The sequence below is a fragment of the Fringilla coelebs genome, assembly GCF_963513975.1.
Source record: "Fringilla coelebs genome assembly, chromosome: Z".
NCBI lineage: Eukaryota > Metazoa > Chordata > Aves > Passeriformes > Fringillidae > Fringilla > Fringilla coelebs.
In genome coordinates, this window is record NC_140031.1 from 57699769 (window position 1) to 57948674 (window position 248906).

General features: G+C 41.3%; 2 protein-coding genes across 2 annotated transcripts; one reads left to right on the plus strand and one right to left on the minus strand.

Annotated features, from left to right (window-relative positions):
* Positions 1-5802: 5802 nt before the first annotated feature.
* On the minus strand, positions 5803-123186 carry SVEP1 (sushi, von Willebrand factor type A, EGF and pentraxin domain containing 1; the record flags this gene model as incomplete). Its single annotated transcript, XM_084225053.1, has 50 exons — positions 5803-8351; positions 9975-10068; positions 12656-12751; positions 15453-15548; positions 20471-20641; positions 21973-22149; positions 23449-23622; positions 24043-24216; positions 25157-25330; positions 26003-26066; positions 27891-28046; positions 29136-29361; positions 30444-33223; positions 34600-35272; positions 37185-37352; positions 39276-39467; positions 39782-39866; positions 40635-40811; positions 41572-41691; positions 44609-44782; positions 46866-47036; positions 47547-47670; positions 51057-51181; positions 52461-52636; positions 53321-53522; positions 54646-54803; positions 55827-56028; positions 56913-57026; positions 57889-58002; positions 58636-58732; positions 59850-59944; positions 60500-60661; positions 61511-61672; positions 62396-62557; positions 63072-63305; positions 63623-63811; positions 65680-65788; positions 67398-67519; positions 68513-68707; positions 69957-70088; positions 70307-70414; positions 71046-71175; positions 72413-72531; positions 74865-75062; positions 79318-79497; positions 84441-84620; positions 84866-85024; positions 108301-108477; positions 109659-109914; positions 122668-123186. The coding sequence occupies 50 exons, from the start codon at positions 123184-123186 to the stop codon at positions 8321-8323; spliced, it is 11073 nt and encodes a 3690-aa protein (XP_084081179.1). The 3' UTR covers positions 5803-8320.
* A 44718-nt stretch (positions 123187-167904) lies between these two features.
* Positions 167905-221825, plus strand: MUSK (muscle associated receptor tyrosine kinase; the record flags this gene model as incomplete). Its single annotated transcript, XM_084225401.1, has 17 exons — positions 167905-167983; positions 171974-172100; positions 175269-175420; positions 176810-176937; positions 177426-177567; positions 193594-193718; positions 197449-197608; positions 199075-199081; positions 201865-202131; positions 206885-207060; positions 207478-207501; positions 210582-210670; positions 211015-211174; positions 212469-212658; positions 212988-213179; positions 219210-219358; positions 221149-221825. 17 exons carry the CDS (start codon positions 167905-167907, stop codon positions 221823-221825), a joined length of 2844 nt encoding a protein of 947 aa, XP_084081527.1.
* Positions 221826-248906: the final 27081 nt, after the last annotated feature.

Below are 248906 nucleotides of genomic sequence, written 5' to 3' on the forward strand. Positions count from 1 at the left end.
CTTGGGTCACAAGAACCTCACATGATGAAGGGAGGAGTGGCTGGAAAGCTACCCAGCAGAAAGGGACCATGGGGTACTGGTCAATATCTGGCTAAACATGAGCCAGCAGGGAGCTCAGGTGGCCAAGAAGGACAGTGGAATCCTTGCCTGTATCAACAATAGTTTTGGACCAGGACTGTGGGACATGACTGTCCCTCTTGTACTGGACACTGGTGAGGCCCCACCTTGAATGCTGTGCCCAGATTTGTACACCTGAGATTGCACACCTAATGTAAGAAAGACATTGATGTGCTGGAGAGGTCCAGAAAAGGGCAATAGAGCTGGGGAGGGTTCTGGAGCATAAGTCTCATGAGGAGTGACTGACGGAGCTGGTATGTTTAGCCTGGAGAAAAGGAAACTACCTGAAAGGAGGTTGTAGCCAGGTGGGGGTCATTCTCTGATACCAGATAACAAGTGACAGGACAAGTGGAAACAAGTTGCACCAGGGAGGTTTAGATTGGATATTAGTAAACTTTTTTTCACTGAAAGAGTTGCCAAGCATTGAAAATGGCTGCCCAGAAGTCACCATCCTTGGAGGCATTTAAAAGACGCGTCAATGTGGCACTTGGTTTAGTGGTGGTCTTGGTAGTGCAAAGTTAACAGCTGGACTCAATGTTATTAAAACTGTTTTCCAATCTTAACAATTCTATGATTCTGTGGTTTACTTTTGCCTCATAGCTTTTACCTCTGTTGCCCTAAGGCTCAATTACAGATCTGGGAAATGTAAATGGATAGACAGGGCTCCCTTTTCTAATTCTTGGTGCTGAAGTGCTTGATGGTTTTCAGAGTGCTGGTGTCTGTGTACCAAGTCGTTTATGACCAGCCAAACTGCATTCTATACTATTTTGCATATTTTCATGAATAACCTGAAAGCCTCAAAAAACCCCAGTAACTTCTTGAAAGCAGAAACATAAGAAACCTTCTGGATATAGCTCTCTGATCGTACAGTGTGCTTATTATGCTGTATCATGCCTTGATTTACACTAACTCAACTCATCAAGTCCCATGCTTCCTTAGAGGGAGCCCAGCCCACAGATAACCCAGAAAACTCATATGCTTTTTGGTACAGTGGGATATCAGTTCCACTTACATTCAATCCTTTGTTTCGTTGAACCCCATAGCTACCATCAGTGACTCCTCCCTGAAGTGTCCTCAAAAGTGGTATTTATACATGGCAGCCACTCATATCTGGTTTATGTAATCCTACCAGGGATGAAATCAGAAGAACCCCATGCTTCTGGAACATTTAGGTAGCAAAATCTCACTTTGGACAGGCGCTGGGCAGTGTGATCCTTGGTGGCATGAACAGGGACTGCTTGCCCCCTGCCCCTGGTTGGCTGTGTTTATCTTCCCTTATTTATCGGCCATTTTAGAGTGTCTCGACTCAAGATTTTGTGGCACTCCTCCTCCTCCCATGTGGATACCAGCTGCCAGCACATACAGGAATGGCAGGAACATTATCTCACTGGTGCTGGCCAGAGAGAAGTCATACTACCAAAACTAAAATGAAATAAAATTCTTACAAGCTCCGTTGCTTGTAAGCATCTCTCCAGTGCTGTAAGCTGGTCTTGGTTTTGCTCTCCTCTCATCTGCCTAGGACTCTGCCAATGTTGCTTGTTCCCAAGCATGAAATCCAAAGCAAGTAGGGGTGGGAATAGCCAGGTCACCTGCCTGCCTTCACACTTCCCTCTCTCCCCAGGAGCACATTCTTTTTTAAATTTTTTTCTCCTCAGGAAGCACTGACTTGTAATTTCTAATGTTAATTTCACATAATTTCCCTTTAATATGATTTTCCTTCCTTCACCTAATTTATTCTCACAGGTGATTATAGCACTTCCCTGCAATAAACAAAATTAACTAATGAGCTGTTTGTCCCTTACCCTACATTGTTAACCAAGCTATTTAATAAAATCATACCAGCCATCTGGCCAAGCAATACCTGACTGGGCAGCCACCTCTTTTATCAACTTTCTATGTTCATATGATGGCAGATATTCAGTGCCAGGCACTTAGCAGCCATCTCACCAGTGTCTGCAGGGCTGACACAATTTTCCATATTTATTATAATCTTGTACTGACTAAGGCTGCAGCCCAGAAGAATGCTTAAACATGTTTTTAACTGCATAGGTGCAATTAAGTACCCTTAATGGTTGTACGACATTACCATATACTTAAGTGCTTTCTAAACTGCAGCTTTCTTGAGGTTTCCATTCTTGTCATACCACACAGCCTCCCATTTTGCCTCCCCTTCTTTTCCAGCATGGAGAAACCTCCCCTCACCTTTGGGAATTCCCCAAATGCCCCATGCTAGGTGAAATGGGTCTGAGTTGTGTCCAGGTTGTCCCTGGACACAGCTGTAAGACGGTCCCTGTTCAGCACGACCAGTAACCACTGCAGGCATTTCTGCCCCCATCCTACTTGCCAGGGATGGACTATGGTCCTTCCTGGGCTCCCGTGTCTGTTTCCTGGTGTTACTGCCTAGCTCCACTCTCTCCCTGTCCTGAGACAGGACAAGGTCCAACTCCGAGGCTTTGGTTTTTGCATGTTGTGAACCTACCTTTTCCTTGAAGAATTGTCTGCCTCCCCAGCTGAGCCAGGGATGAGCATGCAGCCTGGCTTTGGTGCTGTGCGTGGCTTGGAGGCTGTCAGTTGATATTGCACAAGAAGCAGCTGAGAGCAGCAATTCCTTAATAACTGAACAATGTTTGGGACCTGCTTACAATATCTCATGAGGTATTGTATGAAGAGATGTACTTCATTTATCCCTTTAAATAAGGCATGCGGTAGATGGGGTCTCTGCATATTGCTTGGACTCCTGTGTCCTGTGCACCAGCCTAGAACCCTGCTCACGACCTCACCTATGAAACTGTAGCTTCCTGGACAGAGCTGCACAAGGACAGGTGCAGAAATCAGTTGTGATTTCTCCACAACAGTGGAGCAGATGTCAGGGAAAAGGGCAACCGTAGGCTGCTGCTCTGCAGTCAGAGAAGGCAACAGCATCTTCTTCCCAGGTATTGCAAGCTGATCGGATGTCCCTCTACTCTGAGCCTTTGGTGTCTGCCTGGAAAATGTAGACACCCCTCCAGCAGCTGCAAGCATAACCTGTATCTGTAAAATGAAAAGCATGGCCAAGGAGTGCATGAGAAAGGGACGGCAAGGTAAGGCGAGGCAGCAGCAGCTGAAGGAATGCTTAGCTCTGTATGGCTGCCACTGTGTATTGCTGCCAGCCCTGCCTGCACTGGCAATTGCAGAGCTTCATTACCCTTCACACTGTGCCTCCCTCCCAGCCAGTGAGGCTGTTGGCTTCACATCCAATGAATCCTGGTGAATTCTGAGTGAGGCGGAAGAAATCATGCCACTCCCCACTGAGACGGAAGTACTACAGCCAGCCTATTGAAAACAAAGTGAAATAAATGGACTGTACTGAGGAAGCAGCTAGGAGGAGATAGGAAGGGAAGGCATGACTTAGAGGCAGCCAGGAAAGTCCTGGATTTGTTTGTGGGGTATAGGTGAGCTGGGATTGGTAACTGCTGTGATTGTTTGCCACCTGGTTGCATAATGACAGACTGATTTTCTGAGAGTGCTGGGATATAGCACAGCAAAATTGTCACCCAGGAGAGAAGAGCCTTCAGTGGAGATCCAGGGTCAGTCCTCACCAGGCTCTTGGCTTGCTATGTGGTGCAGGCCAGCAGTACCACAGTGACAACCTGTCTGAGCCCAGTGGTCTCCTTTTCTGGCCTTTGCCATGCATGCAGGCTCTGGGTCCAAACTGAACTGGTGCCAGTCTGGACTCGATGACTTTATCATAGCTTCAAAGTTTCTGGAGACAGAGAAAGAACTTGAGTTTTAAGGACAATCCGTTCAGCAGATGTTGGTTGCAAATAAAAATTTGAAGGAGGAAGATTTACATTCAGCAAAGATACTAGACTGGTAAGATTAAGGTTATTGCTGGTCCACTGAGCTAGCAATGAGGTGTGCAGATGACATCTGCAGAAGGGGTATCATTAGTAAAGATGATAATGATGCTTAAATCTCATCTGTTGTTTTAAAACTGCAGCACCTTGGGGGAGAAGGTGGGGCTCATCTGCCCATAAAATGGGAAGATTTGAAGTGACTTTCTTGTGGTGGCACAATCTGCCACTGGCTGGGAGAAACTCAAGTGTCCTCTCACCAGGCCATGCATGATACTTCTTACAGCACAAAGAAGTATGTGATCACGCTGGTCCATCTACAGGAGGGACATCTGGCATGAAGGACAAGCCTGTGCTGAAGAACCACGTCCATCAGCTTGTGAAGAGCACCAAGCTTTTGTAGTGCTCCAAGCTCAGCAGGGAGAGGTGGCAGCCTGCAGAGCTTGACATTGGCAGGCACTAGCAACATATCAGGCTAGAAAGCAAGGGTAATGGAAGTGCAGCCCTGCTCCTGGGAGAGGAGCTCATTGTAAATGTGATGGATATGTGAAGAAGTGCTCTGCATCATGTGCATGAATGGAAATAACCTCAGAGAAACAGATCAATAATGATACTGTATATTCCACCTGGCTTGCCTCTGGGGACTGCAATTCCTGTTTCTTGGTGCTGGAAATGTGTGGTCAGGGTGTGTTCTCCCAGAAAAGAATCTGCAGTGTGGTAAAAGCAGCAGGGATCCTTTCTGCAGTGAGGATCCAAACTGTTCCAAGACATTTCAGAGGTGCATAAACTGTTCCTGCTCTGGGATGCAAAGGAGATTTCTGGTCAGACTGTTAAAGTGTAAGGGTGACTCCTCATGTTAACAAGTGCTGGCACACACTAACCCTGTCAGTGCCCCAACATGAGATCAGAGTCAACACTCGAACGTTTCCCAGTGTACTTCCAAGCAGCGAGACATAGGTGTCAGTAGACTCCTTTCAGACTTTTAGCTTGTTCAAAGGTCACAACAAAGAGAACAGGGGCAGGGAAGGAGCCTGTTCTTACCACACATCCCTTTAAATAAGGCAGTTCTCTGTGTTTCCAGAGCATGCACAAGATCTAAATCCATGTGCACAGGCATCCCAGCTGTTCCCACTCAGGATTTTTACCCGTATTTCAAGTACTGCAAATTTCTATCTTTTTTATAAGATACACATTAAATTTCAAGCCTTCATTAACAACACTATCAGTAATCTCTCACCACCTTTTGAGTTGCTGGCTCAAGGGAATGCTTTTGATCACATCTTGCACTTCCAAGTCTCCACTTATGCCTGTGTATCCAAGCATTGACAGGTTTACAACATTATCTCCAAAACTTCACATTCTAAATCTTTTGCCTGTTATGCCATACATGCTCCTTGTTTGGAGGAGTGGTGTTTGAGTTAAAAAATTTTCTTCCTCTTACAATGATTCTTTACCTCATTTGTCCAGGAATATGGGCATTTCCGTACCTTTAAAAATTCCAGCACTGGTGCAGAATGAAAAAAATTTTATCTCCTTCAGTGGTGAGCGAAGCAGGTTTTAATCTGTCTCTTCATGCCAGTGGTAAATTTGGCCTTTACGAGTTTAAAAATATGCCCTAGCAGAAGAAAGGATTTGAAAAATGAGGTGCTAACTGCATTTTTATCTGCATATCAAATCTGGACTAATCCAACACAACCTCTTAAGTTTGCTGGCAATTGTTTTGTCTTTTTGCTTGAGTGGAGGTCAAGCAATTTTTGTAGTCTTTGCTATCAGATCCTAAAGATTAATAGGTTAATATCATTGTTGTGAGGGTTTACAAAAAGAATACCATGTTCCCTCTATATAGGTACTAAACAGGGTGCAACTTTATTTACAGTGTAAAGTGCATCACATGGAAGTCGTTTAAAACACACAACAAGCAGTGACATAAATGACAATACAGTACTGGGTAGGGAGGGGAAGATATTCCAGCAAGTACCAAAACATCATCAATAGCACTAATATGACAGCCTCTAGTTTCAGCTATTCTGTCCTAACACCACATCTCCTTACAAAATGTGTTGACTGGGTTGATCCCAGGACTCCATGTACAAGTCACTAGTGTGAAGCTGGGGTGCTAAAAGCTATTCTCCAGCCCTAAACTGTCCAGCAATGTCCTGCCAGATCTAAGCACTCTCCTCACCACTGCTATTCTGCTCTGGAGAGACCAGGACACAGTCAGAGGACACACCAGAGAAGCACACTGGAAAAGGGACACAAACATGAGAATGACATATAAATTAAGATCTACTTTTCTCACCTATGCACTTTTTCCCTTGAGAAGTCCTGTGTTGCTCACTGCAGCTTCCTGTCATTTGCTGTTAAGGCAGCAAGGAAGTCAAGGAACAAAGTGCCTACAAATGGTGGTGACTGTGTGCTGAAATGTGGACATTATTTACTGAACACTAACTTCAGTCAAAGCTGTAAACATCGATGGCTGTGGAGCTGGGAGACAGAAGATTTTTGCTACGTGCTAGCAGAGTCCATTAGAAAAAGAAGGTTGTGGGAGCTAAAACCACAACTCTTCAGCTGGTTGCAGCTCCCACTGGGAAGGAATCTACATTCACATTAATCTGATCCCCTAATGACTCCTATTCTTTACTATCTGTTTTTCTTTTAATTGGCTGAAAGCTCTTAATGGCTGACAACTTTGCTTGTTACTTTCTTCTCCATTTCTGGTCTGGGGCTAACAGCCATCAGTTATGTGTCAGTATTTACTAGAGCCCTGTTACTGTAACTGTGAGCTCATTTTGGTGTCCTATTACTTTCCTGTATCAGGGTTCATGCATAAAAGGAAGGTACATCCATAAAGTGGGGTGGGGCAGTTGTGCACACTCTTAATCTGGAGGGTAACTAAGCAGGAATAGAAAGCTACAGAAGGTAAAATTTATTTCTCTTTTTCTTTCCCAATGATAACTGCAAATGACTCTTTTTTGTTGTTATTGGGAAAAATGGAGCTTCTGATCAATGACTCTTGTTCTGACTCTAAGATCTTTTTTCATAGAACAGACCTTTTGCTAACTGATAACAGTTACCAAACATGTGACTTTGAAAGATGCATGTGATTTCTGTCTTGTACTTCCACCACCCTACTTAATCATAAATTTTAACATTTCATTCATCAGAGCATGACTTAATGGTGGCATTCACGTGTGTGTTTTCCTCAGACACAGTAGGACCACCAGTCTGAGAATGAGAAATCTGATAACATATATGCTCTCAGTATTTCTCAGTCAGCTGAGCATTTCTGCCTCTGTGTTTTCTCAACAGAGGCCTTTTCCAATTTTTTTGAGGATTCTGCGAAACAAAACCGAAACATTTTGGCAAGCAATAGCAAGCTTTCACTTGTAAACCTAAGCTGGTGCCTTCTCTCTCTATCTCAGGGGCAGTCAGATATTGGGACCCAATCCTAAGATATCAAAAACATTCACCTAGCAGACACGTATGAAGAGATGCACTTCATTTATATATGAAAGGGATGGTGGTGGATATGAAAGGCAGGTCGTGAGTCCCATGGCAAATGGAAAGTGCAAGTTTCAGAGATCCATCTGCTTCTTACTGCTGGGTCCTGGATTATTCAGCTTAGAGCTACATCTGAACAGCCTGTAGGTCGGAAAGCTTCAAAGGCTCTTGTTGGCTAGACTTAATCCATTCTTCTCTGAACGAGATGATGTTCCCTCATCTCTTTTACTAAGAAATCTCACGTAAAACTCATGCTGATGCCTCTCATTAAGTCGCTCTCCAATGAAGTTAATATCACATAAACTACACTACAGAATCTTCTTAAGCTCGCCAGAAACTGTGGTTACAATACAGACTTATCACATGCAGTAATAATTTTCATCAGCTGAAGTTCCAAGACAGGCCCAATGCAGAGTTTAGTGGCTCATTCAGCCTTGGGTAACACACTTTACTGTTGAGTTGCTGGACAGTAGTATGCTTTGGCAGCTTGTAAGCAAAATTGCCATATTCTGTTTAATCATGGCTGGCAGTATAGTACAGTTTAATTAGCTTACTTAATGTAAGAAATGGGAGGGACTTCACCTTAAACAACCACTCTCTCAGTGGATTGTAGGGATCTTTACATTTGTATGTGTATGTGTGTATGACACCTGTGTAGCAGCATATATTTGATAATACTTTTATAAATGAAAAATACAGAGGATTTCTTTAAAAATTGAAAGATGTATCACAAAATAAAGTACAAAACAAAAGAGCTGGGGAGGGGTGGGGGAAGGGAAACAATAGATTTGATTTACAATGCATTAGAATCCAAGCCCTGGTGCCTAGGCTGAAGAAAGATATCTGAATGTAGAATTGCTGCTCTGATGTTAAAAGGGATAGAATCCAGCCTTCCGTTTCCTGCATCAAAAAACCCAAACAAAATAAAAATCAGTGGTGTGCTGAACATAACAAAAAATCAACACTGAGACACAAGAGGAGGGGTCTGAAAGTATATCAAGGATTAGAATGCCAAAGCTCAAAGAGGCGGAGAGCATGGCCATGGGAAATAGAAATACCTAATATTTAATTTAAGTCATGGCTCATCACAGGGTAGTTTGGAACTAGTCTTATTCTGCATGCTGATAAAAACTTTGGGACCTTTCAGCTTCCCCTTATAAATCCACACCTTGCTAACCTCCAGCAGGGAATCTCTGCTATCATGTTATTTGCCTGTATTGTTTTAGAATTCCCAGGTATCATGTCCCATAAAGAGCCACAAGTAACTGAGGCCAAAACTTAACAAAATGTGAAACAAATATCAGAGCTTGTTTCTGTCTTCACTTCACCCACCCAGTTATGTTTGGGAAACATCCTCTTAAACAAATGTCCTTTCTGGAAGGGACAAGCTGCTAGACCCCTGCAGGGCTAATGACCCACCTTCTGTGCTCTGCTGCACAGAGCTATGGACTTGGACAAAAAAATCCAAAAAAAGAAGACGAGGATTGTCTGGTTTGGGAATAGCCTGAAACTTTTATTATGAGATAAACTCCACTATTTTTGGCTATTATGACTGCTGGATTTGGGCTTCTCTGCTACATGACCTAAATGGAAATGCTACCAGACTTCAGATGTATACCTTTCAGTCTAAAGCTGAAAAATACTGTTTGTTGGAAAGACATTTAAGTTGCTTCACAAAGGCACATATAATCACAGCTGACAAATGAACACTATTTGTTTTGGACAATGTGATTTCTCAGTCAAGCATCTCTTCTATAGCTTTACGATAAACTCTCTATCAGAGAGATAGGAAGGAATGTCTGTCACTATCTGCCCAGAAAGAAGAAAAGAAAAAATTACAATGTCACAGGCTTCATCTGTTCCCTGCAGAAAAATATTAATATTCATCTGGTTCTTATTTAGCTCTCCAGGATAATGGCCACTGTGTTCAGCAAGAGCAAGAGTGAGTATATACATTTTTTGCTATTATGGCCCTAGAGCTGCCAGGAGATTTGAACTTGGACTTGCGTCAGAGGCACCTTGTCGTACTCTTTAAATGATTAACATCACTCAATGCTGGGTGTAAGATGACTTATTTATGACAAACGTTGCATAACCCTAGTCTTAAACATGGGCCTAGCTGAGGTACATACAGTTCAAAATGAACACTAGTAAAGAGTAAGCCACCAAAATTTCCCAAAGAACATTTTGTATTACATGTCAAAACCCCACTTCCATTTACATAATGAAAAAGTCATTCTAAACATTGTGGGTTTGCCTGTCTGCTTACCTGTAAAGATAGAATTTTCTGAGTTTTCTACAAGTTTGGCAATAATTTTGCAGAGTACCCTCTAAGGTCTTTACATATTGCCCATAAAACTTGAGGCATCTAAAGGTTACCAATTTGCAGAATTTAGAGATTTGCAGAATCAAAATGTTAAAATTATTTGCTCATTCCTCATATTTAGAGTTCACTAGGGTGTGATTCAGTAGAGGTTCAGTAGAGTTCAGTCTAGCCCTGGGATGGTGCTCAGCAACACTTACCTAGAGCAGTCAGGTCCAGTCCAGGAAGAGGGACAGTAGCACCGATTTGGTCGTATGCACCTCCCACCATTTAAGCAAGGCAACTGGCAAACAGCTGCACACAAACACACAGAAATTTGCATTAATGACACATTCATAACAAGCTGATTTAGTAGCAGGACACTGAAAATCCATCTGCCTTATTCTGTTAAGAATGGGAAGGACAGCCTGAGAAGCATACGTCTGCTAAGTGTGATTTGACTCCTTCCACTACTTTTGCTGTCTGATGCATTGTATGAGCTGCCTGAAACAGTCAGTGTGTAATTTTATATTGCCTCAAAAATTCTGTTGTTCTTTGATTCCAATTAAGAAAACAAAGGAATGCAAACAGAAGTAGGAGCAAGAATTAGAAGAATCATGAGATGAACAGGAGAACAGGAATAAAATGTAGAATTTTTTTTTAAAAAGGCATGTGACAGCTTAACTTTAGCCAGGACAAACAGACACCAGACATGGAAAAAAAGTATAGAAAGAGATAGCATAGGCAGAGGAAGCTAGAGGTCAGAAAGCCTTGTTCAGATCAATAGCAAGCAAGGAGTAAGACTTCATGGAATGGCACCTGTATGGAGACATGGAAAGGAAGCAGAGAATGACAGTAAGATCCTGAAAGACGCTGGATAGCCCTAAGAAGTGAGACTAGGTGCAACAGGGCATTAGAAAAAAACACTTGTCTGCTGAGCCTGGCTGAACATGCTTTTGTGTGACAGTATAACTGAAGAGTATCATGTGACCAAACAAAAGTCAAAGTTTCAAGTCTTCCTATCAATTTTGAGATTGAAAGGTAAAGAACCACACAGTTTATAGAACCAATTTAGATATACACTTAATGAGGTCCTTCAAACACACACGTATTGCAGGAAAGACGTGAATACTTTAAGGCAGATAATGCTGCCATATGTAGAGATACTAATGAGAACAAAGTCTGGTTTTTATTTTTGCACGGAATACGCATCAGGAAGCAGTGATTATTATGGAATTACAGGAAATGGAAATGAGTAGTCACAGGAATGCAAAAAACCTACTCCAGTTCCTCTGGGCCAAACAAGAACAAACAATGGCAGGAGGCTATTGTGATAGACCATCCATATACAATTAAGTGCACCAAGTACATAATGTTGAAAATTACTTCTGATTTTGGAATGAAGCATATGACCAAAACATCTTTAGCTGTCACTGAAGTATTTCTCTATCACAGGAAAATGTCAATATCAATAGCTGAAACAACAAATGATTAAAAAAACTTCATAAGCAGTGTTTATGATGCAGATGCAGTTATTCACTCTAATTTTCCCTTTAGCTACTGATAAGCAAGTCAAGCCTGTACAGATTTGAATGGCTGGCCAAAAAGCCAAGAAGCCATCTATCCTCCTCAAGCACCTATTATAGCTGCAAAGCTTGTGAAATATGAGAGGAAATGATGCATTATGTGTTAGGCAAGAGTCCCTTCAAAATACAATAGTTCAGAGTTAAAATGTTCCCTCTGGTATTCCAGTCTTCTGCAGAAGGATTTGGTTTGCAGTGTATCGCACAGCTTATCCCCCAGATTCACTATTCTTATCAGTTAAACAAATACTATAAACATTCATTAACAGAGGAATGAATTCCTTCCCAGCTCACCCCATCAGGCACTTCAAAGTCTTGCATGAAGGCAAAACTAGGCTTTCATGTTAAGTTCCTATTAAAAATAATTAAAGACATACCTGGACAATAAAAATACAGTGAAGAAACTGAAATATATGTTTAAAAATAGCTAATATTTTTAAGTGTTTAAGATCTAACAATGATTGAAAGATGTTTCAGTAATCAGTCAGTTGCCGAGTTTTATTGTCTTTTCACAGGCAAAAGTCTTTCAGAACCTGGTGTTCATTCAGTTTTCATATGGAGCCCCATATTCTAAAGTCAGATTCAAATATTTTCCATAACTGCAGCCAACCTCATCTCATGCAAACGGACTGGTTAGGCCACAAACCTGGACACTAGAATCACTCCATTCCTACCCCTCACTATTTTTGTGTGCTCCATGACCTTCCCCTTTGGTTAGGTGCAATTAAGAGATCCAGTAAAAAGAAGTGCACATTGAATTTGCTCAAAGAACTTAGATGATACCTAATGTAAGGTACCCATGTACAATGTATCTGTTGAACTCAATCACCCTCAAATCCTTGCTTTGGTGAGCTCTCTGTCCTGATTCAGTACCCAGGCAATCAGTGGGCATCCACCAAACCAGACAGCTATGTGGTGGAAAACCTCTATAATATCTGCAGCGTGTTTGTGAATTTAATGATGACCTGAATTTCCTGAAGATGAAAATGAAAGTCATGCACATGGAATTGAGAAAAATAGTTTTATTCTTTTCCTTGGAAACCCTTTCTCCTTTACACTGCTTTTTGCAGAGAGTACTTCTGTGAATACTGTCTGTCCTTTTTGCGAGCAAGCTTTTCTGGGAGTTTTAAAGACTCATCAGGGAGGGACTAGTCTGAAGGTAGTTTACAGCTGGGAACAGCAAATCCCCCAGGAACATTATTTTAGGCCTGGGTTTTCCTGTTACAAGCTTAGGAGTTTTATGAGTCCCTAGAGAACTGTGCTAGGTATTGCTAGCAGAGTTCCAGAAAGTGAGAAAAAATGCAGGTGAGAAGTTTTACCCATATGGCAGCGTGATCCAGTCCATCCGAGGGGGCAGTCACATTGGTAAGGGGCCACACAGCGACCTCCGTTGAGACATGGCAGAATGCATATTGCTAAGGAGAAGAGAACCAGAGAAAATAATTATCTCCCATGAAAGCAAAGAATAGAGTGTGCAAGAGATGAACTTATGTTTAACTAGAAAACTCTACTGCCCCTTGAAGTGTTTGCACAGAGCATCAGCAGAGTTGAGCAGGACCTACCCACCAGGCATGAGCAGCACATACAACAACATGACAAAGAGTAGTGGCAAAGAAATGGACAGGCTGGAGCAATTGCTGGAGTCCTTCAGGTGCTTGTAGGCTCTGTGTTCAATGAGACAGGGCTGCTAGCATCTCACATATAATATCCACGGATACTGGCCACTTCTGTGATGGTGCTAACAAAACCAGTTCATGCTTTAATCACAAAAAACTGGACTGTTCATGAATTCTCTGGGCTTCCAGATGTAGCATCCAATACAACTTAATCTGTGCCTTGCCCATCGGGCAATTTGTCTAGGCCAGTGAAAGCATGCTGAGACAGGTGAGACTATAAGGCCCCTGGGGAAAGGCAGCTTGGATACAAGGCATTTTGGGTGGAAAAGGCTATGGCTGGAAGCTCTGGGGAAGACACAAAGCACATACCAAGCAGCTGATGACCTCTGGACAGAACAGCAATTGAGCTACACTGCTCCTGTGAGCAGATCTGCAAAATTCCCATGTGGTCATGCTTTAAGTATCTTCACAAAACTATCATCTCCACTATGCTAAGTGAACAAAGTACTTGAGCATACAAGCTCTAAGAAGAGCAAGAGTTGAGCTGGGTCTCAAATTTGGACCCTCAAGTGGCACTTCCAGTAGAGTTTAATACTGGAGGGTGGATGGGGGCTGCAGAAGACTGAGGTAGGGGTTCTTCTGCTGCTGCTGCACAGCAGAGGTCAAGCTGAGCAGGTGCAGTCATCTTTGATAAGAAAATATTTGTGAACTTCCATGGACCTCACAGGACTAACCTGTATCACCGGGAAATACTTTTCTTTATCATTAAACTTGTAGTACCCTGCAAGTTTTTTAGAATGGTCAGGACTCTCGAAAGAAGATGAAGCCTATATTTTTTGTGAAATGTACTGTGAACTACAAGGTGACTGAATTCGCTCAGTGGGCTTGCTGTGGCCTGATACTGAGAAGTCAGTGCTCAGTGCTAGCACTCAAAAATTCCTTGGGCTTACAGAACAGGCCCTCAACTTCAAAGAGTAAATCTGTTTTTCTGTTCAGTGCCGCACCTTGTTTGACAAGCAATGCAAAACTGGTGTTGCACTGACCAACTGTGGGAATTATTTTCCCCTTTTCTAACTATCTATACTAAGGTAAACAAACAAACAAACAAACAAAACCCTAGTGCCTCTACCGGCATAAAGTGCGACCTGCCTGGTCAGTTGCCAGTCTGAATTGGATGATGACTGAAATCACAAATGAAATGGCTGGTTCTGAAGAATGCTTCAAGTGTCATTACTGATGAAACTAATAAACTCAATTGTGGAATACCAAACACAATTTTGTCAGACACAGGGTGCAAGCCTCTTCTGCTGAGAGTGTGGGACTTACAGGACTAGGCTGCACATATGGCCTGGCTGATACTGCCAGGCACAGGGACAGAAAAAAAGGAGCTGTGTGAATATACCACATAGCTGGAGTTTCCATAAATGCAAAAAGAGAAAACTTGATGAAACTCTTGTTCCCATTCTGTATCTATCACTAATTGCCTTGGGCAACTGATACTGTCACAGAGAAGACTTGAAAGCTGCAGAGATAGATTCAGAGGACCATTTAAATACTTGAACAGTATTCTTTTTCAAGAACTAGATGAGAATGTGCACAATTTTTGTAGGTTTCCATGTATACTCAGAGTCAGGGGCAATGACTCAGATTTGGGGACAGTGACACTAGCCCTGCTGTAGATCATGGACACGCTAAAGCCTTACATCAGGGCCATATTGAATACTAAATACTAAATTAAGGCACTTCCCTTTTCTATCTGCATAGGCCTATGCCTTACTATGTGTACAGTAATAAGATTGCTCATGCAGCAGCTATGCCAGCCTGAAAGGGTTAAATCTCCCAAATTCCCTATGCTAAGACCACCATGAAGAGAAACATGGATCAAACTGGCATTCCAATGTCACCCAGGGAATCTGATTTGAGAGTCAGGCTCTTTTCAGTGAGAATAGATCCAGTTCTCTAATAATTTGGAGATCCATGACAGGAAAAACCAGTCTAGAACTTGTGATGCACAAGTACACAGGTCAGGAGGGACAGCATGGAAAATGTGGCACATTACATTATTTGAATAGGAACTCATGAGGTTCATAACCACAGACTGATAAAAATGGAAGTCAAGAAACTAATGCAGCCACCAGCAGAACACTCACGTCTCTCCTGTTCTAATCCCTGTTCATTCCCCAAAACTGTCAGGTATTGCTATTAGAAACAGACTTTGGAGACCTGAAACAAGGTGCTCTTCAACCGCAGCCAAAGAGCACCCAGAAACAAAATCACATCAATTTAAACAGTGCTTGTTTTCCTTTGAAGATGTAAGGGAACGGTTATTTTTCTAGAAACGAGCCAAGCATATACCTTTCTGTTCCCTTCCGTTTGTCAAGCAGAATATATCAATGATGTTTACGGCTTTATCTCTTGTGCCTCTTCTGGTTCACTGCAGTAAATTCATCTGTCTTACCCACAACACCCTCAGGATTACAGTCAGGGATGGTATACATACGCTCTTCGCAGAGACGGCCCATCCAGCCATCCGGACACGAGCAGGCGTTGGGTCGCTCGCAGACACCGCCGTTCTGGCACGGGAACCGGCAGACAGCTGGAAACACCGTGGTTTCATTACCAACTCTGGACACTGAATTAGGAGCCTAGTAACTCAGCATCTTGCACAGACCTTTGCAGTTGTAAAGCTCAGGGCAGAGCAAACAAATGCAGTGAGGTTCAGAAATATTGCCTGATTTTGATTTCAAGGGCTACATCGTCTTCTGGCTCTGTGTGTTTGATTAGGTACTGTAAGCAAGAGTATGGGAATCACTGAGATAATCAAAAGATTGTCCACAGAGAGAATGAAAATGTAGACATATTTATAGTTGAATAAATTATTTGGATAGTGTTTCAAGGCTGACAGTATCCTTTTTCTGATTTTCCCACTAACTTTCATAAAACAAAATGAAAATACCCATACAATACACCATAAAAACTATTACTCTCCTCACCCCTTCCTCCAGGCCTTCTAAATTGACTCTGGAATAGAATCAAGCTTTCTTCTAACCTTGGTATGAAACACCAAGATAATCTGGAATAACATACATTGTGTCTAAAGTAAGATTAACTGTGTGATAGAACAGGCAATTTTTACTGCACTATCATCCACCATAATGAGAAGTGACCAAAAAGGGTGCAGCAGTGGCACAGTAAGTGTTCATCTCTGGAACTCAAAGTGTGACTACAAACCTCACCTAGCATTCATGCTGACTGGTGCTCCTTAGCTTCCATTCCTATTAATAAGCACCTAATCCTAAAAGTGAGGAATTTGGAGAGGAGTCTATCATGCTGGGCCAATATGGTGCCTCGGCTGGACAGACTTTGGACTTTTCACTTCTATGACACTGTTCTATCTTGTTGTATGCATCCAGGGAAATTGGGACTACTTTAGAAAATCAGGTGAAAGCTTTGCACAAACATGTTATACTTAAAGGTCATTGGAGGAAGCACAATCTTTCTCATGCTGGTGCACATACCATACAGAGAAAATGAAAAATTGTGGCTTCAAGACAATATGACAGAACAAATAAGTAATCAGACTGACAGTAATCTCAGGAAACTCAATCTGAACTCCTAATTGCATCTGAACTGCTATTGTTAATTAGCTGTTAGGTGAGCAAAATATGCATTTAAGCTTTGAGTGTTTGTTAGCACTAAATACAAACAGTGGATTGGCACACTGAAACACTGTTCAGACCTGATCTCCTCATTGGAAAGAATGCAAATCTTTCCCTGAGAGAGACAAACCTGAGTCACTCCTGGAACTAAGCCAGGCCAAAATGCAAGCTACAGCTTGGAGTCTGTTGAAATGAGGCCAAAGCTCTGCCATGTTATTTTTCAGTCTCAAGAGCCTTCCCATCAAGTGTCAGCTCCTAATGAGAATGGGAAGAGACCTCTGAAAGGTTAACATAATTTACAATATTTTAACAGCGTTTTTGAAAATTTTTGTTGTAAAAATATCTATTACTACACAGACAGCCTGTCTCTGGGTGTTGACTAAAGCAGAATAGTGTGCCAAACAGGTTTCTTTTCTGCAATGGAAGAACCATTTAAGGCTTTATGTGATCTACACCACTTAAACAATATTCCACAAATGTGTCATGGGATGTGACATAAAAGATTCATGTATAAATGATATCCCACATTAAATTCAAAGCCCATGAAATGAGGTCTCTGAAATATTCTTCCTCTCTGTTAATGTAGAAGATGCAGATATTTCATGAGTTATAAAAATTGCTTTGGATGGCAACTCCATGCTACTCAGCAATCAGATGTCAGGTAGAGATAGGCTTTTCCTGGGTTTCTGCCCAGGATCACAACCAGGGTCCTGGTTGTGAAACTGAATGAGAATCCCTAGGTGTGCACTTGGTATACACCAATTTAGGCAAGCAAAGACTACTTGTCTGTAGCTGTGAGGATTATTCTTATCAACAGACAAAACTAGAAAAATGATGGGGACTGGGAGTTAAGCTGAGATCTCTTTTTTTTTTTTTTTTTGTCTATTGTAAAAGCAAGCAAATGCAGTCCTGATGTGCTGGGGAGAGAATAGAAATGAAAAATTGTGACTTTACTTAATGGTAGCAAATCTCACATCCATGGTATCAATCTTTTGACATTCCCTTGTAAATTTATCTACACAGGACACAAAAGCATTACACTGCTGCAAGTCAAATGTGTCAGAATAGGAAAAATAAATTCTGTTATCTGTTTTCAGCATTGCAAAATGCTTCCTTGTGGTTGCAAGTGAACAATTTCCTCAGGCCCCAGCTTCCCTCTCATAATGTTCTTATTTGCTGATGGGGTACAAACTTTCTTGTTGACAGCATGGACCACATACAATCAGCAAGATGTGAAGAGGGCAAACAGACAAGAGCTTTAGAACACTTCAGAAAGAAGAAACTGGAGTCAGGTAAGCTGTGTGCATCTGTGCAGCCTAACAAGTCCTGCAGATATTTACAATCAGCAGATCCAGGCTAATACTTCTCACCCCTGAAACTCAGATCAGAATCTGGCCAGCAATCTCTAACCAGTGGTGATTCAGGCAAGTGCAGCTGTGGTGAGAGCTCTTCCAAAGAAGTCTGCTTTTTAATTACAATATTTACATTAACAAACCTGTTCAACTGGGACAGAACGTTTCAAGCAGGTTTAAAACACATTAATAATCAACTCACAGAGCCATAAACAAGAAATGCAGCATGAGTCATTACAAAGAGTGCTTTCATGTAGTTTCTGATGTAGACCACAAAGGCTTGGGTCCTGTAGGACTTTTGTTAGGAAAATCACTCACATGAATTATAAAGCAGTTTTGAAAGATCACTTTGACATGTGTCATGAAAATGCAGGACAGTCCTCTCAGAAACATCTTTAGTTCTTTTAAAGTGCCCTTTTAGAAAAGAGGAGGGAAATTGTTATTCCCCTCCCTTAATACACAGGTTATTCTGCTTTGTTTTCCACCTTCATCATGTCTCCACCTCTTCACTGCATTTATTTGGAAATAATTTTCCCTAATACTTATTCCTCTGAACAGTCCCAGTAGATATTTTAGTGTTGCAAACAGAATGTTTGACAGTGCTTTGCAGATCAGCCCTTGTTGGTTCCTGGTGACCAGTGGCATGAACATTTCTTACCAGAAAATTGCATCCCTTGGCATAAAGGAGTTCTTTGTAACTAATAAATATTAAATAACAATAAAAAGTAAAGCTGGTGATATTAAAAGGACAGTTGAACAATCCAAAGTGCTACAACTGGAAGAGATAACATCAAAATAATTTTGCTACTGAATTCTAGCTTAGGTAAAATAGCTATTATGCAGAGATCCCTTGAGTTCTGTAGCCATCACAGTTTAGAAATACAAACTTTTTAGAAACAGCCTGGTGGTTTGGGAGTGTAAATTTCCAACAGGACTTTTGGATACGTCATGACAACTGAAGTAACTCAGTTGCTTTTCCTTCAAATTTTCTCTACTTGGCTGCGTGATGGGTAGCTGTTCATGCCAGTGGCAAGCCATGGTCACAAACCCAAGACAAACCTGTTTCTCAGGAGAAGCTACTCTAGTCCTGAAATATTCAGGAGTTGCAAGCCTTCTTCTTTTGTTCTGGTTCTCCTCAAAAGGCTCTACTGATCCGTGATTTTCAGGCAAGATGTTATAACTATCAGATACAGGAATTTAGGTGAGTGCCTGCTTTCACAGAGTAGGGTAACTCAACTTATTTAGGTATCAGCATTCATAATATTTTGCTGTCAGAATTCATATAAAAAAACTGATGAGGGGTCCATGATTTGGTTGGCTTAGCACAGTACAGAATCCTCTATCTCCAAATGGCTTCTGACCTAAACAGAAACTCTCTGAGGAAGGAAGAACTGCTGCTTATATTTTGACATGGGGAGCTGAGACTTGCAGGAGAGGCTGACCTGACAGTTCTGATAATGACTCCAATGCCCCCAGGTGAGTGTCCTCGAAATTTTCTTCTTCCGTGTGAAGAGGAATGGGGCTGCTTGTGGCTGGCCACTGCTGTGTTGTAAGGTTATCTGCTTTCTAAATAGAATACCTAAAGCTCAATTTGTCATGGTGGCTGTTCCACAGTCTGAATAAGGCTTCAGGGTGTAGCTAACTCCCTGCTCCACAGCTACCCAGCAGCAGAGGGCAAGCCAAGCTTCTGACGTGGGAATGGCAGATTACAAGATCTCTTCCACCAAAGCCCTACGACCCTGAACTCTTTGGCTGTGCCTCATCCATGGCTTTAAGTTTGTATTTGAATATACTTATACATGTTTTTTATTGTTGAGTTTGTTTTCTCTTCAGTTTTTTGTTTCCCCCATTTTCTGTTAAAAACTTTTTATTTATTTGAATCTTCTAAACGGAAGATGTAACTCTTGGCTTTAAAAAAGTGAATGTTTTATCTCAACAGACCAAGAAATAACAAATACCTGCTGATATGCCAAGTGTAGAAAGCCTGGTATGTTGTTAAATCTGTGAATTTTCTAGAGTGCTCAGTGTGTATTATTTAGTGAGCTATATCAATCTACCTGTTATTGCAAATTGAATTTCAGGACCTGCCACACTTTAAATATAGTGAGGGACTAAGAACCCATTTGTTCTATTTTGCTTTCTGCAGTGTTCAGTTTTTGACTGTGAAAAACTGACTGGCAATGCTTATCTGAAACAGGTCAGCTTGTCAGGAAGATGACTAGTTCTGTCATTTTCTTGCAAAAGATGTCAGGAGAAAAGATCCTAGATCGGGGATACAACATTGTAGCAAAAGAAACTGTAAGACTAGCTACAACTAAGGAAAAAAAATATGGAAGCCTTCTCTTTAAATTGGAAATAAAGCAATAACCTGGAATTAAATTCCCTTAGTGAAAGTATGACTGCACTAAAACTAGCAAAAATTTCACTTTCATTTTTATCGCACCTAGGATGACACCTCTGTGTTTATGGCAAGTTAAGCTATCATTCTGTTAGTAAAAAATACTTACCTTTGCAGGTAGGTGGTGTTGTCCATGTTCCATTTTCCAAGCAAATACTCCGCAGGGGGCCCTCCAGCATGTACCCACTGTAGCATGAATAGGTGATCATGTCTCCATACTGATAGAAGCTACCACGAACCAGAGCATTCTCTACATGTGCTGGGGGACCGCAAGATATCTCTAAACAAAAGAAACCGTGCAGATGTTGGTGGCTGCAGAGCCTACATGACACAGGTTTTAACCCTGGAGACAGTGCTGTTGGAGGGAGGTGTCACAGACACACCTCGGTGGTAAATCAGCAATGGAGTCCAAGGATCTCGACAAACTTAAGAAGTGGGCTCGTGACAATCCCATGATGTTCAACAAATCCAAGTGCAAAGTGCTGCACTCAGGTCAGGGCAATATCAAACATGAGTACAGGCCGGGAGAAGTCACTGAGAGCAACCCTGAGAAGGGCTTGGGGGTTCTTTATGGTGGGAGGCTGGACATGAGCCAACAGCTGCATTTTTGGATGCAGCCCTGAAATCCACTGGTATCCTGGGCTGCATCAAAAGAAGTGCGACCAGCAGGGTGAGAGAGGGGATTATCTCACTCTCTTCTGCCCTTGTGAGACCCCATCTGGAGTGCTGCATCCATCTCTGGGGTCCTCAGCACAAGGAAGAGTGGGTCCAGAGAAGGGACACAAAAATTATCAGAAGGAAGGACTATTTCTCCTATCCAGACAGGTAAAGAGAGCTGGGGTTATTCAGCATGGATCCAGGAGAAAGCTTCAGGGAGACCTCATTGCAGCTTTCCTGTTTCTTAAGGGGTCTTATTAAGAGGAGGTAGGGAAGATAGAGACAGAACAAGAGGCAATAGTTTTAAACTGAAAGAAGGCACCTTTACTTTAGATATTACAAAGAAATTCTTTACCCAGACAGTGGTGAGGTGCTGGAATAGGCTGCCCAAGGAAGCTGTGGATGCCCCATACCTGCAAGTATTCAAGGCCAGGTTGGATGGGACCCTGAGCAACCTGATTTAATGAATGGCATCCCTACCCATGGCAGAGGGGTTGGAACTAGATGATCTTAAATGTCTTTTCCAACCCAACCCAATCTGTGATCCCATGAGTCTAAACAGTATTGTTTGCAAGAAGTCAAAAAGCTTTCCAACTTGCTTGCAAAAGGACACTGCCTTCTGTCAGTGTCAATAAATACAATAAAAGGCAGCCCTCTTTCTGCAACTGTCTCATCACCCATGACCTCATGGGAACCATTCTTAGGGTATTTAGGGTATCCAACAACCAACCCAGCTCCAGGGCTTGCAAAAGGTAAATTAAGAGTATACATTTACAGAAGAGCCTAGTAAATAGTAGGACGAATACTGTTGAAGCACCATCCACATAGATGTATTCTGAATCTTTCTTAAGGAACAACCCTGTTAGAAAGAAAGAAGACACAGCTCTTCTCTAGAGCTTCTTAGAGCCTTCTGGAGAGTACCAATCCCTGTGGAACAGTGTGTCTTGTACTTACTTTCACACTTAGCTGTGGCTGGAGTCCAGGTCTCATCAGCATTGCAGGTGATCACAGACTGCCCTTTCAGCTGGTAGCCTTCCCTGCACCTGATGGATACATTCTGGCCAACATGAAAATCCACCTCTGACAGAAGGGCATTCTCTGGGATTATGAAAGGTACAGGACAAGGGTTTGCTGTTCAAAGTAAGGGCGTGAGAGAAGAGAAGGGAAGAGAAAGAGATGGAAGGAAGAGAGACCACTTTAGAATAGTTTCTGCAAATTTCAACACAAAACGCGTGGGAAGAAATGCATGCTGTATGTGAGCCCAATTTGTAATTTGATTTGAAATGATGAGATTTGGGTCATAAAATAATAATTTAAAAATTTCTAATTCACTGCTGTCACATGGCTTGCTACCATGTTCTGCTGATGCCAGGAGAGGGCACACTAAGGATTTTAGTGAGAAATATCCTACTTGTTCCTGTGAAACCATTCTCTCTTGTCCTTCCTGTTTACCATAACCTTTCTAAAAAAGACAACCAGACCTATCCTAATTCATGTTTGGAGGGGCTGGACCAATAAAGAGCAGCAAAAATTCAGATGTAGAGACTTACTGTGACATTCATTAGAGTTTGGAATCTCTCTAATTTTATTTATTGCTGGCTGTAAGCTTGCTGGGCTATTTTTGCATGGTCTATTGATCTTATCACCTAGGTGGAAAATATTGGCTCTATATAAAGAGCAGAGATTTATGTCAATTTCTTGATACAAAAATGAATAAATACTTTGTAATAAAAAATTAAATGTCTAAATTAACAATCCTAAGACTACACTAGGTCTTAAAATTAGTTACAGACCTATAGCAACAAGAAAGGCTATTGTGGGTGTGTGGGTACAGTGCACATGTACATAACACACTATTTCACAGAACTGCAGAAGAATTTATACAGCCATTAAGTCCAGTTTGCTTCTCCAAGCAGGGCTAGCTAGGTCAGAAGTTGCTCTGGAACCTGATCAGAAATTTGAGTTAAATTTGAGTAACTCTGTGGATGGAGATTTCATGTCCTCTCTGGGTTTCTGTTCCTCTGTTTGACTCTGTTGATGGTGAAAAGTTTCTTCAAAAACTTCACTGGAGCTTCCTTTATTGCAACTAGTGCGCATTGCATTTCACTCTACCACTGTGCAACTCTGAGAAGAATCTGGTACTTTTTCCTTTGAGACCTGTCAATATGTCACTTGTGGACAACAATAAAGTCTCCCTTTCGCCTTCTCCTCCAAATGATTCTCTCACCTGCTTCTACTATATATCAAGTGTTTGATTATAATAACTCCATTTTATGTCATCTTTACAACTAGAGGGATCTATACAGAAGACAGCTTGTTCTCTTACTGTCAACAAAAATGCACTCAGAGAAATTAATGCTTTAACTGGTGTTGGTAACTGCCCCTGTTGTTTCTCTGTGAAATCTTTTCCATTACAAAGCAAACACACACGTTTACAGAGAGGCAAGGGATTACTCCATCTTCCATCTCTTGTGCACTCTGCTGCTGGTTCTCCTTCCAAGCTGTATCCCCTTTCACAGAGATACGTTACTGTACTGCCAACTGTATTGTTTTCATAAATTGCTTTCCCATTCAGCAAGGAAACTGGAATTTTGCATCTGGTCTCTGCAAAGGAAGGGGTCTTATTAATTCAGCTTGATATTTAGTCCTGGACTTCAAACATTTCCTGAATTAATAACACAATATGTTAAAAGTCACCACAGACTTATAAATCATGACAACCATTGATTCAGTAAGCCTGGGAAGGAAATGTAACCAGCCTAGAAAAGAAGCTTCTCCTGGTGAGGGAGAAAAGCCCCAACAAAATGGGGAAGTGAGGGCACATTTATGACTTCAGACTGGGGCCAGTAGGGCAGAAAGATGGAAATCATTCTTTCTTGCCACTGATAGGTTCTCCAGAAACCCCACATTACAGAATTTTTCGAAAGAAACTCAGTCTCTGGATTATATGATACCCAGGCTAAAGGGGGGAGCTATTGCTTATCCCAGATTGGAATGTTCCAGGACATGAAACCAATCCGTTACCTTCACAAAATGGCAAGGGCTTACTCCAGCTCCCATTGGCAAGACATGTGATATTCTGGGGCCCAACAAGATGGTATCCAGAGCTGCACACAAAGGTTACATTACTTCTGTATGTGCTTCCAGTAGAAATGGCCTCTGCTTTTTCAATGGAGGGATGAAGCCCACAAGTAATTTCTAGGAGAGAAGAAAACTCTTGGGTTTTATACACAATGAAGACTATTCTTTCTATGAGTCACACACCATCCCATACCTCTGTTCTCACCCTGAATTAATGGAAAGACAGCAGGAAAGAAGCTGTGAGCTGTTACGTGGAGAATTGTTATATAATTCGTTTCCTGCCCTTTCTCCTGGGGTTCACACTGCAGACACCTCAAAGTCTGTCTAAATGTATTTGATGGTGTTATAAGATATGAGGCATGTTCAAACCAACAGAGGATCCAGAATATTTCTTCTGTGCATGCCTGAAACTGCATTTTCCAACTCCTATGTGCTCCTACAGTGGAAGACGATCTCAAAATGTGCTCAAGAATAATGACAGTAGTTAAGAAGAATCTTGTCCCCTTCCCACACTGTGGAGACCAAGTAAATTCATCAAAGGTGAGAGAGAAGAATGCAAGGCATAGAACTATGACAGCAGCAAGAAAATATGGAAAACTATTTATTGGTAAAGACTATGAATATTTGCATTTTATTAATAAGCTGTATGACATAAGTTATAAATCCTTCTTCCTCGGCTCCCTCAATTAGTTATTTTCTTGATAGCCAAGATTTGATCCTAGGAGCACAGCTGTGGTATCCAGTGGCCAGGATATACTTGCTTTGGCATGGCAGGGGTGAACATGTCCAAGGCTCTGCACAGCATGATTCAAGGCAAGTCAGATACAGCAGGCCACATTCCTACCCTACTGACCTCAGCATGACTCTCTCTACGTTTATGCCACTTCAGTGTGCCAAAAGGAGATTGCTTCTGATTAGAGAGGTACGGCTGGCTTTTCCTCTGGCTCCTCCTCTTACAGACCCTTTGCTGGAGGGAAAGACAGGGAGGAAGCCAGACAAAACACTCTCCTCCTGCCCTAGCTTTCCTGGACATTACATGGCTCTGCTTGCTACTTACGTATGCATGTAGGGGCGGAAGGGCTCCACTTTCTGTCAACGTGGCAAATCCTTCTGCTTGGGCCCTGTAGCTCAAAGCCAGGGTCACAGCTGTAAAAAACTTCACTGCCAAACAGGAACTCCTCTCCCTGAACAGATCCATTTTCTATCATGTCTGGGGGTCCACATGATATTCCTGTAATGTAAGCAATACTTTCCAATTAAACAAAACATAAATGGTTTGTCCTGTTCATAGCTCCTCTACAGGTTTTACTCTGAGAAACAGGAAAGAACACAGCAGTTATCTGGCCATTGCCAGCAATTTGTCCCTGAGTAGCAGAGCAGAATCATACTTGGTCCTTCCACTTCATGCTAAAAGTAAAAAATTTGTTGTGACTGTGCTGGCAGGAAACCTCAGGAAACTGTTGCCTCTTTCAGCCAACAGCTGAAGTCCACGAAAAGATTTGTGTAGAAACTCCTATTTCAGCACAGCAATCAGTGACATCTCAGAGAACTGAAGTGCCTTTGAGAATAGTATCCACAGAGTTACATTGGAAGATGCTAAATATGTGTGAATCTTGGCAACTAACATGTTCAGAAGTTCTCAGTAACTGCAGAACTCATGACCTCAAGTGTCAGACTGGGAGCTCTCTGCAGAGAAGAGCAGAAAGGTGTAGAGATTTTCTTCACACTGCTACCTGCACACACCAGCAATTCTGCCCTTCCAGGTTGTTACCAGTGGTACTTACCAAAAATATTTAGGTAAATGCAGACAGTATGGGTTATAAAGCAAAATGAGCATTAGTGATTTCTGTTGTGTGATATCACCCTTGACCAACATTAAGCGATAGATTCAGGTAGAACATACTTCTGCACACTGGCACACTGCCACTCCAAAGCTTGTCTTCTTGGCAAGTCCGTTCTGCATCACCCTGTGAAACAACAGAAAATGCTCAAAGAACAACTTTGTTTTATTTAGCTCTTTTCTCCCATCATCTTTAGTATCTGGCAAGGTGAGGAAGATTTTTCTCCATGTGCCACCCATGTAAAGAGAAAATGAAGTGCTACAGCCCAAGTCTACTAGTACAGTTCATGGCAAAACTTTCTGCAAAATGATGAGTGCTCTTTATAAACCAAAAGTTTGTGGGGCTAGTTATTTCTCTTGTCCTTATATCTCCAGAATATCATCTTTTTTGTTAGTTTTATCTTTCTTGTTCCTAGGGATGTGTTGTGATGAAAATTTTTCTCCTTTCAGAACTCACTTACAGGATATTCAACTAGCAATTTTTTCAACAACTGTACAAGCTTGTGTTTGATAAACATGATGTGCTGATTTAACCACATCCCTAACACTCATTCTTTATATTTGCCTAAAAATTACATTATTTCTTTCTGACATATGAGTTTTATGAACAGCCTAATAGCCCAGGATTTAATTCTTATTTTATTCTGAGACATGGAGGACAGTATTTAATTATGGTCCCTTGCTGTAATGTACTTTTATTGCAAAGCAGACCTATCGATGAAGAACAGCTGTATGGCATCATGTAAAATGGACTTTGCTTCCCAAAGGAAAAAAGCAGGACTTCTCTTCTACAGCAGGGACACAGTTTGACACTAGGTGGCGAAACTGGACTACGAAGCTTGGAAGAGCTTATTACTGTAAAACAGCACTGGTTTATTGCTTCCTATAATTATTTGAAACAGCAACTCTATCTTTTTGTCTAAATACCAACACCTCCATCCCCAGTGCATATTTGCACTATTTGACAACATAATGAAAATTAAAGTCATTGTCACCTAAGCATTCTCCAAATTCTTATTTTAACTTGACTGAGTGAATTAACTTCTGACTGGATGATTTTACATGCAGGAAGTTCTTAATTAGTTGCTGGTGTTACAACAGTACAAAGGAAGTTCGATCCTGCACTCTGCTTGGCCCTCGCAAAACCAGCATTAAGAGCCAGCCCCTGTCCTGGAGACACCTCACCAGCTCATGTCTCACTCATCACCTGGAAACAGTGGAGATCATGCTGTGCCTCAGCAACCTACTGTCATTTCTGAATTCTCTGCAGCTTTTAAAAACACCCCTGAGGCAGCTCTGAACTTGCAGCCTGAATTCTGATACTGGGAAAGCAATGCTGTTTCAGAGCTCAGGTGGGGAATAAAGCTGTAATAAAAACAATGGACAGGAAAGAACTTTGATTCCTCCTCCATCAGGGAATAAAGCTGCCATTGAACAAAATGGAATACCTTTGATCTATCACTTTAATACCATCTAGCAATGTCATAGAACTGAAGGCAGTGGAGTTTATAAGGAACAGTAAGTCTGGAAGGCACCACTCTTGGCACGCAGACATAATGATTGGGACACTATGAATCGGAAAAAAAAAATGCAGCCTAACTCTGGCTAAGGAACCAGGTCAAAGGAATACATGAGAAATTAACTCTTCTGTGACTTATGATCACAAGCATATATAATGCTGTATTTGCAAAGGACTTCAGTTAAGAAAACTCAAATACTGCAAGACACCTGCTGGACATACACCTCTGAACAGGATTCTTATATTTGCTTACACCCTTAAGCCATTCAAAGGCTGCCCCAAACATAGCATGAACTCTCTACAGACAATAACAAAACCAGCAGACACCCAGCTTCTGTGGCATCAGAATAAATGAGGCAGTCCACGGCAACCACTCAGGAACTGAAAATGAGAACTTAAAGTTTAGAGTGTTGGAAATTTGAGCTTGCTTACTTGTAATTCATAGCCAGAGTCACATTTATAAAGAGACACATCTTTGAAATTGTATTTAGTGCCAACCACAAATCCATGCTCTGGAGACTCAGGAGTTCCACATGACACAGGACTGCAGATATCATCAGAAAATGGTGGCACCCAAACACCATTTTCCTGAAAAATAAATGTAATTAGAAATGTAAGAGCAGTGCTTTATATGTGCAATCATATCTAATTGAAAAAGAAAAATCATGGTAGGAGCATCCAGCTCCTGTGGGTGTAAGATATAATATTATGTGTTCAATCCTTTATAAAATCTTGGTAATTTAAGTAACATTTTTAAGATGTTAACATAGACTGGCGGTGTCTTTGGCAGGAACACTTAGCTTGAGATTTAAGAGGCAGAAGGAACAAAAAGAAAGAAAATGGGGGAAAAAAGCTTGGAAAAGCAAGGTCACTGGTGCAAGGTCACCTAATGGCTCAGGGAACACATCAGAAGAATGAAAACTACATCCGCCTGATTTCAAGCTTTGTGTTCCTCTCCTGGTTGAATGTCTAACACCATGACTAAGTGCTTCAGCAGCCTTCTCTGACTTACTAAGGGAAGTCTGATACCTGAAGAAACACTTGTCAAAGACAACTACTTCAACTTCTACAGATATTTGAAACAGCAAAAAGAGGGGGAACACATTTCATAAGAAAGACTTATTCTGCAAACCCACACATGCTCAGTTTTTCTCATACAAGCATACCTAGTGACTTTAAAAGTCTATTTACAAACTCAAGATGAGGCTGTCCACAGCAAATGTGACAGGAGGTTACCAGCAGAACTGATAAGGATGTTTGTTCTTTAACAGAGGATTCAAGTTTCTACAGGAATACGGTGGATTAAAATGTCTGCTACCTGTTATTCTGGAGATAAAGCTCTGCATGCAATCCTCAAAACACATTAGAAATCTTGGACATAATTTTTAAAAAATCTCAGACATGATTTAATGCTTGGCATGTGATAAAATGAATGCTTTTCTAAAGGACAGCCTCAGCTTTTGATAGAAGGAGAAATAAAATATTTTTAGTTCTGAAAGTCTATACATTAAAAAAAAATGTTCTTATTGTGAAACAACTAAATATACTATATCTTGCAGAACATGCTTTGAATTTTTTTGTTGTGTCCAGTTAAGGGCCAAAAGGTAAGGAAGATATGAGAAGCACTCCTGGATTCAAGAAGGCCAACAGAATAAAACAGTGCTAATAAAACTGTACCTTGCATGTAGATGTGCTTGCTCCCACCAGAGTGTAGCCTTCTACACATGACAAAGTGATGCTTGTGTTCACAGTGAAGTTGTTCCCAAGAACGATTACATTAGTGATATTTCCTGGAAGGGGACACTTTCTGGGGCAACAGGAAATACTTTGAGGGGACCATTGTCCATTTTCCTGGCAAGTACATACATCCACTTCTGTTGCCATTGTGTAGCCTTCCAGACATCTGCAACACAGCATGAAGACCTGACCACAGAGACACAGCTAGGAATGACCCATAAATTAAAAAGTCAGGACAAGTAATTTTTCACCATTAGTTGTTAATAAGTATGTCTTGAGATTCTTCTGTTATTTCAAGGTAAGCCAGTTGTAAATGAATTGGTGGCTTTAGTACTCGTACTCAGAGGGTACTGGAAGTTTTAGTGCAGTTTCTACACTGCCCATCTCTTTGCTAGGAGGGTCGTTGGTGAGGTAAGGAGTGTGTGAGCACCAAGCAATTTTAAAGATGATCTCACTTTCTTCCAAGAACAAACCAAGCCTTAGCCTGACCACAGGCCATTTGCTTAGACACCCAAGGCTGACTCAGTGCTGCTTTACCAAGAGCAACTCGGCTGGCTTGCACTAGTGGGCAGCAAAAGTACTCCCTCCACCTTGTTAAAGCTGCATGGGAATGACTGATACTGCTCAATTCACCCACCTGCCATCTCTGTCCCTGCTCTGTCCCATACCATTTTTGCTTTTACCATCAAAAATATATCTCCCCTTTGGCCAAGGCTTTCTTCACCTTGGAGAAAGTGATGTGCAGTGTATACACTTCAGGAAATTAACAAAAACCCCTCAGTTTCTCATATCTGTCAAAGGAGTAACTTGCTCCCATGCTCCAGATAGCACAGTGCTGCAATGCAGACAATGGGAGAAGAGGGATATCCAGACTTTTGTATTACAAGGGGCACCTGAAGCAGAAGGAAACAATAAATACAATGCCAAGAGGAGAGAAGCTGCACACCATGCTGACTGCTGTAACCTGCTAAAAAACCCTGTATGTTGAAAACAGTGCTCCAGTGGAGGAGAATAAGAAAGTAAATGGAAATGGGAAATTAAAGTCAGTGGAGGCATCAGCCCAACAGGCTGAAATGCCTTTCTGCAGTTTTCCTGAGTGGTCTAAATAATATTTTATAAAGTGCATGGCAATGTGGACTTTGTCAATCTGAGTATGTAGAAACTCGCACTAACTGAGGGTACATAAACCTTCCATCTTCATTCCTTCAGAGACTTTTAATGAAAACATAATAGCAGCATCATCCTTACCTGTACTGGACCTTACTTCCATAGGTGTAAGTGTTCCCAAGAACCTCTGCATTTGGGATAGATGGTGGTGGGCCACAGCTTAAGAGCTCACAGCTTGGGTATGGCTTCTTCCACACACCTGTCTCCACACAAGTCAGTTCTGGGCCCCCCTTCATGACAAAACCTGTCAAGCAGGTATAGATGATTGTGTTCTCATCTTCGGAGCTGCTCCCATTGATAAATGTGTTGGGGATGATGGGTGGAGCACCACAGGAAATCTGTCCACAGCGAGGAAACCCAGAACTCCATTTGCCAGCTGCCTCACAGGTGACTTCAGGAGGTCCCAGCAGTTTGAAGCCCTCCAGGCATTGAAACTGGACACTTATCCCACAGCTGAAATCTGTACCAAGAACGATCCCATTTTGAATCTGTGGTGTAGGACACACACAGGGTAGGCAAGACGGAAGGCTCCCACTCCAGGAGCCATTGGACAGGCATTGCCGAAAGGGATTGCCATGCAGCTCATAACCAGGGAAGCATACATAGTGGACAAATTCCCCAAAAGTGAAGGCTGAGCCATTCAGAAAGCCGTGGGAGATGTCTTCAGGGGGTCCACAAATGACTGGTTCACAGAGTGGTGCTTCTGAGTCCCAGGTACCATCACTCTGACAGGTAAGTGTCGGTGCTCCTTGCAGGCTATAACCATCATTGCAGTGATAGTGCACTTCTTTATTAAAGCTGAAATCCGAGCCAGTCGTTCTCCCATTGGGAAGAGGCAGTGGCACAGGGCAGGTCACAGCTTTGCAAACTGGAGTGATTCCACTCCAGCTTCCATTTTCAAGGCAGACTCTAGTCCTGTCCCCGTCTAACAGGAAACCTTCATTACAGCTATACTCTGTATGTCTCTGGAATGTGTAGTCCTCTCCAGTCACCTGACCGTTCTCCAGAACTGGTGGTGGGCTGCAGGAAACAGGAATGCAGATTGGTTCACTGCCATCCCATTTCTGGCTCTCTTGGCATCTCCTCTCTGCAGGGCCATTTAGCTGGTAACCAGGATCACACTCATAGTAGACAACACTCCCAAATGTGTAGTTTTCTCCTCTTATCTTCCCGTTCAAAGGATGGGTAGGTGAATTGCACGTTATTGCTTTGCAGTAAGGAGCAGTGTGACTCCACTGCCGACTTGGCAAACACAGCCGTGTGTCAGAACCAACCAGTGTGAATCCTGGCCTGCAGGTGTACCTCACTGCACTGCCCAGCCTGTTCTCTGTGACATGCAAAAATCCGTTCTCCGGGGGGGATGGCAAGGTGCACTCTATTGAAACACAGGCAGGGGCAGTGCCGTTCCAAGCCCCATCCTCTTGGCAAGCTAGAACAGGGTTTCCCAGCAGCTCGTAGCCAGAATAACACGTGTATAAAATGATAGTTCCAAATAAGAAAGTGGTGAGCTGCATTGCACTGTCCTCCTTCAAGGAGCTTTTGAAGTCCTTCGTGTTGTCAGCCAGCAACATGTGAGAAAGGGAGGGGTTCTCTGTAGCACCCTCCTGGTCAGGACGCCTTTCCCCGTGTCTCAGCTGCACGTACTCTCCAAAGTCGATGTGAGGAGGCAGGCCACAGTCTGTTGGAAGGCAGGTTGGTGTGGAGCTAGACCACCCCAATTCTTCACAGGTCTGCATGGCAAGGCCTGACAGCTGGAAGCCTGGCACACAGCTGTAAATGACCATGGCCCCATAGCTATAATCTGCACCCTCCACAAAGCCATTCTCAATGGGTTGAGGGGGCTGGCAATTTATGGCCTTGCAAGAGGGAACCTCTGTACTCCACTCTCCTGTTTCTAGGCATCTCAGTGTTTCCTCCCCTTGGAGCTGGAAACCTCTGTCACAGAAATACCTAACTGTCTGCCCATAATGGAAATTTGTGAATGAGTATTTGCCATTGAGAATCTTCTTAGGCCTTGGGCATTGAATAGGTTTGCAAACTGGCTTTCCCCCAAGCCACTGTCCATCTTCTCCACAGAGGACAGTTGTGTTCCCTAGCAGTTCAAAACCTGGTTTACATGTGTAGAGGGCTGTGCTAAGGAAGGTGAGGCCCTGCACATCGACTATGCCATTCTGAATTTCTTCTGGTTGAGGACACTCCACGGGAATACATTCTGGCAAAGGCAAGCTCCACGAGCCATCAGCCTGGCATCTGATGGTGGACTCACCCTTCAGTAAAAACCCATCCACACAGATGTATTTCACAGTGCTGCCAAAATGAAGGGATGAAGTCAAGGGGTCCCCAAAGGGGATATAGGGAGGTGCAGAGCACTGTACAACCTTGCAGAAGGGAAAGGAATCATTCCACTGCTGGGAGGGCAAGCATTTCAATACAGAGGAGCCATGCAAAACATAACCCTCCTTGCAGGAGAACTGTACAACACCAACTTGGTAGGACACTTCTCTCAAGACCAGCTGATTTTCTGCCAAGGGTGGTTCTGGACATTTTGTTGGCACACATTTGGGGCTTTGCTTTTTGCTCCATTTCCCAGACTTTTGACACGTCCATGAAACATCTCCAATAAGCTCGTAGCCTTCCTCACAGAAGAACTCAACTTTGGAGCCCATATCAAAAGTTTCTCCCTTGGAGTGGCCATGCTGGATGGATGGTGGTTTTCCACAGCTGAGGGGAGCACAGTAAGGGGGTGATTCACTGTACCATTGCCGGTTTGCTTGGCAGATAAACACTGGGCTCCCAACCATCTGGTAACCAGAGTCACACTGATAATTTGCCTGATTTTCAAAGAAGTGCCCAGTGGTGTCCTGGAAAACAGTTAAGACAGAGACACGTCTGAAATGAAGATGCATGATTTGGGCAGTAGGAGACTGATTTAATTTCATGTGTTGTCCTGGTCTAGCTTCTAGCTGAATCGCTGACAGCAGTAAAGGCTGTCTCAGAAGGAATGAAGGCAAGTAATTGGCACAAAATATCTTGCCTCAAATAATGCACTCTGTTTCCAGGAAATCTGAAGCCACTTTCAAAAGAAAAGAGAAAATTCAAGCCTTAAAAGGTAAAAGCTAGAAAATAGTTCCCCTGCTTTCTCCCTTCCTGACCCATGAGACCAAAATAGGTGTGGAAAGGAAGATGGAAAAGAAATCTATCAGGGGAAGCTGCCATCAAATGGCCTATTGTTGTCATGATTCTTTAGCTTTTGTGTGTATCTAAGGTTGGAGCCCTCAAATCTACTGCTACTAGGAGACATTTATAAATGCCACATATGCAGCTGCAGGCCTTGAGAAGGCAGCTGAGGAGCACCTAAAAGTTGCAGTCCAGGCATTGATTGAGGTATTAAAAATTTTCTCTAACTGTAAAGAACATGAAGGAGTGATCCTACCTAAGGAAGACAAAACAGTGATATGCATTAGTTAGAAGATGCATCTGTGTGGGAGTCTGAACAGCAATTGTGCTAGTACTGCTGGAAACCCATGTAGGAACTCCAAATTTAGCAAATGAAGGTTCTCTGGTGTCTGGTACCCCTGGTATCTGGTACATCTGGTACACTGGTATCTTAAATCCTTGGATTTAAGGAAGGAAGAGGGATGCTCAGAAGAAAAATGCTTCAAAAATTCAGTGTAAAATCTTTATAGTAGTGGTTTTGATCTTCCTTACCGTAACATTGTTGTTGTGCACCAAATGTGCAACATTGTTGCAATTTAATTTGCCTAAGGAAAGGGAAGTTCTGACTTCAGTAAAGAAATGTGCTTACAACAAAAGAAGAAAAATGATCCCAAGGTGATTTATCTATTGCATATCAGATTTTTTTCATAGCAGTGAAAAGGGCAAGGCTTGTGAACTGGCATCAGTACTTCAGATATAAGAAGGCACTTGAAAGCTACCCAAGAACCAAACAAATGAAGAATAAGACACTAAGGAAATCAGTTGAATATGGCATCTTGAGTCTCCTATCTGATAACCCACTTTATGATAGGAAATTCCATGGAAATATTCATGCTTTTCAGACACGATTCTGCTGCAAATCCACCTGCTTTTCCCTTTCTCTATCGTATCCAATCATTTACTTAGACTTAACTGAGGAAGGGAAGGGTAAAACAGAAGAAAGAAAACCCCAACAGCAACAGTTGTGAAGATGTATTCAGTTTGCCATGGTACCATGCAGAAGAGAAAACTCATTCTGTACCTTGATGAAGCCATTCTCAAGCTGCGGTGGTTCTCCACAGGACACTGGGTGGCACGTGGGCAGACTGCCGCTCCAGTTGCCAGTGGCCTCACAGGTCCGCTTCTTCTCTCCCTTGATGTAGAACCCCTTGTTGCAGCTGTAAGCCACCACGGCTCCAAAGCTGTAGTTGGACCCGCTGGCGTAGCCGTTGCTGATGTGGGGAGGCTCCCCGCAGCGCACGGGGATGCACTGGATGCTCAGAGGAGAAGGGCTCCACTGGCCCCCGCGGAGGCATTCGATCTTGGCCGAGGTGTTCAGAACGAAGCCTTCCATGCACTTGAAGCTCACGACGGAGCCAGCTGCAAACTTGGCTTTGCTAATGGACTCCAGGATGCTGTAGGAGACGGTGGATGGCCTTTCACAGAAATCAGCTATGCAGTGGGGCATGTCCCTGCCCTCTGGAGGCACCCATGTCCCTTCGGCATTGCAAAGCAGCTGAGAGTTATCAGCCAGGCTGTAACCATCCGAGCAGAAGTAATAAGCTACATCACCAAAGAGGCGGTGGCCACTCTCTGGTGATGCATTTTCCACATGGGGTGGCTCATCACAGGATACTGCCAGGCACTGCTGGTTGCTCACACTCCACTTGCCGCTGGCTAAGCACTCTATGGTTTCAGGGCCAACTAATGTGTAACTGTGGATAAGGAAACCACATAGGAAGTCAAAAACACAAGCACTGTCAAACTCTTCCTAAGGTTTCCTGAAGCCCTTGCAGTATGAGCTTGTTTGCTAGAACCCCAGAAAAACAGCATCCTTTAAAAAAGCTATGATCAACTTCAGAGGGAAAATCCTAAAGCTTACATGTCCATGGGTGAGGTATCACAAAGGTGGATATCCTAGCACACCTCGTGCATGTTGCCTCCCTGTCTATCCAATGACCATTTCTGAGCTTCCATTTTGGCTCAAAGTACTACCTAGAATTGTGCTGTGATGGTCCATGCAACCCTCAATGAAATGATCCCACTCAGAAACTATTTCTGTTTAGCAAAACTGATTGAAAAAGAAAGAGATGAAAAGCATAGAAAGGCCTTCTGGGTCTCTATATCAGCTCTATCAATCTATTTTCACACTTGCAAGCCAAGTGAAACCTCTTAGTGATTTACCCAGAGATGCTCTTTCCAAAAATGCATATAGCAATTTTAAAATAACTTCTTCCTAAAAAGTCACTGTTAAAAAATACTAGAAAGCCAATTAAAAAAATAATACTGACTGGAAAAACCCCAGTGAAAAGATTTATAATGAAATACTACCACATTAATACGGTTAGTGTAGCGGTAGTTCTCCAGTCTGTCTCTGGGATGCAGGGACAGGCATTAATCCACGTGGCTCATCATCCCACTTAACCACTTAAACCCCTGCTGCTGAAATATGCAACAGGCAGCAGTGTATTCACAGTACCTCAGACTGCTTTCTTCATATTTTTTTCCCTCTGTGGTGTGCTCTCACAAAGAGCCAAGAAACAATAACTACTCCAAAGTCCCCACTGACTTTCCAACTGCAGGCTGTTCAGATTTTGAAGCAACATCTGTAAAACTGTTTTGTCTTGTTTGCAGGATTTGTTTTCAAGGCCTCATGAAAAAGACCCCAGAAAAAGAGCCTATTATGTGCCAATGTTTAAAATAACTCACTGTCACAGGCAGGCAGCTGTGGCAGTCTTTAAATGCTGCTATCCTGCCCCATTTAAAATGCTTGCACAGGAAAGAGAAGCAGCTTTTACAATCATAGAACAGTCTAGAAAACGTAATAAGGATGCTTTGCTTCAATTATGTTTCAAATAACATTGCAAAGCCAATTTATGAGAAAAATGCTGACTTGTCAATTTACCTTTCTACACCAAGAAAAAGCAGAAACTCCTTCAGTCACTTTGGACCTAAACTGGCAAAAGCTCTGCTTACCCACTTTGCCTTTTAGACAGAACAGTTCCAAGAAATTTTATGGAACTGCTTACAGGCTGTAAAGATTATCATGTGCAAAGGTTCTTGCAGGATCAGAGTCCAGCAGTATACTTTCACACTTGATGTCATCAAAACCGAGCCTTCTCTTTAATGAAAATTTCTCTACATAGAGTAGGTAAAAATAAATTTAAAATAACGCATCTCAATAAGCAAAGAGTCTTAATTTTAAGGAAATAGAATTTAGAACACCCCAACAGACAGTAGTTAAACTGCATCAAAAGCATTCTTACACCCTGATAAGACACAAAGAATTTGCTATGATCAGAGCTTTGAATTTAGCACAGAAGTACTGGTTCTGTAGTAACTCCAAGGAAAAAGGTTTCCGACTGAATTGCTCTACCATTCCCCCTGATTCCTGTCTATTCTTCTCTTCCTGAGTGTATTCAGTTCTCCTGAAACTACTTTAAGAAATGTCTGTGTCTCATACTAACCTGACCGCCCACAGAAAAATAATCTCCATTGCATTTAGCTTCCAAAAAGTTAAGACAGAAGTAGTGAACATGAATTAGTGTGCACTTATAAAGGACTTGTGAAACAGTGCACCAGTTTTACTCAACCTGAATATTAATTCATTAGTGCTGATCTACATACCCTTCCTTACAGGTGTAAGAGACCGTGTTTCCAAAAGTGAAGTTATCTCCTTTGATGACCGCATCTTTGATGGCAGGAGGGGGTCCACAAGACACAATGCTGCACGCCGGTGGTGTGCTGTTCCAGCTCCCTGAAGATGCACAGACAAGCACAGAAGGGCCCTGAAGGCTGAGACATAAAGATCATTATTAAGGCTGCTGCCATTTCACTCTGGGCGAGAGATGGAGAGGGAAAGAGCTGCTTTGCTTTCTGGCCCCAGTGAAACTAAGGAGTCTTTCTCACTGACTTCAGTAGAGGTCAGAATCTCACGCTTTGCTCATGGAAAAACACTCTGATGCTATTAAATAAAGCTGGTCTTCACATCACTTTGAAGAGCAAGCTGGTGGATTTCTTGAGAAGCCTCAAGGCTCTGTGTAGACACACACAATTTCTGCTGTAGCTTTGCCCATCTTCAAGCACAAAAGAAACAAATACTTGTTTAACCTTAAAAATTTACTTGTCTGCCATCAACAACATGCCAATCTTGAGACTTGTAACTAGGCCTCTGCCTGAGACCTGATTCACTCAAGGACTTAAAGCACTATTTTCACCCAGAACACTGAAGGAATTGCTCCAGCTCAAGTTTGTTCACAAAAAGGCATTCAGTTCCTTCAGGAGGTAAAGGATATTACTTGAGTGAGTGGTCACACATATTTGAAGTCAATGGTATTTTTTGGTTTCCTTATCTGAGGAAACAGGATTGGTTCAGATGGTGTGACTCGGGTGTCTGAACAGAGTGTGAAACACCTCTCTGAGACAGCTGGGTGAAACCCCTTGTCTCCAGCTGCCATATCAGCTGTCTGTGGGTTCCCTGTAGTGCCCACACCATACCTGAGAGCCCTGTGTGGGAGTGTCTGATTCCCTGCAATTTGGTGTCAGAAGGTATTAGACCCCTATGTTTAGCTGACTGAAATAAGTTAATGGAAAAGAACACTGACCTGTAATGCTTTTACAAATCTGTCACAGGCCCTTGTCAGGGAAGTAGGGCTTTGCCTGCCTGTGGCAATATGTTTAAGAATAAAAACACCTAAAAGGTGCTTGAAGGAAGAGACTGGGTCCAGGATTAATGCATAAGATGGACACTGTTCAAGAGGGCTTCCTCTGGAGTGGTAATGGCAGGAGAGAGTACCTCTCTCACCAAGCTAGGGTAGACAGGTAAAGACAAAGAATCAAAATCGACGTGGTATTTGCTCCCTATATGTCCAAAGTCCACAGTCTCATTGGACTGCCTGGTTTAGTGGGGTACAGGTAAACCCACAATGCAAATCTGTGACCTAACACTACACTGAACTGCAGCTGAGTTACCCATTTGTACTAACACAATTAGAATATTCACCAAACAAACACACTTCACCTACCTGCCTGCATCTGGACAAGGAAATGATTGCAGCAGGAAAATGTAGAAAAAAATAATCCCTAAACTGGTCCATATGGGACCACTTATGTCAGAGTATATCTGCCAGAAGTACAAGCAGATATGAGGGGAGGCAGAAACCTGCATGTACAGCTACATCCTTCTATATAGCATTAATGTGTTAATTCTTAATTGCAGCATGTTAAAAATGTGTTTGCAGTATAAGTGCTTAAAAATGTAAAACAGAACAAATACTTAGAATAAATTACTAGGACAAAGAGTTAAAGGAGTAAATTAGTAACTTCCAGAAAGTTCCTTCACAAAAGGCTCTGTAAAGTAATAGCAAAAATAATATTAACTACAGTTGTAGAGGTATAATGATCTTTAAAGGCAAATGAGAGCTTTCAGAAATAATGAAAACTATTTTTCTGAATATTCAAAGTATTTTTATAAGTTTGATGGTAAAATGAAAGCATTACATATGTATATAGCAAATCCTGAGTGACTTTTCTGAACTGCTCCAGTTCAGGATAAAATACAGAAAGTACCCTCAAGGTATAAAGAAGTCTTTTCCAATTCTGTTTTAGTATTTTATCACTCTGAGCAATGATCCTAGCTTTTTTCTTTCAGATATAAGTCAGACCTTCAAACAAGCATGCCACCTGCATTGGCTCAGGCATGTTCGTGCATTTATTTACCTGTATCCATTGTCACAGGTGTATGATACAGAGGAAAGGTAGGCTGTGCCACTGAGTGTGTATTTTCCATTGCTGATATCCTGTGGGCTAGGGCAGGTCACCATTTCACAGGAGGGGGGAGCATGATTCCAAATGCCACTAGCAAGGCACAGAATTTCCTTTTCACCCACCAGGTTGTATCCATCATTGCATCTGCATTAGAAGAAAAGAAGTGCTATCAAACACAGATCCTTTCATGCACAACATAATCAGCCATCCCTTTTTTCTCATCATCCACACCTGCATAAACCATCTTTCTTTTCAGGAAATAGAGAAGTAGTACTGGAGTAAACATTCAGCTCTGCTAATGAACAGCCACTCTATAACCAAATGTCTTTCCATTATTTTAATCCCATCTTGCTCCTCTCCTTCATTTCAACCAATCTCTCAATTCAGCCATACTCTTATTTGCTGCCAGATTGTCAATCAGTTATTAATACAGCACTTCAAACATACTGAATTCCTACCTGTACACCACCTTATTATGGTATGTAAAATTTGAGCCAAAAATGGCACTGTTCTCTGGAATAACTGGAGCACCACAGGATATAGCTTTAAAAAGACAGGAATACAAGAGAGGTTGATATAACACAAACAAAAATGAACAGAAAATTAGGATTTGCTTTTTTTTCTCTGAAAAGATTTGAAGAAGTATAAAGCCCTAGGTAACAATGAGTTCTTGTCTAATCTGTAAATGACATTTAAGACTCTTTATCTGAATTCACCTTTCTGAGAAACTGAACTAATTGAAAGTAGGTAGTTATAACCACTCTACAAACCACATGCTTGGTTATCAAGAGGACTCCATATCTACCTCTCTCTATGGACAAAGTAATTGTTTTTTTGCTTAGACAGTCTTTGTCAACTCTTCACTTTACCTGTTGCTTCATCTCATTTGTTCTGGTTTTCTAAAGAAACAATTTCTGCTATTATACCACGACTATGTACATGCATCAGCCTGTCCTTTCGGGTTGCTTTTAATCCACTGAGACAGTTAATGGTCTTTAAGTGATTAACTGCTTGAAAATGGAAGGCTGGGTGGAGAAGAATTAGAATTAGAAGAACACTTCTAATGCCTGCATTAGACTGAGTGTATACCTCTGACGCACTGGAGAATCTGCGTAAGAGAGAACCACTACAGACATGACAACTGTGCTTATGTTTTAAGAAAACAAAGACTTCAACACTGACATCCAGACCTGCTAGGACAGGGTTTCATAAGCTGCCATGGTCTCTAAAGGCTTCTCACTATTACTTTACCCCTCCCATCTGTCTAATGGTAAAGTCACATTTCAGCATGCATTACCCCTAGGAACCAACCTTCACAATAGGGTGTTGGGTGGCTCCACTCTCCAGACTCCATGCAAGTGAGTTTCGTCGCTCCTGTCAGCTGGAACCCTTCTTTGCAGGAAAATGTTACTTGACTGCCAACACTGTAAGTATCCCCATGTAAATGACCATGCTCTGGATTTCCTGGATTATGGCATTTCACGGGTTCTGAGGAGGAAGAGGGAAACTACAAATAATATATTTATGTGTCAGGTTTTATGAACAAACTACAAGAGATATCCTTGGGAATTTGCTGAAAGTAGAAGGCAAAGCACATGGAAAATGCTAAAGTAGTTTACATAAGTAGCTTACAGTCTTTTCTCTTTTATATGTAAGTGACTGACACTGAAGACTCATGCAAGTAATCTAATCTTGACGTGGAAGAGCCCTCTGTAACTGAGTTTACATTCCTTGCCAGAAGAAAACACATCTTACAGTAATTTCTCCCTCTGTGAGGGAAAGCCCATTCCAGCATGTCCATCCCTGAACACGAAAACTGCTCAACTACCTTTCATGCCAACCTATGCCACTGTCTAGTTATATTCATCCAAAGTTACCTTGTTTAATGTTTCCACAGGCAGCTCTAGCCCTATTCAGAAGCCTCTGTTAAAATATTTCTTCGCTGCACAGCTCTGCTCTAGAAGTGAAACGCTGTGGCCTTCCCAGGTCTTGTGCTCTGTGGTTTTTTGCAAAAAGGTTTTTTGCAAGTGTGTGTGTCTTGGAGCAGGACCCCAGTGACAGCTTACAGAGAGGTGAGTTTTCAAGAAACAAAAGGAGACGCTTCATCACAGCCCCATCCAGACTAAACTGACCTGGGGATGAAAGCATGCGTGTCCTAGACATCAATTGCTGTCTCACAGCTGGAAGGCAGGATGCTGGCCTACACAGAATCTTGGAAAGGCTAGCTGGATTTTTTTTTTCCCCATACCTGCACATTTTTTACCATCTCCCGTGTAAGGAGGGATGCAAGTGCAAACATAGGATCCATTTGTGTTGAGACAAGATGCGTGCTCATCGCAGTCTGACCCAACAGCGCATTCATCAACATCTGCAAAAAACAAAACAAAACAAAGCCACAAAACCCATGTCTCTAGTGTGTTATTTGTGGTAAGCATTTGCTTTGGTTTTCTGTCTTACTGTCAAGAGGAATTACTTTAACTAGTATAATTAAAAATCACTTACTGCAATCACATTTTTCATCCATTGGTAAAAACACTTAATATTTAAACAAATATTTATAACTCACTGTGAAGTTTTATTGTAATTTTAATTAAAATTTACTCAACAGTATTGTGCAACATAAGAAAATCAGAGATAAATGTTACTGATTTTCAGCCACTACTTCCACATAAAGTATCTGGTTTCCAAACTGCAAAAGAACAGATATTGTAACTATTGTACTACTAGTCTGCGTAGGCACTCTGAGGAAGGATTTTTGCATCAAACTCTTGCTTGGGAAATCCTCTCTATCTCAACCTTCCTACTTGTAAGACAGGGAAACTTAGCCAAGAGGGGAAATACTCTGAAAATATTAGAGCCCCATCTTTGATAAAGATAATTAGACTAGTCCCAAAAAAAAGCCAGCAATTGCCAGAAAAGTTAAAAATAATTAAAAATATAGTAGTTATTATAACTAACTATTTCCATGATAGTAGCACGTAAAAATCCCAATTGATAATTTATGATCTCTGCAGTTTCGTACTATGCAGGAAAAAGAAAAATCCCTCACTCCAGAATACTCCATAAAATCTTTTAATCTTGACACTAAGGAAACGTCCTTGGTACGAAAATAATGAGTCAACATTGCAAAGAGTCAATTTCAAAGTATCTAATTTAAAAAGTGCTGGCATCAGGGATTAGTCTCAGGGATTATTCTCTCTCTATAAAAATGCTTGTTTCAGACTGTTAGAGGAAGGTAGAACAATTCTTAATCTAAATGCCCTGCTACAGGACCCCCGTTGATCTAAGTATGCCATGCAGACACACAGTTTGGGTTCTTTGCCCATTTCCAGTAAAAAAAATCACTGTTTAAAAAAGCAAGAAAATTTACTGAATTGGAGGGTTTATTCTTCACTATTAGATGAGTCTGATTAGCCTGAAAGGACCACAATACATTGAAAAGAAAAGGATTTTCTTTCTGATATGCAGAATGACAGCTGCACTTTAACACCAGGACAGTTGCCAATTACACAAGTACCAGGGGAATGCAAAGTGCTACCACAGCAGAACTGGAATGACTGCTTCTTCTGTACTGTCTTGTTAGGCAAGAGACCTCCAATGAGGTGGAACTACACTGTGACTCAGACCCTAAGAGAACAAAAAGAATGCTTCAGGGCACAGGTGTACCAGGTTTTGTTAGCACCTCCCTGAAGCATGAGTCAGAAAGGTAAATGGTGGGTCAGGGTGCCAAATCCACTCTTGTTTTCATTTTCCCATAACGCTGATTCAAGAGAGACAAGGCAAGCTGGAAGGTGGGGTGCAGGTTTTTCCTTCTGAGCATTGTGACTCCTACAGCATGGAAGCTGAACTATTTGGACAGCCTTGACGTAACTGGGATGATGTTTGCAGGTTCTCAAGAAGTGCTGCTGGACAGGATGCTAGATGGATCCTACTCCAGAGTGAATGTTGGCAGAACTAAAAGACTTTGGTAATTTCTTTTGCTCGTCTTGACTGAAAAAAATATGTGCTATACCTACAAAGAATTAGGAGTCAAGCACAAATCTTGCCAGTTCTTTACTGCACAGCTCCCATTGGAGGCATGGCTAAGATCCAGCACAACCAGATGCAGCAATCCAAGTACAGCTAGGTAGTGGATTCCAGCAGGGGTATGCTGGAGACATGACCCTGCAAGACCAGTGACACCTGTGTCCTCTGTACACAGTCCAATGCCAGCCTCTCAGCTTGTGCCACTGCACCTGGCACATCAGACCCATCTGACCAGAGAATAAGTTAAGGCGTGGCAACTGCATGAACTGTGTTCACAAGTGTACTCCCAGCCCTGTCAGTGCTGCAGCTGCTTGCTGGCAGGCATGTCTGACTCACCAAAAAAAACCCACAATGGAAAAAAGGCTCAGAGAACACTGGCAGAGGTGATCTGCCCATTATGTGAGGGACTAAGGAGACAGCAAGGTGGCCTTTCATTTAGGTAAACATCAATTAGCAGTTAAGTAGATCAACTGACAGTGTAACTGCTTCTCCTTGAGCTCATTAAAGAGTGTGAATGTCTTTCTGAGCTAGCCAGACCAGCATAGAGGAGTGGAAATGAATACATGGTCAACATGAGGTAGAAATGTCAGACAGCTTCCAATGGGCTTGAGCTGGCCTTAACCCACACATTCCTTCCCAGCTACTGGTGATGTGCAAGGTCATGATGGTGAACATTAGAGAGCTTGATAAGGGGAAACACACTGGAATTATGCCTAAACTCTGTATTACAATTGCTGTCATTTTGTTAATTTGTTTCTGTTGTGCTATGCAGCACATTTGGTACCACTCCGCTTGATTGGAAATACTGTGTAGCATCCACTGTCTTCAGGTCAGTAAATCTGATATTAAATACTACAATGTCTATGTGTGAAATATCTAAAAGAACCTGATCAGAGAGCATGGGACACTGACAGCATGCTGGAGAGCAACAAAATGCACAGGTCAGAAGCACAGAATGCAAGAATTGCAGGACATGGAAGGAGGAAGGGTGGGAGTGCAATGCAGGCCGATATAATATTATATATGTTTGATAAAAGCAGGATGTGGGGCATACAAGAGGATGAACAGAAAAAGGTGACAGAATGTAGGTTTGGTTTCACATAAGGCTGAGCATGTTACTTCAGAAAAATGAATATTTTGGATTTTGACTCTGGGACTGTGGTTAGCCTCCACAATTTCAGAATGAATGTCTGCTCAAGCCTAAGGGCACAGGAGAAGTGTGAGACTGTCAGTGCATACAGCCAAATGGCACATCTTACCAAGGCATGATGGTGAAATGCTGTTCCAGCTTCCATTGTCCAGGCAGAGCATCCTGGAGTCACCCAACAAATAGTAGCCACTGTTACAGTGATAGGTAATAGTACTGCCAGCAAAAAAGTCCTCAGCTGAATAATATCCATTTTCTAAAGTTGGAGGCACTCCGCAGCTGATTCCTGCAAGATGGGTGAAAAGAGGGCACAGGCATTAGTAGAGCAAACACAAATCATCAGAATAATTCCACATGAGAGCCATTACTGCATGTTTTTCTCTGCAGCTGTACAATCCCATTAGCAAGAGGACCCAGTCCTTTTCTGAAGTAGCTAATCAATTCCAGGTCTAGTGGAGGGTATTTTTTTCTGGGCATTTCTCAATAAGAGTCTTAGCAGGACTTTCCAGCTCCTGCTAAAAAATTTTTGCTAGCTCTCAAGGAGACACCTGTGGCTGAGATCTGAGCAGATGCCCTTTAGTCACAGAACACTTCTGATAAGAAATAGTCCTTGGCGAGTTATAAAGAAAAAAGAAAACTGAGTTTGCCTTGTTGTTGTTACTTCCCTTTGCTGAAAATCAAGCTCAGGATTGCTGTGTTTAAACACTGCAAAAGTAGCCAATAGAGACTGCTAAGAGTTACAGTCCTGGCCTGAGATGAGGGAGTGCATGAATGATGGAGAGACTGGAGCTGACTTCACATACAAACCTGGGCATCCCTTAGATTGACTATAGTAAATAATCCCATCTGATCCCAGTTGTGCACCAGAAAGCTTCCCTGTATCTCCCTACCAGAGGTTTTCATTTATTCTAGCAGAGTTACTTCTGTGCATCTTTATCTCAATCAAAAAGGCTTGAACTTATTCCAACAACTACACAGCTCATCTTTGTAGCTACATGGGTTACAACAAGTCCTAGTCCCCTAGATGTGTGCAAGGATCATGCAACAAGAATTTAAAGCCTAGAGTTATGGAAGCCAAGTACTTGTTGTGAAGGAATACAGCTGGAGAGCTTGTAACAAAGACAGGCTCTCAGGCATCTGTGGTTTTCGGGGTATTTAGCACCAAGAGGAGGAACAGGAACCTTGTGGGCGAAGACAGTGATTACACTGAGCCTGATTCAGTCAGGACTTTTTCAGGCCTACACCATTAGTATAAAGCTGTAGTTCCTTATGCAGGAAATAGGGATCTTCAAGTAACTTGCATTCATCAGGTCCTTGCGGATCAGGTACCTTGAAAGTAAAGGCCAGTGGGTGAGTCTAGCCTTCATCCACTCAGCCTGTTTGTGGCAGGCCAGCCCTGTTCAGTCTCAGTTCTGTGCTCAGCAGGTAAAACTGCTCGGCCCAATGCAGAGAAATCAGAAACACTAACAGGATTCTCGTGGTTGTCACAGCTCACACACAAGAAAGTGCAAAGCTGTCTCTGCCAGTGAGCTTTCCTTCTGCCCAGCAGGACTTGCTTTTGGGTAAATCCTCATGGGCATGCTGTTGTTTACACAGAAGATGAGACTTTTGCTACAAGTAACTGAATAAAGAGGAAGACATTAAAATTTAGATCAAACTATTTTAAAGGTAATTTAAACAAATTTGATTATTTCCTAAATTCCTTAAATTCTAGGATTATGCAATGTCTACTTCTGGAGCTAATTTACTATTCCGCTGAAATTAAAAATGCAATCAGCTCCAACACAAGCAACAGCAGTCTTGTGTGCAGTCACAACAGAGGAGGACCAAAGGAAAGGAGAAAGCAGGAGCAGGAATCTTATAATCAAAAGAAACTTGGGAGCCTGAATGCATACAGCTCAGTTTCTTTGAAGAAATCCTGTAAATCTTGGAGTACTTCCAAGTCCTAAGAGAAATATATGCTGCCTATAAAGAAATTAGTTCATAACTTACTCAAGTCAAGGCTTCTACGTCAAACCAGACATTATCAGTGACATCTAAAAATTACAGAGATATTTTAGCATCTCCTGTGCATCTTCCACACTCCTAATGCCACTGGGGAGGAAAGTGCCAGATTGCTGATCCAAATGGACTAATTTCTCTAACAGCCATGGATATTAGAAACTGACTGAAAAACACGTAAGAACAGGGTCATGATACAATTTCTGCTCAGCAAAACACGAGTTCAGTTTTAAGCATGTATGTATACGCTGTAACTGGATGGATTCAAGTGCATGACAGCTGCAAAAAAACCCCAGGCCATGAATAGTGATAGGATCCGAATAAACACCAGGGTTTCCTAATCCTGCCAGCTCACTGAGACAACTCACTTTCACATCGGGGAAAAGGCCGTGTCCACTGTCCCTGGTTAAGGCAGTGTTGAACAGAGTTTCCCACTATCTGGAATCCTGGGTCACAGGAAAGGCTGACTTTTGACCCTGGCTTCAAATCAGCAGAAGAGGCCCGCAGATGTGGTATGGATCCTTGCAAAGACGGACAGTCTGTGAACAGAATATACACATTCAGTAAGAGTACAGCTGTGTGCTGAAATGAACAAACTGGTTATGTGATTGATAGCATGTAAGTTTACCCAGGAAAAATCTTTTGGAAATGTTATGCATGCTACATCCCACTTGGGTCCAAAGGGTTTTGAGAATCATCAACATATAAAATCAGAAAAGGAATCTACAGATAAAGAAGCAAGGAGGCGGCAGGTATTTTAATACCATACAATGATTATTAGAATAAAAGGCAGGAATTTTTTTTTTTCTGATCCACTACCATCTTCACTCTTTTCCCATCTCAATTCAGGAAGCAGTAAATTTTTGTCAGAGATTTCAATGAACTTTTGTTACAAACCCCTGGAATTTGAAGAATGAAGGACTGCATGTTCTAACTGTCAAATGTTCAATGTTAGTAGAGCAAAGGCTGCAAGTTAGCTAGTTGACCCCATAAAAGAGTCTTATAGTGTTGCTCAGAAAAAAATGGGTTCTAGGAAGTAAAGTTCTAACCAGCACAAAATATACTCTTGTAATCTATCTTCACTCTTCCAACAACTCCTGGCAGGAAATCTGGCCAGGCTAGTACATTTCCTTTTTGCAGTTCTTCTGGACAGGATGTAGCCAGAGACTCTACCTATGGATTTAAAACAGTTGGTTAGGTGATGTTTAAGGACAGTGTAGGAAAAGAATATTAAAAAAAAATATTCCTTTCATGCGTGTATGCAACACTAGAACAGATCCTTAAGGGAGTAATGCTCATCTTTTCTAGCACAAGAGGTTCCTGGCTGAAGTACTTATTATTCTGTTCTTATAAGCCATCTAGATATGGACAGTTCATGCTGAGTCACTACCTAAAGGACTACTTGACATACAAACAAGGTATTGAACACAGTTCTTGAGACAAAATTGCATTTGTTAGTGTAAAAGAAGAACACATCTACGTCACAGAAAAAGACAGTAATAAGGCTGCAACTTGAAGAGAACACTTATCTATTTGCAGAAAATGTCAAATAGGAGCCAAAAGGAACTTAATGTTCAAGATCTGCATTCTGAAAACTGCTAGCACTGCACCACACATAAGGGACAGAAACACAAAAAGGAGAAGCTTAATAAGGCAATTAATTTTTTCCAGAACAGAAGTTTTGTGAACTGAATTAACTAGACTCTCCAAAACACTGTAGGCAAGGCCCAACCAAAGCAGGACAGGGACATAAATAATGGAGTATAGAAACAGGAATTGTACAGGCCATCTAAGTACAGGAGGAACAAAGGAACACACTATTAGACCAACAGCAGATTAGTCTCTTGAGAGAAGATCTGATCATATGTCTCTGATGGAAAAGTTTTCTCAGATGGGTGATTGCCTTCTGTAAAGTTTCCAGGAGATAAAATCAACTACCAAGAATAATTTTCTGCAGTGTCTGCCCTTGTGAGAAGGAAAGGCACATTATGAACTTTGGAGTGATTTGTTCTCATTTTGTCCCTACTCTGAACTCATTGAGGCAGACTGGACTTTTAGCAGTCAGCTGGACTTTTCTAGAATCAGTATAGCTGGAGAAGGAACCAATGTTCTCTGTTTATTCTGAGGCCATTTCAAAGTTCTCATTTCAGCAATCTGTGCCAATGGAAACTGCTTAGGCCAAAGGCTGCAAACAAATTGCAAGGAATCTGCAAGAAAAGATTTCCAGTGTAGGAAAACCAAGTTTGGGAATCAGCCATATGATGGAGAATGGAGGGCCAGAAAGGACCTCACAGTTCCCTGTGCACTACTCATATTTCTGTTGCTGTCTATTCAACAACAAAGCTACCAGAGTGACAGCTAACCTATACAAAATTAATGTGCAAGTGAGTAAGCAACCAAAGCATGAAATAAAAAAATCTTAAAGACTAGATTCCACCATCCTTTATTCACTAAGCAACATATTCTGTCACCCTGCTTTCCTTTATGGCTGAGAATAGAAAGTGAAGACTTAATGAATAGTTCCAGCTGGCCAGAACAAACCTAATGATAACAGATTACAATAGTACTTTACTATTCCAAGCTCTGAAATGAATGAGGTAAAAATTGTATAGGAAGCTTGGCTCAGCTTCCAGGGTGGTGTTACATCTGTCTTTTCAGATGAGCAGTATGGATACTATAAAGAATGGCAGGATTTTCTTCCTTGTCCTAACTCTGTTGCATCTGAAGCAAGTGGGAATTCAATCAGACCTGTCATTAAACAGGGGCAACTACTAAGAAAGTTTCAGAAAGTTGCACTTTAAACTCTTCACCAGCGTGCCCTGTAAAATCACATGTATGCTTATCAGCTTCAAAACAGCTAGTGAACAAAAACTTGAAGATCTGATTGGCAATGCAACAGTTGGTGACCCTAAAAGCCAAGAACTGTAGCAGATAGTTGGGTAGTTTTATACCTGTTAGAGAGCCAAAGTAGTAAAAAACCAGAGAAATAAACAGAGGAGACATATGGATGCTGGAAGCAAAGATTCTGCTTTACTTTTTTTTCTATTCACGTTATTATTTCTTGTTTGGATCATGGACAGCAAACAGCTATAAACCACCAATTAGGGATGCAAATTTAAGAAAAATCAGGAGAAAAGCAAAACTTTGTAATCCAAAGATTCTTCCTCAAAGAAATGCCTCTAACTTTAAACATTTGTCTTTGTTGTTCAAGTGTATCAAGAGTTTAATGCTTCTGACCTTGAGGACCGAACTACTGAGTATACTGAATAATGAGCAGGAAGCAGTGATGGAGACCTGTCCTCCAGTTTGCAGATAATATCAAGCTGGTGATAACATAACCAGTCAGTGTGCTCAAGGACAGAGTTGCATACATAGGCACTTTGACAGGCCGGAGCAAAGGGCCAACCCAGACTTCAAAAATTAAACAAGTTAAAATGGGAAGGAAAAAAAATCTGAACAATATAGGCAAGGAAAGCCAAGACCAGGAAAAGAACTCTGTGGAAAAGAACTTAGGGGCTCTGGCAGGCAGTGAGCTGAGTACTGGCCAGCTGTGCACTGTGCAAATATTGAGGACCAACAGCATCCTTGGCTGTGTGAATAGGGTTACCATCAGAAAACCAAGGAAATGATTATTCTTTCTCAGTGCTTATTAGATCACATCTGAAGCACTGCATTCCATTTCAGGTTATTCACAGCAAGAAAGACATTGACGAGTTGGAGCAAGCTCAGAGGTGGGGTGGAATATTTGCCCTGGGAGGAGAGCTTGGTTCAGCTTAGAGCAGAAACAGCTATGGGGACATCTCTCAGCAGCCTCGTGTGCTTGGGGAGATGATCAGGTACAGACAGGCTTGTACAGCAGCATATGGTGGAAGACCAAAGCAGTAGTCATAAATGGAAGAGGGAGGTCCCAACTAGGCATAGAGAAACCAATTCCACTTGAGGATAATTGAGCACTGAAGCTTGGCTCCCAGAAAAGTCGAGGAATTACTGTCCTTGCAGACATCTTTCAGTCTTTATTTATTTAACTCAGTGGAAATTTGGTGCTGCCAAGCTTTTATTTTAGGTACCTGATTAGGTGTAACTCCATATTCAGTTATCTTGCCCTTTTAGACTTTTTCTGGAACTATATAGCTCAGATTTTTCAGTGTCTAATGCATTGACTGAAATTGTGATGTCTCCTCTATGAAGTTTTAACAGCAGAATGAGGAAACTCTATGTAGTCTGTAAAACAAACACTTTTCTTATTTCACTGGATTTCTCTCTCTTCTAGCAGTACTGTTAATGTTTATGTATGATTTCCTTCCTGTATTGAAGCCACATACCACAGAAAGGCTTAATTAAAATAGAAGGTGACTCAGTGTTGATTTTACCAGACTTAGTTCTGCTTAAAGCTACTTTACTAACTACACTAAGCTTATTACCCTAAGCCAGAACTCCATCTGGTCCCCACTGACTTCTGTGGGAGTAGGAGTCTACCCAATATGCTAACCTAGAGTGCCTTCTCAAATGTTCATCCTAGGTTCAGAGCCCTCTGCTCAAACACTGCACTCAGGACTTACCTGCTGTGGAGAAAGTACATAGTCCCATATGTTGAGCTGGCTGATGGAGCCCACAAAAGATTCAGCTGGGTTGAATCCTTCTCCTTTTTGGTCTTGCTCTTGACCCAGCACAAGTGCACCACCACCTAAACTCAGAAGTTGAAGATGGGTAGGAAACAAAGCCTTACAGGAGGGATCCCATAAGAAGATTAAAAACTAAGCAAAACAAAAATTTTGCTGCCCTATGCTACTCAGATTTTGCAGTGAAGACCAGCCACTTTCAACAAACTCTATCAGCAAAACTACGGTAGGCCTTATGTTAGACTGAGATAGGTCAACATAGCAATTTGGAAGTGATTGTCAGATACATAGGGGAGCAGAAATCATGGAATGCTTCAGGAATGATACTGGCTGAAAGAGATCACTTTTAAGTCAGTATTTGAAGCATAACATACAGCAACAAAAAATGCAGTTTTGAGCAGGTGGGGCCCATTTTACAATACCAACTTACACTTCCTGCTTTAAACAAAAGCTTACCAAGTCATACAGCTCAAATGGGATTTCATACCCTCAGAAGCACACTGAGGGTAGTGAATGCTCTGAGACATGGCACACAAGTTAAATTTATTCACCTTGTCTATTAACATGTGGACATGCATCTTCTACATCATAGGGTATGTGGACAAGGTTAAAAAATAATGGAGACCACATACTTCCTTAGGTCTTATCTCTGGAGAGAACTCAAATTTAAATGGGAAAGACAGAGGCAAATGTGAGGGTCAAAAGCTTTAATACTGTATTTTTTATTTAAATAAAATAGTATTTTGAAATTTTATGTAAATTTGGGTGGTGGCAGTACGCAAACAGTACCAAAACAAAACCTCTTTGTAGCCAAATAATACCAGTCTTTTCATAGCTCTTTAATGCTGAAGACACTGCTTTTTATGCCCTCTGATATTACTCAATAGATGACTGATCACAGGAAACAATGAAATAGCAAACCCCACTTTGCTAGAAAAAAATACAAACATAAGTTCAAATATATGCCTGAAAAGAACAGGAAAAGGCTAAGTCAATAAACCCTGAACACACGTGTAAGGGAAATGCCAGATAAACTTTATTTTGTTGAGTGAGACACTCTCACAAAGCCATCCCAGGTCCAGCCCTGCACAGGCTCCTCTGTGGACTAAACTGTGTTGCCCATAAAACAATCTACCTACCAATATACCCTAGAGATGTGCATTTTGTCTTCAGCAGTGCTGAGTGGGGGAAACTGTCCTCACGAAAAAAGAACAGCAAACATGAGCTTTTCAGACATGCTGAAAACGTGAATATATACTAAAAACACCTAAACACTTTCTTGCATATTCTGCAATAAAACCAGAATGAAGGCAACAGATGTGGTATAGTATAAATAGAGCATACCAGGGATTTTTGATCCAACAGAGAGCCCGCTGCCTCCATCGGACAGTTTTCCATCGATGTACACCTTCCACGCCCCATCCCTGCACGTCCACGTCACCGCAATGTGGTGCCAGTTACCATCGTTCACTGAAGGACAGTCTGTTATCTTCTCTTTCCCATTCACATAAAGAACCCAGCTGCAGGCAAGGAAGACATAGGCATACTCAGCTGCATGCAGCTACTTTAAAAGCATAGTCTGTCCCCCATGACTCAAAGAAATGTTATTTGACTAACAAGATAACAGGCATGTAATAACTATCATGTGAGAAATCTCTCTTGAAAGATCATCATTGATGATATCTCTCTCCCAGAGCACTTGGAAGTTGGTTATCATATGCAAAGCATGGTGAAATAAGTGACATGCTTTGTAACAAAATATTAAGGCTCAAGTCATGGCTGCAGAGTGGGGTTCTTAAATTTTCCTGTTGAGTTTGGAGTCACAGTACAAGTCACACTCTGCTTTTGTAAAAGTGCAAGTCATACTCTGCTTTTAGAATCATGCCAGAAGTACTTTGAGTGCTGAGCTCCATTTGTTCCACTCATTGTCTCAATGAGCCATTAAGAAAAGATGTGAATGCAGTACAGAAAAAAAAAAAAGTTCTCTAAATTCACAGCTCTCTTGCCATTACTCTTCTATAGAGCAAAAAGTGATGGAAACAAAGCATGAAGAAAAACAAAACAGAGACAACTCTGGCAAGGGAGTTTGGATGCAGATTTTTCTACACTGAAGTAGGCAAAGCTTACATTCAAACTTATGTTCTACATTTCCTTTAGCAATCCGAGACATCTGTAAGCTATAGAAAAGCAAAACTGTGATTTACCCATTGTAATCAGTCAGAAGAAATGCATTATCACTTCCATTTTCTACTGCATAAGAAATGGGAGTCCCATAGTTTGTGGTGTCAGTGGATTTCATCCAGAATGTACAGGTGATGTCACCAAGAGATGGTAAAATACCATCAAGCATGACATATCCATAGATACCAGAGACTTCAAAATCAAGATTGAAACCAGAGGACTGTTCTGCAATGAAGACAAAGACTATTCAGAACAACAGTCACACAAACATGGAAAGAGAATCCAATGAAATCTAAGCAAATGCAATAAAGTGGAATGCAGTCCTGCTACAAAAATTATCCACTAACTTGAATAGAGGTAGAAAGAACTTTTGGTAGTCCAACATCAGTCAGCATACAGAGCTTTCCAAGGCTAAAATACAGTGCTTGAAGAGAAATATCCACAAGAGACACTGATTATCTAGGAATAACATGAACATGAGCCTTTCTTCTCTGTCCTCTATCACTGACATATCTGTCTACTATCTACCATCCAACAACATAAAGAAATATAATCACCTGGTTCCATATAATCAAGCTTTGAAGAAAAAACCAAAAACAACCCAAGATTTTTCCTCTTTTGGACTTACCTGAAATACACTGCTTAGTATGGGACAGCACTTCTGTGCTACTGTTCAATGCACAGTGGCATGCTTTACAAGGATGTCATGTTATCAAGTGGAGCTCTCCTGAAAGGTGGGTGTTTAACTCTGACATAGGATGGCAAGGATGGCAGGTGTAAATGTCTTCCACTGTCTTTGTGAAATCAACATGGCTTCTGTTTAAAGATTAACTGGCTACTTTATAATTTTCAGGGAGAGGACTTTGAGCCTTGTGGTCTCCAGTATCCCCCAGGCAGTTGTGCTATGGGTGTGACCCATGCCACCGGTCCACAGCAAACTTGATACTCTTTTGCCTGCAGGGAACTTGATGCCTTTAGGACTTTTGAAGCTAAGACTACCCCTTACTAATCTCCAACCTGTGATACAAAGCCCTACACAAAATACAAGAAACAGAAAGATCTACTTAACTCAGATACACAGGGCAAATACAAATTAAATTCAATAGACCTACAGAGTATTAAAAAGCTAGAACCATGCCTTAGAAAAGAGAAATTACTCAGACACATGCTGTTACTTGTCTGCAATTACACTTATTAATGCTGCAGTCACACAGGCTTCACTCATCCTCTCACAGTCCCACCATCCTAGCTACTTTCTGGGGAAGCTGTATGAAATCAGCCCAGCCAGTGAAAATCTTGCACAGAGACTTAGTCAAGCCACCTTTTTCTGAGACTTAGTCCTGTGTACCTGTTTCACACCTGCTGCCTGTAAAGCCAGGGGGACATTTACAAACGTACGAGTTCAAGGCATCCACACAGGTGGCTTGGTTTAGGCAGGGACTGGAGGCACAGTCATTGATGTTCACTTCACAGTTCTGTCCTGTGTACCCTGTCACACACAGACACCTATGGAGGAAGAGAAGCACACTTCAAAGGTGACAGCCGTCATAACAAAGAATTATGGCTATGAGGCCAGATCTGCCAATGAGAATAGTATATAATACAATACTAAAAAAAACAACAGATTATATACTACATAAATAATGGAATTTTTTTTTGGTCATTCCTCTTAAGCATGCTTGTACTCTATTAGCTGCATAATAACACGTCTAGACAGGGACAATACAATATTTAAACAGCCTGCATTTCTTTATAGGAAATTGGGAGACATAACCATTGCACTTCCATGAGTAAAACATACCTCTTACATACACAGCATTAATGATGAGAGGTATTCAACTTTTCAGATAGCCACCTTTATATATAGGGAAAACCAAGCCAGTATAAAGACACCAACACCTTTTATACTTGGAAGAACAAGGTGCTTGAAAGGCACCAAAACTCCTGGGGCTTTTGGGAGCGAAAGACTAAACCAAACACAGACATTAACAGCTGGCCCATCTACCTATACAGTGATCTAGGATAGGACACTTCTGATGGCATTTTTAGCTTCTCATCTGAGTTAAGATACCCTAAATCATAAAATAAAATAGCTGGAAGTTTCCACTGGGGTTCGTATTTTAACTTCTATAAACTCAATATGTACAGCTATCCCTGTCTTTGCAAGCTATAGAAATGTAGTATTGCCAGTACATAATTGGACATCGTGTATTATTCCAGTGGAAGGCAAGAGAAGCCCCTGAAGTTTGGAAAAATGGACATCTTTTGGAAGATCAATATTAAAACCATGCAGTCCTACCATGCTTACATTTGAAACTCTGCATATTTTCTTTTGCTGTTTTCCTTGGAATTTTTAAGAGTCAAGACACTAGGATATATTTTCTTGTCTTTTAAGATCTCCTTCTTTATAAAGGGACCACTTATTTTGGATCAGGCTGCTAATGTACGCTTGATGAAATCTGAGAAGGCTGAGGCACCTCAATATGTCTGACTTTCCACATTATATTACATCAATCATCTGTTTTTCACCTGAAGCTGTTGATACCATCTCTGCATGTAGCTCCATTCCTACAGGGTCTGCTGAGGCACTCATCAATGTTTCTTTCACACAAGACACCAGTAAAACCCGGGAGACATTTGCACGAGAAACTTCCAACTCGATCTTCACAAACAGCCCTATTATGGCATGGGTTGGAAAGGCATTCATTCATCTCCCTTTCACAGTGATCACCTGAGGGAAAAAAAACCCCAACAAAGTAACAGCTCTAGATTGAATTAACTTAAGAAAGAGATTATTAACCCATTTCTGTTTTTTAAAGGGTGTAGCTGATCTTCTGAGAAAAAGCAAACATCAGAGTAGCCATGCAGGTTTGGAATTTACTCTGTTAACAGAGGTTAAGTAAACACAGAAGAATTATGGGAACCATCTTAACTGTTACAGAAATAACATACTGAAATAGCAAACTGTCAAATTTAAACGTGACTAATTTGGGGTGAACCAGGAAATCACCTGAGAAACTATTCTGCACAACTAACGAAAACCTAGTATAAAAGACATTTGGCTGAAACTCTCACTCTAAGGAGAGATGTGAAACACGTGACTCTGTGATTTATGATGTGAAAGAGGCCCTATGTCACAGGCACTGAAATTGCATGCGATTTTATAGTGGAGCTTTTTGGCAACATGATAATCAACAGATACGTGTATTTGTTATAGAAATCTGTGAAAGCAGACTATGGGATTGGAGAGTAGTTTTAATATAGACCATTTTTTCTACTGTTAAAATATTTTTATTTAAACAAAATTTAAAACAATGATTTGAACCCATTAGAATGCTATTATTCGTTTCTTAACATCACACAGAAAGTTCATGGCAAAATTAGTAACTGAAGATCTAGCACTTAGTAAATCCTTCTGAAGTCACGTTTACACTACGGAGAGTCTGAGAGATTAGACTGAACCCAAAGAACATCCATAACTTACATTCATATCAACATGTAATATATTATATATATTGCTATATAGCAGTGGGATGGAAATACTTTGGGTAGGGTAGGAATGCACATTTTTTGGTCAGAAAGAGTAAAAGCTGACTTAGAGAGAACAAGGTGTACCTGTGAACCCTTTTGCACACGTGCAGTGGTAACCATTCTTGCCATCAACACAGCGGGCTCCATTCAAACATGGACTGGAGTTACATTCATTTATGTCTTCCTCACACAAGAGACCTTTGAACACCAAGGATTACAAGGCATGATCACAACACAGTCACAAACTGTATGCTGCAGTGTCTGGATGTGGACAGCAGAAGAAAACCGTACCGCGAGCATGACAAAGGTTACCGAGAGACAAAATTACGTGATTGACTGCACGACTGAAACAGCTCCAGAGATAATCTGTGTTATTTAGATGTGGGGATCAACATCTATGCAACGTCCACTGTGTATCCTTATAACATTTTAAACCCATCCAGCTAATGCTGATGTTGATAGATGTATAGTCATAAACATGAAGGGTGAGGGAGACCATTTCTAATGGAAAACACAACACCTTTTTTTTGATCACACAAAATCATCTCCTCCGTAGTTTATTTCCCATATTTAGAAATCAGGTGCTGTTTTGGCCAGCTATTCGACTGTGCTAGTTTCCCTGCAAATTTCAATACCTTCAACCTGCATGCTGATGACAGTTAAAAATACTGAGAAAAAATATAATCAAAAGTCCAGTACTTATTCCTAAGGCTGCAGTAAAGCAACTGCATAAATGCTGTGTCTAGTCTCTCAAGCACTTCTTCTGTTAGTATTTACTAATTCCCTAAACCTTATTCCTCTTTTCAGACCAGAAATGTCACAAAGGAGAAGGATACATGCACGCACACAGACACACACACTCCCACACCCAGGCCTTGGATGGTTGCCCTTTTATTTTAAAACCTATTCACATATAGCAGAACCTTACTCTAACCTGCAGATCATATTGTTTTCCTGTTATAACTGGATGTGGAATGACACAGCACTTGTGCTTTGTGCTACTCACTTGGCACAGAAACCAAGCCTGTCTGAAGAAGAGCTATGAAGTGAAACAATTTACCTGAATAGCCTGGTTGACAGTGGCAAACAAAGGTCCCAATGCCATCTTTGCATAGTCCATTGTTTTGACAAGGAGATGATTTACACTCATCAACTTGTGTTTCACATTTCAAGCCTAGAATGCAAAATAAAGGACTTAGAATTGAAAGACGAAATTTAAAATTCTTCAGAAAAATGGATGCCATGACTACCTAATTTAGGAAATCATGATTAATTGCCTACATTAGCAGACATTCAGGTTTATTATCTTTTCATTAGGTGGTGCTTTAACACAGACCTGAGACAAATGTTGTTAGAAAGGTGTGATGCACACTGGGCAACCGATTGGCTGATTGGCTTCAGAGAGGGGCAGTCAAAAGTAACTTCTTGATAACAGCTGAATTATAAGACATCTCTTTGATTTGAAGCAACCGGGTTGCTAACACCGAAGACAAGTACAGACTCTGTACACGTGGAACTAGCTGACAAGACTGCAAATTTCTAGCTGTTGTTAATCATAAATATTGCCAAGTGATAGGATTTTCACATCCACCAATTCCATTAAAAGAAATCCCATTCAAAACCTTTTCTGCAAAACACAACATAATTCAGCAAGGATATGAAGAAGTATCCATTTTTTATATATTTTAAACATGTGATGAATATTCCAATTAGTTAGGCTATACTGAAACGCTCTGCTCCTTAAAACTTCCTCATTTTAAGGGCATTATGAAGTTGTAGCTACTTCACCTGCTTCCCAGTTTTTTACCTGTATATCCAAGTGGGCATATGCAAATATATCCACTTCCCAATTGCTTGCATGTCCCATTATTGTGGCATGGTTCCAGAAAACACTCATGAAAGACCTGCCAAGGTACAAATGATACATTTACAGCAAAGCTGGCACACAGTACTCTAGTTTTAAACCCTATACCCCACTAGTCACTTTGGAAAGATAGGATAAAAAAGTCACCAGCTTTAGCTTCTAGCTCCTCCTCTGTCTTCCCAGCATGCTAACCGTTTGTGGGTTTTTTCCAACTGAAAAATACTGCAAATCTAAATATTATTTTAAAATTACATTTTACTTAACAAAATCTCCTCAAAACTGTCTGAGCTATGATTCACAGCTTATATTAAACTACATTTATATGCAAGTTCTCCACTTTGTGTCCCTCTACATCAGCCATCACTTCCTGCTACTGGCCATCAGGCGGCTGGCAGGGAATTTCACCAGGTGGCATTATTTCTCCTGCTCTTGCAAACCTGAATTCATCGAAGCCCTTAAGCAAATGGTCAAGTAAAACCATAGGAGATCAATTTGTCTCCTGTCCCTGTGTTATATAATGGTTCAGGCCAAGTTTGTCACAAGTCAACTTTGCTCCTTTTTACACAATTCCAAATTCCAATTCAATCAAAGCAGTCTTGTGAAGAGTTATAGACTAGAGGTGAGAGGGTGGGGGCAAGGAGGCATCTCCAGCAAACATTGTCACCAGAATAGCTTCACTTGTATTTCAGAGAGGGTACTCACACATTGCCTCCTCTAAAGTGTATCTGTGTTACAACATGTAAACTCAAGATTTTACATCTGAGACTTAGATGTCTGGTAGCATTTTCTGGAACTCAGCATACGGAAGTCCTCAGATGACTGAACACAGTCAATATACTTTTTCTAGATTGTCTGAACCTCTTCCATGGAGTTTACTTTTCTTCGACAAATGCAGTAAGTATTTAATACATCAGGTGAAGGCTTCAAAACCAGAATTTATGATTGCCAACAGGTGATGCCACTTCCTCTGTTCAATGAAAGTGCTTCTATGACTACAAAGAGAGTTTGAGTGTTCCCCTCTTAACCATTGCTTTCATCTCTTCAGGAAATAAAGTCAGCAAAAGAATTAGAGTTAAAAAGGTCTTACTTGTTTACTGCTGCATGAAGTGCTTTTTCTTTCATTTGAGATAGCACTGGAAAATAACACTTGTCCTTACCTGACTGCTGACTTTGTACTGCTTGCTGATATTTTCTGGGAAGGCTGGTACCATCATTATACTTTCCTCAGCTGCTGAAAAAGTAGAGCCAAAACCTAAAGAGTAAAGATATGAAAGCACTGTTAAGAACACTGTGTAACAAGGTCCCTATTCCATGGGGGCATTATAACTGCATGTTAGCAATGTGCCTAAAGATATGCTAGAAAAAGTGAATTTGTGGGAATAAAAAGAAAATTTACAGTACCCATTACAAAAATATGTAAGGACAAACATTTCTAAAACACATACATGTGTGTACACATAAAAATATCTCGTATCTTTTTATATACAGTTACATGCATGCATATACATATTAGTGTATATTTACACATAAATTTCTCTCTATACCATATTTGTATAGTACACATGGCAATGTACATAAACACTGCATATGTATACTCTGTTTATTGAGCCTTGACATGCATCAGAGTTAGTCTTAAAGCCAGAAGCAACAGCAGGAGGCAGAACCAGCTGAGAACTTCACTGCTTGAAATCAAAAAGTCCAACATTTGTCCAGAGAGTAAGTGGGATGTTTTCTGTTAAGACTACTTCTGGCTATCTTTTAGATGTTCCCCTTATTCACTCTATGCAGCAGAGATGACTCGGCTTACTCGAACAATCGGTGATGGATCTGGCACCAGTAATGGTTGTTGTTCCATAAAAGGGACAAGACAAGCAGAAGGACTTCCCGGGGTCTGGTTGATAGTAGTCTCTGGGACAAGGGTAACAAGGTGTCAAACCTGTACGAGAGAACTCGCCTGCAAGACACGGTACTGCAAGAGGAAGGAAACCTTTTTGAGTGACCTGATCTCTAGCACATGCACCTTCCTTCCCTCCACCTCTTTATTATCACTTTCTCTTCTCCAGTCATACTGTCTTCTTAGACTTAAAAGGAACAAGATGAAATCTGCCAGGAATTCACAACTCTAGGAAATGGTACTTTAAAATCTTCTGTGAGATGCCATCTTGTTCTCAAAGGATTATGGCAGTATCTGGGAAGTATTTAATTTTACTACTTTTGCAGCTCTGAAGGCAGCTTGTAAATGGAACTCCCCTTTTATCTCTCACACCTTCTCCTTGGTTATTGTTTGGTTGCTTTTTAAAATTTGTTTTTTGTTTGCTTGTTTTAGTTGATGTTGGTTTTCTTCCCCTTCAAGAAGGAGTAAGGACAAAGACAAGACTTTTTTGCACCTTGAATCCTTACAGACTATTTCCCTGGGAATTCTTTTGGCAAAGCTTGCCAAAGATAATTGAGGAGAACTTCTTTGAAAAAATTACTGAGCAAACTGTGTTAAAATTCAGAATTTTTGTACAGGAAATGTGGGAGAAATAATAGTGACAATTCCCTTTCTCTTCTGTAAGGAAAAAGATTCTATTTTCATTTCGGTACCCATCACACATCTCATTTTATTCCTCATTATATAAGAATCAGAAGGAGGGGAATTGGTAATAGGAAATCACCTATCATTTTGCTGGGAAATGTTCCTTGGTCTATACTTAACCAGAACAGGAATTCAGTCTCAGGCAGATGAACTGGGTAACATTAGCTGATATTTAAACAACAATTTACACATTTTTAATATTTAGTCTAAAAAAAATTCATCACTCTTTTTGTTACAAACCTCCACAAGCTGAGACATCCACTGCACCTCTTTTTACTGTTGATGTATTTTCTGGACAAGAGATGCAATTCCTGGATCCAAATGATGGCTGATATGTTCCAAGTGGACATGTTTCACACGTCTCAAGGCCATTAGGTGAATAAGTTCCCTGCTTGCACTGAGCTATATGGCAAAAGAGTTAAAAAAGTTTAAGTAATGTCCAATCAGGAAACATGGTTCCTGATCTCTGAAAATAATGTTAAAATCACAATACATATCACAAGGAATTTTATTTCTGGAGCATACTCTACTCTGAAGGACTTAATGGGTACAAAGAGTAAAAAAAAAGACAGTTGTGGTAGGGTACTGATAGTGCAATTATGAATTATTAACAAGTCAATTCTCTGCAATCAGCCTCACAGATGATTTACTGCAACTCAGTTACTCATTTTAATCAACAAAACTAACAGCAATAAAGACAATAAAAATTAAATCAAACTAGCTATTTCCTTTTCAGAAGAAGTCATGAACACACAGTGGTTCTGTGCTGTTCAATGCCTCAGCACTGCAGGGTAGGATCGAAAGTGGCTGGCAAGGATGACAATGGAATTATTTTAAGTGTATTAGTGTCTGAAAAATGCAATCACAGAAATGAAATACAGAAACGAAAGATAGAAATGAAACAAAGCATCAAAGGCCAACTCTTCTCAGAACCTCTGCCTGGGCATCCTGCATGGTAGAGCAGTAATGAAAACTTAGATATTTCCCTCTGCATATGCATTAAGGTGCAATTAGGACTGCTCCTCGTTTCACATGCTAGCTTCCTTCCAGTCCTTCCACCATGGGTCAAAAAGGATGCCACCAAGAATTCAGAAGTGGCTGTCTGAATAAGACAAAAGTCCCTACCTTTGCACTCGGAGATGCTTCTAGAGTGTAGATACTCAGTATAGCTACCAGATGGACAACTTTTGCATTCCAGCTGCCCTTCCTCATCTTGATAGGATCCAGTCCAGCAGCTTTCACAGGTAAGATGCTCCAGGGAGTAATAGGTACCCAAAGGGCAGTTAACTGTAATGTAATGTTGGAAACCTAAGTTTCCCTCAGAGTGAAAAATCATACATACCTCTCTTGCCCCTGGAGTTCCCATATAGTCAAACTAAGTTTTTATGAAATGTGGCTCTGTTCCCCAGCAGGTAGGAAGATATCTCTCTGGAACACTGCAAAGATTTAATTATACACAAGAAATGGAATCCAATATCCACCTTAGCTTCACATCACTCAGAGGACGGGGTTAAACGACTGCATACCAAGCACTGTTTTCTCTGTACGGCCAAGCAAGGATATGCCTGATTTCCCCCTGGGAGTGGAATCCTGGGTACAAAGCATCCCTTTTCCACAGGCCTTGGTTAGGAACATAAACATCCTTTGGAAGTCAAACTGTGCAAAGCATTTTTGCAGTTTATTGTTATGGGAGACCACAAGCCCTGGACTGTGTCAAATCGTAACCCTCTGCAAACATCCTCTAAAACTTTGTTTTGGAAAAGGATTTTAAATACACACAAGAAACAAGTATCTGGCTTACCACACATTCTCCCTCTCAGCACAGAACCAGGCCTGCAGAAAAGAAACGCTTTCTCGGTCTCCAGTGAGTTGGTGTCAGCTACAATGAGTTCAGATGCAAACTGAAAAGAATACATAGGTTCCTTATTGAGAGTTCTATTCAGCCTGTTTGTGATCATTTCCAGAGTTTTAAGGAGCCGCCTCTGGTTTTCCAGTTCCACTGTATCATTCCTTTCATCAGGCAGTGGCACGCTAGCTGGAATATAAACAGCAAACACAAAAAACACACAGATTTTGCAGTCAGCACTTCCGGCGTGCTCTGGAACTTATCAAAAGTGCAGCACTAAATCTTGTCAGTGGAAAGTGAAAAGGAGGCCATGTGCACAAAGCTCCCCATGACAATGAGGGTGTGATCTTTCCCTCAAGAAGAAGGTCTGCCATGAAATGTGTCTGGGGAACTGCCATCTGCATCTTCACCAGGCTTCTGTGAGCTGAAGAGGTTTTACTAAATGTATTAGACACAATTTTTAAAAAGAAGGAAGCAGAGTAGTTCAGTGTTTTGACTTGTCTCACCTGTGATGTTAAATATTAACTTGATTTTTTGGTCAGTCATTGGAACATTCAGCTTGTGCCTTTTGACCCGAGCAGGGGCTTCTTTTACAGAGGCAGAGAGATGCTTGGATAAGTCTTCTCCTTGTACTGCATCAACAAAATCACCATAGGAATAATCCAGGTGGTTTGCTGTTCCCCAGCCAGCAGGTCCTGTGGGACATTAAAAAAAAAAAAAAAGAAAAGCAATATCATGTGGAAAATAAGCACCCTTAGTTATTTCTTAAGTACAACTCAAATATAATCTATATAATCTATCTGGATGATGTGTTGGCTTTGACAGTGTACAATTTGTGTACAAGTGGCCACTGTACCTGCATTTTTACTAATGAAAAATCTTACTCCTAACTGATACCCTAGAGGTCCTGAGTCTGCTGAAATTAGTCAAAGCTTTAAAGAACTAGTTATAAAAGTCACATCTTGCAATTCTTTCTCCTCCTCTGCCTTGCATGAATCCTGACCTGCACCCTCATCTGCCAACAATGTCTTCAAACATTCCACATTGCCTTTGATTCTACTTCTTGCCTACTTACAGACAGCATACTCTATGCCATGTCTCCATTGCATCTTCTTCTAACAACTGCTGAACAATTCTAATTGCCCTCTCAGAAAAGGCATCACCCTATCTGTGCATTTCCCCCAGACAGGCATTTCTTGTTACACACAGTGAGTCAAATTCACTCCTGTCTAATGTTCTTCATCACTCCAACATGACTTCAAAATATTTTCTGTACATAATCTACTTTTTCATGATTACTAAATCTAGAGGGATGTGGTCTATTTCATGGATCTAGATTGTTTTTTAAAAGATACAAAGATAGAAAAAAAAAAATCTGCCAATTATCTGTTAGCATCACAAATATTATGTTTTGTTTACAGTGGTAACTAGGACAAGTTAACCCCACAGTTTAATATTGTGTGTTTCACAACTAATTTTCTAAACTGCTGTCTCTTATGCCTTGAAGAGAGTTCTCTCCTGCTTCCACAGTGTAAAATTATGAGAAACTCCTGAAAAAACAGCAAAAAGGTTATTTTGGTAAGAGGTTGACATGAACCAGAAGAGAATAGGACACTACATTCCATGTCTGTAAGTGTTTTTTCCACATGCCTTAGCAGATTAGTTCCAGCTGTCATCAGCATTCATTCTTACCCTGATGACAACTGCAGACTGATCGTCCAGACCTGCCCTGTCTGAACACAAGTAAATGCTCCCGGAGTGAAGCATTATAAAAGGTGAGCAGGAAGTTCTACCAAGTAACTCCACTATAAACCTGTGAAAGAGACGCAGTCCTTTGACAGATTCTGATGCAGATCTGCCAAAATGCTTCCTGCTAAGATAGGTAGTGCAAGTTATCCGCTTCCAGCTTTTCTGCTCTCAGCACCCCCTATGGGACTCAGAAAGGCCAAGAATAACACAGCACAACATGGACACGAAGCCATTCAGAAACAGACTGAAAATGACAACATACTTACTGTGGCGTTAACCAAAGTGGGAACAACCACTAGGATGGTTATGGCTTTCACTCTGATATTGCCACAGTCATGGTGCAAAATCTGCCCCTGCATGCAGGAAGTATTTTCACAGCAAATAGGCCAATTTAAGCTCGTACAGCTTCACACAGTGTGGATTCTGTGGAGAATCTGAACTGGCATCACAGATGCTCCCCATTTTCTTTACAACCTCCAAATCTATTTATTGTAGCTTTTCAGTATTTTGGTTTTAAACTGTATGTTTTTAAGAAGTTCCTTTTTTCTAGGCTAACCAAGCAGGTTTCTAGGACTCTTTTTTCCCTCCCCACCATAAGGCATCGCAGGAAATTCTACTCCACTCTATATAGGAAGCAGCATCAATACAAGACATCAAAGATATCCACAATATTTTTATAAAACAGTTTATGTAATTGCTTATTATCTTATGAGTACAACAGTAACTTTAAAAAAAAATCTCATTAAAGACATTGTGGCAGGAGTCATGCTGTTTTAAACCTGGATGGCTAAGAACCTATGGAATCAATAATTACCAATGGCAAATCCATTTTCGTAATCATAATTATATTCCAAGCAGTGTTTCTGTGTCTGATCTTCCAATCTGCAGTCAATATCATCAACATCATTACAGAATGATGGGACCTTTCAACATAAAGAAGAATAACTTTAAAAACATAAAACCACATAGCCCTCTCCCCAGACTTACAAAAACTTCTAATTACAATGCAAAGTACTGGTTCTGTCAGTGACACTAGATTTCCCCTTTCACGTCTCTTATAACCCTGGTAAGGTCTGTTAGAAGACCATGTTTTATTGATACAACTTGGAAATAAGATGGTGACTTGCATGAGTACAATCTCTTCATTATAGAAGATCTTAATTTTTTTAAGAGAAGACGTCAATTCATTACTCTTACAATTAATCACTCTTGCATGCCACATCTAAGAATACAGAAATAAATTCAGGCATTTTTCTCCCTGCCAAAGAGGACTGGAGAACTCATAGTTATAGAGCACCTGTGTTTTTTTCAGCTATGTTACTTATAATTCTGTCAGGTTTAAAACAATGCTGTAACTTTTTTCCAGCTTTCAAACCTTACTTCTTCAACTTCTTGGGAATAGGAATAAGCATATTCAAAACAGCCTTTCCAGATGTTTTTCAAGACTATTGCATTTTGATGTAAATGCTTGGAAAGGTCACTACCCATTTTTTATTATCTTTTACTTGCCAATAGGAACGGTCCAAGCACTGGAACCTGGTGGTACCAGGGAAAGAAACAGAAATAAAACCACTCAAAATTTCTCTACTGGAAAGAACAAACCTGAATCAGGGCAAGAGAGTAACAGACATTTATGTCCAAGTGTTAGACGTTGTCAGACATGTCACCTAACTTTTCAGCCATTTGACAAGTGTTACTGACATAAGCTGCAAAGATGCGGGAGTTTGCCCATTAACTGTATGTGCTAACCATGTTTTTTAGTTAGTAGACAACCTTTAATTAGAATATGGGCTGTGTTCTGCAAAAACACCTGTAGATGCCCAGTTTTCTCTGCTGGAAAAATGACGTTGCACTAAGCCTGGACATCCACTCCTGGGATCAGAACTCAAAGTTTTGCTGGTTCTACTTCTCAGATAAGGAGAGATTTGTGGATTAACACGGGAGATTGTGATATTGAAGTAGAGAGCAAGAGCCATGGTAGAGAAGAAAGACAGGGCCTCTTCAAATTCAGTATTGTGCAGTTCTTAATGATGAGTGAAACTCATTCAGAAACTCATGAAACCTGAGCAGATCACTGCTACTGGATTTAAGTGCCTGGAGGTACACTCCAAATGTGGAATGTATGCATTTGTACATATGTGTGTTAATTCATACAATTTGGTTATATATAATACATATTCTATATAAAATGCTTTTATTTTATGATCGCATCTGACTTCCAAAAACAGCACTGAGGGGACAAATCATTGGGGGTTTCAAAACTACACAGGTTCTCTTTGGAAACCTACTGAAAATCTTGGATACTTGCATAGATTCTGACCTGTACAAGTCCACACTGGACACCAAACTAAATTACATTAAAATGCCAGTGAAACATCTTTATTTTTAAAAATAACTTGTTACCCTCTGAAAAAGCTCATACTTAACTTACAGGCTTCTGCTGTCAATTTCCTTCGAGAAAATTAGCTATTTGGAAAAAGTAACAATATTTTTCAAGAAGTATACAAAGGGAAGGAGTATTTACTAACCTACCATTTTACCAAGTGCACTCTGAAACGCATCAGCAAAGCTGTTTAGAAGACTGTTGTCATCGCATCGTGTTGCTTTGTAGAGCATTTCAAAGGACTTGAATCCATGATTTGCAAAACGATTTACTGAAAAATGTTTAAGAAATTAATTTTTACTGATCAGTGCAAGAGTTTCAGAACTAAAATCAAGACAATCTAGCTAAAACTGAAGTACAAGAACGTAAGTACAGTCTTTGAATCAGCAATCCAAATGGATCACTTACATCTGAGTCAACAATATGACCCTTTGGCAGGCATGAAATTTATAGAAAAGCTAAAAGAAATTAAAATCCAGGTAACTTTTCTACTTCAGCTTTTTCTTAATGGAAGAAATCTATGAACTGTCAACTAAAGTCTATGCTAACTTCTGAGAGGAATGCAATAAATATCAGAGTCTAATTACTAATGCTGCTAGACTAAATATAAAAATTCTTATCCAGAAATTAAGCCAAGTTCTGAAGTGTCCAAGTTACAGATCTGAAACATAACTCTAGTTTGTTCATAGCTGAAACACTGATCCTTTATTGCTGAAACCAAGAAATTGACTCTGATGGAAGTGGATGCAACATGGTACCAAGACTGGCTTCAAATGCTGTCCTAATGCATTTATTATAAAAATGTCACTAAATGTGCAAAATTCCACCACTGAAGTTTTGCATGTGTCGGTCTCAAAGAGAACACATAAGCTCTTCTAATCTGGTGGAAACTGGATAGGTAAGCACAGCACACACTGCATTTCAATCAGTAAATTGCAAAGACTGTTGTATACATATCAAAAAGACACTGATAGTGTTTGTTAGCAAACTGTTTCAATTGACCTGTTTGCTTTGCCATCGTTGCTATTTAGTGACTCCTGGAATTGAAATTCACTGCTATTTTTGTGATTTAAACAGCTTCTGAAAAAATATATTTACAGACTTCCAAGCATTATTTCACCATCATTGTAACAATTCAGAGGCAAAAGACAGAGAATATTTGTTACAGAAATAAATAGAAGTCAGATTTTCTAAAATATTTTCATTTGCTTTCTCATTAAATTTAGTGTTTCATGAGTTGCAGATACATTCTAGTAAGACTTACAAGAGCAGCTAGGCCACTCTGGAGAATAAGGAGGCTTCCAGAGACCATCATCATATGCACAATAGTAGTTTTCACTTGTTCCTTCTGAAAAGCTGTAACCCTCTGCACAGTGCACTGTGCAATTAACTCCTGTTTCATCTGATGTGCATACAAAATCACCATTCACAGGCTTAAAGGAAACATCACAGGGAGAACCTATGAAAAATACAAAGATTTATATATTGATTAATATGGTGAAATAAATGATCCTGCATGAAAACAGCACTGATAGGATTTCCAAAAGTACCTAGTATTGACTTGATCTTGCCTCTGTTGAAATTTGTGGAAGCATTATTTGCTATATCCATAAGGACAGGATCAGGCTACTGCTAAATAATTCTCAAATTCTGCTATTGCAATCAGAAAACCAGAAACATGAAGACTTGAAAAAAAATGCTATACATACAAAAAACTATTTAATTTAAAACATCAATCTAAATTTTCACACAAACTTTATACAATGAATTCTAGTAAACGATATTACATCTTGAATTCTGAAACTAAACATTATCCATTCTGGATCCTCAAAACAACCTATGAATTCATTAGAATCATCTTAGGATAACCTCATGACCTCAGCTATGATTCATTTTTCAGGCCACCTGTGAAGGAAGTTGTGAATGTCTGTATATGCTATGTCACAAACACTGGACCACAAAGAGTCTGAGATGGTATAGACCTTGATACAATGCCAGTTCTAAGCACTGGCTGGTTCTTGCTGAGATTTAGAGCAAATCAGAGACTTGCACGTTCATTTGCAATTTACCTTTCCTGAAAGCTATAATCAAAATTCCGGTCTGCATGATTTTAAATTCTCTTCTCACTAACAAATATTTTCATGCAGATGTCCAACTGAGACATAGAAAGGAAAGCAGATATGAAGTAGATTTTTCATTCTTAATATAATTTATCTGCCAATTTTTTTTTTATTTTTAATGAGAAAGTGAACTGTGAGGAAGAGATGTCTATGCAATAAACAAAATGTAGTAGTACCTCTATAGGAACAGGCATACTCCAAACTCTAAGGAGTGTTTTATCATCTGCTGCAGTATTTCTATGTAATTAGAGAAAAATTGGCAGAAAATTCCTTTCAACTACAGATTTGAAGCAAAATTCATGTAACACCTGTTAACACATTTTACATGGTATTGCAAAAACTATAAGTTTTACTGCTTAATTAATCATAATTTCAATGCTTTTATATGTAATTTGAATTTACAGTATGAAATTCACTGCTGATTCAGTCATAAACAATTTGTTAGTACTAACAAATATTTTGACTGCCTTCAAGTTACCTGAATATAAAATGGGATTAACTAAATGAGGAGATGGAGCAATCTTGCATCCTTTATGATATTCAGTTAAAACAATGCCAGGTCTTGGCCAGAATTTGAAGACAACGCACCTTTGATGACAATGTGGATCTCACATGTCCTGTTGTTGCCAGAAGGATCTACAGCTGTGTACTGGACTGTTGTCTCTCCTTTGGGGAAGAGATCTCCAGGTGCATGACTCCTAGTGACAGTCAGTGGACCACCTAGAAGAGTTAAAAGATAACCTAAAGCACCGGTCAGGAAAGGTGTTGCTCATACCCAACCTTGACAAATGGACAAATGGCAGCAAATCTTCCAAATTATTTAAAAATAACTAAGAAAAAGGATCCCCATCAAATCTCAAACTGCAAGGGATCAAGGGTGAACAGGAGCTCTCTAGCCTTCCACTGTCTCGTGTATGTTTTGGGGAGCACTCTCTCACCTGAATTGTCCGAAAATTCTGGCTCTTCCCAGGTCGCTGGGTAGTCATTCTCTGCTGCTTGCATGGGGGGTGGAGATCTGCATCTGTCAACTACAGGAGGTTCTGCATCTGCAGAATTTGAAAGGATGGCATGACATTAGCTTGCAGAACTACTGCCACACTCAAATAGCATCTATAAGCAGAGCAGCCGCTTTAATTTTGTATTGGAAGATACAACAAAGGCGCACACTTGGAAGTTGCTGCAATTGGAAGATGCTGAGTGAATGGGTAAGGGTAATTCTTCTGCTGAACTCGTGGTTTCTGCAGTGTTTGCCTTCTCCAGAGCAAACCTTAGACTCCCTGCACAACACCTGAATAACACAACTGTGTGACAGAAACACTTGAATAATGACTTGCATCAGTGCAATATGTGTGAACTTTGGAAACTTTGTTGAAGACTTTCAAGAAGTTAAAAAGAGATTCATGATGAAGGCAATAACTGACAATGTGCTAATGCATTAAATAAACCAGTGTGAGGAGAAATCTTAGCAGTTAAAAAGAACAGCAGAATAAAATGCACCCCAAAATGAACACTGCAACCAGTAACTGCACATATGCAAAGCCTCTATGGAGATGACAATATTCCTTGGCTTATAACTGCACACATAAAGGCCACACTGACTCACAGTCTCTTTCTGCACAAATAAGAAGGCTTCAGCCATGATAGACAGCCTTCCCAGTGATTTTGACCAGCACTTACCAATAACCTTGACATTGAATGTGCAACTTGCTTCATTGCCCGCCTTATCAGTTGCTGTGTAAGTAATGTCAACTTCGCCAATTGGGAGAAGAAATGGCGGTATGAAAGCTGGGGTAACGTGAACGGAGACCTGTTACAGGAAAACACTCATTATTTAAAAGCCAAAGCTGGTTATTAATCATAATATTCATGTTTTAAAATGTGGACAGAATAGTATCCTTCAATGTCAAGCCTGTTCATTCTGAATGGAAATAGCCTCTCAAAGTAATGAGGACACACTTTACAACAGAGTGCTCTATGTCCCTTCTTAAATCTGCCCTACCTTATGGCAACATGGATTTCCCTAGTCAGGATCTTGACCCTGACCTGGTGCAGATTACAGCACTGTGCATGAAGAAAATTCCATAGTGACCCTTATTTGTCAAGAGGGACTGAAGGCACACTGTGTCAGCTCAGAACCTGTTTTGTCTGCTGACAGTTCTCCAGCTGCAAGGGCAGCAGACCTGGGAGAGGAGTGGAGCAGACAGTTGTGGGCCATAAGTACTTACACGTCCAGTTTTAATCTATGCACCTGTATGAGTCAATAGCCCACAGATGCTTCAGTATGGCATTTGGCTTCTACAGTTCAGTGAATGACCCTGGGTCAGCAGAGCTGACCATAGCTATGCCACAGAAAATGAAGTCTGAACTTAAATCTCTTTTACCGGGATAGCTCAGTTTCCTAGCGAAAAAAAACCTCCTGCATCAAAAGCTCACACAGACCCAGTGCTCTTCTGCTGACTCCTGATAAAACATTCAGTTGCTGTAACTTGATCATGCCTGAGCCTGTAGGGAATGTTGCTCTTTATGAAACAGCTCTGGAGCAAGCTTTCCTGGTAATTCAATTTCCAGATGCCCTGACAGGCATAGAAGCCAATGGCCACATTTCTGAACCCTGCACAGGAAAATCAGATTTCTCTTTCTCACCCAGGAAGCTGAAATTAATTTTTACTTATCACAATGTGTACTTGTTAGCCCTTTAGATTAATGAGCTGGCTTACTTCCTTCTGAGACGAGTTTATTAAACTTCTTCACATTCTAAGTGCTCATTTTTAAAGCAGCTGTCTTCGTATTATAAACAAGAATACATTCTTTCTTCTGACCACAAAATTAATCATACGAGGTTTTACACACTGATACTCCATGCAGTGTTCTGTGACTGTATAACTCTAATCAAGACAGAAAATGCTGAATTCTCAAGATACAAACTTTCTAGGAGGTTTTTCTTCAACTTCCACTTATCAGAAGAAAGGAATACTAGTGGATCATAAAATTATTTGAAATCAGACAGATTGCTTCCAGTTAAATAGATACAGATTTTGACTTGCCTCTTCACCAGAGTTATCCTTAGCTGTTGGTACCTGCCAACTGATATTAGCAGAGTTATGATGTTCCAGGGTCACAGTCTCAATATTGTCTGGGCAGTGAATCTGAGGCGCTTCAATATCTAAACCAGAAAAAGACAATCTGGTTTTATATGTGGTATTAGAGAAGTAAAGCCTTATAATCATCTTTTTTGTACTGCCTAGAATAGAAACGTAAGCATTTTTGCAAAATTCTTGTCTCTACCCCTTAGAAATTCTTTCCTAGAGATTCACAGATGAAGAGTAAATTCTACGTGGAAAGACTGATTTTTGCTGTATTTTTGCTTATCACTGACTACAACGATATTCTGGTTTCTACATAAAACTAAACCCCAAGTAATGAATAAGAATAAATTTGTTTCTTTTATTACCCATCCCTTCCTTCGTCATCCTTTTCCTTTCCCTGCCCAGACACAGGACACACACAGATGAAAACACTTGTTTCTGATAGTCAGTGACTAAAAAAACCTGAAAGTAGTTGTGACATGATATAGATATTACAAACAAGACAACAGTGACTCAAATTCTCAGGAGCATGCTGTGGAACTGACTTAAAAGTGACAGTGTCAAGAATTCAGACAGCAGTTGCTGGAAATGTTCCTTAATAAACTCCTGTTAAGAGGTATGACAAATGGAGTCTTGTGACGTGTGACAATGCCAGATGGTTCCAGAGGACTGGCGGTACAATATGGGTAACACCACCACCAACATCTACACCTCAGGTTTCTCTGACAAACTTGAGGTACTTCTTCAGTTCCCTGGCACAGGGCCCCCCAAAACATTTGTGGTCAGGTTATTTTATTGCTGTAGTGCTTGATAAATGGTCTCTAGAATCATAAGACATGGATACATTTGGCTCTGAACTCATCTATGCCCAGGAGGCTTTAAAACAACTCAGAACTGATATCACTTACATTTTTATTATGAAATAGTTCCAGTAAAAACATAACTTGGGCAATTAAATTACATAATTAAGAATGCAAAGCAATAAATACATGGGATTTTGCCTTCCTTTGAACTCATTCAAATGAAAATTTCATTAGAAATGCACTCTTATAAATAACTACCACTTATGGTTCACACTCCCTTGACCACAGCCTTCAGGCTGGGGCAAATTCCACTTGAAAGTGAAATTCTCTAAAAAGGGTAATAATAAATAAGTCAGAAAGAAAACGGCTCTTTTGAACTGGCCAAATATGTTGGCAGCAAAACAGAGAAAGACAAAAACAAGAATGAAAGCAATTGAAATACAACTGTTCATTTTTATTCAAAAAGAATAAGCTTCAGAGTTTCTCAGTGCCTTCTACATTAGGGGTTTATGCACTGGTAATATCTAAAAGCTTGAACCCAAGCCATGCTGTTTTATCTTCATCTAAACACTTCAGCTTGTGCTGGGATCCCATCAAATATTAAAAACTGTGGTTTGGCCCAGGTTTACACAAGAGATTCAGAAAAACAATGTGGTACATCGCAAAATGGGAAACAGTATGTTTAAAGAGAGAGACAAAATCCTCCTGGCCTGTAGAGAGGAAAAAAAGGCTCAGTTTCTGCAGCGTCCTGGCATGACGACTGCCGTAACTGTTTTCTGCACCGATCCAGCACCCAGGGGCTGGCAAGGGCCCCAGTCTGGGGGGAAAGAAATAATTCTCGGAGCACAACAGTTCAGGAAGAGGTGAAGAGCATATTCCCAGAGAAACTCCTGTTTTTATCCTACTATAATCCAAAGCCAGACCCTTTCCAGTTCAGTTATGCCCGTGTAAACAACCCATCAAACAAACCCCTTCTAGAAGAGGTGGGTAAATATGGCAGAACCACACTGAAATGCCTGCCACCTTCTCCTGCCCAGCTTTACACTCTGTGTCAGCCAGTACACTTGGTGTTAGTGAATTCTGGCCTTAACTCTTGGGCATTGTTGCTTGGGGCATGTCAACAGCTGTAGCCACTCAAAGACAACTCAAATGAACTTTTCTCTATAGTCTGTCTATCAGCCAGGCCTTACACAGCCTTTACAGGGCTTACATAGACTTGTGCTAAAACAGTAGTGATAGTATTACCATTATTATTTTATTAGAAGTGTGGGTTCCACTTTGAATATCTTTAAGCTATGAGCTTTCACCTCTACTTTGAAATTCAAATTTACCTCAGGCAACTTTCTAACAAATGAGAGATGGAGCCTAGGAGAGAAACTTGATGATGAGCACTACAAGATCACACTCAAGGGATCTCTGAACTCCACATTTTTATTACAAACTACAAGTAAATCTGACAGGCAAGCTGTAAAGGTACAGGCAATACTTCTTACACACTGTGCAAGTTGTGCTTCCCCCCCTCCAAGCCTGTCCTCACTCAGTTATTTGCTGTGTGCTTCCCTTCCATTCTGCACTCATGTATACACAGACATGATTTTGTGCTCTACCTTTACACAGAGCCTCCTGGATGTTTGCACTCCATCTCCCAAATGAAATGCACCTTATTTCTTCTCTAGCTCCAGACAAGATGAATCCTTGGGGACAGCTCAGCTGGCACACAGTCCCAGAAATGGCAGGCTCCAGCCCACATCTGGGAGGGAGAACTGTCACACCTGCTGGTTTCTGGAGGATGGGACAACGCTTTTCTGCAAGACAGCAGTAGAACAGGACTTATAACTGACACACACAAAGTATGCATTCAAAAAACCTGCAAATAAAGTCATATGGAAAATTAGTGGGAACACAAAATAGACAATCTATTCAAGAGTCTGTAGGGGTATGAGTGCACCAAAACATTACAACCTGATGAAACTTTGCTACTTGACTTTCAGTTATGACTGAAGTAAACAGCAGCCAGTTTATCAGTTCTGTTTCTGCTCATGCTATTCACTGAAACCTAAATGTGATAATTTTCATGCAGATCCACTATATCTCACTCTACAGATTTGCCTTTTTTTAAATTTCTTCTTCTTTTCCTTACAGCTTCATCTTTCATGGCTGCTTTGCAGTTGCATTTCCTTGCTTCTGTGAAAACTAGACCATAGCAGGAGAGAGGGAATTGAAGAGGTATCTGTAGCTTTCTACATCTCCTATACTCTATCTCGAAATAAGAAAGGGAGAAGGATACTCTGCCATGAATTTTTATAGGCTACAGATATGACACATGATTTTGCTTACTGCATTCCAAACCAAATTAAATTGGACTTGGTCCTGTCTGTGTTCAAGACAGCTGGAAAGACTCAGGGTGACCATAGGAAGCAGCTGAGCTCTGTAAAATCAGGGAGAGTTGATGGTTGCTTAAAGGTTTTAAAGGAAGTTTTGAACGATTCTATTAATAGGGTTCATTACAAATCCTGAAGACAGTTTTCACCACAGCAAAAGCCATGATGTGTTTAAACAGGTTCACAAAAGCTTTGTTTCATTCTTAACCTGATGTTTTCAGGAATGTTATTTTTCTTTCAAATATGGAGACATTAACAAAGGGGCAATAAGGAGTATCTCATGAATGTAGTTTGCACACTTTCAGTACTGTTTCTTACAACAGTTAATAGGCAAACACACAAGTAAAATGCTCCCTTATTCAGAGCCAATGAGAAGACTTGTAACTCTTTACAACTTGTCAGTGTAGAAATCAGGTTTTTACACCAAAAGAACACAAAAACCAACCCAACCCAGCTACACAGAGGGCAAGTTCTGCTGAGCTCATAGCAGTGGTTTAATGACACAAAAGTGACTGACATTCAAAATACTTCACATTCCCTTTCTCTCCTCTCCTTTCCCAAAACACATAGCAAGTAACTGAAAACTGGTTTTATGACTGAAAAAAATGTAAAGATTCTAAGCATTCTGTGTATTTTGTGAAATTCAAACCTTCAAAGCTGAAATACTTAAAACCCCAAGTGATTAACAACTGCACTTCATTTCAATAGGACGCACAAGTCACAAACACTTCTAACCCATTTTTATAGTTCAGGCAGATGCTGCTGGCTCTGCAAGGTGAACAACTCCATTGGGGAAAAAAACCCTAAACCCTAAGTTTTGGTTGCTCACCACATGAAGGTAACTGACAAATAGCAAAAAGAGAACAAATTTTAAAAACAGTATTTGTAGAGGGAAGCTAAAAGCATTAAAATGCATATTACTCTGGGAACAAGTAGAGAAACTGAAACATGTAAGCATGAAAAGCAGAGAAAGTTGCAGCTCTCTGGGAAGCCAAAACAGCTGGGCCTCTTGCTTGAAACACATCCAGCTATAGCAGAAAAATCCAACTACAGCACAATCCTGAAATGTCTGACAAAAGTCAGAATAAAATTTGGTATATCTAGCAAAATGAAATTTCTTTTAAGCAAGAAAGGTTTTTATCAGGAAAAACAACTGTAATAGTGTTGTTTAGATTTTTTATCTGTGCTCAGCTCCAGAACTTGATCAAGCTGATCCAAAAGTCTGGAATTCATTAAGGGTAGAGCAACATCCATGACATTAGTCATATTGATAGGGAATTAACAGAGGAGTATTTCTAAGGAGACACAAGAACCTCCTTTCACCTGCCCCTGTGATGAAACACAGCATTGTATTGTAATTCTCAACATCAAAAGGAACTTGGCAAATAAGAAAATTACAAAGCAAATCATGCCTCCTTCCTTCAATCCCTTTGCCAAGACTGCTTCAGGAAAAAAACAGGCCAGCTGCAATCAGGAGCATGAACAAGCAATTCTTTCAACGCTAGATGGCATCAACAGCCTGGATGTCTTTTGTATTTTCACTTCACTAAACCTCAAACAAAGAAAGGAGAAAAGCATCTTGCAAAATTTATTTATTTTAAAGTGATTGATATTAAACTTTTGCCATTGGGTAGGAAACACAGGAACATGACTATGGAGCTTTCCCAATTTTGTTTTTTTTTCTCCCCAAACTGGACAAATGACCAAGCTTCCCTGTTTTAGCAGATATCTTGTTTGTCAGACACCTATAAAATACATGTAGCCTCCTCAGAAGTAGCTCATTGCTAACAATATGTTTAATAAAAAAGATAAAAAAATTTTAAACTTGTGTAATATCCAAACTTGCATTACCTTCCAGTCTCTTGGAAAGAGATGCATGACAATAGACCCCACAGTAGTGACTGTAAACAATCCAGGAAATGTTATGGAACTGTGTCAGTCTTGGTTACACATGGCTGTGGTGCAATCTCAGCAAGCTAAGTTGCAAATATGGCAAACTTTGCACTGATGAGCAATCAAACCCAAAAGCATTCAGAAAACCAGCTAGAAGGATACCCTGAGGTCCAAGAAATCTGTTTCAAGGTAACAGACAACTCCATTTTAGTTTTCTAACAGAAGGATAAGAAATTAATAAATTTTCAATTGCGCATGCCTAAATACAGCAGGATTTCCACTACCTTTTATATAGCAGACTGTAAATAATAGTTAGGAGCTATTTGGACTAAAAATTAACAGACAATACCTCCATGACAATGATGATCATTCAGAAAATGGGTACAAAGGGTAGCTTCAACTTTCAAGAGGAGGATACAACATCAGTGTTCTGATTTACACCTCTCCCTGAATAAAACTCCACACACGTATATTGAACCAGAATTTCAGCAAGCTTGTTCTGAACACCAGTCACAAGAAGGAGCAGAGATGCTTCCTAGCTAACACTCTTTCCTTTCTGACAATCAAAGGTAACTTTCTCACTAAATTTTTCAGACTCAGCAAAACACAAGATATTGCCACGGGTAATCCAGGAATGGAGGCAAAATTGCACGGTGTGAAGAAATCTTCTGATAGAGAGTAGAGCTGGATTTTATTAATCAAAATGCTAAGCTAGGAAGGATGAATTCAACTGATGAATATGGTTAATCTTCTAATTGTAATATCCCAACTGGATTTCAGGGTCCCTTCCGTTTGAAGTTAATTGAAGTTTTTCCACTGATTTTAACAGAAGAAAGATTAGGATCTCTTAGCAAACTGTCTTGTTAAATTATTTCTTGGGGATTATTTTCATAATTTCAGAGAATGTACTTACAGTTAGAAATTTATGCTTGTCTCTCATAAAGTCCACATTTTTAAGACTGCAATAAAACAGTAAAGAAACAGCCAGAGTTTCAAGTGAAGTCACCCTACTGGCACTGCATTTACTGGATCCAGGAGACATATACTTCACCCTGACTTTAGTCAGCACTGGATCAACTTCTGTATTGGTGGACTTTAGATTTTCGCCTTTCCAGCCCCCCCCCCTCCACCTTTCAGTCTATACTTGGAAGTGTTTCAACTGTATTTCATCTCCTTTCCAAAGTTAATTCAATACCTGTCACTAGTCCTACACAGATAGCTCTGAAATATATGGTCCTTTAATTTTGGAATACAATACATACCTACCAATCCCCGCACAGCTGGTGTGACCTCTGGATCCTTACTCAGAGGTACTTGTCTCCTAACTTGTGTAAAATCTCATTTCCTTGCTGTGAGTCCAGCAAAAGTGACAACTGCTGCACCTTTAGTCAGCACTCATGGCGCCTGGCTAACATAAGCTAGTCCTTGCCTGCATATCAACTTTTGTTTTATGATGGTAACTTAAACTGCTGGTTGTTCATATTTAATCCCTAGACCTACTGCTTCTATGTTTCTTGAAACTGTGAGATAGTGTCTGACACTAATGAGATACAACAGCCTTTCAGTAATCAGTTGTCCTGCTGTATTTAAATGATAACCTGTCCACTTTCTCCATTTACAAATTCCTTTGCCCTTCCCCAACTTCTAAGACATGTATAAAACATCCATTGACAAATTCTCATTCATGTCTTAGCTTCACCAGTTATTAAAATATGAAGGATTTCTCACCTGTGACAAGATGTCAGGAAAGGCTGCATTCTAACACAGAGTTAGATCAGGTACCTACCTACACACTTTGGCTCCTTTGAATCCCACTGAGAGGTTCCCTGGCAGGTGAGTTTGCTGTTTCCTTCAATTTCATAGCCCTCATTGCAGGTCACAAAACATACTGTCTTGTAGGAAATATCAGCTGTTGAACAGTTGATGTGTCCATTTTGAGGAGACCGAAGTCTGGGACATGTTCGAACTGCAAAGGGGAAAAAACACCAGTTCACTCTCAGCACTGAGTATCAGCAGAGTTACACTGCTTTGCCCAGTTTTCAGAGGTAGGAGAGACACTGTCTTGTACATGAGTTAGAGTAGTTTGTATGAATTTAGGGCATAGAGCTAGTACAGAGTAGATTTTTTCAAAGGCTTGATGCCTTCCCCTTCCTGAAACACTCCTACATAGAATGAATGAGGTTGGACACACACTTCCAAGTTCACCTAAGTATTGACATAAGTTCAAACTAACAAACTGTGCATCTGGCACCAAGTGTGCAACCTGAGCTGGTAATGCCTGCAGGCAAATGGCAACCTGTGAAAAGGTGTGTGTTCTTGGGAATTTCTAGTCTCCAACAACATCTGAGAACTTTTGGGGGATTTTGAACGGGCAGGCTGGTATGGGCTGAGTACACACCAGAGAACAGGCTAAGAGCTTGTGAACAGGTTGAATGACAGTGTCCCAGTACTCAGGAATTTTCTCAGGCACTCTGGACTGTATTCACAGAATATAGATATGTGAAGGCCTCAGCAAATCAGAAGAAAAGATGCTCAGCATGCTAGAGGAGAGAGAGAGAGGAGGAAGGAATACAAGCCATTTATATGGCTTGGTTACCAGGTCCATGACAGATGAAAAGGAACAAATCAGGTTGTTGCTGATACAAAAGAGAACCTTTCAGGGGTCAGGCATGGAGACAGTCCTGGCTGCTGCTTAGCACAGAGGCCTTTCCCCTGTAATATCTTGCAAACACTGAAAGCAGTGTGATTTCAAGGGGAAGGCAGTCCTGTGCAGGATGTGTATGCAGAAAGGGAAGCAGGGAAGTGATGAGTGATCATCAGATTGTCTTATGGCTTTATTACTGAATCCTGATGCTCCCAATTCACCACAAAGCTACTCTGTAATTAAGAATGATCCCAGAAGATACAAATAATCACAGTAAGAAAAACATAGCAATGGTACGACCTGGGTTTATGTTCTTTGTTTCAATGTCATAACCCAAAAGTTTATAGTAGGACCTATTTCCTTTGTACTGCCTTTTCAGTGCAGTTCCTTTTCAGCTAGGAGGTCATGCTCCAGCATTTGTGTCCTTGATCCCCTCCAGACAAAACTCTGAACTACATACACACTACGTGGCCTTTGGGTCCCTCAAGGAGCTAAGCTATACACACCTACTGTCTGTTCATGAGCATGTGGTGATGATGATGATACACCAATAACCAGCTACTGGCTTCCCAACATGAGCAGAAAACTCTGATTAAAAACTGACCTCAGCTGAAGTTGGCAGATACAGTCCAGTGTGTTCAAAAGAGGGATAAAAACAAATAAGGGCAAATGGTGTGATGCTCAAAAATAAAACCAAGACTGCAGTTCCTGAAACCCACAGAATCACAGAATGGCTATGGTTTGAAGGGGCCACTGGAGCATTTCTAGTCCAACCTCTCTGCTCTACATTGGTCATCCTAGAGCACATTGTACAGGGTTGTGTCCAGACACCTTTGAGTATCTCAGCTGAGGAAGACTCCACAGCCTCTCTGGGTGGCCTGTTCCAGTGCTCAAGTCACTCTCACTGTAAAGAGGTTCTTTCTTATACTCAGGTGGAACTTTCTGTGCACCAGTTTCTGACCATTGCCTCTTGTTCTATTGCTTGGGAGCACCAAGAAGAGCCTGTCTCCCTCCTCTTCAGATACCTATGTATATTGAGAGGATCCCCTCTCAGGCTTTCTCCAGGCTAACCAGGGGCGGCTCTCCCATGCTCTCATCCCTTCCTCACAAGAGGAACTCTGTTCTCATTTGATTGTTCTCCACAGCTTCTGTTTCCTTTGCTGGCAGGAGGGCAGCCTCTGGTGATGGGTGGTTTCAGAGAGCTGCTTCTCTGCTGTGATATGGGAAGCTGATTTTGCCAATTAACCTAATCTTGCTACTGCCAGGTAGGAGGCAAAACACGATCTCCTCTACAAATGCACTCAAAGGGAGACCAATGTGGCAACCTCTCCTTTCTCCATTAATTGCTTACTCTGCACACAAGTGGACACCACTAGACACCTCAAACTAGTTAATGGGCATGCAGGCTGAATGCTGCTTCAAATGCAAGCCAGCTCTGTAATTGCCACTAACTACACAACCTCTGAAAGCTACAAACAACACATGTAAAATAATGTCTTTTTTTTTTTTAACAGCTATGGTGGCGCCTAAGTGGAGAAAAAGTAGCAAAACCTATGTACAAGGGATAAGAAAGAAGGCAAAGAAGCCATACAGATGTACCTAATACAGATGTACCTAATACAGATGCCATACCTAATATGTCTACTGTCTCACATTTACTCTATGAAGGTATTACTACTTCTGTGCTTGCATATGCACAGGCATTCTTTAGGAAGTGTATTGAAAAACAATCTTGAAATGCTCATTTTGTGAGGGACTCTGAGCTTCAGAACAGCTTCATAATATGCTGTATTTTAACTCTAGTAGGGGGAGTAAGAAAAACATATTTACAGATGAATCTCAAATGCATTATCCACAAGAAAGTAAGCTTGCTCTTTAAAGGTTTCTACAGATGTAGAAATACCCAATTTGCAGTAAAAAGAAGCAAATTCTACCAAACTCTACTACTTAGGAAGCCTGAATGAATTAAGAGGGTGAAGAGGCTCATGTCAATGTTCATGTGCCTAAAAGAAGGCAGCCCCTTCACTACCTGAGATCTAGCCATTTCTTCTGCAAGGACTACACAGCTCTTGCCTCCTCAAGTGTTTCAATGTTCATGCTTACTCAGTGTCTCAGCATGGCTCTGACAGAAACCTGTACCTGGGCCCATGCTACCTCAGTCATGGTTCCAAGCATTAAATACCAGCACATCCTTTTATCAGTAACATATTTTCCATGATCAAGAAACATTTCCAAAAAGCCAGTGAAAATAGCAACAACAATAACAGTATATTCTGCTTGCGCTAGGGTTTCTCCTAATAATTTTTTTCTGGATTAAATATGGGGTTTGCAGGTTTTTTTTTTTTTTTTCCTGGGTCACTGTTAATTGCATGACATGTGACTGCATTAATCACTTTCTAATGGCACTGCAGATTTTAGCTAGCAAACGAACTGAGGAGTATTTAATGTCAAAATCCAAAGCAGTGGAAAGGGATTTTCCTTCCCTCTCCTCTTCCTAATTTATGTGATAAAATACTCTTGGGATTAACAAGACAGCTATAAACCATGCCTTTGATCTTGCTCCCTTTCATAGTCTGAGTGAATCAAGACTAGCAGATCCAGCATATGTAACAGTGGGATTTTTAAATTTTTTTTTTAATTGGAAGTCTTCAGGATGATGGACAACAGCACAAACAAAGCCAAGCCAAAATATATCCTTCCAACGCTTCAAAGGATATTAGCTCAATATCAAGACAGTCTCTCAATGCAGACTTTTCCCTCACCTTCCAAATTCCCTGTTAAAGAAAGATCACACCCCAAACAGGCATCCTTTAAATGCTCCAGCAAGATTTTCAAGTACTAGAATCTTCCACTTCTCCATGACAGAGAAGATAAAGGATCCCTTCTTTGTGGCTGACTGCAGCTTTTCCCAGATTTTTTGCACAAAGGGAGCCTGTGCAACAGAAGCTTTAACAGAGGGTGCTCTTTCCCAGTGTCCCACTCTGCCTGAAGCAGCATGCAGTTTTGCCTGCTGCAAAGTCCACAGCTCCAAGTCTTGCTACTCAACATACCCTCATAGTAATGGCCAGCAATTAATTTTCTATTGAAACCTTCTCCACTTGTCACTGGAAGCGAAAAAGGAAACCTAAGATTTCTGGGATTATTTGAAAAAAGTTTCTATAAATCTAAGCTGAAGTAAACTGCTATACAAAGAATGTCCTGAGGGAATGGACAGCTCAGATTTCTCCTTCCAGAACCATAAGCTGCTGTTTCTTTCAGGGCTGTAGTGTTTGCTGTACTGTCATAAAGTGCTAATTCTGCCAAAGATCAGTCCTGCCTTTTTCCCTGAACACAAAGCCAGGACAAGAGTTACTGAATGAGCTGATGGCTTTTTATTTACTAGCTTCCAGTGCAGCACACTAATGTCAAGGGCATTCAAGTCAAATTAAACATGCTGAACTACATCTTGTGGCTGTTGAGGAGATAAAGGCTTCTACCTGGTTTATTATTTTTTTTTTCATTCTCTCCTTGGGAGACATACCAGGCAGATATACATGCATGGGATTGCAGTTTTCATCCTAAATCATCAAAAACCCAACTTCAGGCAGTTTTGTTGTCACAAAACAAAACTCTGTTTCTATCAGAAAATCCAGAAATATTTTTTTCAGGATGCTCTTTCTTATGTCTCCTCCGTTTCACACCTTATTTCAGGCTGACATTCTTTTATAGTGAAAATCTAGGTATTACCAGTCATTCCCTATTGAAATTCCACTCAAAAGACTTCTGAAGACCCTGCTTAAGTCCCAGGCTTTCCTATTTTTGGTAAGAAGACACTGAAAGAAAGCAAAATAGAATTACTCCAAGGCTAATGTCTCCCAACACCAACAACCCTCTATGCTGAGAATGTAGTGGATGATCTAAAACAGCCAGGTGGCAAGGTCTTGTTACATATTTAAACACTTGGTAGCTTGACTGGATTTATAGTGTAGATACAGAAATTCATAGAAATTAGGTAGACAGAGGTGAAGAGAGGTTTAAGGAAGGAGTCTTTATATTCACTTGCAAAAGACTATCCATCTAGTCAGTCTTGCTCTGCTTTTTCTGTTGTAGAAGTCCTTCTTCCATTTCATAAAGGAAGGAAACACAGTGATTGGGGTGGCAGCCAACCTTTGGAACTTTCTTTCAAACAGGCTAACAGGATCAGGTCTGCACAACTGACCATGTAATGAGTGAAGAAAGCCACGGCTAAGAATGAACAACAGAGAAAATGCTTTTCAAACACATACCTCTGCATGTAGCCTCTGATCCAGACCACTGCCCATTCGGTTGACAAAGCCGGATGCTGCTTCCAACGAGATCAAATCCTGTCTTGCATCGGATTCCACAGGCAGCATTAAAGTAATTGTTGCAGACATTCTGGACAAAGTGACCATTTTCAGGGGGCTTCAGTTCAGGGCAGTGAACAACTAAATAATTAAACAGCCACAACAAAGTGGTTACTAGCTGGAGTGCAATAGGCCCCTGAAGGAAAACAATCTTTTAGAATTTCTAACTCAGCTAGCACCTTGGCATTTTTGCTGGTTTGGAATGACAGAGAAAATCTTGCATGCAATTTGACATGTCCCTCACAGTACAAAACCACATTAAAAAATTGTCCCAGCACTGCATGGTGCATTCCAGGGGTATTCTGTTTGTGGATGGAAACACTTACCTTCACAGGTTTGTCCTACAGCACGATAACCCTCCTGGCATGTGCAATCCTCAAGGGAGGTACTTCCTGGTGGAGAAGTGTGATTCTCATCAGGACATGAGATACAAGTGCTGATTCCACCTGGTGAACCTTCAGGCTTGTATGTTCCTGGTGGACATGCTTTCAGCAAAAGAAAACAGAAAGGAATTTAGGACATTCACCATTCACCTAGCATATTTTTTCAGGTGTGTTGCTTTACTCCTTCTGCATTTTCATTTATATATTCAGCATCACTTAGGGCAGGAGCATTCCCCACTTAAAGTACTGCAGACTTCTTAACAGGTTTGAACTAATGCCGACCAGACCTGGTGGAGTTGTCTATTAGTGACTGTCTGGGGACTGGCATAAAGTCCATGATTAATCATCTTGAAAAGAAACCCAGTCCCAGAAGACACATCAGATTTTCACTGACAAAACCTGTGCAGACCTTTTGAAGACATTCTTGATTCACAAGTATAAAAAATTAGCTCAGACTTAATCCTTGCCATTCAAAACTACAAGATGTTTAATACATACAGATTCTAAGTTAAAAGCTAATACAAGCCAGCAAAAGCCCCTGCCTTTGATTTACACATTATGGTCATATGATATATGCGATCTATATAGTAGATGTGCTAAAATGTGAGAGGCACAAGCAATGAAGGAGTTAATCAAAGCAACTACTGCTTCAAGCCTTTGCACTCATTTTTATTGCATTTCATATTTTTAATTCTGTGCACCTACACACACCAGCTTTAAAAACATTCAGGTGATGCCTTCTAAGGCAGGAAAAATGCACAGGAAAAAGGCACCTCTCACCAGAGAACTTCAGATGGTCTTGATAGCTCTGAGCCTTACTGTTCTCTGCCTTGAATTCTAGTCTTCAGGAAATCACCGTAATTATTTGTGTTTCTTTCATAAGACATGTGAATTAGGGGAGTGACTAATCAAGAGGACAATATAGCAACTGCTGCTGGAGTGAAATTTTGATTGACCAGATTACCACTTGAAATAGAACGCACAGACACTTGTTCTGAAAAATGTAACTGCTAATGAAAAGTTCAGGAAATATTCTGAGAAGGTTATGCAATAGGAACACTGAAACCCAGCCAAAAGGCTCTCACTCCATTAACTTAATTGTCAACAAAATGGCCACATTTTCTCCTCCAGACTGCAGGTCAGGCTCTCTCATTCTCCCCTCAGCCAATTGGTACCATTTGAGGTAGCCCTGAATGGTATGAAGAACTGTACAGCCATAAACAGGCTCAAGTGACTCCCTCCTTACACAGGTAGGTGTGCCTTGCTTGTGGAACTGGTCTCTCCTACAGAGCTGTACTTCCTGGAGTTCAGATATTCTGGCAGCATCAACCTCCTCTTTGGTAGCTATAAGACCAACTTGGTCTATTCTGAGACTTGGATGCAAAGACACTCTGCTTCTTGTCTCACTAATGAAAACCTTTTGCTTTTTAGGCAACTGGAAAAAAAAGCAAACCAAAAAACAAAGGCAAAAGAAAATCCATTCTCCTTTTCCCTCACCTGTCATGAGAGAATTGCCTTTCATCATCCAAGTTTTATGGAATATACACCCCCCAAAAAAATCAGCCAATATGAACAGGTGGCACTTTGCAGAAGGAGGATGATTTTTTGGATAGCTTCCAGAGAAAATACTTTTGTTGGTTTTTTAAAAAAGTTTGCGTGCTTTTTTTGTGAAGAAAGCAACTAAGTGGCTTCTACTTAAGAGGCAATTTTGGGTGCTGAAATTTGATTCATGAATTTGTATTTTAAGCACACTTTTAAAGAGACTATGACAATGCCTATTCAGTAAGAGATATAAATACAAAACAAAGCAATTCAGGAATGAAATAGGGCAGAAAAATCCAATTAGATTTAGAGATGGGATTTTTAAATTTTTGTTCTGGGATTTTCACAAAAGTACTGGGGAAAAAAGTCCCTTTCATATAATTCACCTGTTCTTCCCATCCAAGACAATCTTTTTGGACTTCTGCTTCTATCCTTTGTTATGTGCAGAAATTCCCCTCTTGGACATCACATGTCTCTAAAATATTCTCTCCTGCTTTAGATGAACAGAGTATCAGAGGCATTGCTCTGAAATCTCTGAAATATTTCCATCTGGCACTTTGTGAAGGTCTCTGTGCATCCTTTTTAAAACTGTATCCAGCACAAAGTGATGAAGTGCATCCAAGAGGACACAGGAAAGAGTGAAAATTAAGCATCACAGGGGACCTGCTCTGTGACAGAGATGCCCTCCATATGCCAGTTGAAATAAATTAGCTTCTTCTTTTCCATGTATGGCATATAAAATGACAGCTAAACTAGGTGTTTCATTCCAAACCCCACCCCCCCACCCCACAAGCCAACAACCCTCAACCTAATTTCTGTCTTCCTTTCAACTTCACCGAAAACAAAACAAAACAAAACAACCAAAAAAACAAACCAAAAAAAAAAAACCCAACCAAAAAAAACCCAAAATCCCAAACAAACCAGTAGCAATTTTCTCTTTCTGTTTTGAGAACTATGGAATAGAAGTAATCACCCATTCTATGATGTGAGCATTTTAAACAATAAACCCAGTAATTTGCTTAGAGCTTTGAGTCAGTCTGGCTTTGAAGAAAATTATTAATTCTGAAATCACACTTACAATTTGCTCTTTCCAGTCAAGCAGCAGGAGGTAAATAACACTGTTAAGATGGTTATTAATGTCTCTACTGCGAAAAACATGTTTTCCCAAATGTCCTCGTTCTTTTTGTATGCTTCAAATGCTTATCACTGCCTTTACAGGAAGTTGAACTATATCCTAACTTGGAATTTTATGTGGAATTTTCTTCAAGTCTGAATCTCTGTTCATTGATCCCACATATGCCCTAGACATATTCAAACTATGAAACTCCACACAAGTTTCATTCAGAATCTTTGCCTGAAAGCACTGGCTTACAGAGACATTTCCAAGTGTGTGAGATCACACAGCCTATCCTGAGATGTCAAAGAGATGATTTAAGAATAGAGCATAAGCACACAGTGTATTTCCATCATTTCCATAACAGTCACAGAGGTGAGCCTGGCCACAGCTCACGTTAAAACCATCCAAAATCAGCTGTGGATGAGAAGAGCCCTGGCTATCTGCTCTAGACTGTCCACATTTGACCCAGCTAGACTGCAGACCCATCCCAGCCAGCACTGCAGCATGGCCCAAGCCGACACTCAGCGATGGATTCAGAGCTAAGCCAGAGCTTAAGGGACAAACACATCTGAGAAGCACATGTGGCTCAATCCATGACTGATCATACAGTCAGGAATCTTCTAGGATCAAGCAGGGCCAAATTTCATTCTAGTCACTTGAACGCAGTTCAACTCAGTACCAGCAAAAAACTGACTAAAAGGAAAGATCATATTCTTTGGTTCTAATCTGCAAAAAGAATTAAATTTTTTTTCAAGGTTTGGTTTCTCTTTCCAGCAATGTCAGGGTGTAAAAAGCCCCAAAACAGTGTGTCAATAACCCCAATGTAAATAAGCAACAATTTAGCACTATCAAAAATAACAAAAAGCAGCAAGAATTTAAAAATGGGAAAACAATTTTAACAGTATCAGCCTTTCAAGAGAGAGGAAACTCATATGCACATTGCAAGCATGATTCCTGCAACAAAAGATGTGAATTTCTATATATATTTTTGTCTGCCCAGAAGCAAGGGGAGGAGCAAGGAAACGCTTTTTGTTTAATGTAATTCTCCTCTTGAGACCAGAATAGTGAACACTGAGCTACACCAGAGGATTACCTCTTTGTTGGAGGATATCTGGAAGCAGGGATTAGTGTGTGAACTCAAACAAGCGCAAGGCCCAATTTCCCCCAAGCACACAAAGATGGCTCATATTGAAGTTGTCATCAACAACCTGCTTTCATAAAATGGTAGATATTCACCAACAATTCACATGCATACTCTATAGCCTATACTAAGGAAAGTGCACTAAATTTTTGACCAGAAATGATAATGAAGTAATAGATGGTTACTTCAGCACGCTTTGTGCCTTTTCCTCCCCAAATATGTTCTCCTAGGGCATATAACTGACCGAAAAATTGTAAGAAAATCAAGCATGTTTTTGAACATTACTGGGGTTGATGACATGTTGGGCCACCAACAGAATGCGCTTTCTTACTTATACTTAATTTGCACACAGAAAAGAAATCACCAGAAAAGGAATATGACAGGGGTTTGCTGGAAACAAAGACCCACAGGGCAGACATAAAAATATTTCAGTCAACTAACCATACTGACAGCACACCTATATGTCAAGATGTTTTTGAAGATAAACAGTGAGCATGGAATGTTAGAAAAAACTGCTGAAAAATTAAAGAACGGACTTCTAAATTCAGTAGGAATTTTATTCTGCCTTCCTACAATTATGAAATAACTGACATTTTAATCTTCACACAAGAATTCAATATTGTAAAAGTGACAACAAAAACAAAGGTTTATTTCAGAGATTCACCAAACAATTCATATGTATTATGCAGTTTGGCTTTTTTAAAAGTGCAAATACTAAAGCCATCAGCAAAGCTAAGTCAACTAGCACGGAACTACCACGATGGCATAAAGACTCCAGTCTGGACTTAAACAGCTAGAGATCATAGGACAAAGGGTTTGTCTACCCTGTGGCACGGGATCACAATTCTTCCTCTAAATGTACAAGTACAAATTTTAAGAATAAACATTTCTGCCTTAAAAATGTAAAACTTTCAAAATCCTTGGAGAGCAGGCAAACTCCATTTCCTCTCCAACTAGTCTAGTGCTCTAAATCACTGAAATGGAATTATTCTTCAATTATCCCAGTGTTAAGAAAGAGGAGACTCAAACTCCACGTATTTCAAAGATTAATTTGAGGGATTTTGTATTTTCCTTCAATGCATAATTTCTTCCGCTAACTACCTTTACTGAGTAATCCCTGGCATGAGCCATTTTTTCCACACTTTATGCTAATGAAGGATCTGATTAAGGATTTATCTTTTGTGGGACATGGCAGGAATCAGCTAGGCAATATTCTGTTCTCTTCTGCATCACCCTGAGTTCTATTGATATACAGCTACTCTGATGACTGTAGTCTATAATTCTCATTTTTTCCTCAAAAGCATAAAGCCTAAATGAAATGACACCTTAATGCAAATCTCCAAGAGTCTTTATAACTCAGCTTCCTAATATCTTCAATGAGGAAAGAAACCCTAGTTTGCCATTTAATCAAGTCATGTTTACGATACTGTAATTTTTTTTTTTGACATTGATTGCATGGATAGGTACTCAACACATCTGCCCCAGAATCAAAGTATACCATGAATACCTGTTCTTACTTGGTTTCCTGGCGCTCGCTAAAAATTATGGAATCCATAGATTACAGAATCTCCAGACACTGGACATGAAGATTTTTAGTTGTGTGGATCCTAGATCTGACATATGATTGATTCCTTGTGTTTTCAGTAATTTTTTGGAAGTTATGTGGCAGATCCACAACCAAAACCTCAAATTAAGTCACATTTATGGCCTTGGAGAACTGCAGTCTGAAGCTGTGGGTTCTCCCTTCCACTCCTTTACTTCACCCATTATTGCTATGCATTGGCAACAGTGGAAAGAAAAAAAAGTAGCTGTCACTGGAACCTTCCTGTGTGTGAAAAAAGTGCTCTGGTAGCTGTATTTGCAAATAGACATGTATTAGATTTGCCACCACGAGTAGATCTGACTATAAAACTTATTTATTTTACTAATTGGGAATTAAAACTTTAATAATTATGGATATATGGATAAATTACAGTACAGTATCATGCTACATCTTTCTACTTTCACATCTGAGTCTCTCAACATGACAAAGTACTGCATGATCAGATTCATCTAAGGGCCAAGCACTCCCTTGCTTAGAAGCAGCAGTAGGAACAAGGGGCTAGTATGAATTTCTTTTGACAACAGCCTGCCAAATAAAATGCACTTTACAATGACAAGCCATGGTGTTATGTAAGAAATGGAGATCCCATTCCACACCAAGCAGTCAAAGACTTCTTGGGACGTCCTGCAGTACCAGCACACAGTGTTGCTCAAACTGCCTCCTGCCTCCAAAATCCCTTCTGCTGCTGCTGCACACTTAAAAGTGTGAGTGACCTCGACAATGGAAGAACGTGAGTAACATGTGGGAGGCCACAGCTGCATGGAACTCCCCAGACCTCTGCCATCTCCATGTATTTTACAGTGACATCTCTTGGTTTTTGCTGCAACCATCTTATGAGTCCTTCTCAGCTTGGGCCAGTAGGATTACAGACCATCATGGCCTCTGAAGTATATCTTACTGCACCAGCACATAAAGATCTTTAAGCTTGCTTCTCTAAGACTTTCCACATGATGAGTCTCTATTGTGGAGATTACTTCCAGAAATCACAGCTTGTGTTGTCACCTTTAATATCTAGGAAGACGGTTTTTCTTAAGATCTTCTATACGGTAGGTTTGTCAGGTTGCCCACATTGTGATCATGAAATGCCTTTAAAAGACAAGGAAAAACAAATCTAAACTTCTGGCAGATGCAGTAATCCACCTTTCTGCAGTCTGCAACATGTATGATGCCACAAAAAACTCTCAAACAAAACAACAAACAAACAACAACAACCAACCAAACAAAAAAACAAGGCAGGAGCATGCTAGGATTACAAAAAATAGGCAAGGAGGTGGCTTAAGTTAAACATTTGACATGTATGACTTGTACAAAGACTGCAAAGGAAAACCCTGAGCTTGCCTTTATGTGTAGGGATCAGGGAAGGATTTCAAAGTCTTAGCATGTTCTCCATCTCTTTAATATCTCCTATTATCCCCAGCATGTGCAATGCATTAATTTCAGATGGCACTGAACCTGCTCATCCATTTGCACTTTGCCAGTATTTTTAAAGCATCCTTTTCAAAGCAACACAATTAGCAATTTAACAATCTAGATGTCTCTGGTCTTATTTGATGTATTTTCCTCCAGCTCCTTAGTAGTTCTACAAATTTTCTCTCAGGCAAAGGCAGCAGGCTGAAACAATTCAGAAGTTTAGCTGTCACTACATGATATATAGGGGATGGTTCATTCAAACCTTACAGTTGAGGTTACATACAGCAAAATTGAAATATTCCACTGCCAAGTAGTCTGCAGAATTTGCTACAACACTCTGAGATGATTTAGCTCTAGATTTTTAAGCACTTCAAACAGTCATAACAAACTTTCAGAAGAAAAAACGTTTTCTTGATAAAAATGAGAATATTGGATCCCCTCCCACGGGGCAGAAGATGTTGCCTGGAAGGAGATCCAGTCCTTGGGTGAGCATCCACAATGTGGAGAACAATCTGCCTGCTTGAAGAATATAAGCCCAGGAGGCATCACAGCTTGTAAATGTTAGGATGCCAATGAGAACCTTCTCCACAGGGAGGTCTGGTTGTGCTGAGCATCTCTGTGGGACCAGCACATTCACACAGGATTACTGCAAAGCAATGACTCTGAATGCCAAACACCCTCCTTGGTCATAGCAGCAGTATTGAGAATATATAGGAAATCCATCTATGCCCACTTTTAAAACTTTTTTTAAGAAGCAGGACACCTATTACATGTTAGAAGCAAGGTGAGCGCCTTAGATTCATACTTGAACCACTCTTGCATTTCAAGGATACAGAGCAGTGGGATGTGTTTTACATGTTTTCCAATCATAAAGACTATTGATAGAGATTACTATATATACTTTTACAGAAGGTTACTTCTCTTTCTGTTTCAAAGCATGTGGCTTACTTAGGAATAAGAAAAAAAATCCTGATTCCATGCACTGTATCTTTAAAAGAAGTCTACTTATGCTTTATTCAAAATTCAAACTACAAAATCACAAGATAGATCCTGACAACTTGTGCAATATCTATATACAGAAGTGATATTCAGGTGTAGAAATGAAGCTCTTTGGGTTTAAGTCTCAGTGCATTTTAGACAGTTACAGGTTTGCTGTTTGCATGGACATAAAATCCAGCCTTGGTGATACATTGGAGGAGATGCCCAAATGCATACATGCCTATCAGTGACAGATATCAGTTCATACCAGCACTTCTGAGTTTTAGAACTTGAGTACTGATTTATGTCCTCATGTCCCCATGTATTTCTGGAAGTTATCATGCTAAAAGTGTAAACCTAATTCAAAAAACATAAAAAATTCTTTCTGGGAAATCAACTCAGTTAATATTGTTAAGTTTCCTAAGCAAATAAAGATTATTTATTAATTTATTTACATGCAAGTGAGGGGTTTCTCATGTGGAGCGAGACCCTTATACAAAAATGGGAAATACAATAAATTCTGAATATGCTTTGCTCAGAGCAGCACTGCTATACAATAGGCTTCTCTGGACATGGTCTTCATCATAATCACAGACACACATTCCTTAGCAAACCTTGATCACTGCTGATGTGATAACACATGCTACTCTAAATACTACTGTTCCAAGTGCCCTGGATAGCAGCCTGTTATTTAAATATATGAACACTGAAGAGGAGCTTCGCCGTCCTGTACTAGCTGCACTTGTTTGCCATTTTGGTATCACTGCTGTGAAGTTGCACATTCATTTTTGGAACAGCAAATTCAAAAAAACTCCAACAAACTGACTGATGTAAAGAAAATTCCATTAAAGAGAATCCAAACATTTTGTTTCATTTGTGCTACACGTAGATGAACAAATACCTGATCTAGTATCTCTCTTGTCTGATGGCACTGGAAGCCCAGGGTTCTCTAGGCCTGGTCTAACCAGTAACATGTATAAAATAATTCTCCTTGTCCTTTCACCCTTTCACAAAGGGTTCTGGGTCAAGAAGGAAAAGGGAAGAAGAAGAGAAGGACATGTTTGCACCAACCCATCACCTGCCTCCCTAACAGGAACGACTAATACTCAGCAACTAGGTACCTAAAGGGCTAAAATTATCCCTAGGTCAGATCCATCCCAAGTGATGGCTGTTAGATATGGAAGAGCTGAAAAGCTCCACTGGGCTGTGGTCTATGCTGCTCAGCTAACTGCTGTGTGACCTAGAAGCACACACTGGGAAACAAGAAATAGACTTCTTTACCCACAGTTTGAAAGAGGGACAACTTGGCGAGAGAGGAGTCCGAGCTGGGATGAAAACCCATTCTTTAACAATTAATATGCTACACCCAGAGGAATCTGGACAGAAGTGAGAACAGAACCTCCACTGCCTGATACCCCTGGGACTTGCTGAAATTACCACAATCCACCCAGCACTTGCTCAGCACAGCCTGCACTTTCTTCCAGAAGCAGGGGGCAGGAGTCTCATGTTACAGCTAACTCAACACATCACCTTCTCCTGGGATTGCTCAATTTAACAAAATATGGGAGAAGGGTTTGGAAGCTGACAAAGCACGCACCCCAATCTTCACAACACTGATAGGTTACTGCAGTGAAGAACTGCCTGGTGGTTCAAGATCCATTTCCACTATGTTTACCAATTCAGCAATTTGAACAGTTTTTTGTTCAGTGATTCTTGGGACTGAATAGTAACCAAAAATTACTCTCTGCTCAAACTCAGTGAGCAAACTGGCTTTCCTGAGGGAATCCGGGAGTAGTCAAGAGACATTCTCAGATTTTCTCATTCCCTTTGATACAAAAATTGTAAACTTTCTCTCTGGCAAAATATTGACAGAGGCCTGTATGTTCCTGAATAATTTTGCTAGCCTAACGTGAAACTCCTTTTCTTCTGTTGTCTCCAACACCCATCCCAACAGCTTCTGGTACATATGATCTGGAAGTTAAAAAAAAAACCCAAACCAAAAAACCAGATACCTATTTCTGCCTTCTTTCTCTGCAGATCAGAGTAGTGCTAGTGCTCAATCACAGATGGGGAATGCAGCAAGTAAAACTTATTATAAACAGGAAAGAGAAGCTATTTCTGCCAGACCCTCAATAAACTGTCACTACTGCATTAGGTATCAAACTTGGCCTCATTTCCACATCCCTTATTTTTATCATTAAATATACTTTTCAACAACAGTGATTATACTCCTATTAAGTAACATTTCTGAGCACTGAAGATATAGCACATGACTGTGCAGATGGAGAACATATGTCACTATTTCCATGTTTATTTACTTAGCAGCCCAGGGTAGGAAACAGAGTTTTTGGTTAACTTAAGACTGCTGGAGGACATGCAATGGCTCAGGCCAGTAATCAGGCCATAAAAAGTGGTGGCTTTGCCAAATTTTTTTTACATATTGTGAAACTAGCCCAACTATCCCTGCATAGAGTTCAGTAAGCTGTTGTAATCTTGATGTTATAGTTCCTACTTAATTCCTGGAATGACTACTGATACTCCTGATTTACCATGAAAAATGCCATAAATCCTGCTCCCCATTCCTCAAGCAAAACTCTTATGGAAACTGACAGGATTCCCTGAATTCTTTCAATATTTTCAAATACGTATATCAAAATAAAGTCTTGTTTATGGAAAGCCAGAGCACTGAGATAACAACTAAGTCAGTATGTTTGCTACTAACTGCTGCTTGCTCAAGAAACATTTGGAAAACTGACTGCTCTCACTTCATTTTCCCTAATTGTCCTTGTCCCCCCCCCCACCGCCATTCCTTTGCAAGATACAAAAGATGTCCTTAAGAACAGACTGGACCCTTGCTAAACCAGTATCTACTGCAGGAAGGGGGTCACTTCAGATCTGAACCTGAATCTGAAGAAAGGATTTTTAAATACTAGGTACTGTGGCTGCCAACAAAGTGAACATTACTGCTGAAAATTAAAAGGGATGAAAGATAAAAAAGATTATGTTGCAGTACCTTAACCAAATACACAGCCTCAGGCCTCAGTCTAACACAGCTCCCTTCTCTGAAGAACTGCCATTTAAAACATTTCTGAACCATGCTTTTCATCCCCCACTAGACAGCTACTCTGACCTAATTTTCTTCAATGCAGGAATCCTCCTGTAAAGAAGAAATCCCAGGGCAGTGAGACCTACATTTCTAAGGCCACTATTTTGCTATCAGTATTGACAAAAAGGGCTTAAGTAGCACCTGTAAGATCCAAGGACTTTACTCAAGGGCAGTTAATTAAACCAGCTGCCAGAAAGGGAGCAGGGAAACACCATAGTGAGGTTGTCTCAGGAACTGTCAGGTTCTCAACCTCTCTGCACATTTAAGTGAATCTGTGCTCTGACTCCCACTTCTCCATCCTCTTCTCTGCTTGAAAGGTAATTTTTCCACCTTAAAAAGGCAGAATCACTTGTTCTCTTTCTAAAGGGCAGCAAGATTCTTTGCATGTTTTGGGAGAAAAAAAGCTTGCCACACTTCCAGTCCTACCTTCTCCTTTAAATACATGCTCTCTTTCTAAGCTATTCTGCCATAAACAAGACCATACACATCTTCAGAGATGGAGAATAAGAAGGAGGGAACACTCTTAACAGCAATCTGAAGCAAAAAGGAGAAAAAAAAGGTAAGTGGCAAAAATTATTACACCACTGCTCAATGGACCCAAGGCTCAAAATTATCAAACCACAGAATTTTAGCTAGAAAATCTATTTCTAAATAGCACTTGACTCCAAATATCTTCACAACATAATTAATGCTACCTACAAACATCCCAGTTTTTCCTGAGATGGAGCCAAATTCTTAGCAAGTTTCTTTTACTTTTGCAGACTGTCATAGTGAGGGTGCAAGTGACATTTTATAAACTACCACTTTGATTATGCATGCATGAGGCACTGCACTTTCTATTTCAATGTAGGAGGCCTGCCAAAAAATTACCTTAAAATAATGAGAATAAATCAATCTCTAACATCACTGGGAGTGAAATTCAAGATGTTACAGACAGCTTTGTGAAACATCACATTCATAGACCTTGAACTTACTGCCATTAATACTTGCCTGTGCTACAGCCTTGAGGCAAAAACCAGACATGTCACAGCTGCAATCCATCACCTCCATCTGGAGGTGATAAGTAGGTAAAAAGAAGCAGGGGAACAAGAAGGCAATAAGGGTGCTCTCACAGGCTCTCAGAGTGCAAAGTTGCCGTCTTGTCTGAGACAGAGAGGAAGGTGCCCAGGCAGTAGGTGATAAAATGCTGTTGATGGTGAAGCACTATCAGGAGAGTGAAGACAGCAGAATCCTGGAGATGATTCTGCTGTCCAAAGAAAGATGTCTCATTTTTTAGGCTGGAATTGAGGGCCATACAAACTGTGCTCTTGGGGCCACAGGATAGCTTATTACTGCTTCCTCTGGCATTTAGGCTGGGAGAGCCATTATCATGAGCGAATTTTGGGCCCTTCACTACAAGAAAGACACTGAGGTGCTGGAGTGTGACCAAAGAAGAGTAGCAAAGATGCAAAAGGGTCTAGAGCACAAGTAGCTGAGGGAGCTGGGCATGTTTGGCCTGGAGAAAAGGAGGCTCAGGGTGGGGGGGGGGGGGAACATTATCGCTCTCTACACCTCCCTGAAAGGAGGGTGCAGCCAGGTGGGGGCCAGCCTCTTCTGAGTAGCAAGTTATAGGGGGAAAGGAAACGGCCTCAAATTGCACCAGGTAAATTTCAGCTGAATACTAGCAAAAATTTCTTCACCAAAAGGTTAAGGAAGTCAAACGTTGGAAGGGACTGTCCAGAAAAGTGGAGTCATCAAACCTGGAGGTATTGCTAGATGTGTAGGAATGGTACTTAGGGATGTGGTTGAGTGGTGGACCTGGCAGTGTTAAGTAGTGGTCAGAATCAATGATCTTAGTGGTCATTTCCAAGCTCAACAGTTATATGATTCTATGAGTATTGAAAAGGAGTTATCACTGCTCAGTAGTGAAAAAGGAAGGCATGACGGGAGCCCTCAGCTGCTGTTAGACTAAAGAGATACCAGCAGAAGGTCCCTCAGGGTCTGAGGCAAGTATCAGCCTTCTCAATCCAAATTTTGATCACACTACTTCTGTTCTCAGGGGTTTGGACTGTGAGAACAAGGTGAGCTACTGGTCCACTTAAAAAGACACACATGAATGCAGCTTGGCTACTCTCACTGATGAAATCAAGTGATTAATGAAAACTAAGTGTCCTTGCCTCTGTGCCATGACCTAGCCAGAACCCCTGTGCTGCCACTGGGACAATTTTTTAGTGTTTTTGGCCAACCAGGAAGAATATGGGTGCTCACAGAAGTGCCATGTTATAAAAAAAAGATGTTGCATTTCATAGGGAATTTTGAATTTCCATTCAAAAATAAAAGAGAGCAAAATTTATATATGTGTTTTACTCCTCTACAATTCACAATGACATAAAAACTCAAATGAAGGGATTTGCAAGTGACAGCCTATTTTGCTACCAAGTTGAGGCAAAAGCTTAGGTTCTAAAATGAGGGGAACATTTGCATTTCATGTGGTATTCTTTGCAAGCTGACAACAGAAATGGGCCTAAAGGATCGGAATATGCTTAGGCATACATATTAATGCCTCTGTGAGACAAAAAATAATGCCAGTCCAAAAGAAACACCAGCTTAACAACATGTAACTCTTCTGGTATAAGACTATGACACTGGGCAAGCACTACTTACATCCTGTGCTGACACTATGACTCCCCAAAACAAGGCTACTCAGCCTCCCACTTTCCTCCTTGTATTAGAAAACCTTAGTCATGTGAACTGAGTTACTTGACTGACTTTTGCAGTATTTCACGCTCCTGCAAGAAAGCCCCTCTTCCATACCTTCTTTCCTGGGACTCAAGGCACCACTGTGTCACAGGGATGAGAGATGCAGAAGATTCAGACTAGCTACTTGCTGCATTTCAAGTTTCTAGAGCACCTCCTCACTGAACTGGACTCCCCAAAGTGAGCATACACAGTGGTGCTGATGTCAGATGGCCTGGTCTTGACTCCCAAGATGCTAAAGTTATTGCAGCAGGGTTTAGCAGACTGGCATTCCCATGCCAGCACAAGCTTCATGGTATGTTCTGAAGTCGGCAGGAAGGCAATGTGTGAAACAAGGTATAGAAAGAGAAAACACAATAACAAGCCAGTGTTTTCTTCCAGAACTCCAGATATTTTTATTCAGGCATAAAACTCGGAATATATGTCTTTAAATTCATGTGACTTAGGGTATTTCCACACCATCATGCAGGTGCTTCTGTGTTCCACCAGAATACTGCCTCTATCTCTACAGTGTTTAATACTACCTCTGTGTATTTCCAGATATGAGTTGTTCTAGGGGAGCACAATGAGAATGCAGCAAGCACTCTTCTGCCATAAAACCAAAAACTGGAGCTGACATGGAGCCTGACAGTAGTCAGAACTCTCAATTAATCTGTGAAGTACTAAGCAATAAACAGGTTGGAGTTAATGGCAATAATCTCTGGAAAAAAGACATGCAGCACTAGTAGCCTCAATGTAGAAAAGTTCTTGTACTTTATCTTCTGGAATTTTTGTTTGAAAAACAAACCACATGTCACAAGGAGATGACAATTTTGCATGGACACTTACTAGCATTTAAAAGGAAACACACTTTCCTTGAACTTTTTTGGGGCAAAAGTTCCACTCCCTCCCCTTTTTTTTGTGTGTGTTCCGAATATTTCTTTTGATGTCAGGGTAGAAAACCCCCAGCAGATTTTGCTAATTGCCAAGAGAAAGAGCTAGTTCTTAAGCTGTTACAATAAGGGCAAGTCTGTATAAAATCAGCACATCTGCCCATACTGACAGAGGTGGTAGATTTTTGCCATTTTTCTAGGCTTTACACTGCTTAAAACCTGCAATTTAGTCTCTAATTTTATTTGGTTTTGTTTCAAATCTGTCAGGTCCAAATGGTATCTATAAGCCATGGCTGTAGACCAGATACTAGGTTAGACCCTATATCTAACTACATTATACTCACTTCTGTAACGGCAGAGTTCCTCAACTCCCCACCAACCCCAAGGTCCCATTCCTTCTTCCTACTCTTATTGACTAAAACATTTTCTATTCAATAAATTTCAAACTAGGGAGAAAAAATTCAACTTCTTAAACTACATTCAGGTGTTAGTTTTACTAAACCATCTGCATTGGAAGCGTTGAGTTGCTGTTCTGTCTTTGTTTTGTAGGGTTACAAACTAAACCCTAGGGTTTTGGCCTGAAGATGCTCCCATTTTTATGCAGAGTCCTGATTCTGTTTTCATCAAATCCAGTAAAAAACAAACAAACCCAGTAAAAAACCATTTCCTCTTTGATGAAATCAATCTGTGCCGCTGCCTTCCCATTCCCTAGAGATGGGGTCACACTCCACTATGCAGTCAGCATTTTTTCAGGTTGAGGAATCTGGGCTATCTGCAGCAGATTTTAGGCTGATAGAAGAAAACACGGCTGCTTGTAAGACAATCAACCAAACATTCTGGCTGCTGAGTACTTTGCAGGTATAATCAGCTTATCATAGAATATCTATAACCTATCTGCAACCCACATGCTGCAATTCTTCTCCAGTTGAGTGGGCTTTCCAACCCTTTTCACCAGTGTTTTTTCCACCACATCCGTCTCATTGTCCATGATCTTTGCTTGAGTGGTACCAGAATCTGAAGTGCTTCTGGACCCCTGTGGGTCTGAAGAAACAGAGAATGTGGGAGAGAGTGAGAGCGCAACTGCAGAGGGCAGAGAGGGTTCTTCCCTGAAGCAATTGCGAAATGATCTGAGGAACCTGCCAGACATTTTCCACAGAGAGCACTGAGAAGTCAGCTGGACAGGACTGAGCCAAAGAGGGAGCAGAAAACCAGTCTTAGCCCTTCTCACTACAATGTTTATGCTCTTGTGACAGTGGTAGATGAGTGAACAGACAGTAAGGAGAAAAAGCCTCTATATTGCCCTTTGGACACACACCCCTTGAAAGGCTTTGCACAGGTCAAAATCTGCAAACAAATGACTTATTTAGATGTGGGTTATGACCTGATGAGCTTTGTGCACTTATGCTGTTTTCTTCTCTCTCTCAGCAAAGCCAAGGCAAGTAACAGGTTACCATCTCTGAACATTTACAATTGCTGCAAATTGCACTTTATTCACAATATTATTGTATTGGGAGAGGAGTAGATAATTTTGTTTAAAATATTAAAAGTATTCTTTCTTACAGGGAAAACACTGGCTGGGGTAGAATTAATTTCACAGCATAAGTGAAGGATTTAAAAAAAGGGGAAAATACTCCTACACTTCCATCTTAATTTGAAACTGATTCTGAGAGCTAAGAGTCAAATTTGTTTGACACATGACAAATACAGCGTGTACTATCCATTAAAATCCAAATGTAGAGACACAGGGGATGCCTGATTTTGTCACAATAGGAGCGCTGTGCTCAAGTCTAGTTAAAGGAATCAGGTTTGACAAGACTTCAGGTGCAATTTATGATGCTAGAAATCCTGATGCTTATTCACAACCTCACAGGCACTAAGACCGAAACTTTATTGTAGCAGAAATTACTCTTTAGGAATGACTTCAGTAGTTAAATGTGAAGCTTCGGAGCCCTGGAGAGCCACCAAGAACAAAGTAGGTAATTGAAAAAGTTGAGTATTTTAACCTCTCCTCAATTCAAAAATTGACACTTTGCTTTATACTGCTATCTTATTTTGCTCTTGATGCACTGTTTCAAGAATTTAAATATTTTCTTCTCTAGGAGAAAATCTACTAAAAAGCTCACAGAATGCTAAGTTGTCTGCTTTTAATTTGTGAGATGGCACAGGTTCAGGAACAATATGTCTACAAAAACATCCTGAGTATGTGTTTCTGAAAAGGTAATGAAAGTAAGATGACACTATATGATCCACAGAGGTAAACAAAGAATGTTGCAGTGGAAAACTTTTCATTTAGGATTTCAGGGGACAACTATTCCAATAAGTTCCTGCTATGATGCCAGTCCCAATCCTAAAACAGATTTTCAAATGTACAGGACCAGTTAAAGTCTTATCAAAAGCCCTTGTCAAATGGTTTCAGCCTAAACTGTTTAAAAATGAGTGACAGCTGGCTGACGAGCATTTTAAGGAGTTAAACAAGGCATGTCCAGGGCAAGCTTTTAAACTACCACTTCTACCAGGACTGCACTACCGAAAAAGGATGTTTTCAAACCATGCACAATCTCAGTGAAGGTAAAACAGACTGCTTTTCTTCCTGTCTAGAGCCTCAGGGCAAATCCCAGCCTTAACAGTAAAGGTTTTATAGTCATTGAACTAAATGTACTTTCACTTTTATTAACCTTTTTTAATAGAATGGTTGCCTGCAATGTTTACCTTGTAGACAAAGGACACGTGGAGACAGGCTCTATCGAGAGCCTAAGTCTGACTGACACAGAAAGCGGAAGATTATTTCTGTGTCATGTCTATTTCTACTCAGAGTATGATTTCTGCATCTCTCAACTCCTCCAAATGGTTGATTTTTTTTCTCCTCAAATTGCACATATATTCTGGAGGCTTTATTTTCTTAACATTCTGAGGTGACCAAGACATGTCACTTTGAAGATAAGGAAAAAAGTAAGTTGTGCATCACTTTCTAATATTCCAACAAATGTATTGCAGAAACAGCTCTGGACTTCATAGGAAAGAGCCTGATTTGGCATAGAAACGTATTTTGTAAAGTCTCAGCCAACATCTAGATGGAAATGATAGATGTTTTTGTGCAGGTGTAAAATTACACCTCTGTTTTTCTGGTCTGCATATGTCAAAATTGAATCTGGGTTTTTGCCTTCACCCTACAACTTCATTGGTTAAAGAAATACACCAGGAGTGATGCAGAAATGCAGAGAAAATTTTTTTGTGGGTTTTGTTTTGGTTTTTTTAAGCTACTGGGTTTTCATTTTCTGCCACATTTGAGTTTAAAAGTCAAGGGAGACAAGTTACATGGTACAGAGTTGGAAAAAAAACCACCATAGAAACATTGCTACCCATATTAGCTATCATGTTACTTACAATTTTTACTTTTGCGACAGAAGATTTATATAGTTGATACACAAGGCAAAGAACCGCTCAGTTCCAAAGACTTGATCCAGATCTCATTGATACTAGTGGAGATATGCTTATCCACTTCAAACACCTTGTAAAAACTATGAGTATGTTGAAAACCCACCAGCAACTTCATGTGCCATTTATTTATGTGAAAAATTTGTACCAAACTGACTAAGAAAAGATCCTTTTTTTACAATTTTGCAGGCAAAGCCCCTGCGGTTAGATGTTAAAACTCATGCTTTTCTGTTTTTCTTTTTTTTTTTTTTTTTTTTTTTTTTTTAATGGAGAGCTCACAGTCTGACTCTAGAGTTTGTTAAAGAGGTTTTCTGGTGGACTAAATCTTGATTTAAATTCACTGCCAGAAATGCCTCATCTTCATAAAGCAGGTTGCACAGGTGGGAAATGAACTGCTTTAGTGTCAGAAGTCACCTAAAATGACAACAAAGCTACAGCAGCATCATGCAGCAATCTTCATCTCTATCAATCATTCATACAAAACAAAAAAAAACCAAAAACCCAACCAAAAGCCTCTCCTGAGATGAAGAATATGCTGACAATATACTTCTAAATTTTCAATTCAAAGGAATTTATCTCTACTGTGTCCTACATTTCAAAAAATCTTGCAACATCCAATTAAGGTTTTCCCTCAGCTTTGCCTTGCTTTCTATAGCAACAAGCATGAGAACCTCTACCTAAAATTTCCAGAAGCAAAGCACACAATTAGGGGATTAATTTTTAAGAAAGCAGATTTAAATGTAAAAATCTGGAGTAGTATGTCTGCATGCTTCTAGATGTATTCATTTTGCGCACAAAACACTTATAAAAGCCATTTTCTTCAGTCTTCATGAAAACAATAATTATTAATATTTTTACATTACTGTTTTAAGACTTAAAAAGACTTTTTAATATATAATTAACCTGCTAAACTTCCATAGCCATGTCTATTGCATGTTTATTTTTTATGTCCACCTTTCTCATCCACTTTTCTTTCAGTACTCTCAGTGGAAAACCACTGGAAAACTGATTTACATTTCTCCTGTACTCACCCATCATGATGTTATGCTACCCTCACTAGAAAAGCACATTTACATTTCTTTTGTATTTAACCATCACGATGTCTCCTGAAACTCATACCCATAAAGAGTCACAAGCATTATAAGGAACAGAAAAAAAGACATGGAATGGCAGCAAGGAATACTTTTGCCATTAATAATTAGGCCCCAATTCAGCATTACTTAGTTACAGGCATTTTGCATCCTTCTTCTTTGTTTAGCTCCCTCCTCATGACAGCCAGGCATTTTGACACAGCACATTCACAATAGAACCTCTGTGTATTATCACAGATTGAAAGTCACTGTGTAACAAAAGAAGATTAAATTGCAAATAATGAAGTACACAAATGCATCACATCCCCCCCCATAGGGTCACAGAAATGGGATCATGATTGAAGAGCTGTTCTATAAAAGTGGTGAATCACAGGCTGAGAGATGTTGTACACAGAGAAAGGTGTCTCTAGTACAGCTTTTCTGTCTTTACAGCAGGTGAGTCTAATCCTAAGTCTTTCCAAACTGTTCAGGATTTGAAAGCATTTCATTATTGCTTCATTAAGCACATACAATCCAACTTCCTTGCACAGCTGTAATCCAAGTCATTTGAAATCATCTGATGTAAAATTTTTATTCGCTTTCTTGTTTTGCTATATCAAGATCAGCAGGGTTATGTGACACAAAATACCACACTAGCAGCCATTTAACACTTTCTTCAAAGAAATGCCCCTTTTTCAATTTGTCAGTTTTCAATGGCTGCAGGTCTTACAAGAAGCCCTCTTTTAGTGACAGCTGAATTAGAAATCAAGAATATTTTTCTGATTTAGAAATTAGAAGCAATGGAGGAGAGAGAAATCACAACAAACTCCCACCCAGATTTAAGATGCAGAATCAATGAATGAAAGCATAAAATAGCACTGCTTTGTGAGACAGCAAGAAAGTAAGTTCTAATGACTTGAAAATATGCAGTTCCATGAACTAATTCAAACCTTCAGATTCAACAGGCAAATTTAGCCCGATATCTTACTATGCTTGAAGACATTTTCTACACTCTTTTTCACACTCCCTTTCTTGCCTTCTTTTCCCTCCCTGTCTGTCAGAATCTCAGAGTGGTGGTTTTCCTCCAGATCCATGGTAGGCACCTGCTGAAGAGTACAGCATATGTTGTATGTGTTATTAACTCTGGAAGCCTTGGGACTTGGAGGAATCTTGAAAACTTAGTGAAAATTTCCAAGTACCATCTGCCAAGTTTCAAGATGGTTGGCAAAGCTTCATTTAATCAGTAACTCCTCCAGGGTAGCTAAAGAAAGACCTCCCATAGAGAAATACTGAGAAAGGGTGATTCAGCTTCTGGGGAGTGGAAGCTCCTATCAAAAAGAAGGGAGGAAGGAGAGCAGAAGAAATATTTACTTTCCTTTGACTAGATGATTGGACTCACCACTGGAATTAATGTTCTTCCTGTGTGACTAAGGAAAGAACTGCTAGTACTGTATTAAACTCAAAAGTTTTTTTCCTAATTAGAAAGATATCCAATTTATGAACATCAGGTTTGGTTTTGCATTCACAACAGGAACAATCCAGAAAATATGGAAAAAATGCTCAGATGAAAATTAGGTCCACAGTCCAAGAAAACACAAAATGCAAATCCTCCCTCCCTTGCTGGATCTATATATTCTCAGTTTAAAGTCTTTTCAGTAATGTGTTCTGAATTAATGTTTGTAAAAAAATAAAATAAAAAAATGAAATTTTCACATGTTGTCTTGCTTCATTGGGAAGGCTCTTTAGAAATCTAATCCATGTGGTGTTTTGAAGCCAAGACTGTTGCCCTAGTAGCTGTGCATATGATTACTGATATGCTGCATATTCCTAAATAAAAGCCTAGGCAAGCTATTAAATATTCATGCAGATGATGGAATTCAATAATTATATCCAAGCAGTGAGCTAAATATAAACAAAAGAATGAATAACCAGCCTAGAGAACAAGGAATTAAGTTACTTGTTCTGCCCTGTGAGCTGAACATCATCTTAATGGATACCTTATTAAGCAAAAAATGGAGTCTACAGGTAAGACAAAAGAAACTAGTGGTTGTAAGACAACAGTTTCCTAACCTCTCCAATAACTGTGGTTGGGATTAGGAATAACTGATGAAGTGAACATGATGGGTACTATCTTCAGTCGCATCATCTTGAACCTAGAAGGTAATGCAATCCAAAAGACCACCTAAACCAGAACTTTCCAAGGAGAATCTTACTCAAAAAAAAATTGTGGAAAAGGCATGTTAAAGACATATATTGTAATACAATAAGAGAGAGAAGAAGATACCAATAGAGATCTGAATCTTTTTATTTTACTCCCCTATGAAAGGTTCAATTGATTTAAACAACTTATCTTTTATTGATGAAATGGAAGAAAGAGTCCTAATGAAAAATCACAAGATTTATTTTTTCTGCCTTCTGCGTTTGGTTGTCTCTAGTTTGAGCCTCAAGGAATTTGTAATCAAGGAAAAAAAGGAGAAGAAGAAGTGAAGAGTTACTGAACAGGAGGTGCTCATGTACTCTGCAGTACTTGGGTACTGGTTACAATTCTGCCTCCGTTTTTCCCCTCGCTCCCTCCCTTTGCCACAGTTATCACAGACATCTCTGGCCACATGAAGTTCCCAGTGTGGGCCAAGAAGTTTTGTTTGGTTTGCTTTTTAAAGCAGAGAACAGTCAGTCTGTTCTTCCTTTAGTGGCACATCATCAACAATACCACAAAGAGCGGGAGTGGGACACTGAATTTCTGCTTTTCAGCACAAAGCATGTGGCTCCTATTTTATTTTACAGAAGATTTCTAGGGTGTTTTCTGGTAATTATGAAAGTAAAAAACTGCAGGGAATTTTACGTGTTATTCTGATGCCTCACATTTAAAACCATAAACAACAGTAAAGTTGTTTATGAAAAGCAGAGAATACAGAAAATAATCACAGATAATAAACACAATAGCAAAACTAACAGATGCTACACAGAAAAACAATTTCCCTCTTAATTCAAATTCTTTTAAACAAGCCTTACTGTATTAGGGAAACACAGGCTAGTGGAGTATCTTCAAGTTTTGTCAAAAAATCCCTAAAAATAGTCCAATTAAAATTGAAGTCCTGTCACTGTAAACTTGCCACAAATCCTCCTGCACATTATAGAGTGAGGAAAAGTTAAGATGCATTCTTAAGATTCCTTATGCTTTACAAATCCACAGCTATGCTTGAATGTGAAATGTTAAAAAAAGGCTGGAATCCTTTTCAGAATAAAAGATTTCAAAATAGGCTTTTTTTCCTTTAAAGAACACATATTGTCTTTTATTATTCTGTCTGTCTTGAAAAATACAAGAACTGAGTAGACCATACATAAAGAAAAGGTTTGAGTTACTTAGATTAAATTCTCCCTAAAATACATGTATGCAACTTCAACTACCATCACATGCACAGCAGATGGCTGCAATTATCAGCTTACTTGCAGTGTATCTAATACCAGACCCTTCTACAAATTTATTTCAGAAGCACCTACCAAGGGAGCAAAAATGAAACTTTTGTCTGCAGCTGCAAAGTGTCCATTTTAAGAAATCTGACTTTTACCACTTCTGGTGGCACTTGAAAGGTATGCTTACCCTGTCAAAAGACCCTTTCATGAAGAAGGGGCAACTCTAAAATGATAGTCCTGCTCTCTTTAGGAATAGCTCAAAACAATATTTAATGACACAAACTACTGATAAAGGCAGAAATGCTGAATGTATTTTGTTCAATATCTTACTATGGCACTCAAGGTGGAGGAAAACTTCTTTATGACAAAAGGAAAAATATGATGAAAAGGTGGTTTTGTCTTAAAAATGTCACAACGACAAGTCTGTTTTTCTTGATCTATGGTAATTGGAAGTCATCATGGAAGAATTAAAATACATTCCCATGATTGTAAGTTTCACCCAGAATTTATCCTGCAAAGATCCACATATATAGCCCCTCTCCAGACAGGAGACTTTACGGATGTTCAAAAAGGGATCAGCAAAACTCATGAGGGAAGAATGTACTATGAGCACTTGAGAGTAAAAGGTATTACCTCCGACTTGGTAAACTCATAGTCACAAATTTCCAGTGTGCTGTGTTTTAGGAAAGTTTTACTCTGTGAGAACATTTGCTCTATTCTTACCTCTTTCCTGCGCATCTCTTTGAGCTACTGCTGAAGACAAGGTATGAGGTGAATTTTACTGCTATAGCTATTCTGTGTCTTCAGCCAGAGAGTCTTCCAGCAGCTTTGGATGCATTCTTATCCAGGTTAACAGCCATAATCCTAAACAGATCTTTTAGCTCTTGGATAGATTAGCTATGCATTCAGAGCATGCAGAGAAACCCTGAAAATACTGAGAGACATGAGACTCACCTGTACACTCATGTTGTAGTCCTTTCCCATAGTATCCTTTTTCACAGATACACTCGAACTGGCCAGTGTGAGTGCCACACTTACAGCTTGCCATGATGTCACAGCAGTTTTCATTTGCCTCGCAGAGATAAGAGCAATGAGATATATCTTCTTGGATATAGCTGCCAGAGGGCAGGTCTGAAATAATATCAATTTATTAACAAAGAATTCAAACAAGAGTATTGCCAGAGTCTCACATTATACCATTAGTGAAACATTTGTTAAAAGCCCTAGGCTCCAGTTCTAGGTAGGAGAGACGGCAGTATGGAGCAGAGCCTTGCTATGCTCAACATGCAAAAGATTGGTGTCCTTATTCTGGAAAAGGGCTCACTGAAATCCATGGTGCACTCAGGTTTTCTCCTTGTTTGAGTCTAACACTGCCAGAATGCAGCCCCATTCCCAACAGAAACTGTTGGGACAGCTTTTGCCAGCTTTGGTGAATGCCACATTTGGCATCAGAAGAACATTTGGTCATGGCACGTAAAACCATTTGGTCATATCATAAACTAAAAAACTTCAGCACATTCACATTGACCAATCCAACCTTACCTGGAACAAACAGGCTGGCAAACAAAACACCAGAAGACCTTATTTTACACTGTTATTTTAAAGTAGTATGTTTTTAAAAATTATAGCAAATAAATTGAAATGGCTAGTCTGACGCCTGCTCTAAGCCTCAATCAAGCAGCATTGTCAAACAAATGTTTAATCGCGTGTTCTCACTTGCTTGTCTAAACCTACCCTATATTTCAGAAAGAACTTTTATTTTAGGATATAGCAGATTAAAAGAGGAATCACAGTCCAAACTCTCTTTCCACCTCTTCCTCTTTCCAGTTTTACTGTGTGTACAAGGTCATAAACACAAATTGTACTGACTCTTACACAGAGGGATCTAGACTGGTTCTGAACAAGCTGTTGTTGCTGTGTGAGACACCCTAAAGGTATTAAGTCTAGTTCTAAAGTGTACACTTGGTGCCTCTTGTACCTGACTACGAGGTTCACCTGTTGAAGCACAAGATACATTGGACCAAGAGCACAGTCTGTTCTTCATAGACAAAATGAAGATCACAGACAAAATGAATGGATGTAAGCATGTATACACATCAGTAAGGAGAGTTTTTCTCATATCCTGTTGGTGATGAATTAAGCCAAATAAAGTTTATCCTTTTAATTGAGGGACAAACACCTCTGCTAGAAAGTAGGAGAAAAATAAAAAGAGAATTAACACTACATGAAGTGTAAATGCAAGACAGTACTGGAGGGCTTTCTATTCAGATCTTTCTGCTCCCTGTAGATTTCTGAGGTTAGGACAGTAATACCTTCATGAAGAGCTCTGCGTGCCAGAGCTTCAAACTCAGTAAAACTGTGAAGAAGATAACAGTGATCTTCTTTTGGGTAGGATGCCATATCATTCAGCTCTCGGATATTCCCCTGCCATATCCCAAAGGTGAAGATCTCCACTCCAAGTTCACGCAAGGATGCTGCAATGGGTCTTGGGTCTCCCCCATTGGAATAGCCATCAGTAATGAGAAATATCACTTTTGTAGCATTTCCACGGGCATGCCGTAATATTTGCTGGAAGAGAAAATGAAATCGCGCACCTCAGCGAAAGGTTGACAGTGGTTGATTGGTACACTGGTACACTACTTCTTCCATTATATGACTCCTTTTATTTGAATTATACAGCTAATAAGGCCCTTGCAAGACCACCCACTGTAACAAAGGTCAAAGAGTGCATAGAGCCTGTGGTTGATCAATGTCAATCACTGAGTCACACTTTAGGTGGTCACAGTTTACACAAACACAGAAATCATGACATGATATGAAATAAGACACTTTTCATGCTGATCAATTAAGTCACCCATGCATCAGATTCACAATGATTCTGACGAGAGCTTAAGTGACTTTGTTCAGACTGAAGTTTAAATAGCTACTACAAACATTGAAAATTTAGTTCAAGACCCAAAATAACATCTAACATATTTTAATGCAATGTTATGTTTTGATCCACTAAACTACGAACCCTACTGCTGATTTATTGTAAGGCTTCTCCTAACAAGTATTTGGGCTGTTGGTTATTTCAAATTCAGCATAAAATTCCCCATTTGTCCCAGCTGAATGATGCTTTTCTCCCTTACAACAGTTTGCCAAGATCCCGTTGGATTGTCCATCATGGCCTAAAAAATGCCTGCTGCTCCCTCTTCCTAATACTTCACAGAAGTATGTATGATACTGTTCACAACTGTCTGAGTGAGAACATGCTCCACAGATTCCTGCCCATTTCAGTCTTCCAGTCTGACAATGCACTAGTCTTCCTAATCATGGCCAGTCTTCCTAATCATGGCCACAACCCTAAGGCAGGGGATTTGAAGATATATTTTCTCCATCCTCTGGGAACTTACGTAGAAAGAATTAGATGCAGACTTCCAATTTGGTAGCAGGCATATTATCCCCATGCTTATTTCAATAATAGATTGTACCATGCTACAAATAATGCGAAAGACCACATTTAACAGACCTTTGAATGATACTCTGAAAGACATGTCATCGTATGACTATGAGGTAAATGTGATTAAGACACTCTTAACAAGCACAAATTCCAAAACCAGAGATCAACCAAGCTGAGCTGTTTTATAACAAAATCTTTATGTAAGTCTTATGAAGTAAAATCATCTGGCTTTCAGCTGATCCAAAAGGTTACTAGCTAGGCCAGCCTAAATAACCTACAGAGTTTTTATATGCCTTCTCAGTAAACCTGGCCACATTTCAGGACAATTGGATTTTGATTTGTCAGTTCTCTGATTTCAGGTAGATACTATGCAAAAATAAGCACACACACCATAAATCAAAGCACATACCATTGGCACTGTGGTCTGAGAGACTGCCAAGCAATATTTTGCTGTTGGGCTTGATTTTATTACTACTTGTTTGCAAAACCCAAAGGGAGTGAAACCAGATTCTCTTGTAGTCAAAAATACACTTCACAAATCAAACTTATTGTTCCTCATATTGCTTAAGTTATAAGTGGAAAACCAAAATGAAGTAGGAAAACAGAATGAAGTGGGAAACTAGAATGAAAAGAATCAGGAAGAAAAAGAGAAGACAAAGGGCAACATGAAGACAAACCATAAGAAAAATGTACAAATGCCTAATTTCAAAATGCATTCTGAAACTGATGCTCTAATACAAGTGGCTGCCGGCAGAGACGTAATGTTATTTATAATTAACACGTATAATTAACATATTTACCATTAACCGTGCTATTTTAAAAGAGAATATAAACAACTTAAACTTCTATCCAACTTCTTAAATAGTCAGGCTGATATTCTTCACTCAGGATGTTTGTCTAACGATGTTTTAGTAGAAATGGCCCTTTTTTGAAAAACAGGACAGGGAAAATATATGTTCCATCCATACTTACTTGGTTTTGGCAACTGTAGCATATCGGAGCTTTGAGAAAAGAACATTAAATCTTCAAATTACATAATAAAGGTGGAAAAAATATGCCCCAAATACATGCAAGTTGTGGAATGTGTGTAACTGGGGAAGAAACCACAGCTTATACAGGGTTAAGAGACATTATGGAGATTGCCAGTGTGATACTCTGAAGATCCCACCTACAGGCAGATTGCTCTAGCAGATTATTATTTCAACTTGTGATTGTGCCATAACATGTACAGAAGGGGGAACAAAGCTTAATTTTGGAATGATGGCAATGTCTATAGTATCCTTCAGCACTGTTTCTGTCAGTGCATAACAGAAAGCTTCACACATTTTGCAGATTAAGGTGATGGACAGCATTCCACATCACCCTGGTTCTTCAGCAGTTAATGCTCATAATCAGCAGCAATCACACTTCCATGTTTTCCCTAAACACAGAGACATGTCTGTCTGCATGGCCAGTGAACAAATGAACTTCAGCCCCAGTAGTCTAGACAGGACTACAGGTATGTAAGGACTATTTGATTCTGACTAGGAAATAAGCAGGGATTTTTATTCTATAAAATTAGACTGCTACAAATGCCCTCTGAAACTCCTGAAACACAAACCCTACATGAATTTCCACGTAACCAAGAAAGTGCCTGGTTCCATGAAAAATTGCTTAGCAAGACCTTTTAAAAGATGTTGGTTTGAGTAAGCGGAAAGCATCAGCAAAAGACCATCTTTGAGGAGCAAATGACTGTTTTTGAGAGGAAAATATGCCTTGGCTACATGACCCTCAGATAAGGCAAGAGCCAACATCTTTTCTGCCCTCTGCATCTCAAAGGGCAACCACCTCTTCAAGATGGCACTTCTGTCACTCAGACACGGACTGAGCCAACAGGTAAGAGAGCATGAAGATGTCTTCCTGCTACCCAGAAGACTTGCAAATTCAGGAACCAGGGAATCTGAGTAGAGAAACAGACAGACAAACAGACCAGATTGCTACATATTGCCCCTAGAAATCAAAACAAAACAAAGCGACTGACTGACCAGCTTGGCCCTCATGTCTTGCAGCTGTAACTCTAGACACAGAATCCCTGCTGCATAAAAACAGAGGAAAACAACAACGGAGGGAAAGAAACATTCAGCATAGAGGGGGGCAAGGAAGAGGTGGGAAAGAAGACAAAAGCCTATTTAAAACAATTTGTGTTTGTCTGTTGGTCCACTTATTTTGGTCCAAGTATTTTGTTCCTTTTTGTGAGAACAAGAGGACAGGCCACCAGCCTGTCAGTGCAGCTGACAATCCAAGAATCGGTCTCCATTCCTCGTCTCTGCAATATTTGTGCAGCATTTCACATAATTTTTGTTTTCTCTAACCATGACTTACATCCCTCTATTCAGAGTAACCTCTCTCTCCTTCCCTCTCCAGAAAGCTGTTTTGAAGCTGTTTTTCCCCAAAGAGAAAGTTCATGTATTTTAAAATGTTTGTTCAACCCCTAAACTTGTTTAACCCCTAAATTTGTAAGTACATGCAGAGATTGTTCATCAGCCCCTGCCAACTTAATGGACTGTATCTACATAAAGATGAATTTTTTTTCATGACAAGCTTTGCAGTCCCTTCATAAATCGTCAAGTTCTTCAATAAATACAGTTTAAAAGCCCTCTAAATGGTACTAGTAAGTTTAAAGGATCCTGAGAACCTGTTTCTTTGACATAAATATCCACATCTGCTTCTTATTTTACCATCAAATGAAACTGAGCACCAGCCATAACTCAAATTACAGGGCTGAATGGCCTGTTAAATTGAGAATTTAGCCCATTTGATCAGTACTATAAATTAATAGGGGATAAGCACAAACAAAACAAAACAACTAGTGCTATTGATGATTGACTAGAAATTCATGGGGCCACTAGAAATACCTAGTCTTTTACCATTTCAGTAACTAGTTTCTTGTCTACACTTCCTTCAGAGGAGTAGTAGATCAGTCAGTTTCAGTAATCCTTCCAGATTTTAAATAAAACATTCTTTTCACATTACCAAAAAGTTATTACCATCTGTATTGTGTTCAGTGACTGTTTGGTGTGTACAAATATCTGGCAGTCCTGATATTTTTTGGTGCCAATAAAAGTCCTTAGAATTAAAATATGAAGTCTTGTGCAACAAAAAAGTTATCATAAAAAATCCTCCTCTAGAAATTCACTACTGTAATGGAAAACGAAATCCTATCAGTAGAGTCACAAAACCAGATAAATTCTAACTTCTGCATTTTTAACATTAACATGGAATTTGTAAAACAAAATTAGGAGATTAGCAGTATTGAAGGGCAAAAACTTCTTTGACTTCTTCAGTCACTTGACAGCCATAGCAATGTTGTCAAAAGTTTTTTGTTACTGTCTCAACTACATCTTCTGCATGTAATCCATAAACATATGATCTTGGGCCTGATTCCTGTCCTTACTCTCTCTTTTGATTTTAAAGAAGATTCTGATTGTACAGAATTGAATATTAATATATCTATCTAGAGGGAAACAAGCTGAAAGGGGTTACCCTCTCTTACTTTATAGACCAAATCAGCTGTAACCTCACACAGTCACAGGAGAAGGTTGCCTTAAAATATTCAAGCTAGAGCCTAACACTCAAAATAACATTATCCAACATTCACTTTACAGGAAAAACACTACAAAGCAAACATTATCTCTTATAGATCAGGAAGAACCACCACTGCATGTCAGAAGCAAACCAGAAAGCTTTCCACTAGAGAACCATTCAGCTGCTCTAGCCCAAAAGACCACTTACACTGGATTTCCTTTCACTTTAGGAATGACATAAAACACCAGAGGGTGAGCTCTGAATAGAATGAACTTATTCTTTTTCCTATACGATCACTCATTCAATATAAAAGAAATAATTTCCATTTTATAATAGTATAGAATTATCTATTCATAATGAAACCTATTTGTTATTAAGCCTATATTGAAATGGAAAAAAGTCAGTTTATTACAAAAAACACTGCATAGATTTGGTCCATATGTTCATAACAATATTAAAACAGTACATCCTAATTTATCATAGGTGGCTTCAGAAGCAGATTGGTATTTCATTCACAAAGGGAAATGGCAATACTAAGTATCTTTGCCAAAAGCTTGTGACAAATACAATTCCCATTTATCAGGAGACTGTTGCCAGGTGAAGAATTGTTTGCACCTGGTAGGTGCTTGTTCTTCAAAAACCACCAGCCTATACCTATGGAACCACACAATGCTGATTCTGTAGGAAGAAGATCTGGAAAGCAACCCAGCCCAATTCTGCAAGCTTTTACAAGTTCACCAGGCAGTCTTTGGGGCTTTCACCACAACTTTGGGATTGCCCACCACCAGGGATCACCAGTCTCCCAGGACAGAAATCATGCGCAGAGAGAAGGGAATATAAGGTAATGACTTTTGGAAAATTATTATCATATGTACTTTTTTTTTTTTCCTGGGAAAATCTATGAATATGCATGTAAAATATTAACAGGAGCTTTTTCTCCACTCAGCAAGCAAGATATTTTGGAGGAGATATCCCCTCACCGAATAAAGAATGCCTGCTTCTTAGTGTCACATCGGTGCTAAGGAGTTTTGTTTTATTTTATTGATTTTGGGTACATTGATTTTGGCTACACCTCCTGAGCTCCCTCTCTAAAAATAGCAAATATGGTGATTTCACAGTATTTTCTTTCAGTCAATATACATTGCTCTATTCTTTTCTTTTCTTTTTTGCTCAAATTGAATGAATCTTGTACCCTCTTTAGGTTTCACAAAATGAACTAAAAGTTATTCCACAGTTAAGAGGTTTTGGCTTTTAACTTTTCCCACTCTTCTCTGCACTGCTACATAGGCCTAGAAAATTGAGCTGTTACCTATCTAGAAGAAACTAACTAATAGTAAAATTTCCCTTGGATATTTCCCTAGCAAGTAATGCAATCTTAATTCAGAGAAAAGATATATCTGTAGAAATAATCTGGATATTTAAAATATTTAAACAGTTCTTTCAGTAACTGGAAGGCATGATCTGAGTAAATCTCACAACTATTTCAGACAACTTCACTGTATGGATGAAAGCACAGGCAAGGCGCTTTCATCCATACAGGTGAAAAAGCCAGGCAAGTTCATGGCCAGGAAATGTACTGACATGACATCTGAGTAAAGACTGACAGATCTAGTAATGTTCAGATGGGGGAAAAGAAGGTTTAAGGTCCTCTTACATTATACAAATACTTTATGAAGGGGGGGAGTAAAAAAGATGTATACAGAACCTTTTAATTGGTAGGATGAGGCAAGAAGCACATATTTAAACACCAACATTCCGCTTAGAGAGAGGAAGCAATATATCTGCTGCAAGAGTAATCAACCACTGAAACAGGTTTCCCAGAAGGTTTGTGGTCTCTCCATCCCTGGGTATATTCAAACACCAACTTAGACACAGTCCTGAGCAACCACAAAAAAAGCCTAAACAACCCAAAACCATCACTGGCTCTCCAATGACAGGAGCTATTACACAGAATTTTGACCCACACAGTTGTGTTAGGACTGTTGGATCTGGTGATTTGAAATTGTGTGGCTTGCAGTTTTGAGCCCTGAACTAGAAAGAATAGAATGCATCTAGTTTCCAGAAAGCAACTAACAAGCATATCCTTCATCTTCTATCATTCTGAGGTCTTCTAAACAGGACATTAAAAAACAGGCAGCGTTATGTACATAGACATTTTCTGAGCTCTTGTGCTACAAAACTTTTAACAACTTTATCAAGATTTCGCAAAGTTACTGGAGGCCTTTATAGGCTGTCATGTTGCATGCTATACTCAACATATCACTTGTTAATAGATCTCTATATGATTTAAAAAGTGAAAAATCCTAGTTTTCTTGTCTGTGAGCAGTTTCCATCATTAAAATAACAAAGATGTTATTTGATTTCCATAGTACTGCTCTGGTCTTCTGCTAATAATAAAAATGGGGACTCAAAAATATTTTACTAAATACGTAACTGATTTTCATGTATTTTCAGACCAAGCAGTCACATCACTATTGACTAGTACATCTGCCAAATATTTGTTTCCTTTGTGTTTGCCTTAAACATTTATTACTTTAAATAAGCAGGGGAAAAGAAGAAAAGCTGAACTGAATAATTAGTTCCAAAAGGACAAACACAATTCATGACCTGGCCCATCTACTGCCAGCTGTCACTGCTCAATTACCATCTGAATACTTTTAAAATATTTTTTTTTCTCTTTTTATTTTTATTTTTTTTTCCCTCCAGGACTGCTAGAATTGAACAGCACTAACACAAAGTTATGGCTGGTAAGACATGTACCAGACCAGCTGGGTGTGGGGGAGTGCTTGGGAGAGAAACCCATCTCAGCTTAACTGTTCATACTACCCATGCTTAGCAGAGCACCACGACTCTGAATGTTAAAGCTCTCTGCAGGCTGCTGCTTACATTCAAGGAGGCTCTTCATCTTCCTGGTTGAGGTAGCCAGTGAGACCTTGAACCAGAAGGAGCACTATAATTTTAACAAGAGCTTTTGTTTTGGATTGTGTTAAGGTCATAGAGAAGTAAGCAGTTCCAAAAGTTAAGCAGGGTCCTGGTCCTACAAAGAACCTCTTGCTGAAAGCAATAGTGCTTTTAATTCCTGCACCTAGAAAAGTCAGAAGATTCTTAGCATCACAAACCTGCAGCCTAACCTGCAAAATCTGACTCAGAGATTCCAATAGCACATGGAATTGGGGTCAAAGGGTAAAATATGTATCACAGAACATGCAAAATAAACATTCAGAAGTTTAATGCTGAGGCTTATGTTAGGAACTGCTGCTCAATACGATGTATTTTGCTGTAAAGGCCTCTCACAAGCTTAGGAAATTATTTAAAAATGAACAAACTTACTTTGTCCTGACTTCTTCAAAATTTGAATGCTGTGAATTTATTCTTTCTCTCAGAACAAATCACTCAGCAGCTTTTCTGGTTTGTCTTTGTATCTCTGAAGTAAAGCACATGATAAGACTGATTTCTCTGTGACAGTATATAACTTTTAAGGACTGGGGATCAGAAGGGGCTTATTGTCAGACCCTTCCAAAAAAGGCTCTGAGATGACAACAAGAAATAGTTTTCTCACGAAAAGGAATCTCTATTCCTGAAATATTTAGGATGATAGCATCCAGATACCGTAGTGGTGAAATATCCCATTCATTGTATTGTTTGTTCAGACATTACATCCGCAAGATTTGTTTTATTTTGTGCAGCAATATCTACACCAGGCTTCCAAATTACACGCTTCTGATTAGACCAAAAGGCAAGGCACAATTTTGTAAGCACAAGCAAAATAATTTTAAAGAACAGGTTTTCAACTAAAGAAAGTATTAATCCTGATTAGGCAGCCACAGATATTACGCTAAACAGAGCACTTCTTGCCTGTCCCAGCCAAAAGGTCAGAGAAAAATTAACTACTTAAAAACTCCTAAATGTAGGTATATTTCAGGCTTGGTCTAAGGGCAATGAACAATGTGCAGATGTGTATCTTGCCTCTGACCCTGCCTTATTAATCTTGTGAACAAACTGCATGCAAGGTTGGAGTATGCAGGACCAGGATTCTGCACACCACCACACTGATTAAAACTGGACACTTAGAGCTGACACCAGTGATGGTTGACAGGAACACTACTTGCAGTTTGGTAATCCCTAACTACCAGCTCTGCAATTGCAAAGGTGCTACAGAGGTAAACCAAGTTGACTTTTTGATTTTTTTTACTACCATATCTTTAACACAGACCTCCAAAGACATGCAAAAAATGCTGTCAACCTGTCAGTTAGCTCTAGTTGACCTAAGCCATAATCAGATATTTAGAGCATGATGCCAAAGATAACCTAGAATCTGCTTTTCACTCATTATTAGCTGCAGATTTTGGAGAGAACAGAGGAATGGAAATCCACAAACACATGCTGGATAACCAGACAATACACACGATGCTGAATGTTCATCTTCTCAGTGAGAGGGCATTACTTTTTTTCAAATTAAAAAAACTTAACCAAGTACATGGTAATAAAAGATTTTCAGTTCTTTAGCTTCAATAAACTTTTCATTTTAATTTGAAAATGAGATTCTGAATCTGAAAATGCATTGAAAATAAAAGCCAATTTTCCTAGTGGGTAACAATGCTGAATCCTGTACTTTGTGCTTTTGTCACAGAAGAAACAAAGCCACCATTACTTATTTAAACAAGCATTAAATAAGCATTAGAATTGTTTATCCTAAACTGATATGTGCTTACATTCTTTTGGGGGACATATTTTTAGTATTTATTAACTATAACACAGAGCATGGGATTTGACATGCTGGCTGGACATTCGTCATGCTCCCCCAAAATCACATTAGACACAAACACCAGATTTCAAAGACCAGATTCTCAGAAATGTGTGACCTTACTCAGCAGGTTACAAACCTTCCACTTGCATATACCTATACCTATACTGACTTCAATTGAGTGAAGATGAATTACAAAAACAACAAAAAAATTACCTTTTTAATGCAACAATTATTTTTATAACACAGAAATCCCAAAGGATTTCTACCTTTGGGAAGTAGAAAGCTACCACTTTGCCAGATTTTTTACAATTTACTTGTCTAAGCCTGTCTGAGTACTATCTCTGACTTCTGCTCAATAGTACTGCACATCTACAACTTCCACTTCAATTATGAAGAGAAATTGATCTCATTTTACTTCCACTGAAAGACAGAAATTAGGCTATCAGGCTATCTTCTTTTTAGAAGATACAATTTTATCAACACATTGCCACGTGGAGTAGTTCAAATAATTTTTATTTTCGTTTATTTTTTTTTTTTTAGACCACCAAAACCAATGCAGCTTCAGGATGTTTAAACTGTCCATCAAAAAAGATAGCACACCAATGCTGGCATATACATAACTGTGACTCTCAGCTGCTAAAACAAGAACCCATAAAGCTTCCATAATTGCATGATGACCCCTCATTTCTGTTTCAGAGCCCATCTGGTAACAAATACACATTCTTCCCACAAAACATAATGGGCACTGTTAGCAGTGGTTATCTCTCAGGATCAGAAGCTCCAATAGGGTTGCCCATGGGTCTCTCAACACTTTTCACCACTGAGGTCTTTTGGCTTTAGTTGCATTCCTTAGGCATCAGGAACAACACTTGCTTTAACCTGTTTGTATTTTCAATTCTGCTTTGGTTCTTTCTTGCTGTCACAACAGCTCTGTAGCTTTCCATAATGCAATAAGCAATCTGCTTAACATAAGCTGCATGTAGTTTGTGCTGTCCCACCAACTTACGCTGTGAAAAACTGCAGCCAAAGAGTTTTGAATTAATGAGCTCGGTTTCCTTCCCCTTTCTAAGACTGTTTGCATGTGCCTTAAAAGAAAGACTCCAAAAATGAGCACTTGCTAGCTCAAGCATGGCACGAAATCACAAACAGGGTGGCAAACCCAAACATCAATAGAAGTTCAGCCATTCTCATCAGGATTCTGTCTCTTGCCACTGTCTCTTGTGGTATATCTGGCATATCACATAGAATTTATCTTTAATAGACAGGGTAGGAATGCCAAAGTGTGGTCTACACAGCAAAAGTTAATAAGGACAGCTTTGGAGAGGATGCAAAGCTGCAGTGTCAAGGAGAACTCTCTTATGTTTTCAAAGAAGATGGATGTTGTGTGGTTGTGCAACAGCCTGTCAAACCAAACAGGTCTGCTTTTAGGATGATGTTTTGCTGCCACAGGTTCTGAGACAGCTACTGCTATGTAAATCTTGCTCCTGTTCACTCATGTTCCCAGGTCAGACACTAACTGCCCTGATGACCTTGCAGAATTCACTTATCTCTCTGCCTCTGTGGTTTCAGTGGAACTGTCACAGATTGAATTAACGACTTAGAGACCTACCAAAGAAGAGCGCTGCATGACGATTTAAGTGCTGGGTTTATTCTAACAAAGCACTTTCCTTCATTTTCTATTACTATAACCCATAAGTGATACAATCCCAGAGACTTTGTAATGCTTTGCAGACACTTTTGAGTTTGGAAAAGTAGCAGAGAATTCTGGTCAGAAGAATAAGGAATTCCAAGTTAAAATGTAAAAGAAAAAGAACAATTCAAAAAAAGAGACACTTTAGAAAAGTGAAAGAAGAAATAATTATGGTTGTACCAAAGGACAGTTAAAACATAAGGTAGCAGTCTAAGAGTCCAGAGGGAACAGCAGTTTTATTATACTTTAAAAACTTTCTAGATGTATTCCAACAGCAGTATTTTAAACTTATAACAGTCATTTTCTGAAGAGTGCCTAGAAAGGAGCGTATTCTCTGAAGATGTTAATTTGTCTGACATGAAGAAATCATACTGAAGAAAACCACAGTACAGTATCTTTAACCAAGAGCTAGTAAACAGACCGGAATTTAACCTTGTCATTCTATCTTAATTTTCCCTGTCACCATGTGAATATTTTTCTTCCCACATTCTTATAAGAACACAGTGTAAAATGACAGTCATGCTGTTGCAGCCACAAAGTTTAGCTGGGCTCAAGAAACTAAATTGTAGGTTTCTGAAGGGATTTTTTGTTTATTCCACGTTAAAGATATCATTAGTCAAGATTTCGTATCAAGAGGACAGATGGTATTTCTTAAGCTTATATTTTGTTTTTAACGGTTATTTTTAACTTGTATCATTAACTTTTTCACACAACACCCCTGGGATGGATATATATTGAAACATGGCTTCACAGTGGAAGATTTAATACAGGGATGTGTTTTCCTAAAGCAGGTTTGGCATGTGCAGCTCTGAGCACATTTTAAGTGAACTTGCTTTCTCCTGCCAAAAGTGAAGAAGAGAATAATCTCTGCCAATTTCATATGCCCAGCAGTGACGCACCTCTTGCAGTCTCACTCCTCAGCTCCAAATGAGAATATATAAGTGTTTCAAGACAAGTGCACCCAATGCTCAGCTACAGGACACTACCAGAAATTAGAGTAAAAAAAAAAAAAATTAAAAATTGCAAAGGAGACTTGGTTTGGTGGTTGTTTCTGAACACACAGGCCAAGTGACAAGGAAGAGCCAGGCCTAGCCTTGTAAAAAAAACTTCCTGGGTAGACTGGCTGCCCCTTGACCATCAACTGAGAAGTCTCTCCAGTATGACCAAGTGCCAACACATGTCCAGGGGCTGCCTAGACCAAATTTCTGCTATGAGTCTGTATGACAGCATGACCAGTGAATATGTTATGGTGTCTGGAAATGTTCCTGGGGACATGCCCCTGCTTATTGGTATACTGCACACAGCTCAAGGAGACCTTTGTAAGTCATCAGCAATTAAAACAGACCCCTGGTAGGCAGGTCTGACAGCCAGCGGGCACTCAAGTCCTGCTGCCATGAAACCAGGCAGGCATTTCAGACGCCAGACTTGACTCATACGTATCACTTCTGAAATTGAGACACGGGCTCCACGTCCCTTCAAAGAAGAAATTTCATACGTTTGTTTACAAGGGCATCCGAAAACACGGGAGTTGCAGGTGCAGACAGCACGGGAATATAGTGACTAATTGCTCTGACCAGACTATTCTGCATCCCACAGCACACCATTCCGCACCCCATCACACAGCCCTACACCCCTTGTAGCAGAACACCCTCGAACAACGCAGAGAGCCACATTCCCACACCGCGCACTGCCCAGCACAGCACACCGTACGCCCCAACACCCCACGCACTACCGCCACTCGCATCGCCGTGCCTTCCCTCGATGCCGACGCCTCGCCTTGCCACCGCACGCCCCGCACCGCACCGCAGCGGCGCTGCGCCTCACGGCCCCGCCGCTCGCTCCCTGCCCGCGCACCCCCCGCACCCTGCCCCGTCTCACCGCCGCCTGCTGGAAGGCGCCCTTGGTGTAGGTGCCGCCGCCGCGGTAGGCGATGGCGGGGATCTCGCGTCCCAGCAGGGCGCACTTGTGCTGCTGCGGCCGCCGCCGCGAGATGTAGTCCACGCGTGGCACCACGTTGCTGCGCGAGGAGAAGGTGACGATGGCGACGCGCGTGGCCGCGGGCACCACGGGGAAGTCGGAGAGCAGCTTTTTGACGAAGCGCAGCTCGCTGAGGAAGTTGGCCGGACCCACGCTCGACGACTCGTCCACCAGGAACACCAGCTCCAGCCGTCCGCTGCGCGCCCGCAGACGCCGCACCTGGCGCTTGAAGGCGCGCCCCAGCTTCTCCACTTTGCTCTCCGTCGTGTCGGGCAGTGGCGGCGCCTCCAGGGAGGGCGACGCGAAAGTTGGGGCGCGGAGGAGGGCGCCGGGCTGGCCGCCCGCCCGGCCCTGCGGCGCCGACGGCGACAGGGACAGCGACAGTCCCCCCCAGCAGCAGAGAGCCAGCAGGGGCCACATGGCGTGGCGGCGGGCGCGGGGAGACGCCGGCAGCCGCGGGAGAAGAGCTGCTGGTCGCCCCCTGACGCCCCACCTCTTCTCTAGCCGGAGAGGCGTCCGGCCTGCCTCTCTGTCTCCCGGCCGGCCTCCCCGCCGGCCCCCGCAGGTATCCGCGCCCTTTAATCCCCCGCGGCTGAGGCGCTGCCCCTCGCACGCCCCTCTCTCCGTTTTCCCCTCCTCGCCTTTCGGTAGCGTTCGCCCCCCCCGTCCCTCCCCGCCTCCCGCCGCCCCGTCCCGCCCCGATGGGTCCCGCACGGCTGGCGGGGCCCTGCCCGACAGCGGGGAGGGTGGCGGTCACTGGAAACGCGCCGAGCAGAAGCGAAGGGGGGCGGAAAGGCAGGATCCCCCGAAAAGTGAGGAGCGCCTTTTCCGCTCCCTCGCCGCGCGGGTTGGAGCTGCTGCTCGCGGGGACGGAGTGAGGGCTTACACGTGCTGAATTAATCGTGGTTAATTTAGCCCTTTGTTTTGCGGGGAGGATGCGCCTGCGGCTGGGAGGTTTGAAGGGTCCATATGCTCTGGTCTCGCTCCTGGCTTTGCCACAGTCTCACTCTCTTTTTCAAGGGCACACTTCAGCAGCCTGAGGACTCGGTTTTTCAACTTTCAAGATGTAGGAATACTTTATTTATGTACGTCTCACAGCAGTGACAGCAAGGTGTCCAGATACGTGGGGTGAGTGTCCACAAGGGTGTGTGCATAAAGGACAGGGACGGCACTTGCATATGTACATCAATGTGTGTTTGCAAACATATACACTGACGTAGTGACAATAAACTGTGCGTGTTATGAAAAATTCCTGGTTGCCAACTGTGACGTTACTAGCCATTTCTCCGGAGAGGTCCTGTGCTGTCTTGCTGTCTGTGAATCACTTTGGGAGAGAGATACGCTTGCAATGAGACCTCCTGCCAAATTCAGAACCCACTACTCTTCAATCAATCTCAGTACAGATTTAATTCTCAAGAATATTATGAGTTGAGAACTTGGGTTTGGTTTAGCCAGTGGTTTCAAATGGAACAGTTTCTACTGTTTCTTAATCAACTGCACTTCCAGGAGTAACAGTCTCGGAAACTAATTTCCCTGGGACAGACTAGCCATGTAAACCTGTTGATTGCAACTTTTGGCCTTTTGTTGATATTTTCCTGCTTTTACACATTTTCTACTCCTCCTCCTGAGTTTGCTTCTGTTGACATCACAGTGTGGTGGAATATGCAGGTACATTGGTGCGTTTGCAAGTTCAGCCCCACATTTACATTTACATTTGGTTGAATTATACATTCCTTACACATTGAGGCTTTTAGCTGATGGAAAGTTGATCCTGTCCTTTTGACTTCCCAGCAATACTCAAATTTCACTGCAAATGACAAGAGGCTAAGTAACAGAAAATATTATTTAATTAGGGAAATATGCATCTGATATACGCATCCAACATGTTTTTACGTGTTTTACGTTTATGGAGTAGTCCATGTGCTTCACAAAAATCTGTTTCTTGGGTAAACTTCTGCAACTCAGTGCTTGAAGAGAAAATAGAAATCAGACACTTACAGAGGCCTATGTGAAAAGCAGTTCTACTACTGAAGGATGTGCTGTGTGATGGACTGATCGGTTCATGTTATAGTGAAATGAAAGAGACAACATCATACTTGGGCTCTATGAGACCTTTTTGTCTTGAAAGGGTACCTGAAAATTGCTACAACCACTGAAGTCCTCAGCAAGTTAATTTGCTCAATTGGTCTTTGATTAAAGAAATGATTAAAGAAATGATGCTCAAATTGCATCCACTGTGGTCACACCACACCACTAGTATACCTAGTCTTCTCATCTATATTGCACTAGGCTGTAAGACTCTCTTGGTCTTTGCACAAACCAGTATGAAAGCATGGAAAAGTATAGGCAAGACGGGTCTGGTTTCTCAAGGTGCTCCTAACTGAAGAAGATCATTGCAATTATGATGTTCTGCTATTACCCCTGAGTTTTCAGATCATAGAAAGTACTTTAGTCTGGGTTAGCTTGTTGGAAATCTATCTGTCAGTTCCTTGTTTCACCCATATTTACATATTCCCAGATTCATATTTATAAATGTCGCACATTTTAGGACTCAGAAGCAGAGAAAAGAAGACATACTGAAAACACTTTTAGCAAAGGAAGAACAATTCATGTCAGCGGCCCATTGCCAGTGTGCAATCAGGTATGACTAATGGTGAAAACACAGTTAATTTCAGTCTTGGTGATCTCATCAGAATTATGAATGCAAAAAATAACACGGCAATTCTAAATTAATCCTTGGTACAGGTACAATTTTTGAAAGCATGTGTTTTCTTAAGTCACACAGACCGTCCAGTCATACTGCACAGAAGCTCTTACTGGTTTAACAAAAATAAACGTGTACAGGGCTGCAGAGTGAACTCTTCAATGCAAGATGTAAATATATCTATCTCACAGGGAGTTTGCAATAGTAGAGGAATAAGGAGGTGAACAGCTAAACTTTGACTATGGATGCAAGACTGAGATGCTAGCACAGTACTGATGTGAAACAAAATCCAGGAAAATTTGAATGGCAAGGGGAAATTTCAGTCTATGGATAATTAGTGTGCAAAAGGCTTTGAAAAGAATCAGTAAGTTGTATTTTGTGAATAATTCTCCTAATATATTTTCCCTTGTATATAACACAGGTACGTCTCTTTACATTGAATTACATTCAATCTATTTGTGCAGAGAGGAGACACCAACACATTACAATACACTGAGAAGTTAGTATCAGCATCTGTAGTAAAGGAAATCCAATGGTAGGAGGGAAGGAGTGAGGGCAGCCAAAGAATTCAAGTCTGCTCCTAATGTGACTTAACAAAACCCTAGAATAATTTCTGGAATAAACTGAAACTTAAAAGCTTGGACTCAGCATGCAAAATCCTCAAGAAAGTATTTTATCCATGAGGCTGTACTTGCAAAAGAAAGTGTTGTCTTGCTGATGTTGAAGGTCATGTATGTATGTGTAAGCAGCAAGAATTCTGTTCACTATATGTTCACTAAGCTTTTCTGAAAGCAGCATTTTCAGGGGAAATCTCTGTTGCAGTGAAATTGCCTTCTCCAAGCCTGCCTGCCAGCTTTTTGCAAATCCTTTCCATGTTGGTGTGCTTAAGCCCTCTTCTTTTGATGGTCTTTTCCCTGTTGTATTCATGCATATTATTTGTTCTTTGGTTCATACTGATCTGTAGCAGATGGGGAGGTGGAGAGCAGAAGGAGTTTTTTCCCACTTTAAGTGTCCCTGATGGTCAAAATATCTGCCCTGGCCTTTGTTACTTGAACAGAAAATGCAGGTTTAATGTGGCTTCTGATGACAGGGTACTTAAGAAGGTGGTGCTGGACTGTGACTCCATTCCATTGCAAAATAGCAGGTAATAAAAAAAAATTAGATCTTGTGAATAAACTGTCTTTGTCATGTGACAGAAGAGGGCTGACTGGCCCTGAAAAGGAAAGCTTAAGAGCACCACTTCAGCCGCTTTTACAATCGCATTACTGTATCTCTTTATTGTCTTATTAAAATCCACAGACTTGGTGAATTCCAGTAATTCTTTACTGTCTCCCCACAAGATCATATGGTCATTTAACACCACTCTGATTACTAAACAAAAGGGAAATCTTTACCCCCAGTTAAAAACCCTTCTGCAAACAAACAGTCTGAGGACTGCTGTCCTTTAGCCAAATAGCTTTTTGCTTGAATTACTCAATGAAACATGGCCAAGCATCTTTCCAAATATGGAGAAGAAAAGCATTGTTTCCCCCCCTTCATGTTCCCCCAAATACAGCTGGACAGAGTACATCCTTGTACTCAGCCCACACAGTATTTGTGCCTGCAGAGACAGCACCACAATATCACATACCCTGCAATTTTTGAAGGAATGCAGGTCATTTTTGTTTTTACGGTAAGGATGTTCTGCTAGCAACTTTGTACCACAGTGGAAACCCAGCTGCAACTGAAATGTTAGGTCTTCTGCAGTGAATTTTACAGCATTCTAGATTTTAGCTAAACTAGAGATAAAATTACAGCTTAAGAACTGAAATCAGAGCCTGATGTTAGTTAAGCTCGTTCTAAGACTCTCTTTGTGCTCAAGCATACAGCGTCCATCTGGGGAAATCTAACACGGTATGTAGCTAGCAGTGCTAGGCTTTCTTCCCCTTCAGCCTTTGCCAGGGTACAGGATTACTCTGTGCTGTCCACTTCCCCTTGCAGATGTCAGGGAAGTATTTCAGCAGGGGGTGTTTAAGGAGTATTTCAGCAGGGGGTGTTTAAGGAACTATATGAGGAGGAAAGCTTTCAGGAACAGCATTTACAGAGTAGGGATAGAAATACTTTCATTCTCTTTAAATGAAAGCAGCAGAGCTATTGTAGGAAAGGGGGAGAAAGAAAGGGCTTTGGGAAGTTGGTTTATCCTCTTTCTTCCTGTGCCCTCTAGGACAAAGAACACGTCCAGATCCTGACTCCTGGGATGTGTCTTCTCCTCTTGGCTGAGAACCTTCACCTCCCAGTGCTGCAGCGCCTTACCTGCTTGCAGCTTCATTTATTGCCCTCAGAATATAGCAAAGATCAAGCAAGACTGCAGTCTTGTTGCAAAGCAGGGTCTGCTCTTGGAAGCTCCCTATGTTGGAATGCATTGCTGGAACACACTGTCTCAGCACTTTCTGACAGTTAAAATTTCAAATTTTTTTTCGGGGCAATAGTGAAAGGACAGTGGAGGAGAGCATTATACAGGATGGATTGTGTGTTCAGTACTGAGGAGCCAAAGTTAGGCTATCAAGATCTTAGTCATAAAATTGGAGAGGATTTTTGGGCCATTTTAGGCCTCAGTCGTAAACAGAACATATGGAGGAAACAAAGAATTTTCTATAAATATAAGAGTATTCTCAAGGAGGAGGAATAAAAGGAGATTAAGCTCTTAAATAATCACTTTTTTATCATTAAAAGTTGGGAGAGATACTTTGCAATCCTTTCAATACCAATAACTCACTGGCTGTAATTATTTTAAGATAAATTTTCCAGGGCTAGAAACTTGAGGTCCAGACTTCCCACATAAATACTGTTTAAACACACACAAATTGAAGGCAGTCAGTTTTGATTTACACACACAGATCCCATTGACACCTCTGGGAGTTCTGACACAGACTGAAGAGAAGACATAGCACTGAAATGAGAGCAAAATGTCTGTCCACACGACTTTGGAAAAAGATCACTATGTAGGAGGAGAAGTGTCAGCCTGCCAAAAATTGCTCCTTTCAGGCAGAGGTCTGTGCGTTTTAGTTTTCAGCGGACCAAACAAGCATTTGAACAAGCCAAATTATGGGTTATTAGTTCAAGTTATTAAAAAAAAAAAAACAAGATTCGTATTGCTCCTCAGTATTCAGACAATGATGAAGTTTAGTCATAAGAATCTTGTTTTCACTGGTGGACAAGCCAATACACAATAAGGATTTCATATGGCTGGCTTCCAAGACTAAAAAAAAGGTAGGCAAAATCAAAACATCTGCTGGTCTCTGTTTGCACAGCAGATGTTCACTACACTTCTAAGTTGAGCTTTTCAGAATTCATGAAGCATACTTTATCCATAAGCACACAATCAGTCTGTCTTCGGCCTACAACATTCATGCTAAAGTGAGTATATTCTACACCCTGAAGTATGTGCTGTATGATTTTTGAAAGATCCAGGCAAACACTGAATGTGAGAAAAACTTGGATGGCACCTTTCATCATAAAAGACAAGTTCATATTCAAGGTAACTTTAAGATTCTGAAAACTCCAGTGGGGCAGGACAAAAGATGTAGACAAAGTCTGTAGGGTGAAGCCCATTTATGACATTTTTTTCTCCTGAATAAGCTGGTACAATTTAAAAATAGGTTTGGTAGACAGGCTATTCCAGGTTGCTTCTTCAAAACTTGCTGTATATTTTAGCCTTGAAGTACAAAGGCACTGTCAGTCTTTCCCTCTGCTAACTTATTGCATAGAGGTACTGCTGATTGTGTACGTGTCCTTCTCAAGATATTCTACACTAACCCAGCAGAGAGGTGCTCTAGGATAATGAGGGAAAATTTATAAACTCTCTTTGCTATGTCAAATAGGCTCCAAAGCATCTAAGAAATGGCCTTCACAAACATGACTGGAAAGTGCTTTTCTGAATGAGTAGTGCAGTTCTGTAATTTCCAGAAGTCCTGAAGTTTAAGGAGTAAGGGAAAGAAGGTTTGGGGCATGCAGAGCAGTTCTTCCCAATTGCAGCTGAAACTCACAAGCAGGAGAAGTGTGACTTTCATCTGTGGTTAAAGAAAGGACTCCAGTTTCAAGAGATACAGCTACCTTATTAAAATTCACACAACTTCTAGTATTGCATGTGAATATGAAATATTTTGGATGTGCATTTGAGTTACTATGATGAAAATAATGTTCTCTGACAAGAAATTATCTTCAGCTTGGTGACAACAACTGAAAAGAGGCGTGATGGTGTCCTGAGTTGTGTGAGTGCCCTTGCTTGGGGAAGCCATGAGGTTGTGGCCTTCCCATGCCATTATGGTTTTGTTACAGCTGGTGAAACCTGTGGGTAAAACAAGTTCTCTTTTTGTTAATATTATTAATATTGCTGTTGTTATGGTGCATGTCTTATTTCACTGCTTTGTGCCTTCTAGAAATCGTTACCTCAACCCATAGTCTCTGCTTTTGTCCCTCACTTTACCAGAAGGGGTGGGGGGAAGAGGAGCATCTTACTTGGGGTTTCATTTCCAGCTAGAGGAAATCAACACAGAAGAAGGAATAGGATAATATATTATGAGGAAAAACAGAGTTGATGAACAGAGAGAGACCTCACTATCATTTCTAATAAAAAAAAATTACATGATATTAAATGGATATGTTGGGACCTCTCTTAAAAGGAGATGCTTCACATGCCAGTGTGTAGTCAAGCACTTGAACTCTAAGCCTCTATAGTAATACAGAGGGTGCCTCAACATTTGTGTGCAGAAAAACTGTGGAATAAAAATCCTCCAGTGCCAGTGTTCTCCAACAAAGTACAAATAATCTCTTCCACCTCTGAAAGCATTAAGTGGTGTACCCCAGATTTTAAAAGAGTATTAACTATACTTGTTTATCTTTAAACTGTTTCTTAGAATATATTAGTTTAAAGTGTTTAGTTAAATTAGGTAAAACTGTTTCCTAGAATTTATTTGTTAAAAGACTTGCACATAGCCAGATCCTTATTCCAGTCTGGCTCGCTATATTCATACAACCTCCCTCTCCCTCTGTATATGAGTTTTAATGCATATTACCCACAATATTATTTTGAAATTAAACCAGCCCAGGACTGAAGATGTGAGAAATTGAAGTGCTTTCAGAATTACTGTGATACACATCTAGGACAAAGAGCTTTTAGAATCACAGTGCCACAGGAAAGAAAATATACAAGGTTAGAGAAAGAATGCACTCTTTCTCCCTTACAGAAAGAAATGTGAGTTCCTTAGCTAACTTCAGGGACAGCAGTAATAATTAACTTTGAGCTCAGGATGCGAGCAGACAAAAACTGAAATGAAAGCTAGATCAGCAGAAAGGTCCAATTACCTGTTTTACACATTAATGAGGGCAGCACTGGGGCGTCCCAGCCAACAGTCGTGTCACAATACTGGGACAGCTGGAAGAGTGTTGGCCTCCATCCTGTACTCTTCTAGACATCTGCCGCATCTTTTCTGTCCTAACAGCAGGTACACTCAGCACCCAAAGAGCTTACAAACCCTTGTTTGAAGTCACTCACACAACCATGCCACATCCCTTTTGTCAGCCTATCAGAAGTTAAAGCAAACAGAAAGGAGGACATGCTGTGTTTTGCATTTGGCTCCCTCGCCCACTTAAAATCACACCAAAGGTCTATGTGTTTGCAGCAGTTAAACTAAAAAAGTGTTTTGGAGTAAGCTTAAGATGTCTTTAAGCAGTCTGACCTATTTGGTTCATGTGTTTTTTTGTTTTTTTTTTTTTCTGGTTGAAGGGACAAACAGGTTATAGCCTCTTATTGTTAACAGTCCAAAGTGTCTCCTTTCCTGCCTGGTTAATGAAGGCTAGGTAATACTAAGATTTCAGCAAAACAAAAATAAACATCAGGAACTCAAACTGAGACTCAGTGTGTTGGGACTAATTCTTCCATGCATATTTAAGCATAGTTCATATTTATTACTGATGGAAATTTTGTCAAAATAAGGTCTAAGAAAGACACCAAAGTTTGGACGGACTTTGGAAATCACTGAAGCCAATGGAGACATGGCAGCTGACACCATTTCAGAATCCCAGATTTGTGTCTGAAGCTAATCATCTAAATATTATACCTGTATTCTCTTGTGGGGAGGAAAAAACTGCCTTTCTGTCTTCACGCCTATGTGTCCATGTAAGTGATGGCCCGGATTCTGTCTGTCTGGTGCAAGAAGACACATCAGTGTGATGAGCTCTATGTTTAGTGTACTCCTCTCTCTGTACAGTAATCATGTCCGGAACCATATCTTGCTTTTTACCTTTTCCATGGTCTTGTATTTTGTCTACTTGTCACAAAGATTTTCTATGCATGTGTCAGCAGATCAGTATTGCATGACTAAAAAGGAGAGAGATGAATCTAGTTCAGTCAACATATGTTCTCACTTCTATTGTTTTTGATATTTCCCTTAGATGAATTTTCTCAGCATGTAAAGCATGATCCTCAAATGAAATAAAATAATGATTATTATCAGAAAGGCAATCAATAAAGTTAATTGCTATCTCTTTGAAAAGTGTGTGGTAGAAGATGATTTGTACAATCTTTTGTCAATGGGCAACTAGTAATAAAAACTCACCACTTTGAAAAAATTGTTGTATGTGTCAGTACTGTCACTATTCATGAAAATATCATGGGAAAAAAGATGTAGAATATATTTCTTGGAATAAATTTACTGTATGTTGTATAAAGCCTATTTTTGTTATAAAGAGGAATAAATTATTTTTTCCCCACTGAAATTTCCAGAGGTGTGCAAAAATTAAGTAATGATGAAAAGTCATATCTAATCAACTTAGTGGTACTGTACTACTCTTTCATTTTATAAAGCTGTTCTACTTATGTGTACCTTTGTACTCTCTTCTTGTTCCAGGCACAGTTAACTGAAACTGTATTTTAAAGTCATTGTAATTTCATCTGGCTTTTCAGTGCCATATTCACTGAAGTCTTTATTATTCAATTGCTGGTTTAGTTTGCATTAGACAGCAAGTTTTGGCATAGATTTGGTCTAACGATCTCCATTCTGTTGCTGTGATGTAGTTTTTGTCATCAGTGAATAAACATTCTGACTCTATAGTGAGTGCTGTGGGCAAGGACAGAGATGTCCAGGGAGGGAAGAGCTTTGGCTGAGGGTAGCTGAGCAGGGAGGACTTCATTCTTCTTCAGCAGTGTCTCATCCTAAGACATGCCAGGTTACAGAGCTGTTATCAGTACCATGCACTTAATAGCGGTGCATGACCAAGATCAGCTTCAATTAGAATCTACTTCTTGCAGCTTTGCAGTCTCCATCATCAGGGATGTTACAACCCCATTGTCTAGGTGAGTTATGACAGTTTGGTGGATCCTGGTATGACTGTCATAGCTTATGGATCGCTAAGAGAATCAATCAATTTAGAGTTGGCTCAGATCAAGTCTCTTAAGATTATATGAGTTAAAGCTTTAACCACAGATGTCCAACAGAAACCTGGGCTGGAATCATCTTACAGTAGTGTGGAGAACTTATCTTGCAGGATATAAATAATACCTACTCACATGCAGGAAGGGAAATTCCAGGGCTTGTTAGTAGTGGCCATTAAGCAGGAACTGAAGATCCTGGATCGTGAATTGTATGTGCAAGTATTTTGGTTCTGTTTTGCTTTTTTCTTTTCTATTGGTGGTTCTCCTTCCAAGCTTTGCATTTGCATTTTCCTTCCTCATCATTTGACTGTACACACAAAACATATGCTCTTGATTTTATCCCCTCTTTTAAACGTATCAGTGCAGTACCATGATATCAGGATTCAGTAAACAGGTTGTGTTCTGATCTTTCAAATAGACCCTTTAGGCCTCCAAATACGGATGGCACCTGTGCAGGCTTCTACACTGATTTTAAATTCTAATTTTAAATTTGAGTAGACTCAGGTGGTGATGATATATACACACCAAGAAAAGGGGGACAATTTCTGTTCAAATATTTAGGATACTATTAGTTTCCACAATGAACTGACAAAAATATCTTCTTAGATACTATCCTTAAAAGGTCTTTCTTGACATCAGAAGAAGTGCCATAAAAGAACATAATTGGTTTGAAAAATCTCTCTGTGAATGAAAGCAATGGCTTGTTTCACCTCAGTTTAAATACTCTTTTGCACTCAAAGTTTCTTGCTTATAAACACCAATTTCCCCATTTATTTACAATTGATCACATGCACTTGCAAAATCATTCCTCAAGGAATGCTCTTTTTTTATTCTTCAGAAGTACAAGAATTACTTCACTTTTTTGTTACTGTGTTGGTTTTTTTTTGTGCATGTGCAAGTGTCAGTCCATGGGTTACACTTGTTAGATAAAGCTTGTTAAGGTGTTTACAGGTTGCATCGTATAATGTAATTTAAAAAGGAAACACCAAGATATTTGGAAGCAATTTTGTCACTTAATAACAGTAATGGGGGCGTACAGTCTTTGTTGTTAGTATCTCAAGAAGCTTTCAGAAGCGACTGTCCCTGCCCTTCCAGGTAAAGACCATATGTTAACTCTTTAAGAACATTGTAGATACCCCCAGCTGTGGGATTCACATTATCTGAACCGGAGAAAGGCAGTGAGAGAAGCAGAGAAAAGAATGATCAAACCAATTCTTGTCTCATTTGCTGTGCCTGTGTTTGTGCAGAAGAAGAATGCAGTATGGAGATTGTTTACCCAGAGTGGCGGCGTTTTGTTTCCTCAGCCTGTCAGGGCCAAGCGTGTGTGTGTGTCGGGACTGTCGGCTGACAGCCACGAGATTCTGAGCAGCTGAGATGAGTTGGGTGTTTCTGCAGATTCAGTTTAGATGTAATGTAATACAGGGTAATATAATATTGAATAATGTAGTGTAATAAAGTAAGTAATTAACCTTCTGATAAGATGGAGTCCTCCTCATCATTCCTCATGGACCTTGGGCAAAACATCACCAGTACCTAACAAGTAGCCATTTATGTAAACTAAGCGCCTTAAAACACCCCAGCTTCACTGGGACCCAATCATAAAATGGTTCTTTTTGCTGAGGATAAGATCACCTTTTTCCTCTGCTTCTATGTGCTAGGCCCATGTGAGCAGAAGCTTGCTTTCTTCTCCTCTCTTGTTGCTGTTGATGAGGATTTTCACTTTCATGTAGACATGGTGGTTTGGACAAAAAAATGTGGAACAAATCTTATTTACTTAAAATTAGAGGAATGAAGAAACAGTGGAGTGATTTCCAGATGTATTTCCAGACCTCTTACCACAACCACTGAAAAAAGGGTAATTTTTTCCCCCCACAGAGATTTAGTATCATTTAATTGATAAGCCCTTCAAGAACTATAGAAGGTCAAAGTGTCTCGTTCCTTCTAAGAATTATTCAGTCTCCCTAACCAGGAATTTTGCAGATTTTCATGTTACACTTGCAAAAATAAACTGATTAGGAGTGTAATATCACTGTATTTTTTAAAAATGTGAGAAAAAGGACTACAGTATATCACAAATCTGTATTGTTGATTACAGGTTGTGAAAGTTTTGATGTCAAAAAATGCATAAAGTACATACATATGCTTTTTTAAATGTTCCTTTTATTTGTTGAACCCTTAAAAATATCTGTATAGACAAGAGGGAAGAGGAAACCTAATGGTGCATAAAATCTTAAACTGAATTTTACTACTGTGGTATCCTTAAAAAACAATTAGTTATGATGCTGAAAATAATTCTTGCACTCCCATAGATTTATGATCAACAAAATTCTCAATTTTTCTTCTGTCTTTTGTTTTGTCCCATGCAATCTGAAGTTCATAGCTGCAGGAGTTGCCAGCAGGCCTACCAAAAGTCATACAAAATTGATATGCATACATGCATTTTATGCTTCAGTTCATGAAAGTAACTCTGGTTAGGAAAGACATGCATGATAAAACCTCTCAAAATCAAAACCAAGTCCAGTGACAGCTAAAATTCACTCTGAAGTCATTAAATAGCTGGATTTCAAAAGAAGAGTACGAAATTTTAACTCCCAAGTAAAGTTTGCAGAACTGAAATTGACACAGTAATGGAAACTGCTTTTTTGTCCTTAATGAAAGGCTACAAGATCACAGAAATGTTTCTTTTTGTGAAAGACTAGTGAGAGTTTTGAAACCTGTTAATTGCTTCACTAAATTTTGTTTCTTTATTATCAGCTGCATAGGTTACAAACCATCAAGCAAGAACCTTTCAAAATAACGAATATAGGCAGGACCTAGTTGAGCATTACTTTTCCCCTCTCTATTAAACATAAGGAGGAACTATTTTTCCTCTTTCATAATTTCCCTTTAATTGTTTACTTTTGCTTCTTTCTCCTGTGAGCACATTTGAGATTTTACTATAAGGATACATCTTTCTACAGTGTCAAAACTCAGGAGCAGCCTCCCTTCTCCTAGAGAACACCTCAGAAAAACCCAGGTTAGAAAGATGATGAATTCTTGGGAAGCTGTGGGGTATAAGGGAAGCAGTTGCCCTTTACATGTAGTGGCTAGTTTTCTTACTCCAGGTGGTAGGAAAGAAGGGAGAGTGCTTTTCCAGTTTTAAAGGCTAGGGTCAGCCATTCTTTTTTGGTGTTGAATATACCATTATGGGTAAGTACAATGGCTGCTAGTGAGCCATGCTGTAGAATGCAATGGAGCTGGAGGTACTTTTCTAATGTAAATACTGAAAAGGAAGAACAGGAAATGAAGTATCTATTAGAAAAATAAATATTAGAGCATTTCATCCTCTTCCTGTGTCTTTGGCACGACTGCTTGTCTCAAGCCTTCTCCCCAGAGTACAGATGCAGTGAAATGAAGTGTCCACTGTTGTACCTATGACCAAAGTGTGGTGTTTCCCTGAAATCTAAACCATTGCCTCACCTTATGACCTCGGGGTGAAATGGACCTGTTGATGACTCTGGATGGTTGCTCCTAGAGGATAGCCAAGAATGGAGGCCTTAAAGGTCACTAACAAAGGTTAAGATAAAGACCATGAGGGGAGCTGGAAAGCAGAAGGGGCTAAAGACACCTATTTTCAATGATTTAAACTGAATCATGGAAGCTACAGAGGCAAAAATTCCTCCAACAACCCACTGCACTAAGCTTAAGCAAAGCCAGATCAATTGCAAATAAAGACAGATGAACTTCATCAGAACAAAACAAGGAAGGATTTGAGACTTATCTAGATAAATGGGATTTTGATGTTAGAGCATGGCTTTTCTCATGAGCATAATTTATTTTAATTATCCTGCACATGGAATAAGAGGATGCTTTGGACAGAAGGAATTTTGCTCAGACATCTTGACCTAATTAGGAGTGCATTGACATTTTATATTTGAATTCTGTCACTAACATGCACATGACCTTGGAAAGTCACATTGATTATTGTTTCATAAAACAATCTTTGACAGTCACATAAAGCAAAGTGGGAAAGCTCATTTATTTTTCTGGGCTCTGAATATAAAAAGATTTGACCACTTGACACATTAAGATTCTAAGATCACTACACAACTATGTTTAAAAACTTTAACTTCCTTGGCCTGCCTTGTTAAATAGTCTACATAGTTGTGGCTAAAGGTTAAATGGCAAAATGCTAAGTTCACCGGCAAATGTTCTGGCATCCTATGGGTGAGCATATAGAACATACAAAATGTGCTCCTGCACTGTGAGAACAAATAAAAGCAGCATGAAGTACATGAGTCCTTCTGGAAAACTTATGGCTCTGCTCTACTGACATGGTTTTTTTAGGTGCTCTCCACACCACAGGATTGTTTGTTTGTTTTTTGTGCCTTTTAAAATTTTGTTTTTTAAAACTTATTTTCAAGAGGAACAGGTAAAATTATGTTCAGACAGTAAATGTAGGACTAAGAAAGGACTAAAAGATATTAAAAGCATAACTTAATTCCCCTCATCCAAAAAAAAAAAAAAAAAAAAAAAAAAAATCCTAGTATCCTAGAAAGGTTTCCCAGAGTATTTCTGTTGTTTTCTTTGCCTTTGAGCTGGGGCTGGTACGGACCTGTCAGATCTGCAAAGTGGCACTTGGTTTAGAGTTCATAGACTCACTAGATATGCCCAAAGTCTTTCAAAATGATTTACCAAACATGATTTTGTCTTACATACAGTTTGAGAGGATTCTCAAGCCAAACATGACAGATTTGCTGCTGAGAGGTGGAAAGTGTGTGCTCAGAACTTCTGTGTCAGGGGAGATCTATTTTGTAATTACTCTGCCTCCTAAAAACGTTGAAAAAGCTTTGTTTTTCCTTTAGCACATGTTGAAAATAAGTTTTGAAGGCTTGAGAGCGGTTGTGAAACAGCCATCCTCTGGCAAATTCTGTTGTTTTTGCCTTCCAAATGTTTTAAATTTTGTCTAGAATGCCATTTCATTTCTGAGAGCTGCAGGAAACATGCACTATCTGGCTGTTACCTTAATCATATATTTAAGACCACTTGAAAAGTTTTAGGGATACATTCAGATTGCAAAAGTGGCTACTCAGAGGCTGGGAAATACAGATATCTTGTCTTCTTGGCTGTTTGAACAAAGCTGCTTGCTCTGAGTGAGGCAGAAGTTACAATAAATAAAGAGTGCTGACAGAATTACTCTTGCTGCACACACTGAATTAGTCTAAATTAACGCTGTGTCTCTCACAGGGCTAGCTACTCCATACAAATATTGCTGGATTCTTTAATTAACCAAAAACTATTAGCCAATTAACCAACCAACCAACTAACTATTAACCAATTAACCAACTACTAACCAATTAAACAACAACTATTCATAGTAGTTTACCAAGCATTTAACAAGGGTATGTGTTGATAGAAAGAAGGGCTTGCAGGTCTGTTGGCTTCATGCTGTTCTTCTGATTTTATTTATAGGCTTATTTCCAGTGAAGATGCAGCATTTTGTCGATGATATACAGAGTCCTTTAAGGTTGGCTTAAACTGAACATCAGTTTTGTTGTCTTACACCCAAATGCCAAAAAACAGGGTGGAAAGTAAACATTTGCTACTTATTTTAAAAAGCATCTGACTTAATCTTCAAATTGGAATAGAGATACTTAAAAAAAAAATTCAAAGTAATAAAAAAACAAAACAAAAAAAAAAAAAGAAAATCCAACAGGGATAAAAAGATATAGGGAAAAAACATCTAATTGCACAAATCCATGAACTTTTCAATAGTTAATGTGAACAGTTGTGTATATAATGCTACATGCTACTCAAATAAGCTGCATTTTGCAAAATAATGCACCCACCAAAACAACTCTCCCTGGATTCAATAGAAAGAGGGCAGTATTCAACATTTGAGAACACGGTCCCCATTTATGTATGTTTATGTGAAATGAAACTCTGGTGTGCACCTGAAAATTAGGCTTTCCTAATGTATTTTCCACACAGCTTCTGAGCAAGAACTGACACACACATTCTTCAAACTTCCCAAGCTGTTTCTTTTTCCTGGTAATCGCAATTTTGATTGCAGTTTGAAGAGTTGAAATAACACCCACTGCAGCTGACACAGCTCTTGCAGAGTGTTTGTTTTATGGCAGTACCTCTCTTTTTGGCTGAGCTGGTTGTCTTTTTCCTGCTCACCTAGGAGCCTCATGAGCCCATGGACTCCAGAGACAATACAGGAAATTGCATGGATCACTTTATTGTTCTGAGCTGTTTGTTTAGTTATGTGGGGCTTTCGTTATCTCTGACATTCCAGAGAAGCCTTACTTTGAGGACTTCATGGATACTAGCTATCAAATAGGTGAAGTTAATCTGTGTGTTCTGCTCTGTCTTCTGCCTGAAATACATCTGAAAGAGTCAAGACAAGGTGAAACAATTGCACTCCACGTTAGAAGACCAGTAGTTATTTGTTCACGGTGAATTTGAAAAGGCAATGAACCAGAAAATTTGTAACATTTTTGTTGATAGGGTGAAGTCAATTTAGCAGGATGAATGTAGGATTGGATTGATTGCAAGATACATTGCTGACAACATTCCTGAACAAATGAGTGAAGAAGCGAGCTTGAGCTGCACGAGAAAAACCTGAGATTTGTATTTTTACTTCAAGCATAGTTTCCACCTGTCTTCTGTTGTTGTGGTCAAGGTGGAGGTCCAATCCAAATGAAAGAAAACCAGAGCCCACTGTGCTTTGCCGTGACAATATTCTTGCACTCCATGCATTTCGAGCCTCAGTATATATTATGGGGAAAAAAATAAGATCCAGCTTTCTCTTATAGCTACAGAGAGAAAGATAGAATAAAAAGCATTCCAGTCCTATAGGAGCTGGTCATGTAGCCAGAGCAGTAACATTATATTCCTGTTTTCTTGCCTCATTTCAAAGTCACAGCAAACAAAAGAACAGAAAAACCATCATAGACGTGAAATAGCTCTTCCTTCTGGGAACATGATGATTGAGAATGTAACTGTAAAAAGTGAAAGCGTAGAGGATTGAGAATTATTACTGCTAATAATTTAAGGGTTAGAAGCAACAAATTTAAAATGAGAAGCAGCCAATTTAGACCAGCAGAAATATGTTCTTTGCCTCCTTTTTTGACCTCTTCTCTACTATACACACTACAGAAGTTGGATTGAAAATCACTGGGAGGGAATTTTGCAGAGGACAGTGACATTAAGAGGCTAAAAGAGGTTCAATAGATTCAAGGAAGAGAACTGTGTATGGCTATTAATCTTTATTGTAGTCAGTACTTCAAGAAGAAGAAAAAGAAGAAGAAAAAGAAAAAGAAGAAAAAGAGGAAGAAAGAAGAAGAAGAAGAAGAAAAAGAAGAGCAGGAGGAAAAAAAAGAGGTCTAAACTTGTCCTGTTGCAAAGTTTTCTTCAATTGTCGTTAGCAACTGTTGTTGGAAACAATTGCTGCTCAGAGCAGCATTTGGCCTCATCTAGCATAGCAGTTTTTGCTTCTTTTGGAAACGCATTTTAGAGCTGGTCACTCAATTTCTTTTCAAAATCTTTTGCTGGCTTTTACAAGAATGCATTGAAACCCCTTGCTTAAGAGGTTACTTAGCAGACTGTGGTTCTAAAAAAATCAATTTGTGTGTATGGAGGCAGCAAAGGGAACAGCACACACAGAAGTTATGGACTCAGCTAAAACCAGCTTACTCTAGGAATGCAGGAAAAAAAAATACTTCTCTGCTGTTTACATAACTGGAATGTTTCCCTGCTTGTAAGCAGGTCAATACTTTTAGCACTGGCTGTTCAACACTGCCAAGATGGAAGGTCTTGCTTCATTCAGGTGCCTCAAAGTACAACAAATGTGATAGAGCAGCCTTACAGTTTATCATGAAATATGCCATAATATGCCATTTACTAGTGCAGCAGGACATATTCTGTTGTGAGCTTGTCACCACAGGAGGTGAGTTCTTGGGTGTGTTTGTGCATGCTGCTAACCTGGACAAAGTCAGGAAGAGCAGAGCATGTCTGAGAGCTGAAAGTCTGTTTTCCACCCCTCCTGAAGACAGACAGCGAGGGAAAGCTCACTCCCAGGGGTGTTGTTTAAGCATAACAATTGTTAGGTCAGAGCCTTGGAACAGCAGGCAGACCTGGAGATACCACCCAGGGATGGGATAGCCTGAGAGGCTTGTACAGACAGCAGAAGAGGTTTGGAACTGACAGTGGAGGAACCCCACCCAGATTCCAAAAATAATGTAGAACAAGACTTACTCTGCAAGCATATGAAAGATTTGTACGGACATTTACATGTTCACGGTAACTTGAAATTGTCATTCTAATTCTTTTATCAGGGCCATTTGTTAATCTGTTTCCCTTTGTCCCCACTTGCTCAATTACAAAACATTTCTCAAAGAAGCTTTCTGTTCAAGGGAGGACCAATGAAAAGCACATGCAAAGAGCATATTCAACATCCATTTTAAAGAGACAAATTCATATATATGCAATCCAGTGAGCATTTCAGTTATGATGGCTGTTATTTTTCTACTGCTTGCATCTGATAAGATGATGCACATACTTAGTGTGTAGATTCATACTAAAAGCTTGACTGGATCACAGCCATGATACTTGTCTTAGAGAATCTGAGGTACAGAGAACAAACAGATTTTCACCATTCTAGTGTCAGTTAAATCATAAAGTGTCTTTGCATAGAATTAGCTCTTTCTGTCAAACTGACAAGGATTTTTTAGACAAAGCATTAGCAGTGCAGAGTATGGCTGTGCAAAATCCTCTAGATTTCTAAGACCATGATAGAGTTAATCCCCAATGTTTCTGATTTAGTATGCTGGTTTATGAAGTTTTCTTTTTCCTTTCTCTTGAATAAAGATGTTAGGCAGGTAGGGAATAGTGCATAGTGGCAATAGGCATAGTGGCAATAATGTGCCCCCCATGGGGATCAGGTGGAGGAGAGAGGCTGGCACAAAACTTTTGCCGCCTGTAGTTCATCCTCCTGTAATTCAGGCCTCTGCCCCGTAAAAAGTGATGGTGGTTGCCTAGTCTCTCACAGGGGAGAGCAAGGGCTTGCTGACCACTGCTTTGGCTGTTCATGTGGAAGCATCTGAGATCACTTAACATGCTAATTTTCTCCTCTTATGCTTAGGTTTTAAAATACTATTTATGCTTCCCATTTGTCAACAGCTGGTTCAGGAAAGGGTAGCTCAGAGAAGATGGTTCACTCTCGTTTGAGTTCTTCACTTCTTGCAGCTGTGCGAAATGAGCACCAAAGTAATGTATTTTGGTCAAGCTCAGAAAAAAAATTTGTATTTCACCAAATATTGCCAGCCAAAAATCTTCACAGCTATAACTAGACTTTGAAAGCTACAGCACTGACCATGTGACCTGGTCAAATATGGATCTAGTTCCTTGTGAAGTACCTGGAAAGCCAAGGACAAATCAGGTGTCTTAATTTAGAAGCAAACACATTTAACTTAGATGTCTTGAGAAAAGAAGAGAGGAAACAAAAATCGCAGCCTGTGTTTCAGAGTACGTTTATTTTTTGTGACACAAGTGTAAGTAGGTAACAAGAATTCCTTATTTAATTTGTTAGGGCAGAATAAATACCACCAATGCATACTGAACAGGTCACTGCAGAAAAGGATGTGTTCACAGGATGAGAGACTGAGAACTGCTTCTTCTAGAGTCCAGCTACTCTGTGAAGATTGCATTAAAGCCTGTAGAAATTTTTGCAATCCTGGAAATGAACGCAGTTAATTAAATCTGGTGTACCACTCCCTCATATTTCATGTGCCCTCCTAAATTCATATCTACTGCTATCCAGGCTTAATTTCTCTCAGCTGTACATGTGTATGATCAGTCTGGGCTGAAATAAGATTCTTGCCTTGTTTCTCTTTTGAATTTTCCAGCAGTGCAAGAACAGCTCCATGGACAAGAATTTTGCAGAGCTAAGCCTTCTCCAAGCTCTAGCCATATAACTGCACCCATGGCAAAGCAGTAGGAGAGACCATGGGCTAAGATGGAGACTTGGCAAAGCGTCTTCTATTTTTCAGCTGTTGTACTGACACAGGATTACTGATGGAGCCATTGGCAGGCTGTTTCTCACACTCAGTCTGTGTGTCACTTAGGAAGCAGAGGGGAACAAGTCTCACTTTTCAATCAATTCAGACAGATTTGACAGCAGAAAGTAAACAGCATTTGGCAAAAGTCACTCTCAATGAGAGTGTCGTTAAGAAAGTCAGTCACAGAGAATATGCATGCAACTTCCCTCCCTCTCATTTTTTCCCCAACCACTACAACATGAAAGATGATAATTTAGGTTTGTTTTCCTAAAATTATGATCCCCATTGCTACCACATCACAGATTTACCAGAAGAGTTGTTTCAGCTTCCAGCTAAATGAGGCAGGATTTTTGGACATCTGCCCTGCGTGATTGATGCAAATATATTCCGGAAATAGACCACCAAACTCCGATGTTAATATACCCTAAATAACATCCCATACATACAGAAGAAAGGAGGAAGACAGAAGAGATCTGGAACTTCAGGATAACACTGGAAGCCTGCTGCCACGCAGGCGTGAATATCCTGTTAAGTAAGTGGGAGGTCATCTCGGCACATCATCTTGTCATCAATGCAAAACACCTTGCTTAGAATGCTCTTAGTATATGATGAAGAGTAGGGCTTGGATGTCCATGGATGAGCAGAAAGAGTGCTTCAGCTAAACTAGTAGTTAAAACTAGGGATGAAATTCCCCCCTTTGGACAGCAATAGCTTCTCTTCCCTGGAGGGGCTACAGCATCATCTAGTGGGGACTGATGATTCACAATTGTATGATTCAGTTGCTGAATATGTATGAACGCCCATAGCATTTTTTGACATGGGGCAGAAAATACCCTCTTTCCTCCCGGGAGAAAAGGTTGTCTGGAAACAACTTGGTCCAGCCAAGCCACACACAGCCTGGTGTAGTAGCTGCTAGGTGAGCTGAGTGTCTCCATTGAGGCAAGCCTTCTCCTTCTGCAGATATGCTTTGGACACTCCCAAACAGAGCAGGCCAAGGCAACAGTGAAAAATAGCAACATGCTGGTGCACCTATGAACATTGTGGTTCTCTTATCTTCATGCCAAGGAGTGGGAAGTGTTTGAAGTGCATTGAAGTTCCTGGGAGACATACATGTCTTCCTCTTTTCCTCAGTTGCTTTCTTTCTTACTTGACAAGAACCACTTTGGTCCTAGCTGGGAAACCCTCCAAAACCATCAATGCTGAAAGAAAAGAAGTCTGCTACATAGAGGGAAGTTCTGTGGGTCCTGCACGTACTCACAACTAAGCAACAACCCTGTAAAGCTGTTCAAACTGCATTCTGGAAACTAAGATTCTAAAACCTGTTTTCTCGTCTTCTGTAAAGACAGCTCTGAAATGTGTAGAAGACAAGGTCCCATTTCAGTGCATTTGCTTTTGAAGGTAGGTCAGAGGACAGTAACTGCTCTTGCAATTGCATGAGAAGAGTGAGTCTAGTCTTTCCACTAAAACTGAGCAGTGAGGCACGATGTCATTCAAGAGAGACAACAAAAACTCTTCTGATGCAGATTTCAGTCCCAATTTTCTGTTCTCTCTTTCAAGAGGATAAAGATAATAAACAGCATTTGCTCTTTCAGGAGCCTAACTTCTTTTGTGGATCAAGAGAACGAATGCAGGGTGAGGTGAGATGAGTGTCTGTAAAAACTCAGCACGGCAAGTCAGCAGTAGTGGACTCAACAAAGTGTCCTGCCACCCTCTGGTGATGCTCTAGTGAAACTGCTGCAAGCATTAGCAGTTTTCTTGTACAGTCACTAACACAAATGCTTCCTTAAAATGTGATCCAAACCTGAAAAAGACCAATTTTTATGGTTGCCCATCTGATTCTATTGAACACAGCATACTTACAACATCTGGTGAAGATGGATTAAGACAGGACTTTGCCATCTACTTGGGGGAGAGGAGGCATTTTAAGATAGTATTGCATATTTTACTTTTTTTTTTTCCACAGAGATAAATACAAGAAAAGCTTAAAATTAGGCAGGCTACAAATATTCAATTACTGACATGCTATAGACATAATGACATTTGAAGCTGCTCTAGTGCCCAAGGGCTCTGAGCAAAAGCTGAGCAACCATGAGTTACTGAGATCAATTTTTTCATTACACCCACAAGTGATTTAAACAAACAGCACAAATGAGGCAAAGAAAGTCAATAAACCAAGCAGCTGGTCACGTCTGCCTGGTGGCATAATCTCATGTGTCCTTACAGATCAAGAGGCAGGGTGAAGTGGTACACTGCAAAGTAGACAACAAGTGGCATTTTCCCATGAAGTTTTTTCCAGAGAGATTAGCCTATTTTGAGACTGCAAGAAAATAGATATTGTAAAGCAAGAGCTGTCAAACTGGGCCATTTCAACAAATGGATATCCAAATGGATAAATAGTAATTTTCATTTAAAGATCAATAATACCTTTTGTTCATTTCAGCCTAGCACTGCTCTTTTTCAAAAGTTTTCCTCTCCATTTCAGGATGGTAGGATAATGACAATCTTGTCAGCTGAAGGCATGGGAAAATACTTTGTTCCCCTCTTTTCTTGTCCATTCTTCTCTCTACCTGGTTGCAGCATCTGTTACCACTTCCATCACAGCTAAGCCGTAGGAAGAGGCCCCTTATTTGAGGACCAGGTAGGTGCATGTAGAGAGATATCCATCAGAATTGCTGCTGTCACAACATTTCAGGTGCAGGGACAGAGAATGATGTTGAAAACAGTGAGGGTAAAATATAGTTCTGATAGGCTTTGAAGGGCTGATTCAAAATTCATTGAAACAGATAAGATATTTTCCTAGTCCCAGTTTTGTGTGACTTCTATTTGCTGCTCTTATTTTTCCCTTGTCAGGGACTTTATGAGTTGAAACAACCTTTTATAATAATTTTACTTTGATCCCTTCCCTCACAAGCCTTTGAGATCACTTAGGGGAGGATGAGAGAGACTACATTACAGAGGTGGGGAGAGCACCTCAGAGTTCTGAGAGAGGCCAGACCTGCAGGGTAGCCTCTCCACTCCCCAGACGGCTTTTTTCTGGTCAGAGCTGACAGCTTGACATTTACTTGTTGCTCCCCCTCTCACAAATTCCACCTGCCATCCATATCAAAGGAGCCCACACATGGCAACTCTTGCTGTGGGTGGCCGTGTGCCCTGCCAGAGCCTCTCGTTGAGGGCATCACTAAGGTTCAGCCAAGCTGGCAGCAAAAACCAGGAGGAGAGGCTGGTATGGATTTGATGACATGTTGCAAATGCAGATTGTAAAAAGTGAGTCCTAGTATTTTTGAGGGAAATCTTCTTATCCTCTAAAGGTTGCTTTCATCTCACAAAGGCTGCAGGTTCTTGTGCTCTAAGGAAAGTCCATCCCAAAATACCTAAAATGCAGCAGACCCTGCATGAATTAGCGCACTGTACTGATCTTCCTGAGAACTGTTGCATGGATCTTAAAGTAAAACACTCTCCACAACTCCTGAAAGGCTGACATTGAGAGAAATACACCCTAAACATTAATAGAAATGACCAGAGGTACAACCTCCAGCCTTTCTTTCTGGTGTAAATACTTTGAGCTTTCCAGCCATGAAGTTAATTTTAGCAGTGTGCAGCTGGAATGCTCTTTCCAGGAGAAGCAGGCAATGTCGTCTGGCTAGAGAAAGAAGTAGCTAACCATTCAATGCACTATTATCTCTGAGCTCACGTGAAAACTGGAATAGTCTCCCTCACAAGATCTCTGCTTGTTTTGTTTTTTTTTTTCCCTTTTTTTTTTCTTTTTCTTTTTAATTCTTTTTCAGGAGGCACTGAAATGAACAAGTAACAGTTGTACTACTCTGTACAACCCCTCTTCCTCATACAGTTTTCCTCCTGCACCATGCCCCCCACAGTAACAAGGGTGTCTCAGACGGAATAAAAGTTGCAGCGTAACAGGCATCACTACAGAGATGTGGATGGTAATTGCAGCCTGAGCCTCAGTCTAAGCCTCATACCTAATTATCCACAAGGGCTACCATGGCTTTAGGCAAGACATTCCTGCATGTTTTGATGGCCAGGGATAAATACTGGCCGTGCTCCCCACCACAGTGACTAGTCTCAGTGCCTTCAGAGAAGCAGTTAGACATTACATGAAAAAGAGAGAAGAGAGGCTGAATCAACACAGAAATTGATCTAGAGAATTTGTCCCAAAGAGATATCAACATGATTGTTTCAAGGCAAAGGAAAAACTGAGTGTCTAAACAAAGACTGTAAGGGACAAAACTTTCCTGTCTCAGCAATTTGTTGGGAGCTGAATTGGTTACCTTCCTAACACAGCTATCTTCCTCCTGTCTCAGGCAGAGAGAGGGTTTAGAAATGTCAGCCCATCTCTAGATAAGCGTGTTTTGGCTGTAGATGTTTTGGAGGAAACATCCCTGGGGCCAGTGGTGGAGGGAAGCCAGGGAAGGGCAGAGCAGCTGCCTGTGTAGCAGTTTGCTGGTGTGCACTGTGCCCTCTGGGAAGGGAATGTGGCCTCCTTGGGCTTTGCCTGTGCCAGGTGCTGCTGTTCAGCCTCAAGCTCCTTGCAAGGACACGGCAGCTCTTGTCACAGGTATTTTGCATGCATAATGTATGACTGTGTACACCTGGTCCACTTTTCACTGCTTGGCAGAGGTAGAAGTGGATTGCATAATTTTTGTGGGTTTTAAGAACATTCCTGTTACTTGTTTCCCTCACTCACTGTGACTATCACTTTCACGGGAAGGAGGTCTTTTTTCATGTAGCCCAGAAGAAACAACTTGCATGTCTGAATTGGAGTAGCTCCAAGAGAAATTAATATTCCTTACAGCAAAACATTGTACCTGCTGCCTTTCCTCTTCACATCTTGTCTACTCCCTTTCATTTCAGCCTTCATCAATGCAAATCCACAGACTTTGCTAAAACTCCTGGTATAGAAAAGGTGAGATTTTTACTGACAAACAGGATGTTTTGTGGCCTGAGTGTCACATATTACTCAGCTGTCCTTATTCTTGATTTAGCCAGCATTTGGAAATGCTCTTTGGCATGAACAGAACAGATCTTCTAGGCAAGGATGTTCACAGCAGCAGTCTGGGTCAGTGCATGTGTCCACTGACCCAGGGGCCTGGGGAGAAGGACAATGCTGGGTCATCCTCAGTAGGCACCCCTAGACAATAACTTCACCTCCCTTTATCTGAAGACAGTGCAGTGAATGATGCAAAAAGAGCTGAGTCTCACCATTGGTAGCTCTGCTAGAAGCTATGAATTCCTGCACTTCAGTGTTCCAGGTTTTAGTCTGTTCAGACACTTTTGAAACAGCTGTTTTTAAAAAAAATTCTTCTTTTCAAATTTAACATCTATTTTCCCCCCTACTTTCCTGGAATCAGGAAGAATAATGCAACCTATGTAAAAAATTAGATAGTCCCTTGCGGAAAATTCTCTTCTGAATTTGACCCAGTCGCCGTTTCAGATGGAACCACAAGATGTCAGTATGTTCCCAAAGAACAGATCACGGGAGATGGTTAAAACTGTACTGAGGACAGCCCAAGGTTGTTTATTTCCCTCTCAGAAGTTAATATTTACACAAAATCAAAGATTATGCTGAGTAGGAAAGGACTCACAAAGTTCATCAAATCCAGCTCCAGGCCCTGCAGAGCACAAACCCCAAGAGTGACACCATGTGCCTGAGAGCCTTGCCCGAACACTTATTGATCTCGTCAGGCTTAGTGCTGTGACCACTTCCCTGGGGAGCCTGTTCCAGTACCCAACCACCCTCTGGCTGAAGAGCCTTTTCCTAATACCAAGCATAAACCTCCCCTGACAGGACTTCAGCCCACTCCCTTGTGTCCTGTCAGTGTCACCATTGAGAAGAGCTCAGTGCCTGCCCCTGCTCTTCCCCTCACAAGAAGTTGTACCTGCAGTGAGCTCTGCCCTCCGTCTCCTCTCCTCCAGCCCGAACTTACCAAGTCACCTCAGCTGCTCCTCCCTTATACGACATGGCTAAGGAGAGTAATTCATCCTGGGGAATTAAATATTCACGTGGGAAGGCTACTAGCTTGAATGTACCTGTGTTGTACTCATGGACAGAATCAAGCAGGGTCCACGCTATTTTTAGAATTTAGCATTTTTCCTTGCCCTCTGTAGATTATATGCCACAAAAGTGCTTCAAGTAAAGAGAAACCAGAGGAAGAGATGAAAATCAGGGCTGGTGTTTACTGAAAATGCTCATGACATCTTGATTTCTGAGTCATGGCCACGTATCAGATTTTATTGGTTGAACACTGATAACATTTGACAACTGTTTTGTGCCTTTGATTTAATGACCTCCATGGAATTGCTCATGAACAGACTTTCCCCATCTAATAAATTAATGCTGCTAGTGCACAAAGCAAGGATGTCAAAGAAACCAAGAAGTGACACTCACAAAGGGTGTACTGCTCGTACAGTACAACTGTACAAGCTCAAGACAACTTGAGGAAGCAATAGGGACCATCTCAGGCCTTATTTATACCTTAGGCAGTCAACCCATTCTCTCCCATCCAGAAGAATATTTACTAAGTTGGTAAGATCAAAGGTGACAAAAGAACTTAATTATTTACCACATCAAACTTGCAGGAGAGCTCTCCTCAAGGTGAACCACACGCTGGACAGGCATATGTCATTCAGCGATAGAAACTATACACCCATGGAAAAGGAAAGCAAATCTGAAAGACAGATGTCTCAAGAGTTTTAGGAACTGTCTGAGGCTTAGTTTGTAAGGCTGGCTAAACCTCTCTCTCTGTGTTTGAAGGAGGCAAGGTAATATATTCCTGAATAACTTATTGGGAGCCAAATTCTCTTTGCTTTCAAGCTATTTGTTGCAATTCATGCCCAGTCCCAAGAGATCATGTATCACCTAAAGAAGAATCCAGGTTTTCTCACTCAGTTGAGCAAATCTTCATGTGTTGTGTAGGTGCTCTGTTGGTTTCCATCAGCACTGCAGCATAGCATTCAACATACGGTGAGTGCAGATGCTAAAATGCAATATCTACTGAAACAGAATTGTAGCTTTACTTCACTTCTGCTCTGTGTTATTTTGAATAATGTTGTGATCCATTCAGTTAGGAAAAGCTGCACTGGGAAAGTTATGGATCAAGAAATTGAAGATTAGAGACATGGAGGAAGAGTTGAGAAATAGACAGGATATAATATATTTTCAAGTTTTTTACCAAGTCTTGGACATCTTGTTCAGTAAATCTGAGAAAATGCCCTTCAGGTCTTAACTTGTGAGCACTGTGAGTACTGTGGGTAATATACTGGCATGATGGTTTTCTCAGGCAGTGGTTAGAGAAACTTGATGCATTTTGGGAACAAGCCCTCAGGTCCAAACATTTTCTAATACAACTGAATGAAGTGAGACTGCTACTGGAATAGAAAAAAAGTCATGCCAACCCCTAATCCCAAAGTGAGCTGCTGTTTCCCTCCTCAGGTCCTTCTTTGATAAGACGTTTTTTGCCTGACGCAAGAGAGAGCCATGTTGCAGACCAATACATCATGTAAATTATCAGAGTCCTGTTTTTTCTCAAGTCTGAAATACACATCTGTATTTCTGCAGCGCTTAAAACCAGACAGCCATGGTGAAATAAGGAAAATGGTGCAGTTTAACTGTGTCATGAGGAGGGTGTTGTATTGTTTCAAAACTTATGGAATATGCATCAGTGTCACAGAAAGCCCTCTGGAACGAGTTTCACAATAGGATTTGGTTTCAAGAGCTGAAATTTCACCTGAAAAAGGGGAGTTTGCAGACGGAAAGCCCACCATTACTTCCTCTGTGTATTGTAAAAGCACATCCTGGCATAATGAAACATTTAAGTGTTTAACTACATGTTTGGAGCCTCTGAAAAGAGACTGAACATTTCCTTTGTCCACAGGTCCTGTCATGGTTGGATGCATGTGCTGTGCATCCAGGTTGCTATGACAGCATGAGCACAGTGCTGAGAGGAGCTGTCACCTCCTCAAAGGTGCTTGGGGACCAACGCACCAGCCTGGGTGAAGGGAGCAGGTGGGGGCGTGAGGTGGACTCAGATCTTCCTCTTGAAGTACAAGGCAGGTTAGCTATTGGCTATGATTCCTCATTGGTCACAGAAAGTAGGCATGCTTTCCCATACTCATCCCACATGTGGATGAGAACTTTAGGCTTCCTCACTGCTGGAGTCGGTTTTCAAGAGAAGTTGTTTTAATTTTAAGTTTAATTTCTTACTGCACCACTTTCAGACATTCAAATATCACAAGACACCCCAAAGCACATGCCTCCAAGTTACAACAGATTTAAATTTCAGTAAATGCTTAATTTAATTTTTAAAATAAAAATCTCTTAACAATGGAAAAAAGCTTCGTTGAGCTCTGCAAATGAGAAAAAGCTCCTCAGTAGAAAGAGTTTAGCATAAGGGCTCTTATTTATTCACTCTTCAGAGAGTCTGGAAGCAGATCTGAAGAGTGCCAGATGAAGTCAGATAAATTTGCAGCTGTCTCAGTCATAATCCACACTGGGAAATGCAGGTTAAGCCACCAGCTAAAAACTGACCAAGCTGCTGCAGCCTTGGTGTGTTGAAGAATAGCTGAACACCTCCAGAGATAAAGGGAAATTGCACAAATTGAACAAATTCCTGCTTTAACAGGCAAAGAAAGAGTGGAGAAGAATTTTCTTTTGTATTTTTGACTCTACCTCTTTTCTCCTATTGGAGTTTTTAGAATAAAAAATGCTTATGCAGAAAACTGGTCTAAGATTTTGCTTGAAACATTGTGAGTTTGCTAAATCCAAGGCAGAGAAGCTTAACAGGGATTAGAAGCCAATTCTTTAGGCAAAGAAATAAACCAAAAAACTTTCTAAAAACTTCATTAACCTATGGAACAACTGAGGTGGGAAGAGACCTCTAGCTATGCAAGCCCCTGCACAAAGCAGGATCCATTAAAACAGGTTACTGTGTGCCCTGTGCTATCAAAGTGTTAGTGTTTCCAAAGCTGGAGATCCTGCAACGTCTCCAAGCCTGTCTTCCAGTGAATAACCACCCTCAAGGTGAAAAACCTTTCTTAATAAGTAAACCAGAATTACCCTTTTTGCAAATCATGTCCTCTTGCCTCTTGTGCAGCACATGATGATGGGACATAAGGTCCATCCTTGCCCTCCTGCTCTCCAGGCTGAACCAGCCCAGTCACCCTCTGCCATCCCTCACATGGTCCATGCTCCAGCCCCAGCCACTGCAAGGACCTTCTCTGGTCACCAGGTAGAATATGCATCTTCTTGCTTGTTCTTTATGTGGTTTCACTGTATTATGGTTTAAAGGAGGGGACACCCTGGAAAGGGTGTGAAGAAATGAAGGACCACTGCTGGCTGCCGAGGGGACAACATTCCATGCAGTGCCATGCTGCCCATTGACTTTGGACAGAGGACAACTGGCTGTGCTGTGAATTGATAGGAGCCACACTTTTGTACCATGAACTCCTCAGAAGCAAATTTCTTTGTGAAGACACTAAAAATATACTTTTTCAAAGGCTGAAAGAGTCCAAAGCCTCTATATGACTTTCAGAGATGCCCTCTCCAGGGCCTCAATTTCACATGACTGTTCCATTACCTAAGCAAAACAACACGTAAAGTGCTTTGGCCACGGAGAAGGCAGCACGTACAAGGATGTGCAAGCATGTTTTTGGTTTATTAGTTCTACTACAGGCACTAGAGCAGATGAATGTACGAGGAGAAACTTGCTTTATAGTAAAGAAAGAGACCTACAGCAGTGACAAATTAATTTCCATCCTGTCATGACTCATGAGACAGCACTACAGTAACATTAACAAAACATCAGTTAAAGTGGTAGTAATTATTTCCATTGCTAATACTGACTCTGGCTTAACAACATTTACAGGCTTTGTTACACTGTCATAAAATAAACAGTAATATAGAAACAAACCAGATTCACTACTTTTGAAAGAATGGACTTTTTTTCTATCTCTGCCCTTGACAGAATCATGCCTTGTAAAGGAAGTCAGAGGTGGAGGCATGAAAGAAGCTCATGATAAATCCCAGTGAGGACTTGCACAAGGCTTTCAGCAGCATTATATTCAGTGTCAGAAGGGTTGTGGCCTTTGTTTGCCAGGCAGACCACAGGTGAAGGATACAGGAGTAGGACTCATTCAGTCCAGTTTCCTGTGCACCACTAAAACAGCAGACTGGTAGGAACTAGTGTTCCAACAGTCAACATTTAATTTCTCCTGTTAGATATGTGTGTTAATTTTTATCTTTTTTTTTTTTTTTTTTTGTGCTGTCAGTGCCCTGGTTCTTCAGCTGTGAGGAGCAGCATTATCTGCCAGAACCCATAGCTAAATGTCCTTGTGTCTTCATACCAGACTATTCAGGATCATGCATTAAAAAAACCCAAAGAGAACATGCCTTGACAAAAAACTTGTTGCAGAAAAACACTTTCTCAGTGAAACTTTGTAATGATGAAACAAAATGGCCCTAGACCAATTATCTTAATAGTTTTGATTTAATCCTTTGGTTGAAAATGCGCAGTATTGTCCAGTTGCCCGGTACTGTTTTCTAAACCTATGGATGGGTCTTAAGACTGCATATTCAAAATAGGGATTTAAAGCATGTAATTTCACATCACAGAACATTATTTCTTAAGGGCTGTGCTCCTCCACATGAGACAAAAATGGGGCCAAGTCTTAGTCTTCTCCATGAAACGTCACCTATGAGTGCAAGCTTGACTCCATTGGAAATGCCTATCTTAGTCTCTGGGAGTTTAGTAGTAAATAACATCTGAGACCTAGTCCTGTCCTTTTACTGGAGAACGTGCAGAGGAAGCAGATAATTCTGCTTATGTGTCCTTAACCAGCATAGTGGCTCAGGAGGCAACCCACACAGCAACTCATTTTTAATGTAGAATTTTCCTTTCAAAATAAGCTTATAGCACAATTGAACTTCTTATGTGCTTTTGACTCGGTTGTTATCTCCCAAGCTCGTCCTCAACCTTTCTTAAACTGATCTCTAGTTCAGTAACATGCACATACCCAATATATTGCTCTTATGAGCCTCTCTTCCCAGAAATTCAGATGCCGTGGCTCACAGAAATGTCTTGATGAAAGAGTGAGTTCACTGGAGGTAAATAAGGTCCACAATTTCAGATATGTGCCTGAAGTGTCTCATTGTCATACTTTAACCTCTGTACTCACCACTGCCAGGGACTGTGCTTTAAAAGGAATGTTGCACTTTGTACCAAGTGAGGTTATTATTCAGATCAGCTACTGCTTACTGCACCACCGTATCCCATTTGTCTTTCCTCAAACCTGAAAACTCCTGGCAGATGTTTTAGTAGTCCAAACTCAGCTAGACTTGAGCTACTTTAAATAGAAATGTAATTAAAGTAGATTATCCAGGCCTTGTATTCAAAAAATCTCCTGGGAATTAGTCCCAGACTGCATTTTGCTTTTTAAGGCCTCACTTATTTTCCTTAGTGTTTAGATGAGTTTAACTTGCCAATGTTCAATGACCCCTATTAACTGACTTTTAAAAAATAATAGCTTGTAGATTAAATCAGGTACTTTACACAGTATGACAGAATGATTATCTGAAGATTGAATAAGAATCCGACTTAAAATCAGGAGACTTTCCTTAAATTTTCATTCATTGACTGTTTTTTATTTGAGATTCTGCAGAATCAATGCTTGATCCACAGCAAAACCTATACAGAAGAGACTTCTGCAGATGACTCCTGGTAATAATACAAAATCATGTGAAATCGATCCATATCTCTGCAAAGAAGTGCATCTTTGCAACCACTTCTGATTAACAATTTATATATGTATTTTTAAATTATTACAGGAGTCACTTTACTTGTTTAATATGCTGGTAATTCATATAAAATTCAAAATTAAGATGTATCACTACAAAGAATTTTCTGGCACCTTGGCAGACACTTTAGAGCTCTCCTTTTGCTCGGGTGTCAGGGTTTGCTCCCTGTGAGTACTCTGTGTGTGATATAGGGCAGCACTGGAGAACCTCATGCCCTGCAGGAGGCACAAGCTCTGCTTATTGGCTCCCAGGTCACCAGTTACCCACAACAGGATGAAAAAGGACAGCAGCCAATAAAGAGACAAGCTACGGTTCTGGTTGCACAGTTTCTTGGTTGCTGCTGGTGCCCAGTGATTGATGTGAATATTTATAGATTAATACCTCCATACTTTAAGTTTAAACCCATACAAGGGGTTAAAGAGCATTCCTAAAGCAGCAGACTGGAAGCAGACTCACACTGCCTGCGCAAGGATAGCAAAAAGTCGGAAGTTGTGTTGCAAATTATATCCTAGTAGACTTTCATCTGACTTGAAGAACTCTTGGTTAGTTCCTCAGCTGAGACTCCCAGGTTATGCTTTTTAATTGTCCTGCAAACACCACCCTCTGAACTCTTGCTGAGAAGAAATAACTTGCTCATATTTTCAGTGATGTTCAGAGTCAGTGCCTGGCCTCACCTAGTGTAGGCAGCATGGCAAATATGTGATGTGCAGCCTCTCTCTGTGAAAGTCTAGGTAAGCCTGCTTTGTTTGCACAATGCCATTCCTAACAAAGCAGGCATGTTGATGGGATATGCTGGTGAGATTGGGATAACCACACCAAATCTCTTTCTGCCAAGCACCACCAAGCACAGATTTTTTTCCATTAGCACAATCCCCTTTGTCTAAAACCTACTTCCAACCGAAGCAGTGCCTTCATCTTTCAAGGCCAAACTTGGTTTCTCCCCACATCCCTGGTCAGCTCCACATCTTTCAGGTTTTACCCCCATCTCTGTCTGCTGTGGATGGGCTTGTTTCTCATTACTTTTTTTACTGTTGCCTCCTTTCTTGCCACCTGTGATTTGTGCTGTGCTAGTGACACACCCAGTTTCATCTCTGGTTACTTGTCCCTCTTCCTTTCTGCCAGCACTGATGTTGAGGCCAAGTAGTTGCAGTGTGGAGGCAAAGGAATGTGTCTCATCCCACACAGACATCAACAGAGGCTGTGCATTGTCACAGGCAGGTACTGCAGCCTCGGAGAGAGCAGCAGAGTCATGCCACGAAACAGCATGTCTCCATTAACCCCAGCTTCTCTTACCTAAGTCAGCATGAGGTACTGTATGAGAGAGTCTGAATCCTCCTATGCTGGAGGACCTCATTAACAGATATGTTCTTGGCTGGCACATAAGGAGGGTCACAGATCTTTTATCAAGCCTTGTAGGAGCTTGGACTGGGACAAAGTGATGCCTCTGAGCTCATGCAAGGGAGCAGAGAGTCTAGACATTACCACAGTTGCTCAAATAGCAGCTGCACAAAAAGGATTGTGTAATTTTGTGCTTCTGACAGGCGGGGAGCAGCCCGTGAGGATTGCTTGGGCGCAGAGGGCCACATTGGCAGCACCTTTGCTTTTAAGGATAACAGCTGATGAGGAAGAGCCTCATCGCTTTTCTTAGCAAATGCGTATGGTGCTCTGTCTTTTGTAACAGAGCCATGGCCAGATGCGGCACCACTTGGCAAAGAAATTGTGGTGAAGAATTCTTGCTGGAAATGTTGATACATGTTTTCTGAAAAACGTTTTGGTCACTGTGTAATGTATGGCAACAACCAAGGTCGGGGGGATCTGAGGGGGTGAGTGAGAGGTCTGGCAGAGGATTATGAGAGGTCTGGCAGAGGATTATAATCACCTGTGTTCCAGGAAAAATCCCAGCATGTGGAGGAGATGATGTTTAGCATAAGTCTGTGATTCTGGAATTGTTTCTAAATATGGAATTGTCCCCATTCAAATGTGGGAAGTGTTTCTTCCAGTGCAAAGTGCATGGTAACATCCTTAAAGACTAGGAAACCATGCCAGATCCATTCTCAGTGTGATGGTGGAGACCCAAGGCTCCCAGGTCATCTCCCAGCATGAGGAGCTTGACAATTGGAAGACCTTGATTTATGCTAGGAGAGGCCAGGCATCTGCAAGGACTTTTGGAAGTTTTGGAAGCTGAGAGTTTTTCTTCCTTTTGAATCAAACTTTAGGTCCTCTTGTAAGTTAAGTTGTTAGCAAATAAATAAGTGTATTTTAGCGAAACCTAATGCTCCACATGAACATCTTTACAGAGTTATATAAAGGGCACAAGTTTTAGAGGAACACAGTGCATTTATTGAAATACAATGGGAGACATTTGCCTTGAGTGAAGCCCCTAAAACCTCAGAATCTCCTTTGAAATGTGCTTTGTTCTACTAGTTGTTCTACTAGTTCTTCTGCATTTGTCACTGCAGAAGTCTGTCCCTCAGGGGCTTTTCTTTCCTCTTATTCAGAGAGACTTTTTCCATTGAATGAAACAGACATATCATGTAATTTCTGACAGCTACTATCCAGAAACTGCCTCCTAGAAAAATTGTGTCTGTGGATGATTCCACCAAAGCACACCATTCCTGTTGATGTGGGTTCTTGAACCAGCCCTGAAATCTATTGCCAGGGCTACACAAATAAGTTTTGCACCAGCATTATCAACTGTTAGGGTTTTATATTATCTGATATTCTGCTAAATGAATTAGTCCTTGGGGCTGGTAGATTATGTAAGAATCTCTGCTTTTATTACAAAATCAAGTTCAATTTCCATTTTCCCCAGAAGATTTTAGGAATGTGACCATTAATAGTGCAGACAATGCAAGGTTACTAACCCCCACAACCCTCATTTTTAAGGCAACTACGATTTTTTTAAGATCTGACTCATTATTTTTGAATGCCTGAGGGACACAAGTGTATTTTCAAGAATACAACTATTCCTCAGATTTTCAGCTTGTTATCTTATTTCCTCAGCCTGACAGAGTTGCCTAATTCGGGAATTTTTTTTCCTCTGGATGTTTTGAACATTGTAGCTCTGTAATGCATTTCTGACATTCCAGAAGCAAACCCCCAGGAGCCTCTGTCATGCATCTGTTGTTGGAGATGCCTTGACAAGTGTGATACCACACATTAATAGATCCAAAATCACGCTTGTCCACAGAAAACCCCAAAAATCAAAACAACAAAAAATCCCCAAACCAAAAACCACAAACAAGCAAACAAAAAACCAAAGCAAAAATCCCCCAACGAAACATTTTCGATATGGAATGTCTCTTTTGACATCTTTCTGTGATAATATTTTCTTTGGGATGTAAATTTCATCAAGTAAAGCAGATATCTTTTCTTTTTCCAGTGTCTGACACAAAACTGCGCTCGCACCATTGCGTGCCGCCGAGCCGCGTGCTTTTGTCACCTTACAGGTACAATTGTTTCCTGCTTTTTCTGGCCCAGTATCTGGGGAGATAAAGTTCTGCATTACCCAGACACATGCTCTCATCCCCCTGAGGGGACTCCTACAAGAAATGCGTCTCATGTTGTCTGATAATGCCAGTGAGGGATGTTGCCTCTTGCATGACTGAGCAAGGATTTTCCTTGCTCACAGGAGGCAAAGGAGAGAACTGAGGGGGAAGAAGACAACGCCTCCACTAAAGTGTAGCTGAATTTTTGTGCTATAGCTCTGGAGAAAGAGGACAGGCAGCAGTGTTTTACAGGAGTTTACTGGGATAAGCACACGGCCTGGGACAAGCATCACCAGCTGTGACAACAGCTACCAGAGCTAGGGCTGTGGTTTCCACAAGAGAGCTGTGGACAGCTGCCTAAAAACTGCCCAGCTCAGCTGGGTGAAGAAAGGAAAGTGATAGTTGTTTGTGAAAGGCCTGTCCAGAGTACTCCTGTTGGTGTGAAAAGCACACTGCATTCGTAGGGACAGCAGCTCTGGGGCCATGCAAGCTGAGGAAGGGCCAAACACACAGATAACCCAAGACATTTTGTTTGGTCTAGACTAAAATTCTAGGCTGTCTTACAAAGGGGGTCCCTGACTCTGGTTGGTTGTTGTAGCTCCATATGTACCTGGAGATTGCAGTGATTGATGGTCCCAGTGCTAGAAGCTTGAGGTGCATACTATTCAGTAGCTTATGAGGTCTTTGGCACAGTTTTGGGCTAGGCTAAAACAATTCTTAGAGATGGCTTGCATTTTAGAATGGGCCCTTGCCAGAAGGTGGTCAGAAGGCTGTCCCCCTCGAGTGGTTCCACTGCCTGGATGTAGACTGGTGGGTGGTGGTCGCTGTTATAAAGCCTTCTCATCCTAAACTGGGTAAAAAGAAACTGCATTTCTTTTTGCCTGGTACATTATGAAAAGTTACAGGAGTTATAGAGTATTCTGTGTTAGAAGGGACCCACAGGGATCATCAAGTCTAAACCTTAAGTGAATGGCCTGCATGAGGAGCAAAACCACAAGCATGGCAGTATTGGCACCATGTTCTAGCCAAGTGAGTAATTCAGACTTTTAACAGAAATTTCATATTCAAAATGCAGAATCTGGCTTCTGCCCTGATTTGGCTTCAAGTAAGAAGATAGATACACTGAAATTTAAATTTATGTTCCACACAGTTTCTGTGTGGAACATAAGTTTTCACAGAGACTGTTTTTAAAATGTGTCCATGGGCTAAACAGCTTTCTCAGCTGAAGGTAGGGTGTGGGAGAGAGCAGTTCACAGAGCAGAGCAGCTGCACAGGGAAACTCTGATATGCAGATAAGACAAAGAGCTAAATTGTCAGTGATACCAATCAAATATGAAGTTCTCAAGGAAAGGCAAACTGGCATAGTTTCACTATTGCCAATGATAATAGTTTACCCCACTTGGACATTTGTAGACATTTTTCTGAAAAATTCAAGTCCATTCTCCTTTTTCTGTCTGGCATCTTCAACTATCTTGTCAACACCGTTAGAAATTTGGGCTCTGGAGTCAATGAAAGTGGGATTTCCATCTCCTGCTAAGAGAGGAGTGGGTGTCTGTGCATACCTCATGGACATCCCCTGTGTCTCTAGATGGCTGGGGAAGAGTAATGAAGCAGGGATGCAACGTTCTATGCCTTGGTGTAGGACAGAGAGGGCTGCAGGACACGGATGATTGCATCCTGTGGAGCTGTGTGGCCTGACCAAGAAGTGGGGATGACTCTGCAGTTTGACAGTCCTAGTCTGCAACCACACAAGGATCATACCATGGGAAAACCCCTCCTGCTCCAGGCATGCCAGCAGGCACTGCTCAGCAGCTGCAGAGCATTGAACTGGTGTGGGGCAGGGGGAAATCCAACCTTGCTGCATGCCTGCTGCAATGGTCAGAGGAGACTAATTTGGACCAGAGAATTTTTTATTAATCCAGTGCTCCAGAGCTGCTACTTCTACTCAGAGAAAAAAGGCAAAAGCTATGAAAATGTCCGAGACAAAAGCTTTCCACAGAAGCACTGACTGGAAGAATTGACTGATTATGTTGTAAGCTATTTAGGGGCTGAAACCCAGAGTTGCTTGCCAAGTATGATTTCTAAGATGGATAAAACCTTGGCCTTCTAAGACATATGAAACCTCTGCAAAGATGCTCAGGTATCTTACTACTCCTGGGGAGCATCTACATCCCTGAGCCCATGCAGGTTTCTCTAACGTGACCTCTTCTCCAGTGACCCTTTGCCCACAGCAAATCTGCCACTAATAAGGGAAGGAGTCCAAGGTGGAGATGTGCTGAAGCAGTGACCAGAACCCCCCTCTCCATCTGGAGTGGGATGGAGAAGAGGGAGGGAGGGAGGGAGGGAGGGAGGGAGGGAGGGAGGGAGGGCAGAAAAGGCCCTCACCTGGGCTAATGTCCCTCTCTAGCTGCCATGTGGGGACAAAATTTCAGGGCAGGTGTATGTAGGAGAGGTCACTGCTGCTCGTCAGCAGTAGCTAGGGCCCTTGGCAAGGGCTGTAAGTCTACCTTCTGAGTCTTAGCCTCTTGCAGAATTACCCAAAATGGCTTCTGCCCTGTGCAATTTTCAAGTGAGTGCTTTGCTTTAGTTAGCCACAAGACAATTTCAGTTTAGGCGCAAACCCTTGACCCCATCTGCGTTTTCTCCTGACCAGCTACATAGCTGATGCACAATTCATTATTTACTCACAATATAGTAAATGTCAGAAGCACAGAAGCCTACACACCTGGGCTGTAGGGGCAGGCCCACAAACTGTGCCCTCACTTTAAATATATCGAGTGATAATGATGGTATGTTGACAACATGCAGGGTCTTCAGGTCAAGTCCAATGAAGAAAAAGGACTAATGTTGTGGATGTGGCAGTATTTTGGATCAGATTTTCTATTTCCTAGTTCTTTCTCAAGATTAAACAAACCTAAGGAAGATTATTGGACAGTGCTAATAAATATGGGAGAGAAAAGCATAAAATCTCCTTCATTGTCATAAATGCCACCTGCTATGCAGAACCTGCTGAAGGTTCTTCTTGCTGTCAAGCTTTCTTCCCTAGGCCTATAGGGCATGTACAAGTACCTCTCCTTCTTTTGTAGCATCTTGTGGGCTCCTGAACACCCACCTTAAGAGGTGGGTGCCTCAAATGCTTTTTCTGCTGGGCTGTTAAATCTGCATAAGGACACAGAACAACATTGTGGTTCATGCAGAAAGCACTGTTCTGGCTGCAGTCCCCCTGTGGGGCCTATTGTCCATGGGGAATTGTGTTTTGCTGAGGATGTGTCCTTGAGGCTTCTGTCTTTGGTTCTCCTCCCATTTCTTCCCTCACATCACCTGGATATCACTTTTGCAGTGTTTGCTCTTTAATGTGCTGAATGTGTTGGGTGTGTCCTTGGACCATGATCTGCCATTTGATTGAGGAGATGTACTCACTTGTACTGCTGTGCTAGTTATTGTGCTCCCAGATAATACACAACTGTTTAAATAGCTGCCAATGTGACTGCTGTAGCAGGTAGGCATTGAGATGATCCAAAATGCCATAGCCAAGAATGCCTCATTGAGTGAAGTTCACGCTGGGAGCTGATCTCTGCAGTGCAAGCCTCTCTCTGACTGGGATGTCACCAAGGATTATGGCTTCAAATGAGCAGCAGGTGAACTCTAAGTAAAAAAGATCACAGGCAACCTCCTGCTCTCAGTTACACTCCATTGACGTCAATGGGGTTGCCTGGGGTGAGCTCAGAGCAGAATTTAATTTCTTATTTTCAATATGTATAGCCAAAACCCCCAAAATTCCTTTCACCATATAGCACAGTGCCTAAAACTCTACTCATGCAGTAGAGTTCTTCTTCCTATCAGAGGAACAGTAAAAAGCTATCTTGCCTGGAAAAAGAAGGTGGAGCTGTTTCGCATGTCGCTGCACGCTGCCTGCATTCAGTGAAAGGAAAGGGGATAGGATGCCCCTGGGACCTGTGTGTTGCACACCTCCTGCAGCCACTCATGGCAACCTGCCATCAGCTGGCAGGATGCAGCAGCTCCATTTCAAGTGTCCTGTTCCCCTGGCAGACAAGCTATTGCATGAGTGCAGGTACTTCTGAAACTTGAGTGTTTCCTCATATCACACCCCTGTGTTGTAACACCTCTTGGATCCCAGCTGGCTGCAGAGAGATGCTGTGAGTTTCAAAGGTGTCATGGTGATGGAAGGAAAAGGTATTTACAGGCCTATGATTCTATGATCACTCAGGACAGTTGGTTTCTACATTCTGTATAGGACAACAATCTTTCACTTGAAGCTGGCTGTGCTAGAGGCTGCATGTTTGAAACCAAGCTGGTTGTTTGCTTTTGCATGCCTATAAACTCCCACTGATTGCCTTTTGCTCTATAATCTAAAGCAGTAATCAAGAACAGCAAATGATGACAGACAAAATCTGAAAATTGAAAACTTATTGATCTGACACATGAGATATCATACGCGTTTATTTCATTGTGCTTTTCTTTGGTTTGAACTTTAATTGTTTTAAAGAGATGTTAACAATGATTAAAATAATACTCACAGGAGTTCTGATGTGAAATAGATTTTATTTTGTAGTGACTATATTTTTGCAGTAACTGCCAATATTACTGTTAGGTCAAGCTAAGGTTTTATTTATTTCTTGGTGCGAGGGAAATTCTACAAGGTGCAGAATTCTGGGATCAAAATCAGCGGGATATATTAAGGCCCAAATGTATTCCTGTTGTGAAAACCTTCCTTATTTCTACAAAAACGGATCCCGTAGGTAGATCCGCCCTTTCATGTGGCTTCTGTGGCCTGGAAATCCGCACTGTGTCCCTCCTTTCCCAGTTCCTGGAGCAGGGGTCAGCAAGAGCTCTGCTATAACAATATCTAAAGGCAGGTCTTGTTTCTCACTGGCTGGGCTCTGATACCATGTGATGGAGAGCAGGTTTTGTGTGTCAACAGCCATCCTGGTCCCCAGATTGCACTCTTCCAATGGCAAGCACAGGATGACAGACTGAAACCAGAAGCTGAGGAGCAAGGGTCGTACATTTTTTGTGGCAACTCTCTTTGGGGAAACAAGGCATCTCTGTCCCACTCCAGCTCAGTGCCATGACAGTGTTATGCCCTGAGAGGAGAGGGTTATCGAGGGTGGGGTCTTTCCCTGTGTTATGGTGTGGGGCTGGATAACATTGGCAGCAACTGAAATAGGAGGCAGATCCTCCAGCAGAGGAGTTAGTTTTATATATTATGAAATAAGGGCATTCAGCTCACCCTCAGTGCTATGTATACCGTGCACAGCTAGCTAGGTGCATGACAAGGGTTATTTCTCTTTCTTTACACTGTGTACATTATTCCACCACACTAATTACATCTCATAACCCTACATAATTCTGCCCCACCGCAAAACATAGTATGGCATCTTAGATTGTCCTTAGTCAGAACTGTCAGATCCTGTGAGCTGAGCAATTATAGCAAGTTCATAGCAAGACGATAGCAAGAAATTAATGCAAATTTTAGTTTTCCCAATTGCCACAAAATCTCAAATGAATAAAAGAGGATTATTTTAGATTGGGGCATCAGAGTTTAGTAAGCGTTGAAATTTTAGCAGGAGACCAGAGATTGGTCCAGATGGCTGAGGGTAGAGGTCAAGCCAAGTGTGTCTGAAACCCTCAAATTTAAACACTAAGTGGGGCTTTGGGAAGGGTTTGCGTTTCTTAAAGGACTTCAGAGAAAAACAATTAAAAGCCTCAAGATATCTTTCATCTTGACAATTAAAAAATAAAAACACTAAACAAAAAAAGCATCAGGTGCAGGGTAAAGAACAGCAGCAGTACAGCTCACTCCTTCACATATCACCCTGAGTACAGCATTTGCTGTTCTGACCAAGCAACAGTGCCTTACTGGCCACATGTGTGTTGGAGGTTGTGTTGAATCCTTTGGAGCTGGTGGCTACATGAGCTGCTTCAGCTCAGGATCACTGTAAAGAAGTGACTTGCACTGTGTAATAAGAGAACTAAAACATTCATCCCCTCCCCTAATGCTGGCATGCATTGTCAAAGGTGCTTTTTCCATGTCAGACACCCAGGAGCTTGCACTGCCTGTAGGTACTGCTGGCAAAGAGAGCAGGGTGGAATGGGAGGAGTGGTGTGACCACAGCTCTATGACAATGTGACCATGATCCATTTCTGTATAGAAAAACCCATGTGCAGCCCCCAAATGGGTTTCACTGCCAAATGTATTGTGAGGATGCCACTATCTAAGAGGCCAGGAGCTTTGGGGTAGGAAGTAGCAAGGGTGCATCAGGCACCAGGTAAGTGCATGCAGGGACATTGTGCATGCAATCCATCTGAAGGGAAGACCACACAGTACATCCTTTTCATTTCTCTGCCAGCAGGAAGAGGCTTGGAGCCAGGACATGGCAGCTTGGGATTTGAACATCCCTTGTCTCCTGTGTCTGTACACATCTGCTATCTTGGCAGGTTAGGCCATGCTCATTTTCTGGCTTACCTTCGGCAATACACAAACAATCCAGGATGTTCTTTGAAAGTATTGATTGATCACTTTCTCATACAAGAGGTGGAGAGGCCAATGACAAAGCATGTGGTGCTACACCACATACCAACAGCAAACCTTTGAGAGGTTGTTGTGGCCAGGAGAGGTGCCTGAGAGCTGGAAGAAAGCAAATGTCACCCATTTAAAGGGCAAGAAGGAGGATCCAGTGATCTACAGGCCAGTCAGCCTCACCTCAATCTGAGGTCAGGCAAGTCAATCACTACTGAGGCTGGGTTAGTGCTGACTTGCCTTATTTCAGTGTGAATCACCAGATGCTTGGGTGATTAGGACCACTGCCAAAGCAATTTCATTAAGTCTCTCTGTAGGATGATTTTGTTTTCTGTCTGGACAGTTTCTGCTGGAAATACCTGTCCTAGCCTGTCTGCTTGGATGAACATCTAGGACTACCTGGGGAGAAGACATCCCAGAGGGTGATGCAAGAGAAAAGGCAGTTTTCAAATAATTCAGTGGTCAAATTATGTCACATTAGCATGCAAAACTGTCAGCCTCCAGCAGAATACTTGGGAGAAGGAGGGAAGTCTAGAGGTGTACAGAAAATAGGTCCAGCATGGTTCAGTCCTGCAAACAGCTTCCACTCATCATAGTTATGAAAGGCCAAGCAATTAGTTGACTGCAAGACAATTATCCCTTCAGCCAACTCTAACAAAGTACTACTTTCTTTGCATTTATGCATTTATTTAAAAATACTGTATTTGTCACTTCACAAACACGTTGCAGTGGGAAAAAAAGGGCAGCTAGGGGAATGAACACAGCTTGTCTTGTGTACTGAACTTCATGAACTGACTTCTTTGGAGTGTTTGAAGTGCAGAGAGATAAGCAGAAATCCATGGGAACAAAGCTTCTCCCACAACATCTGAAAGCTGGGGATTGGACTTCTTCTCATTACTGTGTAGGCTGCTGGGACCTCATCTCAGCAGAAGCCTTGAGGCGTGACTATAACAACAGATGTAAAAACAATTATCTGTAAACTGCATGCATCTCAGCTTTGTTAGGAAAAACCCTAAGCACAACAGCCAAGAAGAAACAAACTCATAAATCCATGAGTAAAAATTAAAGATGCATTTTACTTTTATAAGGTAAGCTTGGAAAATACTTGGAATTGAAGAAGGCTTGGTGTCACCAACATTTGATTTTCACTGATTTCACTGTGAAATCATAGAAACACCTTTCCATGATAGGCACAGATGACCACCAGCTTCCCATATATATTGTATGTTAGTTATGTGGCATATGTAGCTGGAGCTTGTGTATCTTTGCCCATGTGTCCTCTCTACTCTCTGTATTGAGTAAATTTACATCCCTTCCATTTAGAGTAGTGCAGCTCATTATGATCCTTAGTAAAAATATATGAAGCAGAGGAAATGAGAGATTAAGAGTACTTTGGTAATCCCCAAAATGAAAAGGCATTATTAGCATTTAACAGCCAGTGCTGGCAGTGACATTTCTAATGCTGTAATTGGCAAATAAAAGGGAAATATTAGTTTCTGCACACATATGGATGGTGCAGCTTCAAAGCCGTTATAACACATTCCAAACAGGAATCCAGCAATGCAAAGATCTTTGGCCAAGTCCCTTCTTGAACAGAATTTTACCCTAAAAATCCAAGTTGCATTTCTATGGAGCATTTTAATTGGGTAAGTCTGGACTTAAACAAAAGAAGTACTTGTAACTTCAGCCATGAATCAGTATTTCTCTGTTCCCTGGTAGGATTGTTGTTGTTCCATTGTTGCCTTCTTGCTTTGCTTTTTTTCTCATCGCTATCTCCAGAATTTTTGGAATACCTTTAACATCCTCTGTGAGTGTTTCTGCCTTTATTCATCTTCAGAGGAATGATTGTCTAGAGATCCTTGTTCTTAATAAACGATGGCGTGTCCCCAAAGTAACATTGCTATTATAAAGGCATGCCAAACGTAGGGATTCACTCATTCCCAGCACTGGTCAGTTTTACTCCATTGGCTCCTCAGAAGAAGCACTGCTGAGCCATGTAGTTCATTGTGTAAATGACTGTTTAGAAGTGGTTTAAGTCAAGAGTAAGTAAATAAAGGAAAGTCAGTAAATACAGGAAATTCCAGAGATCTCAAAGTACCTTTTACTGTGATGTGTTATGACTGCACATTTGCTTTCCTCAAACCATGTGGTTTAGTGCAAAGCTCTCATCCACTCTGCTGATAATATGATGAAAAGTATGCAGAGTCATGTTCTAAGAGGGTCATCATCAATTAGATTCTTACTGGACTGATTATTCATCTTTTTCCCTGCTCATGCAGATATTGCCCCTGCATCAGCCTTTCCACAGTGGTAAGCCTCTTTGCTGTTCATATAAATATTTATGTTGGAAAACCAGGCAGTACAAATGACTTGACATTTTTGGAAAATATGATGTAGGCCTTTGTGGTAGGATGAGGCAAGAAAGCATGAGTCAGAAGATCTTGATTCTGATGTTTCTTTAAGTCTTCCTAGAAAATGAGTGTTGATTGTCTGTCTTTCATCTTAGGCAGAGACCTGGTGGTTAACAAGACATTTCTGGAGATTAAACCCCACTGTCATATTTCCCCACAGAAAGGCGCTTTTAGTCACCAATGCCAACCTCTTCTGCTCCAGCAAATGCATCTGTTAAGAAAAGAAATACTATCAGCAGGGCAACAGGTGGCATATCACAGCCAATCTTGAAAGGTTATAATAAGAGGGAGTGTGTGTGAGAGAGAGGAGATAAACTGGAAAAGAGGGGGACTAAGATGAGGGAAAAAGCACTGGCAAGCATTTTTTCCTACTATTGCACTTACAGTGTACTGGAATAAAGGTCTGATGACTTTGCAACGCTGGGGTAGGGTACTGCCCTGGAAATGCATTTGCCCATTGTACTGTTCTCTGTTTGCTTAGAAGGAATTCAGAAGGGATTTGCTTTCTCTTGTTTCATGAGCCCCACGCTTTCACACTGACCAAAGTGGATACACACCAGCTGGCCACGTCCGTCACCACCACTGGGTGGGAGAATTCCTGATTATACTTAGATCCCTCAGACCCCACTCTGTCACTTGCTGAGAAGCTCTGCTTGAACACTGCTTCCGAAATGCAGCCGGCTGGGAAGTCTGCACGCCTTGCCTGAAGGAGCTGGATGCCTTCTGGATCAAACATGAATGACCTGCTGAAGGTGCCCCTGGTGCACGTCCTCACCCTGGCAGCCCTCAGCTTGGCTGAGACACTTCTGAAAGGTTTGCTTTTTCCCTGCTCTCCTTCTGCCATTTGCTGAAGGAGGTTTTGCAAAGGGGAAGATGTCTCTGCTAACAGTGGGGCGGGTGGTGCTGTAGTGCTCCCAAAAAAGACAAAAGTTGTCTGTTTTCAATGGTCACTTCTCTGCTTTTAGAAGGATAGCAGTGAAAATATTCTCATATTTGTGTGTGGAATTGAATTCTTTGTCTGTGAAGAGCACATAGGCCATTGTATTAGGCAGGGGACACCTTTGCATTCAGCTTGGGTGGGATGTAATTTTCTCACATGAAAGGAAGCTCAGAAGTGTTAATGGCTGGTAGCACCAGTTGCTGCAGAGCACAAGATCCGTTGCGTTCAGCAGACCTGTGTAGGTTTTTAAGTATATAAAGCTTCAAAAGAAATAAATATCTATGATGTCTTTACAAAGAATACATATATATGTACAAATATGCAGTGTTATAGGATATAACATAGAAGTTATCGTACCTTCTTCCTATCTTGTGCGCACATATGCATACAGGCATATGCTCACATGCCTTTAGTTAACAAAAGAATTGGTAAATAAATCTGTTTAGAAAAGTCTTTGAGGTACAAAATGCAACTGTGGCACCATTCTAGATGCACCGTTTGGTAAACCTGCGGACAACAATTTTTGCTGAACGGTGATTCAGAGTTACAATCCAAAGCTTTTGAAATTCAACGCTTACTAGAAACTTCGCTGCTTCAGGAAAACAAAATGAATTCTTAAGGGGAATGCCAGTATTCACATGTTAGGCCAACATTGCTGCTCTTGCAGGGCTATGCTTTTACAATTGTTAGTCAAGTTGTTCCCAAAATGAAAAAAAAAGAAATAATATATCTTCTTTATAAAAATGTTTTGAAATAAAAATATTGGTATATTTGTAAGGCACTGAAGTAAGCTTGTGAACTTAATGTTTTTGAATATTGTGGTAAGATAAGTGGTATTGGAGAGACAAGAAAATCAAAGAGGACAGGGATAGATTCTTTTTCTGGCGTCACAGTGTAATGAATAGATACATTCCCTTTTCTAGGACATCACAGCTGAGCTGTGTTTTTCCACACAAACTGCAATTTCTCTAGGTGTCTGCAATGTTGGAGAAGGACTGGTTCTGTTTTCTGTTTTGTTTTGTTTGCCTGGTTGGTCTGGTTTCAAAACTGTGAATCCAAATCCAAAGCCAACACATTTGGAAGCTTCTGGTGGGATGGGGACAGAAGGGGATTTGGCTTTCTCATGGTCCCGTGACCAGCCTTGGGTCATTTTTCTATCTCGGGAAACTACAGCTGACATCCAGAAAAATGGCACCTGTGTGGCTTTACACATATATAGATTAATTTATTTTCTATTTATTTAAAGCCACGAGGATACCTTTAAAATATCAGAAAGGCCCAGTATACGCACATGGAAAGGCCTGGCTCCATTTCTGTGCGACGATAGATATGTCCATACAGTTTTCAGATTTTATTTTCCTATGTTAAAATATGGTAATGCACACATCATGAGTTTAGAGTGCTTTCTGAAGAAAACGTGGACTGACACCAGCACTCAAGCTGTTTGAATGGCTTTTAGATGTAAGTACCATCTCAGCCATTTTGGAACTCTGTTACCGCCTCACAAAATGACGGCAAGTCCCGCTGCTCACTGTCCTTGCCTGGGTTAAATATCACAAACGTGAAAAGAGCATAAGACAAAATTATACATCCCTGCTGCTGTCATGGCTTGGCTGCTCTCTGAGGATGCAGAATTAGGAAGACAGCTTTAAAATTATTTCTCTTCCTGTCACTGTAGTGCTATTAGTTTGGACACTATTTTCTTAGAAGCATGTGTCTCCATTCTACCCAAAAATCTGTATGCTGGCTTTCAAAAGGAACCAGGTCAGACCATGTCTATGCAATATTCTGTCATCTATTGAATAAAAGACACACTTAAAAGTATGTAATTGTTTCTAGAGAATTTATTTAATATAGAAACCTGACAGGTCTTGTTTGCCCAAAGAACAAAATACTGTCATTATGCACACCAGCTCTTGGCACAAATATAGCTTTATTTCTTGTTGAAGTGGCTGTGTTTACCATTACAAGAGTTATAAAACTGGCTGCTTTGAATTATTATTACTGTAAAAATTTACATTTCTCAGGGTTAGAAAAGCATCTTTCCAGAAATCGAGGAATGTGAACAACAGCAACAAAACCATACTATGTAAAATTAGATTGCAAAACTCTGGGGTTAATGACATTAAAGCCTGATAAATTTTGTCACGAAATAGCAACATCTCATTTAAAGCAGACAGGATGATCATTGGTGGGGGTTATTCTCCTAAGACAACCTTCAGTAGCAGCAAAATGAAGACTTTATAGAAGTCTTCCATTTGGTTTCACTGGCACGGGATTCATCTGGGGAACAATACAGATGATCTTATCTGTTTAATGTGACCCAAAATGATCTAATAAAGTGGTGCATGATACAATTTGAAGCAGTGATCTTACACAGTGAGTTTGTCACAGACTTGTTCTAGTTGAAGTTTCATCCATACGACCTTTAGAGCTATCTTAGGTGTTGTTTTCAGATTTACATAAGTATAGTCATTATTGTCAATCAATTATATGATCCAAAGTCATAGAATCTAGGAATATTATTGAGGCAGATTAATTCTAATCAAATGTCAAAAGCATTTAGAGTTTTACATAAACCTGATAGTGGAAGCTGATCCTTTCTTCCTCTAGCTTCATTCCGGCAGAACTCCGAAGACATTCTAATTTTGACTTCCATGTAAATTGAAAAAGGATTAAGGTATTGACTTTCTATTATTCTCAGTCACTTAAATCTGAATGTTTTCTCTTTTGCCCATTCCTTAGGGAGGGAAGGGTGAAATAGATATAGTTTATTTTTGTAAAATGGATATAGTTTACTTTTTGCCTGAATTTGAATCTCATACACAGCAGTTGGGATTCTCTGTGAAAAAATAAGGGGCCAGAAACTGCCATGCTCAGTGAGGAACAGGAAGACTCCTGATATATATCCATGATATATTTTCAAGGTAGAGATTCAGGAATATAGTAAATATAGTAAAAACTGGTTTATCTCACCACAGTTGCCAGTGAAATCCAGTCCAACCAATATGGATCTGTGTCTCTTGCAGCCATTGGTCAAGACATTCAAGTGTTTTTGGAGGCAGTGGCTGCAATGAATAACATGAGCAGGGAAAGCGAGTGGCTAGGCTTATGCTTTGATCCCTTCCAGTTGTGCTACAAGTCTTTCAGCAGAGTGATGGAAAATGTTTTTAAAGATACATTCAACTAATGTGTGACTACAGGTTTATGATAGTAAGCATTAGGCATAGCTATTAAACTTCTCACTCGCATGCTTCTTGGTTAGAAAATGTGAGAAAATGAGAATGAGCCTTAGACATGACGCAAATCTGAATGACCTGAACGGTCTTTGTGAGCCTGGCTTAGAAAAATAAAGTGCTATATAATGGGTTTGGTGTATGTATATAACAAGGTTTTTTTTGGTTGTTTGGTTTGGATTTTTGTTTTTTCTTTAAAGATTTAAAGTAGTTGAGTGAATAAATCCTGTAATATTGACAAAAAAGCCCACATCTCATGCACTAACAAGGAGGCACTCTTCCCACTCCTGTGGCAGGTCAGTTTGGCTTTAATTTATGTGCTGCCCCTCGCACTTCCAGCCTATGCAATGCCACCCTTCCAGCAGTGGCACATCCTCAGCTGTGTCCTTGCAGTATGCTCACCTATTGCTGTGAGTCTTGAGGAAGAGGTGGGTCAGAAACACTGGATGTGCTGAGCTTGTTGGAGCTTGGTTTTCTCTGTTTTGCATCTTATGGAAAGACCTCAAAGGAAAATGCCATTGAGTGACCCTGCAGAGACATGTGTCCCTCCACCAAAGGTGTTTGGGAGGCTATGTGGCTCTCTCCAGTAGGCATCAGGTGTGTTCTCATTTTCTCTTCTTCACACAGCTCCGTTGATCAGCACTCCTCTGGAAACAGTGGATGCCCTGGTAGAAGACGTTGCCAAGTTTGTCTGTGTAGTGGAGTCATATCCTGAGCCAGAGATTACATGGACACGCAACAGCATTCCCATCAGGTAGGGAGCAGCCCCAGCCCTCACCAGCACCTTCTGCCAAAATTGGCAGTGCTTCTTTCCGTGACACAGGAGATATCTGGAAATATAAAAATCAGTCTGTGGCAGGAGGGAGAATGAGTGGCTGTAATTATCTAGTATTATCTAGGATTCTGTATTTCTGAGGAAGCTGTAAGAACACTTGAGGGTTGCTCTTGCACCTTCACACCTTTGAGCTTGCAGAGAATTGGTTTCTGCTGCAAGTTTTCTCTCCAGCTTCAGACAATTCAATGTGCTCTCTTCCTCAGTTCATCCATTTATGAAGGTGGAAGATGCTGTATAATATTCAAAAGGAGCTTAGCAGGGTTTGTTGTCTGTCTCAATGTTCTTGGAAACTTTGCGTGAAAGGGGTTGTGCTGTGCCATACTTGTTTGCTTCTAGTTCTGGATCTGGAAACTCTCTTCTCATTGTTATGCACTGTCAGACATTAACAACCAGGCATCAAGATGTCAACAAAGAAGACAGCCTTCTGGAAGTGTGGAAATGTGTTATGGAAGTTGCTACCATTGTTTTTGCTCTTTTACAGTAGACAGGTTTCTACAAAATAAACTCTACTTGATCTTCTAGCTCTGAAATCACATTACATCTGCTGCATGGCTTCACATAATTTTCTCATTCCAAATGGCTGTAAGTGACTTACTCTGTGAGGGAAAATGCAGTACAACACAACTTTGTATAACACAGTCAATACCCAGTCTCCACAGGAGATGTGCATGTTGGGCACGTGGTCTCCTGAAGTATGGTTCTCACTATTGTGGTGAAACATCCAAAAAGCTTTTGAACACTGGCATAGGAGGCTCAAATAAGTCCGCAGCAGAAGGAGGTCCCATTGCTTGGAAAACTACTTTGGAGAAGGACAAAGCAGAAAGTTACAAATTGAATATAGGCCTTCAGAAATATTTTTTTTCATTGTCGGCAATCTCAGCAAAATTCGGCCCTAATCTTCTGATCCTGATTTTGTTCCAGCATGGAGTTCTGAACTTCCATGGATGTTATTTTCAAATCAGGTCACCTTTCTCCTAATTCCTTCCCCATTGGTTACATCATGACTGAAAATCAAAGCAGGGAGAGAAAGCCATCCATGAAGGACTGTGTCTTGCTCTCCTCATGTCTTTAAAATGATAATTCTTCCCTGTGTTCCAAGGTAATTTGAAATCCAGATCAGTAATCACCTCAATCCCCCCTTCCAGAAGCCAAACGTATCATTCTTGAAGCCATTCCGCTCTCTTTGAGACAGTGCTTTGACCAAAATGGAAAATAAAGATAAAAATACCTCTTCTGGTAAGGTCATAGAGCTCAGGTGCTTCATTCCTTTACAGGGACTGCTGAAGCAGTATTAATAACAGCAAGTGTTTCGTTTCACAAGGCATTAATATTCAGTGCTACTGGATACAAAAAAGCTCGGACCGAAGAGGAAAAGATAAGCTGAATATATTTGTTACTTTTTAAAAACTTGGATGAAAGTATTTGCACACTGGAAAAGCATCAGATCAGAAGACCCTTTTTGTTTCTGGAAAAAACCCCATATAAATGCATTTCTGTGCCTCTGTGTGTGTGTGTGTATCAAACTTCAAAGGGCCTAGTTATTGAAAGCAATTAATATCAGTTATTTTGTTTTCAAAATTTTCTTCTCCTGCCAAGGTACCAGCATCCTGGACAGACAGCAAGATTAACCTGCACAACAAAACAGTTTGTAAACTTTGAACTTCAATGGGAATAGGGCGAGCACAGAGAATACAGTCAGCACTAGTTTTCTGGCAGCGCCTTTCCTTTTGACATCAAAACTTGTGCAAGTAAACCAGCAGGTGCCCTGTGCTGAGTCAAATGGTTACCTGGTCCATCTTCCAGAGCAGGGCTACCCACAATGAGCCTTCCTTAGGACAAGAAGGGGACAGAGTCTGGACCTCTTTTGCACTATGGAAAAGAGGAGGGGGATGTAATACTGAGTGGTGAAATGCTGTTGAGAGGAAATACATGCCTAAACCATCATAATGGTACATTCAGATTAGTCAATGACTACTGTACAGGTTTTAACAGTGAAAGACAAAACCTGACATATGTAGTGGTCAGATAATTGTGATTGCTTGGGATAAAATCGTCAGGTCACAACCCTTTTTCATTGTTCATTAGACTCAAAGTCCAATTGCATAAAGGTGCTTACTAAAAGCATCGACAAAGGTGTGAAAATAGACACTAAGAACAGTGAATTTCTTTGTGTTTTATTTATGCTATTTCTTTATATTTATCATAGCTTTGCAATGAAGGTCAATGCCACATCTCTGATTTCTCTTCATCTTTCTTTCTGATTTCCCTGTCTCTCCCACTTGACTACACACACCCCCCCTACTGACATACCACACCTCTCTTGTCATGCTCACTTATGAAATTGGTCTTTGCCCCGCATACATTGTTACAATATCCCATATTTTTTGTTGCTCCAGCTTCAGGGCTTTATGCAGTTCTCTGAAATATCCAGGTTAAAGCCTGCTGCCACTAAACCACAGCTATCCTTGAATCCTCTAACTTTCAGATGGCTTCAGTACATTTCTTTGCTTGTTGGTTTGGCGGTTTTTTGCAAAACAAACAGACAAAACTACTCCAGGATGTAGACACAAAAGTTCATGGTCTTTGGTTTGTGTCTTTTTTCACAACCTTAAAAATATCTCCATAACGTTATCTGTTTAATTAAAAACCCCTTTTTTTGCTTTGCTTTGTTTGTTTTTCCTGAAGAAGGTTTCTTTAAACAATTTCAGCTAGCTTTAGTTCCTATATAAGCATCTATCTCTTACATTGAACAATGATACCTAAACCAAGAGCTGGCTGGAACAGATTATTTGTGCTCATGCCTGACCTTGGCCAGACAAAACCCCAAACATGATGCCTAATGATTTTACCAATGTCTGGGTGGTGGAAGAATTGTCACTACACTAGTGACAGTCAGGAACTGCATGCTCTAGTGAAAATCTGAATCTTAATTCTGAACTCAACATTTCAGCACCTTTCCTCCTGCTTGTGGCTTGAAAATCAGAGGTATTATTGCCATTTGTAGTGACATCAGCAGTCTGCATACTAAAATGCAATTGCCTTTCTCTGTCCCTGGTTGTCCCTGACAATCCGTGCTGTGCCCTGCAGGCTGTTCGACACACGGTACAGCATCCAGAGGAACGGGCAGCTGCTGACCATCCTGAGCGTGGAGGACAGTGATGATGGGGTGTACTGCTGCACAGCAGATAACGGAGTTGGAGCAGCTGCACAGAGCTGTGGGGCTCTCCAGGTGAAAATGCGTAAGTGGGAATGCAATTTCTCCCTGACGCCACGCGAGTGTTAAATCGAAAGCCTGAGCAGACTCCCATCTATGGCACCTGGGGATCCATGGTCAGGGCAAACCCATGTTCTTGGGAAGATGGGTGCAGTTCTTTGAGTCAGAGACCTGGCATATGGGATCATAACTTAATGCAGTTGTGATTATTTACTTTGAATAATACACATTTGTTCTAAGATCAGAAGAGAAAACCTGATGCTTTGAAGAATGCCCTTTGTGCAAAACTCTGTAAAAGAGTTTGATAGATTAGTCCTCTGTGGCAGTACTGCATAGGTCCCTGGTGAATTTCAATTGCAAAATTTCACTAATCAGATTTCTTCCTGAGGACGGCAAAATCACTTAAATTATGTTCAGATGCTCTCAATTGCAGTGTTGAATGTTCTGGAGCACCATGTTGTAAATCTCATCGTCCCACATGGAAGGCAAAAGATTTGCTCTTGCAGGGAGCTACATATGTGCCAAGCTCAGTAAAGCTGGACTCACATGTTTTGAGTTATTTACACAAGCACTTTAAAAGGCAGTGGAGGTATATTCTGGCTAAAGCATCTGTTTGTAGGAAAGGATTTGTATGTGCTAATGAGATGACCCTCAAGGTCTGGTAATGCTGGAACTCTGCATCATCCCAGTCACTTGCAGGTGGCGACCAGGAGATGATGGTCTCTGAAACTTGTGTTTCTGCTGGCTCATTATCATGCAAGGGCCTCAAAATGTCAGATCTCCCAAAATACTGAGATAATAATCTTTTATACTCTCAGCTCAGATGAAGACAGGCCATGTTCTTTCAGTAAAATGAATTTAAATTTATCCCTCATTAACTTTAAGGGAGTTTGATTGCTTTTTCTTTAAGGCTCAATTGTCCTTTTCACTAGCATAGTTATAAATCCTTCAGTTAAGGATATTAATTGCATTTACATGCCCTTCTTGTTGAGCTAAAGGCAAGCCTGGGTAAAACTCTTTCAAAATCAATTCAACCCAGATCTGAGCTTTGAGACAAGACAGTGTTTACACAGTGAAAAATGTCAGAACCTGGAATGCTAACATTCTTCAGTACTGGAAATACTCTTATCTGAATTTGGATTTTAGCCCAGGCCCTAATTTAAATGACTGTCAAACTCCACACAGGAAAACAAATAACCCATGCAAGTTAGCTGCTTTTGCTGCTTTTTAAATTGAATGCTGTGCTGAAGAAAATTCTTTCTTACCAAATAACTTCAAGACCAAGAAAGATTGCTTTATTTTTCAGCAACACACAGAAAAAGCAGCAGATTTTTGCATGTAATTTCTGAATTTGTCTTGTTCTATTATCTTGTGGCTTCATCCCAACTTTAATATTTGGCTTTTACAATTTTAGGACCCAAAATAACCCGTCCACCTGTAAATGTGGAAATAATAGAAGGATTAAAGGCTGTTCTTCCATGCACTACAATGGGGAATCCAAAACCTTCTGTTTCATGGGTCAAAGGAGAAACAGTTGTGAAGGTGAGTAAGAATGGTTTTCAGTAATACTAATTATTTGCTAAAGGTACTGTGTTAAATATTAGCATTAGTTATAGTATTTGTAAATTCTAGTAGCTAGAAAGGAAGCATTTGGAAAATCCAGGGCTCATCTCATAAATATCTTCATTTGCAATGATTCTACATATGAACCAAATGTTCTCTGTGTATCTATATTTTATGTGATATATGCTTGTAACTACTAAGTATGGCCAAATACTGAGGAAAGAACTTGGGGGTGTTCTCTTAAATAAAAGCTCTTTTGAAGCCATAATTCACTGATCTGCAAAAATAGCATTGGGTGAATATGTCATGACAATGCTGAGCAGGAAGAGCTGGACCCAAACCCTTGAGTTGTAGGACATGTATAGTGTTCATGCATGTAAACCCAAACTCTGTAAACAGATTTTTCATGCTGTTTGTGTGCAGCCTGCATGTAGAGTCCTCACCTCAATGGCTCCTTCCTCCGGCAGGAGACTGCTCGCATTGCCGTCCTTGATTCTGGGAATTTAAGGATACACAATGTTCAGAGAGAAGATGCAGGACAGTATCGTTGTGTAGCCAAGAACAGTTTGGGCACAGCCTATTCGAAACCCGCAAACGTGGTAGTGGAAGGTGAGTGACTTGTGAACCGGTCTCAAGCTCCATGTGCCAGCCCCTCATACCCAGTTAACTGGAATTAACCCGAAGTATTGTGTTGATGTTGTCAAAACCACCCTAGTGGGTGAATAAAAAAAGGAAAGGAGAATGAGAATGAGAGGGAGAAGTAGAAGGAGAAGGAGAAGGAGAAGGAGAAGGAGAAGGAGAAGGAGAAGGAGAAGGAGAAGGAGAAGGAGAAGGAGAAGGAGAAGGAGAGGAGAGAACATAGAACATTTGCCCTTGTGTTTTTTTGCCCACTAAATGAACACCAGGATTCAGTTTCTGGTCCTTATGTACCCTGTGTCCAATTCTTATGTACAGAAGGTATTTGCTGTGTGAACCACCACCAGTTTCAGAGTACTGAGAACAGTAGACAGGGGTACCCAAATGTTGGCAACAAGGCATTTTATCTTCCTGAATCCTGTAAGAGAATTTGGTTTGGGCAAGGGCTTGTGGAGTGAGTGGGGGAATGACTGATTTAGTAGATGAACAAATTTATATTTCTGATTCAGGATGGCTGTAATGCAGAAAGTAGAGAAGGCTCTTCATTTTCTTAGTAAGCTTCAAAATACTATTGCAGGTTACATTTGCCTGTGGCTATCTGAGGTTACTTAGCATTCAATCCCATTTTTAAGAGGAACTGCTTCCTTCTGGGAGCAGTATCAGATATATTAGATCCAACTACACATTACTGTAGGTCTGCTATTTTCTTAAAAATTGCATGAATTTTTCAGGGATTTTTTGTCCCTTTTTAATATTTATACATACAGACCGTATATACTAGAAACTTCTTAAATAGCTTTAAAACAGGAAGGCAGCTATTCTTAACCTAGATTCAGAGCTGCTCTTCTCCTGGGATAAAAGTGAAGAAGCAAACTGAAAACAGCTGGATTTTGATGTGAACAGTTTGAGTCTTGGGTTTTAGTTTGGCCCCTGTCATTGAGACAATGGGCAAAGGCTTGTCAAGAGTTAAAATGTGGAGGGCAGATATTTGGTGCCACAAACACAAATGTTGAAGGGTCTCTGCCACTGCAATTCTTTGCTCTAGATCTGCCAAAGCCAGTTAGGGAATCTAAAACCAAGCTGGAATTGTACCCAAAAAATCCAGGTTGCTAAGGCAGATGTCTTGGTTTTTCTCCATCTCCAGAATTATTCAGTGGCCTGTTAATTCAAAGACTGGCAAAATAAATCACAAATGCCCTGCTTGGGGTGTGTATATGTGCTCTTTTTAAAAGGAAGAAGATTATTTCCGAATTGATCAGTGACAAATCAATCCTTCCACGCAATTTGTCCTCTCCTGTTCCATTCATGTGTTGGGTGAACAAATAAATGCTCTCCTTCAGGCTCACCATTGGTTTCTCTGGTAGGACACCTGTATAATATACCTAATTTCAGGTGGCCACCCAAACTAGACAGACACATGTTTGGTTTACATTTTTGACTTCCAAAATCCAGACTTAGTACATAGAGTGAACTGCGCAGGATCCATTTTTACAAGCTGACAACATCTGCAATCCTTGCAAAGCTTGCTGTGCCTACAGATCCCTTCCTCTCATGGTGTTTTAGATCAATTTTCATGGACATTTAGCATAACTACATGTGCACATACCTGTGTACACCTGCAAATTGGTACATGCACACATCACCCTCACACGTCTTTCATTATTTTTAGTATCCCTCCCCTCCTGCCTCTCCTACTCCATTAGTAGCAGCATTTTAAAATAACTCCAAGTAAATAATATACTAAAATTATTCAAAGCAGGAAAATCACACTCCAATATTCTTTGTGGATTCATAGTGTTCATCAAATTTATGAAAATTGTTGTTTATTGCTTCTCTGTAATAATATTACAGCTTTTTTCTTTAATCTTGGTCCTAGTATTAACTGGAGTCCCCAGCCTGCATTGTGTGGTTTAATATTAAAATAAAATGAGTAAGCATGGCTGGTTAACTTGGAATATTTAATTCAAGGCAAGCGCCCATTCAAGGAAAAGTGTAAATATTTATGCCTAGCTACATCTAGATTACAAGGATCTTGATTTGTTGTGCACTTCCATTTTAATGGGTCCAGCGTTAGTCCCATGTGGCATCCCACCCTTACATGGAAGGGAGCACCCAAGGATCATAGGTCTTCGTGGTTGAGAGGAATGACAAAAGTAAGAGTGCCTGCAAAATCTTACTAAGTTTTATTAATAAATTACACATTTGGCATGGAAATGTGTATGGTAATCCCTGACCTCCTGTATAAGCATGGGGCAGTGGGTTTTGGAAAAAGGGCTGGGATGAAAGGAGAGGGACTGAGAGAGAAAGAGAGATGGATCAAAGAGGAGGAGAGAGAATGAAAAAAAGAAAGGAAGAGGGCGGTATCACCAGTCCTGGTTCCAGCATCAATGCAGCTGATGGGTATGCACAACCCTAGAACACGTGTGTCCAGCCTTTGTAGTCCTTTTCAATGTGAAGTTTCCGTGCACTGGAGCTAAGTTTCTCACTCTCTGTGCAAATGTGTTATCCTGTGCAGCCCATTCTTGTTGACCTTTATGGAAATGGGCTGGGGGGCTTCAGGGATCCTGGGTGCTCTAGATCCCCTCTTACATTCCATGCTGGCTCCTCAGCATCATTCCCATGCCTCAGCTGTACTCTGTTGTGCTTAGCTCTGGGAGCCAGAACAAGGACACTTGTGCCAGAAAGGCACTGCCCTACTTCCATTTGGCCCCTTTCTCCAGTCATGGATGGTAACTGGCCATCACTACCAACAATCCTTGGTTGGCTCCACAGCTATGTGGCTATCAGTGCCTGAGACACACACATTAGCCCCTTGTCTTCTACCGTTCCACATCTTGCAATTAGCTCAAGGCATTGCTCAAAGTGCAGAGGTGTTCTTGAAAGACTGACTTTCTGCCTTCTGCAGGCAATCAGGCTCCTAAATGTGCTTTTGATCAGGCACATGCTTAAATTACTTGCTCAGGTTGGCCCAGAAATTGCAGCAAGTCACAAGTACATAGAGTGAACTGTGCAGGATCCATTTGTTCAAACTGACAACAGAATTGGCCCAAGGGTTTACACTACTGGTGTACCTTACAGTACTTGTCTGGTCTCAGTGGTCCGAGGTAGAACTAGTAGAAAAATGCTGCTATTTTGATTTGTCAAATATTTTTTCCTCTATTCCTTGTCAGCTTTCCTCAACATTCATAATACTGGCCTCTATTTATTACTTTTAAAGCACAGCTTTAGTATTTTTAAGGTTTTATTATTTTTAAAGCAAAGTTGAAATAATTTGAGCAATAGGATTTAGATGAAAATTCAGATGCAGTTCTTGTCAGGAAAAAGAAATCACTGAAGGCCTCTTTTAGTGGAACTGATTTTTCATTTTTCATCAGTGAAGGAGATAAGGACTCTGTAGGCTCTTCACTCTGCCCAGACCTGTCCCAGGTTAGGGCAGCCTGTTTGCTTTCCCAGGGCAGCTTTCAGGCACCAAGGATTAGGTCATGAATTATAATAAATTAGTCCTGGGTCAGGATTTTAATTGAAAGGATTAAAAAGCCTACCTTTTTGAATCTTTTATCCAAGTCTGGGGCAAACTCAGATGAATTAGGACAAGTGATGGTGAAATAGATTTTTCTTTAAAGGCACAATCCACAAGTGATAGATACACAATCATAATGGACCTAATTGTTGGATTTGTGGGAAGAGCTTGGTTCCTCACTGGGAACTGTGTTGAGCCTATGGACAGCACTGCCCTTACTCAAAGTCTGCCTGGGGTGCCTGGGGAGAAGAAACAGGCCATGGAGCATCCCCCTGATTTAACATCAGAGAACAGGCTCTGGAGATAAGTTATGGAGAAAGGATGCAAGAGGCAAGCATTGGCCAAGTGCGCTAAATGAGCGGCTATGCAAGAGAGGCATCGCTCCTGAAGAAGAATTACACACAATTTTTATGATCCTGGTGTGTCCTGTAGCAGTAAAATTATGCATGTCTTTGGTTTTTTTCTGAGGAATGTCTTGGAGGAGTAGGAGTAGGGTTGGTTCTCTCTGATGTCTGCTGGGGTCATTATAAATTAGTTCTTCACTAGTGAGCTGGTTCAGTTATGCAGAAGCTGCATGGCTGTATTCTCCTCACTTGGCTCTTCTAGTTACAGCCCAGTCAACTTATGAGAAAAGGACTAGTGAAAGTAGTGGCAGGAAGCAGAAGTTCAATAGGCAGAAACAAAGCCAAACAAATAAGAAATGCTGAGTTTTTTGTGTCTGCTAAAATTAGCATGTGAAGATGATTTCCTCTTGCTATTGTACAACCAGAAGGTAGAAGGTACATTGAGATACAGAAGGTAAAGTGTGCATTGAGATAAAGGAACAATATTATAATCTTGACTATTTGCCAAGAAATGAATTTTTAATTTCCTGGAGGCAACATTTCTGACCTGCAGTTTTGTATTCATTTTCTATCATCTTAAGCATTTTGCTAACTAGCTTTTTAATAACTGCATTATCAACTTTCATAATGTACACTTCTACAAAACCTAGAAGACTATTTATATACTCAGTGAAGCAGTACATTGCCAAAGGATTTCCACAGATTTATTGTTGTTTGCTGTATTGATTCTCAAAGTGAATCTCTGGCTGAAAGGTTTCTGAATTAATCCAAGATTAAGGACTATGATTGAATAGAGGCATTTGCTTGCTTATCTGATCTGTAGTTCACACAGATGTCTGAAGGCTGACATTTATTGACAGGATGCTGACTGAGATGGTTAAGATGTTCCAGTTTTATCTCAAATCTGAAATCACTCCTTTGGAAATAGAGGTGCAGTCATTGCCATCAATACTGTTGAGATTTGTCATCAAATGCAGAAATTACCCTTGATAAAGGTGAAAATTTAGGGCAGGGTATAAAGATTTAAGCTGTTCCAAGAAGGCATTTTTTGGGCCTCCTCTGAGCATTTGAAATCTGTAGGGTCTGTAAGACCTTTGGTTTTTCCTTTATGCATTAGACAGCTATTCCTTTATGCATTAGACAGCTATTTATAGGCCATAGAAGGGCCTATAAATTTTTGTTGGAATTTGCACTGACATCGAACTGGTCCATTAACAGGACCAGTTCCACAAAAGCCATGCAAGAGCTTTTCAGGTTCAGCTTCTGGGCCTGCTGCCTAAAACTGTACAGTCTCCAAGGTCTGACATGAGTTAAGAATTATGTTCCCCATATCCATTATGTATGAATTGTGTGATATTAAAAGAATATATTTAAAGCCATGAGCTCTTGTATGGTGAGAGCCATGGGAATAGTCCCGTTATGAGCATGCTTATCACTCAGACACAGAATGAAGCTGCCTCATTAATTTTTTCTTAACATGCAAAATAAATTCCATTGGATGATTTTGCTTTAATCTCTTACTGCATTTTTCAGGTACAATCTTTATAGCCAGTGTTCAGATTAACTGTAATTCCTGCGTCATGTAAGAAGTGTCTATTGTAGAACAGCCACAAACTGGTAAATCTTGTGATGATTTACGGTGTCATTGCCAGACCTGGGCTCAGTTTTTTCTTTGTTTTGGAGAATGTTTCTTCTGTCCTTAGGGGAAGGAAAGTGCCACTTTGTGAATTGGTAGAATTCACATGAAGTAGGGCTCTTGCTCTTCTTCAATCTTCAAAACAACAGCAACAACAACAACAACAACAAAAAATCACAAAAGAAATTGAAAATTTGATGATGAATTTCTGACAGTTTAGAAGTAACACCTGCTTACAAATGAAAAAAAATGCCATAAACCACATTTCAGCCGTAGCCTTATACTTAGCTTCAACTATCGAAAGAGCATTTTCTGGAAATTAATGGAGTTATTGTCACTGAAATGTACAAAGGGTTGTGGTGGATTAGGCACTAACACCACAGAAGGTAAAATATTTTCCTGAGAGGTGTCCTTCCAGTCCAACAGGAGCATGTGAATGGCAGTTTTCTGATGTGGGGAGACAGTGTGAATAGTCTACTGGAATGTGGTGTGCAAAAGGCTTTTCTTCCCCTGTGGGTAAAGAGCAAACTTCCTGTCTTTCTCAGTGTTGCATCCAGCTAGTGAAACCACTGAAGTTCCAGTTTCTCAGTGATGCATTTTTAATGTTGAAAAGTGTAGAAAAAGGCAATAAATACAGGGACTGCTAAGTGAGAGGAAAGAGTATGTGGATGGTCCTGTTGGTTTTGTACTGAGTTAGGTGCAACTCCATCTTGTTATTTATATGAAACTGAGCTTGATCTCCACCAGCCTGTGGCACCAGAGACTTGTGGAATTCAGGAGTATACTGTGTGATAACCTTTAGTTTTGAAGTTGTCACTCTACAGACACAGGTCTAGAAATTAGCAATTACACATCTGTAAGGAAACCAACAAAATAGCCAGGGCAAACATTAGAAGATGCAGTGTGTTTAACAAAAAACTACCTGTATTCTCCACTGATATATTAACTTTTTTGGTTCAAATCTCTGCATTTTCCAGCTGTCTGAGGAGCTATCAGTTGAGAACTTCTGACCTTTTCTTTACCAAGGCCATTTCATTGATCTCTCTACTGAAGTGTTGCTGCTCCACTTCATCCTGTGCTACTATGCGGCAGCACATAAAACAATCAAATTAAAACAATGAAAAAAGCAAATCTTCTTATACTCCCCTGACTTAGATGTTGTTTGGTTTTGCATTCTAGCTCTGGTAGATAGATGTCTTTTCCTGGCCACATTTTATTGCTTATTACTAGCTACTAAAATAATACCCTGCCACAGGCCACAAAAATGTTCCCCTGTAAACCACTTCTGAAAACTGCCTTAGCCTTAAAAATAGGAAGGTTTTCCTTGGAGAGCCATCCCTTCAGAAAAAAGGACTTGCCAGATTCAGTCTAGATTTTTATTTTAATCTTGTAGTCTTAATTCTTGTACCAGTGAGGAGATGGCAGACTAATTGACAATAGAAGGCAATGCCATTGCTGCTTAGTTAAGAGACTGTCCCTTTGAAGTGTAAAGCACTAGCTTCCTTCAGCTGTTTCTTAAAAGTCATATATAGTCTTGGGACAAATTTGCATCGCAGATAAATCAACAGGCTAGCAAGTCACACCAAAATTCAAGTAACAGGAATGAAAACATATATTTAGTGCAGAAAATTCTATCAATTTGAATAGACCACATTCCAGAGGTGGTCAATATTTGGGATGAAAGTTGACTCCTGATATGCCATCCAAAAATTTTTCACACTTTTGTGTCGACTTGCCTGCACTTGGCATACATGATGTAGGAAAGGGAGATACCAAGAGACCACTGAAGCAGCAGTCAGCACTGTTCCATTGCATTTCCCACAAATTAGATTTCAGTGTGAAATCGGAATTTTTATCTCTATTACCTTTTGAGGCAGAGGGTTTTGGGTCAGGTGAATTGCCAAATAGCAAACTGGCAAGGAAGTTTTCAGTTCTTCTTTTAGGTATTGGATGAAACTTCCTCATGGAATTTCTAATGCCAGCGCTGAAGAAGAGCCTTTGGCTTGGCCTGGAGCAGAGGCAGAAGCTCTGGGAAAGGATGCCTTTCCTGTTTGTGTTGGTGCTGGCGTGTGTACCTGCAGGCAATGTCCTATGACAGTAAAGGGTGAATACAGCAGTTTGATTTTAAACATTGCAAAAGGTTTATGGGGAGGAAGCATTTCAAGTTTGCCTGTAATTACACCAAAGTATTTGACTGACCTCAGTGGGGTGGCGTGGGTGTAACTGAAAACCCAGAATATCTCATTAAGTCTCCTCCTACCTGCGGCACTCACCAGAGTCATCCCAAGGTTCTGAGATGCTGCAGAAACAATCATGGCCCTAATTACAGGGTAACAAGGCAAGCTGCAGGAGGAAGAAAGCAGCCTTAGACCTTCAACAAATGACAAATATGCGTGAGCTATTCAATTTACTCCCGAAGCTTGCTCCGCTGTGACATTGGCAGGAGGTTCATGTTGCCTTTGAGTCATTATCACAAAGTGGCCTCTTGCAATGAGGAGCTGCAGTGAGGCTTTAGACAAGGCACATACACAAAATTCTTCTTTAAAAGCATTTGAGCCTGCTATTTCCTTTCACAAAAAGCTCTGTCCCCTAACATAGACCTTGGGAAGGCACTTGAAAAATTTATGACCTTCTCACAACATTTCATGAATTGCGGTTTTCAGACAAAAAATTATATGGCAGTTAAAACTCCTCTCTCTCTTCTAAACCATTGGCTAGCTAGAAAGAATGAGCTTCCTTCAGAACAATGAAGGGAGTGGAGGATAGAGAATATCCATAGCTATCAGATAAAGGGGACCAGAGCAAACTGAGACAAGCATTCTGAAGTGACTGGAGCCCCTCACAAAAAGGGTATATCAAACAGGGAGTTGGGAATTTGAAAAAGAGATGGATCTCCGTTGTAGGAGGAATTAGTTGAGTTTTCCACACTAAAAATCAAGCAGGTGTGATGGATAAGGTGAGCAGGGAACAGGCTCCTCACTGTCCCCAAACCAAGGAACATCCTAGCAGCTACTGCTAGCAGCACTTTAAACTAGACAGAAGGAAGTACTTTTCACATGACATGTAATTAAATTTATGGCATTGCTAATACCAGTGGTGGAGACCAGATGTCAGGATGAGGCATGAATTATCTCATTTTTGAGTATCCCAGTGATTCCCCATAAGTGTTTGCTCAATTCCTTGGAGTGGGAGAGGAGAGGGAGACTTGTGCATAGCTGTGATTTCAATACAGCACCAGCCATGATGGGTCGTGGTCATGAGTGGAACAAGCAAAGGAATTGCTCCTTGACTTTGGGAGGCCGGAAACTTCCTTTCCAATTTCACATTCAGTAGTGGGTAGAGGCAGAGATAAAGGCACCTGTACAGCATGCTGTACTGTAGATGAGACAGAGCATGAGGAGGTTTAAAAGGGTCTTTCCTTCAAAGAAACCAAACACAAATATAAGACCAGTAATGACATGATAAGAATTTCCTCATTCATTTCCTTGGGAAGTAATTTGAACGCATTATCCTCACTTGTCCTTGAATCTAGTGTTTGCTCTGTATATAGAGATGAACACTTGTACAGAACAGGTTTTATATAGTTACACAGGATATAAGCTATCTATTTACATTTTACTCCTGGTTATTACATCTTTGCTTATTTGTGGTGTCTCCTTTTAGGATTCCAGAGACATCTGCATGCAGTGTAAAGTCTTTTACAGCTGAGAAGTTAGTGGCTGATATGTTTATCATCATATGAGTCCTTCTACTAAAGCAAATTGTCCTACCACCCACAAATCTAGGAGTACACCTTAAAATAAAGTTAGCTTGAAAAGTCTTTGTGTTGCTAAGAAAAATTTACTTTTATCTCAGACACTAGAGCTTTAAATCTGAAAGCATGTGATTCAGGATGGAGATGTTGTGCTCTGCTCCATCTTCCTTTCACACAGATCTTGCATTGTCCCTGGTGCCCATCTCATAGCCTCAGGCTCCGGGCTGAGTGTCTATGTATTGCTGTGGAGTCTAGCCTGTGCTGCATAATGCTTTAAGGACTACCACAAGACCCAAGTCTCCCAATTAATATATCAGGAGCCACAAGAACTTGCATCTTGCCATTGTGTGCAAAATACAGATACTTCAGATGCATTGGAGGCTTATCCTCCTGGGTTACCACAACCACGGGGTGAGGGTCAGTGGATGGTGAAGTGCTGCTTGCTCACAGCTTGCTTACAGCTCTTCCTCACCTTGCTCTGTTGGGCCCTGTATGTAATAGCGCTGTTCCTGGAGGAATAATACAGTGATTGTGGATTTCCTACAGTGTGTGTACTTTGTTTTGTTTTGATAACTTGTATATACATGGTTCTTTAGCAATAAGCATTTTCGTACATAGATTAAATAAAATAGGTAACCAATTTGATAAAGATGAATGGAAGTGTCTCTCATCAGCTTTGCTGGAGTTGTTTTGCTCCTCTTTGGTAGGCTTACAAAAAAGATAAATTCTGCAAGCTAGATAAGAAATATTTGGAGGTCAAAGTGAAACTGACCTTGCAGTTATCTTGGGATTTAATTATTAACTCATCCCCATTTTGGAAGTGCTAAGCCACGCTCAGAACCTGCTGCTGCTGCTGCTGTGAAAGGAGTGGTTGACTCCTTGTCTCCTTGTCCTTGTAGGAGAACGTGTTTGTTCTCCAAGGTGGGATTCGGTTCGGTCATGTCAGCTACATGTCTGGTTAGCCCTGGTTCTTGGAATGTGATTAGATGCTGCACACAGCTTGGTGTGACTGTCTCTGTGGCTGCTGATCCATGAGCATGGTGAGTGGCCTGTTCTTGGCACTGGTATTTCAAGAATATTTTTTATTTTACACAGGTAATGTTAGAAAACACAAATGCTGCAGGTTTCTATGTATTTAAAAATGTACTTGTCAGACCTTCCCTCATCTCTCACCAGTGGGAAGGAAATGGTAGTCCCTCTACTTTTTATCTCTCCTTGACTGCCTGATTTAGACTTGTTAGGAAAAGTGAATGCTTATGAGCTGAATGAATCTGAATGGGAAGTTAGACAAATGGACTTCTCACTGGCAAAAATCACAGGGGCACAAGTTCATGGTTCTTCAGAGCATACAGCTAGCAAGCAGAAATGTTTTTTCTATAGCTTTGTAAGCAAAGTCCAAGCCCAGAGACACCTCTGCAGATGAGAAATAATTCTGACCTTTCACGTTTTAGGTGCAAAAGAGCTATGGGACCACTGGCAAACACAAACAAAAAATGTTTGCAATTTAGCTAAGTACTCACACATGAATTTTGCACAGTGCAAAGTCTTTGCCAGGATATTTATATCTGGAAACCTTCCAAGACAACATGTGGTTTACCAGTTCCAGCAGAGTGTAGATACATTGGATCCCAACACAGCTCTGGATGCAAAGGAAAATGCATTGTGCACACAAGATTTCTCTTTACACACTGTGTTCTGCAGCTTAGCTGAATAAAAAAATGCAAAAAAGGCATAAGATCTGGTCACCCAAAAGGCTCTGTTTCATTGATAAATACAAAGCAGTTGTGGAAAGCGAGGCAGATTGAGATGTCAGATCTGGTAGGATGGGCACATTGGGTCTGGCCCATGTATGAGGGCAGGCTTTGGCTGCAGTGGGAAGGGAATGTTGCCAGGCAGTTGCCAACGCAAAGTTAGCTCCTGGTGGCCTTACCTTGCTGTGGACTACTGGGGATGCAGATGCTTTACAGTATCTGCCAACAAACTCTTGGATGTGAACACCTGTTGATGTTGACAGGCTAAGTTAATTCACACATACGGGAAAGTGTTGCTCATATCCTCTTTAATACAGGGTTCACCAAAGCAACTCTGGCCTCTGGATAAAAAGCAACCTACCCCACACCCCAAAACTAGTGCTTGACTGATCCTAGTGTTGCCTTTTTCTCAACCAGGAAATGAAGCTCAAGATCATTTTAGCAAGGAGGTAATATAAGAGTGGGTCTTTATTTCAAGGCCTTCAGGGGCAGTTATGGGAAGATGTCCCCAAAAGCCCACCCTCCCAAGGATGAGTACATTTTCATAGGTTTTAGGAAATTAGCATAATTGCTAAAAAGCACCAATCAGGAGGACAAATGCTGATGTAGTTCCCCCCCAGGTCAAGCCCCTTCTCCAGAGTCCCCCCCTCGGCGCTGGCTGGGCTTTGTCCATGAAATGTGTCCCGGAGAGTTGTTGTAAGCCTTGGTGCCCAGGAGGAGCCAAGATAGCAGAGGGGGCCTGCACCTCCCAGGGCTTCCTTTTGTTTTTCTGCCTAGGGAAAGGCCATGGAAAAGTACTGGGAAAACCAGCCACTAGTCCAATAGGCTACAGAGCAACAAATATATGGGTGAAGAATACAGAGAACATATTAAAGTAAAAAGGCAAAAAACAAACAGCGCCACTGGTGCCCTGGACATCACTTTGTCCTTTCCCCAGAGCAGCAGCATGGCTCCAAGCCACCTACACAGCTGTCTGGTTGTGACTGGCCAAATCCAGCCTTTTGGAAGAAAAAAATAGGCCTTACCCAGACTGAGAGCAGGCATCTGCCAGGACTGCGGGACCAGACCCCGAACCTGGGAAATGAAACATAGCTCAGTCAAAGGCAGTGGGGAAAAAAAGTCACCTGGAAAGAGTTAGCCATTCAATGTGGAGGCAGGGGGCATGCTGCTTTAATCTTTTTATAGTATGAAAACTTTGTGACTGAATTAAAGCCCTACTGTTTGGACTGGATGATGTTACGTAATTCTCAGAAACGAGAGCAGCTGGCCATGGTACAGATACCTCCTAGCAAGCCCTACAGTGCACAGAGCATCATTTACCAAGGCTGTAAAAAAAATGCATTTATTAAGGGTCTTGGGAGTGAAATCTGACATGCTGGCCTGGCTTTTAGCTGTCTGGATTTCATTTACAGCTCCTCTGTTTTATTTTCCACTAAAATAAATAAATAAATTAAGCTGTCTTTGCCCACTTTCCCTAACTGCTTTTTTGGCATGCCTACGGGTGAATCCAGAGCAGAGAGCCCAGGGGTATTGATAAGAATATTGCTAACCTAGTAGCAATAATGTAGCTAAATAAGCAAAGGCAAAATCCAAATTCAGGAGGATGTGGAAAAGGGCAGACAAGTAATAGAAGTATTAGAAATCACCTGATTGTTGGAAGTTTTCACTCTGAAGAAAACTGAGAAAAAGACAAGGTCCTGAGCCCACCAAAAAATGTAAATTTTACAAACATTTATTTCTATTTCCTGATCCTTCCGCTTGCCTTTCACCCACCTCTTCCTGCCAACTGCACTACCACCAGATTTGCCATTTCTTACTTGCCTTTGCCTCTTGTCTTTACTTGCGGAATTGGGGGGTGGGGCAGGAGAGGGAGGGGGCAGAAACATGATGGTTGTGGGGTCTGTGTTCTGTCATTTAGATACAGGACAGGTCTTGTTGCTCCTGCAGTTGCCAAAATGGACCCTGAGCTCATCCTGGTGCTCTTGCCCTGCTCTGCACAGCTGGATGGTGACGCTGGCTGCACTTACGCAACCCATCCTGACTTTCCCACAGCACTCAAGTCTGACAGCAATGTCAATGTGTTGATCATCTACCCATAGATTATGTGGTTGAGAAATAGGTGATACTATTCTTTTAATACTCCTTCTCAAAGTGATTAAGAGCCCTTTAGAAAATATATCCCTGGATCAGCCAATCAGCTGTGCTCCAAAACCTGTTAGGACCCGGAAAGTCTGGGCCCTTGCCCCAGGAAATTTCTCATTTAAAAATAAAATAATTCAATCCCCCCGCCTCCCCAGTTTATTCCAGTAATACCATCTACAACTACATACTTAGAGTACATAGCTAAACTTTAAGTAAAATATTTGAAAGCATGCAAATGTAAGTATCTCAAATGTTAAAGAATTAAATATGTAACTTCAATTCTGAAAATGTTCATGATAGCACTGGGGATAGAAGGAATTTCAATTCTTCCACATTTTGGAAATCAGCTTAGTTCCTTATAGGCCAAATTTTATTTAGCCATCCCTCCCTGCAGTACTTGCCACCAGAAATACGTGAATGTTTAGGAGCTGTTGCTGGATTTTTTTATGCCCGTATTTGGTGTTTTAGTATTTTAAGGATGGCCTGATGCTCTACCTGACCAATGGTGGCAGACAACTGCTTATCTAGCAGTGTGCTGGACTACCAGAGCAGGTGCAGTGATCAGTGCTGATGGTTGGACCCTGGGAAGAGGCATGTAGCTTCCTGACCTCCCCAAAGGTGCCATGCCAGGCATGAGCAGAGCCATAGTGCTTGCTGTGGCTTTGCACCCTGCCTGTGCTATTGCATTTTCCATTTGCCAGTATTTGCCACACAAAAAGTGTGTCTTTTTTCCTCCTGGCTGAAAAATCCTAGCAGATTTTGGAAGAGCAGCTAGTGCAGAGGAGGACATATGTGCCACCATCCAACATCAGCTAACTGAGCGCTGGTAATTTGTCACTTTGGTATTAATTTAACTGGGCAGGATCTGAGCAGCAGAGTCAGAGAGCAGAATCAGGTGGGCAAGGGTCCCAGCAGCACACTGGGCTAAGAGAAGCACTTCCAACCCTGGAAGCTAAAGTGCTGGCTTCAGCTGGAGCCATGTGAATGTAACTGCTGCCAGAGGACAAGCCCCAAAGTTCAGTATTTCTCCAAATGAAGTATAAAAATAATTATGAGCTTAGCCTGCAAAACTTGGGTCTGAATTCATAACCATCTGGTGTTAATGGCCTGAAGTGAAACTTCAGACAAAGGTTTCATTTTACTTATTATTCATGAGAAAAGCTTCTGGCAAGTGACTGCACCTTTGCTTATTACTGATGGAGGTTCATACCTGCTGCCTTGCTGAGGGGTAAGGAGGTGCAGAAGCCTGATGCTGCTCTGCTTTGAGTTTAGGCAGGTGGCACTGAGCAGAGACAGTGAAGCACACAGAAGAATTAAGAAGCTCAATATAATATTTATCCTCTCACCATTTTCACTTAACTGACATGAAACTTAATCTTCCAAAAAGCCTCTGCCCAAGAGTTTATTGAAAGGCAAAAGGCTGATATTAACACCTACTGCTACTTATCTATGAGCAAAAGATGGTTTTAGGCTCTTTGTCAAAACAAATCAGCTGCATACCAGCTGAGAACTGGGTGGAAGGACTGTGTGGAAAGCATATACTTTTTTTCAGTTCATCTGAAATTTTGCAGACAAAGCCTTGCCATCCCAAATAGTGGGGATACTATTAGAACACATAGATGTTCTAATTCTGAACGGGGCAAACAGAAGATGCTGACATGGTGAGGTATGTTGATAAGGAGAAACACACAGATAAAAGTGGCAAACAAGATCTCAGGCTTTTCTGACAACTCCAAGAGAAACTTCCCTGCTTATTAAAGTTTCTGATGGAGATTTTTAGACGTTACTGTGTGGTCCAGAAGGTGTAAGTCACTAAGCATGAGAAATTTGAGTAAGAAATTGCAGTGCTTTTGAGCGTGCTTCCGTACAGACATTCTGGTCTTTCCATTAAAAATTTTAGGTCAAAACTCAAATGTTCCAGGTGGGAAGTTTCTCTTCTCTGCTCTTCTCTATGTGGTCCAAGTACAGCAGCTTGTTAAGACAATCAGGGTTGTGTTTCTGGATCAAAATAAGTTTTCAGCAAAAATACTTCAGTTATTTCTGGCCATATCCTCCCCCTTGCCCCCTCTCCCAATCCCCCTCCTCAACCAACCAACAACAACAACAACAGAAGAGGAGTGGGTGAAGGGAATGCTTATTTTGCTTATCTGCAAAGTGCCCAGTAACCATATTTCCACAAAAGAAGCAAGAGCTGTAGAAATGAGTTTTAAAGCTGTAGAAGCCACTTTAAAAGTCTACTTTTCCACTGCAATCTCATCTTCCTGAAGTTTTTGCCAGCCTGCCAGCCATTCTCTCATACCTTGATGCTTGCTGTTAGACATTTCCCCTCAGGGCAGCTTGTTGTTGCATGGAAAATGCCAGTGTTTGCAGCACTCTGTGGCAAGCCTCAATCACTGCAATCAGATGTTTATCTGACCCTCAACCTTCATGGCACGTGTCCATACTGGCGGTCCTTAATGGTTCTGACAAAGTTTCACAGGTCAGCCTGGGCAGGCCAGCATGGTAGCTTGCTGCTTTTTTTTGCTGTAAGCTCTTCCATCTGCATGCTACTGAAGAGTTTCCTCTTAGCTTTCTTGCACACTACCTCCTCTAGGCTTTGGACTTGGCACAGAAATTTCCACAGTTAAACTTTTGGTCTGTAAGGTGCAGAATGTAACCCCACTAAATATTTTTTTTCTCCTCCTCATCTGTCTCCCCAGAATGTCACTCACTGGAAAGCCTGTTCTATGCTCTACTTTTATTCATGGAGCTGTGACTTACATCAAGACCCACTGGGGAGGAAATACCTCCATGTCAGCACTGGTCTCAGATTTACGTGATTGTTCAGCTGGTGTCTTTGTCTTCTCTTACAGTGTTTGCCAGGATTCTGAAGGCTCCTGAATCCCAAAACATCACCTTTGGGTCCATGGTGACATTGCGGTGCACAGCGACTGGCCTTCCAGTCCCCACTGTCACCTGGCTGGAAAATGGGAAAGCTGTAAGTGCCCCTTTTTCATGCTTTTGCCACTGGAGGACTGCTATCAGCTGGTAGGCAGCAACAGTGGTTTCTCTTCCTTCCTAACTTGTTTTTCAAACTGGTTGAGTCCAGCTCATCTCTCTGCTGCGGTTTTCTCTGGAAAAACATTGTCCCCCTTATCCAGGGTGTTGTATGACTTCATTTGTTAGGATCTGAAAAGCCCAAGATGAAGGGTGCTTTAGACCTTTTCAACCACCCTCCAAGACAGAATTTCTAGGACTTCATTGTGTATTTCTGCAGCTATCTTTCCTTTCATTTTTTAATAATGCAGTGACAATAACGAGGCAGAATTGCATGTTTGACAAAGTAACATAAACCACGGACTTAGAGCAAACTGTTTTGAGGTCAAATACCTGTGGAACCACATTATGAACAGCATATTTGAAGAAGATAATAGATCTGAAATTTTCTAGGCTGACCTAGGTGATGTGAAATATGCCATGAATTTATCCCTGGGCAGAAGCATGTTCTTAAGAAAGGCACACCCTCTTCAGTGGAAGTGTACCAAGGGATGCAAATCCACTGTGTCTCATAGGAAAGATCCTGTGGTCTAATGATCCTGACCACTTAATATGGGTGCTTACTTTCAATTTGCCTGGCTTTCATGCCTGTGTGTAGGCTGTTGCAATGCCTTCATTTCAGTGAACTGAAAACCTGCTTGACACCTAGTACTGCCTGTGTGGGAGTGAGCAGGGAACCACAATAATGGCAGCACTGCAGCCCAAGCCTGCCATAGCTTCCCTCCAGTCTTCTTGTGCTTAAGGTGAACATGTTTTATACTCTCTTTGGTCTTTTGACAGCTTTTTAAAAGATGTAAGATCCAGGACTTGATTCTGTGGAGGCAGGTGGAGTGTCTGCTGAGTGCAGGCTGGCAATTTGCCTCTGCTCTTTCTCATGGACCTCCTTCAGCCCCAAGTCCTTCTGAGCACAGGCTGATCCTGACCATTCCTGTGGACCTGCTGGTCCAGACAACCAATAAATCCCCTTGGTTCTTACTTCACCCTCCTGGTTTGTACCTCCTCTCTCCACACATTAAAACACATTACCAAGACTCCATGGCTACTCTGCTGGCTGTCTTGCCTTCCTTGCCTCCTCTGTGTCCTCCAGTCTGATTAGGGCTAATTTTCTGTATTCCTTCAGTGTTGCTAGGCAGAGCAGCAAAGGGATCAGATCTGCCTCTGCTGGGACCTGTAGGTGCTTGGTGACAATATTTAGTTGAGACAGCTGCAGGTGTTTAAGACTTCTTCTCCACTGGGAATCAAACCGTTTGCAGGAGGCTGGGGTACATGGAAAGAGCAACATATTTCCAGAGCTCAGACCTGTGCTCTGCTGAGTTCCCAATGAGTGGGTCCAACAGAGAGCTGAGGTACATGAGATGATTTCTGTCCCTGCCTGGGCATTGCCTGACTGGTCATATCTGCTCTGCCCCATTGCTGTCTGAAAGGCATAGCCCAGTCCTAGGAGGGTAGTGCTCCAGATTGCCTCACTTTAAATATGGCAAAGAAACCTTAATGAGAGCCTGTCTCTGGGACAGTCAGCAGGAAGCCAGAGGATGGGACATGATGAATTTGAGGGTTGGTTCAGAGCAAGGGTGAGTCATTTGAAGATACAGCATGCCAGTGGCATTATGGTTTCTGAGCACCAACCCGTAATTGTCCTGAGGTTCAAAGAACAGGAGTCTGCTGAGCTTACTGAGCTTCCCTGGAAGAAGAGGATAGAAACTCCTCTGTGCAGCAGCTGCCTGGCCTACCTATTTAGAAACACAGCACATTTTCCTCCTGCTAAGCACCACAGGACATCATGGACCTTATAATACAGTTTTCCACATCTCCAGGAATAAATGAGCCAGGTGTGAAGATATGAAGAGGTCTCTAATTTCCTGGTAGCTGAGTGATGTTTTAAGGGCTAAAAAGAGAACTCCTGGATACAAAATCTCAGGAAATGTGTTTGAAAAGGAAAGGGAATCAATTAACATGTGGGAATATCTTGAAGCTTCCAGTAAAGGAAACAACAGATGGCCAGTGTGGAAGTCCTAGGCACCACTGCCTGTGATTTTCCACTGTACATGGTGCATACTGCTTACACTGCTTGCAGTTGCTTGAGCAACCTCTTCCTCCTGTGTCCCAAGCTGGAAGGAAAAATCCCAGTTATCTGTGCTCAGCAGGTACAGTCCAGTGCTGCCAGATGTGGTACACCTGAGGCCTGAGGAGCCAGCAGGGAGAGAAGACTGGATTAGCACAAGCTGCTCACGGCAAGCCTATCCCACCAAGATGCTGGAAGGCAGGGGTGGCCGATAGGAAATACCTCCTTCCCTCTGAGAAGGTCCCTGCTCCATTTTAGTGCTGCATGGTTTCTGGAGAGAAAAGGATTCTGAAACGAAATTTGAGCAGCTCTGTAACAAAAGACACATCTGTGAAAAAATATCCCCTGGGCTCCCACCCTCTTGAACTGATTTCATGTTGTAAGGCCAAATATATCCCTGGCTCCTTCACAGTGGCTGACATACCTGGTGCAGTACTTACAAACAGCGTTGGTCTGATTATTTAGTGATTTCCTCCCATGAACATTCTCTTACCACAGGTCCAAGCTGACTCTGAGAGAGGCAAAACAAATATATTTTTTTCAGCATTTTCTTTCCATAGAGAATACAATCTGCTTACAAGACATGTTACAGCACTGGAGAGTTCCTTCTTGCTTTTTCAGTTATTGCTGTCAATACCCATGGGTATTTGATTTCACTGAAAGGTCTCATTGAAAGCACATTTTTGCTGACCTCCAGGGAGGTCAGATTGATATTTCTGTCTTAGTTACATGTGTAGGTAACGTGCTTTCCTGGGGCAAATCCAGGGAGACAATCTGCAATGTCCTTAGAGTCAGGTTGCACCTAGGGGGTCCACAGGCAACATATCTCACTTGAATTATGTTTGATGCTTCTTATCAGAATGAAGGTTAGAGCAGGCAATGCTCTCCTTACTCCTGCCTTTGCAAGATGGAGTCTGTACGTACCATGCTCTCCTACTTTGATGAGTGCCATGTTGACAAGAAAGACTTGCTGGTAAATCAAGGCCACTGGCCAAAATCAGCAGGTTTCAAGCTCATTTAACTGTGAGTTACTGATCTGGGAAAACAGTTGGCCAAAATCACCACCTCTTCAGCCCCTTCCATATTTCTAGTTGTGAGATAAGAAAATCTACAAGATATCTGCTGAGGTATGGTAGCCAGAGCAGCTCATGACTGCTTTGAGAGTATTGCAGTGGTTGTACTAATCCAGAATTAATGACTTCCAAATTATTTTCTTTTCTTCCTCTGTGTAGCAGTTCACAAAGTCATCCTGTATCATTCCTTCTTAAGGCACGAAGAGGCAAACCATCTACTACAAGAAGCTGTGTAGTAATTAGCCAGCTCAATTACACAAACCAAATTCCCTCTTGAACTGAAACCTAATTGCAAAAGTACTGCTGAAGTGTGAAATAGGAGAGATCTTTTAACAATTGTTTCTGTGTGCGAGGTTGGGGGCTATGAAAGTGCCAAAGTAACACCAGCAGCTTTAGGTCTCTGCCACTTTTGTCTCCTTGCCACATCTTCCTCTGCTCATTTAAATGCCTGGGACTCTGTCTCTTAGATTTTTCCTTGTTTTGCCTGTTTGTGTTTTTTCTGGAAGTACTGCTGAACTGGACTTTCACTCTTTCAGGTTTCTGTGGGGTCGATAGCAGAAAGTGTCAAGGACAGAGTGGTTGATTCCAGACTGCAAGTGTACGTCACCCGACCTGGCCTGTTCACTTGTCTTGCCACAAACAAGCACAGCAAAACTTTTGGAGCTGCAAAAGCAGCAGCAACCATCAGCATTTCAGGTATGCCAGGAAAGAAGAGGCCTTTCCTGCTGGGGAAGAGGAAAGGGGTGTGGAGTACTGTGGTGGAAGAGGGGAAGCCTTGGGGAGCTGACAGTGTGTGGGGACCTAAATTTGAGTACAAGTGCATCCTCCACCAGGCTATTTCCTCATATACTCTTACACTTTGGAGACGGGCATAGCTGTCATTTCCTGAATGTTTGATGCTGTCTTGTACTTTGTGTCCCAGAAGCACACTTGGTAAGTTCATCCACATGGAGGAAGTTGTGGCCATGACCCAGCGATGGTATCATCTAACAGCAAAGTGAAAATAGCTTCAAGCAGTTCAGCTTCACAAGGGGTTGGCATCCAGAGAGCAGGGTGGCTGCTGTCAGAGCAGTACCCTGCCTTGCCTGAAGTTATCTCTTCCCTCAGAGACGTCTCCCAGATGTGAAAATTAATTTCCAAAGAGCAGAAATACCTCTATCAGAGCTATCTAGCATTTGTCATACAGAGACAAAGGTGGTAGCTTGTCCCATCCCTCTTTGGACAAGGGGATTTAGTTAGAGGAAAGAGGAATCAGACTGAACATAGGATGGTGGCCCTGGTTCTGCTTTTAACCTGGCAGGTACTTGTTTATCTCTCTGTGCCTTAGCTTCTGCTTTCTTGAGAAAATAATCATGCTCTTTCTTACACTGAGCCTTGAAACCTGCCAGTAATCTCTGCTGCATAATGTCCTCAGCACTTGGTGCTGTATTTCCCATCCCCACTTCTGCTTTTAGCCCAGGCAAGTGTGTGTCCCACAAATGCAATAGAGTGGACAGGTACTTGGGGCTGGTGGAAGTTGTACTCCTCCTGGCTGTGTGTGCTCAGCAGGAGGAGAACTACCCCCTAGACCTGAGCAGGAGCCTGCCTTGGCCTTGCCCCAGCTCACAAGGCTCCAAGGGCAGAGGTGCCCTGGCCCTTGGCTGATGCCCAGTGCCTCCTCCCTGTGCTGGCACTGCCCAACCCCCTGTGGCATGGCAAGCCGGGGCCACCGCTGTGTGCCAGTGCTGCAACTCCAGCCCTGGCTTCTCCTGCTTGTTACAGCTGCTGCCTCAAGTAATGGATGTCCATGTGGCTTAAACACAGGATGCTACCTGCTGGTTACATGGGACCCAAAGGATCAGGATAAAAGTGTGGGTTTATGGTGCAAGAGTCCACTTCAGCTGGCACTGCCATCAACAATCCGCTTCCTCCTCCTCCTCCTCATTCTTTCTCACTTTCTCACTCAGTGATGGCCAAATTTTCTTCCCCACAGGAAGATACAAACAAAGGAATAGAATTTAGGTGCATTTTTTTCAAACAGATTGCAGTTGTCAGACACATTTCCTAGCATGGAAATCTTGACTTATGCATCTCAGAGGGAGAGATGAACTGTCACTGATGTCTTTTCCATTTCTTCTTTCTCCTGGTTCATCGCAATTCCTGGATCTGGTGCCTCTTGGCAGAATGGAGGTAAGAATGACTTTCTGTGGTTTTATGGAGGCCCTTTCTGGGCCAGGGAGAAGAAGAATGATGAACCAAGGGGGTTTGCTTAATTTGGATTAAATTAAGGGGTAGTGTTTCTTCCAGCTGTGCAGATGATGTTCACCCACAGGGATCACTGAGGCATAATTGGAGATTAAGCTTGGGTGGTTAACAACGGTTTTGAGTCAGGCCAGAAGTAAGGGTGTTTGAAATATGGTAGTGGGGAGAATATTCTGAAGGAACTTCTATTTGGTTACAGATCCACAGTTTCCCTTGACCTTATAAATTTTCAGGGCAAAGCTTAACTGCAAGGTAAACTCCTACCTGTTCACAGCTAATAAATGTAATTTCGTTTAATGCTCACCAGATTAGGGCAAGAGAAGGTTATATTTGTTCCAAGCAGAGTTATGGATGAATGAAGCCGCTTACATGCAACGAGAAATGAACTTCTGCTTAGTAATTTTTGCAGGATTGAACAATATAGCTGGCTTTTTCTCTCTATAATCCTTCCATGTTTCTACATGCTGCACTGGCTGATCAGTCTGGAAGGAAAATGAGAATGCTAGCCTGGGAGATGGGCTGGGAGCTTCTGGCCACTACAGAAAAGAGCAGAGCCTGGGAAAGTCTGAGCAAATGGTTTTGCCACTCTGCTGACACAGACTCCCTGCAAAGGCTATTGCCTCCATCACAGGAGCTTGCAAGATTGATTCAGGAAGTTTGTAAGTCATTAAGTGACCATCCGATGATGATGGCAGCCTTGTGCCTTACACCTGCACTCATGCAGGTATGACAGGCATGGGGACACAGACCAAATGCTCAGCCCATCTGTCCCACAGGTGTTCTTAACATTTGCTGCATGATGTTTCCTTTCTGTGACAAACCATTGTGAGAAACATGTTGTTGCCACTTCTCCATTGCAATTTGGTCTGTGTCTCCTTGCAAATTTTAGAAAAGCAAAGAAACATAATGTTATCACTGTTAGCTCTTCTTAGTCTGCCTCTGCAGTCCCCTGAAGTCAGCAGGACAGCTGCCCCGTGCACACCTGTCCCTGCTTTTGCCCCTGGACCACAGGAAGGATGCAACTTTCAGATTAAGCACAATGGGCATCATCAGGGACATGTAAATAACATGACCCCTGCCATGCCAAGAGCAGTTCTAGCAGGGTGCTGGGATCAGTGCATTGCTTTGAGGAAACCTGCCGTGTGCTGGGAGATGTCATGGGCTGTGAGACTAGTGCAGCACACTGGAGGACTCCTGAGTCACATGAAAGTGTGTCCATGGAGCTTGGGATGATGTAGTGTCAGAGCATCACTGCCATTTTGGTAAACCTCAAGGGCTGGTGCCTTCCTGTATTTTTTATCCAGTGTGACAGAGAGAAAAAAAAATTAAAGAAAAAATTCACTTGGAGCCCAAAATAGAGTGGCTAAAACAGGGCCAGGGATTGTCATCTGCAGAAAACAGCATCTGAAGAACAGAAATGTGAGCATCCTCTGTAATCCTTTGTCCATGTACCTCCAGCTTTCTGGGAAAAAAAAAAAAAAACAACAAAACAGCAAGAAACCCCAGAGCTAACAATGGGTGATTATTTGACAGGGGAAAGAAATAAAAGGCAAAGATACAAATAGCTCTGTTGACTGCTCCAAATGGTTGGCATGTTGTGAATTGAACTCTCTGACCCCAGTTACACTGACCGAATGGCAGTGGGGACAGCTGCACCCAGCCCTCCTCTCTGCCCTGATTTGGCCATGCCCCACACACAGGGAGTCTGTTTTCACAGCTTTGCTTCCCATACCCAGGACACTGCATCCCACGGGCTGCCTAGGCAGAGGGCACCCCCTTGCTGCTGTTGGGTGACCGTGGGAGCTACTGGAAGCACGGCTGACCTGGGCATTGCCCTTACCCTGCTGCTTACTTTGATGGCCATGGGGAGGAAGGGAAGGGGGGTGGGGGGGAAACATCTCCTTCTAGATGCAAATAACATGGGAAAGACAAGTAAATGGCCCTCAAAGAAGATGACCCTGCTATGATTTTTACTGCTCCTGCATGGCTCTGTCTCCATGCTATGCATCAGGACTTTGCAAAATGGGAGATGTGGTGAAGAGAGAAGATGCGCCTTGCAGAGAAACATGGGGAAGGAAAACACAAAGACTTGTGCCTTCCTCATCTCTGAGTCAGTCCCACAGCTAAAGGTGTGGAAGAGGGGCAGGGTCAGGAGTGGTGCAGGAGCTGTGGAAGGGCAGGCAGGAGCTTGGTCTGACCTTGTGAAAAATTCCCTGGAACATGCGGGGTTGAACTTCCCTGGCTCCTGCTCATCAAGTCTATCTTAAATTAAACTCTAACTCTTGTTAGACAGCAGAGCAAAAATCGTGAGTTATCACAGGACTGCAAGCAAGCAGCATGGCTGATCCCTTCTGCAGGGAAGCAAGAAAGTAAAATATTTTCCCATTAGAGCCCAGGGGCAGGGTGAGGGGCCATGCTAGGTCATGGTTCTGTGTGATTGCTGTCTTCAGTCCATTTATAATTTTAACAACACTTGGTCAGAGCCTCATCCCTGGAGCTCACCTGGGCTGGGGCCAGGCAGGATACCCTGCAGAAGTTTCATTCTGGCATTATATTAGCTGGTTTTAGTGGTATAGACATCTACCACCTCCTCTGCCCTCTGTTAGCCTTACACATGCCACCTTATTCAGAAACAGGGCCATTGTGCTCGTGCAGCTGTTTAGATCTGTGAGCTCACTGTGTGTGTGTGTGTGTGCTCTTGTCCTCGACAGCAAGCTGTACAAGGGTGATGCAGGCTACTGCAGCACATACAGAGGTGAGGTGTGTAGTGCTATCTTGGCGAAGAATGCTCTTGTTTTCTTCAACTCCTCGTATGCTGACCCAGAGGAGACCCAAGAGCTGCTTGTGCACACTGCCTGGACTGAACTGAAAATGGTGAGTTCATTCTGCCAACCGGCTGCTGAGTCTCTGCTGTGTAACTACATCTTCCAGGAGTGCAATCCCTCGGGAGCTGGGCCAGCTCCAAAACCAGTGTGCAGGTAAATGAAGAAAAACATGCTCATATTTCACTTTCATTTCGTGGGGATGTGTATGCAGCAGGGGAGTGGTGAGGGACTGTCCAGGCTTGCTTGCAGTAGCAAGTGAAGCTGAGTGAAGCTGGGCCCTCTAGGTTTGGTTTGTACAGGTTTTCCCTTTGCTCCATCCTCTGTACACACAGACTGATTCAGCTCTCACTGTGCTCATTGCTAGGGTGTGGTCTGAATTTGAAGTCCAGACCTCTCCATTACGTCAGGTGTATGGAGGATTGTGTTGAAAAGAAGTATCAATTTGAATTGCATAAGTAGTTTCAATAATTAACATATTGTTTTCTATAATTGTTATCTTACTAGGCCAGTATCTATATTTTTTATAACCATAAAGAGTAATTGCTTCTTTCAAATTCTGACTAAATGCAGCTCCAGAAGATGCAACAAATCAACAAATCTGGTCAAGGCAATATACAAATATTTAGCACTTCCTGCTATGACAAAAATGTGACAAGAGACCAGAAACATTGCCTGTGTAATTGTACCTGATAAACCAAAACTACAATGTGGTTATTATAGCCTTCTATAAGCAGAGAAATGTGCTTTGAAATTGGGCAGACAGGGACCCTGAGGAGTCCAAAGCATCTCTTACTATAGCTAATCTGCTGTTGACAGGTATTTGTAAACACATCCCAGTCACAGACACAGACTCTGTTCCTACGCAACCTCCTGAGCAGCCCTTCCCTTGCTATTCCTTGTCCTCCCACCATGATCATGGAGGCAAGTTTCTTTCTTTCCTCTTGGCAGTGAAATTTTACATCCTTCCCAGATTCTCTGACTAGAATAAAACAGGTTTTCCTGAGCCCTTTTGCTCTTCTGCCCAGTCCAGGTTTGGTTATTTTTAACTGCAACAGAATTATGATTGCTTGCTTTGCAGAGGACAGCCCCCCCCACAAATACAAGGGTGAAGTTTTCTTTTTACTGTCATGTTCAGCCCCTAAAAAACTAGCCATTACCCATATCACATTTGGGCAGCTGACATCCCTGCCTAGAGTGCACTGCTTTGTTCTTCCTTGAAACACAGTTTAAAATACTATTCAGATCTGTGTTTACCCGAAGAGTAGCCCCAGCTTTAGTGTCCCAAATAAAATACAAATCTTTCCTACAGACATGGCAAGCACACTGCTTGCTGGACTTGTGCCAGATGTCTAATGGCAATAATTTCTCCAGTTACGTAGGGGCTTTTAAAGACAATCAGCAACATGTTGGTTTTGTAATTGGGACCTTTTTTGTTGCTTCTCCTTTAATACCTCTAAAACAAAGGCACAGAGGAAAATCCCACTGTGAATATTGACCATACATTTAGTTTTTCTACTTGGTACCTATGCTGCCTAGTATTCTACCATTGACACAGAGGTGGCATATATCCTATAAAACAAGATTATGTGCAAGTATCCAGAGATAACCATGCAGCCAAGTACTACCATTTACTTTTTGCTGCCAGGCTCCTCCCTGCCACCTCAATATTCTGCTCTTTGCCATTGTGCCCTTAAATACATGATCACTCTGCCTTTTTTCAAGATCTGTGACAGTATTTATATCTCACTGCACATGCACAGCACATTAGTCAGCTAAGGATTTGGCACATTGCTCTGCAAGGTATTCCAGTTAGATCTCGGCCTTGCTTCAATTACCTCTGACCATGAGTGGCCCTGCAGGACCAGAACTCAGTGATTTGACTGAAGACCTGTACTTTTGGGGTACTTCTAAAGTCAGAATTATATAAACTAACATAAATATGCACTTGATCTTGATGCACCTGAGTTTACAGTTACAACATTTGCAAATATGTCTAAATGCTAATGAGCTTGCCTGGAACCATTTTTCTTCAAATCTATGAGTAAATGTTGGTTTTTTATTAATTTTTCCTCCCTCCTTCCACTCAGCTTTCTTCATAAGAAAAGTTCTGGAATAGCATCCTTCCCAATTCCTGTTCTTAGAGAGCATCAGTTGGACAGCAGTTCTTCCAGAGCCCAATACTCCTTTTGATAACTCAGTCATCTAATATACTTCTTTATGGCTGAGAGAGGTCTGGGGGCTCTTGAACGCATCTCACATGGTCTTGGTTACTTTCCAGTTCTCCTAACTTCTCTTTACTGACAACTTCATAGCTCTCTGCAGAAGCTGGCTAGACTACACAAGGTTTTGGCTGAAATGCTTCATGAATAAGAATTTAACTCTCTCCAATATGGGAGAGCTCTCCCAGTTTTTCAGGGACATACTGCCCTTGATGTATGTCCATGTATTTTTATCTTATTATTTCTTTTCTGCACCAATTTTTCTCTTTCCATGTTGTTTTTTTAATGTTCATTTGGTTTGGAAACTAGTTAGCAAGAATAACAACTGACAGGCTGTGTAAAACTTTTATAAAAGTAATCAGGGGGCAAAACAAGATGAAATGAAACAGAAGAAAACGACATGGGAAAAGTTCACTCAAGGTAAAATTAGATGCAAATTGATTAAAGTGAGAGTTCTTAAGGGTCTCATCTCATAGTTCTTGATTACTTCTGCCTCTTGCTGCTGACTGCTATTGCAATAGCAGAACAACCCCCAGTTTCTGTTTCAATCACTGCTGATAGGAAGTGACTGGGCTGTAGGGAACAGTCTTGTGTTGGGGAAAGTGTCTCTTGATTTGGGTCTGTGCGTCCTCACCTCCTCTTACCTCGTCTCTTGTGGTCCCTAGAAACACCACTGGCACACTTGCTGTCTTCTGTCTTACTGTTCTTTGTCCATCTATCATTTACATGACATAACATTTCTAATAATAACTGAAATAATCTTTGCCTGTGACCTCAGCAAACCTCCGTGTGCAGCATTGGGTGCTACAACAACGGCATGAACCCAGCTAGAAGTGATTGACCACCCCTCCCTCTGGCTGTGTTACCATTCTTCCAGGGTGCAGATAATCTTCCTTTAGCCCTGGAGCAGACAGCATTGCAGAATGGTCTTCTGTGTTTTGCAATTGAACAGTGAAAAAGAGGGCTTATTTAAGGATGCTCAGGATCTAGGAATGAATAGACCTAATTCAATCCAGATCTCCCAAGTCTCAGCCAGTGCTTCAAATGCAAGTTTTTCTCTTTTCCCTATCTAAGTAATTCTTTACTCCACAGGGTCATTCCTGTTCCACATGTTGTTTAACATAAAAAAGATAAATTTGCCATCTGGCTGCATTCTGCCTTCCATGGAAGGAAGGAAGGAATAAACCAGGACTGGCTAAAACCAAGCACAGAGTATCTGGGCATAGATGACTTCAGCCTGATGAATTGGAGGGCATGCATTACTGTTGCAGAAAAGCTGTTGCTCTAGTAGAATTCTCAATGACCTCCATCCTTCAGGTGCTTTAGAGGGTTTGCAGTGTTTTTAGCCATTGCTGACACCCATGACCATCTGCTCTTGTCAAAACCATGGTATAATCAAGGAGGTTGCATCAACCCGCCAGGTGGTGAATTTGGCTAAGTCCTTCCCCACAGACCCCAGAAGTACTTTTCTCTTTCTGCATCATTGTGTGATGGTTGGAAAAGTTGCAGATCTGGGAAAGACTTCAGCTGAGCTGTGCAAAAGAAATCTCTGTGCATGACCTCAAAGCTGATTTTGTAACCCAGGCTCTCAAGAATGGCTACATAAATAAGCAAATCACTGATAAATTCACCAATATAACAAATCCACAAACTTCCCAGTATGGTGTGTTTTCTATTTTTTTCTTTTCCTTTTTTTTCTAGTGCAGGTATTTCTACCTTGCCATTCTCCACAAACAATTTCTCTTTTAGGGCCCACTTAAAAATCCAAAGCACTTCTTGTCAGTGAATGTTCCACATTGTTATGGAGGTAATACTTTAGGTGAGAGACAGGTCCCTTTTTTACCAGGCATTCTGCTGATATCTACAGAGAAATAAATGGATTTAAAGTTGCCTGTAGAGACAATTTAAAAATTCCTTTATTTTATTCAGTGAGATTAAAAGTATATGCAAATGTTTAATATAAGAAGGTTAAGAATTGCAGCTCACTTTTTGCTTTCAGTAGATGACACTTCTACTGTACAATTTACAGAAGCCAAGTGAGATTTTTCGGATAAACTGAAAAATTCTAACTCTAGAAATGGGAGGGAGACTATTTACAAGAGCATGTAGCAACAGGACAGGGGAGAGTGTCTTCAAACTGAAAGAGGTTTAGATTATATAACAGGAAGAAATTATTTACTGTGAGGATAGTGAGACACTGGCACAGGTGGCCCAGGGAAGCTGTGTATGCCTCATCCCTGGAAGTGTCCAAGCCAGGTTGGATGGGGCTTTGAGCAGCCTGGTCCAGTGGAAGCTGCCCCTGTCCATGGCAGGGAACTGGAAACAGATGATCTTTGATGTCTCTTCCAACACAAACCATTTTATGATTCTATGATGTTTATTAGAACATGTAAAAAAAATCTGTAGAAAAAGATAGGAATTAACTCCTCATAGCTTGGTGTGTGTTGTGTTTTGAGCATAACCCTGCTTCATTAAAAATGTAGGTTCTTATGTTTCCTAAAGGAAGCTGTTGGATTTCATACAGTTTCTTTTATGGTTTATGAGCCGGACAGCCGGCTTTAAAGAAGTGTCACCCCATTAATGGATTTCTGTCAGCCTGATAGCCCCTGCACATCACTGCTAAGTGCAGCCATTTTTTTTCAAGCTGTTGACAGCTGTATTTCACTGTTTTTTGCAAAACAATGTAGAGAGAATTGCCTTGCTGTAAAGGATCTCTACTGCTTTAAGGAATGGCTCTCAATGGAGGAGAACTCTCAGAAGGGGATTTACAAGCCAGGGCTGATGCTGCTCACTCTTCCTGAATGCAACAGGTTGCCCAGCCTGCACCAGAATCCCGGCTCCTGCACCCGCATCCCTTTCTTTGGTAAGGTGGCACATGCTGCTGATTGTCCAGAGAGCTGTGTTCTTGGTGAGGGAGGGGGGAAGGGTATGATCCATACTTTACAGCTAAAGTAAAAGCTGATGGTGGGTACTGTCCTGTCAGCACCTCTGCACGGAGTTGTGACAGCTGCTTTAGCTGTTTGCCTGTCTTGTGCAACTGGGGTGTGGGGAAAACCCCTCAAGTACATAAAGCCTGGATCTTTATTGAGAAGATCATAACAATCTCAAAAAACAGTCTTAATGATAACAAAATTGCCACTCAGGTGCCTTTGCAAAAAAACCAATCTGTTCAGCTGCTGCTAGGGAGGGAACTTTTCCCTGTAACGTGCTTCCAAGTGAGCATCTGGTGATATTGCATCCTGGACAATCCCTCCTTACATCTTGTCTTGTCTTTTTACAGATTTTAAGAAGGAGAACATAACCAGTAAGTAGACTGCTCCTATGTTTTTATATATGATATTTTAGATATGATAGACATGATATTCTTTATTGAAGCTGCCATTTGCATGTATTTTTTGTGTTTTCTGCTGGTCCTGGCTGTCTGAATTTAGATTATTACTGAGGAATATCTGGGCTTCCACTTCCAAGGCATGGAGAAACACATTTCCAGCTCTTTGGGGGTTGGGGAGACCATAGGCTAGTAATTTCTTATGAGAGAGGCATGGTTGTTTTAGGTGGTACCCTTCCCTCCAGCTGCTTCCTTTTCTATCTACCCATTGCCTATCATTCCCCTTTACCCATATTTGGATTTCTGATTCTGAGGTTGTTCCAGCCTTGTAGGCTAACAACACAGTTACCTACGACAGGCTGGCCTTGCAAGACCTTAATCTCCCAGCACTCTCCTCAAATCACCTCTGAAGTCTGGCTGTTTCTTGTATGAGCCTCCCATGACCAGGGGTGAGACCCGGCCATCCCCTGCAGTGCTGCTCTGACTTCTGTCAGGCTCCCCCGTGCTGCTGGTCATGGCTGAAGCATGCACACCCAACTCATGTGCAATTGCAGTTTCAAGCTCAGCCAGTGAACTTGACTCACTGGAAAAAGGAGGAGTCTCTCTCTTGCCATGCATCTAAGCAGGCGAGGTTTGCAGATTTCGCAGTGGCACACACCTTACGCATGGAGGGAGAGGGAAAGTGAAAAAAAAAAAGGAAATAAAGAATTTTGGGGAATATTCTTTCATGGAAGCATCTTGGCTTCACCTGACAACCCAAGACCTAGGGGCAGACATGGAGACAAGGGCTTCAGCACCCTCTGGGCCAGTACCTACAGTCTGCAAGTGCAGCCATCCCTGCCCTAGCGGAAGAACCACAAGAGAGGGGTGTCAGCGTATGAGAGAAGCATTTGTGGGATGGCTTCAGTCTCCCCACAGATGTTTCAGACATATCCTCTGTATCCTGTGTATTGTGTATGTGTATTGTATTGTGTATGCATGAACTTTTCTGTTCAGCTTCCACAGCATTTTCCCAGAGTGGCATTGCACAAATGTTCAATATTCAGTCATGAATCAGGAAGATGTAACAGTAGCATTTTAGTCATGTTACCCCCTCTTTTCTCTTTAGACCCACTATTACGTGCACAGGGGTTTGTTGAGCATGAACTGAAGTGTTTTCTAGCTTGTTATCAAATTATTCAATAATGTCCAGGTGGACCAGCCATATTATTCCTCTGTCCTCATTGTAGGAAGATGGTCTATGAAAACATCTGCATTTTCAGAGTATGAAGGGTTCAGAGGTTCTTTCTTAGTGTTGCTCTTGCCCCTAAAGCTCTCCACATTCATCTTTTAAGGTGTCCCACTGACATTTACTTCAGATCCGTGTAGAAATCTTTTCCTTGTTTATTACTATCTGTGTCATGAGATATGTTTCAGGCACTGTTTTCCTTGTCTTTGAATGTGAAACAAGTAAAATTCTCATCTCAGGTACACAAGTATCTTCCAGGACAGTTTAACACCTCTGATTAGGGTGTTACACCTCTGCAGAGCTACAGGTGCTGGTCATGTGGGGCTGCTCTCCTATTGCAGATGTGAGTCATAAATGGTATTTATGTATCAGCCAAAGAAATCCACCTTAGAGTATTTTACTTTGCATTTGTCATGGGTTTAAATGTTCCCATAAAGTCCATGATCATTCCTTTACTGAAGTGTTTAGATGCCTAAGGGCTACATGAACTCAATCCTTCATTTAAGCTCACTCGACTGGAGTTAACACTTCAAAGGCAGTGTGTCTACCCACAGGTGTATAGTGTCTGCTACCTGCTGAAGCCTCAGTAAGCTAAGAGTCTATCACAATATATAACTGCAATCCTGAGTGCAAGAAGAAAACAGCATTTAGTTGTGATGGTGTGTTGACTGTGATCCTTGTACATGACAGAGAGTACAATCCACAAAGACAGATAGCCTTGTGTCAAATTTGGGTCAACCCTTACACAAAGCTTTCAGGAAGATGAAAAGCATTTGCTTAAAAAAGTCATTATTTCAGAACACATCATGTTTCTTCTTGTTCTTCTTTATTCCTCAGCTGCGAGATTATGAACATGATAGAAAACAAAATTATGACAAAAGAATTTGATGTTTTGTTAATTTTTCTACCAAGGCTAACAATGCTGTGGACCCTAATATATGCCATGTATTTCAGTGTTAGCCTCAGCTCAGCTGAGTTTAGAGATTAGCTACTATGTATTGAGTTCTGTAAGGCTGCATCTCCTCTGCTGTCTTTCTGCTTCCTGGATTATGCCAGCATACATTAAACTCTCCTGTGGGGACAGGTGTATGTGAGGACATTAATACATATTCCTGAGTAAAATCTCAAGATTTTCTGCCTAATTTTTCTGCAGCTGGAACAAGCCTTGTACATGCAGTGACTACACTATCTTCTTTATAAAGAACATTGTTTTATACTGATACCATTCCTTAGATCATAGTTCAGGGTATTGTTCATACTTCATCGTACTTCAGGGTATTGTTTCCATGCATGTTGAAAATCATAGGCTGTTTCTAAATAATCAAAGAGGATAAGCGCTGTACAGAAGCAGGAGGAGGGCAACTTTATGAATCCCAACTCCCTGCTACCAACCTGAGGAATATGAGTGTCCTCCTATTAGTGCCCCAGTAAGAATGCAGGCTGTGAATCACGGAACCAGTGCTGTGATTTGCTCTCTGCCTTGGTTTGGCTTAGGTGGGTTCAGTGTGGTTCTGCCCTGCACTTTCTGCATGATGTACTGTGAACAGCTCAACCATCACAGGCACAGGGCCTGTCTTCTCAACCTGAGAGAGCTGCAGTGCCCTCTTTGAAGTTTTACTAGATTTCTGCCTATGTAGTGAATGCAAAATCCTTTGGAGAGTAAACAGGAGGTTAAGCAGTACCCTTCCTGTGTTGTCCAGTCCTTCTGTGTGCTTCACATCTGATGCTGTCACATGGTCTCATGTAACAACATGAACTTAATTTTTGTGAGTCTCTGCTGCAAGACATGATCTGAAATGCCTTGACCTCATTTTTTTTTCTCTCCCAGGGACTTGCTACAGCGGCAATGGCCAGTTTTATCAGGGCACAGCCAACGTCACAGCATCTGGCATTCCCTGCCAGAAGTGGAGTGATCAGGTGAGCATCAGTGTGAGATCCATCAAATGAAGAGCTGTGCTTGAGGTGTGCTTTTCCAAGGAGTACCTCAGAGTCAGGCAGCCCAGTCTCAGTGAAAGCGATGAGTGGGGAACAAGTTGCCTTTGTTCTTGAGCTCATTTTATAATCTCATCATATTTCAATCTGCAAGTTCTCTTTACTGTGTCAAGATGTGTTCTCTGTCACTTCAGGCGACTAAAAGGCTGTTTCACCAACAGCTCTGTCTTGCTTCACTCCTTTGGTTTTTTTTTTTTTAATTTTGTTTTAATAATAATAGCATGGAAAATTATGCTGAGACACTAATACAATTTGTTTCCTCCCCGAAGACTCCCCATTTGCACAGGAGGACTCCTCAGGTTTTCCCAGAGCTGGTTGATGCTGAGAATTACTGCCGCAATCCAGGAGGTGAGAACGAGCGTCCCTGGTGCTACACAAAGGATCCAGCTGTGACCTGGGAATACTGCAGCGTGTCTCCCTGTGGAGATGGTAGGCAACTGCACTTTTTGATTTCTGCCACTGTGATTGCTTTGTGGCCATGCAAGGTGTTTGCATCCTGAGTACATCAATCTGTTCTGTCTTCTGGATTCAGCTAGTTCTGGGTCTTCTCTTAGATTCATTCAGCATCTTTAACAAGAGGGTTTAATGTGCCCCATGAAGAGGGGAAAATGAAGACAGACGAATCAAGCACCTTGATCTAGGTTACATAAATGCCAAATATGAAGTGAAATGTCCTGTGGTATTCTGAAAAATTGACTTGTCACACTGTTTAGAAGGCAGGGCTTCAGGCTGTTTTCCAAAGTTGTTTAGTTTAGGGTGATTTTTTTCTCAGTAACACCCCCCCCCGCACCCCGCAATTTAAACTAAAAATAAGCCAAAAAAGATGGAAACATCTTTGGTTTTTGATGTAGAAGCTAAGTATTCCTGTAATTTCTTGTTCAAAACCAGACAAATTTTTGAAAAATATTTCATCCAAGATTCCCAGTTTCTGGATTTCAGAGCTAAGAAATAAGACTGCATTTGGAAACTTCCTGCACAGGGAACAGTGTTTCTGTGGACATAAGTGAACACAAGTAATTTTTAGTTTAGCTGGCAATTAAGAAGAAGAAGAAGAAGAAGAAGAAGAAGAAGAAGAAGAAGAAGAAGAAGAAGAGTTTAAATTTCTTTCTGTTCTCAAACACTGCATGCAGAGAACAGCATTTTCTAGAATATCTCAGGAACTACTCCGCAGGTAGTTATGTGATTTTTTCCTCTAATAATTCAGCCAAATGTGCTTTCAAGTAGTTTTCCACACTTGCCCCATAAAGACACTGAGATGCAAACTGTTGGGGGTAAGAAGATATTTTGGGAAAGTATCAGTCTGTACTTACTTGGTCTTACACTCCTCCCTACAGATTCCTTTTAGGACACATGATACATTCTGGTTCACATTGTGCACCATTGATCTTTCCCACTGCAGACATTACCATATTTGAATACTGTTGAGACTATCAGATGTGACCTCCCATTTGTAACTCTTGCAAATATTCTATACCTGTACTCCCAGCTTAATGGGAACTATATATTGGTAGTACCAGATCTTGGATTTTCACATGTGGCAAGTACAAATGGGTTTTGATTCCTGCAAAACATGCTTCCCTAGTATGATCCTCTCATGTGGTCATAGGGCTGTATCAGTAATGTCAGTAATTCCCAAGGTGACAGGCTAGCTCAGTAAATTCCTCTTAGAGAAAGCTCTATAAACTAGCAGAGGCATAATCCTCTGATTTTATTTGCATTACAGCATTGTTATCCCTGGGAACCAGAAAACCAAATGGAGAGACTCTAAACCTTCCCCCTCCTCCTCCATTTTCCCCTACATACTCCATGACTGTTATCATCTCGATCATCTCCAGCTTTGCTCTTGTCGTGATCTTTGGCATTATCACCCTGGTTTGCTGCCGTCGACGAAAACAGTGGAAAACCAAAAAAAGGTAAAGTTGGAACTTAATTCAGCGCAAGAAATGCTGCTTTGGAAAAAGGGCTTTCTTGTTTCTGAGAGAAAAGTCCTGTGAACACCTGTAAGGGGACAGCAGCCTCCCCTTTTGCCTGTGGCAGCCCAGTGTTAGTTCTGTTGAACTCCTGTGCCGGAGCAGAAGGTGGTGAAGAGGGACATGGACACCTTGCTGCAAGGTTCCTTCAGTAGCCCTGCTGCACCTTCCTTTTTCACCCTGAAATAAATGAGCTCAGGAGGAGATGAAGCTAGCTGTGTCCTGATTGAGGGCTGTGCACACACTGACCAAAAATCTCTCCATTGTTTCAGAGAGTCGGAGACACCAACTCTCACCACTCTGCCCTCCGAACTGCTCCTGGACCGGCTGCACCCCAACCCAATGTACCAGCGCATGCCTCTTCTCCTCAATCCAAAATTGCTTAGCCTGGAGTATCCCAGGAACAATATTGAATATGTGAGAGATATTGGGGAGGGAGCATTTGGGAGAGTCTTCCAAGCCAGGTAAGCAGTCTCTTTGTGAGTCTTCTTTATCTGAAGGTACTTGTGAAAAATCGGCACTGGAAATCATCCATCCATCCATCCATCCATCCATCCATCCATCCATCCATCCATCCACTCAAATGCATGCGTACCAAATGGTACACAACACTCAGGTTTGAATAATTGTTCTTGTTCTCCACTGCTATCTGTCAATATTTGTTAAACTTTTGCCTCAAATTACTCTTTTCTCCTCCCTAGTAGATGTAATGCTTTACACGCACACTAAAGTCTGGTGTAAAAGTTCAGGTAAATTTTACCAAGAGTACCCCCTGTAACATGTGACCTATTGTGAAGTTCTTGCATTTCTTGCACACACTTATGAATTGTCAGTGTGTGATAATCTCCATTATAACACCAGTTCTGACCTGTGTAATTATCACAAAAGTCATTGTGTCCTGCTACTGTTCAGTCCAAACTGAATTTCAATTTGATTCTATGGCAAAACTAAAACCCTTCCCAACATAGGTCAGGGAGGGGGGGGCAGGGGGGGATGGGTGCATGGTTGTGTGTCTGTGGAGTCCCATCCTTAATGGAAAATGCACACCCGAGATTTGTTGATGCCTGTGGGTGAAAGGAATTGCAAAAGCCAGAGTATCTGCAAAAGTGCACAAATTTTTATTAGTAAATTACATGCCTTCCATGGAAATAACTCTTTTATTGTCCCTGACCTTGTATATAAACACAGGGCAGTGGGTTTTGAATAAAGGGGTAGTGTGAAAAGAAGGGAGACAAAAAGATGGATTAAAGACAGAAGGAGAGAAAGAAAAGAAGGAAGGTAAAAAAAAGAGATCAGTGGTCCTGGCTCCACCATCAGTTCAGCTGACAGAAAGTTTATGGTCCCAGGGCACATGTGTGTCTAGGCTATGTGGGAGTACCTCTTTATAGTAAAATTTGTGTGCCCTGGAGCTAATTTCCTCACTTTCTATGCAAAGTGAGTTATCATGGGCAGCCCTTTCTTCCAGACCTTTCTGGAAATGCTTTAGGAGCTTTGGAGTCTTGGGTGCTCTTGATCCCCCCTTGCAGTCCATTCCCACCTACTTCTAGCCTCATTCCTGCACCTCTGATGGTGGTGTTGTGCTTATCTCCAGGAGCCAGAACAAGGACACTTGTCTCAGAAAAATGTTGCCCTACATCTCTATGGCCCCTTTCTCCTGCTGTAACAATCCTTGTTTGGCTCCATGGCTATCTGGATATCAGTGTTTGAGTAACACACATAAATTCCCTTATTTCTAGACTTCTACAGTGTCCCCTTTAGTTAGTTTCTCACTTTTTATTTTTGTAATTTGCAGCCACTGTTACCTGTTTTAAACCTAAGGTATTAGACAACAGCCCAGTTCTGATAATACCATGGGAGGTGAGATTGTGCACTTTCACAAGTGTGAAAAATGTTTAATTGACAACCCTAATAATTAGGACAATGGAAGATATCTAGTTTTTCTTGACAGCATCCATAATTTCTGCAAGACAATCTGGACAATAATAGTTTCCTCCTAAAGTCCCATACCCAGATTCCTAGAAGAAAGTGTAGAGGCTGCATAGTTCCCTTCTTAGTCAGGGCAGTAATCTTTATCCTTTGCAGTTAACAAGTATGAGGCATGGCTGATTTTGTAGCTGTAGGGTAGTGTATGATGACCTCACAAAACCCAGGGAAGGATCAGAGTACCACCATGGGCCAAGATCTGCTTGGTGAAATGCTTCTGTTGACTGCCAAAGCAAAGGGCTATCCTTTCAAAAAGCAGTTCATAATGCAGGTATTTGTAATGTTTATAGTTAAGCTGTTGATGTACCTGCTAGAAAATGAGTTCTGTACAGGTTAGACAGCTGGGAAACAGTTTCAACAGCCTGGATGGACTTTTGTTTTACCTAATGAAGAGATAAATTATTTCTAATGGAAGAAAAGCAAGCATACTTTTCTTTATTACACAGAGAACTAAAAATAACAAAATTCAAAGGGTGCACAGTGGGATTGCCACCGATGCTTAGCCTGTGATGAACTGTTAGCCTGGATGGCCAAACACATCTGAGTTTGAAACCAGAACACAGCTATAGAAACTGCACAACAGCTGTGCTTGGGGCACTGCACACCAGGGGCGTAGGGCAGCTCTTGTCCCAGCCTCAGTGCAGTGCTCGGGTTGCCCTGAGGTGCATCACCTTCCTGCTCATGCTGCAGGAATCTTCACCTGTGTGTGAGCAGGGCAGACATTCTTCTTCCCAAGTGCTGCTTTGGCCCTGCTCTGGGAGCTTTAAAACAATTTGAGTGCTGCACAGACCTTTCTGAGCTCGAAATGACTTTCATGGATATCAAGAAAGACTTCTCAAAGGGCATTCAAATGTCACTGAAGTGCTAGTTAAGCAAGTGCCAAAGTGGTGTAAAGACCTTCTATGTGGATTTCATCCACTTCAGCACTGCGATTTCTTTCAATTAAGCCTTTTTGTTATTGTCCATGGAAACTGAGAGAAAAAGACATAGGAAAAAAAAAGAAAGTATTGCATCTCATCTAGCATTTGCAAGGTGAGAAGTACCACATCCTAGAGATGCTTGCTCTCTGTGGCTCAGGGAAGGAGCCACAGAAATAGCTTCTTAGAGACCTCCTTTTTTAATTACCATCTCTATCAAAAATGCCTCTAAGTCTTTATATTCCTTACAGTAAGATATGGACATTTCTGTGCACTGCTGGCAGATCACTGCAGATGCCTGATCCACTAGTACAAGCTGTGTGCCCATCCAGGTTACTGAAACTATCAAAACTCAAATTATTGCCTTCCCATCTCAGAAGGATAAAATGTACTTTCCTGCATGTGTTAAATGGACATCTTGAGCTAAGTTTAGCAATCCTCTTGCTTCTCCTGCTCTCATGTTTCTCGCTCTTCTGTAAACACAGCTCTGCACTCAGTGCCAGCGATGCCTTTGCCAGTTGGCTGCTGCGAGTCCTGATTCAGTGTTTACTCACTCCTGGGTCAAGCAACATGTTAGGACAGGAAGTGTCTAGCTATCATTTACTAGCTTCTCCTGAAAGGCTACTGTCTTCACCAGGAACAGCTTCACACTTGAAAGGATAAGGAAGTAACCATGCTTAAAAAAAATTCAGGACCAGGCTCAGGTCTGTCCCAGCTAGGTCTTTGTGGCTGATTCTCCTCCTGGGGGAACCACGCTGGCCCCACAAGCCACCAGAGCACTAGCTCTGTGCAGTTCCCTGCAGACTAGCATGCCAGTTTTCTTTTGGAGCTGGAGCTGTGTGGTCCAGGCAAAGCCTGAGATCAGGACTGCCTAAAAGCCTGGATGTTCTGTCTTTGCTAGCAGGCCAGTATGGATTTTTTGCTAGTAGGCTGGTGGACCTACACTACAAATGCACAATTTGTTGTCCCTCCTTAGGGACAAGGCTGTTCCTAAGCTCAGAGTTTCTTGACAGAGATCTCCTCATGTTCTCTCCACCTGCAAAGGGTATTTCTTTGACCTCCTATCTCATATAGAGCTAAAAAATAGTGTGGGTGTAAATTAATAAAAAAACCCCCCAACCTTCCCTTCCCCCTCAAAAAGCAGCTCCTGCTGATTCAGAGCCGTCTCCTGCTCACATATTAACTTAACCAAAGAATAATGTAAAGGTAGGTTCCCACCAGACTCAGTAGATGTTAATTGCATTATTTAACTATCTAAGAGAAGCTACCCAACTGTTATGGTGAGCAAGATGGGGATAGGACACTGTCTCAAACACAGGTTCAGACTGCTCCTCATGTTTTTACACTGTTACTGCTTAGGAAAGAAAACCTGACTAGGAACTTAAGTCAGACATTCTCTAGATAGGTTCAGAGTGAAATTCCTAGCAGCCCTGCTGGTTAGTTCTTTGAACAGCATGCACTTAAATGCCAATTAATGCCTTTGGTGCACGAATACATTGGTGGTGAGGCAGGCAAAGGACTGTGGCTGTCCACCCTGTGCATGAACTGTGTAAATTTCTCCTCAGCTTTTCATTAATTGCAAGAGAGATTGCCTAAGGAGAGAACTAACCTATTTTTCAAAAAACACTCCCCCTTCTGGCCCTCCACCTGAATTCTCCAGGTTCAGAGGCAGCTGTTTCCCACTGCCACCCTGCAGATGTGCCCCTATCATTTGTGCAGAGATTGTCTTTAGGGCATGAAAGGGGTCAAATTTGATAGCTGTCTGCCAAGACTTCAGATAGCCCCTGCCTCTGTGCCCGAGCAGCGTGAGTTTCCCAGGTCTGCTAAGAACTGTACTGCATCACCATAAGCTACCAAAGTTGAAATTTCTGGCTTTTGCCTGAGGGCCACTTAAAAGGCATTGTGCAGCTTAACATCACTTGGTTACATTTAGGTTAGTTTACATTAGAGAATTCAGTGAAATTACATGGTTGGGTGTACATCAGCCTGGGGTGAGTTTCTGTCTCCAAAGCAGGCAGGACTGAGCTCTGTCTACCCCTGCTTTGGCATTGTGTTGGGTCTGCTAGTCAGAGATGAGTGGTAATCTCTGAGACTATTTGGAAGATATAAAGCCCTCCTATTTTTACTTTTAAATTCCCTATTGCTTTGTTCAGGCTGCTGTTGCTGGCTTTAGTCCTGAGAATTGACAGCAAGTGGTAGGTGCTCATACTCCTCCCCTCCTACTAGAGAGGGAATGCTGCCAGCACGGGGGAAAAGGAGGAAGATGTTGTGCTGTAACAGAGGCAGTAGCAGACAAGTGTGGGGTCTGATCCTGTGCTCTGGCATGCCAGCCCTCCTGCCTGAGTGTCTCAGCTGTGATCTAGTCACCTCTGATTCCTTTCTTGATGGACACCCTGCCATCCAGCGACATTTGACATTTACAGCATCCAAGTGCTACTGTTGCATCTGCCATGTGTCTGAAGTAGAAGACAAGGAAGCTGGAAGCGTGCTTGGAAATTGGAGTCTCCTCTAGGTGCTGCTGAGCAATAAAATAGCCTGGCATTCAAGCAACGGGAGGGCAGTCAGGCTGGTGTAGCAACATGACACATAAATGGGCACCACTCCCCGTGGGCTCTGGCTGGCTACCTGTACGGAATGTGTTTGAGCTGCAAGGCCCCTGGGAAGAATTTGCGCAGGAAACAAAACGTACGCCTGAGGTTTAGTGCATGTTTGAGGAGTGGAAAGTTACTCTACCCCAGAAACAGCTACCCCTAAATCTTTGGCAAGCCCATCTAATTAAACTTGTTGAGGGTGCAGGGACCTGTGGATAAGAAAACAAGTTTGTTGCTCAGAGTCAAGATTTTTCTGCTTCCTAAGGATTTGTGTCTATAAGCTTGAGTTGAAGATTCACAAGTATCAAAACGTGTGTATTTACACATTAACTTGTTCTTCAGACAAGGCACAGGTTTGCTTTGTCCCTTCTATCCTGTCATGTGTTTCCACAAATCCTGAAGGAATATTAACTGTTTTCTAGACCTCAGCTGCACCACATTAAATCCAGCTGAAATTAGCAAACGGTTTTATAACTTGTTAAAGGTGCACACACATGCCACACATACATACACAGAGAACAGTAACAAAAGGCTATTTTCCTTACAAAACCAAAGGAATATAATAGGTTTTTTTTAAACTCCACTCTTACACCCTTAAAGTGAATTGTTTGGACAGAAGAGTCCATCCTATCCTCTATTAAGTTTATCATGTGGTCTTCAGCCAAGGGAGCAGTTGCTTCTTACCAGCCTGTTATTTGTGTCTTTACCAGACTTGGTAATGAATCTGTTAGCAGCAAGACTAGTGATCAAAAAAAGCTATATTGAATTTAGTCCTACCTGTACTTGCACCAGCTGAAACACCAACTGAAGCACCTCAATAATATGGAATGCATATTGCAGTCCCAAGAGATGGAACTGGGCTTTAAGTTTCCTCCTGTTGGTTCTGATGCCTTCCACTTTTTTTTTTTTTTGGTCAGCCTCTCCTTTTGCATCAGAAACAGAACCTATATTTAATAGGCATGTATTCATCACTGATGGTTTCCTCTCTCACCTCTCCTTGCAGGGCCCCAGGGCTGCTGCCATATGAACCTTTCACCATGGTGGCAGTGAAAATGCTGAAGGAGGAAGCATCTGCAGACATGCAGGCTGACTTTCAGAGGGAAGCGGCTCTGATGGCAGAGTTTGACAATCCGAATATCGTCAAGCTTTTAGGTATCTCAGTGAGGCATCCTCCTCATGCTGCACTGAGTACACTGCTGGCCCTCTTGCTGCCTAACTCTGTTTCCAGCCTAATAACATTGACCCAGATGTCTCACAGGGAAGATGTGAACTTCCTGGGACTGTGATTTATTTTGTGGGTACTGAGAAGAAATAGCACAAGTCTTGTTAGTTTTATAGGTCCCACTTATTATTGTGATGTCTGAACACTTAATAGCATTAAAAAAACCAAAATTAAATGAACAAAAAAAGCCAGCCACAGAAACAGTATCTTCCTTTCCTTCCATTCTCATCTGAAAGGACATCCTTCTTTGTTGGATTTTTTCTGAAGCTTTTTTCTGAAACTTGGCTAATAAGGCACTTTCTGAGAAGAAAGTTGCTGACAAAAATATTCTTTTAGAAGACTGTAATTTATTTTTCTGAAGTAGATACTGCTGGCCACCTTTACCTGGCAGTCCTGCTCTAAGCTGTATGCCAATCTGATTCTCATGAACAGGGGCATTTGAGATCTTAATTTATTTCAGTAGGAAGCTCCAGAACATTTTGAAATGGATAAACTACAGTTTTGGGAAAGCTGGGTTGATACAGGTACTTTGGCTACAGAAAAGAAAAGCAAGAAAAGCACTAAACTGGACTAAACTTTGTGTTTATTGTTAACACATTTTAGGCCAGAAAAGGACAAAGTTACAGGCACAAACTAGTACCACATCACTAGGCTGCGGAGAAATAGCCACATTGTTGAAAACAGCTTAGATGATAAATCTCCCACATACACTTGTCATGCTTGTCAGATCCTGATGTCATCAGACTGGGAACAGCCATTTGTTTTTCCTCAAAGATTCAAATATTAGGTCATCAACCAGAATTTCAGATTTCACAATAAGTTGCATCACCAATTGCTAAATGATGACCCTAAGAAAGTAAATCACATACATTTTAAATGTTGGCCTTTGCTGGTTAGCAGTTTAATGATAGGTGAACAAATATTACTATATCACTGTATGACCAGTAAGCCTGATGGAAGTGTGGTTAATGCTGGCCCACCAAAAAAGCTGAAAAAGTGCCAAGCATGTGCCCTTCAGTGGGACTGCGTTCTACATCTAACAAACATGGCAAATGTCTCTTTTCTGCTGTCTGCTTTTGATTTGTCCTTCTTTCATTTTTGAGCATCTGTCATGCCAAAAGTAATTCCTCAACCAACTTTTTTTTTGCATGAATTGTTTAAAGAAAAAGAAAAATCCATAAGGGCGGGAGCTCCCTTGCAATTCAAGAGTTCCACTGAACCCTAGAACATGCCCCTTCTGAATACTTTCGAAGTCTTCCCACATATGTATCACCCCTACAACAATATTATTGTTGTAATACAGCTATCACAAGAAATAAAATAATTAAAAAGTAACACAAACAGAACTTTAAAGGTTACTTCCTGAAAGTCCTTGTAGTTTCACCTGGGAAGAGGAAATACTTTAGTTAATGCTAAGTTAAGCCGGATTGGCTCTTCCTTAAACATCGCTCCAAAACTCTGAGTTTTACCTGGGATGTCAAGAAAAATTGTGCATGCAGGCATGTGCATGACTCGTTAGCATCACCCAGAGTTCAGTGTTAGATCCCTGAAGAAGGAGCTTGAAAAGAGGCAGCCTGCATGATGGATGCACGCAAAGCGGGTGGTATTTGCATGGTCACCTCTCCCTCTGCATTGCTGAAAGCCTCCCTTTTGTGTAAGCATTTTTGTGCTTTTTGGCTTTTGCGCGGCACGAATGACCCGTGTGCTCTGTCCTCTCCAGGCGTGTGCGCGGTTGGGAAGCCGATGTGCCTGCTGTTTGAGTACATGGCCTACGGGGATCTGAACGAGTACCTGCGGGACCGCTCGCCCCGCAACCTGTGCAGCCTGGCGCAGGGCAGCCTGGACAGCCGGCTGCGCCTCCCCAACCCCCTGGCGCTCTGCTGCACCAGCCAGCTCTGCATTGCCAAGCAGGTCGCCGCTGGCATGGCGTACCTCTCCGAGCGCAAGTTTGTCCACCGGGATTTGGCCACCAGAAACTGCCTGGTGGGGGAGAACATGGTGGTGAAAATCGCAGATTTCGGTCTCTCGAGGAACATGTATTCGGCTGACTATTACAAAGCCAACGAGAACGACGCCATCCCCATCCGCTGGATGCCCCCTGAGTCCATTTTCTACAACCGCTACACCACGGAGTCTGATGTGTGGGCCTACGGGGTGGTGCTGTGGGAGATCTTCTCCTACGGCATGCAGCCTTACTATGGGATGGCCCACGAAGAGGTCATCTACTACGTGAGGGACGGGAATGTCCTCTCCTGCCCAGACAATTGTCCTCTGGAGCTCTACAACCTGATGCGCCTCTGCTGGAGCAAGCTGCCAGCCGACCGGCCAGGCTTTGCCAGCATCCACCGCATCTTGGAGCGCATGTACGAGAGGGCTGTGGCCAACATGTCTGTCTGAGGGATACATTTCCTTCCTTGTCTCCTGTGTCCACCTATTTAGACTGACTTGGACCAGCCCATGAGCTCCTGAGCGATGGTGGCTTCACACAATGTCCCACTCAGGGAGGAGAAACAGCTTGTTCCACTGCCAAACAAGAAATACAGACTGGACCCCTTTATGCACCTCCTTGAGTGGGACTATACATCCCAAAAAACAGGGCTGACCTTTAGCCACCAAGACAGGACTTCTCAGGTTGGTGAGAGTGCTGGTCATGCAAACTCAGTACTTATATTTAGCATTTCCAGGAGCGCAAAGTTGCCCAGGGAAGGCAAACTAATGTTTCTTCCTAAGCACTGTTTCTCCCCTTCCTAAAAGATCCCACCATGCCCTTCTGCATTTACACTCTTGGCTTTTACATTTTTTCCCTCTTTCTCTTACATTTTCTAGTATTATTTAAAAAAAAAAAGGTTGCAGAGTTCAATCTTCTTTTGGGGATACTCTTTGTTATTTTGCATACTGTTTACTATTTTGTTTTTGCATACTCTGTCCTTTTTGCAGAAAAAGGATGTTTCTGAACCCATAGGCCACTTTCGTCTTCCTTTTAACTTTCACTCTCTCACATTGCAATAACACTGACAGAGTCAAAACAGGAGCCTGATGGAGCCCCTGGCAGCCACCTGCATCTTCTGTTACAGAGACAGGCAAACTCCAGTCAAGCATGACACTTTCCATTTTCCAGTGAGGGAAGTCCAGAGTCACGTCCACTTGATGTTTGTTAAAGTCCCATCTAAAACCTTTCCTTAAGCATTCAACACATCTTACCTACCTTCCCCTGAAGCAACAAAGCCATTTGGTGCTGTGGGAGAATTCGTCCCAAAGGCCTGGTGCTGCCCCTCGTAGGCATCCAAGGTGTGTTTATCGGCCACTGCCCGGTCCTCACCACGCCGAAAGCAGGAGGAAATGCAGCCTCTCTTGCAGAAGCATGGCAGGTTGTATCAATTGCTTATTTCCTTTTCCTTTACAATCTCTGCCTCCTGATTCTGGTTTTCTTTCCTGACTGGCTCTCCTAAGTCCAACTACAATATTTGCTGGCCACCTTTGTGCTGCAGTTTAGAGACAGAGAAGTAAGGAAGGTGGATGTCTGCCACCAGGGTCCTTCAGAGACAACCTGTCAGTTAGGAGAAGGTAGAGAAAATGGGTGCACACAAGAAGAATTGCACACTGTTCATCTGCAGGGCAAAGATAAGACTGCCTCAGTTACAGATAGCCTGCAGCCCATCTCCACACACCAAATGTTTCTCTGCTAAAAGTTCTCTGCTAAAAGTCAAATTATAATGGATACTTCAGTGCCAGAGTAAATTTTATTCCTCAGGTGACAGGTCAATCCTTTTAGTTCATTGTTGAGTGAGGAGCAGTTGCCCCAGAGCCCTATTGCTCATTCAAAATGTAGCCTGAGGCAGGGATGTGCATTATGACTACAGAGCAGGAGTGCAAATGAATTAGTGTTTAGTGTGGCTTCTGTAACTTGGACACACTGGTATAGCCTACCCAGAAAGCAGCAGCAGAGAGCAGCTATCTATGGTTTTTAAAAGTTAAGCTTGAAAAGGTCTGTGAACCATTAAAAAGAACAGAAGTGGAAAGATTATACTTTCCTCAGCTGCTCTCCTGGTTGTTTGGGTTTTTATTTTGCTGGTTTTGTTGGGTTTTTCTCTTAAAATCATAGTTTGTTCGGATTGCCACCATAACAGCATGGTTTAATGTTTTCAGACCACTGGTGTCACCTTCAGTTGGAGCAAAGAGCTTGCAATTATCAAAGACAATGGCAAGAGAAGAGGTCTGGGCTGCAAATAATTGAAGTGCTAAAATGGTATCTGCACAGTGAGCACCAAATGGCCAGGGCTGTCTTACTCCTTTACCAGTCTCTTCCAACCTCATATTCTGTGATTCTGTGATTCATGCTGCTATCATGCTGCTAGCACACAACAGTTTACTGAGGTTTGGACGCTAAAGACAAATGCCTTTCAAAATCCCAAAGCCCTCAATTTCAATAAAAGTTATATACTGGAGTTTCTTATGCAGCTCCTGTTATTGCATTATGACCACCTCGCAGTGTGCATGGTTGAATTTGTCAGGTTGTATCCTAACAAATATCCTCCCTGTCTGTCTTCCCTGTTCTGAGGAGGCAGACCTGGAACGATGAGGGTGATGCTGAACTGAGTCCAAATACACGGCCCAGGACCTACATCATCTCTGTTAGGGAGGGGGTACATTCAAGTTCCTTGCAGTGCTCAAGGCATCAGGCATTTTGTCACCCTCTTTAGAGAGGGCAGGGTCAGAAGCTGTGTGTGGGTAGTGGTGTGGGTCCAGGTACCCAGCAACTCCTCTGAAGCTGAAATGATTCTTATGCTTAGCAAAGCGTGCAGTACCAGGTGCAAAATCTGCACCATGTGCTAAATGTAAACAAACACACACATTTACAGTCTGGAGGACAGTCTGCCTTTCTGCCTTCTAGGATCCCAGTGCTGCCTCCAGTTGTTCATTCTCCCATTCCCCCAGCAACATGATTTCAAAACCAGTTTTCTTCATGGTAGCTGCCTGTAATGTCACATGCTAGGAATTCTCACTCACTTTCTTTCTGAAAGAAAGACTCCCATAAACTTGGAAGTGTAGCCCTTTTCATCTCATTTTCCTTGTCCAAACGCTTGTCTCACTGGCCCCCTGTTTAGGATAACAGTGGAAAACTTGTTCTTTCTCATCCAGCATTCCAGTCTCTGCACTATAAGCATATACTGAAGTGTGAGGTAGTCAGTGTCTGCGGGTCAGGAGGGGAAAAGCTTCCTTTCTTGAAGGAGGAAAGAGATCATTTGAAGACAGACCCAGAGAAGATCTCAGCAGCATGTTCTCCAGGGATGGTAATCTCTTCTGTGTACTGATCCCGCAGGAAGGCTTAGCACCTAGACAGTGTTGTACTTTGAGGATTAAATTGTAGCAGGACTTCTGCTGCCTCAGTGTGTAGCTCGATTTTACTGTTTCCTTCTGCTGTATGCTTTTCAGCTTGCTAGGAGCTGGAGGTTGACTGCTTTCATGACATGCCTCCTTTCACAGATGGTTTTTCTCCTTCTAATGTTTAAGATTCTGCTGTCTTCATTCTATGATACACAGTGTGCCATGCCAGATTCTTCTAGATTTTCTGTACAATTGTGTAACATAAATTTTTTTGAATGGGAGTAAACAAAGGGATTATGAGAGAGTAAAAGAGTAAGAAAAGTTTGTTGCTCAAAAAAGTTGCTTGGAAGCAAAAATATTTTGCTTTTCTAGTTTGGATTTATAATTCATGAAGAGAGAGGATGAATCAAAAATGAACATTTTTATGTTCATTTTAGAACATTTGTGTGCTGCAAGGTAGAGCACTTTTCTACATTTAGATTTGTCCATACTGGCCCCAAAAATATGGAATGCTTCATGAATTTGCAAGTTACCCTTGTGCAGGGACCACACTAACATGAGTTTAAGATGAACATTTTTGGTGCTTTGGTTCCCATCCACACTGAGAGCAGAGGGAGCCAGCAATCTGTGGCACTGATGAGAACCCCAGGAAAAGGATTTGCAGCACATTTGATGTACCCATTCCCTTTGCAAATGTACTGCCTTGAGCACTGGCAACACATATACATCTTTATCCTCGGTGACATATTGTGAAATCTGACCAACGCAACAACACAGACATCCTTTCACGTTCTTGTGCCTTTATTTGACAGTTACATTTAAAATGCACTTTTATAGGCATAAATTCCATAATTGATTGGACACTGTTTACAACATGATCAAATTTGGTTCAGATCCTCTCAAACACTTTGTGGGCTAAACGCAACTGTCTTGTCTCATTTACCCAAGGGAATATACTAGTTATTATTCTGTGATTGTTTGTTATATCTTCATGGATGATGGCTTTGAAAGACATCCCTAGCAGAGATGTACATTTCTCATTATCTCAACCTGTTTAACTCCTGTGTGCAATATTTTATAAAATAAAGAGACATTGAAAAGGCTAATGCTAATTCTGCTCTCTCTGTTCTCTTCCTTCTTCAGCATGGTTTTGAGGTTTTTTGGTTTTGCTTTTGTTTTTTTCTGAAAGTGGATGTGTTTCATTGTACTAAAATATCTTTGTTGCAGCTTTAATATCACAGTGGTTATACTGCAGGCAGTTGCAATAATAAGTAACTTATTATGTGTGCTCAAAGGCATGTGATTTTGGTGGGTTAAATTGGGTGCTGTAGGAACACATTAAGAAACTTTACATTATGAGAACAAATTCAGGGCTGGACAAGAGAAAGGAGAATGTTTTTACAGCAATGTAGATTGGAGTCCTTTTATCCCAAGGTGTAAGATGCCTCACAGAGATGGGAATGACATCTGTCTCCCTCCAAATATCTGCTGGTATTTGTGCCTGGATTCTGGTCTCACACCTAGATGTGTGGAATGAAAGTGTGATATAAAATCAAAAGGGAATTGAGTTTGCTGTTTGTAGAACCCAGCTGAGCAAAGTTTCATGCTGATGGGTTTATCTAAAAGGCTAAAATTAGTTTTTTCTGCACATGATCCTTGAAGGTGAAATCACTCCTTAAGTCTATGGGAATTTTAACTATTTAAAACTTAATTGCAAATCTTTAACAATCAGAAATGGGGAATCAAACCAAACTTTCTGACTACAATTAGTCAGGCAAACCAGGAAGTACATTCTTTATTTCTCTTTCTTTCCCCTGCCACTCCCCCAATACAATCTAAAGGGTTTTCTGCAAATCTTGCTAGAAACCTTAGGGAAAAGAGTATTTTGTAAATACTGTTCTTTCTGAGCAAGTCATCAATGGATTCAGAAAGAAGTTACTTTTTCATCCTCTCAGTCAGATTGAACCATATTATAGGGTTGACATGCCAAGTTTTTCGAGGCAGAAGAAGAAGTGGTGCACTCATTACCCACCACCAAATGAACAGACTTTTGAATCTGTAGGGAAACATTCTTCTAGCCTGGCTAAAAAGTTGACCCTATGACAGAAATCTGTTGTCTTCAGCAGTACAATCTCTGCCAGGTTTCCCTCCTTCCAACCAGACAGCACAAGGGGATGTCCCCAGAACCTTGAGTCACTTTGAATATTTTGGATAATTCAGCCATCCTGCATGAAACAATGAGAGTGACTTGTGGCTGGGAAAAGCAGAAGCATGTAATAGATAATTTAGTTTTCCTTGACTTTCATATGTGATTTTGTAAATGCATATCCTTGTCTTTGTGTAGACGTGTATGGGAAGAGGGTGAGGGAGCTTGCTTTGTGGGGAGGGCAAAAGAGGTTTCACTCAATCCTCTATGAAAATTCCTTGTTGTGTCTTTCCATTAATTTTAAAACTTTGCATCTTCAGCTAAATGTAATGACATCTCACTTCCTCAAAGGAAAGTCCTAAGAGGCCTTTGCTGAGTTTCTGTCATTGCAGTGATGTGGGAGTTTCTCCCCCTCTGCTGCTGGTGTGGAGCTCTGAAGTAACATGAAACAGCTTTCCATATTTCGTAAAGAATCCACAGGATTTCAGTGGCGTTCAAATGCAGGACTAGGATAATTTTTACAATAATGTTATTATTAACAAGAAGGAAAAAATTAAAAAACCCAACCCTATCAATTTGCCTATTCCACCAAAACCACAGAGTCTATCATAATAATGTCACAAGTGTTTTACAAATTTCTCTGCTTTGGGAGAAAAATTATGTACTCATTCACTGACAACTTTTTAGAAACTCACCTTTTTATACAGTGCTGCTGTGCACAGCCAAGAGCATTCCCTGGAGACCTCTGTCCATACTTTGTGGTACAGTGGCCAGTTGTAACTGTAGAAAGGGGAGCATATGAGGAGTTTGAAACTGGCCTTAAAACCAGAACTAGCAATTTTCTTCAGTGCTGGAGTGGTAGCCCTTAACAAAGGTCATACTTTACGCCACTGACATATTCATGTGCTAACACAGCATCTTATAACAGCCCACAAATTTAGTATCGAATAAATAAGAGTTTCATCAGCAGCTGATAGACAGAAGATTTTATGACAAATTTGGACCAAAAATTAATTAATTTATTAATTAATTAATTATATTTATTTATTGAAGAAATATTTTTCTTCTGCCTGCTGGGTTGCTTTGAATCTTTTGCCATTTATAGGCCAGTGTGCTTACTTTGACTGTGAGATAACCACACCATACATTTCTACTGGGCACGAGTGAACGCGTTGAAGCACTTGTATGTTTATCTGCCCTCCCCCATGGCTCTTATATACAAGAGATGTTACACTTAGGGACTTTATGTAGGCTAGCTAACTTTTATGTAAACAAAAAACTTAATGGAAGAGGGGATCTGTGCAGAAATGAGGAGTGCCAGATGAATGAATGGGGGTTATTCACCCTCTGGATGTTGAGATCATGCTGTGCTAAATTTGACTGCTTATTTAAAGCAGTGCTAACTTCAAAGCAGTGACACTGAAGAACAGGAGGGCTTTGGCTATTGTGAAGCAGGGGAACTTCCCGTGTCTGGCTGCGAACAGATGGGATGATGTGGGACCGCTACACGGGAAGTGCAGCAAGGAGCAGGCATTCCTCAGCTGAGGAGCACACCATTTTCCTGAGGGATACCATACCAGGCACGGTCAGTCCCATGCCAGATTAACTCAGATTTGGCTGAGATTTATTTGCAGCGCTTTTGCTGTTTTTTTCTTCTGTTCTGGAACACGATGAGATCTCTTGATGCTCATGCTCCGAGACCCTGAACTCTCCACACCTCGTGCCCTTCTTGAGGCAAGCAGCAGGACAGCCCTGCTCTCTTTCCTTTCCTTCCAGCAATGCACCACTTTCAACTGATCACAAGGTCCAGATAGGTGCCTGTTTGTGGAGCAGGGCAGCACCTCCTACAGTGGTGGACCTGTGGCTGTGTGGCCCCTGCACAGAGCAGCACCATCCCTACCCCAGGCAGGTACCTGACCTGCAATAGAGCTGCAAGTCTTTTTTGGGGCTGGGAGGCTGCATTTGGTTTGGAAAGAGCTCCTGGAGAGGACTGTACGAAATGTTCAGATCAAAACTTCCAGCAATGAAAAGCCACCCAGGTTTGGGCGTCATTACTGGCCCTGATGAAGTTTGCCAGGAGTATCTGCATGCCGCTAGGCTGCTGAACAGCGACATTTCAAGAGAAACTGCTGTGATTTATAGCTCAGTGTCAGTAGCACATTGCACTCCAACAGCTGTGGACAGGCAGGGGAATGGACGAGACAACTTGGTATTGGTATGTCTTACATGTGAGATCTTCAAGTCAACAGCAAAGCATTTTAATGATCTGTCCTCTCAGTAATCTCAGATGTGAAAAACTGAGACTGTCTGGGCAGATAAACTGTCACCAGGTGACACCTGTCTAGACAAAAGAATAAATTTTTGGCTAATCTATTTTACTGTGCACCACACCTCATACAGACACAACACTAGGATACTTATACACTGTGTTGAACAGGATTGCTGTCTTTTTTGCTGACAATATGCACTATTGCCCTGAGCCTACAAGACAGAAGAGTATTTGATTTAGCTTGTGTGAGATAAATCCTGTCAATGAGAGGGACACTCTGCCTGTTTGGAAACATACCCTGACTCAGCAAGACTTGCACAAATATTTTTCTTGGACAGCTACCATGCAGTCAAGTAGCTGCTACTACTACACATTTGCCCTTTTATGCCAATCCATACAAAGGATTATCTGTTAGCAAGAAGTATTTAAAAATAACTTGAGATAAAATGTTAAATTAAATTCTTACACATGAAATAAAAGTATTTCTGTCTACAATAAAAAATATGCACTGTTCATCCATTTGGAACGCTGAGATCCTCTTTGCCTTCACTGGCAATTCTAACTTTACTCAGAAGTTAGTGGGGCTGATAATTATTCACTGCTTCTACCAACACTGAAATGAAGGGGCTTCCAGTGAACTTCTAAATAAGGATGCAAAAAGTCATACACAGGGCACAATTATATGCACATGAGGCTACAGATGCCAAAGTATGAACACATTTAAAGAAAAAAAAAACGGATTACAAAAAATCGTATGGGAGAGGCCTGTTAATTTGCATTGCATTTGATATTTTCAATGCTTTACAGTGCTGTTTTCTAGAGCATTTTGGAGGAACAAAGAGCAAAAACCCTACTTTATGGATATCAGTATTATCTGAACTGGTGCTTTTCTTAAACTATCTGCTGGCAACAGCTGGAGTCATGATACCAAATATCTGTCCTTCTGATACCTGGTTTACGGCTCCTATTCTAAGATTCCTTTGCAGAAGGGCCTGGGTTGTAAAATCTGGGCTCAGATCACAGGTGTCTTGTACCCAAAGGATAATTGGTTGGTCTGGCCTTGGCATTGGCATGTAACTGGTCGAAAAAATGTTAACTTTCTATTTTCTTCTACTGTGTTTTAGTTTCTCTTGGATAATAATTATAACACCTTCTGAACTAAAACCTGGGCATCCTTCAAGGGGCAATTGCCTTGTGTGCACCCACCGGGCTATAAGAATCAGAACAAACTCCTGGTGCAACCCAAAGTATTGCTACCCACTGACTGTCTCAGTGGCTTTTGGCCACGTTTCTAGCCAACAGAGATGCAACAGTATTAAACATTGAAGGGAAATATATGAAAGGCATAAGAAAAAATAGACTACGTGATACAGAGTAAGAAGCCAAGCTCATCTGCAGAGGAAGCTCCTAGGGACTGATGCCCCTACAGCTGCACACGATACCTACATTTCATCTGGGAGTTCTATCCCTGTGATCCCACTGTGGCAGTTGGGATTGCACACAGACATTTTCCAAGTTAAAATCACAAACACCTGCTTTTGGAGCCCTTGTCTCTGAGCAAGCCATAGGGAAATGCGTGCTGACAGGTGGATGCACACTCCACTGGATTCTGAAGTCCATCTGTGATGCTAGGGTAACCCCTGCACTGAATTGATTTGGTCACACACATCACAGGATCGTCTAAGAGTCTTCCTGCAGATTTGGCAGTACCATAACTTGTAAAACACCAGCACAGTATCAGCAGCAGTACTTCTTATCAAGTGCTTTTTCCATCTAGTCACTAGCAGCCCTCGGTCCTCAGCTTTAAATGATTGCAGCCAAATGCAGTTCTTTCACTTCCAAACCCTGAAACTATTGACCTAAGCAGCTGGCTGCCTTGTGTCTCCTGAGGCAGTCTTTTTCCAAAGAAACCCATGATTCATCTGCAGATGGCTCCCTGAATCAGCAGGCAGTTCCACCCACAGCCAAAAAACCTGACAATCCCAGTGCTTGCTGCCCCAGCAAGGATGTGAACCCAGGGCTGGCATGGACCTCACAGCATTTTCAGAAACTTCTTGCTGTTTGTTTCAGTCTCAATGTTTGGCTGGGTGGTAGGAAGGAGAAGGACTTGTGGGATACACCATGGTAGGAATTTGTGTTGCAGAGACACTGTGATGCTGCAGGACAACATCCACAAGGCAACCCATGATGGGTGTGACTACTTTTGGGATGGCTTTTCTGTCCTTCTGATCCTTCTGAGGAACACAAATTGTCCTAGCCAAGCAGCAGCAAGTGTGTTGATGCTGTTACCAAGTAACAGACATGGTGTGCTAGAGTAGGGATCATTTCCTGATCTCCGTTTCCTGGGGAAGGAAAAGTGGGGCAGAGGTATGAGACTCATCCTTCATTCTCCCCTGCATTGTTAGTGCAGCTCGCTGGCACTTGAAATTGAACTTCCTATGATTTTGGCACTATCAGGAGAAATTGGCTTGCTCAGAACATGCTTGAAAATGCCAGCCTGGCTGTTGACAGCAAAGTTTTTGTAATATCAACAGTTATGCAAGACAAAGATTTATAACACCTATGCTGCTGTAAGTACGGACATATCACAGTTTTTTGAGTTGATACAAGTTTGTGCTAGAATTATATAAGAACGACCTGTACTTGACCTCCCCTGGCAGTTTCTCACACAATTGGAAATCTTCTGGTGACAAATTTATGATTGGATCCAAACAGTTTAGCAAATTCCAGATATAGAAATTTCTGGTAAGCTGAGACTCCAAATAGCCTGATGCTGCCTTAGGCACATCTTCCAGATGTACAGTTTTGGTGGCAGACAGACAAGGAATATTTCCTCTCTCCCTCTTTCCCCTTGTTTCAGAGGTACTTTCATAAAGAAGAGCCTTCTGGTACTCCCTGCCTATCTGAATTAATAGGTTACAGCAAACTCTGGGGAAGTGCCCTTCCTATAAGGTTTGTCTTTTTTAAAAATTAAAGGCATGTTTCAATAAGACCAAAATGAGGTAGCTTGTCACATACAGCAGTACAACTTCATGCTGTGAGTCTCCCAAGTCAAAATGACAGGAGGGCACTGGAAGCCCCCTGCCTCCTAATGCTTGCAACAGAGTGCTGGTCAATGCAGCAGAGGGAGAGCAAGAGGGAAAAACAAGGAGATGTAGAACACCTTGCTAGATTCCAAAGTTGTTACCTAAACCTGCATGGTGGGAAGGGAAATGCTGTAACTTGTGGCTCCAATCAAGCAAACCATCAGCCCCAGGACCTAAGGACAGCCAGAGGTATGGTGCCAGCCCCATGGGAGACCCAGAGACAATTGGGGCCATTGAGATCACAGAATCATCAAGGCTGGAAGAGGCCTCTAAGACCATTGAGTCCTCCTTACTTTACTCTTGGTTTTACCTACAGTCCTGAACAAACAAATGGGTGGCCTTAGAGTCATGGTGAGTTGCTCAGCAATGTTAGCAAAGTATGCTTTTGTCTAGAAATCATTTTCCAAATTCTATCCAAACAAAGGCATAAAATGTACACCAACAGTAGCATAATGGAAATTTTGTGAGACCCACCACATCCAGCTCATTATCTGAGGCTCATACAAAATGAGATAGTCTGCCTATTGGCGAGCAAGGAGAGACTCTCTGCTCCTGTTGTGGATGGCTTGAGATCAAGATAGCAATTAATCCCTGTTGTATATTTCGTATGCGCTACTGAGAGCTGCCGTGGAGTCAATAGGTGAGAACACTTAAGCAAGCTTGCCCTAAGGGTGTGTGCAGTTTATCCATTCTGAGCACAAAAGTTCAGTATTTGACAGAGACTTGCCTGTAAACATCTGACTAGGAACCAAAAACTTATTGCCAAACAGGATAGTTCTCTGAATCAGGCTCAGCCATGTTCTTCACCCGGCTTTAGGTAAAGTACTGACAAAAGTATGTTATGTATCATTACAACTGCTACATTTGGCATAATAGGGTCTGATCCAGCTCTCATTGAAGACAGTTGAACACTTCCCATTGACCTCTCTTAGGAGACAGCTACAATTCATGGCCAACTGCAGTTAAGTTAAACACAAATCTGAACATTCCAAGAGCAATAGGGAGTGCTTCAATGGCTGTTTTCCCTGGTATTGGCGTCACTGGGGGTTCAAGAAGACAGATGTACCTGAACCTTTCTTTGAGAATTTATTTTTCAGAAAAAAACAGGCCCTTAGAAAGCCCTTTCATGGGCTCCTTTTTCCAGCACAGAACATAACTTCTTCAAGAAAGATACTTTGTAAATCAGTTAAACTGAAACTGCTAAAACAGTATGTGGGAAACTGAGGCAGAGGGTAAAGATATTTATTCCTTCCTTGCATTCTTACATATAACACTTTAATGGCTGTTCCCTGACTTTCTTTCAAAGCAGTGACAAACTTCTGCAGTTTTTCTGGGGCACAAAGCATTAATGGAAAAAATTAATACTGCTGCAGAGTTGCAAATGGTTTGGATCACACAGGCTTCATCATCATTAACAGTGGTCCTGGTACCTTTGTGCTGTCTCTGTTTCAGTGTTAATTGTGCAAAGGAAAGAGAAGAGCTGGAGGAATCAAGTCTCACAGGGATTGTCCTGACTAATGGAGACCTTCTCTCTGTCCTCCTTTCTGATCCTGAGAAAACAGGGCAGTAAGTCACACGACTCTTCAAGTCAGGCTGCTTTACTCTCCTCCCTCTCAATAAAACAGCAAGCTGAGGGCTAGATAAGATAAGGATAAGCATTGCACTCGGTGGTGTTGAGGTTAGTGGAGGCTGAGACATGAGTAGTGAGTAGTTCTTGGCTGCCTAAAAAGCTACAGGTTTCATCTTCATCAAGTGGAAACACAGAAAGTTAGAAACTCATGGATGGGAAAAAAAAAAAAAAAGCCCAAATAAAGATCCCCTGCAGTCTTCTATCTAAACAGAATTAAGAAATTTCAGGAAGAAGTAAGTTTCTCCCTCCAAAAAAAACCCAAAAACCCAAGAGGAGCTATAACTGCTCCTGAGTTCTGTGTCTTGTGCTACAGTGTGGAGGAGGGTCACACAAGAGTGAGCTATGCAGGTGCAAAAAGTAAAGGGCTGAGAAAGCGACAACAGGTTTGTGGAGTTCAGATGCTTTGTAGGAGGTATATGTCTATTTTTTAGGGGATGCTGGACTGCCAAAATATGATGCACACTCAAATCACACCCACAGAATATGCTGCCGCAATAGAGACAACAGCAGAGAATATTTTTTTTGGGAGGAGAATGAAATCAGAAAATCTGTTGACCTCCTTGAAGGCAGGGAGGCTGTGCAGAGAGACCTTGAGAAATTAGAGGGCTGGGCAATCATTGTATGAAATTTAATAGGGTACAGTGCCACCTTCTGCATCTGTGATGGGGCAACCCTGGATGTACAGACAGAACAGGGAATGAGAGGCTGGGGAGCAGTGTTCCAGAAGGGGACCTGGGTGTCCTGTCAATGACAAGGTGAACCTGAGCCCGCAGTGCCCTGGTACCCAGGAGGGCCCCGTGCCCTGGGGGCATCAGGCACAGCATCACAGCCGGGCAAGGGAGGGGATTGTCCTGCCCTGCTCTGCTCTGGGGCAGCCTCACCTCGAGGGCTGGGGGCAGCTCTGGGTGCCACAACACAAAAAGACATTGAGCTGCCAGAGAGTGTCCAAAGGAGCCACGAGGATGGGGAAGGGCCTGGGGTGAAGCCGTGTGGGGGTGGCTGAGGTGACCTGGTCTGCTCAGGCTGGAGGAGAGGAGACGGAGGGCAGAGCTCACTGCAGGTACAACTTCTTGTGAGGGGAAGAGCAGGGGCAGGCACTGAGCTCTTCTCAATGGTGACACTGACAGGACACAAGGGAGTGGGCTGAAGTCCTGTCAGGGGAGGTTTAGGTTGGATATTAGAAAAAAATTCTCTCCCCAGAGGGTGGTTGGGCACTGAACAGGCTCCCCAGGGAAGTGGTCACAGTGGCATTTGGACAATGCACTTGGGTACATTGTGTGACTCTTGGGTGCAGGTGCTGGGCCAGGAGCTGGACTGGATGATCCTTGTGAGTCCCTTCCAAATCAGCACTCTGTGAAGACCAAAAGTCATGAGGAAGAGCTGGCTGAAGGTCATTTAATAGCTCTGCAGTTCAGTTCTCCTTGCACGCCCTGTGAGGGAGATAAAACTGACTCTTGCCTAGCTGATATCCCTTCCAGGAGGGGAACAGAAAAGGTTTACAGCTTTTGTTTCATGCTTTGTTTCTGGAGCACAGTTCTCTTTGCCTGCACATTTCAAGTGTCTTTGTGTGTGCTCTCAAACTTGTGGCAATGTCTGCCAACTCAAGCATTCTCAGGCCACACACAGCATCTATGGACTCTTAGAAACAGCAGCCTTTCCATTTCAGGGCAGGGAATTAGCTCATAAATATTTACAGGCTGTCAGTTACAGAACTATTAGGAAGACAGCTCTGATCAGAGTAGGGGAGATGGGCTTCAGCATGCCTGACTAATCTAGTCTGGTAGTTGCCTAGGAAAACAATTTTTGAGCAGTTTTCCTCCCCCTGCCTCACAAACAAAGTAAGAGTGTAGACTGCAGGATGGCTGTAAAATTCAGTGCTGCTCAAAACATGTCCCTTGAGGCTGTATTTTTTAATCCATAAGTAAGTATAATATTTTTTTTTTTTAGAGAGACTAAAAAACTTCTCCCATAATCTCGCATGTATTGTTGGAAACCAAGCCTGAATACATCAACTTGATCATGACCCAGAGTCCCAGTTGACACAGTCCTGGCCCCACTCAAGCCAGTGCCAACAGGAGAGAGCCAAATGTCACCCCGGTGTCCCAACTCACTCAGTGTCCTGCTTCCTAATGGGAAGACACAGCCATGTCTAGGGTGTCCTGCAGGGATACATGCTGCTCTCACCCTTCTCTTGGCAGAGAGGTCCAGGGACGTACCAGCAAGATGCCTCTGGAGGAAGGCTTGGTCCTAATCTGCCTTGGAGCTCCTGCAGCCAGACCACATCTGCAGGCACCAAATCAAACCTCTGAAGGCTATGCTGGCATTTGCCAAAACAGAAATTTGCTGCTGCAAACTGGGAGCCAGCCTTGTCTGAAGGAACCAATTGGCACTCTTGGAAGACAGGCCCTTGGAAAATGTAATGTCTTCCTAAAAATTTAAATGGGTTTTTTTTAAGAGGTCAGGGATTTTTTTAGTAGTAGTATAGTGTTGACAAATAGGAAGCTGTTGGTATCTGGGTGTTTTTTTGGCAAGTTTATTGCTTTTTTAAACTGACCATTGTAAAAGAGCTGAAGGCTTAACACAATGTTTTGAACAACAATACACCAGCAAGAGATAGAAAGGAAAAGATGAGCCACAGTGGATAGGTGCAAGACTGTAGCAAATGAGGAAATGAGAGGGCTGATACAGATGATCATTTTTCCCTGATCCAAGTCACATGAGGCACAAAAAGAACCCAAATGATCTGGGAGTATGGGCCAGATTGCCTGCAGAAAGCTCAACAACAGAGATTGAATGAAACTTGGAGCTTCTAGTTTGGTGAGAAGTCCTCAGCTTTGTGAGACAAAGAAAAGCCTGAAGCCCATGCACAATGCACAGAGTGAAAGTATATTGCTCCATTTCCAGTTATTTCTCTTCTACTTCTTCCTTCTACTCTGCTTCTTCCTTTTGGCCCAGTGGCATCATGGCTTAGGTCCTGTTCTAACCAGCACTCTGGGGCAATGCCCTGGAGCACAGAAGGCTATCATGCTTCAGCAATGGTATTCGCCAATTAAGTGCTCTTACTCCAAACCTCAGGCTGCTTGCTTGTTATCCCTCCTCTTCTCCCTCCCTCTACAGGTGGCTGGAATTGAGAAGAGGGGGCACAAAAGATAAAGTTCACAGGTTGAGATAGGAACAATTCACTGGAAACAGCAATGAGGTAGGAAAATGAATGACAACGGCAACAATACTAATTACAGGGGCAAGAAAGAGGCAAATGATTCACAGGGAAACCTCTGAATGGCACCCAACCACTCCCTGCCACCACACTATGCCACCCTGGCAGGGACCCCTTCTCCTGGGAACAGACCCCCAAACCTTCTCGCCTGGCAATGGCATGAGGTGGTACAGAATAATCTCCCGGTCGTATCCATGCCTCCTCTTGGCTACTGCAAAAGTTCTGTCTGGAAATAGGATAAAAGCTCTATCCACATAGATTTAACTTAGGAACTAGGTCTTAAAGGCAAGTTTTTTTGGGGAGAGCCTGCCTCATATTTTGTGTTATTCCAGCAGTCAACTTCATATATCTGTGACCCCTCTGAAGTCTGGGAACAGGAGTCAAGAAGCAATGGCATGAGAGCAGCAGCCTCTTGGCATATTTTATCCACGAGGCACTCAGTGGAGTAATTATGTGTCTCAAGCCATGGCTCATGTTCAAGTTTTTTGGTAAGTACTTCTGCACATCATTGGATCTTTGTGGAAAGATTCTGAAATTCCACACTTTTTGCTGGTTGGTTTGGCTCTCAGCTCTCTTCGCGGATACATGAAAAGGTGGGAAAAGATGCAATTTTGTTAATTTTTCCATGGCTCTTGCAAGGCACAGAAATTGAAGGTGTTGGATGTCTTTTAAGGTGTATCGGGAACAAAACGACCATGCCAGTAGAGGCTGAAAATCATGAATCCTGCTTAATTTTTTCTGCCACATCCACTCCAGTGAGCTTTTCAAACCTCACTACGCTTCCTATCTCCAGGCTGTTGTGAGAGAACAACACACACATTTGTTTCACCAGTGATCACATGAGACACTCTGATGTCCAGCGAGATGAAACAAGATGAGAGACAGGCCAGGTGTTTCCAGAGCCTTTCATGCAACAGGAATGGACAGCCAATACAAAACCTCAGATTTTTGCCAAAGATGAATAGTGTACCTAATGCTGTCTACCCTGAGGCTACTCTCAAAAAGCACGGCACTGGCAGCTCTGTTATCCTACCAGATGTTGCAGAGGTGAACATCTGCAGGGCCAATTCATAACACAGCTGAAGTAATGGCATGCAGTTGCTGGTCTCCCCTGGTATCAAAGCCTCCACCCTGGATGTGAGTCCTGAGAGCATGGCAGCCTGGAATCTCCTCTGAAATCTTAAGTGTCGAGGCTGTGTGCACACTCTGCATACTCTGATCTCACGGTAAATTATCGAGACTACTCATGACTGTTCTGTGTGTGGTCAGGAGGTTCCATGAAGTTGCTGAATAATGAAACAGACTCCAGCATGTTCTTTTAACATCTCTTGATTTGCCTTATACTACACAAATGGTGGGGTACTGAGACCACAAATTTCAGAAGAGATTTTGGAGATAAATTTACAAGAGGAATAAATAATGGAAAATTGTTATGATTAAAAAAACCCTGAAATATTTTGCAAAAATCAATGCTACAGTATGAAAAGACTCACAAGGGCGCTACTCCTTCTTTGCTAAGGAGCAGAAGAAAAAAATACCTCCAGTTTTGGTGGAACGCAGTCTTCTGAAATAGAGATAGAGGCATTGTAGGATCTTTTTCTGGGTAGAGATCCAGTCTCTATCCAGGGTTTACTTCATTGGCAGAATTTTTGCAGTGGCAGAGAAATATAAAGCTATATATGTGAAGGATAAAACTAGATGTCTGAGGAAAAGCCACAGTGAATGCAACAGATATTTTCCAAAAATAAGAAGGATCTGGAAGCAAGATATGCGCTTTCTTCAAGACACAGAAAATAATTTCTCTAAATGCTTTTCTGACAGGTTGCAAAAAGTTTCAAGGCTGTGTGTAATGAGTTAACTCTGCCTTTATATTACTTCAAAGTATCACCTTTTCCTTATCACTGGCCTCAATTCTACTCCTTTCCTCTACTCAGCAAAACAAATAAATGCATGTTTAATTCCAACCATGTGCTCAGATGCTTTGCTGGAGCAGTACAGACCTTTCCTCATAGTAAAAACTGACCTTTTCAGGGGCTGCTGTGGCACCCCAGTACTTGGGAAACTGGCAAATCTTACCCCACAGGCTTTTGCAGAGCTAGGAATTTGCTCAATTACCCCATTGGAATCTCTCTGTATGTGAGGGGTCTAGCTATTCTTTTTAAGGGAAAATGGGAGCTGAAATGTGGCATTCGGCCCATTTGGTTCCTGGGCTCTGGCAGGAAGCTTTTTTGAATCCTTTTTGTGTATCCTTTTCCAGATCTTCTTCCTTTCCCTCAGCAAAGGTGTAGGTCCATGAACGTCTTGGTGATACAACATCCATGGACTTTACAAATGCTTCCTTGCCCAACTGTCAGGAGGAGGGATGCATGCTGTAGTGGGAATGTAAAACTTTTACAGGAAACGGCAAGTGTCGGGTGTTGCAACATATACTCTGTTTAAGGCTGTATTGGTAACAGGTTACTGTTTATTAAAGAACTTAAGAGAGAATGGGTAGAGATATGGGTCCTTAGAGGACAACCTGTTGTCACTCATTCTGTGACAGTAATGTGCACTGAATCAGAAATAACACATTAACAAAAAAACCCCAGAATAAACTGGTCTTCAGCCAGTGCTTTTCTCCTAATTAATACTACAGAGTGCAGAGACGCTGCAGGATTTTTTCAGAAATATAATCTCCAAAGGCCTGTGCTGGATTTATGAAATGTTTTCATTACAGGTGTGTGTATGTAATTTTTAAAGTCTCCCACTTTGTCAGCAGGCCAAATTCAGGACGCTACATGCCCTGCCTACCCTTTTATTCTTATGTATCTTGTCAAGTTCTTTCCAACTCCTTTTATTCAGTGAAGATGCCTCATAAATTTCTGGCTGAGGTCCTGCTACAGGTGGGAGAGAAACTCTCCCCTAAAGATGTGATCTTCTTGCTTTATTCAGGGCAAAAAAAGGTGCCTTTCCTTGTCTAGGGCATAAAGCACTGGTGCTCCTGCAGTCAGCCCTGTGAGAAGAACAAGGTCTCCAGTCCTTGCTGGGCAGGTCCCATCTCTGGCCAAGTGGTGGCTGTCATGCAAGAGAAGGGTCACAGCCTCTGTGACATTACATGCCTCAAGCAATGTGGCCATGTACACCTCCCAGAGGGGAGCACACGCTGTGGAAGCTGTTACAGAGCTTCTGTTGTGGAGGTGCTCGTGTCTGCAGCTCTGGATGCCCTCTGCTCCCCAGCTCCTTAGCCAAAGGAGACTTATGAATAAACAATTAAACAATATCGTTGGGGGGAATTTTCCAGGAGTTCCATAAAACACTGTGGTCAGTTTAAAGCAAAACAAGGCCCAGTCCCTGGCAGGAGATGCTCAGGACTTTGGAGGATTGAACTTGAGCTGAGCCAAAGTAAATCCCAAGGGACAACAATAAGTCAGCAACCTCCATGCCAAACAAGAGCTTTCTTCAGATTATCCACTCCTGTATTGTTTGTGCTTTAGTGTCAAGGTCCTGAAGAAAGAATTCTCTGAGACCAGAGGTCAGAAAAGATTCTACAAAAGTAGCAGACACCTCTTCGCCTCTCACAGTGTTCTGGACCACACACTACTGCAAGTTACAGGCATGCCTCCAAAGGGAGGAGAGGAAACTTTGGCAATGCTGCTAGCTACAAACTTTAAAACTTTGCTGATATTACCTTTAAAAAAACAAAAGTAGTAAATGCCCCCTCTGCAAGCTGTAGAGACTGCCCCAAGCCAGTACTTTAGGAAAACTCTCTGCTACTCCACTGCAAATTCCCTCCATATGAGGGCAAAGACAGTCTGTCCGAAAACAAGTCTGCGAAGGCATGAGTTGTGTCAGGGAGGCTTCAATCTGACACTAGGCTACCACAGAGGTGCCATTGATGCAGGGAAGTGCAAAGAAGTCAGTTTAAAACCACAGGTTGGGCCTTTTAAGGCAGCTTGTGAAACCTGGCCATTCAGTTCTCTTCAGGCTACGGGGGACCCGAGTGATCAGGGATTAATTGGGGTGGGGTGAAAAGCAGGTGAAAGAGTAACACAAAGTAACCTCCCCGTCTAGTTTCAAATGCAAGCATCCCAGTTTATTCAATTTCAGATAGCAAATTCTGCAAATGCTGGTTTTAAGTCTGAGTCTGGACATATGCTCTGAACTTTTCTGTAGCTGATAGGAATATGCTGGAAAAATTCTAGAGGAGGGACAAGCAAAAGTGCCTTAAAGGCATTGTTTTAAACTATAAATAGCTTCTAATGCAATGCCGTAGCTTTTGGATGTTTGAGTTTAGGGTTATTGCTAAGCTTTGGTACCAAAGCAATGCGCTCATTCATGGGTTTTCGAACAATATGTAACAAGCATTTTCTTAATTTCTCAGAGGTTGTGCTCCCCATCACACCTCTGACATAACCAGAGACATAGCTGTACACCGCATGGTTTTAATGCTGCACTTCACACCACAGGTTTTAAATGTCTCCATATATTCCTTCAGTTGGTCTCGTGGTTTAAGTGTACTGTTACACAATAATGCATTACACACGAAGAATTATGTCAAAACAGCCATCCATATGAAATTACAAAATCCTGAAGAAAGAGGCTGCCAAAGGTCCAAAAAAAAGAGGTGACATAACTACTTTGTGACAGAACAGAAAAAACACTTATGCTTGCATTTATTTTCTTATCAGATGATTAAGTGAATCAGAAATAATATTAAGTTAATGTCAAAATTTAATATTATATACTATTTAAAAAGGTGTAACAGTGTCACATGCTCAAAGGTGACTTGAATTGCTGGATTTACATAGCATGATTGGGCTAAAATGAAAAAAAAGTAAAAAGCAGAAAGTATGAAAGAAGTCCTTAGGGCTACTGCAGAAAACACTGAAGGGCTGAAACTTTGTGCATTCCAGAATGGTACAGAAATGAGTGCGCTTGAGCTCTGACATGTGTCATTTTTGGCTTCATGCAAGCTAGGAATTTCACAGAGACCTACTGTTTCAGTTTATTTCATCCCATCAATTAAAAAATTATAATAAAAAAGAAACTGACTATTTTTTATCCTGAGTGAAATGAAGATCTGGAGATGCTGAAAATGTGGGTGCAGTGCCAGAAGGGTCCTTATTTCAGCAGAAGGGACTGGTGAAGACCTGACTTTAATGTCTTGGGACCCAAACCTGTTGCCAATTAGATAGAAAATATCTAATATTTGTCAAGTGCAAACAGATAACTTCATGGCAGGAGAGCCAAGAGAGGAGAAAAACAACAGGACAAGGTGAAAATGGAAAATGGCTGAAAGTCTTTGTGCACATATCAAATTAATATCTTCTTTTTTTTCTTCTCTGCCTCTTGCCTAAGGCCATAATAATTCAATGGTCCAACTAACAAGTGGACTCCTGCTATCTTACAGTGACAAAACCCACAGACATTTTTATTCAGATGGTCTGACTTAAAAGATAAGCCAGCCAGGGACAGTTTTTGAAGACTGTGTTGTAAAATAATCACATTAATGTACTAAACACCTCGAGAAAATTCAGAACTGGAAAACGTCACACAGGTACTCATGTTTTCAAAGGCAAAAAAAAAAAAAAAAAGTACACATCTTTCTTCATGAAAGCCAGCAGCTTTATTGTCACCTGTCTGCATTGCACCAAGACATCATGGGAATGAGCCACAGCCACTCTTCCAGTCCCTCTGCTTTGCATTGTTCTTCTCCTGCACAATGCAAAAATGAAACAAGGGGAGAAAAGTGAAATTCAGGGATAAAAGCACAGAGAGGCAACATATTGAAAATATATGGAACAAAAAGACTCTGAAAGAGCAAAGAGCAGGGCTGTCCTGTTCCACTGGGCACTGTGAACACGGCAAATGGCTTAGGATTTGTATTTTATTACAAGCAGATCACATGCAAGGGCTGGATCATTTATCCTGGGCAGCCTGCCGCTTCCTGCTTTTTGGTCTTTTTTTGTAAAAAGCTTTTTATACTCCTCTTCAGCCTTCCTCCTTTTGCTTTTGCTGGTGTACTTCAGTTTCTGATAGCAAGAGGAAACACGCTGGCACATGGCATTTAACCGTGGTGCAAATTAGATCTCCACCCAAAAGATTTAGAAAGTGGCTTGTTGGCAAAATGCCAACTTTCTCAAGACATAAATCACACTAATCTGCCTCATTTTCCTGCTGATGTGAGTGGAGCAGCATCTGTGGGGAAAGGAGAGAAGGGAGAAGGCACTACTATTTCTGAGTTCTCCAAGCCCTGAAATTCCATACTAAAAAAAATTTGCCTGAAAAATACCAAAAAACCCAAATGAAATCAAACCAGCAAAATCCAACATGGTGTCATGTATCCCCATGATTTCCAGGTGCTGATCCATTAAAAGCCCATGAAGAATATAGGGTGGTATGTGACCAGCTGGGGCTGTAGGAAGTGGCAGGGACAAGGTGAAGCCAGCATGTCAGAGGCTCATTTTTTCAAGGTCTCTATGTACAGATGGCCCAGCTACGGATCATGAGTGACACACAGTGGAGGGGTCTGTGAGCAGAGAGGGGATGCCCCTGAAAAAAAAGCAGAAAAGCATGCAAAACCAGAGAAAACCATGCTGTGCAGGTCCTTTCCACAGCCATTCACCACACAGTACTCCTGGGCTTTCATAAGGGGACTGTAAATAAAGGAGAAGAAAACAGAGAGGGAAGAAAACCCAATTCCTTTCTCAGGGGAAATTTCATCTGAGGAAAAAAGATAAGCATGTGAGAAAAAAAGACAGTAAAACAGGCTCCTGTCTTTACCCTACAGCTGAACACAAGCAAGTTGGAGGAAGAAAACTTCCCTTTCATGCTCCCCTAAGAGCACCAAGCACATATCTTCTTCCAAGTTTCAGCCCTTGTGACCAACCTTTGCTATTAACCTCTCCCTCTCCAAAAGGGAGTCTCTGAAGGCCCTCCCTCGCCAGCTGTGCCCTTAGTACTCTGCTGTGCTAATTCAAGATGTTTAGTCCTTAAAAACTCCACCCAGCCGTACAGAGAAAAAAGTGGAAACTAGTTTACCCCAAACACCTCTTCGTGAGGTTTCTACAGAACGTTTTCTAATAATCTGAACTGGCGTGCAGAAGATCTGACTTTTTAATTGTGTGATGGGGTTTTTCCTAGCTTTGTGAGCCAAGCTATTAAAACCACCTTGTTGCCTTCTTTTATGCTCTTTCCTTCTGTTAAAGCAAACAGACGGTTTTTACTTTACTGCAGAACAGTAAGGACAAGGCAGGGTAAGTTTAATAAGTTAGTCAGAGCACAGATACAGTTTTTGAGGGCCAGGGCAGGTGGTTTTGTCATCTGGTGGAGTGTATTATCTGATGCTTCTATGTGCCTGGCAGGCACAGGGCCTCACCCATCCTGGCTCTGACTTCTGCATTGCAACTGTCTGAAAACATCTCATACTTGCTATCTCTTTCTATCTTGCTAATTTTTCTTCTTCTTTATGGAAAAAAAAAAAGCCACTTTTAGAATAACAGGGGGTGTGAGATCTATTCTGCCTTCTTTAATCAGTGTAAGTTGTACTTTACTTGCAGAACATGTCCTTTGAAATCAACGAATCACATCATGACCTCCAGTGAAGTAGAGGCAGTGATTATTTGTTGCAAAACATGGACTTTTGTAGATGAAGAAGGATTAGAAATTAAACATCATAGATCATAATTTTCATGAAGGCTCTTGTAAAAATGGCTTTAAAAATTTTATTAATAGGTCCTTAATAGATTGCCTTAGTGACTTGTAATCAATTTTTAAGGAGTCCAAAGGGCAGCAAGCTTCCTGTAGCTTTTACTTATTTCAGAGTTATTGGAAATCTTTCATGACACACATTAAACCTGAAACATTTGAAATCTTGCATTAATCTATTATAAATATTTTCCATCATAATTTCCATCCAAGTTAGAACTGAAGTTGCTCTGCCGTGCATGATGCCCTTCCTGTCTGGTGGGTGGATATTTAGAGTCCTGTAGAATAGAACCATGCTACTAGGATGACTTGACTTTCCTGTAATCTTCCTCAGGATAAAACTTTAGGTTTCAGAAGCTGAAGAGTGACTTTGATGAGGCTGTGCTGTTTAATAGGAATTGTAGTTGTAGCTCTGTAGCAGTTTTTTATTTTAAGGAATGGGAGTTATTACCAAAGCTGCTAATGATTTCCTATAGTTTTAATTTCAAGGCATGTGACTGTGAGGAGAGATTTGGCATGAGGTAATTTTATTTTTTCTCTTCTTTAGAGTCACTTTGGGAATAATTTTTCATCTTCACATATGTTTGTACCACTGCAACGTGATAAAATTCCCATACCAGTTCTTTGCTCAGAAAATTTATTTCTTACTAACAGGCTTCTGTGACTAGCCAAAAATTCATCCCAGGACAGTTTCATGGAAAACAGTTGCCAGCTCAAAGAATTTTGATTCATTAACCAGGCTGCTGATAGGACCTGGGGTGGGAATGAGTCTTGAATGAGTTGTATGAAGTAATCCTCAGACATTCCCTATTGTTTGAACAGTCTCTGTGTGCATGCAGCCACTCATCTTCTGCCTGTGACTACAGGAGTGACCCCATACCTGCAACAGGGACAAGCTGAACTCCTTGCCCAAGTCACAGTTAACTGTTCCTTCAGTCCCACTATAATCAGTACAACTGGTTGTCACAGTTCAATGGGTCTAATAAAAGGGAAGATATTTATATTACCATTTATGCTACCATTTATGCATCTGTTTTTATTCCTGCTGTAGCATCTTTGTTAATAGCATAGAGGTACAGAAAAGGAATACTTATGCAATACAAAAGGGAGAAATTCTAATACATACAAAAGAAGAGAACAAAGTACTGTGAAAAAAGGGGAAAAAACGGCCAGGAAATGCAAATCTATCCTGTATCTTTCCAAAATCATGTTAACTACTCCCCAGAGAACTGACTTTGTTTTCTCCAGCAAGATTATTTCAACTTGTGGAATCCAGAGAGCATCAGAAAATATCTTGCCTGATTCATATCTTCACTGATCCAAAAGACAGTTTTATAATTGAATCAGTCCTTGGAGGAGTAACTGTCTATTTGTTTGAAAGCATTTTAAACGGCTTAGCAACAGAGTGAGACAGAATCTCACATGTGACACTCCACACCACCAAGTATGCAGCTTATGAGTTTAGCGTGCCATTTCTCTGACAGTACAAACTTTCTCTTGCTTTAACATGCAAGGATAGGCAGAAGAGAGCCTTCCAGATACTGCTTTCTGTAGGGCGGGCTCATTTGGGATAAAAACCAGTATGCTTTTGCAATGATCATTGACATGTGTAAAATGACAGACCTTTTATTTCTTCCTGCTGGAACAAATCCTCAAAACATATCCTTTGACCCTAACTTAAAGGGGTCTAAATTTTCTGCAAAAATCTTGGTGTTATCCAAGGGCTCTCTGTAAAGAGACTTGGGACCTAGGGCTTGGTGGTGCAGAAGAGTTCAGGAAATAGAATAATTTTTTCCTATATTTATGAAAACATGCAACAGATGAGGGGAACAAAAGGCCAGGTGATTTATTAAAATTATGGATATTGATCTAGTACCGATGTCCAACTGCGATGGACAAAGACTGTCTAGCAGTTTAAAGTTAGAAAGTGCCTGTTTATTGCGATGCTGGGCAGTGTGTGGGGTGGCTCCCAAATACACACCACGATTTACAGGTGATTACAGAGTCCTTTTATCTCTACAAGTGTTGAATACCCAAGATACAAATGCATATTCATAACTTTGGTACATCCCATTCCCCACTTCGTATCGTAATCAGTTCAAACGCCATTAAGCATGGGTAGTTTGTTCCTTGAAATGGGTCAATGGTCCCAAAATGAGGAAGTAAATGAAGTCTTCCTCGTTCTGACCTTTCTACCTTTTCAATGCAAATATGGCAAATGAACCCTTGGTAGAACTCCCATTCCTGTCCTCAGTTGGTTTCAGAACAGAGGAGGCCTACAATTGTCTTATGCTCCTAAGAGCTGTTTATCAGTTTCTATTTTCTTCATTAGAAACCCAGCTAATCAAACACTATGTTGACAAGCAATTATTAGTTAGCTACTGGCTCTTAACTTCATCAAGGCCTACCCATTTATTTTGATTAACTCTAATAAAGCTTATCTCCAACTAAAACTTCAGCTCCTCTAAAATCTCTAAATTCCTTAAAGTTTATGTCTCACAGGGAGAGAGAGAGAGGAGAGAGTAAGGTAGCAATATAAGCATATTTTCAGATAGACAAGTGCAGCTAATTTGTTGAGAGCAGTCATTAGATGACAACCTTCTGGAGCTGTGTTTCTTCCTAGATTGTGTAAACTGTTTTTGCTCTTCTTACAGCACTTGGACACAAAGAAACGATGAGGTTGAATATTCCTGAAGAATTGTGCTTGGGACAGCCAGAGCTACAGAGGAAAGGTTTTTTCACGAGACTAAGAGTTGAGCTCAAGCCAGAGAGATGTGCACCTTAAATGAATATTCTGAAAGATAGGAAGGTTGAGCTCATGTTCCACTCTTGCAGAAGGTATGACCCAGAAATAGAAGAAATTTTCTAATGGAAAGTAACCTGAAGGATCTGTAGTCAAAGCAAGTGATCAACAGGGAGTAGAACTGACTGTCAGAGCATCACTGAGTCAGGAAGCACTTTGAAGTCAAAGAGCATGGTCAAAGAAAAATGAAGAGATGGAGAGGTGAAGAGGGAAGAGCCCTGGAATGTGGCAACAGAGCTGAAACAATCAACATCCCAGCTGGTGGAAAATGAGGAATTCTCCTTTGTTTTTTAGGAAGACAGTTTGCTTCTGCAGTGGTCAAACTAAATTTTAGCAGCCTGGAGTTATTACAGGCAGTCAGATTTTTCCAGACCACCTCTAGATTTTTATAGGAGAAAGATCACTTAATAACACCCTTTCTTGCAAGAATCCATCCCACAAGAATTTCCATTAATCCCTTGGCCATCACATTGCTGAAATATGTATTTTCCAGCTGCAGGAAGAGACTTGTCAATATGAGCAGGCCCAAGTACTGGGATGGTTTTTTACAGCATATCTCACATGACTATGGTGCTTTGTGCAGTTTCTTCAGGAGCACATGTTTTGATTCACTTTAAGATAATTTAGAAGAGAGACTAGATGATTAATCTGCCTGTTCTGGATGCAGAGCTAAGGTATGTAATGTCAATGGATTTCCACATTCCCATTTCACTACAGAAAAATGACAGCTGTGGATGAAGAGATCCTCCTGTACCAATACACAAAGTTTGACCTGTTTCTCCCAAGGCCCCAGTTATCCTGGGGGCTAGCATCAATACAGACATTCTGTAAAGTGCTTTGAGGCCCTCTGGCATGCAAGGACTTCTTGGTGGAAGATGGTGACATTTTCTGCTTGCTGAATCAATGTTTCTTTTCTGTGCTCAGGTGCCTCAGGACAGATGCCTGCCTGCCTTTCCCCCTCTCAGGTCTGGTGATAGCTCAGATTTCACCTGGGCTCACAAGCATTTCTGGGTGTTTGGGTTGTGTCAGCATATGAGTTAAAAGCTATTTCCATCCCATAGTAGTTCATGAATGATACTCTAAACAAATAAATTCTTAGTACTGGTTTTACTGTTTTCCTCACCTATGGCGGCATTTTAGCACCAATTTCAGAAGCAGGGTAGTGCTAAATCTTATGGGAAAAGATACCTCTGAAATCCTGAGGAAGTTGTTTTGAACAACTACATGAAAGAATCATTTTCCTGGGTGAAAACTGTGCACACTGTATTGGAATATCCAAAGCAGTAGTTCTCAAACTACTCTGTAGTGACACCACT